Genomic DNA, 288,358 nt, shown 5'->3' with positions numbered 1-288,358 from the left:
CAGACCTCTCAGATGGCTGATGCAAATGAAAGGTGAAAATCCAAAACTGTTGAGGTGGTCCATCTCCCTACAGGGAATGGACTTTATAGTGGAACACAGACCTGGGACTGCCCATGCCAATGCAGATGGCCTTTCCAGGTTCTTCCACTTAGAAAATGAAGACTCTCTTGGGAAAGGTTAGTCTCATCCTCTTTCGTTTGGGGAGGGTTGTGTAAGGAAATGCCTCCTTGGCATGGTTACCCCCTGACTTTTTGCCTTTGCTGATGCTAAGTTTTGATTTGAAAGTGTGCTGAGGCCTGCTAACCAGGCCCCAGCACCAGTGTTCTTTCCCTAACCTGTACTTTTGTTTTCACAATTGGCACACCCTGGCATCCAGGTAAGTCCCTTGTTACTGGTACCCCTGGTACCAAGGGCCCTGATGCCAGGGAAGGTCTCTAAGGGATGCAGCATGTCTTATGCCACCCTGGGGACCCCTCACTCAGCACAGACACACTGCTTGCCAGCTTGTGTGTGCTGGTGGGGACAAAACGAGTAAGTCGACATGGCACTCCCCTCAGGGTGCCATGCCAACCTCACACTGCCTATGCAGTATAGATAAGTCACCCCTCTAGCAGGCCTTACAGCCCTAAGGCAGGGTGCACTATACCATAGGTGAGGGCACAAGTGCATGAGCACTGTGCCCCTACAGTGTCTAAGCAAAACCTTAGACATTGTAAGTACAGGGTAGCCATAAGAGTATATGGTCTGGGGGTCTGTCATACACGAACTCCACAGCACCATAATGGCTACACTGAAAACTGGGAAGTTTGGTATCAAACTTCTCAGCACAATAAATGCACACTGATGCCAGTGTACATTTTATTGCAACATACACCCCAGAGGGCACCTTAGAGGTGCCCCCTGAAACCTTAACCAACTACCCGTGTAGGCTGACTGGTTTTAGCAGCCTGCCACACTCGAGACATGTTGCTGGCCACATGGGGAGAGTGCCTTTTGTCACTCTGTGGCTAGTAACAAAGCCTGTACTGGGTGGAGGTTCTTCACACCTCCCCCTGCAGGAACTGTAACACCTGGCGGTGAGCCTCAAAGGCTCACCCCTTTGTTACCGCACCACAGGGCACTCCAGCTAGTGGAGTTGCCCGCCCCCTCCGGCCACAGCCCCACTTTTGGCGGCAAGGCCGGAGGAAATAATGAGAATAATGAGAATAACAAGGAGGAGTCACTGGCCAGTCAGGACAGCCCCTAAGGTGTCCTGAGCTGAGGTGACTCTGACTTTTAGAAATCCTCCATCTTGCAGATGGAGGATTCCCGCAATAGGGATAGGAATGTGACCCCCTCCCCTTGGGAGGAGGCACAAAGAGGGTGTACCCACCCTCAGACGCTAGTAGCCATTGGCTACTAACCCCCCAGACCTAAACACGCCCTTAAATTTAGTATTTAAGGGCTCCCCAGAACCTAGGAACTCAGATTCCTGCAACCTAAGAAGAAGAGGACTGCTAAGCTGAAAAACCCTGCAGAGAAGACGGAGACACCAACTGCTTTGGCCCCAGCTCTACCGGCCTGTCTCCCCACTTCTAAAGACACTGCTCCAGAGACGCTTTCCCCAGGGATCAGCGACCTCTGAATCCTCAGAGGACTGCCCTGCTCTAGAAGGACCAAGAAACTCCCGAGGACAGCGGCTCTGTTCACCCAAGACTGCAACTTTGTTTTCCAAAGGAGCAACTTTAAAACAACTGCGTTTCCCGCCGGAAGCGTGAGACTTGCTACTCTGCACCCGACGCCCCCGGCTCGACTTGTGGAGAAACAACACTTCAGGGAGGACTCCCCGGTGACTACGAGACTGTGAGTAGCCAGAGTTGCCCCCCCTGAGCCCCCACAGCGACGCCTGCACAGGGAATCCCGAGGCTCCCCCTGACCGCGACTGCCTGCTTCCCAGATCCCAACGCCTGGTAAAGACTCTGCACCTGCAGCCCCCAGGACCTGAAAGATCGGAACTCCAGTGCAGGAGTGACCCCCAGGAGGTCCTCTCCCTTGCCCAGGTGGTGGCTACCCCGAGGAGCCCCCCCCCCCTTGCCTGCCTGCATCGCTGAAGAGACCCCTTGGTCTTCCATTGATTGCCATTGGAAACCCGACGTGTGTTTGCACACTGCACCCGGTCGCCCCCGTGCTGCTGAAGGTGTACTTTCTGTGCTAACTTGTGTCCCCCCCAGTGCCCTACAAAACCCCCCTGGTCTGCCCTCCGAAGACGCGGGTACTTACCTGCTGGCAGACTGGAACCGGGGCACCCCCTTCTCCATTGAAGCCTATGCGTTTTGGGCACCACTTTGAACTCTGCACCTGACCGGCCCTGAGCTGCTGGTGTGGTAACTTTGGGGTTGCTCTGAACCCCCAACGGTGGGCTACCTTGGACCCAAACTTGAACCCCGTAGGTGGTTTACTTACCTGCAAAAACTAACTAACTCTTACTCCCCCAGGAACTGTGAAAATTGCACTGTCTAGTTTTAAAATAGCTATATGTGATTTATGTGAAGACTGTATATGCTATTTTGATTAATCAAAGTTTCTAAAGTACCTACCTGCAATACCTTTCATTTAAAGTATTACATGTAAAATTTGAACCTGTGGTTCTTAAAATAAGAAAAGATATTTTTCTATACAAAAACCTATTGGCCTGGAATTGTCTCTGAGTGTGTGTTCCTCATTTATTGCCTGTGTGTGTACAACAAATGCTTAACACTACTCCTTTGATAAGCCTACTGCTCGACCACACTACCACAAAATAGAGCATTAGTATTATCTCTTTTTGCCACTATCTTACCTCTAAGGGGAACCCTTGGACTCTGTGCATACTATTCCTTACTTTGAAATAGTGCATACAGAGCCAATTTCCTACATTGGTGGATCAGCAGTGGGGTACAAGACTTTGCATTTGCTGGACTACTCAGCCAATACCTGATCACACGACTAAATTCAAAAAATTGTCATTAGAAACAGATTTTTGCAATTTTTGCTATTTTTCTAAATTTTTAAAAGTCCTGCTAGGGCCTTGTGTTAGTCCCTGTTAGCATTTCTTTTAGAGTTTAAAAGTTTTGTGAAAGTTTGAATTAAGTTCTAGAAATAGTCTTAGATTCTTAAAAAGTATTCCAACTTTTAGAAACATAGGTGGTCATTATGACCCTGGCGGTATTACAACCGCAGGGCCAAAACGACGGGAGCACCGCCAACAGGCTGGCGGTGGCTCCTGGCGTATTATGACCGCGGCGGTAGCTCCGCGGTCGCACCGCCGGGGCCGGCGGTTTACCACCACAATGGCCCCGGCGGATGTAATCCGCCAGGGCAGCGCTGCTTGCAGCGCTGCCCAGGGGATTACGACTCCCCGACCGCCAGCCTTTTTCTGGCGGTCTGAACCGCCAGGAAAAGGCTGGCGGTACGGGGAGTCCTGGGCCCCCTGACCGGGCCCCATGCTGCTTTTCAATGTCTGCTGTGCAGACAGTGAAAAGCGCGACGGGTGCAACTGCACCCGTCGCACGGCCGCAACACCGCCGGCTCCATTTGGAGCCGGCTCCCATGTTGCGGCCCACATCCCCGCTGGGCCGGCAGGCGGAAACTTGGATTCCGCCCGCCGACCCAGCGTGGATGTCCAAATGGGCACCGCGGGAGTGCGGCCGCACGGCGGTTACAGCTTGGCGGGCGGCAGTAGCCGCCCGCCAATGTTGTAATGAGGCCCATAATGTCTGGTGCAGACGAGAATGTGAGGGAACTAGACCTCACACCTTACCTCCATCTTAAGATGAGGGAGCTAAGGTCTCTCTGCAAAATAAAGAAAATCCCAGTTGGCTTAAGACCCTCCAAACAACAGCTCCAGGAGCTGCTGGCAGAGTTTGAAAAAGCCAACCCCTCTGAGGATGACCTCACAGAGGGGGAAGATAGTGACTTGGAGGAGAATTCCCCCCTTCCAGTCCTAATTAGGGAGATCAGGGTCCCTCAATCCCTGACTCCAACCATAATAGTCAGAGATGCAGCTTCCCTCACAGGAGGGCACAGCACCTCTGTTATCACTGAGGAGAGCCTCAGTGAAGATGACCTCCTGTTAGCCAGGATGGCCAAAAGATTGACTTTGGAGAGACAGCTCCTAGCCATAGAAAGGGAAAGACAAGAGATGGGTTTTGGTCCCATCCATTGTGGCAGCAACATAAATAGGGTCAGAGATTCTCCTGGCATGTTGAAAATCCCAAAAGGGATTGTAACTAAATATGAAGATGGTGATGACATCACCAAATGGTTCACAGCTTTTGAGAGGGCTTGTGCAAACAGAAAGTAAACAGATCTCACTCGGGTGCTCTCCTTTGGGAAATGTTCACTGGAAAGTGTAGGGATAGACTCCTCACACTCTCTGGAAAAGATGCAGAATCTTATGACCTCATGAAGGGAACCCTGATTGAGGGCTTTGGATTCTCCACTGAGAAGTATAGAATTAGATTCAGGGGGGCTCAAAAAACCTCGAGCCAGACCTGGGTTGATTTTGTGGACTACTCAGTAAAAACACTGGATGGTTGGATTCAAGGCAGTGGTGTAAATGATTATGATGGGCTGTACAATTTATTTGTGAAAGAACACCTATTAAGTAATTGTTCAAATGATAAACTGCATCAGCATCTGGTAGACCTAGGACCAATTTCTCCCCAAGAATTGGGAAAGAAGGCGGACCATTGGGTCAAGACTAGGGTGACCAAGACTTCCACAGGGGGTGACCAAAAGAAAGGGGTCACACAGCCTCCCCAGGGGAAGAGTGTTGAGACATCCAAAAAAAAAAAATAGTAAAGAGTCTTCTACAGGCCTCCAAAAACCTGCACAGGAAGGTGACCCCAGAGCCTCTTCACAAAACAGTTTTGGGTACAAGGGTAAAAACATTGATCCCAAAAAGGCCTGGTGTCGTGGCTGTAATCAGCCTGGACACCAAACTGGAGACAAGGCCTGTCCCAAGAAAAGTACCACTTCTAACTCCACTCCAGCTAACACTGGAATGGCTAGTCTCCAAGTGGGATCAACAGTGTGTGCCCAGAGCAAATCAGGTGTCACACTGAAGCTACATTAGTCTCTGAGGGTGGGGTGGATTTAGCCACACTGGCTGCCTGGCCTCCTAACATGCAAAAATACAGGCAGCAGCTCTTAATTAATGGGACAAGTGTGGAAGGCCTGAGGGATACAGGTGCCAGTGTCACCATGGTGACAGAGAAACTGGTTTCCCCTGGTCAATACCTGGCTGGACAAACTTATCCAGTCACCAACGCTGACAATCAGACTAAAGTACATCCCATGGCTATGGTAACTTTAGAGTAGGGAGGGGTCAATGGCCTGAAACAGGTGGTGGTCTCCTCAAATATCCCTGTAGACTGTTTGCTTGGAAATGACCTGGAGTCCTCAGCATGGGCTGAGGTAGAATTGAAAACCCATGCAGCCATGCTGGGTATCCCTGAACTGGTGTGTGTCAAGACAAGGGCACAGTGCAAGGCTCAGGGTGAAAAAGTAGAGTTGGAGCCTGGAAAAAGGGCCCAGCCTACCAAGAGAAAAGGAAAGACAACTGGGAAACCAGCTGCAACACAACAACAAAAAGAGAACCTCTCTTCTCAGGAAGAAGTTCTGCCCTCTGAGGGAACTGAGCCTATGGAGTTAGAACCTTATCAGGTTGAGCTCTTAGGCCCAGGGGGACCCTCAAGGGAGCAGTTGTGTAAGGGGCAAGAAACCTGTCCCTCTCTTGAAGGCCTTAGGCAGCAAGCTGCTGTAGAGTCCAATGGCAAGAAAACTGGAACCCATAGGGTCTATTGGGAAGATGGACTCCTTTACACTGAGGCAAGAGATCCCAAACCTGGTGCCACTAGGAGAGTGGTAGTGCCTCAGGAGTTTAGGGAGTTCATACTGACCTTAGCCCATGATATTCCTCTTGCTGGGCATTTGGGACATACCAAGACGTGGGAGAGACTAGTCAACCACTTCTATTGGCCCAACATGTCCCAGAAAGTCAAGGAGTTTTGTGTCTCCTGTACCACCTGTCAAGCCAGTGGTAAGACAGGTGGACACCCAAAGGCCCCCCTCATTCCACTTCCAGTGGTGGGGGTCCCCTTTGAAAGAGTGGGTGTGGACATAGTGGGTCCACTTGAACCTCCCACAGCCTCAGGGACCATGTACATACTAGTAGTAGTGGATCATGCTACTAGGTACCCTGAAGCTATTCCCCTTAGGTCGACTACTGCCCCTGCAGTAGCCAAGGCCCTCATTGGTATTTTTACCAGCGTGGGTTTTCCTAAGGAGGTGGTGTCTGACAGAGGTACCAACTTCATGTCAGCATACCTGAAACACAAGTGGAATGAGTGTGGAGTGACTTATAAATTCACTACACCCTACCATCCACAAACTAATGGCCTTGTTGAGAGATTCAACAAGACATTAAAAGGCATGATCATGGGGCTCCCTGAAAAACTCAAAAGGAGATGGGATGTCCTCTTGCCATGTCTGCTTTTCGCTTACAGAGAGGTGTCTCAGAAGGGAGTAGGGTTCTCACCCTTTGAACTTCTGTTTGGCCACCCTGTAAGGGGACCACTAGCTCTTGTGAAAGAAGGCTGGGAGAGACCTCTTCATGAGCCTAAACAAGACATAGTGGACTATGTACTTGGCCTACGTTCAAGGATGGCAGAGTACATGGAAAAGGCAACTAAAAACCTTGAGGCCAGCCAACAGCTCCAGAAGTTTTGGTATGACCAAAAGGCTGCCCTGGTTGAATTTCAACCAGGGCAGAAAGTCTGGGTTTTGGAGCCTGTGGCTCCCACGGCACTTCAGGACAGATGGAGTGGCCCTTACCCAGTGCTAGAAAAGAAGAGTCAGGTCACCTACCTAGTGGACCTAGGCACTAGCAGGAGCCCCAAGAGGGTGATCCATGTGAACCGGCTTAAGCTCTTCCATGACAGGGCTGATGTGAATCTGTTGATGGTAACAGATGAGGACCAGGAAGCTGAGAGTGGACCTCTCCCTGATCTCCTCTCCACAAACCCTAAAGATGGCTCAGTTGATGGAGTGATCTATTCAGACACCCTCTCTAGCCAACAGCAATCTGACTGCAGGAAAGTCCTGCAACAGTTTGCTGAGCTCTTTTCCCTAACCCCTGGTCAGACACACCTGTGTACCCATGATGTGGACACAGGAGACAGCATGCCTGTCAAAAACAGAATTTTCAGACAGTCTGACCAAGTTAAGGAAAGCATCAAAGTGGAAGTCCACAAGATGCTGGAATTGGGAGTCATTGAGCACTCTGACAGCCCCTGGGCTAGCCCAGTGGTCTTAGTCCCCAAACCTCACACCAAAGATGGAAAGAGAGAGATGAGGTTTTGTGTGGACTACAGAGGACTTAATTCTGTCACCAAGACAGATGCCCATCCCATTCCAAGGGCTGATGAACTGATTGATAAATTAGGTGCTGTCAAATTCTTAAGTACCTTTGACTTAACTGCAGGGTACTGGCAAATCAAAATGGCACCAGGAGCAAAAGAAAAGACAGCATTCTCCACACCTGATGGGCATTATCAGTTTACTGTTATGCCATTTGGTTTAAAGAATGCCCCTGCCACCTTCCAAAGGTTGGTGAATCAAGTCCTTGCTGGTTTGGAGTCCTTTAGTGCAGCTTATCTTGACGATATTGCTGTCTTTAGCTCCATCTGGCAGGATCACCTGGTCCACCTGAAGAAGGTGGTTTTGAAGGCTCTGCAATCAGCAGGCCTCTCTATCAAGGCATCCAAATGCCAGATAGGGCAGGGAACTGTGGTCTACTTGGGACACCTGGTAGGTGGAGGCCAAGTTCAGCCACTCCAGCCTAAGATCCAGACTAACCCAGATTCAAGTCAGGGCATTCCTTGGCTTGACTGGGTATTACAGGAGGTTTGTGAAGGGATATGGATCCATAGTGACAGCCCTCACAGAACTTACTTCCAAGAAAATGCCCAAGAAAGTAAACTGGACTGTAGAATGCCAACAGGCCTTTGACACCCTGAAACAAGCAATGTGCACAGCACCAGTTCTAAAAGCTCCAGATTACTCCAAGCAGTTCATTGTGCAGACAGATGCCTCTGAACATGGGATAGGGGCAGTTTTGTCCCAAACAAATGATGATGGCCTTGACCAGCCTGTTGCTTTCATTAGCAGGAGGTTACTCCCCAGGGAGCAGCGTTGGAGTGCCATTGAGAGGGAGTCCTTTGCTGTGGTTTGGTCCCTGAAGAAGCTGAGACCATACCTCTTTGGTACTCACTTTGTAGTTCAAACTGACCACAGACCTATCAGATGGCTGATGCAAATGAAAGGTGAAAATCCAAAACTGTTGAGGTGGTCCATCTCCCTACAGGGAATGGACTTTATAGTGGAACACAGACCTGGGACTGCCCATGCCAATGCAGATGGCCTTTCCAGGTTCTTCCACTTAGAAAATGAAGACTCTCTTGGGAAAGGTTAGTCTCATCCTCTTTCGTTTGGGGGGGGGTTGTGTAAGGAAATGCCTCCTTGGCATGGTTACCCCCTGACTTTTTGCCTTTGCTGATGCTAAGTTTTGATTTGAAAGTGTGCTGAGGCCTGCTAACCAGGCCCCAGCACCAGTGTACTTTCCCTAACCTGTACTTTTGTTTTCACAATTGGCACACCCTGGCATCCAGGTAAGTCCCTTGTAACTGGTACCCCTGGTACCAAGGGCCCTGATGCCAGGGAAGGTCTCTAAGGGATGCAGCATGTCTTATGCCACTCTGGGGACCCCTCACTCAGCACAGACACACTGCTTGCCAGCTTGTGTGTGCTGGTGGGGAAAAAACGAGTAAGTCGACATGGCACTCCCCTCAGGGTGCCATGCCAACCTCACACTGCCTATGCAGTATAGATAAGTCACCCCTCTAGCAGGCCTTACAGCCCTAAGGCAGGGTGCACTATACCATAGGTGAGGGCACAAGTGCATGAGCACTGTGCCCCTACAGTGTCTAAGCAAAACCTTAGACATTTTAAGTACAGGGTAGCCATAAGAGTATATGGTCTGGGAGTCTGTCATACACGAACTCCACAGCACCATAATGGCTACACTGAAAACTGGGAAGTTTGGTATCAAACTTCTCAGCACAATAAATGCACACTGATGCCAGTGTACATTTTATTGCAACATACACCCCAGAGGGCACCTTAGAGGTGCCCCCTGAAACCTTAACCAACTACCCGTGTAGGCTGACTGGTTTTAGCAGCCTGCCACACTCGAGACATGTTGCTGGTCACATGGGGAGAGTGCCTTTTGTCACTCTGTGGCTAGTAACAAAGCCTGTACTGGGTGGAGGTGCTTCACACCTCCCCCTGCAGGAACTGTAACACCTGGCGGTGAGCCTCAAAGGCTCACCCCCTTTGTTACCGCACCACAGGGCACTCCAGCTAGTGGAGTTGCCCGCCCCCTCCGGCCACGGCCCCACTTTTGGCGGCAAGGCCGGAGCAGATAATGAGAATAACAAGGAGGAGTCACTGGCCAGTCAGGACAGCCCCTAAGGTGTCCTGAGCTGAGTTGACTCTGACTTTTAGAAATCCTCCATCTTGCAGATGGAGGATTCCCCCAATAGGGATAGGAATGTGACCCCCTCCCCTTGGGAGGAGGCACAAAGAGGGTGTACCCACCCTCAGGGCTAGTATCCATTGGCTACTAACCCCCCAGACCTAAACACGCCCTTAAATTTAGTATTTAAGGGCTCCCCAGAACCTAGGAACTCAGATTCCTGCAACCTAAGAAGAAGAGGACTGCTAAGCTGAAAAACCCTGCAGAGAAGACGGAGACACCAACTGCTTTGGCCCCAGCTCTACCGGCCTGTCTCCCCACTTCTAAAGACACTGCTCCAGCGACGCTTTCCCCAGGGACCAGCGACCTCTGAATCCTCAGAGGACTGCCCTGCTCTAGAAGGACCAAGAAACTCCTGAGGACAGCGGCTCTGTTCACCCAAGACTGCAACTTTGTTTCCAAAGGAGCAACTTTAAAACAACTGCGTTTCCCGCCGGAAGCGTGAGACTTGCTACTCTGCACCCGATGCCCCCGGCTCGACTTGTGGAGAAACAACACTTCAGGGAGGACTCCCTGTAGGAGGCTGGACTGGCTTGTAGTGAGTACCTAGGGGTACTTGCACCTTGCACCAGGCCCAGTTATCCCTTATTAGTGTATGGGGTGTCTAGCAGCATAGGCTGATAGATAATGGTAGCTTAGCAGAGCAGCTTAGGCTGAACTAGGAGACGAGTGAAGCTCCTACAGTACCACTAGTGTCATATGCACAATATCATAAGAAAACACAATACACAGATATACTAAAAATAAAGGTACTTTATTTTTATGACAATATGCCAAAAGTATCTCAGTGAGTACCCTCAGTATGAGGATAGCAAATATACACAAGATAAATGTACACAATACCAAAATATGCAGTAATAGTCTTAGAAAACAGTGCAAACAATGTATAGTTACAATAGGATGCAATGGGGACACATAGGGATAGGGGCAACACAAACCATATACTCCAAAAGTGGAATGCGAACCACGAATGGACCCCAAACCTATGTGACCTTGTAGAGGGTCGCTGGAACTATTAGAAAATAGTAAGGGTTATAAAAATAGCCCATCCCAAGACCCTGAAAAGTGGGTGCAAAGTGCACTAAAGTTCCCCAAAGGACATAGAAGTCGTGATAGGGGAATTCTGCAGGAAAGACACAAATCAGCAATGCAACAACGATGGATTTCCAGTCGAGGGTACCTGTGGAACAAGGGGACCAAGTCCAAAAGTCACAAGCAAGTCGTAGATGGGCAGATGCCCAGGAAATGCCAGCTGTGGGTGCAAAGAAGCTGCTACTGGACAGTAGAAGCTGGAGATCTTGCAAGAACGACAAGGGCTAGGAACTTCCCCTTTGGAGGACGGATCCCCCACGCCGTGGAGAGTCGTGCAGTAGTGTTTTCCTGAAGAAAGACCGCCAAAAAGCCTTGCTAGCTTCAAATCATGCCGTTAGGGTTTTTGAGTGCTGCTGTGGCCCAGGAGAGACCAGGATGTCGCCTATTGCGTCTGGGGACAGAGGGGGCGTCGAGCAAGACAAGGAGCCCTCTCAGAAGCAGGAAGCACCCGCAGAAGTGCCAGAAACAGGCACTACAAGGATGCGTGAAACGGTGCTCACCCGAAGTCGCACAAAGGAGTCCCACGTCACCGGAGAACAACTTAGGAGGTCGTGCAATGCAGGTTAGAGTGCCGTGGACCCAGGCTGGACTGTGCACAAAGGATTTCTGCCGGAAGTGCACGGAGGTCGGAGTAGCTGCAAAAGTCGCGGTTCCCAGCAATGCAGTCTGGCGTGGGGAGGCAAGGACTTACCTCCACCAAACTTGGACTGAAGAGCCACTGGACTGTGGGAGTCACTTGGACAGAGTTGCTGGGTTCAAGGGACCTCGCTCGTCGTGCTGAGAGGAGACCCAGGGTACCGGTGATGCAGTTCTTTGGTGCCTGCGGTTGCAGGGGGACGATTCCGTCGACCCACAGGAGATTTCTTCGGAGCTTCTAGTGCAGAGAGGAGGCAGACTACCCCCACAGCATGCACCACCAGGAAAACAGTCAAGAAGGCGGCAGGCAGGATCAGCGTTACAGAGTTGCAGTAGTCGTCTTCGCTACTTTGTTGCAGTTTTGCAGGCTTCCTGCGCGGTCAGGAGTCGATTCCTTGGCAGAAGGTGAAGAGAGAGATGCAGAGGAACTCGGATGAGCTCTTGCATTCGTTATCTAAGGAATCCCAAGAGACAGAGACCCTAAATAGCCAGAAAAGAGGGTTTGGCTACCTAGGAGAGAGGATAGGCTAGCAACACCTGAAGGAGCCTATCAGAAGGAGTCTCTGACGTCACCTGATGGCACTGGCCACTCAGAGCAGTCCAGTGTGCCAGCAGCACCTCTGTTTCCAAGATGGCAGAGGTCTGGAGCACACTGGAGGAGCTCAGGGCACCTCCCAGGGGAGGTACAGGTCAGGGGAGTGGTCACTCCCCTTCCCTTTGTCCAGTTTCGTGCCAGAGCAGGGCTAAGGGGTCCCTGAACCAGTGTAGACTGGCTTATGCAGAAATGGGCACCATGTGTGCCCATGAAAGCATTTCCAGAGGCTGGGGGAGGCTACTCCTCCCCTGCCTTCACACCATTTTCCAAAGGGAGAGGGTGTAACACCCTCTCTCAGAGGAAGTCCTTTGTTCTGCCATCCTGGGCCAGGCCTGGCTGGACCCCAGGAGGGCAGAAGCCTGTCTGAGGGGTTGGCAGCAGCAGCAGCTGCAGTGAAACCCCGGGAAAGGCAGTTTGGCAGTACCAGGGTCTGTGCTACAGACCACTGAGATTATGGGATTGTGCCAACTATGCCAGGATGGTATAGAGGGGGCAATTCCATGATCATAGACATGTTACATGGCCATATTCGAAGTTACCATTGTGAAGCTACATATAGGTAGTGACCTATATGTAGTGCACGCGTGTAATGGTGTCCCCGCACTCACAAAGTCCGGGGAATTGGCCCTGAACAATGTGGGGGCACCTTGGCTAGTGCCAGGGTGCCCTCACACTAAGTAACTTAGCACCCAACCTTTACCAGGTAAAGGTTAGACATATAGGTGACTTATAAGTTACTTAAGTGCAGTGTAACATGGCTGTGAAATAACGTGGACGTTATTTCACTCAGGCTGCAGTGGCAGGCCTGTGTAAGAATTGTCAGAGCTCCCTATGGGTGGCAAAAGAAATGCTGCAGCCCATAGGGATCTCCTGGAACCCCAATACCCTGGGTACCTCAGTACCATATACTAGGGAATTATAAGGGTGTTCCAGTAAGCCAATGTAAATTGGTAAAATTGGTCACTAGCCTGTTAGTGACAATTTGAAAGAAATGAGAGAGCATAACCACTGAGTTTCTGGTTAGCAGAGCCTCAGTGAGACAGTTAGGCACCACACAGGGAACACATACATATAAGCTCACAAAGTTATGAGCACTGGGGTCCTGACTAGCAGGGTCCCAGTGACACATAACAACCATACTGAAAACATAGGGTCTTCACTATGAGCACTGGGCCCTGGCTAGCAGGATCCCAGTGAGACAGTGAAAACACCCTGACATACACTCACAAACAGGCCAAAAGTGGGGGTAACAAGGCTAGAAAGAGGCTACTTTCTCACACAATCCCCACCCAAACGAAGGACAATAAGGCTAACCTTGGCCAGTTGAGACTTTATTGTCTAAGTGGTGATAAGTAGAGAGTAGCTCTGCAATAGACTGGTTACTCCCTTTATCATCCACTATATGGTTACTTCCCTTTGGGGATGTAAACCACCCTGTTTGAAGTTTTTTAGCTAAGCAACAATGTGAAGATGTATTTTCAGAGTTTCTATCAGTAAGTTTTAGTTTAGAGCAGTGGGAATTGTCCACTGAACCTATTTGTAATGATGGAAATGCCAGACAGGGATGCTGTCTCAATAAAGCCATAGCTGGGCAAAAAATGTGTCCATATGGCTGGAAGAGAAAACAGGGATGCTGTTTCTCTTGAGTTGGAGCAGGGCAGGGATGCTGTCCTATGAGCTCCACACTAGGGCAGGGATGCTGTCCTAAGTGTTGTGAGGCAGTGCAGGTTTTCTGCACTAAAGTTTCTCTGGGAGGGTTGGAGGGATGCTCCATGTTAACTAAAATGGTGCTCTTTTCCTCACCAATGTTAGTTATCCCAGAGAGAGGTACTTCTACCTCAGGGAGTACAGTTTTGCCAACTGATGATTCCCTTGGAACAGGTGCCACCCCAGGAGAGGTTTCTCCCACCACAGGAATGGTATCCTGAATGGTAGGGTGGTTAGGGGATACTGTGATACCCCTTTTACCTGTTGTTGGAGAGGGATCCTGAGTTTTCAGGCCTTCTCTCCTTTGCTTTTTCATTTCAGTAGAAATGAGAGGGAACAATTCCTCTGGGATGCCCAGCATGGCTGCATGGGCATAAAACTCTACATCAGCCCAACCTGAGGCCTCTAGGTCATTACCTAAGAGACAGTCTACAGGTAAGCTAGGTGATACCACCACCTGCTTAGGGCCAGTAACTCCACCCCAACTAAACTGAATTATAGCTAAGGGAAGAAACTTAGTGGAGTTATGGACATCAATAATCTTATACTGTTGTCCAATGATGTGTTGATCAGGGTGCACTAGGTTTTCAGTCACCAAAGTGATACTGGCACCTGTGTCCCTGTAGGCCAAGGCCTCAACACCATTTATTGAAACTGTCTGCCTGTACTTATCCATTGTAAGGGGACAAGCAGCCAGTGTGGCAAGGCCAATGCCACTAGGTGTGACAGAAACTGTCTTGGGAGTGACTACCTCAGTTTCTACTATGGACCCATAAGTGAACCCAACTACACCCTTAACTTGACTGTTGCCAGCAGTCCCACCACTAGTACCACTACTGCTAGGGGCACTAGAGCTTGATGTATTAGTGGTGGTAGGCTCAGGGGGTTTACCTGGACAGGACTTATCCCCTGGCCTATGGCCTCTGTTTTTACACACAAAGCACCAAGGCTTTTTAAATTGTGTAGGTTGAGAAGAAGAGGAAGAATTTGTTTTATCCCCACCCCCTGAAGAGTGTTTAAGATTTGAAGTGGGATCTTTGGTTTTACCCTTATCCCCATGCTTATCTTGTGATTTTTCACCATCTTTCTTCTTATTGTTCTCTTTGTCACCACCTGTATGAACTTTTCTGTTCACCCTTGTTCTGACCCATTTGTCTGCCTTCTTTCCCAATTCTTGGGGAGAGGTCAGATCAGAGTCCACCAAGTACTGGTGCAACAAATCAGACACACAATTATTAAGAATATGCTCTCTCAGGATCAAGTTATACAGGCTGTCATAATCAGTAACTTTATTGCCATGTAACCACCCCTCCAAGGCCTTCACTGAATGGTCAATGAAATCAACCCAGTCTTGTGAAGACTCCTTTTTGGTCTCTCTGAACTTTATCCTGTACTGTTCAGTGGTTAAGCCATAACCATCCAGGAGTGCATTCTTAAGAACTGTAAAATTATTGGCATCACTTTCTTTCACAGTAAGGAGCCTATCCCTACCTTTTCCACTAAATGATAGCCATAGGATAGCAGCCCACTGCCTTTGAGGGACATCCTGTACAACACAGGCCCTCTCAAGTGCAGCAAACCACTTGTTAATGTCATCCCCCTCCTTATAAGGGGGAACTATCTTGTGCAGATTCCTAGAATCATGCTCTTTTGCAGGATGACTATTGGGAATACTGCTGCTGCCACCATGGGTTTCAAAACCCAACTTCTGTCTTTCCTTCTCTACTTCTAAGGACTGTCTATCCAAATCCAGCTGTTGCTTCTTGAGCTTCAGTCTGGTTTGTTCCACTCTCAATCTATTGAGCTCCCTTTCTAACAATCTGTCATCAAGGTGGGTGGGAGGGACATTCCTTGAAACAGAAGTGTGGTGAGAATGGACAGAAGGAGACCTATCCCTTACAGAAGGCACCCTAACAGCTTGGTTAACAGAAACATCACTTCTACTGTGGTGAGAAACAATACTCTTGCTATGATGTGAGATAACACTTTCTGTATGGTGTACCTCTTCATCATTACCATCTATGCTAGACTGTCTAGTAATGGGCAGGCTAGGAAGTTTCTTTCCTGAATCTTTTCCTAGGGGAGTCCCTGGATCAGATTGGGAACCATTGGCTACTTTGTCAACAGATGGGGCCCTTCTGGCCTTATCTTGTTCTCTAAGCATGTTAAGCAACAACTCCAAGGAAGGATTCTTCCCTACACTCAAACCTCTTTCTACACAGAGACTCCTTGCTCCTTTCCAGCTAAGGTGGTCATATGCAAGTTTGGACAGATCAACATTTTGGCCTGTGCCAGACATTTTTAGAAAGAGTTTAAGTGATAGAAAAAGAGAAAAAAGTTTTCAGAACTTTTAGAAAGACAGAAAAAAACTTTTTAAACTTTTAAGAACTTTTTAGAAAGTTTAGAGGTACTTTTCAGCACTTTAGAAAAAGAGTGAGAAAAGAAATGCAAAACTTTTTGGTTAGGTGTACATACACTGAACTTTTTTTGTATATTTTTCTCTTATGAAAAGAAAATGATAAGAGTGGTAAGTAGTCTCAAAGCACTTATCCCACCGCTGCACAACCAATGTAGGAGGCTGGACTGGCTTGTAGTGAGTACCTAGGGGTACTTGCACCTTGCACCAGGCCCAGTTATCCCTTATTAGTGTATGGGGTGTCTAGCAGCATAGGCTGATAGATAATGGTAGCTTAGCAGAGCAGCTTAGGCTGAACTAGGAGACGAGTGAAGCTCCTACAGTACCACTAGTGTCATATGCACAATATCATAAGAAAACACAATACACAGATATACTAAAAATAAAGGTACTTTATTTTTATGACAATATGCCAAAAGTATCTCAGTGAGTACCCTCAGTATGAGGATAGCAAATATACACAAGATATATGTACACAATACCAAAATATGCTGTAATAGTCTTAGAAAACAGTGCAAACAATGTATAGTTACAATAGGATGCAATGGGGACACATAGGGATATGGGCAACACAAACCATATACTCCAAAAGTGGAATGCGAACCACGAATGGACCCCAAACCTATGTGACCTTGTAGAGGGTCGCTGGAACTATTAGAAAATAGCAAGGGTTAGAAAAATAGCCCACCCCAAGACCCTGAAAAGTGAGTGCAAAGTGCACTAAAGTTCCCCAAAGGACATAGAAGTCGTGATAGGGAATTCTGCAGGAAAGACACAAATCAGCAATGCAACAACGATGGATTTCCAGTCGAGGGTACCTGTGGAACAAGGGGACCAAGTCCAAAAGTCACAAGCAAGTCGGAGATGGGCAGATGCCCAGGAAATGCCAGCTGTGGGTGCAAAGAAGCTGCTACTGGACAGTAGAAGCTGGAGATTCTGCAGGAACAACAAGGGCTAGGAACTTCCCCTTTGGAGGACGGATCCCCCACGCCGTGGAGAGTCGTGTAGAAGTGTTTTCCTGAAGAAAGACCGCCAACAAGCCTTGCTAGCTGCAAATCGTGCAGTTAGGGTTTTTGGGTGCTACTGTGCCTCAGGAGGGACCAGGATGTCGCCAATTGCGTCTGGGGACAGAGGGGGCGTCGATCAAGAAACGGAGCCCTCTCAGCAGCAGGAAGCACCCGCAGAAGTGCCAGAACCAGGTACTACAAGGATGCGTGAAACGGTGTTCACCCGAAGTCGCACAAAGGAGTCCCACGTCGCCGGAGAACAACTTAGGAGGTCGTGCAATGCAGGTTAGAGTGCCGTGGACCCAGGCTGGACTGTGCACAAAGGATTTCTGCCGGAAGTGCACGGAGGCCGGAGTAGCTGCAAAAGTCGCGGTTCCCAGCAATGCAGTCTGGCGTGGGGAGGCAAGGACTTACCTCCACCAAACTTGGACTGAAGAGCCACTGGACTGTGGGAGTCACTTGGACAGAGTTGCTGGGTTCAAGGGACCTCGATCGTCGTGCTGAGAGGAGACCCAGGGTACCAGTGATGCAGTTCTTTGGTGCCTGCGGTTGCAGGGGGACGATTCCGTCGACCCACGGGAGATATCTTTGGAGCTTCTAGTGCAGAGAGGAGGCAGACTACCCCCACAGCATGCACCACCAGGAAAACAGTTGAGAAGGCGGCAGGATCAGCGTTACAGAGTTGCAGTAGTCGTCTTCGCTACTTTGTTGCAGTTTTGCAGGCTTTCAGCGCGGTCAGCAGTCGATTCCTTGGCAGAAGGTGAAGAGAGAGATGCAGAGGAACTCGGATGAGCTCTTGCATTCGTTATCTAAGGAATCCCAAGAGACAGAGACCCTAAATAGCCAGAAAAGAGGGTTTGGCTACCTAGGAGAGAGGATAGGCTAGCAACACCTGAAGGAGCCTATCAGAAGGAGTCTCTGACGTCACCTGATGGCACTGGCCACTCAGAGCAGTCCAGTGTGCCAGCAGCACCTCTGTTTCCAAGATGGCAGAGGTCTGGAGCACACTGGAGGAGCTCTGGGCACCTCCCAGGGGAGGTACAGGTCAGGGGAGTTGTCACTCCCCTTCCCTTTGTCCAGTTTCGCACCAGAGCAGGGCTAAGGGGTCCCTGAACCGGTGTAGACTGGCTTATGCAGAAATGGGCACCATGTGTGCCCATGAAAGCATTTCCAGAGGCTGGGGGAGGCTACTCCTCCCCTGCCTTCACACCATTTTCCAAAGGGAGAGGGTGTAACACCCTCTCTCAGAGGAAGTCCTTTGTTCTGCCATCCTGGGCCAGGCCTGGCTGGACCCCAGGAGGGCAGAAGCCTGTCTGAGGTGTTGGCAGCAGCAGCAGCTGCAGTGAAACCCCGGGAAAGGCAGTTTGGCAGTACCAGGGTCTGTGCTACAGACCACTGGGATCATGGGATTGTGCCAACTATGCCAGGATGGTATAGAGGGGGCAATTCCATGATCATAGACATGTTACATGGCCATATTCGGTGTTACCATTGTGAAGCTACATATAGGTAGTGACCTATATGTAGTGCACACCTGTAATGGTGTCCCCGCACTCACAAAGTCCGGGGAATTGGCCCTGAACAATTTGGGGGCACCTTGGCTAGTGCCAGGGTGTCCTCACACTAAGTAACTTAGCACCCAACCTTTACCAGGTAAAGGTTAGACATATAAGTGACTTATAAGTTACTTAAGTGCAGTGTAAAATGGCTGTGAAATAACGTGGACGTTATTTCACTCAGGCTGCAGTGGCAGGCCTGTGTAAGAATTGTCAGAGCTCCCTATGGGTGGCAAAAGAAATGCTGCAGCCCATAGGGATCTCCTGGAACCCAATACCCTGGGTACCTCAGTACCATATACTAGGGAATTATAAGGGTGTTCCAGTAAGCCAATGTAAATTGGTAAAATTGGTCACTAGCCTGTTGGTGACAATTTGAAAGAAATGAGAGAGCATAACCACTGAGGTTCTGGTTAGCAGAGCCTCAGTGAGACAGTTACGCACCACACAGGGAACACATACATATAGGCCACAAACCTATGAGCACAGGGGTCCTGACTAGCAGGGTCCCAGTGACACATAACAACCATACTGAAAACATAGGGTCTTCACTATGAGCACTGGGCCCTGGCTAGCAGGATCCCAGTGAGACAGTCAAAACACCCTGACATACACTCACAAACAGGCCAAAAGTGGGGGTAACAAGGCTAGAAAGAGGCTACTTTCTCACACTCCCTGGCGACTACGAGACTGTGAGTAGCCAGAGTTGCCCCCCCTGAGTCCCCACAGCGATGCCTGCACAGGGAATCCCGAGGCTCCCCCTGACCGCGACTTCCTGCTTCCCAGATCCCGACGCCTAGTAAAGACTCTGCACCCGCTGCCCCCAGGACCTGAAAGATCGGAACTCCAGTGCAGGAGTGACCCACAGGAGGTCCTCTCCCTGGCCCAGGTGGTGGCTACCCCGAGGAGCCCCCCCCCCCCTTGCCTGCCTGCATCGCTGAAGAGACCCCTTGGTCTCCCATTGATTTCCATTGAAAACCCGACGTGTTTTTGCACACTGCACCCGGCCGCCCCCGTGCTGCTGAGGGTGTACTTTCTGTGCTAACTTGTGTCCCCCCCGGTGCCCTACAAAACCCCCCTGGTCTGCCCTCCGAAGACGCGGGTACTTACCTGCTGGCAGACTGGAACCGGGGCACCCCCTTCTCCATTGAAGCCTATGCGTTTTGGGCACCACTTTGAACTCTGCACCTGACCGGCCCTGAGCTGCTGGTGTGGTAACTTTGGGGTTGCTCTGAACCCCCAACGGTGGGCTACCTTGGACCCAAACTTGAACCCCGTAGGTGGTTTACTTACCTGCAAAAACTAACTAACTCTTACTCCCCCTAGGAACTGTGAAAATTGCACTGTGTCTAGTTTTAAAATAGCTATATGTGATTTATGTGAAGACTGTATATGCTATTTTGCTTAATCAAAGTTCCTAAAGTACCTACCTGCAATACCTTTCATTTAAAGTATTACATGTAAAATTTGAACCTGTGGTTCTTAAAATAAACTAAGAAAATATATTTTTCTATACAAAAACCTATTGGCCTGGAATTGTCTCTGAGTGTGTGTTCCTCATTTATTGCCTGTGTGTGTACAACAAATGCTTAACACTACTCCTTTGATAAGCCTACTGCTCGACCACACTACCACAAAATAGAGCATTAGTATTATCTCTTTTTGCCACTATCTTACCTCTAAGGGGAACCCTTGGACTCTGTGCATACTATTCCTTACTTTGAAATAGTGCATACAGAGCCAACTTCCTACACTAGTCCTGGTACACGTAAGAGGGAGATTCCGACCAGGAACCCACAACTAGATGCTGACTGCCCTGTTGCAGATGCTGATCCCGATCACAGGCCTTTGCTCAGGTATGAGGGTGGATGTCCTCCCGGGGGAACCTGAAAGGCAGGCTTAGAGCTTAACATGCTGTGCTCAAAATATAACTTAGAGAGAGAGAACATAATCTAGTTGCACTATGATAGCATTATTCTTATGTTTCACTCTCCTCGTTACTATTTCAATCCTACTGTGTTGTATGGTTCTGGTTATTGCGGCTCACGCCTTGTTATCTAAAATGCAGTTGTTTTAGTAAACCAATCTTTAAAACTCAAACTGCCTTTGTCATCTATATATGAGACCACACTGTGTATGAGAGAACTGGTTGGGACCTGAGTGACCACGACTTCCCTGGGAAGCACTAAGATGTCATGCGCTCGGCTGCCCAATTGTCTCTTCCCTTTGGGAGAGATAAGGCACTGCTAGTTAGCCGGAGCTCAACCCGGATTTGAGGTGACAAGAGTCCTTCGCCGTGGGTCAGACTTAGTCCCAACACTGTGAACGATCTTGCCGCCCAAAAATCCAGTAGTCTCATTAGGATAATGAGATCCTACGCGACATGGCGCCGCCAACGATTGGTCTGGCTCTAATTTTCGCGTCCACCAGTCTCTCTCAGTCTCATATACTATAATGATCCCTCAGTTCCTTTGACGGAGACGTCCGTGGCACTGAGGACTTCCACCACCGCGGTATAGGTAACCCTAATTATAGCGGATGGTTGTTCAAGCTTGAACCTTAAAAGGAAATACCCCGTCTTGGTGTGCCTTCTCTGAACTCTCGCGGTTTTACTAATGGCGAATCCCCAGGTAATACAAATAGCTCTTAATATGAGACAACCGCTCACAGCACATTTGCTTGCACATGGTCTTACGATCCAGGGTGGTCCAGTCACGTTTGTAGTGGCCGCCCACGCAGCCTATAGAACAGAACTTTTTTACTCCTGGGTCACATTTCCAGCAGTTGATGGGAATACAAATACATTTCACACATATACGGTTGCGAACGCGCCTGGCCAGTACAGGGCGTACGCATACCTAGAGATACCTTTATCTTATCAAGAACACAATAATTGGCTTGATGGCGCCCTATCCCATACAATATTACCAGTAAGGTTAGGTCCACTGAGTAATGATGGTCCGACCTGGCCTTTATTGGCTGAAGTTCGTCGTTTATATACAGACTTAACGGCTACATATAGACGCTTAGTACAATTTGTGATGCAGACACTAAATACAAACCCAGCGTGCTGCTCCAGCACAACCACATGCAGTAACACCAGGTATAAACCCGGTAACTCTACACTCTATCATGGGTAAAGTTCCAGCAAAACAGGAGGAGACTCCATTTTGGCTGGCACAGAAAATTAATACGCTGGAGGTGGTATTTCCCCATACGGGACTTCAGGACAAACATAGAATATTAACTATGTGTTTACCATTTGGCATGGTTCCCACAGTGGAACATTGTAATACATGGGTCACGGTATTTGCCGCGCTCTATACAACGGCACACAGTACACCAACCTTGGCCAACCTACCGGAAGTGCTCAAACAAATTCAGGATGAATAGGGGGCTGCCCCGGCCTTATATTTAGGAATGCAACTGATGGGCATCTTCGCCACGGTTTCTTCAATAATCCTAAGTAATATTAAAGGGGAGGCAGTTGCACTTGCAGTGTGTATGCGTCTTCGTGACGTCCCACAACAAGATCAGGAGCGGGAACTGCCAAAAATAATAGCGGAAACATATTCCAGTATCGGTTGAGATAGCCTAGGGGCTAGACCACAAAAACCTCAATTTCAGGGAAAAATTAGTAAAGAAAATGCTAAACAGCAACCTGAGGGTAATAAGAAGCGCTGGGAGAAAAAACAACAGACACCTAAAAAAGAAAAGGGAGAATCTCCGCGTATGGAGATCCCGCAGAATAGGTATAATCACAGAAATAGGGATAATCTGAAAACGCCTGATAGATATCAATTCACTGATACACGCCAATCTCGTTCCTTTCAGGACTCATCGGAAAAGAGAAATGAGAGAGGTGGGCGGTCAGAGCGGAGAACAGAGTATGTGAAACCAAGACAGGAATCACAATGCTCTTCGGAGGTTTCTGTCAAGAAGGAAGAGAAACCGATACAACAAAAACAACAGTTTAAAAAGAAAAAGGTGGCGGCAGTCTCAGTTAGACGTGCCACACAGGAAGAGAGTTCTCTTGAAGAACAAGACATGGGCACTAGCACTGCTAGACAGCACGGCAGAGGTCACAATAGTTCGCCGGAATCTTCTAGAGCATCTGGAGGTGAAAGCAACTAATGACTTCATACAAGTTGAAACAGCAGATATGCGTGTCTCTGAACCCGATAGGGTGTATACAGTGACTTTAGAATTGGAAGGAGACATTGAACTCACTATACACGCAATCTTTTGGGATCTTGTAGTCGAAATATATGACATTTTGCTGGCCGAACAGGATTGGCCGCCTGATTTTGTCCGCACCTGCCCAGTTGGGGAGGAGGTTATTAAACCTTCATTCTCACCCCTTGTTCCAGGGGAACTCGTAGAGTCCTATTGCATCAAATGAGCTCTAGCACAAGCACCTGCCTTATATAGAAATCATGTAGGGTGGGATAGGGATTCTCCCTATCATATAATTCCGATTAAAGGTGAACCTCAGCCACAACCGCAGTATCCCATAAAACATGAAGCAAGGGCACCGGTGGGAGAAATACTTACACAACTGGAATACCAGGGGGTAATTGAACCCTCTGTCTCACTGATGAATAATCCCTTATTCCCGGTAGCTAAACCGGACCATTCATTTAGAATAGTCTTAGACTACAGACATTTGAACGGACATACACCTACATACGCTATACAAAATTCACATAGCGCCGCATTGATGAATAACATTGTGCAGAAAAAATATAAAACGACTTTAGACATCTCGAATGGATTCTTCTGCCAAAATATAGCACCCGAAAGCAGGGATTTAACAAGCTTTAGCGCGTTAGGCTCCCAGAAAAAAATTCTGTTGTTTGCCTCAGGGGTATTAGAATAGCCCGGGACTGTTTGCGGCTCGTGTTACTACAATTTTACACGAGTTGGACCCTGAAGAATTGTCATATGTAGATGATATATATCTCACGAATGACGAGTTTCTACAACATTTGAGATGGGTAGCCCGCATTGTTGTAGGGTTTGCCAAAATTGGCTACAAATTTAACTTAAAAGAATCTAAAATTGCCTTCCTCAGCGTCATATTCCTGGGATTTGACCTGTCGAATGAAGGTAAGAGCCTAGCGCCACAATTTTTAGAAAAGTGTGCACAATTGCAACCACCTAATACGATTAAGAAACTCCAATCATTGTTGGGCTTTCTAAATTTTGGCAGAACATACATTCCTGATTATGCTACACGCATAAAATCTTTATATGAATTAATCCGTCCTGATTTTTCAGGCAAATTCTGGACAATTGAACATACACATACTCTTCGAGAGTTACAAGCAGATCTCCTAGCCTCAAAACATTTACATACACAGGACAATAAGACGCATTTGGTCATCAGGGTGATAGCTGGGGCCATTGGGTTTACGTATGTCACATTTAATGAAGGTGAGGCAGTCCCGATTGGATACAAGTCCCACTTGTATTCGGCTGCTGAAGAACGATTCGCACCCACAGAGAAAATTCTCACTGCTGTACAGATGGCTGTTATCAAAGAACGACCTCTTGCCCAGGGTAAACGCATTATTGTCGTTTCCCCTATTCCGGCCCTGGAGGCTGTTACAAAAGCTAGCGTTCCCAACGCAAAAGCACTGCACCTGCGATCAATACAATGGGCTATGTCTTTAACAGCCACTGATGTAGATTACATTTTTGACCCAAAATTACAAACTCAAGAATTTCTGCAATATGAAGTTGAATACCATGTTCCCTCTGACACGTTACCTATTGATCAATATCAAGTTGTCATGTACACCAATGGCTCTGCGCAACCGTCGGTAGGAACAAAACACCAATATTCTGCTGCATGTGCGGTAGTGAGCGGCCATATGGAGGGGGAGAAATTCTGCCCCCAACATACTTATACACAAACCTTAGGGGATTGTACGGCACAATTGGCTGAGCTGAAAGCTCTATTGATGGCATTAGAACATACAGATCCGACACAGTTGACACTAATTGTTTGTGATTCGTATTATTGTGTCCAGTCTTTTAATGAATACCTACATTACTGGCGCTTGAATGGGTTCAGAGATTCAAAAGGCAACACCATAAAACATAGACTACTGTGGGGGAAGGTAGCAGACCTAAAGGAGATGCTGCCTAAAGTCCATGTTGTACATACTTTTGGACACGAGCGCGTTGGAATACATGTTGCTGGGAATACTTTGGCTGATGAAGCGGCAAAGTCAGCAGTGGCAGTTGCCACTGTGGCTGCAGTGACTCGTTCGAGTTCCAAACCAGACACAGAGATTCTGGCTGCCGTAAAATCTACAGTTGATGGCACGCCCTATCCTAAAGGATATCCTAATAAATATCATTACTTCATGGGAAGTATGCTCAACGCTGAGGTTAAAATACCTACTGTAGGCATACACAAGATCCCCAATAAAGTTGTAAGACCACAATTGATTAATGCAGCGCATGAGGGAGTGGCATCTGCACATGCTGGCGTGGCTGCCGCAATTTCGCTATTACAGGCCCGTTACTGGTGGCCTGGTCTTTATAAAGAAACTAAGCAGTATGTCCTTTGTTGTGACATCTGTCAGCAGATTAAAGTTTCAACAGCTAAGCGCCCGCCGCAGACACCCCTCTTAATATCCAACAGACCATTACAATGTGTGTACTTGGATCATTGCGGTCCACTCACACCTGATAGTGCATACAAATATATACTAGTAGCTGTTGATTCTTGCTCCAGATTTGTGTGGGTGTGGCCACAGCGTTCGGCTGACGCTCGAACTGTTATTGAAGATTTGCGTGTCTTTGTCGGTACATATTCAGTTGCGCATTCCATTCAGACCAGGGCTCTGCTTTTGCCTCAAGGGCATTCAGGGACACCATGGCTTCGTTGGGGCTCCAGCTCCAGTACTCGTCTCCATTTCATCCAGAGGGAAATTCTGTTGTGGAGCGATTAAACCACAATTTAAAGCAATCTTTCACAGCCAGAGTCTTAGGTACGAGTCGTAGTTGGCTAACCCACCTGTATGGAGTTCACAGAGCACTAAATAACCTGCCTAGAAGGTCCCTGGGGGGTCGTACTTCATATGAGTGCCTGTTTGGAACACAAATGTTTGTTACAGATCTTGATGGTCCTGGTGTGGAGGCGGCGGAAACGCCTTTTGACATAAATGATCGTGTCGCTGTTTTGCAGGAATTACAACAGTTCCGTGAAGATAACACTTCTAAAAGTGCTGCCTCCACAGGAATTAAGGATGTGCCAGTGACACCTACTGGTTGGATTCCCAGAGTTGGGGATCTTGTGCGTGAAAAGGTCACAGTGAAAAAAGAATTTGGCCCTTCTTATCGAGCACCTGTCCCTGTGTTGGGGATACACGGAACGAGAACTGTTATTTTTCCACCGTTGCCAGGTGCCAAAGAAAATTTCTTTGTTTCTATTTACAATGTCAAGTTACAACATGTGGCCGATTCTGCACAGCAGACCAAGAGGAGCGTCCAGTAGTTCCCGAATCCCTCTCACTACTGGGGAAGATGTTCCGCTTCAAGTTATCTATACCAACACTGTTGCCTCTCCGAGCTTGGGGAGGGTGGATGATGATCTCGCATTAGTTCCACTGACAACAAATAACTTACAAACATTTGATCGAGTCATCATGACTACTGACGTAACGGATGGTGCTATCTACAGTGTACCACCACGAGAAACACCAACTCCTCCATTGAATACGGCGACACCTTTTGCACGAACTGCCTCTGGGTACTTTGCCAACAACAACGATGGTCTATCGGACTCGTTTGCCTCTTCAACTACTGACCTGTCAGGCCCACGTAAGCTGATGTGTTGGCTTAAAGATACGTATTTTGTTTTTCCTTGGAACTATCTGTGGCTCTCATTGACTATGTCAGCATTTTTTCTCTGGATAGAGTTTGTCATTACCTTTTTTCTGTTAATACATGGTCATTTTCTTCCCGAGAGATCAGCAGTTGAACAGGTGGAGGAGGTATTGAAGCCACATTTTTCATCACATAAGGTTTAAAGAGACTTGTCCTTTGTGAACATTTCTGCAGTACCAATTCCCGATGGGATTGTGTGGGATAAAGTAATGTTTGATATATACGGTCCCACTGAGATAATTCAAATACCATATGTCCTAAAGTTATCTATGAATGATATAGTAATACCAGGCATTGTATCTGATGATTGGGATGTAAAGACAGTTGATTCCATGATGACTGAATTACAATATTATACTGTCTATGAAAATGAAGATGTTTACCAGTTTAAAGACAATTATGGTGACATGTTTTGCTATAATTATTATGGGCATCATTTTATACACAAAGCAAGTAGTCCAAAAACGATATTTGACTATACGCAATGGGAGCATTGCCCAACTCCCCCGCAAGGGAGTTCCAAAACGTATTCTGACAAATTTACGTATTTTTCTGGGCATCATCAAATGAATGCTAAGTCATATTATTTTAAGTTAACTCCGTCTAAAGATAAGCAAATGTTGTTGACTAATACGAAATTCATATACTCAGATTCTTTTGTTTCCCGACTGTTGATTGAAGGTTATGAATATTGGTGAAATAAGGTTGATTTGAAAAGTGTTTGGGGAACAAAACATTGGCAGACAAAGGGTAGAGAAACATTGTTTAGAGCATGTCTCATTCCTGTTCAAATGATTTTTTTAAATGAAACAGTACAACAGACTAGCTGTTTGGGCTTAGCAACGATTAGAGAATTGGACATGCCTAGTATACCTGTCCCTGCAAAAATTTATAATTGGCACAAATAGATAAATGCCACTTTTAGTGAGCTTACAGACTGGGTCCAGAATGGTACATATAACACTTCATTGCAATAGTGAAGACTGTTGTGTCATGCGGGCCGGAATAGTTTACGTTGTTTCGGTCACTAAGGTCCTTACTTGCTGCGGGAGTGTGTTGTTTCCTCCTACTAAATTAAGGGAGGTAGCAGATATCTGGCCTCACATTGCTACTTCCAAGGTGAATTTCGACAAGTTAAGTAAACTAAAGGCTTTATTGTTTCAGAAGCATGTGGCCCTTACATCTGCACGCGAGACCTACGCACTTCAGGTGGCAAGGTCATCGGCGGAAATACAGTCCCTGTTAAATACCAACTTTCCAAGCCACTTTGGTGAACTCGTGGGACGTATATTTAATGCGTCCAGCACGGCTGGATTAGCACATTTTTACAAAGCCGTTGGTGTTGGTTTCGTTCACACCTTCTCTTCCATATTCGGTTTAATACCTTCGGCTATTTATTAAATTTTCGGAAGCATTTTTGGAGGATTTCCGATAACTTTGGCTTTATTAGCCAGCATTTTGCTGTTGCTGTTGTTTTTCCGCAATGGCTGTCCCGCCGCAACAAGGACGAATGTGGGCGCTCCCATCAGCGCAGCTGTGTCGTGAACGCATGATGCAGCACTTTGGAGCAACACTCCTGCAACATTTGGGGTGTGACTGGTCTCTGTCATTCAGACCAGTTTTGGATTGTGTGCAGCCCGTGTTTCGGTGCCGTTGGTGCGATTTGGAATATGCACTGGACGTCTGTCTCTCACAGCAACGCCCCCCAGTGGTTGATGCTGAGCTGTTGATGTTCCCGATAAGGGCTCATTACCAGACATGCGCACTGCGGCTGCGTTTGCTTCGTGAGGCTGATTACGAGATACCCTTCCTGGAAGGAGGTGATATTAACTCATTCACAGGCTCTGTACGGGATGCCGCCTTGGTTGACACTGGGGCTTTGGAACACACCTGCTCCTTAATAGTCTTTGGTGTGGATTTTCCGGTTTTGTCATCTGCCGAAGTGGAGAACCTCCTGCTTTCCATGACCACTGTTTAAATTGGATCTGGTCTCAATTAACACTGTTACATGAATTTGGCTCTTAGCAGCATGCTTATTTTTAAATTGAGGATTAATGTGCTTTGGTGTCTTCTTGACTTGTTGAAATTCGATAGGGTTTTAATGATCTTTTAGCTTAGGGCATTTTTAGCTTCGGCTTAAACCACTTTCTACCGACAAGGGGAGGGTGTAGTGTAGCCATTTTTAATGTAGCTTTCTGCGTGTTTGCTTAAAGTATTAGGCCTCTGTGCGCTTTGCCCTAGATGCATTTTATTTAGCCTCGCACTGTTATTTTACAATAACCAGTTTCACGGTCTTGTTTTATTTTCTTCTATCACACTGTTTAGCTTACTTCAGCACTGAAGTTCTCAAACAATACATTCTTGCTCGCTCTGTGCTTCAGTCAAGGATACAGTCTGGTACATTGCCGATAGACGTGGTAGAAGTTTAGTCTTTAGGGTTCGTAGAAAGTACACATTCTTACGTAGGGAAGTTTCTTAGAACACCGGCGTGTTAGTTATAAAAACACTTCCTAGTCCTGGTACACGTAAGAGGGAGATTCCGACCAGGAACCCACAACTAGATGCTGACTGCCCTGTTGCAGATGCTGATCCCGATCACAGGCCTTTGCTCAGGTATGAGGGTGGATGTCCTCCCGGGGGAACCTGAAAGGCAGGCTTAGAGCTTAACATGCTGTGCTGAAAATATAACTTAGAGAGAGAGAACGTAATCTAGTTGCACTATGATAGCATTATTCTTATGTTTCACTCTCCTCGTTACTATTTCAATCCTACTGTGTTGTATGGTTCTGGTTATTGCGGCTCACGCCTTGTTATCTAAAATGCAGTTGTTTTATTAAACCAATCTTTAAAACTCAAACTGCCTTTGTCATTTATATATGAGACCACACTGTGTATGAGAGAACTGGTTGGGACCTGAGTGACCACGACTTCCCTGGGAAGCACTAAGATGTCATGCGCTCGGCTGCCCAATTGTCTCTTCCCTTTGGAAGAGATAAGGCACTGCTAGTTAGCCGGAGCTCAACCCGGATTTGAGGTGACAAGGGTCCTTCGCCGTGGGTCAGACTTAGTCCCCCACACTGTGAAGGATCTTGCCGCCCAAAAATCCAGTAGTCTCATTAGGATAATGAGAGCCTACGCGACACAGTCACAGACAACCACAGAGCCTCCTCCATCTGGTAACACCACCACAGCACCCGTCCAGCGTACCCACACATCTGTCCCCAGGACACATCAATCAGCAGTGTGTCCACCTCTACAGGGACCCCAGGGCACACCTCATACCCAAGACAATCAGGGACCTGGGGTCAGTGGCAGTGGGCACGCGGTTCAGGGGACAAAGGCACAGGACAACAGGGAAACTGGGAGGACTGCTGTGCGCCAGGGGGAGGACAGACCCAGGGAACCGACTCTCGAGGAGGCACTTGCAGAGATCCTGGGAGCATACCAACATTCCCAGGACACGATGGGCCAGATCCTAGACAACGTGCAGGAGAACAGGCGGCTGCAGGAGGGACAGTATCAGGGGATCAGGGAGGACTTGCAGGCCATCAACACCACCCTGATCTCCATTGCAGGAGTGCTGGCAGTAGTGGCCAACATCATGAGGGAGGCAACAGCACACAAGCGGGCCCCTGGCACTAGCCAGTCGTCTGAACTGCCTTCCACCTCCGCTGCCGCTAGTGGACAGGAGGCCCCGCCACAGGACTCATAGGCCACCAGCACCCCTCCTCCTGCAGAAGGAGAACCACCCCGCAAACGTTCCCTGTGATCCAGGCAGAAGCCACTGACTATTGCCAAGACCCCCGCCAAGAAATGAGACTCTCATGTTTGTCTGTCTTCTGTCCCACTCTGTCACCCTGTCCACCTTTACCTGCCATTGCTCCCCTTCCTATGTCCCGATGGAAAATGCACCTGTGCTACAGACTAGAACTGTACCCTGGAATTTCCTCCATCATCACCCCATCCCATTGCACTTGCCCCTCAATATCTTAGCACTACAATAAACACCCTTAGAAAAAATAGAAGTATGGAGTATGTCAGATTTGTTAAGTATGTATACATATAACCATGTACAAACATTGCAATTCAACTGTACAGTAAATGAGCACATATGAAAGACCTGCAGTTGACTGCAGCGATCACACCAGGAGCCATTGTGAGGCACCAACATCTGTAAAATGAATTGCCAAAGGGTACAGTAAGTGAGCATAGAAGTGGGAAATAACAGCATGTCAGAACCAAAGAATTTCAAAATAATGACAATGAAATGTGAAGTAACACTGTCTTACCTGTGTGTCATTGGAAATATTGTCTGATTGCTTCTGTTCTGTTGTTCTCATCCTCATCCGCTGCCTCCTCATCCACACTGTCCGCAGGTTCCACTGCTGCCACATGGACATCTCCAGCCTCTTCCTCCTGCACAAAAGGCACATGGCGTCTCAGGGCAAGGTTGTGCAACATGCAGCATGCCACTATTATCTGTCAGACCTTCTTGGGTGAGTAGCACCGGGATCCACCTGTTAGATGGAGGCACAGAAACCTGGCCTTCAGGAGGCCAATGGTTCTTTCAATGATCCTTCTGGTTCGCCCATGTGCCTCATTGTAACGTTCTTCTGCCTTTGTCGTTGCATTCCTCACAGCGGTCAGTAGCCATGATAGGTTGGGGTAACCAGAGTTACCTGCAAATATTGAGGGACAACATTTAGCCACACACTATCCCATATGGCCCACACCATACCCATACACCAACATCTACTGGTTAAGAACCAGGGCTCAGCTATTAGCCACACCCTGTGCCTCTGTAGTTTTCCCATCACATTTGGGATGCTACTATTCCTCAGGACAAAAGCATTGTGCATCGACCCAGGATACTTAGCATTGACAGGGGAGATGTACTGGTCCGCCAAGCACACCATCTGTACAACTGTTCATTTTGACGTAGGGGGACAAATGCAATATGTGTTCCATCAATCGCCCCAATTATGTTGGGGATATGTCCCATTGCATAGAAGTCAGCCTTCACTGTGGCCAAATCTTCCACCTGGGGAAATACAATGTAGCTGCATATGTGTTTAATCAGGGCAGACAACACTCTGGTCAGCACTATTAAGAACATTGGCTGTGACATTCCTGCTGCCAAGTCCACTGTCACTTGGAAAGAACTAGTTGCCAGGAAATGGAGCACAGATAGAACTTGCACAAGAGGGGGGATCCCAGTGGGGTGACGGATAGCAGATATCTGGTCAGGCTCCAATTGGGCACACAGCTCTGTGACTGTGGCCCTGTCACGTCTATAGGTGAGGATGATGTGCCTGTCCTCCATTGTTGCCAAGTCCACCAGGGGTCTGTACACAGGGGTATGTCTCCATCTCCTATTCATCCGCAATGGCAGAAATCTAAGGGTCAAAAGGGTCAAAAGAGTGAGGAGCTGATCACAAACTGAACAATGGGGCAACAACAGTACGATGCATGCTGTCAAATTGTAATGGGTCAGTGAGAATTGTCCTGTATGTCCAAATTTAAACAGGGATGCAGTAATTATCCAGGGCCTGCCCCCCTCCCCTGAAATGGCGTCCGCCTGTCCTGTGTGGAAGGACAGGTGGAAGTGAGGTAATTCTGCTGACATTGTGCGCCGTTGCGGGAGGCGGTCGGGAACTGCTGTGCAAATCCTCATTGGATAACATTGGACCCTATGGATTACAGTGGCCAATGGTGACGTAGCCGGCGGTGACGGTATGCACCGCCGCAGACGTGACCATCATTTTCTATCTGATTCATCACCTGCTACCTGACTTTCAACAGGAGAGGACCTACACTGCATGTGCTGCTGTGACCTGTGTCTGGAACCTACCATGGCCCGTGTGACTGGGGAAAGGGCCCCTGCCTTCACTTCGGCAGAGTTGGAGAGAATGGTGGATGGGGTTCTACCCCAGTACGGACTGCTGTATGGGCCTCCAGACCAACAGGTGATGCATGTGATGCATGTGGCATGAATGCATGGAGTGGTGTGTGAAGGCCTTTTGTAAGGGGGGTGGGTGGATGTCCCCTGGGTGGCGTACAGGTTGTGTGCTGGGCCATCTGTGTGTAAATGTTGATGTGAAGGGGTATGGTGGGCCATAAGTGTAACAGGCAGGACTGTCTGACTAATACTATTTTCCTGTGTGTATTCCCTCTGCAGATCAGCGCCCAGCAAAAGAGGGGTATATGGCGCACCATTGCCAACGGCGTGTGGACCCTAGGGGTCTATGGCAGGTGGAGCACCCACTGTCGGAAAGGTTTGGAGGACCTGAGACAGTGGGCACGGAAGACAGTGGAGACCTAGCTGGGGATGGCCTCCCAACGAGGAAGGGGTGCCCGTCGAACCCTGACCCCCCCTGATGGCCCGCATACTGGCTGTGGCCTATCCTGAGCTGGATGGGCGCTTGAGGGCATCACAGCAGCCACAAGGGGGTGAGTACAGTGCCCATCATTACAACTTACGCATGGTAGGGTGGTATCCGCCTATGGGATGTGTGTCAGTGGGTGCCCTTGCCCAGGCCTGACATAGCAGCATAGGTCCCATGGTGGCAGGGGTCCAGAAGGGATAATCCTGCTTCCTAGCTCGTAGGCATTCAGTACTGGTCAATGCTGCATGGGTCCCAGGTGTGCTGGATTTGCTGGTGTGTGCCCCTCCCCATGCCTTGGTGGCTAGCAATATCCCTGGTAGTGCAATGCATAGTGCGTAGGCCTGTACCCTATGTGTGAGTGTGCTGTGTACATCAACAATGGTGTTGGTGCAGCCATTGACCAAGTGAATCCTTTGTCTCTTCCCCTCCCTTTTTGTTTTGTCACCCTGTCCTTATGTGCATTAGCATCATCTGGCGGAGAAGCAGAGGCACCAGTGATGGAGGGAGCTGCATCCCACAGGACCCAGGAGGTGGAGTCCACCAACGGTGAGGGTACCAGTGGGACAGAGGGCGAGGGGAGCACCGCGGCAGAGACTGGAAGGGACAGTTCAGACACAGATACCTCCTCTGATGGAAGCTCCCTGGTGGTGGCGGACACCTCTGTGACCACCCCAGCTAGAGGTACAGCCACCACCCCCTGTACCGGCACCGCCCTCCTAGCAGCCCCTCATCGAGTTGCCCATGCCCGCTGCCCCAGGAGGGTGGGAGTTGCCCATGCCCGCTGACCCAGGAGGGTGGGCATCTCCTTTGCACCAGGCACCTCAGGTCCTCCCCCCGGTAAGCCCTGCTGCCCTGAGTAAGGCAGCTATTGACCTCCTGAGATCCATCTCTGTAGGGCAGTCAACCATTGTGAATGCCATCCGAGTGCTGGCAGCCCAGATGCAACAGACTAATGCATGTCTGGAGGGCATTCACACTGGCTTGGTGGCCCAACAGAGATCGATTGAGGCTCTGGCCTCCTCTCTGATGGCAGCCATTGTCCCTGTTTCTACCCTCCCCCCTCCAAGTTCCTCTTCCCAATCCCATTCCCCTCAACCCCAACCTATCCCAAGCAAACAGGCAGACGAGCATGCACACAAGACAACACCCATGAGTGGCACAGGCAAACACAAGCACCACACATCATCACGCTGGCACTCACACAAACACCATCCAGATGCAGACATACCAACATCCACAATTTCCACTGTCTCCCCCTCCTCCTCCTCCTCCACCTCCCTCCCGGTTCTGTCTACACTCAAACCTGTATGCACTACATCCTCGTCCACTCCCAGCATCACCACCACACCTAGCAGAACACACACCTCACTGGCAGACACCTCCACAACAGCCATGCACACGTCCCCTGGGCCCTCTCCCACTGTCTGTCCCCCCTAAAGTATACAAACGCAAGCACTCAGACACCCAACAGCCATCCACCTCACAACAGCATCCAGCCCATGCACCTGCACCCAAAATCAGCAGACAGACACCTCCTACAACCACTCCCTCTTCCTCCACTCCCAAACCTTCTTCCTCTTCCTGCCCCAATGTCCCTAAAAAGCTTTTCCTATCCACCATTGACCTCTTTCCTACCCTTACCCCCCGGTCCTGCACGTCTGGCCAGGGTGGCAAAAACCCAGCCAAGCACCTCAGCCACCCAGTCCACGGGCCCAGTAGTCACCACACCCACTTGTGGTGGGAAAGGATCCAGGGCACATGTCCTGAGGGTGAAGGACTCTGCACCAGGCAGCCTCAAGGGTAAGGAGCATGCCCCAGCTGCTGCAAGGAAGATCAAAGAGCCTGCCCCAGCTGCAGCCAGGAAGACCAAGGAGCCTGCCCCAGCTGCTGCCAGGAAGAGCAAGGAGCCTGCCCCAGCTGCTGCCAGGAAGACCAAGGAGCCTGCCCCAGCTGCTGCCAGGAAGACCAAGGACCCAGCACCAGCAGGCAGGAAGGGCAAGGGGCCTGGGGCAGGAACTCTGACGGAGCCCCCACCACCAACAATGGTTGTGCAGCCATCCGAGGCTACAGGGGATGGGCAGGAGCCTCCCCCCACCAGCAGCAGCAGCACCACCTCCATTGGGCAGCTGTCCGAGGCTGCATGGGATGGGCTGGAGCCTCCCCCCACCAGCAGCACCACCACCTCCATTGGACAGCCATCCTAGGCTGCAGGGGATGGGCAGGAGCCTCCCCCCACCAGCAGAAGCACCACCACCACCAGTGGGCAGCCATCCAATGCTGCAGGCGATAGGCAGAAGCCTCCCCCCACCAGCAGCAGCAGCAGCTGCACCACCTACATTGGGCAGCCGTTCGAGGCTGCAGGGGATGGGCTGGAGCCTTCCCCCACCAGCAGCACCACGACCACCAGTGGGCAGCCACCTCCCCCCACCAGCAGCAGCAGCACCACCACCAACAGTGGGCAGCCATCCAAGGCTGCAGGGGATGGGCTGGAGCTTCCCTACACCAGCGGCTGCAGCAGCACCACTACCACCACTGAGCAGCCATCACCGCCGGCGGATGGTAAGTAGTCATGCCTCCATGGGCTGCTGTGCGGCCTGCCCCCTGCAAATCCAATGGGTATGACACCCTCCAGAGAGACTGTGACCTTGCACTCCCCAGGATCAAGAGCACAGGGCACGATGCCCCCTCCAGAACCAGTGGGTAATACACCCACCAACCCCAGCCTCACCAGGATCAAGTGCACAGGGCATGATGCCCTCTCCAGAACCAGTGGGGAAGACACCCACCAACCCCAGCCTTCCCAGGATCAAGAGCACAGGGCACGATGCCCCCTCCAGAACCAATGGGTAATATACCCACCAACCCCAGTCTTCTCAGGATCGAGAGCACAGGGCTCGATGCCCCTTCCAGAACCAGTGGGGAAGACACCCACCAACCCCAGCCTCCCCAGGATCGAGAGCACAAGGCACAATGCCCCCTCTAGAACCAGTGGGTAATACACCCACCAACCCCAGCCTCCCCAGGATCGAGAGCACAGGGCATGATGCCCCCTCCAGAACCAGTGGGGAATGCACCCACCAACCCCAGCCTCCCCAGGATCAAGAGCACAGGGCACGGTGCCCCCTCCAGAACCAGTGGGGAAGACACCCACCAACCCCAGCCTCCCCAGGATCAATAGCACAGGGCACGATTCCCCCTCCACAACCAGTGAGGAAGTCACCCACTCGAGAGACTGTGGCCTTGCACTCCCCAGGACCAAGCACAGGGCATGTTGCCCCCACCAGAGCAAGTGAGCAAGTCACCCACTTGAGAGACTCTGGCCTTGCACTCCCCAGGACCAGGCACACAGCATGTTGCCCCCTACAGAGCAAGTGGGCACGTCACCCACTTGAGAGACTGTGGCCTTGCACTCCACAGGACCAAGCACAGGGCATGTTGCCCCCTCCAGAACCAGTGGTCTTGTTTCATCTCCCAGCTGAGGGGCCCCCGTCCTCCTGAGATGCCTGACTATTTACCAACTGTTGCCCCTGCAGTGTTCTCTCCGTGTTGATGCAGGTGACAAGTGGGGCCTTGGACTTTGGCCTGTGGCCATGTGGCCCACGCAAACTGTGGACTGGGCAGTGTCCCTTGAACTGTACAATTGTAAATATCTGTAACACTGGCTAAATTATTTTTATACTGTTTTGATATTATTACACTCACTTTAGTAAATTCATTTTGTCCTTCCATTATTCAGCTGATTTAGGGGGAATAACTTGTTTTCTTGTGCATCTGGTTGTGTGTATGGTGTGTGTATGTCGTGTGTGTGTGTCGTGCATGTGTGTGTCACTCTCTTTTTCCTCCCTCCCTCCCTTATGTGCCAGGTGGCTGTACTCACCGTCGTCGTCTTTGCCGTTGTTGGTGTTCGTGGTGGAGCAGCACGTAGAAGATCATGGGGCAGACATGCAGCTCGGGCTCCATCGCGGCGTGGTTCTTCCATGTGTCTCCAATGGTGAGTCCTTTCACTTCTGTGCAGTGTTTCCGCCAGGCTTTTGATGTTGTTAATACTGGCCCTGAAAAGGTGGCGGATTGGCATGTCCTAATAGGGTGGGCGGAACATTGACTCCCGCCTGGCTGTAGGCGGCTACTGCCGTGGTGCCTGTTGTTTCCACCCTGGCAGTCAGTGTGGTAAAGTGGCTGTCTATCTGAGATCTTTCTGCCATGGTCATAATTTGGTGGTAATTACCGCCAGCCTGTTGGTGATATTACCGCCACTTTTACACCAACCGCCAGGGTTGTAATGAGGGCCTAAATGATGACCTTCCAGTGCACCAGGATACGGCAATCTTTACTGGAGCCCTTCAGAGATTCCTTCACCAACACCCTCTAACAGTGCCTCTCATCGCTCCATAGCCCCTCTCTCTCACATATATTTTGTTATTTTTATAGCACCTCTCTTACCAGCGTAAGAGCATTTTACGCCACACATATAGAGACAATGAATCATATGTGTATAAATCAGTGTTTAGAAACTATTACATTAGACAAAGGGAACTACAAGGTTTAGGATTCATGTCATCAATACTGGTAGGCATTTTTAGGAGTGTTTGATCTGGGAAAGCATAAACTCAGGATTCAGAACGTAACACAGTGGTTAAGGTTGTCTTTACTAATAACAATTTATTCCTACGCAAACAAACCATCTTAGCAAAATTAGGATAATCAAAGACTGGGAAAACATAACGTTCTGACGTGTACCTTGCAGTTTACATGAAGCTCTTTGGCAGTTCATAGCTCACTGTGCTAAAATATAATTGCAACTTATGAAATGTACAGTAACAAAAGAATCTCTGTGACAAAGGCAGTATCCCACTGTGCATTGCACATAAAATACTGTTCTATGATCTGCTTATTACACATTCTTTGCTGCAGGCATATTAACCCTCTGTACTACCTTCAATGAGTCAAAACTGCTGCTAGACAAAACTCCATCTCTCTCCAGCAGATACATTAATCACCAGAATTATCTTGTCACTTTTATTGTTGCCTGAAAACTGTTGGATATACAAAGAACTCTGCAGTGCTTTCAAAACTGCTGCACGTCTACAAAAACGGCACCTCAGTATTGAAGGCGGCCCCCACCATTCCAGGGAAATGCCAAATGCCAGGTATGGCCAGTCCGATCTTGATCTAAGTTACTAGACCACCACTTGGGCGTACAGATATGTGTGTGTACTTTGTGTGTCACTCTTAGTAAATTGACATTCATTAACTTGTTTTGTGTTGGCTCAGTTAGGTTTGTCCTTCAAAACATTCTATTCACTAGTCTTTAATGCGTACGTTACATTTTGATGATATAATACTTTTTGAGGTCTTCAATCGTTCATGAGGAGTTTCTTCTTTGGAGTGCCTTTGCGGTTCAACAGAATAAAGGGTAGGTCTTGTGGGACCTTCTCAGCACGACTGACAACCAGCTTCAGCTGCCATTTTTGCTGACATTTACTGTCTGTGGCTTAAGTCTACCAAAAGGAAGCAGTGTTTATGTTCCAAGTGATCTGCACCACTCAGCCCTGTCAAAAGAGGGTAGCCGACCAAAGAACACCCATGGTGAGTCCTGGGATATAATGGTGGTGCCATGACAGTTTCAGGGCCCCGGGGCAACAATGCCTGCAAAATAAGTGTACTCTGCACAAGTGTTTACTGGTAGTAGAGGATTGTGGGGGATGGAGTAGCCTGGAAGTATCATTAAAATGTGCTTTAGTAGTGGTAAAAGAGCAACATGGATGCTCCAAACTCAGGGCTTTCCTTGGGGTAACATGTGACTCTGCTAGCACATTCTGCTTAACACCATAGATGCATGTGTGTGTGTAGACCACCCGGAGACCTGAGCTGGCAGAGTTTGCTGCCTGTTGGATATGCTTCTTTGATTGGCTAACATCTCAGTCTCATACCCAGAAATAGGGTTTCATAAGATGGAACGAACTTTGAGAAGCCTAACTGTGCATGAAGAGCTGACTAATGCAAGCTGGAGCAGCAGGTTTGATCAGATACACAGACGGGTGGAGACCTGCAGAGAACTGTTAGCAGGGTGATTGCTGTATCTCATAGTGATTATAAATAATGAACAATAATTCCTATCTCAGTAGGTGGTAAGCTGGAAATTGGAAGTGCAGCATATCTAATGATATGGTGAAAAGTGGGCAAAGACAAAGCAAATTGTCTTTAGGACACACTAAGGCGCCCCTATGACTGATGGTTGTAGATCTGCCAAAAATGCAATAAGATGATGGGGAGATTAAACATATCCTCCTAGATGTGGAAAGCAACTTTAAGTCCAAGGACAAGCTAAACACTCATGCCAGACAGGTAGAAGGGCCGAAAGAGCCTCTAGGCAGATATACACAACTGGACATGGCGGATGACAGCGTTTCCGATGTTGAAGGAGGCCATCACTTCAGGTGATCGAATACGTGGAATAAAAAAATATCTGATGAGTGCCAAGAGCGAAGATCTTCAAGCGCATCTCCAGTGAAATATTAGAAGAGAATCTATGGAGCAGCCCTAGCTGTTAGTGGACATTGCTGGTCAGTCTACTGGGGTGATCCAGTTGTTTGGCTCCATTTTTGTTGGAGGCTGAATACCGCTTGATGGTTGCGAGGCTGCCTCTAGGAGCACCACTTTCCCGATCATTAAATTATCATGACTGGCATGCTGCCCTTCGTATAGCAAGAGAAAATGACCCCCTGCAGTACATAGGTTCCCCCTTAGCATTATATCAGTGCTACACTCCAGTAGTACAAGATGCTAGAAGTAGCAACAAGGAGGTTGAACAACTGCTAAGAGATCATGAGATTAAGTTCTCCATGCAGTAACCTGTTAAGTTCAATCAGGTTTAGGGGCAAACCCATCCTATTTATGGACACCAATGATGCTGCTAAATTTGTGTAGAAACGCTACGGGAGGCTCCGAGTATTGATGGGACTGAAGAAAATGGCATCACTCCTCAAGCACCGCATGGAGCCAGAAACATGTGATGCGAGTAAGGGGCACTCCTACGGTGGCCACTGGTTTAGTTCCAGGTTCCACTGGTTGAATAAGTGACACAGGTGGCATGCTGAAAGTATTGGCGTACTGCCATTTTCCTACTGTTTTGTGTTTTTCTTTTTTTGGCTAGTTTTTCCAATAGACTGAGCCCAAACTGCTATGTGTATGAGAAGGCTAACATAGGTCGACCACCATCTATACAAGATTGCATGTAGTAACCATACCCTAAGGTAAGGTAGATTTCTGAACAACCTTTTTTTAGGAAAGAAGTGGTCAATGCTGGCACAGGTCCAACTATGTGTATCTCCAGTGCAATATAGAGGCCTGAACTTTATGTATGATTGATGCAGAGCCACATGGCTATGAAATCTACAAGTTTGTGACTGACCCTAGTCTTGTGGAATGTACAAAGTTTAAACAGTCCAAAAATAATCCACTGGGTACCGATATACACAGAATAGATATTGCTTTGCTGCTGGAAACACATTTAGATTCATGACATCAGAAGAACTTTGCTACCAAATGGGGAACAAACCAGTTCATTCCAAAGTGTTGATTTTGTGATCTGAAAAACAGTTAACTTGAAGGTGTTGAAAGCTCATGCAGAGCCTGCGGGTAGATAGAGCGTTATCTCTGTGACTTTGCTTGGCGAGCCAACTACACTGATTAATGTATCTGGACCTAATACAGATTCACCTCAGTTTGCTAATGCACTCTTTAAAAAATGTTGGTTTCTGCTGGAAACAAATTGATAAAGGGTGGTGACTTCAGTCAAGTGCCATATTCTGTACTAGACTGGTGTAGCATGAGCAGTATGCCACAGGGTACATCTGAGAGAAATATAATGGAGCAATATACTGGCCAGGACCCTGGCTGATATGGGAGAGTTTGAAGGCAGGTGTCTTGGTAGTTACATACATAACTGTATATTATCAGACCCTGCCCCATTAAAGCAAAAATGAGAAACTTTTCTCAGAGGTACACAGCAGATGTTGGCAAGTTCCCTACTGAGGCACTCCTGGATTCCACTTGTAGAAAATAAATCCAAGGGGGGCATGGCCAAGATGGTGGCGCGATGAGACACATTTTACAGTCACCTAATCCTGCGCACCGCCGTGCTGATTGATGACAGAAAAGGCATCCAGCTGCCAGACAGAGATCGGGGATCTTGTGAGTCCTCCCCGCCAGCCTAGAGCTGAAGCGCTCGCCGATCAGGGCTGGACTGTATGGACAAAGGGAGACCCGGCCTGAGGCCGCAGCCACCGGAGGCAGTGGGACACTGCTGGAGGAACCGTGAGAGGCAGGGGGGCTGAAATGAGTGCAGCCCCAGTGAGGAGAGCAAGGGGCCGTAGACGCTGCTGAATGGTGTGCCATGACCGTGACGGAAGGAGCATTGAGGAGGTTGCCTGCACGGGCTGATGTATGCGGCCAGTTGCAGATGCAACAAGGAAAGTGCTCTTAAGGACCCATTCCACTGCGGGGAACCCACCAGTGTCCCTGGAGCCCGACATCCAGAGGGTCCCCGACAAGCCGGGAGAATAAACTAGATATCAGCTGGGAAGTCGGCTGGGAGACTGCTGACCAGCAGACTCTACAGCCATTGGAGATAATACCCTCGGAAAAGGGGTGATGAGCCACGTAGAGGGAGGAACGCCCTCCCTGAGGCCTCGACTCGCAGTTCTGCTGCCCTCCAGGTCAGACCCAACGATATTACACCAAGAGCAGAAATGCCACCCAGTGTTAAGAGCATGAGTCTTTGGGCGCTCCCTTGGCACAAAAGGTGGGGCTGCTAGAGGTCTCTTTTGTTCTGCCCTAGAAGTGCAAACCTCCTAAAAGACTTGGCCCTTTGTTGAGAGACAAATCACCCCATTGGGCCTAGCAACCAAATCAAGCAGGACAACACAAGTGGGCTGTGATTAGAGGACAGGGCGTGACGGGGGACACTGTTTATGCCACCTACGAAGAAGAAACCCTTCTGCAGTAACCTTTTAATCTACTTGGACAGATCCTAGGTAAAACCCACATGTTCTGCCCAATAGTGTAGAATCTCAAGGACGACAACATCTGATACAGGTGGACCTACCGCTTTCACCTCTCCTTCGAACTAAGAGACAAGTGGCACACTGCAACAAACGAGCAATGAACAGCAGCCCTGCTGAATGTGCATGGAGATTCTGTCCCTGAGAGCTCACATACAATAGAACTGAGCTCGAGGCCTCCCTGAGTAGGAGACCAAAGTCTGAGCCATCCTTGGGGCTGGAATGGAAATCTTCTACAGGGGAGAGCTCAGTAGCAATCTCGGGAATGAACTACAGAACTTGCCGGCAAAGAAAGGGGCTGGGAGCCACCCCAAAGAGGGCAGCACTATGTGCTGCTGTGATTTCCCCCAGGGAGTCAAGATCAGACCCAGTCCCGCAGAAGGCCCTCACACCTCATGCAACATGCCAAAACTAAACGTCATTGGCTGCATATCCCCCTTGCAACACCTCTGTAAAGGTAGCAATAGCCTGAGATCACTGGTGCTGGTGCACCATGGGCTGCATGTCCTTAGAGCGCCCTGAGGAATGGGTCAACGACCTATGAGCAGGTAGCAGAGCGGAGAGCTGACCTTCTCCCACAGTGAGGGGGGGAACCCCCACAGCCTCTCTCCTGCTCTCATTGTATGCAGACATGGAAGTTAAGTGACTGAAACATTGGCTGGCCTTATGGGAGCGGGGGAGAGACCTGTAAATTTCTCGCTGGTGGATTGGCTGCTCTCAGGTAGACTTGGTATGACCAGGGGTTGTCGGACCTGCCAGAGAGGAGGACCTCCCTGCCCCCCAATCTGCTGTGACTGAGGGAAGTTATGCCCTCACACACCAACCTTTGGGGGAAAATGGTAGTCCTCCCCCGACTCTGTTAACTCTTTGGTTTGTTCTCAATTTTCTGTTTTGTAGCGTTACAGTTCTATTGGTTAGGAGGGAGGAAACAATGTAGTGTCTGTCATGTGAAAATCAACATGCCAAGGAAAAGCAACTCGTCTTTGGAAATATTTTATTTCCACCATGAACATGGTTCAGATAGTTTTCACTCAACACACGGGGACTGAACTCCTCTATTAAACGGGGGACCGTCTGGCAAGCACTCCGGACTCTAAAACAGACATTATATGCTTCAAGAAGACTTGTTTCCTTTGGAAAGACCAGGGAAAACTTAAACATTCTACATATCTGATTGCTTATCATTCTTCTATGAACTCTAAACAACGGGGAGTAGCGATCTGCATGAAACAAATCCTCCCACTAACAGTCTCCCTGTTCAAACCGGACAAGAAAGGCAGGTCTTCAGTTCTGTTCTGGTGGGTGAGCTGGATGGAGGACCCTTTTCGATAGCCGTGGTATACACACCTAATGCAGCCCAGTGCCCACTTTTGGTGGGCTTCATAGACGACTGAGTGGTAGCGGCCCAGGGGGACATCCTGACTGGTGATTTTAATTTGGTATGGAACCAACAAAGAGATAGGGAGAGTGAGGATGGGACACACTGGAACTTTTTTCAAACAGCTGAGGGATTGTCTGGAAGACCTTGACCTGAGGTACACCTGAGAGGGGGGGAATGCACACCACAACCATCACCTTCACATTTTATTTGCATTTCCATCAAACTCACTCACTAATCAATTACATACAAATAAACAACCGTCTTATGGGGACGGTCCGCGAAGTGGAGAGTGGACCTATCTCAGTCTCTGACAATGCCCCTGTTTCCATTGAGCTGGACTTAGGCACACAGATGCGCCTTAAGGACTGGCAACTTCACCCCTCTCTGTTGAGTTACCAGAGATGAAATAGACCACCACATAGACAAATAGTTCAAACTTAATGACTCAGTGAAAGTCCCTATCACGGGGGTCTGGGACGCATTCTAGGCAGTCATTGGGGGTTGTTTCATACCTGTGGCAGATGAGCGTGTGAGACTTTGCAGACTAGAGATCCAGAAGTTGGAGAAAGAAATCTAAGACTTGGAAACAGATTTGTTATAGCAACTTTCTTGATGCAACACCCAAGCCCTTACCATGGCCAGAGGTCAATTGCACCTGTACTGTACTAATAAGGGAAAGCTCTCCCTGCTTGATATGAAAAAAGAAGCATACATAATGGGGGCCAAATTAGGCACCCAACTTGTGAGGGCCCTGAGGGATAAGAGAGAAAATGAGTACATCATAGAAATCCTAGACACCTCTGGGGGCTCAATACTGAACAGTATGAGAAAAGCGGACATATTTTGTCACTTTTATGAGACTCGCTGTCAAAGGGTGCCACCCTCGCACTGCAGAAGCCTTCTTGGAGAAGGTTCAGCTCCTGCAGCTAACACACCTGCAGAGAGATGCTTTGGAGGGCCCAATAATACCAGAAGAAATTAAGTCAGCTATTAAGTCCCTGAAAATCAGGCTAGATGGCCTCAAGGCACTATTTTATAAAACGTATTCTACCAAAACTAACCACCCTCTTTAATACCTTTACAGACACATGCTTGGTGGCATTGACAATGGGAGAGGCAGGTTGTGACGGTCATAGTGGGACTAGTAAGGACACCAAGCTCTGCACTTACTATCGACCAATAGCCCTCCTAAACACTGCAGAACGTTATAGGAACATACTTGCCACATTTCTCCATGAGATACTTCCCTTCCTGGTGCACCCAGACCAAAGCAAATTCATGCAGGTCCACCAGACTAATGATAATATAAGGGCAGCCATACATCTGGTGAGAAGGCATCCCTCAAGGCTTAGGTACACAAAGGCACCCTAGAGGCTGGTGAGAATGCCTTTGGCAGGGTCCTCTCGCTCCAGAGGATGGGGTTAGACCCCAAATTCCTGGGGATGATCTTCTCAATTACAGGTACCCAGTAGCAAGAGTTACATAAACAGCCATCTCTCAACCCCTTTCCAGCTTTTCAGAGGCACCAGGCAGGGGTGCCCTTTATTGGCACTCCTGTTTGCCCTCATTTTAGAGCCACTGGCTTATCTATTCAGGCAGGCCATTAATGTGACTTGGATTAAGTTCAGAACTCAATAGTTTAAAATCTCCCTGTATGACTAAGTTTTACTGCTGACCCTAGTATCCACAAGCACTTCACTTCCAGCAATTGTAGACTTACTCAGCTGATGAATCAGCCTCAGACTATAAAATCACCTTTGGATACTCAATCTGACATTAGAAACAGACAAGGCGACTAGATTGGTGGGGCTCTTCCCTTTCAGCTGGGCCAAATCTTCCATTAAATACTTGGAGTTTGGCTCATGTGGACTGTGGGAGAACACTTTGACATCAACTGTTCTCCTCTTGTAACAGTGATTGGGAGGGGCCTTCACTACTGGGGCAGCTTACTGCTGGGCAGAATTAATGCGATAAAAATGAACGTCTTACCACACATTCTTTCTCTGTTTCAAGCCCTTCCACTATGGCTTCACCCTTCTTATCTATGGCACATTCAGCAATAACTTATGTTCTTTGTTCGGAGTGGAGGAGTCTTGCGGGTCTCTGTAGGAAAGTGTCTCTTTTGACATGGTCACTTCTCCCCTTTTTGCCTGGTTTTTGGTGTGATTTTGACTGTTAGTGCACTTGGTCCCTGCTAACCAGGTCCCCAGTGCCAGATCTCTTTCTCCAAAACAGCACAGTTTTTTGCACAATTGTCAAACTCTTTACCTGCCACTGCAAGTCCCTAGCACCAACTGTGCCACGCTCAGTGACCCCTCACCAAACTCACACAAGTGCTGCCATTGCAGACTGCATGTGTTGGTGCAGGCTAAATTGAAAACACGACTTGTCACACTCATGTGTGCCAGGTCCCCTAACACTGCATATGTCAGGTATAACTCACCCACAAAGCAGGGTGTATCCAGGCACATGTGAGGGCTTATATGCTTGAGCAAATTTGCCCCTGCTATGTCTCTGTCGATTCTGAAGCCTTTTTAAATGCATGTGCTGACACTGGTCATCACAAGTTCCCCAGCTACAATTTTTTAACACAAACTTCATTGGCATTTTGGTGAGAATTACATTACCGTTATATTAGACAGATCTGCTGGTGCACATAATAGTGAGAGGAACATGCAGTCCTGATTACCAGACAGTTAAGTGGATCAGACCAACATTAGCACAATCCAACATTGCCATAATATATAAAGCCACCCAGCCCCCACCCACCCTCACAACTAACTTCTGCCGACCGTTTAGGTAATTAAACCAATGAGTGTAGCAAGTCCAATTTAATCAGCGGAAAAATAAACAAACAAAGTGGGGCCTGTGTGCATATTCGTGTTGAGGACTGTATGAGGCTGTCTACATGGTAACAACTTGCTTGTATGTGGTGGCGAAGAGGGGAGGGTGAGGGCGGGAGCTTCCTGAATCTATAAGTAGAAAGAACTGAGGACCTAAGCCTTCCACTTGCCCAGAGCGTTTCGCTAAAAGCACAGCTAGTTTCAGTATACTGACCCCTTAGTCTCACTCTGTGTTCTAAATGTCTCCATCAATGTATCCCATTCCTATGATATAGGTTTCTGTCATAGCCCTCTGTATTCTGTGCGTCAGAGTGTCAAACTCTTGGCTTCCCCAGCGCTGTACTTCCTTTCTCCAGGAGATAATGGATGGAGCATGAGGTGATTTTCAAAGCCTCATTAACTATCACTTAGCTAAGAGCGCAACAAGGTCAACAAAGCGTGTAGTCACTTTGGAGCCTCGTGGTCTAGGGTACACTCCTAATAGAAAATAATCAGGTGTTAGCTCCATAACAACACTTTTAATATCTGTTAATGATGCTCCTATTGCAGACTAGTACTGAGAGAGTGAAAGGCACACCCAGATTGGGAGTATGACACCCAGGACAGTAAGCCGATGCCATGGGGTATATCGTGGTAGGTCTGTATGGTGTGAGATATGCACGATGGAAGAGGAAAAATTATATCAGTTTGGATCTAGAATTGCGGGAAACTTTTTTAGCGTATCAAAGTAGGAAGGTCCATTCCTTAGGTGTGATGTCCCTTTCAATATCAGCTGCCTACTGTGTTTTGAGAAAATCTAAAGATGTGTTGAGATGTGCACGGAGTGACCGACACAGCCATCTGACAAGATGCCTACCGTGTCCCATCATATGAAGAACCTGAAGGAATTCATGTGTTACCGTTTCGGAGGCTTCTGGAGCCCAGTAGCAGCGCACACATGCTGGTATTTTAGCACAAGTCAGAAAAAGAGTCTCAGGCAGTCCATGAGCCTGCGCAAAGTCCGAATGTAGCATTAACATGCCATCTTCAAACAGGTCTCCCAATGGACAGACTCCTTGTTGTTCCCAGACGTAGAACATGGCAGGAGTAATAGTCCCTGAGGGGGTGGGAAGACCGCAGAGTGGCACAACTGGTGCGTATGGAACAGATGAGGCTGGGTATCGCATTGCTAGCTTCCAGCAAGTTCTCCAACTACATGAAGGCTTCTTTGAATCCTAGGATGTTTGGTATCAATCCCAGTGATGGATTTATTAACGAATGCACACAGTGGGCACCTTAGAGGTGCCCCCTGAAAACTTACCAACTGCTAGTGTATTGACTGACTGATCCTGACCTGTTCAGCCACCACTGATGTATTTCTGGCCTATCAAGGTGAGAGCCAGTGCTATTGAGGGCCTGAGACAAAAGCCTGCACTGGGCAGAGGTGAGACCTCCTCTCCCACGCAGGATAGACATTCCAAGGCGGGGACATTCAAAGGCCTTGCAGCTTTTGTAATGCAACCCCGTTCTCTCCAAATGGCAGAGATGATGAAACCCCCTGTTTGGCAGCAGAACAGGCTGGAAAATTAGTTAAATTAGGAGGAGTGTCCACTTATTGGCAGTCCCACCCTAAAGGTGGACGAGCTTACGATGACACTTCCTTTCAAATTCCTCCATCTTCCTTGGAAGGAATTAGGCCACTAAGGTCCGTGTTATGCCCACTAGGCCACTAGGGTTAGAGTTATGCTCACTTCCTAGCAGAAGTGGTCGTAAGAAGGGTGTAGTCACCCTAAAGGTACCTGGCCCTCCCTGTAATGCCCATAAATTTAGGGTATCTAGAACTCAGATTTCAGCAACCTAAGAATACTAGGGTAAAGAAGAGTTGCACCTGCATAAGAGGAAAAGAAGAGACAGCTGACCTGGAACCAGCCATTTCGGCCTGCCTGCTGACTTTGAAGGATCCTGCACAAGAAGCCAACTTATCCAGCCTTCAATAAAGACTCAAGTCTCCCGTGGGCAGTGGACTTGCCCTACAAGAAGAAACTCCAAAGAAATGACTGCAGCTGCTGGCCCCCCAGAAACCTGACACCAGAAGTGACCACTGCACATGCATCCACAACCTGAGGTAAAGCCAACCAATGGTGCCAACACGGGTCCCCAGCTGCCCAGAGACCGAGTCCAGTGTGGTCTCACCCATCTTTGACTCTCCCGAGATGCCTGCATCCTGTTCACGCAGGGCCCCCCCCACAGGCTTGTGAAGGGAGAAAATCCGACATCTCCAGCAACCACTGCACCCGTGACTCCTGATCCCATGTGAGGTGTGTCATTGGTACCAACGATGGCCCCCGGTGCCTAAAAGTTCAAGTCCATCCTGAGTCCACCCCTGCCGGATTCCCTCATGACACCTGCAGCCTCAAATCACAGGACCCCCTGACTGCGAGTGCTCCCAGACCTGAAAACCCGACACCTAAAGACACCCCTGCATCCGTCACACGTGGGCACAGGAGAAGAGGACCAAAGGTGCACCCACATCCCGGATCACCCTAAGTCTACTACTTACCTGCTTGTTGTCCATGACTGGCTTCCTAGACAGAGCCTGCTGCCTGTCTTCACGAGGACCATACTCCCATAGGAAACTATTGGGCACCAACACCTTACTTCACCTCTGCACCTGGCCGTCCCAGTGCCGCCAGGTGTGACCTGTTGTTGTGGTTCTGACCAGTGCCCAGTACTTACATTAACTCTTTGAGATTGGATTTGTAAGTCGTTTTTAACCCTGTATTTGCTGAACATTGTTTTTCCTCTATAGGATAACTTTGAGAGAACTCTGAAAACTACACTGTTTTGAGTTTTGAAAATGCAAAGTATTTAAGCTCTAAAGTCTACTTAGCTGGGTAAAAAGATCTTGGGGTGAAAACACATATGACATTTTTTTATTTTTCCAAATTGGTCTTTTATTCATTCTTTGAGTGCGTCTCTCATGTATTGCCTCTGTGAGTACAACAAATGTTTAGCACTACCCTCTGATAAGCCTAAGTGCTCTCCCACACAACCACAAAATAGAGCATTAGTCCTATCTACTTTTACCTCTGAAATACCAATTGGGCCCCAATGGACGTTCTGCACAGTGTACTTCATTTTAGTGCACTATATAGAGAGTCAGCTAGCTACAGTCTCCCAGAGACCACTGATTCATCCACAAGAAAAAAGAGGCTTGGTAGTTCCCAGTATCCCTCATTACTATGCAGCAGCTCAACTGCGAGAAGTGGTGGAATGGTCCTCAGTGGGGTCATAGAAAAACAGTCACAGAATGGGCCATGCCATATTGGGGAGGCCACTCTGGGATCTGGTAATTCTCAACAGGTGCCATAGACCCCCTAACGCTTATCTGAGCACCCCAGTGTCCACAACACTTAAAACGTGGGACAACTACGTGGAGACACCTGGTCTGGTCTCCTATCCATCCTTCCATCCCCCATGCACTACAATTTGTCCTACATTTACTCCGGCCAAGGAGGGACAGTCCTTCCGCGCATGGAAGGATGGACGATGTAAGATGTTTTCGGACCTGTGTGAGGCTGCAACCCCCAAGACATTTCTGCAATACAAAGCCTCATTTGGCTTACAGGAGCCAGAGAGACTCCACTATGTAGGAGCCGGAGAGACTCTACTATGCCCAAATTTGTTTCTGGGTAACATACCCTATAATCCGAGCAGGAGCCACCAAGATGTCTTTTGAAAGTCTGTTCTCTACAATGATAGGTATCTGGGGCACAATATTGAGGCTCTATCTCTTATTAATACATAACACTTCACAGAATTGGCATCACAAAAAGGAATGGGAGTGCGTTCTAGATACACTAGTAGAGGCCAAACGGTGGGACAGATTAAGCAGGGATGTAGATTCCTCTGCCTCCTCAATCACGGGATGGGAAATACACTATAAGAATTGGTAAGATGTCATTATACACCCCACAAACTGCACTGCATGTACCACAATGTTTCTTCTAAATGATGGAGAGGGATACGGGGTACTACGGAAGGCATAGCATATATGGTGGGATTGCCTTGTGATCTGACCCTTCTGGGAAGAGGTCTCTAAGTTATTACATAACACATTAAACTGCCCAGTAGCGGCTACTCCAGAGGGGATGCTTATGGGCCTCGAGCCCCTCGACTTACGAATGATAACTAATGATGAGTGGCATATCTGCCTCCAATGCCAATGAACCGCGCAAAACTGACAGTCCACAGTCAGTGGCCGCCACTGGCAGGAAGGGCTGGCAGGGCAGCGAGCAGAGCGGAGGGTGCGGGCATTAAAAAAAAAAATTACACTTACCTTCTACCTCACCTCCGCCACTTCTGCTCCCTCTGTGCTTGCCTTGCTCCACCCTCACCCAGTCCAGATGCTTCTCTCATGCTGTTCCACAGCATGAGAGAAACACTGGGATTGGCATGAGTGGGTTAAGGGAGGGAGTGGAAGCCTGCACTTGGACTCCACATGGCTGTGAAATACATCTAGGGTGAAGAGTTCTAAGTGCACGTCAATTCTGCCAGCCTCAGACGGCCGGAAACTGACATGCGCACTTAGAGTGCACCACTACTCCTCCTACCTGCTGATGCAGAAGAAACTGGCCTTGCCCCGCCCTTAGACTCAGCAGAAAAATATAATGATAATAATTTATTATCATTTTATTTTTCTGCTGCCTTTTAGCAGTAGGGAGTGAGAATACTCTGACATCAATGTAGGATCCGTCCCAAATCAATGACTTTCTGGGTGGCTTTGAAAGTCTGTTTTAGGGGAGTCCGCCCCTTCCAAGGAGATGGAATTCCTCAAGTCTATATATACACCCAGTTATACATCCTAAAATTTCAAATAGCTGATCTTGAGAAGCGTTATGCTTAGTGCAGAGATAGGATGCTACTGTTAGGCTTTAACTCGAAATTAGGATCCTTGGGGTGTGCAGATAAGGATGTGGCCTTCCTGACCATCAGTACAGTAAGCAAAAACGATTGCATAAAACCTTAGTATGGCTTCTCCAAGACCACAGAATATAGAACATTGTAACAAAGAAATGACTGCACGTGCTGGACTCCCAGAAACCTGACTCCAGAAGTGATCACTGCACCTGCATCCACAACCTGAGGTAAAGCCAACCAATGGTGCTAACATGGGTCCCCAGCTGCCCAGAGACCGAGTCCAGTGTGGTCTCACCCATCTTTGACTCTCCTGAGATGCCTACAGCCTCTTCACGCAGGCCCACTCCCACAGGCTTGTGAGGGGAGAAAATCCGACATCTCCAGCAAGCACTGCACCCGTGACTCCTGATCCCATGTGAGGTGGGTCATTGGTGCCAACGACGGCCCCCGGCTCCTAAAAGTTCGAGTCCATCCTGAGTGCACCCCTGCCGGACTACCTCATGACGCCTGCAGCCTCAACTCATAGGACCCCTGACTGCGAGTGTTCCCTGACCTGAGAACCCGACACGTAATGACACCCCTGCATCTGTCACCCCTAGGCACAGGAGAAGAGGACCAAAGGTGTACCCACGTCCCTGATCACCCTAAGTCTACTACTTAACTGCTTGTTGTCCCTGACTGGCTTCCTAGACAGATCCTGCAGCCTATCTTCACGAAGACCAAACTACCATAGGAAACTATTGGGCACCAACACCTTACTTCACATCTGCACACAGCTGCCCCATTGCCACCAGGTGTGACCTGTTGGTGTGGTTCTGACCAGTGCCCAGTACTTACATTAACTCCCTGAGATTGGATTTGTAAGTCGTTGTTAACCCTGTGTTTGCTGAACATTGCTTTTCTTCCATAGGATAAGCCCTAAAGTCTACTTACCTGATTAAAAAGTTCCTGGGTTTGAAACATATATGAAAGGTTGTTATTTTTCCGAATTGGTCTTGGATTCATTCTTTGAGTATGTGTCTTATTTATTGCCTCTGTGAGTACAACAAATGCTTAGCACTACCCTCTGATAAGCCTAAGTGCTCACCCATGCTACCAAAAAATAGAGCATTAGTCCTATCTATTTTTGCCTCTACGATAACAATTGGGGCACCAATGGACTTTCTGCACAGTGTACTTCATTTTAGTGAACTATATAGCGAGCCAGCTACCTATAGTCTCCCAGAGACCACTGACTCAACTACAGGAAAAAGGAGGCTTGGTAGTTCCCAGTATCCCTCATTACTATGCAGCAGCTCAACTGCGAGTAGTGGTATGGTCCTCAGTGGGGTCATAGAAAAACAGTCACAGAATGGCCCATGCCAAATTGGGGAGGTCACTCTGGGATCTGGTAATTCTCGACAGGTGCCATAGACCCCCCAACGCTTATCTGAGCACCGCAGTGTCCACAACACTTAAAAGGCGGGACAACTACGTGGAGACACCTGGTCTGGTCTCCTATCCATCCCTCCACCCCCCATGCACTACAATCCCTCCTATATTTACTCCGGCCCAGGAGGGAGAGTCCTTCCGCAGATGGAGGGAGGGAGGATGTAAGATGTTCTCGGACCTGTGCAAGGCTGCAACCCCCAAGACATTTCTGCAATACAAAGCCTCATTTGGCTTACAGGAGCCAGAGAGACTCCACTATGCAGGAGCTGGAGAGACTCTACTATGCCCAAATTTGTTTCTGGGTAACATACCCTATAATCCGAGTTGGAGCCATCAAGATGTCTTTCGAAAGTCTGTTACCTAAAATGATAGGTACCTGGGGCACAATATTGAGGCTTTATACACTCTTACTAACACATGACACTTCACAGAATTGGCATCACAACAAGGAATGGGAACACATTCTAGATACACTAGTAGAGGCCAAACGGTGGGACAGATTAAGCATGGATGTAGATTCCTCTGCCTCCTCAATCACAGGATGGGAAATACACTATAAGAATTGGTAAGATGTCATTATACACCCCACAAACTGCACTGCATGTACCACAATGCTTCTTCTAAATGATGGAGAGGGATACGGGGTACTACGGAAGGCATAGCATATATGGTGGGATTGCCTTGTGGTCTGACCCTTCTGGGAAGAGGTCTCTAAGTTATTACATAACACATTAAACTGCCCACTAGCGGCTACTCCAGAGGGGATGCTTATGGGCCTCGAGCCCCTCGACTTACGAATGATAACTAATGATGAGTGGCATATCTGCCTCCAATGCCAATGAACCGCGCAAAACTGACAGTCCACAGTCAGTGGCCGCCACTGGCAGGAAGGGCTGGCAGGGCAGCGAGCAGAGCGGAGGGTGCGGGCATTAAAAAAAAAATTACACTTACCTTCTACCTCACCTCCGCCACTTCTGCTCCCTCTGTGCTTGCCTTGCTCCACCCTCACCCAGTCCAGATGCTTCTCTCATGCTGTTCCACAGCATGAGAGAAACACTGGGATTGGCATGAGTGGGTTAAGGGAGGGAGTGGAAGCCTGCACTTGGACTCCACATGGCTGTTAAATACATCTAGGGTGAAGAGTTCTAAGTGCACGTCAATTCTGCCAGCCTCAGACGGCCGGAAACTGACATGCGCACTTAGAGTGCACCACTACTCCTCCTACCTGCTGATGCAGAAGAAACTGGCCTTGCCCCACCCTTAGACTCAGCAGAAAAATATAATGATAATAATTTAGTATCATTTTATTTTTCTGCTGCCTTTTAGCAGTAGGGAGTGAGAATACTCTGACATCAATGTAGGATCCGTCCCAAATCAATGACTTTCTGGGTGGCTTTGAAAGTCTGTTTTAGGGGAGTCCGCCCCTTCCAAGGAGATTGAATTCCTCAAGTCTATATATACACCCAGTTATACATCCTAAAATTTCAAATAGCTGATCTTGAGAAGCGTTATGCTTAGTGCAGAGATAGGATGCTACTGTTAGGCTTTAACTCGAAATTAGGATCCTTGGGGTGTGCAGATAAGGATGTGGCCTTCCTGACCATCAGTACAGTAAGCAAAAACAATTGCATAAAACCTTAGTATGGCTTCTCCAAGACCACAGAATATAGAACATTGTAACAAAGAAATGACTGCACGTGCTGGACTCCCAGAAACCTGACTCCAGAAGTGATCACTGCACCTGCATCCACAACCTGAGGTAAAGCCAACCAATGGTGCTAACATGGGTCCCCAGCTGCCCAGAGACCGAGTCCAGTGTGGTCTCACCCATCTTTGACTCTCCTGAGATGCCTACAGCCTCTTCACGCAGGCCCCCTCCCACAGGCTTGTGAGGGGAGAAAATCCGACATCTCCAGCAAGCACTGCACCCGTGACTCCTGATCCCATGTGAGGTGGGTCATTGGTGCCAACGACGGCCCCCGGCTCCTAAAAGTTCGAGTCCATCCTGAGTGCACCCCTGCCGGACTCCCTCATGACGCCTGCAGCCTCAACTCATAGGACCCCTGACTGCGAGTGTTCCCTGACCTGAGAACCCGACACGTAATAACACCCCTGCATCTGTCACCCCTGGGCACAGGAGAAGAGGACCAAAGGTGTACCCACGTCCCTGATCACCCTAAGTCTACTACTTAACTGCTTGTTGTCCCTGACTGGCTTCCTAGACAGATCCTGCAGCCTATCTTCACGAAGACCAAACTACCATAGGAAACTATTGGGCACCAACACCTTACTTCACATCTGCACCCAGCTGCCCCATTGCCACCAGGTGTGAACTGTTGGTGTGGTTCTGACCAGTGCCCAGTACTTACATTAACTCCCTGAGATTGGATTTGTAAGTCGTTGTTAACCCTGTGTTTGCTGAACATTGCTTTTCTTCCATAGGATAAGCCCTAAAGTCTACTTACCTGATTAAAAAGTTCCTGGGTTTGAAACATATATGAAAGGTTGTTATTTTTCCGAATTGGTCTTGGATTCATTCTTTGAGTATGTGTCTCATTTATTGCCTCTGTGAGTACAACAAATGCTTAGCACTACCCTCTGATAAGCCTAAGTGCTCACCCATGCTACCAAAAAATAGAGCATTAGTCCTATCTATTTTTGCCTCTTCAATAACAATTGGGGCACCAATGGACTTTCTGCACAGTGTACTTCATTTTAGTGAACTATATAGCGAGCCAGCTACCTATAGTCTCCCAGAGACCACTGACTCAACTACAGGAAAAAGGAGGCTTGGTAGTTCCCAGTATCCCTCATTACTATGCAGCAGCTCAACTGCGAGTAGTGGTATGGTCCTCAGTGGGGTCATAGAAAAACAGTCACAGAATGGCCCATGCCAAATTGGGGAGGTCACTCTGGGATCTGGTAATTCTCGACAGGTGCCATAGACCCCCCAATGCTTATCTGAGCACCGCAGTGTCCACAACACTTAAAAGGCGGGACAACTACGTGGAGACACCTGGTCTGGTCTCCTATCCATCCCTCCACCCCCCATGCACTACAATCCCTCCTATATTTACTCCGGCCCAGGAGGGAGAGTCCTTCCGCAGATGGAGGGAGGGAGGATGTAAGATGTTCTCGGACCTGTGCAAGGCTGCAACCCCCAAGACATTTCTGCAATACAAAGCCTCATTTGGCTTACAGGAGCCAGAGAGACTCCACTATGCAGGAGCTGGAGAGACTCTACTATGCCCAAATTTGTTTCTGGGTAACATACCCTATAATCCGAGTTGGAGCCATCAAGATGTCTTTCGAAAGTCTGTTACCTAAAATGATAGGTACCTGGGGCACAATATTGAGGCTTTATACACTCTTACTAACACATGACACTTCACAGAATTGGCATCACAACAAGGAATGGGAACACATTCTAGATACACTAGTAGAGGCCAAACGGTGGGACAGATTAAGCATGGATGTAGATTCCTCTGCCTCCTCGATCACGGGATGGGAAATACACTATAAGAATTGGTAAGATGTCATTATACACCCCACAAACTGCACTGCATGTACCACAATGCTTCTTCTAGATGATGGAGAGGGTACGTGGCACTACGGAAGGCAGAGCATACATGGTGGGATTGCCTTGTGATCTGACCCTTCTGGGAAGAGCTCTCTAAGTTATTACATAACACATTGAACTGCCCACTAGTGGCTACTCCAGAGGGGATGCTTATGGGCCTCAAACCCCTCGACTTATGAATGATAACTAATGTGAGTGGCATATCTGCCTCCAATGCCAATGAGCAGCGCAAAACTGACAGTCCACAGTCAGTGGCGGCTGCTGCCAGGAAGGGCTGGCAGGGCAGCGCTCAGAGCAGAGGGTGCCGGCAATAAAAAAAAAAATATACACTTACCTTCTACCTCACCTCCACCGCTCCTGCTCCCTCGGTACTTGCCTTGCTCCACCACTCACCCAGTCTAGATGCTTCTCTCATGCTGTTACACAGCATGAGAGAAGCACTGGGATTGGCCTGAGTGGGCTGAAATGCCACTAAGGGAGGGAGTGGAAGCCTGCGCTTGAAGTCCACCCTGCTGTGAAATACAGCTCAGGTGAAAAGTTCTAAGTGCACATATCAGTTTTTCCGGCCTCAGACGGCCGGCCAAATTGACATGCACACTTAGAGTGCACCAGAACTCCTCCTACCTGCTGACGCAGAAGATACTGGCCTTGTCCCCCCCTAAGACTCAGCAGAAGAATATAATGATAATAATTTATTATCATTTTATTTTTCTGCTGCCTTTTAGCAGTGGGGAGTGAGAATACTCTGACATCAATGTAGGATCCGTCCCAAATCAATGACTTTCTGGGTGGCTTTGAAAGTCTGTGTTAGAGGAGTCTGCCCCTCCAAGCAGATGGGATTCCTCAGGTCTATATATACCCAGTTATACATCCTAAAAGTTCAAATAGCTGATCTTGAGAAACGTTATGCTTAGTGCAGAGATAGGATGCTACTGTTAGGCTTTAAATCGACATTAGGATCCTTGGAGTGTGCAGATAAGGCCGTGGCCTTCCTGACCATCAGTGCAGTAAGCAAAAACGATTTTGTAAAACCTTAGTATGGCTTCTCCAAGACCACAGAATATAGAACATTGTAACAAAAGCAAAAGACTCCTTAGTGGCTGAGAAAGATAGACAAGAGATATTGTAGATTGTTATCTGCAGGCCATTGCATCCAAATGACTGCAAGATGTCTTGGAGAGATTTTTACATAGACAGACTCACACTTTCTTGGTTAGATTCTGGCCACTGACAGGTTTCTGTTGAACCCCTTTAGTGTGGCTGAAATGAAAGTGACTACAGATGAATTAGCTGACGTGGGAACCTCAGAAAGGGACAGGTTGACTACAGCATTTTGAAAGCTGAAAGACATTCTTGCTCTGCACCTATGAGGTGTGTATGAGGAGGTTATGGATGATTTAATACTCCCACTCACCACCAACAGAAGCTGTGACTACAGCACTTCTCAAACCGCATAATGATAGTACCTTGTGCCAGTCTTTCTCAGGTAAATGTAGACATTAAAATTCTGGCCACAGTCCTATCCCTTAGACTTGGCCAATTTATATCTGGAGTAATTCAGCCTGGATTTATACCAGGCAGAACTAGTACATGTAACCTACGTTTACAGTTTGCAGTCCTTCACCAGCTGTAACCAGAACTTCAGGGACATCCTAGATGAGAAGACTCACTGGAGTGGCCATTCCTAATGACTTTCCCAAAGGCTTAGGATGGGAGACTACTTTATAAGTCTCATTAGACTTCTAAAGTTAATCCCTTGGATAGGTTAAGGTTCATAGCTTTGTGACTGATCCATTGGGGTCGGCAGGTGTATGAGGCAAGGCAGCTCCTTCTCTCTGCTACTGTTTGTGATAACCGTGGAGTTCTTAGCATGATGGCTTCAGGTGTATCATGCTTGTACAGGGCTACAGTCTCCTGTGAGCAGGTTGCTATGATTACGAAAATAACTACATCTGGTAGTCTCTAGAATAAACAGAGATCAAGGATTTTCCAACATGGACAGTGACAAAGTAGTATTATCATTTGTGGTGGCAAATTCCAAATACTGGGACAAAAATAAACAGTTGTTGTTTATTGAAAACTAGGACTTGTAATAGACAAACTAACTAGGAAGGTGGATAGATGAATTGAACTTCCGTTGTCCGCTGCAGGCAGAATTGCCTTAATAAAATATTCTACCAAAACATATGTATTTGTTTGTAAGTTCACTGGTACCAATTCCCAAGACTTTTCTGTAGCCGTTGTTCCCTCCTTTTCCATTTGGTAAAGGCTGGTAAACAACCTTGCCTACTTTGTGATAAATTAACCTTTCCTTTCGAAAGAGACAGCATTGCAGTCCCAGCTATGGATCTATATTACTTTGTCACTCTGACCCAGTATGGACCACTCTGCTGCAACTCTGCATTTATTGCACCACACATGGTGGTGGAGAAGGAGCAGCTGTTTGTGGACTTCCTGCAAACCATAAGGAATATTGAGCCTAAAGTACAGACTGATAATCGATATGTTGTTGACTAAATGTCTGGTTTGGAATGAACTGGGCAGACTGTTGGTCACAGCTATTGCAGTACCCCCTACCCATGTAAGCGACAGAACAAACTGTCATAGACTCACTGAAAAGGGCTGGCATACATCAGGTGGAACAGCAGTACTGAAACTGAAAGTTTCTGTCATTAGATTATTATAAACAAAAGGCTGAAATATCCTATGACACAAGGGATTATTGGTGGAAGCCTCACTCATGCTGCAATGACAATCCTTGTCAGGGTGAACCACAAAAGTCACTAAATTAACCTGTGCTTAACCCTCTGGTAGCTTGGCATGAAAGCAGACAGGCTTAACTTAGAGGCAATATGTACAGTATAAAGTACCAGAACAGTCCTGCTGGTGCATAACCTTCTCAAGTCCAGCACAAACAATTCTGTTCACGAGGAGTAGGCTTTAGGCATGAAAAGTAAGTCAAGCGTCACAATTGGTCGTTGTAGCGTGAAGAGTTGTTGCCGGAGCTTCACTTGGGCAGTCATCATGGGCAGTCGTTCCATGAAGTGCAGGTCTCTTTTTGCCAGTCGACACAGATGGTCATTGTTTGCACAAAGAAGAGCTCTTATCAGAGCTTCATGATGGCGATCATCACAGGCGGTAGAGTTTCATCAAAAACTGGCCCTTTTGCAGTTGCAAGCAGCCCTAACTTCAGGATTTTCACAGTTTCTTTTAAAAGGAGCTCTCACTGACACCAGCCAAGGTCCAAGACCTAGGGAGCACCTCTTGGGGATCAGGACTCACTCCAGCAGAGGCCATCATCAGGGCTCAGGCAATCCAGTTACATCTGGTGATTTGGTGAGTTGCAGAGAGGCCTCTGGAAGCTTGTTGTGTCCCTGTCGCTCACACAGGAGGACATTCACGTGACTGACCCTTGGAGTCACACTGGGGTTAAAGCAAGCAAGTCCAAACTTTCTTCTTCAGACAGCAAGATAGTCCTTCAAGCAGCAGGGCAGTACTTCTGGCATCAGGGCAGTAGTTCTTTCTTTTCTTCCACAGGAGTGTTCTGATGAGTGGCTCTGGAGGTCCTCTATTTATACTTGGTACCAGACTTTGTGTAGGAAAATTCTCTGACCTATCCCCAAAGCTGGTTCTTGTCAGTTCTTCCTATTCCCCTGGTGCAGGCTCTGAACTGTCTAGGGTGTCAAAAGGCAGGGCAGACGTGGTGTCAGGTTTCTTTGTGTGTTCTGCAGGCAAAGCTCTTTGAGGTGTAAGTGAAGTTGGGTACCGTCCTTCCCAGCCATCTGTCAGAATGGCCTATCCTGTCCCACATGAGCCCCCTTTATTTCAATGTGTGAAAACAATACACAAACCCCAACAGCAGGGACATTCACAGCCACAAGACCCAGGACACTGACAGAGAGACACAGTTGGTTGGGACAAAAAATGTCAACTTTCTGAAAGTGGCATTTTTCAGAATTGTAATTTAAAATCCAACTTCACAATTAAAGAGTATTTTAATTACAATTCTTTTGAAGGTAAACCACATACCTCTATGCTCCCAATCTGAAGTTAGCGTGTATTAAATGTAGTAAGATAACCCAGTGTTAGTCAACAGGACAGTTAGGCCTAACAATGAAAAATGACTGTAGGTGTTTTCACTGCCAGGACATGTAACACTTAAGTACTCATGTCATAAATGTTTAATACAATGCACCTTGCTCTATAAACCTTTAGGCCCTACCCTAGATGTGACTTACGTGTATTAGAAAGGATGGTTTAAGCCTGGCAAAGGTTTTTTTTTACCAGTTCGAAATGGCAGTTTAAGACTGCACACACAGGCTACAGTGGGAGGCCTGAGACATGTTTTACATTGCTACTTTAGTGAATGGCACAATGAGTGCTGCTGCCCACTTGTAGCATTTAATTTGCAGGCCCTGGGTACAGGTAGTCCCATTTACTAGGGACTTACAAGTAAATTAAATGTGCCAATTGGGTGTAGTCCAAATTTGCCTTGTTTGAAGGAAAGAGCACAATCACTTTAGCACTGGTTTGCAGGGGTAAAGTGCACAGAGATCTAAAGCCAGCAAAAACAGGTTCATCAAAGAAAGGCAGTGGAAGGCAAAAAATCAGATATGACCCTGCAGAAAGGGCTAGGTCCAACAAACTCCATTACTTTTTTCTCTTAAGCAATGTTGTGCAGCTGACAGACAGTAAAAGTGTTGAAACCTTCTTTATAGGGCTGTCATTAACTTAAGGACAGATGTAGTCATTAAGATGAAGAGAGTTTGTGAAATTAATACAGGGAGACAATCAGTGCTTAATTTGTATATATAAACGTGCCGGAGAGCCTTCCTCTTAATCATGCGGCTGCTGCATTTAAATGTGCGAGCGCAGAAAACTGCGGCAGCGTAATCCCGGAGCCATCTCGGGCCTCTTTAATCCATTTACAGCTACTCCCTGCCCCTTCATCTCACTCGTGCAGCTTTCTGCTTTCTCACTTTGTGACGCTTTTTTTTTTCTCTATCTCCTTCTTTCCCATATGTGTCTTTTGCTCGAAGCAAAAGCTTGAGGCAGAAGAATAAGCCCCGGCCCGCAAAAATAAGTGCCGGTGCTCAGCACCGGAAACAAGCACAAATTAAGCACTGGAGACAATACCGTGGATGGTTGGTATTTATACTGCTGCGCTCCTGCAGATTTTTTTTCTGAATTACAGACACTGTTCAATATATTTTAAATCCCTAATCTGTATATACTACGCACCAGTGCTCAAGACCCCCAGAGTAAGAACGATGCAAAGACAAAAATGCTAACTTTATACATAGTGCATGAACTTGTCTGAATCTGTTAAAGGATTGGAACCCTGTGCTTGCATGTCTGTGGATAGTGATAGAGTATGAATTGCCTGCCTTGCCTTTGATATATCTACTGCTTCAGCGCTGTTGTTTGCTACGGGTACCATTGCCTTGACATAGATGAGGGACCACTTCTGCAGAAATTGGACTGTTTGAAAGACTTCCCTATGTGCAATAAACAAGTGGCAGCCTTATCGTTCCTGCAGCCCAAAAGGCAGCTGAGGTCTGATGCGAGCTTACATTCAGAGAATCATGATCCGTAACAAACAAAAACTGTTAATTGAGTCGTACGGTTAATTAAATCAATTACAAAACAGACCAATTGATATAGTAAAAGAGACGACGATAAAAGCATATTGTTATAAGTGATATCAGCAATTTTCTTATATGTAGAAGGCTTGTAGAAGAATTAAGACTGGAGCATCGACAGGTTTTCATATGTACTTTAGCAGTATAAATGATTGTACTGAGATGACTGTGCGAAAGCGTTATTAATGCCAAATGTTACTGATCAATACAATCTAAGCTGAGGTATAAAGGCAGCTTCCTTGTTTGTAGAATTTGATCACTGTCCAAGCACCACTTCTTTTCGTGAAAGATATTTAATCTTTTTTTGAAGGTGATTTTTTTGACTTTATATACCATTGATTTAACAACTGTAAACACCAAAAATAACTTCCAGGGCTCACGGATTCCCAAAGAAACGAACGCAGAATTTAGACAGCTTTTCCAAGGATTCCCTTCTGATTTGAATCTTTGCCAAGATCTTCCCCTGTGTAATGTTTCAAAGCGCATCTCTACGCATACTTCAAATTAAATCATATTGTGTACAAAAGGAGATTTCAGTGCATAGTGTTCGTTTCAGTAGACCATTGCACCACTATGATATGTGGCTGTGAGACTGAGGGAAGGAGCCTGAACACAGAACTGGATGTGTTACACTTCGCGAGATTTGAACATATTTGAAAATTTTTCAACATTCCCTGGAAAAGACTCCGTGCCAGAAGCTAATGAAGAGATTATTTTAAATGTTGTAACAGCAAGCACTGGTTCCAGTACGGGATTATTAGTAGACTAGGGTAGAGAGCTCGGGGCAAAGCGTAGTGTGTTCATTTTTGGTTTTAATGAGGCGCATGCTGATAAAATCAGACGCTTTCATCAAAACAAGCGCCTAAGTATTTGGTCAATGTGGCTCTCTCAACTGAGTTATTGCCTAAATACCAGGATCCATTTTTGCAGAGTTTCTGCAAAGGATTACAATCTATTGTCTGTGCACTGCAAGGAATTTACGTTCTAGTTGTTAATTTTGGGCGGGTGAGAATTTGCACAAAGTTGATGTTAATGTAGGCTGTGTATGAACTGAAAAGTAAAGGAGCACGTATATGCCCCATTCTTAAAGTCACTGCTCACATACACCTTTCAGGAGACATTCTTGTTTGAGCCCAGCTTAACCTCAATCCAGATATTTGTGTAGAACGTTTGAACAAGGCAAGGTAGCCGTGAGGGTATGGCCCATTGGTTTGATAAGAAGCAGGGTAGCTGCAGGGACCATGTTTGGGTCAATCAATCAGTCAATCAATCAGTGTTTGTAGAGCACGGCTACTCACCCGTGAGAGTCTCAAGGCGCTGGGGGGGATGGGAGGGGCCTCATCCGAAGAGCCACATCTTGAGAGTCTTCCTGAAGATGGTGAGCGACGGGCTTTGTCTGAGGTGCAGGGGGAGGTTGTTCCAGCTCTTCGCTGCAGTGTAGGTAAAAGATAGTCCTCTGGTGGTGGTTTTGCGGATGCGAGGGACGGTTGCCAGGGCCATCTGGTCAGAGCGGAGGGATCTGTTGGGGGTGTGGAAGGAGACGCTGTGGTTCAGGTAGGCTGGTCCTGCGTTGTGTATGGTCTTGTACGTGTGGGTGAGAAGCTTGAAGGTCATTTTCTTCTTGACCGGTAGCCAGTGGAGGGTCCTCAGGTGTTGGGAGATGTGTTCTCAGTGAGGGAGGTCCAGAATGAGTCTGATGGCGGCGTTGTGGATGAGTTGACGTTTTTTGATATTCCTAGTTGAGGTGCAGGTGTAGAGAATGCGTGGATGACTGTCCTGCGACAGTCTGCTGGGGTCCAGCTGAAGATCTTCCGGAGTTTGCTTAGTTGCGTAGTTACCTGGCGGGTCATGGATTGGGAGGAGTCGAGGATGATTCCTAAGTTGTGGGCGTGCTCGGTCGGTGCAGGGGGAGTGCTGAGGGATGTGGGCCACTAGGGGTCATCCCAAACTGAGGTGGCGTTTCTGAAGATGATGAGCTCCGTCTTGTTGGAGTTGAGCTTGAGGCAGCTTTCTCTCATCCAGGTGGTGATAGCTTCCATTCCTGCGTGAAAGTTCCTTTTGGCCATGTCCAGGTCTTCAGTGAGGGAAATGATGAGTTATGTGTCATCGGTATATGACACAATGTTCATACCGTGGCTTCTGACGATGGCAGCAAGAGGGGCCATGTATACGTTGAACAATGTGGGGCTCAGTGAGGATCCTTGGGGGACTTCGCAGTTAACTCCTGTGGGTCTAGTGGTGTGGGGCGGCAGTCTGACCCTCTGCGTCCTCCCGGAGAGGAAGGAGTGTATCCAGTCCAGGGCTCTTCCGCGGATTCCTATGTCGTGGAGTCTGGTGCGCAGAGTGCTGTGGGAGACCGTGTTGAAAGCTGCTGAGAGGTCGAAGAGTATGAGTGCTGCAGTGTGGCCACGGTCTAGGAGTAATCAGATGTCATCGGTGGCTGCCAGGAGTGCTGTCTCTGTGCTGTGATTGCTGCGGAAGCTGGACTGGGAGCTGTCCAGGGAGTTGTTGCCTTCAATAAAATTCCGTAGTTGTGCGTTGTTTGCCTTCTCTATTACTTTGGCAGGGTAGGGTAGCAGCGAGATGGGCTTGAAATTCTTTAGTTCTGATGGGTCGGCCAAAGGTTTGTTCAAGAGAGTGCATATTTCGGAGTGTTTCCAGTCCTCAGCCCGTGCTGAAGGAGCAGTTGATTGTGTTACGAAGCTCGGGGCTATGGATGCGCTAGCTCTGATGTATATGTGGTGCAGGCAGGGGTTGGAGGGGTCTCCGGAGTGGGTGCTGTTCATGATGTTGACTTTTTCCTCTCTGGTGAGCGTGAACCAGTTGTGGATGGTCTGGGCAGGTTCTGGGGGGGGTGGGTTGTCGCAGGTTCTGGTACCAGGTAACAGGATGCTGTCGTAGATGTCCTGGATCTTGTGGAGGAAAAAGGAGGCGAGTTTGTCGCAGAGATCCTGTGATGGGGGGATGCTGGTAGCTTCAGAGGGGGGGATCTGTGAACTTGTTGATGACTGAGAAGAGTTCCTTCGAGTTGTGTGCAGAGGAGTTGATGCGCTCCCGGAGTGCGTCCTTCCTTGCGTTCTTGATTTTTTATCAGTGGGCGGCAGTTGTGGCTCTGAATGAGGCGAGGTCTTCACTGGATTGGCTATTCCTAGATTTTTTTTCTAAACGTCTACGGGTTAGCTTTGATTCTCGGAGTTTGGTGGTGAACCTGCTGGCCTTCTTAGGTATGCGTTTGGACTATGTCAGCCGGAGAGGGACTAGAGTGTCAGCACATTCAGTGATCCATGCGTTGAGATTGCGCGCTGCTGTGTTGGCGTCGTCAGAGGGGGGGAGGGAGGGATTTGGCGAGCGATGAGGTGAGTTGCTCGTTGGTGATTTCGTTCCATTTCCTGTGGGGGGTCCTGGAAGTGCGGTGCGGCTGCTGCGTGCGGTGAATGTGAAGTGTATGCAGCGGTGGTCAGTCCAGTCTGGGGTGGAGATGGTCTTGATGGTGATCCGGTCGCTTGAGGTGAAGATGTGGTCCAGTGTGTGTCCTGCGATGTGTGTGGGTGTGGAGACCAGCTGTCTGAGACCAAGGGTGGCGAGGTTGTCGAGTAGAGTGGTGAAGTTTGGGTCGGTGCGGTCCTCGAGGTGGAAGTTCAGGTCCCTGAGGAGGAGGTAGTCGACTGATGCCAGGGTCTGGGGGGTAGCGATGTCTACGACGTTGTCTATGAAAGCTGGACGGGCCGGGTAGCCTGTACACCAGGGTGCCGCGGATGGAGGAGTTGTGGTTGGAGTGACCAGGAAGTGAAGGTGTTCCATGGTGGTGCAGAGATCTTCTTGGATGGCCTTGACACGCAGTGGGGACTTGTGTAGGATGGCGAGTCCTCCACCTGGGCGGGAGGGCCAGTCCCTCCTTAGGATGCTGTAACCATCGGGAATGGCAATGGCGATGTCTGGACCCGAGGTGGGGTTGTTCCAGGTCTTGGTGAGGAAGGCGATGTCTGATCGGGTGGTGTCAATCAGGTCCCAGAGTTTGGTGGCGTATTTGTGGAGGGAGCGGATGTTCAGGAGCAGGCAGTTGATGGAGTTGTGGAGGTTGTTGGTATCTTTGTGTGTGGAAAGTACCTTTGGTTTGTTGAGGTTGGCGCTGAAGTTGCAGTTCCTTCAGGTGAAAGGTCCGTAGGTGTCCTTGGGCGAGATGGTGCAGCAGTTGTTGAGACATCCGGCGTTGAGGCGGAGGAGGGTCTCAGAGTCGTGACAGAGGCAGTCCAGGGGGTGGTTCAACGGGGATCCAGGGTTCCTGGTCCTGGACGCGGTTCAGTCGTGGACGGGCGCAGACGGGCTTGACTTTGGCGCGCCAGCGGCTGCCATTAACAAGACGAGGGGGGCAAGGGAAGCAGTCAGCTGGGAGGCGGGAGGTCAGGAAAGGTGCTTTGGGGGGGATGGGGGCAGAGGAAGAGGGGAGAAAGGAAAAAGCACTAGGGAAAAACAAGGGATGATAGAATAAAAAGGCAGAAAATGCAAGAGTGAAAGAGCGAAAGAGAGAAAAAAAGAAAAGGAAAATACTTGTAATGGCCACTAGACCACCAGGGATAAGGCGCAGGGATGAGCCTGCGGGTGGAGCATGGCCTCGAACTGAGAGTCAGAAGACTCTCATTTCGTCCCAGGCAAGAGGCAGCAGAAGCAGCCATAGGAGCTGGGGAGGGCAGCAGACGCTGACCAGGAGGTCAGTGCAGTTGCCCCCTCACAGCGCTGCGGCCGCCATTAACAAGGGGAGGGGGCAGGGGTGAGCAGTCAGCTGGAAGGCAGGAGGGCGGGAAAGGTGCTTTGCGGGGGGAGGGGGGCAGAGGAAGAGGGTAGAAAGGAAAAAGCACTAGGGAAAAACGAGGGATGATTGACGAAAAAGGTAGAAAATGCAAGAGTGAAAGAGTGACAGAGAGAAGAAAAGAAGAGGAAAATACTTATGTGTGATGGCCGCTAGACCACCAGGGATGAGGCGCAGGGACAAGCCTGCCGATGGAGAAGGGTCTCGAACTGAGAGTCAGGTGGCTCTCAGTTCATCCCAGGCAAGAGGCAGCAGCAGTAGGAGGAGCTGGGGAGGGCAGCAGACGCTGACCTGGAGGTCAGGGCAGTTGATGTGACATCCCCCAAATAAATACATTCATGGCTTGGTAGTTGGGTCTAGGGGCCCTGCGTCAGGTCTGCAAATTATCTTTCTCTTCCTGAGCTAAGAATGAAAAACCAAACAGTGACCTTTGATGTAAACATGAAGGAGACCAAGATAACACTCTGGTAGCTGAATTTCAAAAAGTGATCGTAGGCAAATACTTTATTTCTTAGAGCCACCTTTATGTTTATTATCATATATGAGCACACTTTTGAGCCTGGGTACATTATGATAGTGAATTTGCCATTGCATTAGTTAAGTCACTTGTGAAATGCCTGAGTATTAAGCCTTTTATGTGGATGTTTCCCCACTGCAATGGTTTTTGTCATGATCCAATAAATGTATACAATTGTGCATCTGGATTTTTCTCAAATTTCATGATATTTTTATTATTCTTGATTGTCTACACTCAAGAGACCTCAGTTCTTCTAGTTCATTAATGCCATTGACTTTTAGGGGGATAAGCCATGCATGTTAAAAAAAAAAACTATCACTTTTCATAAATTTCTGCCTATACAGTGATATAATCTGATGTACTGAGGTAAAACACCTCTGTGTATTAAAGAAATAAATGTTTTTCAGTTTTGAAGAGATTGTATCAAGTTTTTACATTATGTTTGCTGCACAGTATACATGCCAACTGTTTTTATGGCCCGGATTGTGCTCAGTCTCTCACAGCCAAACCAGACCCATGGATCTGCTCTAGCTTGACTCAACTTATTAATTTGCCTGCTTGCCTTCCTGTATTTGTGACTCAGTCTTAGTATATGGGTCAGTCAGTCATTTGATAAACTGATTTGTTAATGGCGAGGACTACAAACATGGAGCCCAGTGTACATCCACTGATTTGACATCTTTAACATGAAAGCTTCTCGTAGCACAGACAAAATAAGTGATCCCAGGGCAAGGACTCCAGGCCATTGTTTTATATGTGAGGTTTCACAAGGAGAACTACCAGGCCAAGGTGGTACAGGCAAGGGGTAGCTTCAGTGGGGTTATTTGGGATGTGACAAGGCTCAAATGCTTTCTTAGTTTGATAATTGGGTCTGCAGGCCCAGAGCCGGGTCTGCTTTTTCTGTGTCCTTTTTTCATCATTCTTGGTTCACTAAGAGGTTTAAACTTTTTTATTTATTGGATTGGGATCTTTAAAACCTGTAGTGACCACTTTTCCCAAAAAAATCTACACTCATAGAATACTCCTTGAATAGGTGATAGGTGAAAATGTACTGGTGTGTGGAATTTTACAAACATTGTTAGTATCAGGCCTGGAAAGCTGAGCCAGTCTCAGGTTTCCAGGCAATCAAACACCAATATGTGATGGAAAGATTGCTTGCAAATAGTATAACCAGTGGTAATCACTCAGGTAGTATTCCAGCCCATTGTTTTTCACCCACTGTGCCACTCTAGACAGAGGCCCACCAAATGCAAATCAACATTGACCCTGTTCCTCACGGAAACAGTCCATCCCGAAGTTTGGTCATCTCACCTCTCCACCCTGCAGCCCACTGCTTTTTAGTTAAGAAATATGAGATTCACACTCCCCGGCTATCCTCTCCCTCCTCTGAATGACTAAGCTACAACCCTGTAAAAAAGATACGAAACACAGCATATGAGGACACATTACACTGAAGGTCTATGACTTGACTAGGTGGCTCACTGAGCAAAAGGGCAAGATGACATGGACAGAACAGATTACTGAATGTGTGTCTGAAATGAAATCTGTGAATAGCTCCTCACAGTTTAATGATTCAATAAGTTTGAAATGCTTAACATTTCATCTAACAATGTGGATGAGTTGGGAGATGGGTAGGGTGTTGCCACCATTAATAGTTGAACATTATCTGCTCTGCTATTAAAATTGAATAACAATAATAAAAATGAAACCCAACGAGTTAAACTCTTAATTTTAAAGATGTGTTCTTTGGGGTAGGGTGCCACACGTGTGAGCTCCAGATGTATGTGGCATGATGATAGCAAAAGAGAACTCTGGGGCCTATAGCTGGCTAAATTGTTTGATACAGTAAACCTATCCTAAAACTACGAAAAAGCAGAAAATACCTCGTGTTTACTCCCAAACACTTTATGAGCAGGAATACTTCATGCGTCGAGTTATAACTCATGTGGGAGGAAGTAAAGGGGCAGCTTTGAAATAGTTGATGGTCACTTTGTAAAGGACAGAGGTCATATTGATGGGCGTGTCTTGTCAATGGAGGCGTTTGGGGTTGGATCTATTTTTAAATGAATAACTCGACACCTCCTCCTGATGTGGGGCTCTGTTTGAGGTTGGCTAGTAAACTTGAGGAGCAGAGTTCCATGCAGAAAAAATCGGTGTCCACTATACTGGTTGGTACCCAAGTAGAGAAGAGATTAGAAACTGTTCAGAGCATCGATACTGACTTAAAGAATAAGCCTGCGGCAGAGGAAGCAGTATTTTAATTTTCATCTCGAAATCTTTGAATTCAAAACTCACCTTTTCAAGGGCCTGCAAAGACTGAAGACATTTTTCTGCACACCTTTTTGAAGTACCTTTGTCACACTCTGTATTCAGATGTCCTTCTCAAAACCGTGATAGGACATTTTCATGTGCTACTTATTGAAGCCAATTTTCCTCTTTTGGATGTTTTTATTTGGTAAATCATTTTGTCTGGATATGTGAAACATTTGACTCTGCCAGGTGTTCCACTGGGGGTGTCGGGGTAATGAAAGAGATTGCCTTGGATTTATGATAATTATTAGCGAAATAAGCTGTTCTGGAGAGGCTGAGACTTCCAGCCCAGAAGGCAAAATTTGCAGTCACTCTTAGCAAGGTCAGGTGAACAACGTATGTCCTTTAAGTAGTGAACCAGCTTCAATGATGTAATAAAGTCAGATCTGCTGACTAACTCATTGTATGGATCTCTACTGTTTATAAACCCCTACTTTCGGTTGTACTTCTTGTTTTGTGGCCACTGACCTTATGCGGGTGTTCAGTTCTCATCGCTCCTTTCATTGTGCAGTGGCCTCTTGCCCACTGTGGTTGTGTGAGTGGAATGAGGGGCGGCGAATGTGGCACAATTAGAGTGTAAGAAGCAGGAACTGGATATGTAAGAGTGCGGCTACGCGGGTATTACAACACATACTAGTTTCAGAGAAATAGATTATCTCGGAATCGTTACCCAATAATGTGTCATTTATCTTACGGAAATGAAGTTGACTTGTGATTTACAGCAGGGTGTTGAGACACCGATCAACCACAGGTGATGAAAGAAATTCATAACCGTTGACTGTGAACACCCTAAAACTACTGCTTCATTGTGTAATGACATCTTGTGCAGCTTGTACTCTGTGCACTGCTCGCCGACTCGTCTCTAGGTGCAATGGTGCTGGAGGACATGGCTGTTTTCACTTATTGTCCTCAGCTTATTAGAGGTGTATTATCCCTTACTGCAAACATGTCACACCGCTGCGGGGAGAGTGCCTGTCTCTCTCTCTCTCTAGGGTCTTTGAGACTGTGTGTAGACCTGCATCTTTATGAGGCTGTGAACTTGAGCTGCCAGAAGACTCCACCGCTGGTTCAAACCATTACCTGGGACATGTTAAGCCGTGTAACATGTGATCTGTAAAGTAGCCTTTCTAATCCTGACATTTCTGCTCTTTTTCTGTTTTTACATTGATGAATATTGAATTCATTACTTACCGGTACTCATTACTCCGAGTACTTACTTCAATGAGGTGTTTCACCTCTACCCAGGCCCACGTGTCCTAGCCAGATCCAATTGAAAAGTTCATCTTCACCCCTTCCCTCCCTTTCCCCCTTCTATCCTCCAAGTACCCTTTACAAATATAAAGGCTAGGAGCCCAGAAAACGACTTGAACATCCCATAGTCCAAGTCAATTGAGCAGGAGTGAGGGTGCTTAACCGGGAAGTAAGGGAGGGCGGGACGTAAGTATTGGGAGGAGAAACAGGGTATTCGAAGTAATGAGAATTACCAGTAAATAATTAATTCATTACCCCTTAACACTATTTCTTGCCTCAAAACTTACTTCAATGAGGATATACCAAAGCAAAAACAGAACAACCTGACTCCAACAAGAAACAGCCAAAAACCACTGGATAATGCAAACCAGTATGGCATGATAACAGGAGACTAGACTATTCATGGAACCACTGCAGCAAACTGGAATGGCATGATAATAGGAGACCAGAATATTCATGGATCCACTGCAGCCAACACCCGGGAGCCGAAGGACACAGGATCAAGGACATCCAACCTATAATGGGACACACAAGCAGAGGGAGTGGCCCACGTGGCTGCCTAACAAATGTCCAGAATGGAAACGCCCTGAGCTTCCACCCAGTAAACTGCCATGCCTTTCCTAGAACACCCCTGGATACCACCCGGCAGAGGGATCCATTGAGAAGCATAATCCAGAGAAATTAAAGAGTGAATCCAATGTCTCAAAGTAGGAGGAGAGGCTTTCAGGCCATGATGGAAGACACCAAAATTTACAAAAAGGTTCTTGCAGTGGCAAAAATCCTGATTGCGAGAGAGATAAACAGACCCGGCCCGAACGACATCCAAAGTGTTGAGGGATTCTTCCTCAGGAGTAGCAGGTTTTGGGAAAAAAGAAGGCTAAGTGATATCTTGGCACAGGTGAAATGAGGAGACCAACTTGGGAATAAAACCAGGGCCCAGATGCAAAACCAACCTATCAGAAAACAATTGCAAATAGGGGTGCTGGATAGATAAAGAAGCCAGTTCACCAAAGAATGCACCGAGGTGATGGCGAGCAAGAAGGACACTTTCAAGGAAAGATACTTCAAATCCATAACATTCAGAGGTTCAAAAGGAGCAGATTGAAGGCCCCGAAGAACTAAAGGCAGATCCCAAGCAGGAATTACACAATGAACCTGAGGGTTCAACAAAGAAAACCCCTTTAAAAGATGGGAAACTAGAGACAGAATTTCCGGCATATTGAACGGGGAACGAAGGGCCCTACTAGCAGCTCACTGCACCTTTAAAGTAGCTACCACCACACCCTTCTGAAACCCTTCCTGCAGAAATTGAAAGACTCCTGAAGCAGGACAAGAGACTGGATCGAAAGAGTGAGCATCACACCACTGGACAAAAGAAGACCAATGATAAACATAGACCCTTTACAAGACTGCTGAACGGAAGCCACCACAGGAGTGGAGAGGCCGTGTAATTTCAAATCCCTACTCTCAAGAGTCAAACAGTTAGACACATTTGTTGACAAGTGGCAGGTGGAATAATTGGAATCAGGAAAGGACAAGGATGGCATTGCAGAACTCACTCTGGCACCGTTGACATTAACTGCAACAGAGGAAATCAATGCATCAGAGGCCAAAATGGGGCCACCAAAATAAGGGACACCTAGCTCGAGAGTATGGGCAGAAGTGGGAATCAAGGGAAGGCATACAGGAGAACAGGAGGCCAGGGAAGGGCCAGATAATCCACCCCCCATACCCGGGTTCTGGGGACCTGAAAAAAGAGGTTGGAAGGTGAGAATTCTCCACCTAAGCGAATATGTCCACCACAGGAGTGCAGAACCTGTGACACAGCTGAGCGAAAATACCTGGATCCAGACAGAATTCGAGGGAAGAAGTAAAAATGCTGCTGTCAGCTAGAACATTGTCATTCCCACGAATATACGGGGCGGAGAGGGAGAGAAGGTGAGATTCTGCCCAACACCCACCTGGAAAGCCAGCGAGACAAGGGAGCGTGATCCCATGCCGGACTCTTTGTTGTATGATTTGGTCATCGTGTTGTGCATCTGGATGAACACTGCGTGACCCCTGAAAAATTCATCAGAGCCAGAACAATTCGAAGAAAGCCTGCACTTCTAAGTAGACCAAATCCCCTGTACTGTTAGAGAGTCCAAAGTGCCCAACCAACCCAGACCGCTGTCATCAGTAGTAATCACCCTTGGAGCAGGGAGAGCCAGAGGAACAACCCATGTCAAGTTGCAGGGACCGAGCCACCACTGCAGCAAGTGCCAAATGGAGGGGCACACTGGAGCCAGAGAGTCCAATGACTGCAGTTGTGGGGTCCAATGAGACAGCAGAAGCCAGACAAGAAGACCCAGGTGTAGACAAGTCCACGGGATGACAAAGCCTGAAAGAAAAGAAACAGGAATCAGGACTACTAACCACAGGCAAGAACAAAAATCAAAAACAAAGCAGAATTTAAAGACAACATTCCATGTGACCTTAAACTTGCAGCCATTCCGGAGCTGCTGCAGCACTCTTCTGACCCAGAGACCAAAGCAGATTGCGTGACACCAGTGTATAGTCCCAAGGACAACTGACTCTGCCCACAGCCATCTGGAAACGAGTCCCAATGAACTGAAGATCCTCTGTTGGGGTCAGATGAGATTTCTCCCAATTCAACAGGAGGCCAAAGCGCTCCAGGGTGTGGCAAACCAGAACAATCTGGGACCGGAGCACGTAAAAATGAGAATGGTGGAGGAGCCAATCATCCAGATAGGGATGAATCATCACCCTCAGCCTGTGAAGAAGCACCACAGGGGGGTGCATGATCTTGGTGAACACCCTGGGAGAGGTGGGCAGCCTGAAGGGAAGGTCCCTGAACTGCAAATGGACGCTATTTATACAGAAGGGGAGGAACTGTTGATGGAAACAAGCAATGGGAGCGTGAAGATATGCGCCCTTATGTACAACGAGACATTCCCCTGGATGAACAAGCAGAATAATGCACTGCACTATGTCCATTTTTAATCGAGGCTTCTTGAGGAACTGATTCAGTAGTCGAGATTAAAAATTGGTCAAACCTTTTCCCCTGGCTTGGGAACCAAAAAGACTGCGGAGTAAAACCCCTTCCCTTCTTGCCCCTCCGGGACAAGGACCACAGCACACGTTTCAACAAGATCCGCAATTTCTTGCAACAGGAGAGACAGATCAGAAGTGCCCAAAACGGACTCAATAGTGCCTGAAGGTGGAGGACAGTTGTTGAAGTCCAGAAAATAACCTTTGGAGGTGAGATAAAACCCAAGCGTCTGAAATATGACTTTCCCAGGTAGGAAGAAAAGCGGCCAGACTACCTCCTACCGGAAGGGTGGGATAGTCCGGAACACTTCCCAGGTTTGTTGGGGGCAGTGGGGTTTGTGGGGGTGGGGGTCGAGGCTTTAAGAAAGGATGAACAGGAAAAGAGAAAGACCTGTTAGGCTTGGAGCTGAAACGTCCAGAAAAACCGCAGGGAATGCCTCTGTGAAGGAGCCTTCCTTGATAGCTCAAGCCTGGATCGAGACCGAAGTAACTGAGTATGTTTCAGGTTCTTAAAGGCTTTATGGAGAATAGGTTCTAAATCATCCCCAAAAAGGCGACTGCCAGGAAAGAGCATATGTAATAACCCTGACTTCTGGGCCACATCCACCTTCCAATCATGCGGATACACATGACGGTGGGCCAAAACAGAAGAAGCCATGGCAGAAACATCACAAGAAACATCCGCCTGAAATTTTGCATGACTATCCACCTGTGAGAATAAGTAAGCACAGTCAATGCCCTCCTGTAAGGCCAGAGTAAGTGAATGGAAGTCCTTGGCAGAAGATTCAGAGGGGTACACAGCATAAATAGCCGCCCGGAGTGCCAGGTTCAGTCTGGTAAAGGACTTCTTCAAGGAGGCACAAGTCTGAAATGGGAACTTCCTCTGACAAAATGGACAGATGACCAGCCAAATGAGAAAGAAGGGGATCAATCTTCAAGGAGGAGAGAAATTCAATATCACTCTTTGCCAGAGGTTAAAGGCGGGTCAAAAACCGAGGGAGGTCCCCCTTCACTGGGTCCTTCCATTCTAGCAAAGGACGATCCAACACCTTCTTGTTAACAGCCAAAGAAGCAGGAGGACGGGAATTAAATTGTTGGAAAAGGCCAGAAATAGTTCCAGGAACATCATCCTCAATCGGAATACTCAGGTTGTCACCCAAATAGCAAAACAGAGCCAAAAGATCCTCTTTTTAAAGAAATTTGGAGTGAGGCATCACCTCCGCCACAGGCGAGTCAGTTTCCTCATCATATTCTGGAGAAGGCCATGAAAAGGAAGAAGAAGGAGAGGATACCAGAAAGGAAGAGACTGAAGAGGTGGGCGAGGAGGGAGAATAATGCATATTCCCAGAGTCCTTAGACCTCGAAAAAGCATCAGAGATTGAGGACAAAGGCTGTTGAAATTAATCCTCTGAAAGATCCAGGGTATGGGAGGAACAGGCAAAAGCAACCACTGTGGCACATCAAAGTAAAAAACACTTTGTGAACCAGAGGTGAAAAAGAAAGAAGGAAAGATCAGTGAGACCGGGGAAGCAATTGTACACAACCCAGCCTCGCCGACCTTCTATCACACAATGGCACGTAAGCAACACAACCCAGCACGCAGAAAGAGACGCGTGCTAGTTGGCAAGGAACCATGAACACTGAACATCGCGGTGTCGGAATGCCAGAAGCGAGGCAGTGTGAAGTAAAACAGGGTATTTTTATTTTTGGCAAGACAGACAGCATCCCGACATGGCCCTCGTAACCTAAGTCCGAAGGAGGAACCCCCCGCCTAAAGGCTGCAGGGAAGCACATGGTGGATTCACCAAAATCGACTGTGCCACTGGAATGCAGGGAGGGAGAGCCACCAGCCTCTGCAAAACACCACGCATAAGCCCAGCAAGAGCATGGATTGAAGCACATTCCAGAACATGGCAGGCAGCGGCAGCAGGATTGAGGGCATACAGCTAAGCACAGCAGACCCCAAGCACCTCCAGGCCTTCTCCCCAAAAACCCCAGCAAAGCGCCCAGCACAATGCAAAGCAGGGCCAAACACACTCAGGGGAATGAAGCAACAACCCCAAGAGGTCCAACCTCCCATGGCTTACCTGACCCGCACATCACAGGACCTGAGCGGACAGAAAAAAAGGCAGGTTGTTTTCTGGGCTCCTTTTACCTTATATTGGTAAAGGGTACTTGGAGGATAGAAAGGGGTAAGGGAGGGGAGGGGTTAAGAGGAACTTTTTGATTGGATCTGGCTAGTACATGTGCACCTGGGTAGAGGTGAAACAACTTGTTGAAGTAAGTTTAGGGAAGAGAAATAGGGTTGAGGAGGTAATAACTATTTCTACATGAATACACCAAACATACAAATGTGACTAGGTAGAATTATAACAAGGGTAAAGCATTTTAAAATAATCATTAACAAACATGAACAGAATTAGGACAAGAGTTTTTGTGCATCAGTAATCCGGCAAATATTGCCTGATTTAAAAATAAAAATGGACCTAAGTACCAGTTTTGAAAGTTTGATTACTCCTGACAGAAAAAGGACAGATTCACATCCTGAACTGAGAGTCACAAAAGAGAAGGGAGTATGCCTAGGACCAGTGTTTGCCTTTCAGGATAATGCTTTGTTAAAAAATTAATCTCCTTAATCCAACATTCATTTACAACTGACTACAGTCAAGTTTTGCTTTTATTTTGACTTCCAATTGGCCCAACATGACAAAACAACATTTGCCCCCGCCGAAGCGTTTTATACAAAGCAAGTTTCCAAGGGGCTGACTGGCCCGAAATCAGTCTTACCTGCACTTGCAGGATTGGAGCGACTGGAGTTCCAGAGCACGCCCCCTCCATGGGCTCTGGAGTGGCAGTGGCTGGTTCAGGTGAGTTCACTGCACACAGGCCAAGCTGGTTGTGTGTGTCAGACCTCAAGTTCATTACACGTGGTTGTGCTGCAACAGTTATTGGAGGCTCTCGTGGCTCCTCCAAGCTGGCTAAATACCTTGGTATGTCCTCCAGTACTTGAGGGGTGGGTTGGAGGGTATTGTGAAGGTCCTGATGCTGATCCTTTGTCACAGAGTTAGTCCTCAAGGGGTCCCCACAGGGGCTTTTTTCCTCTGGTGATGATCCTGACCAGGACATACTTCTTGCTTGGTCCCAGTGACCCCCCTCTCACATATGGGGTCACCGTCTCTCCACTGCACAGGGCTTTGATCCAATCGGCACAGCAGATTCCTTCACAGTAGCTTCTCCTGGCATATGTGGTCACTGGTTCCTCAGTACACATGGATGATGACCTGTCATATACAGTGACAATCACAGCTCTCTTCACAGCTGCCCTCCTCTAGCATATGAGGGTCACATACTTTTTCCTGCAAACAGGAAGACCCAATTGGAGCAGCAGCCATCTCCTCACACCTCACTAAGAGAGTCCACTCAACAGGATTCCCTATTGGAGTTTGCTTCCTCCAACACTCTACTTTTCCTCACAGAGCTCAGTGGACTTGGCAAGCAGGCAGGTGCTGGTGCTCCAGGCTCAAGGGCAGGTGGTATTGGGTTCCTTGTGATGTCTCCACACCCAGCTGTTAGACAAGCAGGCCTTGTCCCCTGGTCTAGATCACAGGCAGAAGTCTTTCAGAGCTTCTTCTACTCACCTAGCTCGACTGGCTGTTTGACAGTTCACAATTTTTTAGGTCTCAAGCTTCCCTTCTTGTAATCCTTTTCCAGGCACCAAATGTGATTTAAAGTCTGAGTCTTTGAAGTTTATGTTGGAGGTCTGCTTCCTTTTGAAGTACCCAATTCTCTGCCCTCTCTTAAACCAGAATGCAGCATGTCACAGAAGTAACAACTCTAGAGCTGATAGCCCCAGAACACAGACCATGGGAGTGACCAGAGTTCACACCTCAATGTCAGCCAAAGTGATATGTGTATCAAAAGCATAGCTATGGTCTCAGACCTGCTCTTTTCAATTCGTCTATCTGTCCCATCTCCTTCCTGAAATTTGCCCAGGCCCCTTCCATGTGACTGCTCTCTGAATCAAACAGCACCCTTTGAAGTGTGCCTGGGAAAGCCTGGTTCTCCCTTCTCCAGTGTGTCCCACCCAACTTACAGGAACTCTTCAATACACAAATCTGCCAGGTACAATTCCTTTACCTCCTCATGTTTTGCTATGCAGTTCTGGGTGTCCAAAAATGGAACCCCAAGTCAGCCATGTACTGTACCATTTATAGGCACACATATACTCAGCACATGCATATAATATACACGAACTGCACAGTACTGCATCAGCCCTGTATTATACTATTAATAGGCACACATACATCCAGCACATGTACACCACACAGACTGCGCAGCAGTACACACAAACTGAGGTAGGCCAGGAGTGAGTTAAGCACACAGCAGCAGAATTTTAAATGAGTGAGCGTGTAGGCCTCACTCCAGTGACACAGGTCAAAAGGACCTGTTCACTCCTATTGATAAGTAAACGCTAGGCTGGCACCACCATGCTTGTGCTGCTTAACACATGAGGGTAGAACTTTGGGTGCCCTTCTTGGTCCAGCAAGACACCAATCCATACACATGTTTGCCTATGACAATAACCTTGCCAACTGTTTCCGAGCTGTATTATCTGGATATAAAGCACTAATTCAAGGAAATATTGAGTTACATGAATTCACTTTACGCCTTGCAGGCACATAAAACAGGCACTCTGCTCTGCCCTTCACCAGAAAAGCCCATTGTGATACAACCCCTTGTTGTGAAAAGCAAAATCCATGTGTTCTCGTGAACTGAAAGGCTAATGTTCAGACACAAAATTAATACATTTACAAAAATAAATATAAAATACATATTTTCAGGTTTGCCCCTTGCAGCATAGCCTCGTTACCATCCTCTGATACGCTACATTGATACCGTCCACTGCTGACTATTATTGAACTTTTTTTGTTTTAGCCTAATCCCTCAGGTGAGTGTATGTGTTTTCTAGCTTTCCTCTTCGTGTGTTTCTCTCCACCCCCATACTTCACGTTGCTCTCTCTTATCTGTGTAATTCTCTCGGCTCCTGTGCTTGTGCATTTATTTCACTCATGTGCTTCTCTTCCCAAAACCCACACAGCGTGTTCTCTCTCTCCCTTTTGCTTGTTTGCCCCAACTGCGCTTCTCATTGCTCTCTCTCATCCATGTTATTCTCTGCTGGTTGTTTTCTCCTGTCTTCCATGTGGCTGCCCCCAACTCTTGGTGCAGCTTCCACACCAACCATCCATGTTACTTTGATCAATGTTGCTCTTTCCGCTCTCCCCACTCACCTGCTCGCCTGCACTCCCTCCATGTTGCTTTTCCCAGGCACCCACCATCTCCCCTTGTTGCGTTCCTTGTTTGTACACTGTTCTTTTTTAAAGATAAAAAAAAAACATTTTTGCTACTTTTTTTAATTGATCCATCTCAGATCGGTAAACAAAAATGAAACTAGGTGACTGCTCTTATGCAGGCGCACATGTGCACTCACCTACAAAATTATGCAACTGCGGTGACTTTTTGTTTTGTTCTTTTTCTCTTTAGTTGTGCTGCGGAGCATCACAAAAAGACAATGGCAAAGTCAATAGATCCAAAAGGCGAGACCTATTGGTTTTGCCAATGTCTGTTTTATTTTTCTACTATGTAACTTCAAGAGCTATTATAAGCTATCCCTTGTCAATGAGGAGCTACCAAGAAGTGGCTGAATGGCAAAGAGACAAAAAGTAAAAATGTAGAATTAAAGTGATAAGTCATATGAAAATCAGTCTCCTGATTTTCCTTTACAATCTAAGATATTTTGGACCTTCTTATAGAAACTGTGCTTAAGAAGGAAATCGTCAATTTGCGATCAGTTCCTCAACAGGTTTAGAGATTGGTGTACCCTGAACAAACCCTGGTTGATCGTCATTGCTTTTCACACAAAGTGCAGGAATATTTCAGGAGTCTACCTTTCAAACCTGTTACATTTTTGCAAATGTATGTGAGCTTAGTGCTGTAAATACCTATTGGGTCTAGCACTGTTAAGCTGTTCTTATGAGGAGAACGTTATTAGGCTCTCTAGAAGAAGTAAGGCTTCTGTCACTCGGTCTAACTCATGGCTGATATTGACCTCCACACATTTTCAAAGATCACCATCTAACAGTACTTAAAGGTGACCCTCAAAATACGTTGGAGAACATTGGGCTCCCTTGCTGCGCTCAGTGCCACGATGCTGAGCACATTATGCCAGCCAGGCCTGGGTGGGGAGGACCACTCTTTAGGCAGAAATAAACTTACAAGGGAGAGAGACACACGCTGAATGCTAAGGTGAGGAGCCATTTGGGTATGCCCTGCTTGTCTCTGCCTCCCAGACTGTTATGATCATCACTAGAGAGGCTACCCCTGCCTGCTGCAGCACAGTAATGTGTAGTTTGTGCATAGAATTTGTTCATATGTGTGCCATGCTTGAGCATCATCAGCATCCGTTTTGCCCCCATAATCCCTTGACAATGTGTTGCGTAATGCAGGAGGGTGGTGCTGCAGCCCAGATTGTAATCTCTCAGTGACATTGTTGGAGCACACTGCCTACTGGTACTTCACAAAGTGATAATGAAGCTTGATTGTGCCAGTGTGACCCGCACTTGGAACCTGGTGCTGACAGTTGCCAGATATGCGTTCTGCATCACTACTGTGGCAAGTCTATTTCACTAGTGACAGTGACAGGCTTACTTGTTATGTCTGTCAGCTGTCCAGGTGAACAGCAGACAGGAGACACCCATTGACCTGTAGTCAAGCTGCTCACAGATATTGTCCACAACCTTTCAGCAGTGGGTTAATTGTTCCCAAGACTTGCCCTCTATTTGTTCAACTGAATCCATACATCCGAGACTGTAGGTGCAAAGACTGTCACTCACCAGAACATCCAGACTGGAGTGAGTACCACTGTATAGTGAGTGACATAACCCAGTAACTACTGCATACAGCCAACACAGGTGAAGCTGAGTAAATGCTGTGAAGTAAAACGGCTCTGGTTTACTACTACATTTGGCCTTTTTGTGATTCCCAAGTCTGGCTATGATCTGTTCCATCCCTCAACCCTTGCCGTTACCGAAGCTACAATTGATGTAACCTATTAGTAAGCATTGCAAACTAGCCAATTAACATGGTGTCATTGTTTGTGTCTTGCAAAACTGCATTTTTGAACTAGCAGATACTTTAAAGACACCTGAGATAGGCGGCGCTTCATATGTGGCAGTGGACAGAACAGGTGTTCATTTAGAGGACTGAAGCTTATTTTTCATGCTCAGAATTTAATCCAGAGTAAGAGATGGAAAGTTAGTAAAGTGAGAAAAAAGCAGGCAGAGAAAGATAAGGAAAAGGGGAGAAAGTAAGAAAGCAGGGATGCAAAACAACATGCAAGTGCGTGAGACAAAGGGAGGGGAAGTGTGGCATAGTGGAAGAAAAATGTATGAGGTGGAATCAAGACCGGGCATTCCTGGAAGACAGGTGATTCTAAGTCATCTTAACTCCTTTAACAAAATATGGTTCCAATCTTGTGTATGGAACCCCTGCTTTAAAGTAACCTGTTTCTGTGTTTAGTGTTGTCCTTTGATATCATGAGTGGTATTAGTCTGATTCTATGAACTGCTGTTATGGTTTAAAGGAAAAAGAGAACCCCTCCCAACCTAACCACTCCCAGCCACTTTGTTATGAACAAAAACTAAGACTCATGTTTTATGATTTCTTCCTGACTTACAGTAAAGTAAAGAAAAATTCCTCAATTGAGGACACTTTGCACTTGGTGTTTCTGTTGAGTGCACGGTTTCCCTGATGAGCATGTACTTGATGTATTTTGTTAGCAGCATTTGTATAGTGCACAGACACTCATTATCATGGTCACGTAGTGCTGTCATTCATCCATCTTGCTCTGCACACTTTGGACCAATAACAGCAATATATTTGGAGAATAATGCTAGAAAATGCACCATTTATAAACATTTGGGGCAAGATTTATACTTTTTGACTCAAAACTGCGCAAACACAGTTTTGCATCAAAATATTTTGCGCTGGCTAGAGTTATTTCTTAACGCCACCCGGGCTTCAAATTTATACTTTGCTGCAGGGTGGCGCTAAGAACTGGTTAGAGTCATTTTTCCTGACGCTAACCATTTTGCCTTGTCGTAAGGCAAATCATGTTAAACGCAGTAAAAATGACTCTAATTCACTTTGCGACATGGAAAAACATCGCAAAACAGATATGTGCCATTTTTTCGCGCAATAGCATCAAAAAGAGACGCAAAAGCAGCAAGCAGTGCTAAGGAGACCCATAATGGATCCCAGAAGCCAGGAGAGACCCCAGGGAGACCTCAGTCTACCAGGAACCAGCCAGGAGAACACAGACAAGACCCAGGGGTGAGACAAGAAGAAGAGGATGTGTTGCTTCAGCGCAGAGGAGCATGAAATCCTGGTCAGAGAAGGGACGGAGCACCAGCATCAACTCTTCATCACCTCTAAATTGCCAATTGGGAGGAGAGAGGCAATTTGGCAACAGATTGTGGACAAGATTAACAGTGTGGCAGAGGTAAGGAGAACTGTCACGGAGTGCAAGAAATGCTGGCATGACTGCAAGCGCAGGACAAAGGAGAAACTGGCAAGGAACAGGAAAGCAGCACTGCAGACTAGAGGGGGGAGTCCAGCACCGTAAGAGGACCTGGACGAGATGGAGATGGTTGCAGCCGCCATCCCGGAGGAAATCGTCACTGGTATCACAGGACAGCGCAGACTACCTGGAAACAACACATATGCAGGGTAAATTGCATGGGGGACCAAAATGCCTAAATGTCAAGTGCAAAAAGGGGGAGGCACATACCTACTAAACAGTGCATGTCAGCCCTGAAAATCAGGCAGTGGAAAGGGCAAAGGGGCACGGCACGCGACTCCCTGCACTGCCCATGCCAGGTGCATGGGCTGTGCAGGGGCATCCAGGGGCACAGCACAACACAACACCAACAACCTTTGCATGGGGGTACACCACCATGTCAAGGCTGCTGGAAATGCTGAAGCATACCAGAGGGTAGGGTAACTGTAAAACTGGGCTGCTGTCACAGGACAGCTGGTATTGTCAGAATGTAAACTAGAGGACAGCGCTCAGTCTCAGGCCATTGGCTCGAGCGGTATTTACCATTGACAACACTTGCCACTACCTACCTGTGCTGTGTGTGCTGGTCAATTAGGAAATGGCAGTTAGGTGCCCATGGCACAAACACAAATAAAAATGTGGGATCATTATGACTACGTGATCAATCCCCATCAATCCCTATCCAAGTGCAACTGCTGTCAACTGGTCATGTCCATAGACTCAATAAACATCAGGCACTGTCACATACATTATGAAGTACACAGCAGTAATCTCATACCCATGCTGCCCATTCCAGGGTCTGCCTCTGTGCCTGTATCACAATAGTTGCAATGCTACCATGCAACATCTCAGGTATCATAGTGCCAAGACAACAGCATTGAGCGGGAGGACATATGTGTGTAGCTAGTCAAACACACCCGCACGGTCATAAGAGGAAATGTAACTCTGCTAGGCCCATCAGTGCAATGCAATGTAGCACACATACGCAAACATCAACATGAGAAACTACCATTGGTGACACCTGTATTGTTTCATGGAAATGCAATACATGGTATGGTGCTAGGTCTCAGTAAAAAATGATAGACTGTGACAGGGCCATATTGTTACATGTGGTGCATGTGGCATCAGCACACCAACAATCATTGCAAGGCCTCACCATGCTAATGGAAGCAGATGGAGGGTTGATTAGGACAAGAAGGTGGCAAGCCACAATTTGGAAAGAACCCACCCCTAGGAGATGTGACGCAGACAATTCCCCAAACTGCTCACACTACATGTGGCATGCAGGTGGGGCATGGGGCTGAGAGACTGCAAACATTAATGACAGGACCAATGCATGGGAACCAAGATTACAATGTACCACCAATAGGAAGTCAGTGACGTCATATTACAACTGGCACAACACAGACACACTAATTGTACAATATCTCATTGCAGAGGAAGATGGCTCTCCTGTGGATCTGTCTGTCCTGGACTACCCTGATGACCTTGATGACCAGCTGACAAACATCAGCCAGGAAACCCTCCAATATGTCCTGTGAAACCTCCAGACACCACCTCCAGTCGCAAGAAGGAGCATGCATGTAGCAGCCATCCCAGAGGACCCACCCACCACCCCAATAGTATGGCCTGCCAGCTCAAACACAACTGAGGACTCTGATGACACAGGGACCACCTTTGAGAGGACAGTAGTGAGAGTACATCGGGAGCTGGCCAAGGAGGTGCGGGTGGGGATGCAGTCTATGGCAGCCAGCCTTGAAGGGATGCTCTTGTGCATGATGACTTACGGAGAACAGTTAGCAGCCATAGAAAGCACACAATCTCTACTGCAAGGAGTTCAACAGTGTGTGAGGGACCTCACCACTGCAGTGAGGGAGTTGTCACAACACCTGCCCTCCCAATCTTGCAGCTGCATCCATGATAACAAGCTGGACTCCCTCAGGGTAGACAAGGCTGCCTACCACAGGGATGTTGCTGCCATACTCAATCAGCAGCTCCTCCTTGCTGCAGTGATGCCATATGTAGTTCCACAGATGGGAGCTGTCGGGAATTTGGAGTCCACTTCTCCAACCACTGAAGTGTGTGTTGCCCCCTCAAACCCACCACCACCACCATCAAGAGCAGAGGAGACAACACACACATCATAGGATGAAGATGTGGTACAGATAATATTCACCCATAGGAGTACCCGGTAGCACCAGCCCATGCCACATGGGCACTGAATTTCCTTTGTTCTGTGTTTGACAGCATGCCAGTGTTGCTACAGTTGGTGACATGCACTCTTCACCGACACACTGTTAATCTTACCACTATGGACTGCAATTGATTCCCACTACTCAATTGGCAATTCATGTTCCTCTGCAATGAATGGCACTTCATCTCAGCATGTCTAATGACATGTCCCTCAACCTTGCACTTGTGTTGCGTCACAATAGAATGCTTTACACTGATGGGCTCACAAACCTGGACTACGTAAATATTGCACTACTGCACTTTAAAATAAACAGTACCCACACAACCACTTTGTCTCTGTGTAATGTGACACATCTACTTTGCTGGAGGTTTGTGATACATGTAACATGTCTATGGTCACAGAGTGTCAATACCAGAGCGCAGAAATAATGTGGGCAGGTATTTACGCACAAGGGCCATGACTTCTAATTTTTCTGCACTGCATTTGCCTAATTTTGTAAGTAAAAACAGCACAAATTTACAAAATATCATTGTAATTTGTAAGTTTGTGCTGCTTTTGTGTAAAAAAATGAAGCAAATGCAGTGCAATAATAGTATATTTCTGGCCCAAGGTATCTACAGGATGAAACTCAATGCTGGCCACATCCCCTACAAGAAAGTCATTGTGTATGTGACATTTGATTTAAAACATACATGCCTCACACACAACATACAGCAGGAATGGCTGTGTAAGAGTGTTTGGCCAATAACATCAGCTAGTAGTACAATTAAAACACATAGGCGTGACATTTGTATACTTGACCTCATCTGAAGTTGACACTACTCAGTTTAGCAGTGTCCACATGAACATCAGGCTGCAGGCAGACGTCCCACAGTGCCCAACATTCCAACACAGGACCCAAATGATGACAGCTTTAAAACCACACCTACCTGTCCAATACATGGGAACCATAGTCACGTTGAGTGGTGGGTACAATGGATGGCAGATGCATAGAGATTTAGATTTGTTGTAGCTGCCAATGTGACAGCTCAGTTGGACATGGGAATTAACATGTCAAGAGTGGGATGTGGATGCAGGACGGAACACACATGCCAACAGACAATTGGCACTGTACACTCATACAAAGACCCAGAGCCCCAAGCATATGACACATGCAGTAAGGGAGTACCTAAATCTTTAACAACAAAACAGACCTTAAAACTACGTACCACACCTATCCTAACTATACATTACCAACAACTGGCCCTGACTACCCTATGGTAAGCTTACTTACCCCATTTAACAACACACTCTAAACATTTGCCGACCACCCCACTTATATGACGAGACACATGTAGGACAACATATACTAACTAATATTAAACAAATATATATTTTTTTGTATTTTTTAACATTTTTATATATTTTTTTATTAAAATACACAAAAGCCCCAACATTAACCCCCACTCACCCACCCATAAACTAACATGTAATAATATGAAACCCCCCACCTACTTATCCTACCAAAACTACAACCCTTCTTTAATCTATCACTAAACCCCCTAAACAACTGGATAAGGAATGAGGAGGAAGGGGACGGAATTAGGGATGAGGGGTGGCGGGAGTTCAAAGGTTTGTCCTATTCAGAGTCTTCTTTATAGATTTTAGCCTTCGGCTATTTTTGTCCACGTCCCGCTGGAGAGTGTCAAGCTTTTTCATTACTTTATGCATGTCCCTCTGGAGCTGGGAAATGGCGGCCATGTCCAAAGCAACAGATGTGGTGGTCTGTGTTCCAGACATTGTTGCTCCTGCAGGTGTGGTGGTCGGTGCTGCTGAAGTAGAAGGTGCAGCAGGTGTGGTGGGTGTTGGTCCCGAGGTTATGGGTGCAGCAGGTGGGGCTGATGTTATGGTGGCCGTTGTGCTACTGGGTGCAGTTGTGGTGGTGGCTCCACCAGTTGTGGCTAATACCGGTCCCCTTTGGCTGTAAGCCTGCCATTTTCCTCTGGCTCTCTCTCTCCGATAGCGTTTTGCCATCCTCCGGAACCCAGATTCGACATCCAAGAAGTGTCTGTACCTCACTGCCCGCTTCTGGAAATCCCTGATCTCCAATGCATTCATGTTGGCAGCTGTAAAAATGAGACAGGCAACCATCAGTGTCATCATTGTGTTATGCATGTACAGATGATAATCTAACACTCTCCCTCAAATTGCACATGCAGTCCAAATCACAGTACAGATGATATAATGTCCCTGACAAATGAAATGGCAATGCTGCCTACCCATCAAGTATTTAACAGCACAGCAAAGCACAACAAGAGGTGTACCAAATAAAGTGATCTGTGCATTGATGTAGTGCAATGTGTCACAATGCAAATGCAGCAAGTACTTCACATGGGCCAGGCCGCTTAATCTTTATCATCTGAGTCAACTTCAAGGCATCCAAGAACAGTGATTTGTAGATGTAATTGGCATGATGGTATGACGTTGCTAATCATAAGGGGTCAGTGTTGTTTGGGACACATGCATGCTTGAATGAGATGACTGTCATCTACGCCATGGCCATCACACCTACCTACATATACGTTCTTCCCCTACCACCGTGCCTCAGGGGGGATGGGTATGCAATACATCATCACAACTGTCGAGGACAACCACGAAGCCATGTCCACTTGTGCATGGATTTAGTGAGAGGAACACATGTGAGGAGGGCTGCCACCTAGGAATGAGGTATCCATAGGTCAATCACATCTACATTCATGTTTCCATTTGTGGACAACCATCAACACCTGATCTGCCAACACAATTCCCAAATCACCGACATTGATGACAGCACACGTCTGGCCTTGACCTGCATGGACGACTATTACATACCACATAACTGTCACGTAAATGGAATACAACTTATGGGGCTAGATGCTGGGGGACAGTTACCCATACAGTCCTACATGTACATTACAATACAGGGATGCGCAATTTTGTATGGAAAACTGATGCATCACTGGCTTGTGAAAATGAGGGTATGACTCAGTGACAATATTCTGCCACTGGAGCACTTCCAAGTCAAATGTGGGCCTACATGTGGCTACTAACTACCTTGTTCACATGCTGCTGCCTATTGCGCAGCACAAGACTCCGAAGATATGACTCTCTGCCTGTGAATGTATAACCCTTGCATGGAACACTATGTCAACATCCAGTCAAGTAATACATCAGATCACGAGCCAGCTCATCATATCTTGCAATGAGTGCAACACACAAGAGTCACTCACACAACAGCTGCAATCACTACACAGGACAGACATTTTCACACTTACTGGATACGTCTGGGTCTTCAAATCAAGCCACTTCCCCGATGATATAGGGGGCCGGTCCACCTGTAAGACATTGAAAGGAAATATACTGTATGCTTAATGTCAGATTACTGTACAAATGTGTGGACAACATATCACAGTGTATAACAATTTATATGAGTGAGCTGCTGATCCTGCGTGTAGACACTCCAACAGACATACCACTGCAAACTCGCATTGATACTGACACTCCAATGAGTGATAGACACACATATGCACACATGTACTGGGCCTAACAATCATGTGGTGCTAAACCTGACTACAAACATTTGTGGCTTATCCATTTCAGATTGTACTCCATGTCATGATTTGTAATTGGGTGACAATTTCAATGGCACTTGCCTGGTGCACTGTTATACAAGTGACACGGGTATTGTGGCTTGTGCATCAGGAGACATTGAGTAACTGTGTGATGGACATGTGGCATAATTTTCAGTCAGCATTCAGTGGTTCATGACAGATGTGGCACAGTTGTATGTAGGTAACAAATGCCCCATTGGCAGTGTCCCCTAAGCGGTATATGCCCCCTTTGCCAACATGATGGCAGGGATCATGTGTGTGTTAATGATGACAATGTAGCGCTAAACATGATAGCCCACTTTGCTTTCCCAATACAGTGAAATGTGGTATGCTGACAGTGTCTCAGCTGATCATCATTGACAGAATGCAAGGGGACAGGTGTTGTCATTGCACCTGAAATGTGTTACTCAGAGCCACATGTACCAAGATCAGGTTTTGTGTGTCACACATTGAGAGACTTAGCAACTAGCAATTTGCAAGTAGGATGATCTGAGGTACAACACTGTCAATGACACTATTTGCAGTTCACAAATGGGGTAGCAAATGACCTACCTCGTGAATTTTGATGAGGTAGGCCTCATTTTGCAAACCCCTTGGGAATGGCGGCACTTACAGGGATGCTGGCCTGCTGGGCTCAGCAGACCACCATGTCTGTGACTGCTTTCAAATAGGGATGTATATTTTCATTTAAATGCAGCCTTATTTTAGCAGCATTTCAAAAACCAATATTATGACTCAAATAATTTTTTGGAAGCAGACAGTGGTGCATGGGACAACTTCCTGCTCAGAAACAATTTTTGGGCATGCATTCACAAAGGAGAAGGGATCCCATGGGGACTCCTCCCCTTTTGCAAATGGGTTAGCACCAACTTGAAACGGATGGTAACTGCAATTGTTTAATGCCAGCATTTGTGGTCAAGAAAGAATCAATCAGTGGACTGCAACTCGATAATAGGAAAGGAACGCCCCTTCCTAAATGCCACTAGCAAACCCTGTTTTGTGATTGGGCAATGTGAAAGCAGAATGGCAAAATTGGGGGTGTGCATTTGAATGAACATTTTTCCTGACGTAAACATTATAAATCTGAAAACTAGGCCGTTTGTGAGAATTAAAAATAGCTTGTTACATGTGGCCCTAAGTAATAGTCAGACATGACTCAAGAAAGCTCAGGACTGCATTGTTAAAATGTATAGACATTTGGAATACATCTCAGTACTGGGACACTACCAGTTTGTTCCACTTGCATTCAACATGGCCACAAACAGTGCATGCAGCACGTCAAGACACCTGCTACTGTCACTCAGGAGCATTTTACTGTGCACATTTGTCAATGTGATACTCACCAACAGGGCCACCGATCACCACACCCAGGTGGTCCAGCAGGTCCTGTTCTCAGGCCACCAGGTCAGCCCAGTGATGCTTCAGCTGGTGCTCATTCCTTGTTGTGTTGAAGACACGTTTGAGGTGGTAGAGCACCTTGCCCCAACGCAGCCTCCTCGCCTCTGTGTGATACCTCTGTATCACACACCCACCCAACTCCAGCATCATCAGCAGAAAGTGGCACACCAGCCACACAAAGGCCCCAAGCTCCTCCTCACCCATGCAGGTCAGCCTTGCCCTTCCCGACATGGTCGTGCACAACAATTTAAACAGAAAAAGGGAAGAAGGAAGGAAAATAAATCTGAAAAAAGGAAACTTACAACCCAAAATACAAACCCCAACTAATACAGCCCCCAAACAGGCACCCAACAGTACAAATACAATCCAAAAAAACACTAAACTACACAAAAGCACTTAAACAGGTACAATATACAAATAGAATACACAAAAAGACACAAGAGAGACACCACAAGATACAAGAAACCCAATCCAGACACAAGCAACACCAAGACACAGTCACACAGTCAAGAAAAAGCAGACTGTAAAGTGAAAGTGAAAGTACACCCACAGTACCTTGTCTGTAAACAGGATTTCCTATTACATCACTTCCTGTCCCCTTTCCGGACGTTTTCTGTCTTGCGTGTATTTTTTTTTACGCATACGATGGTTGCATGAATATATTCGACGCATAACCTACATGTGCAGTAAAATACCACGCATTACCGGGAAACTTCTATTTTAATGGATATCCACATGTGTGGGGTGCGCTGGTGGAATTAATGCTAAGGTCCCATGTATGTTTAGTTAGCATTTGCGTTGTTTTTCAATCATTTAACATGCATGCACCCTGTATCAAGATGGAGATAGGACGGTATGGTCTGCAGTGTGTGGCATAGTGGTTGGCCACATGTGGTAGAGCATGCAACTGCTGCCCAGATTTATACTATCTTTGCGCCGCATTTCCTTCATTTTCTGAAGCAAACGCAGCGCAAACTTACAAAATACAAATTTATTTTGTAAGTTTGCGCCGCTTTTGCGTCAATAAATGATGGCAATGCTGCGCTATGAAAGTATAAATCATGGCCTGTGTGTTTTGTGTGTGAATGAACTGTAACAACATGTGTGCTTCTGAAGGAATGGCATGCAATATATTTGACATAATGCTCATGTATGAATGTGTTACAAATGGGTATGTACATCAGATGGCAATCAGTGATGTACAACAGTCATGATATGTGTTTGCAATATGTGTTGACTCACTTGATGTGTGTAGTTGTATGACTTTGGGGACATTACATTTCCCACGACAAACAAAACACAGGGATGATTTAGGATGGCTGTTGCCCCTCATATGTCATTAATTGCTGGCTAAGACTTCATGGTGACTTGTGTGTGAACTACCCATATATCGGCCATTTGTACATGTTTGGTACGTATAGTGTTTGCGACACTGTGCCTTAATTCCACTTATAAAATTGTTATCTACACGTCAGTTTGACTCATGAAAATTACCTATGTTACTCATATTGCTGGGGTGGACCTGCTGCCCTGGCTGCATGTGTTCACATATTTTCAGATGTGCATTCCACAGAAGTGTCCTGTTCAAGTGTGTGGGCATGTGTGCCCTGTGTCAGGACTGGACTCCATGGTGTTACGGTTTCGTGTGGGTCTAGTCAGGAGTCTGTTGGGGCAACCCTTGAGTTCACAGAGTATCTTGCAAGGAAGAAGTGTACCAAAGCAGAAGAGCAGCTAAAGGCATACAAGTGGATAGGGCAGCTATGGTAATGCAGATAATACAGAAGAGTGAATACAGAGCAACCTTAGTGTGGACAAATATGGAACGGGTCAGTAATGGACAAACACGCAGGGCTTAACACTATGATTGTACACAGGGTAGGGCTCAGAACTTCCCACAGCAACAGGGAACGCCTGTGCCTCTGTGCAGATTAATCTCACAGCTAGTCACCACGCAAGCCCCATAGAAAGGTGGCAGCAGAAGTGAATCTGTGTCTGGACCCTTAGGGCACAAACAAGGATTGTATTTACATACACGAGACTAGCCCTTGTTTGTCAGGCTGGAGACACAGTAACAATTCCTGGAATACAGCCATAGCACATTGTTACTGTTAGGCACTAATGACTACATGCAACACTAGACAAAGGATGGCGGCTGGATTAGCCTCCTGGAAACCAGATGCCAGAACAAATACAAAGTTAAACACTTTTAGACAGGTGAGGACTTATAGTACACTTACCAGACACGATACCCCAAGAGGAAACAGAAAGCGAGGGAACCAACTAGGAGGCAAAGCCAGGCACAGGGAACAGGCTCTGGTTGATGCAAAGGCTGGAACAGGTCCGGGTAACAAAAGCAGGCTCTGGCAGAAACAACCATGAACAAGGCTGAGAAACAGGGAGCAGAGTCTGACTGGAACAAGCAGGAACAGCACTGGCTAAACAGAAAGCAGGTTCAGGCGTAATCAAGACTGTAACACAATCTAACAAGGGGTCTGGAACACAAATGAATCGTACCCCAATGCACAACGAGGAGCTTTAGGGAATGGTAGCTTCTAAGCAGTTCCAGGCAGCTGCAAGGCCAAGGCAGAGTCACATGGCTGGGCTGCACAAGAGAGGTCAGAGGTGTGTGCAGCTTCAGTCTCGCACAAGTCCTGAAGGAGAGAATCCAGTATAAAAGGACAACCAGACTTTTCCCATAGGAAGCAATGGACAGAAGATTACAGGTCTTACCGACTACCAGGCAGTGCATTATGGGATCTGAAGTCCATGCAGGCTAATGTAGTTCTTCTATAGCATGCCATATGGTAAAAGTAAGCAAACAGGAGTCAGAATGGGAGTCTGGGTGAGTGTTAATGATGATGATTCCCAGGGTACAGATAGCCCATTTACAGCACCCCCTAGAGATGGGAGGGCAGAGACTTAACACATGGCAGTGGCAGGAATTATTTCCAGGGATGGACTGCGCAGGGAATGTGTTGTGAATATTGCTTGTCATACCTGGGACACTCATGCTATCCATTTTCAGAAATGATGCATCTTTTGTCACAAAAGCTCCTTGCAGAGATGGCAAATGTCACACTTACTAATGTCTGGGGTCTGTTCATACATTCCTGTTACCACTGCATTCGCGGCCCGTCCTTTAGGGCGGAGGGGCCACGCCCCTCCATCTTTTGCCCCTCATGAAGAGAATCCGTCAGGCTGAGCAAAGGTTAGCCTGACAGACACTCTTCATGTTCAGATCAGGCAGCCAGGAGCGAGACATGCACGATTTGCGCAGACTCCTGGCTGCCTGAACTGAACTTTGCTGGGCTGAAGAGGTCACAGCTCCTATGGGCGTGACCTCCTCGGCTCAGTATAGGTGCCTCGAGGTCCTTCTTCTCGATGACGAGGGGAAGCGTCACCCATTGACTTTGACCTGGGCGCTTCAAGTTTAAGCCCTGAAGTGCCCAGGGCGAGTGTCAATCATTGACACCCCGTCACAGAGTGTGGTGGGGTCAGCAGTCTCACTGACCCCATCCCACTCTGTGATGAAGTCGGAAGGCAGCAGTCCCAACCCTCCTGGGACCACTGAGCTGAAGGTAGGTGTGTGTGTGTTTTTAAATGAATATTTGGTGCGTGCGTGTATGTTTGAATGTTGATGAGTGTTGTGAATGGATGTGCGTGCATGCATGGTTGAATGAATGAGTGTGAATGTGCTTCCCGCCCGCCCCCTCCCTCCTTAAAATTACCAGCCTCCACTGTACCACTGATATTTCACATCCACTGCCTCATGTATGAGGCGCTTATTTACCTTATGATTGGAGATGTCATAGTTGTGTGTCGTGCTACAGTAGACCATGTTGGCAACGTGGATGTGTGTCATGCTGTGGTCCTATGATTTTGTCCTTCATATGTGAAATTTAAAATATGATTTTTTTAAATATGTGTGTGATGTTTGCTGTACTATCATACGCATCACATGTGACGTTGCATCAGAAGTAGTCAGATTTGTCTTTGTGACATGCTCCTTGAGGTAATACTCACATTCCTAAAGAACATGTGATGGAGAAATAAGTAACCAGAGCAGGATTGTGTGATGAAGTGAGGTGTTTAATTACATATCCTTCCAAGGTGTTTGGAGTGACTATTGGTGAAAAAAGTTTTGAACAATCTGCAGTCTGCGGCGCATTCCTGTAGCTGTGTTTGGATGTTCCCCCTCATTTTCCCTGGCACCATCCTCTTCCTCCTCCTTCTCAGGCAATTCTTGCTCGGGTTCATATAGGTATATAATCTTGCAGACCATTTCTCGGGCATATAGGAGGCTGCCTCCTGTGATGTCCAGGCACCTGAATCTGGACTTCAGGATGCCAAAGGTCCTTTCTACAATGGAGTGTGTCCTCCGATGTGCCTCATTATAGACATGCTCTGCTGCTGTGCTTGGGTTGGGGAATGGGGTCATGATCCATGGCTGGATCCTGTAATCCTGATTGGCTGAAATGTAAAATAGGAGTAAGTATTTTGTTAGTGCAAGCAGGAATGTTATGTAGCATGGCAGTTGATATCTTGTGTCGTCTGTGACTCATATGTGTTTGTGGTATTGTGTGAGATCCTGGGCTTCAGTGAGGTTTTTTCTGCAGTGGGTTGTTTGACTTGACAACTTGTGTTTGGCTCATTGACCTGGTATCTCTGATTTTGTTTCCAAACTGCTGGTCAGTATATATGTACTATGCGTTGTGTAGTGAGCAACATGTTTTAGTTTGCTTTCACTGGAGGGGACATGATAGATCCACACACAAAATAGATTCCGATGTGGTGGTAACATGGTTGCACTACATGGCCTGGACATCCCATCCAATTAAGCATATTTCATTGCAGATGAAATGCAACAGTAAGGGCCTTTGATTAGGCTTGGTGACAATGCACAACACATCTCCATAAGTTGGCAGCACTGAGGTGTCCAGTATTGACAATGCACAATTGTCCCATGTGTGACTTGGTTCTATGCAAACCTTTGTAGTTCCCATTGCCAGTGTGTAGGAAGGTAGCCTCTTTCTAGCCTTGTTACCCCCACTTTTGGCCTGTTTGTGAGTATATGTCAGGGTGTTTTTACTGTCTCACTGGGATCCTGCTAGCCAGGGCCCGGTGCTCATAGTGAAAACCCTATGTTGTCAGTGTGGTTTATATGTGTCACTGGGATCCTGCTAGCCAGGACCCCAGTGCTCATATGTTTGTGGCCTATATGTGTTCCCTGTGTGGTGCCTAACTGTATCACTGAGGCTCTGCTAACCAGAACCTCAGTGTTTATGCTCTCTCTGCTTTCTAAAATTGTCACTGCAGGCTAGTGACTAATTTTACCAATTCTTATTGGCACACTGGTACACCCATATAATTCCCTTTTAAATGGTACTTAGGTACCCAGGGTATTGGGGTTCCAGGAGATCCCTATGGGCTGCAGCATTTCTTTTGCCACCCATAGGGAGCTCAGACAATTCTTACACAGGCCTGCCACTGCAGCCTGAGTGAAATGATGTCCACGTTATTTCACAGCCATTTTTCACTGCACATAAGTAACTTATAAGTCATCTATATGTCTAACCCTCACTTGGTACAGGTTGGGTGCCACGTTACTTAGTGTGTGGGCACCCTGGCACTAGCCAAGGTGCCCCCACATCGTTCAGGGCAATTTCCCCGAACTTTGTGAGTGCAGGACACCATTACACGCGTGCACTGCACATAGGTCACTACCTATGTGTGGCGTCACCATGGTAACTCCGAACATGGCCATGTAACATGTCTAAGATCATGGAATTGTGTATTGGGGGCAATTCCATGATCCCCCGGGTCTCTAGCACAGAACCCGGGTACTGCCAAACTGCCTTTCCGGGGTTTCCACTGCACTCCTGGGGTCTGGGCAGCCCCGGCCCAGGAAGGCAGAACAAAGGATTTCCTCTGAGAGAGGGTGTTACACCCTCTCCCTTTGGAAATAGGTGTGAAGGGCTGGGGAGGAGTAGCCTCCCCCAGCCTCTGAAAATGCTTTGATGAGCACAGATGGTGCCCATCTCTGCATAAGCCAGTCTACACCGGCTCAGGGATCCCCCAGCCCTGCTCTGGCGCGAAACTGGACAAAGGAAAGGGGAGTGACCACTCCCCTGACCAGTACTTCCCAGGGGAGGTGCCCAGAGCTCCTCCAGTGTGTCCCAGACCTCTGCCATCTTGAATTCAGAGGTGTTGTGGGCACAATGGACTGCTCTGAGTGGCCAGTGCCAGCAGGTGACGTCCGAGACCCCTTCTGATAGGTTCTTACCTCTCTTGATAGCCAAACCTCCTTTCTTGGTAGCCAAACCTCCTTTTCTGGCTATTTAGGGTCTCTCCTCTGAGGTATTCTTCAGATAACGAATGTAAGAGCTCACCAGAGTTCCTCTGCACTTCCCTCTTCGACTTGTGCCAAGGATCGACCGCTGACTGCTCCAGGACACCTGCAAAACCGCAACAAAGTAGCAAGACGACTACCAGCAACATTGTAGCGCCTCATCCTGCCGGCTTTCTCAACTGTTTCCTGGTGGTGCATGCTCTAAGGGCTGTCTGCCTTCACCCTGCACTGGAAGCCAAGAAGAAATCTCCTGTTGGTCGACAGAATCTTCCCCCTGCTAACGCAGGCACCAAAAGACTGCATCACTGGTCCTCTGGGTCCCCTCTCATCCTGACGAGCGTGGTCCCTGGAACACAGGAGCTGGATCCAAGTGACCCCCACAGTCCAGTGATCCTTCAGTCCAAGTTTGGTGGAGGTAAGTCCTTGCCTCCCCACACCAGACAGCAAACCTGTGTACTGTGTGATTTGCAGCTGCTCCGGCTTCTGTGCACTTCTCCAAGGATTCCTTTGTGCACAGCCTAGCCTGGGTCCCCAGCACTCCGTCCTGCAGTGCTCAACCCTCTGAGTTGGACTCCGACGTCGTGGGACCCTCCTTTTGTGACTCTGAGTTCACAGAACTTCCAAGTGCCTGCTCTGGTACTTCTCCGGGTGCTGCCTGCTTCTGCGGGGACTCTCTGAGTTGCTGAGCGCCCCCTCTGTCTCCTCCTCCAAGGGGCAACATCCTGGTCCTTCCTGGTCCCCAGCAGCACCCAAAAACCTTTATTGCAACCCTTGCAGCTAGCAAGGCTTGTTTGTGGTATTTCTGCGTGGAAACACTTCTGCAACATCCAGCATGCCGTGGGACATCTTCCATCCAAAGGAGAAGTTCCTAGCCCTTTTCATTGTTGCAGAATCTTTGGCTTCTTCCACCTGGAGGCAGCCCTTTTGCACCTTTATCCGGGGTTTCCTGGGCTCCTGCCCCCCCTGGACACTATTGCGACTCTTGGACTTGGTCCCCTTGCCTTGCAGGTCCTCAGGTCCAGGAATCTTGTGGTTCTTGCAGAATTCCCCTATCATGACTATTGTGTCTTTCTGGGGTAGTAGGGTAACTTTACTCCTACTTTCTAGGTTCTTGGGGTGGGGTATTTTGAACACCCTTACTGTTTTCTTACAGTCCCTGCGACCCTCTACAAGCTCCCATAGGTCTGGGGTCCATTCGTGATTCGCATTCCACTTTTGGAGTATATGGTTTGTGTTGCCCCTAGACCTATGTTCACCTATTTCATCCTATTGTGATTCTACTTTGTTTGCACTACTTTTCTTACTGTTACTTACCTGTTTTGGGTTTGTGTACATATATCTTGTGTATATTACTTACCTCCTAAGTGAGGGTATTCTCTGAGATACTTTTGGCATATTGTCACTAAAATAAAGTACCTTTATTTTTTGTAACTCTGAGTATTGTGTTTTCTTATGATATTGTGCTATATGATATAAGTGGTATAGTAGGAGCTTTGCATGTCTCCTAGTTCAGCCTAAGCTGCTTTGCCATAGCTACCTTCTATCAGCCTAAGCTGCTAGAAACACCTCTATTCTACTAATAAGGGATAGCTGGACCTGGCACAGGTTGTAAGTACCACAAGGTACCCACTATAAGCCAGGCCAGCCTCCTACACAGTGGCTCATGTGCAACCGTGCACCTACACTACCAAACGTGCTCCAGGTAACCTGGCTAACTGCCTTGTGGAGGTGGATGTATCTGTGCAGGAAGGGCCATCTCCCTTTACATCTGGTATTTTGATGGACAATTGGCTCTTTCAGTGTGTGCAGCGTTTTGCATTAGTGGCACATCATTATGTGTTCATGGCACAGTCCACTTCCTTATTGCTATCTGGCAATGGCACCCCAGGAGTGATGTATGATGTTGGGACTGCTTCAGTATTTCCGTCTCATCTACATGTGAGTTTGCATCATCATGCTATGTGTCTCATGGTGTTTGACCTGCAGAAACACACATTGCACACCCCTTCCACAGTACATATTGCCTGGAAGGGTGTCGGATTGACTATGTGGCCTAATGTAATAGTAAATGGTTCATCTTCCAAGTTGTACTTCCAGTGCAGGCCATGTCATTGTCACTGGGTGCTTTGACATTGGTCCCTTGTAGCTCTAGAGTGGCAGCTAATGCTATTGGCAGCCGTCATTTGTCCATAGGTGTGGATCCTATTGTGTCAGGGTGTACAATATAACTGTCACACCTCAGTGTCTTCCTGCCCAAGTGTCAATGTAGTGGGGTATGTATTGTGTGTCCTACAGGGTTGCTGTCCCGTCTGTATATTTCTAGGTTTATGGACTTACCGACACGAAGGCCATTGCCATATTGTCCGTCCTGGAAGTGCTGATTGATGGTGCTGTGGCGAAAGATGAAGGAATCATGTACACTCCCAGGATACTTGGCCAAGATGTTGGTAAACAATCCCTGGTGGTCAACTATGGCCTGCACATTTATGGAGTGGGTGTGCTTTCTGTTCCGGTATAGATGCTCTGTTGCTGCGGGTGGTACATCTGGACATGGGTCCAGTCAATTGCACTAAGCACATGCGGGAAGCCATGTATTTGATAAAACCCCTGTTTGATCTCCTGCTGCTTCTGCTGGATGTTGGGGAAGCTGATGTGGCAGGGTGAGAGGGAGATGATGGCATCTAGGACCTTGGTAAGGAAGGTGGAGAATGAGGACTGTGATACCCCAGTGACCAGGGCACCCGTTGTTTGGAAGGAGCCACTTGCCATCATGTACAGTACAGCTAGCAGCTTGGTCACCGGCGGTATATTGTGTGGCATCTGCAGGGTGGCTGTTATATGTGGCTCAATTTGGCGCACCAGCTGCTGGATGGCTTGCCAGTTAAGTCTATACCTCTGGATGATGTCCTGTTCCCTGAGGCCCTGGAGGGTTGTCCTGGCCCTGAAAACCCTCTCATGCCTTCTGCGTTGCCTTTGGAGGCCACGTTGGGGTGGTGGTGGCTGCTGCTGTTGGTCCTGTGCTCTGCGTTGTCTAGCATGTTGCATCAGTAGCACCTCCATGTTGTGCTTATTGAGCAATGATGTTGCTTGTGTGTGTTTTCCTTAAGCAGTGGTGTGTTTGCCTCATTTTAACGCCTGCCTTGACCCAGGTGTTAAAATGCAAATCAGTCTTAGTGTCATTTTTCGGGTCCGCCTCCCACCCGTGTGTCATTTTTGCCCTGTTGGATAAATATGGCGCTAAGGTGTTTGAGTCATTTTTTTGACGGGATCGCCTACCTTGCATCTCATTGACGCAAGGCAGTTTCACGCATCCTTAAAATGACGCAAACTTCATATTTTTTATGCTAGACGGGCCTAGCATCAAAATATAACTATGGAGTTAACTTTGCGTAGGATTTGCATTTAAAAGAAAATGATGCACATCCAGAGCAAACAGAGTATAAATATGGGCCTTGTTTTGTAGAAGGTATTCCAAATAAATCCCTCACAAGACATGTATTTAACCATTATATCACAGGTTCAAGTCGTGATGGGTGCCCCCAGCCACTTATACTTCCCATTTTGATAAAACGAGCACCACTGAGATAGGTAACAGTACACATCCAACATCTGCCACCACTGTAGCAGTGATCAAGCACTTTAACAGACATTTTGTTATTCTATTAAGCATTCTCATCTGCCTGATCATGATTTTCCTGACTGCCTTGTTGAGTTATCAGAGCCTCCATCTATAACACTGTGGCTAGCCATTGATTTGTGTCCTTCCTGCTTTTTTCCTCCATCACTTCAAAAGTGTGAACTTGTGCAGAACTGCTTCTGCAATAAAGGGTCTGCACCTTCAGGGTGACAAGGGAACTACTGACTATTACACATGCAAACATTTTTGCACAGTTTTTGTTGTTTAGATCATTGATGCACCAGCACTCTCCAAAGGACAAAGGGGAAGAAAACATATCATTCAACTTTCCACTATGCTGCAAAGCCAATAACAGGACTTGTTGTCACAATTGTAGTGTGACTGACAGTAGAGGGCCTGTACCAATCAGGCAACATGTGGTTCAAGCTACATGATGATACGCTGTATTACTGGCACTGAGATGTCAGTTGACACAGGGTATGCCAGGCAACAGGATGTGAATGTGGCTAGTATGTTTATGCAGACAAGTACACATGTTTGCGTTTGCATGAATGAGGGAGATCATGTGATGTGTCCACACTTCCTTGGCCTGTTGATCCCCACTTCTGTTATAATGTTGACCTTAACATAATGATGGTAATTCATGTCATATTATGGGCACCCACGACATGATGGTGCCTTACCTTAGTATATTTCTGGCCCTGGTCTATTGGTGATATTCTTGCCATACTACAGGCACAATAATGGAAATGATATATTATAGGCATCCATTGCATGACACAGTGATTACACTATCTGGTATGATACTGGACATGATATATTATGTGCATCCATTGCATGACACCGCGATAAATGGGCATATAACGTAGAATATAGCAATGTGTCATAGTAGTATGTATGTGCACTTGATGAAAGTCATACATTGCCGTTGGAGAACCAAACATGCATTTAGTGAAAACCTGGTGCTCAAGAAAGAACATTCACTTTTTCCATGTACTGATTAACTTTTGTTTTAATAAATTGAGTTTATTTTGCCAAAATGGAAAGCTTGCAATTGATTGCAAAATGTGTTAATTTTTATATATTTCATACATTGAAAGCTGATGTTTCAACACAAATTATTACATTCCTAAATATGTATACACATCAGCTGGAATGAAGACACAGATTGCTTATGCTTGTGTTTTTGTCTTTGTTTTTGAGAAGAAAGAGAGAGAGAATCAGAGAGAGAGAGAGTATATGTGTAGTTTAAAATGCCACTTATTAGCACTGTGGAGTATGGGGATAGCACTGACTCACGAGCGGTGAAGCCTTGAGTGGGTCATGATGCCCCTCCCTTCCCTCAACAGTGGTAATAAATAGCATACCATAATCTGCATATATCGATCTGTAACGTATTGATAAGTGCTATCTTTGTTCGGAATAATAACTGTGGTTGCTGATGGACATTGGCATAGATTTGTGGAGATGTAGGGGAACTGGTAGTAATTGGTCAGTGTGGAGTTTTTGCAGATCTATCCACTGGTGCGGCTTCCATATGTACAGCAGGTGCAGTGGTACCAGAGTCCAGAGTTCCTGCGTGTCAACTGACCCCTAATTATTGCTGTATCTAATAACTGAAACAGCAACCAAAAGGGGCATTTCCAACCTTGCACTAGGACCCATGACACACTGGCTATGGTGCTGAATCTATTGGTGGTTGGGGTCCCCGAGGCCCATAAATGGCTGAAGGAGGCAGGCCGCATTCCCCCTCCCCTCTATTTAATATTTGACCCTAGGAGATGGGGTTCTTGGGGCCCACCAGAGGTTTGAGGAGAGGGGCTGCATGCCCCCTCCCATTTTGATGTGCATTTGGCCCTGGGGGATAGGGTATTCGGGGCCACAAGTGGCTCAGGGAGGGCAGCCCCATTCACATCCCCTCCCCAGATATTTTAAAATAGACACCACCTGGACCGTGGCCCACCTTGGGGGTCAAAATACGTAAATAAAATACACCAGCCAGTGGTTTTTTTTCTTTTATATGCCATGATCCTGCGGGATATTAGCTTTCCAAAACAAGTTTTTTTTACTTCAACACTGTGGGGAGAGAGGCCTTCTGGGGGCCACCCTCCCTTCCCATAAGGGCTAGGGGAGCAGTTTACCCCTACCCTATCCCCTTTTATCTTTTTTCCAAAAAAAGCTCAGGACAGAGGACTAAGGGCCTGATTACGATTCCGGCGGGCGGCGGAGGCCGCCCGCCAGAATTCCGCCCTCCATAATACCGCTCCGCGGTCAGAAGACCGCGGAGGGTATTATGAGTTTTTCCCTGGGCTGGCGGGCGGTCTCCAAAAGACCACCCGCCAGCCCAGGGAAAAACTCCCTTCCCACGAGGATGCCGGCTCGTAATAGAGCCGGCGGAGTGGGAAGGTGCGACGGGTGCTGTTGCACCCGTCGCGTATTTCACTGTCTGCAAGGCAGACAGTGAAATACATTTTGGGGCCCTCTTACGGGGGCCCCTGCAGTGCCCATGCCAATGGCATGGGCACTGCAGGGGCCCCCAGGGGCCCCGCGACTCCCCCTCCCGCCATCCGGTTCCCGGCGGGAGAACCGCCAGGAACTGGATGGCGGGAGGGGGAGTCGGAATCCCCAAGCCGGCGCAGCAAGCTGCGCCGGCTTGGAGGATTCCTTGGGGGCAGCGGGAAACCGGCAGGAGACCGCCGGTTTCCCTTCTCTGACCGCGGCTAAGCCGCCGCGGTCAGAATGCCCCGCGGGGCACTGTCGGCGGTGCCACCGCGTCCCGCGGCCCTGGCGGAATTAATCCGCCAGGGTCGTAATGACCACCTAAGTGCCGGATGTAGCAAAAGTAGATTTTGCGACTTGGAAATTGCGACTCGGAGCGACTCGCAATTTCCGAGTCGCAAAACCATATGCAGAATGGTGTCTCAGACAACTTCTGCGAGTCGCTATGTGGTCGCAAAGACCCACCTCATTAATATTAATGAGGTGTGTCGCATTTTGCGACCCCATAGCAAGTCCCTGCACTCACAGGGATGGTGGCCTGCTGAAGACAGCAGACCTCCATGTCTGTGACTGCTTTTTAAATAAAGCAGTTTTTTATTTTTATTTTGCAGCCCGTTTTCCTTAAAGGAAAAAGAGTTGCAAAATAAAAAAAGTTATGAAACCATTTGGTTTCGGTTTTTCAGAGAGGCAGTGGTCCATTGGACCACTGCCTGCTCTGAAAACCCCTTTTTGGCAACATTCACAAAGGGGAAGGGGTCCCATGGGGACCCCTTCCCTTTTGCGAATCGGTTACCACCAGTGTGACACTGGTGGTAACTACGAATTGCTTTGCGACCGCGTTCGCGGTCACAAAGCAATTTAGCATAGCGATGCAAGTCGCAAATAGGAAGGGAACACCCCTTCCTATTTGCGAGTCCCATTCACAATTTGCGAGTCGGTACCGATTTTCGCAGTTTGCACCATGCAAAATGCTTTCTACACCTGGCCCTAAATCCCTGAGTCCTGTCATGGGTGTCACTTTACTCTTCTTCATGTTGCGGCCAGCCAATCAGAGAACTTCCCTTCCTCCCATGGATGTGAGTTGGCCCAAGAGGAAAAAAGCAGCTCAGGTCAATCAGAGGGCTCTGTTTTTTATAAGTTGGGTTCAAGGGTCTCTCCTGAGAGTCCCTCAAACCCAACTGTTTAGATACTCAAATATTTTTAATCCTTAATTTCTCAAAACCTACTGCACAGATTAACACTGAATCACAAAAAGCATACTTTCTAGACCAAGATCTAGCTCCCAGCCAAATTTGGTGCAATTCCGTCCAGCATTTTTTGCAGTTGTGCTGCTCCAAATAGTCTATGAAAAATGCATGGGGATTTTGCATTTTCGGGCACCCCTTTTTTGTGAAGATTCGTCAAACAATGCCAAAGTTGTAATGTAATGTGGATTTGTAGAGCGCTGCTTGTCACCCATGAGGGTATCCAGGCACTGACTAGGTGAGTATACGAGTGTGGTGAGGCTGGGCCTCAATACAAGCAGTCTCAATGGTACTGCAAGAAGGCTAAATGAATAGCCAGGTCTTCAGCTTCTTGTAGAATTCAAGTGAGGAGGAGGCCCTGATGCACTGTGGGAGGTCTTGCCCTAAGGTAACTATAACTCGTGCCCCTGCCACGCACAGTTTTTTCATCAAACATTGTATTACAAATATTACATTGATATTATCAATGAAGTTATCAAAGATGTCATAAGTGCCGTAATTTGTGGGGTAATTAGCGGTGCATGGCAAGGGCGCAAGTTATAGTTACCTTAGGGCATGGGTTATAGTTACTTGAAATAACTCTAACTATGAGAGGTGAATTTCTGTGGTTTTTGTACATTCAAAAGCTGAGCCTTGCTATAACCTCTATGTAACCTTTGGTTCTTTTAAGTGATTTTCTATGTTTTTTTTTATTCTATTTCCTAAGTATAACGTTCTCTGTAACCTTTGTTTTTTTCAGTGAATTTCTTTGTTTTTTTTTAGCGTAAAGTAATTTTCAATACTATGTTAATCCAACCGCTGCCATGCATAGCCTTCAGCCGTGCACAGTGGCCCTCTAGTAAAATGCCTATAACCTAACAACTGTGCGCGGTGGTGTTGGCAGCAGACCTGGCCTGCAGCCAGTCCCTGCGGCCAAACCCCCAACCACCCAACCCTAAGAGAGAGAGAAAGTGAGAGATTGAGTGAGAGAGAGCGATTTAGGCTTTGATGAATGATATACATAGAATGAGATATTTCTGGACAAATTGAAAAGAAAAATGTTTTTGGCAATTAAAAAGAGTGAGATCTCCTTTCAGAATGTAACTGAAATATTTATAGTTGAAAAGAAACTAAAGCAGGAAATGACCACAGACTCACCTAGACTAGAACCCTACGCCAGAGGTGACTCCTTAATGTGCAGTGTCCAGACTGACTTAGCCATGACATTCAACCCTCAGATTTTGAGGGAAAAAATACTTCAATATTCCATCACTAGGAACAGTCAAAATAATAGAAATTAACAGACACGCTGTCATGTGATACCTGCGGCCTATTGAGAGAGCAAAAGCTTTACAATTAGGCCAGAAGTGACCCTTCTATGCTGTCCATCAAAACAAACATCTTGCTAGTTTGACACTTTGAAGTTATTGCATGGAGTGACCATTGCAACAACAATCTCTCTCTCTCTTTCTTCTATCCCACTATGGGATGGAAGAGAGAGAGAGTGAAAGGACCGTGGGAGGGATCCCAAGGCCCCAGCGGTCCTAGCCAGCTCCCCGCATCCAGCAGGAGCCTGCTTGGCTTCCACAAGCAGGGAGCTGCTTTAAATGGCAGCTTCCTGCTTGTGACAGCAATGTTTTCATCTGTTTCCCTGCACAAATATTGGCATGCAGTGAAACAGATGAAAACTTCACTTTCTGCCAGTGATAGCTGTTTGACAGCTCTCACCTGCAGAAAGTGAAGTATTTGCTCTGACTTGGCGGGAGCTGTCAAAGCTCTCACCCAATCAGAGCAAACAGCTATGTCCAGCAGGTGGGCAGCCTGGGACAGAGCAGGAGCCAACCCTGGAGGGAGCAGTCCCCAGGGCCCCCGTCCAAAATAAAATAGCCCCGGGAGGTGGTGGCCCCCTGGGCTGCGGGGGGCCATGCGACCCCCTGCATTGTATTTTTATTTCAGCCCTAGGGAGGTGGCAGTCTGTGGGGCTGTGGGAGGCAAGGGCATTGTATTTCATTAAAGCCCTGGGGAGGTGGCTGCCCTCGGGGCCGCAGGGGTGTTCCGTAGCCCTCGCACATTGTATTTCATTAAAGCCCTGGGGAGGTGGCTGTCCCCAGGGCTGCGGCGGGGCAGGTGGGCCCCTGCATTGTATCTCATCAAAGCCCTGGGGATGCAGCGGTCCCAGGAGCTGCGGGGTGCCACGCATCCGCCCGCATTGTATTTCATCAAAGCCCTTGGGAGGTGACAGTCCCTGGGGCTGCGAAGGGGGACGTGTGCCCCCACGCATTCATTATAAATAAAGCCCTGGGGAGGTGGCGGTCCTTAGGGCATCAAAATGACTAGGATGGGGTCCCTGTGGGGCCCCCTCCTTTATTTCAAAATGCCCCGGGGACCGGCTCCACCCGGACACTTCGCAAAAACAAGCATGGGAGCCCGTGCTTGGTTTTTTAAAAATGTTGCCATAATTTTGTCACGCCGTTGCGAATTTGCTGCAAACATTTTTTTTTAAGTACTTTTTTGCCCTGGCAGGGTACCTCTGGGACCCCAGCACCAGAGCTAAAGGGTCAGGGTGTACATAACCTGGCCTCTTTTCTTTTTTTTCTAAATTTTTCTGGGACTCGGCTAAAGCTGAGTCCCAAGATGGCTGCCAACATGTCCTGGTTTGAAGTGTTGGCAATCAATCAAAGCTCTGCAGCTCCGTGCATGAGCTCTTATTATTCACAAAGTTGTTAAGAATGATCCACGGCTCTAGATATACAAATGTATTTTTCCTTTAATATCTCAAAAACTACTGAACAGATTTACACCAAGTAACTGCAAGAGTAATCTGCATACCGAAAACTACCTTTCTGCCAAACTTGGTGCAATTCCGTCTAGTAGTTTGTGCTGTAGTATTCAAAACTTCTATGGGAATTGACATCAAAAACACAATTTTTTTTACCCCCTCCCCCCTTTTTCTCAGCCCCCACTTGACGGATTACCCCAAAACTTCCCATGCACAACAAGAATCAATGGCACACTTGTTTTGGAAAAATTTTTGAAGATTCGACAAACGGTGCCAAAGATATAGGCAAGTCAAAAAACACTTTTTCTATGGAAACATAGTCCTAACTATAACTACCTAGTGACAACCACAACTAAGTAATATATATATATATATATATATATATATATATCAAATATTGACTAATATAGGGGTGTGACTTCACTTCCTAGCTGTCACTGCATGTGACATTGTTGCAAACAGCACATGCTACTTATCACTTCTACTATGTTTTAGGACTTGTGCGCTGCAACCCTTTAATCACTCAGCCACACAACAAATGTGTAAACACGCATTCAGATTCATAGAGCACGCATGAGGGCAGTAAGCAGGGGCACGATGCCCATTGGGCTAAATGGGCTTCAGCCCCTCCCGTTGTGTGTTTCAGCTCTTGCTGCTACAGCTTCCAGGAAACACATGCAGATCCTTATCTGATCTGTGCTGACCTGCGCTGGAGATGATTCCTCAATGACAGCCCCAAATTAAGTTCAAAGTGCACAAAGAAACAGTGGGAACTCTGATCCCGCTTGACTGGCGCCAAAGAAACAAAATATTCTGCAACTGTTTTGTCGGCCTTTCCTCTTCAGGTAAAAGCATACAAAACGTAAAGGATACCTTACTTTAAGAATAAATGTCAAAAGAGTCTGTGAGGAAAGGCATCCCTTTAGTTTATGAAAGCTGGGTTTGGTAATGTGGTCACTGCAGGTGTCTGTGTGTGTAACCAGACAGTCACACAACTGAATCCTGGTTTGGATCTACATTTACAGTCCAAGCCTGTGACTGAAAGTACTGGGAATATTACACACAGTATTAGAAAGGCTGCCACAAAATGTGCAGAGATTAAAAGACAGAATGACTAACTGTTTATTCAATGCAGTGCAGCAACCAAAGTTAGGCTGCGTCAGTGCGTAAATTGTGCTTGTTGTTTCCGGTGCGGAGCACCAGCACTTAGTTTTGAGGGCCAGCACTTATTTTTCTGCCTCAAGCATTTACTGCGAGCAAAAGACACATATGAGAAAGACCAAGGAAGAGAAAAATGAAAAAGCGTCACAATGGGAGAAAGCAGAACAGTGAGCAGAAGGGGCTGGGAGTGGCTGTAAATGGATTGAAGAGGCCCAAGATGGCTTCAGGATTACGCTGCATCAGTTTTCCGTGTTCGCACATTTAATTGCAGCAGCCGCATGTTAAAGCGGAGGGCTTTGGGCACCGGCACATGTTTATTTACAAATTAAGCACTGGGCTGCATTGCATGAAAAGGAAAAAGTAGATCAACACAATGTCTAATAAATTATTGCGAACTGAGCCATATCTACAAACATTGGCGCTGATTTCTTCTATCCTTGTGCTTTCACGCTATACGCTAACATGAGCCAACACACATACGTGCCCTTTTCCAAGAGTGCGTGTATCCTGGGAAGCATAGTTTTTTTTCACAGGAAAGGTACCCTTCCAGTAAACAATTCTATTCTTAGATGTAGTATAACACTCTTCCTATGTTATATGTGTGCTGTGCATGCTTGCAAAGTGTGAAATACTTGAAATAAAACCACATTTCTTCCAGTCAAAGCCAGTCTCAAAGATGTGAATTTTTTTCTGTGCAAAGCCCTGTCCACAAATGTTAATATATAGGGCTTTGTGTTAAAACCAATGGGTGGGTGCAGGGGGATGCCCATGTACCACTCATGGTATGCCGTCTTGATGCAAAGCAGGACTGCACTATATGTGTTACTTTAGGCCTATTTTCCAGCGCAAATAAAGTTTTGCACTGAAAAGTAAATACCAAAGCAATTGTTTGCATCAGTTTCCATCACTTTTGTGACACCAACCCAGAGCAAATTGTTAGTAAATCTACCTAGTAAAAATGTACTAAATACATGTTTAAGATAAAAAACAAATGTGTCAAAAATATATATTTTTACTAATACGCAATCAGACTGTACCTTGTGTAACCTTTTTAATAAGTTTCCTTTAGAAGGACTCACTCTAGAATGCAGATGATAACACCCTTACATTACATCTGAAAAACAATAAACCTTTGTCACCATAAAGCCTCAAATGACTCCATCAATTAAAGCAATATACTGTCTCCCAAGTACCCTTTAGATTTGCTGATTACCCAACTAGACACACTTACATTTCATTCAGGTAGCTGGCACCCCGGCAATTAGGTTTGTTTCTTCTTTAACTGCTTGGTTCTCACTTTGCTTCGAACAAAGGAGACTCCCCGGTTCTTTCCTCTCAACCAGAGGCACCTGAAGGTGGCATTTGTTCTGCAATGGTTGTTTTTTTCTAAAAAAAATTTAAAAGTTATATAAGATTGATAATGCTGTTCCCAATAGATCCTGCCCACTTCAACCACTGTGTTCATTTAAAATCAATTTACTGGTAGAGGAGGCGTTGTTTCTCATTGCTTCTCATGTCTCATAGTGGTGTAGTCTCTCTGCCTACTCAGCCCACTTAAAATATGCCCATAAAAGGCATGGGCCCTAGTAAGAAACTGTGCAAAGCTGACTTCCCATGTGGAAACCCATTCCACACAAATATAAAAGTTCCAGTGTCCTGCGCCCAGATTAACAGGTTGCAGGAACAAAAAATCTGACTTAGTGACGGGAAAATACAGTAGCTAAAATTATTGTCTGAAAAGGATGAATTGTAGCCAGGACTCTTTCTATGTCCCCTTCCCAAACCTCAAACAAGGCACAAGATGCTCCCCTGCCATCTCATGTCTCATATCTCATGTAATGCAAACTGATTGGCACTCCTTTATTCAATTTCAGGAGAATGTAACTCAAGACTTGCCAGTCACACGTCACACATCAGGTTAACCCACCAATCACAATGTTCTGAGACCTGTACATGTATGCCAGCCTCAAACAAGCATGTGTTGCAATATCCCAATGAGTAGACAGAAAGCATATTTTTTTATCAATAGTCCAATACCAGAGTCTTTCTGAAGATGAAATTGAAAATAGTCCCTTGTCATTGCACAGAAGGATTTTTTTTTGAGAATTGACAAAAAGGGTTGTCTTGAAATCCCTTTGCCAAAACTGTATACAGTGTTTTGGATTAAAATGTATAAAAGCTGCTTTTAGGTTGTCCCCTTTTTATAGATCTCTGTCGGTAGTCTGTAAACAGTGCAAATCCACTAAAACAAGTTTGTTATAATCGGATCACATTTGAGCAATATATTTAAAATGCACAATTTCTCTATTTCTCATTATTGGTTCACAGGATAGCTCCACACCATTGTTTCTAGTGTTAGCCCCGCCTCCATTGGTTGACCTACAGGGAGTGCAGAATTATTAGGCAAGTTGTATTTTTGAGGATTAATTTTATTATTGAACAACAACCATGTTCTCAATGAACCCAAAAAACTCATTAATATCAAAGCTGAATATTTTTGGAAGTAGTTTTTAGTTTGTTTTTAGTTTTAGCTATGTTAGGGGGATATGTGTGTGTGCAGGTGACTATTACTGTGCATAATTATTAGGCAACTGAACAAAAAAAAAATATATACCCATTTCAATTATTTATTATTACCAGTGAAACCAATATAACATCTCAACATTCACAAATATACATTTCTGACATTCAAAAACAAAACAAAAACAAAAACAAATCAGTGACCAATATAGCCACCTTTCTTTGCAAGGACACTCAAAAGCCTGCCATCCATGGATTCTGTCAGTGTTTTGATCTGTTCACCATCAACATTGCGTGCAGCAGCAACCACAGCCTCCCAGACACTGTTCAGAGAGGTGTACTGTTTTCCCTCCTTGTAAATCTCACATTTGATGATGGACCACAGGTTCTCAATGGGGTTCAGATCAGGTGAACAAGGAGGCCATGTCATTAGATTTCCTTCTTTTATACCCTTTCTTGCCAGCCACGCTGTGGAGTACTTGGACGCGTGTGATGGAGCATTGTCCTGCATGAAAATCATGTTTTTCTTGAAGGATGCAGACTTCTTCCTGTACCACTGCTTGAAGAAGGTGTCTTCCAGGAACTGGCAGTAGGACTGGGAGTTGAGCTTGACTCCATCCTCAACCCGAAAAGGCCCCACAAGCTCATCTTTGATGATACCAGCCCAAACCAGTACTCCACCTCCACCTTGCTGGCGTCTGAGTCGGACTGGAGCTCTCTGCCCTTTACCAATCCAGCCACGGGCCCATCCATCTGGCCCATCAAGACTCACTCTCATTTCATCAGTCCATAAAACCTTAGAAAAATCAGTCTTGAGATATTTATTGGCCCAGCTTGTGTGTCTTGTTCAGTGGTGGTCGTCTTTCAGCCTTTCTTACCTTGGCCATGTCTCTGAGTATTGCACACCTTGTGCTTTTGGGCACTCCAGTGATGTTGCAGCTCTGAAATATGGCCAAACTGGTGGCAAGTGGCATCGTGGCAGCTGCACGCTTGACTTTTCTCAGTTCATGGGCAGTTATTTTGCGCCTTGGTTTTTCCACACGCTTCTTGCGACCCTGTTGACTATTTTGAATGAAACGCTTGATTGTTCGATGATCACGCTTCAGAAGCTTTGCAATTTTAAGAGTGCTGCATCCCTCTGCAAGATATCTCACTATTTTTGACTTTTCTGAGCCTGTCAAGTCCTTCTTTTGACCCATTTTGCCAAAGGAAAGGAAGTTGCCTAATAATTATGCACACCTGATATAGGGTGTTGATGTCATTAGACCACACCCCTTCTCATTACAGAGATGCACATCACCTAATATGCTTAATTGGTAGTAGGCTTTCGAGCCTATACAGCTTGGAGTAAGACAACATGCATAAAGAGGATGATGTGGTCAAAATACTCATTTGCCTAATAATTCTGCACTCCCTGTATTAGCCCCTCCTGAAGTTCAGGTCTTGGCAGTAAACAAGAACACCAATTTTGGGGGACTGAACAGATTTTACCCAGGGTTGGTAGCACGCTTGTCCTGCAGTATTACAACGTGTTGCTTGGACCTTTAATTAGCTGACACCAAGGATACGTCTGCATAGCCAGGAATGCGCAGGGGCGGGGAGGCGCATAGCGGTGGAAGCGCACAGAGGTGCACTTTTGGTGAATCCCAGGAGCAGCAGAACCTTTTACTCCGTCAGTGGATGTTACCAAAAGTGGGGGAGGAGGACTAGAAAAAAGTTGACTATTGACGTGATGGCACAACTTACTTTGTTGGGAAGAACATCCTAGCGTGTCAAGCTGGAGCCCCTGTTGACGGCCCTTGGTGTGTGTGTGTTGTGGAGAGGCAGGTGGTCTAGCATAAGGGTGTGAAAGAACAGTGGGTGGTGGTGACAGTAAGTGACCGCAGGAGAGTTTGTGCAAGGTTCCCCATCCTTGTGATGTGATGTGTGTGTGCGCGCGCGCGCGCGCGGGCGTATGGGCAGTGCGCATCTGAAAGGTTTAGCTAAATTGAAGATGCCTGTCTGAAACGGTTCAAGTGTTAAACACCTTAGAGCTCGCAATGGCCGCAAGAGGGAGCCAGTACGGAGACTGCAGCATTGAAGAGATTAGCTCTTCCTTCATATTTTTTTTCCAGTATTGACCTGTCTACCTAGTACATGAACTTCTCTGACGCCGAGGGAGTGAAACTCTGCCCTTCTCGGTTGGAGTGATTTTGCGTCGCTCTGGCAGAGTGCCTGGATTTCTCTGCAGTACTAGGAGACCAAAGTGCGGGCTTTTCTACTCATTTACTCGCACGTCTTTCTGCTGGACAGTGAGTCCGATTTGAACCTGCTTCCCTGTGAGGGGTGGGTAGTGGAAATCTGCAGTTATCTGTAGTATTTACTGCGGGGCAGTGCGTGTCTTCGCTGCGTTTTGAAAGAATCTGCAAATCTTGTGAGTGCCGTGAAACTCTGTATCTTCACTTACTGTGCTGTGAGGCGGCGGCTCCGAGTCAGGTAGCGTAACTATTTTTTTGGCAGAGATACGAGGCAGTGAGTACTTGCACGCCTATCGGGTTGTGAGTTGGTGCATCCCTGTGCGTGCTGCGACAGAGCGTCCACGTGTGCGTCACTCTAGTGAGATTGACAGAGTGATTGTATTGTGAGAGGGAGAATATGTGCTCTCGGACGTGCAGTTAGAGAGCGCTTGATTGAATTGAGTGATTTCACTGCCATGGACATAGCTTGGTCAGTAAGATTGTGGGGGGAGGGGGTTCGGGCGAATTGCCAGATTTTCCAACAATCACTTAGGCACATAATGTTAAAATATACCACACGACAAGGGGGGCGCATGAGGGGGCAAAGAGTGTAGTGGAATGGGAGAGGAGCGCGGATTGGTATGAGTACTAAGTGAGAGAAAACACAATATTTGGTAAAATAACTAACATTTTGAAGACTTTCAAAACAGAGAGGAGAGCGCGTACCTGCGTTTTTGTCTCTGTGTGTAAACTGTCTTTATGAAATTCGACAGGTATCTCACCATACCCGCCTGAAAGCTCCAGAACCCAAATATTTATCAGAAAATATTTTTTTAGGGGTTGTAAAACCCCAACCTTCTCCCCCTCCACCCAAAGTCACGCCCCTATTTACAGCCTTCGCTATCCCAGCTCAACTTCTCTAAATTTCTATAATGGTGCCTTCTCTCTCGCTTATTTCTCAGCCGCGGATAGTCACTCTCCTCCACTTCCACACATGCCCTCTCCCTCGCGCGGTCCCATCTGTCAGCATTACGATGAATGTGGGCCATTGAGGAGCTTCTGTGATGCCAGCCAGCTCACACGCCCCCTCTGTCCCGGGATTTGATTGGGGCACTGGGGACGCCACTTTCACATCTCAGAAGGCGATGATTGCCATGGGGTCACTGAGCGATTCTTTGGCTGTCAGACAAACAGCAAAATAGGCAGAAAGAGAGTAAGCTGGAATGAAAAAGAGCCCAGAACAGTGATCCACGCAAAGTTTGATGACAGAAAGTAGTACATGGCCCATAATGCGTCAGGATGATGATCTGGAAAGTAGAACTGGAATAACATGCGAAGCAAGGTGAACAAGGTGCTGGAGAGCGTTCAGATATAAACGGGTCTAAAGGAAGGACCCCCTCAGTGCCCTTGTGAGTGGAATCTGATAGCAGAATCCTGACTTTAATTCAGACAGCCAGATTTGCCAATCCTCGAAGCCAAATACATTAGGTTACCATGCCCATCACATGAGCACACACCCTGCACATGTTCATGCTATCGTTATCACTATGGGGGTCACTAAGCCTTACACCTAACTGCAACAGAATAAAAAACAAAGGCATACAGCTTATTATCACTTTATAAGTACTTATGAGAGGCATGGTTTTTATAAAAGACATGCATACACTGTAAGGGGGTCTGATGTGTTGGCCTGTCCCAGTATGCACACAAATAATTTAAATACCACTGTTTGGCTTTATTCCTTTTATTGTGCTACTCATCCCAATGCAGGGTGTCCCAGCTCCTTACTTCATAGGTAAACATTATACATTGACAATACATGCTATGTGTGTAAATCAGTGTACAGTATGTGTTACATAATGCAGTGAGGGTTACATGGTGTAGAAATCACGTCCTCATTAGCTCCCTGTGCTATATTAGAAGGATTACAAGATGTGATCTGCAAGTTACAAAAGTATCTTTGTGTTAAAACAGTATCCCACTTAACTAGCTACATAAAATAAAAGTCTATCATCTGCATATTACATGATGTGCTTTACAGGCAACACACTAACCCTCAGTCTTACCTTGATTCAAAACTGGGACTAGGCAAAGCACAGATCTTTCCTGCAAATACATTACCCTCCCAAATTATTTTACCATTAATACTATTCACTGAGATTTACTGGACACACATGATCGTTGCAGCAAATGCCTTAACCCCATAAGATATTTTAAAATGCAGACTTTACAACCAATCATGCAGAACTGGTTTACTTCCAGATTTCTCCTTGGTGCTAATTTATTTGTGGCAGAGTTAAAAAAAAAATATTTATAAATTGAGGCCCAGAATTGTGTCGGGGTTGCATACATTTTTTTGCATAACCCCAACACAAAATCTCACTTGTTAAATCTCACAATGCACTGAAATGTAGTGTACTAGATCTGCTAAACATATGTCTGAGGTGTTCAGATCTTATGCTGCTTCCTGTGAGGTCATGGGTTGTGATGCCAAACGCGATGTCACGCACTGTGATGTCATGTGCTATGAAGTCTCTTGCATATTGCTTAACTTGGTTAGTCCCTCCATTTCTTTTTTGTAGGACTTGTGCCCTGAGTGAGGTCACCCTACTGCTGCACCAGAGCAGTGTTTGCCAGACCCGTGGGGTGACTGCAAGCCTGATATTCAGTGCCATGCTCTCTCCTCTGCCACACAAGTTAATAATTTCTTCATGTGTTTGCTCCTGTATTAGATGCTGCCAGCACTGACGCCTGGAGATAAAGGTACAGGGTCTGAGCACTGGGCTGCTCTATAGAGGTGGTAGAGGGAAGCGGGTGGTCGGATCTTAGGCCGATATTGAGGGGTCACACACAGTGCAGCAGGGCCAGCACTGAGGGAAGTGCAGTGTCGTGTGCAATCTGTAGGGCACAGGTCTGAATATCTGCACGGTCCAGCTTTCTGAGGTCAGTTATGCGTGTATCGGTAAACATTAGTTATTTAAGCACCTGTGGATATCAGACACTTTGGCCACCAGGGTCTCTTGTAGTGTAGTTAAGCATAGCTGCCAAGGTTTCAGATTGCTATGTGTTACATTTTCATAATTTCAGTGTAATTATGAGTGACATTTCAGCAACTATGAGTGACACTTTCTAGTGAGCAAAATCAAGTAATGAAAACGAGGGAAACATAAATATTAGAAATTACATCCATTTGAACACCAAGGAACTGTTGGGGCTGGCAGGCACACCCCGCTGTGCATCATCTCACCTACCGTCCGCCTGGCGGGAGTAACATGACATTTATTCCTGCCCGCTGAAAGCAATGCCATGTTTGGTACCATGGGTTCAGCAGGGGATGCTTTTGTACCCTAATTAGGCAGGCGTGTGGTTTTGTGTTTGTCTTCAAATCTCTGCTGTTTGGTTGGCTGGGTTATGAGTGAGAGACTAAGTGATGGGAGTCTTTAAAAAATAAATGTAATGGGAGAAATACTTCTCATTGGAGGGGGCCCATGGTATGCTGTACAAGAGTGAAGCCAAGCTTTCCCCGATCTCACACAGTCGTGTCACCTGCACTCTATCTTTATGACTCTTTTTTGTCTCTATGTCTCTGCATTTTACAGTTTGATGATTTCATCATCTCTTTTCACTGGGAATATTCGAATTAAGTAGTGACTGTGTCACTATAGCTCTTAAATGCCCTCCGTACTAAGGGTTTACTGAAGCAGCCATTCAGGCAACACAGAGCCAGGCCAAAAGCATCGTAACCAAAGACCAGCAATTCCCAGATTAGGGACCTGATATTTGAAGAGCAGGGTTGTACACCAGCGCCACCTTGTGGCCTTTGATAAACAGTACTCAGAGTTTAGCTAGCAAAGTGAAGGACGAACTACACAGTTTGATCGCTCTTCACAACAAGGTTCTTTTGCGTGACAATCTCAGGAATTGCGATAATGCGGGAAAATGACTGAAAATGCGTTATTTGAATGCGAGATACGTGGCACTTGTCAAAGATGGTTAAGATATTAGTAAATAAGCTACTGAAGCTAGTATACACAGCCCTGCACTGCTGACTGAGTTAAAAACCATTTTGTAAGTGCTCAATGAAGATAATCTTGTTGAATCTTTAATTGATTCTTACCTTTGTATTTTTTGTCAGTTACATAGCACAAACCTAACAAGGAAGCAACAGATTTGGGAGACAATCTACAATATTGCGTACATCAAGTGGATATTACACACATACATTCCACATTTTATTTTTTTTTAGGTAAGAAATTAAGTGATTTTGCCCAGAATTGCAGAATGTTGAACCAAACGTTGAGACCAGAATTCGTAACCTGTGTTTCAAGGTTCCAAAAATGGGAACTCTAACCACTAAGCCACATCTCCTCCTACTAAATCACGTACTGTTTGAGCCTATTAGGCATAACATCATTGGATCCTAATTCCTTCTTGTCAGCGGTTTTCACAGCAAGGCAGCCCTAATTTAGTAGAAATTTGGTCTGCAGGATGTGTTCCTATAGGAAATTATCTCTTCCGCATCTATTATTTTCCTGCCTGTGGTCTCTTATAGTTTATGTTCTAAGGTTCCGGTAGTACTAACCAAAACAGCTAAATGTATGGAAATGATCTGAAAGAAATTGCCACATCTAGCTGCTCCCTAATTATTTTACAATGTCTTTTTGTATTGTTGTTTGAGGGTTGAAAAAATGTCCAATTGTTGATGCTTTCTCTTTAATGTATTAAATATTGTGTTATGTTTTACATATTATATACATTTTGATGATTTTTAATAATTGATCAATACATTTTATGTATGCCGACGTTATGCAAAAAAAAAAAAGCCAACTGGGAAGTCAGTTGACAACTTCCACATAAGACTGAGGGAACTAATGCTCACCTGCTCAGTAGCTGAAACTCAGGAAGTAGAGAGGGCCTGAGTAATTTAGTATTTCCCTGTCGGCTGGTTACGCCATATCATCCTAAGAGAGCCAGAATTGTCACCAAAAGCCACAATACAGATGGGAAAACCTGGAACAGCCACCCTCGGAACTGTATTTTCAGGTATCTTCACTATGCAAGATGCATCTGGCATGTTGACAGTTTTGTGCCAAGAAAAGCAAAGCAAGCAGCATTACTGCTGGTGTTTGCTCCTTCATGAAAGGGTTTAGTAAATGGGTTGAACCGGTTCTACACAAATAATATAAAAAGGTCAGCAGTTTAACGAAAAGACAGTTCCATTTTATTTCAAGCTTGAAGCAATCTGTGCTTGCAAGGATTCGTAAACTGTCTCACTTGTGTCTTCATATCTTCTTTTAGAGAGTCTGGAGGTCCATCAATGTTCCACTTTTAGGATCCTAACTTGAGCCATTCCACTCATTAGTCCTTTCGAAACAGAAAAAGGTAAGTATAAGTAAAATAAAATAAATGAACAATGTTTCCTGTTCTTTTTTTTTCAGGACACAGCTCAATTTTCTCACTCTTTTCCTTTGGGTTTTTCTGTATATACATCGGTATTGCCTCACCTATACATGCCTTTTTCTCCTTGTTTCCTTTTCTTGCTTTCCTTCTGGCACTTTGCTTTTCTCTTCCTTACTCTTTGCTTTTATTATCTGCTCTGCTGGTTCTTTCTCCATTTGTACCACCACTTTCTAAAATCTATTTAATAAGGTTGCTCTGCTAGATTTTCTTCTCTCAGTGAACTAAGGGAAAAATTTAGAACCAAGCCTTAAATAAAAAAACCTGCCTCAAGTTCACATGCCTCCTTGTTTTCACACCACAGGCCTTCCCTGAAATTGCAGCAGGACTGTGAGTGTCAAGGAGGGGGGCTGGGATCTACCAGTCTTTATTCTCCAGCGCATCCTTCTCTCCTACTTTCCTTTAGGTACCCTATGTTTTGTCTATCACTATTCCCCTGATGGCTGCAGTTCTTTTGAGTTTTGGCTTCATGTTGTGAAGCAGTCCTGAGAAATGAGTTATACAGTTCCCATAGTCCTTTAATGCTTTCTTCTTTCCTTTCACTCTCCAAGTCCTCTCTTTCTTCTGACTATCTCTTTTCCATCTGCTCCCCTGCTCCCCTCTTCCCTAGTCTGTCTTCCTTATCTTCTATTTTCTTTGGTAGCCCTTCCCTGCCTAATCTACTTCAATTTTCCAGGTGACTCCAGCTATCCTTCTTCCAGCAGAACATTGTCGACGCATTGTGTTACCTTCGGGTAAGTCCCTTTACGCCCTTGTCACACATCTCTCTTAAATTCTTCCACTTAGGAAGAATAGTAGTAGGGAATCTCGATAATAAATCTCCATTAACTTGTTCTTTCCCTTTTTGTGTTTGAAAATTGTAGGGTTGTGGGAACACAAGCCACCCGAGGACTCTCAAGTTGTCTTCTTTTTGAGCAAGTTACATGATAGGGGCATGAACTCTGTATTAAAGAAACTCTATACCTTCCCAACAGTTTTTTTGTGGTCCACTTTATGGCTAAATATTCTTATCATTGCACTCCTCCATTCTCTGGGAAGTAATTTCCGTCTAATAAACAAAATCGGTCTTTATTCTTCTCTATGATTTCAAAGAGCCAAGACCGACTCAAAACCTAAATTTGAGGCACCTGTTTGTAGAAGAAACATTGTTTGTAAAATCTGAAGACAGCCGTACAGGGTTGGATGTGATAAGGTATTTTAAGTGTTCAAAAGCTAACTTGAGAACTGGTTCAGGAGAAATGATCTGTTTATTGGTGGTTCCTTTTTTAGATCAGTTAATTGGGCAGCTATCTGAGAAAACTGGGAATAAATCTTCAATAGTAGCCAATGAGGCTTTAAAAAGCCTAAGGCTTTTTAGTGTCAGGAAAAGTGTTCTTTTAAGGTTGTTACTTTTTTCCACTTGGAAGCTTATGCATCCACCCCTTAATAAATATCCCAAGTACTTAACCCAATTAGTGTCTGTCTTACTTTTCTTTGTGTTGATATGCATCCCCTGCATCTTTCAAAGTTGTAAAAACAGCTTTTAGGTCTTGGAGATGTTTTTCTCAGGACTTACTATGTATAACAAAATCTTCCAAATATGCTGAAGCATATTGTTGATGTTTTAACAGCAGTCTATTAATTAATCTTTTAAATGTGGGTGCTGCTCCATGAAATTTGAATGGCAATACAGTGTACTCATACATAACATTTGCCTACAAATTATTGTTATTTTTTCTTTCTTCTGTGGATTGAAGGGGATTTCCCAATACCCCTTTGTGAGCTCAAGGGTGGTTATATATCTGACGTCTCTTAACTGTTCGATCATCTAGTCACTGTGAGGTAACTCATAGGAATCCTATTTAGAAATCGGATTAATTTTATGAAAATCAATCCAAAATCTGATTGATCCATCAGGTTTTGGGAGAACGACTATGGGTCAAATCCAGTTCCTACTGGCAAGTTCTGTTACCCTCATATTTAGCATTTTATCTACTTCTTGAATGGATAGATACCTTGCCTCTGGGATGCGGTAGGATTTGTTTTACAATTTGTCCTGGATCGGTGTGTATGTAATGTTTTATTAATGAATTCTCCACAGGTGTTCTGAGAATGTCAAAGAAGAAAGTTAGGTTACCTTAAAGGTTTTCTTTTTCTCATTTTGATAGGTTTGACCCTATCTCTGCTTCTCAAGGGGATTTGCCAATTTCCGCTACTTACATAGCAGTTATTGGACGCATTGGGCCCTTCCATGTTTTAAATCGTTATTATGAAAGATTTAAGTTTCTCTTTTTCAGAAAGTGTAGTCCATACGTAACTTTATCGACCAATAGTGTGATAACGATTTTATCATCCTTCGCAGGAATCAAACGCTTCACCTAGGTCGCCAAAACTTTTGACCCCATAAGGAGTGCGGTTAAACATACACAATTATTTCAGCACCACCCCATCAAATTAGACACCATGACCAATGTGGCCAGAGATGGAAAACTCTAATCAATTAAAGATTCAAAGCTTAATTATATAACCGCAAAGCTAATGTCATGAAGACTGTGTGCAAAATCAGATTATAAAGATAAATCAACACCATTGGAGCCCAAAATGGCAAAACAAGTTTAATCAAATTAGCATCAGCACAATTAAGCATTCAGGAAAAATAATACATACCATTAAGCATAGGATCTGGGAAACAGAAACATATCTCAGATCATACTGTGTTAGCATTTGTCACGTTCAATTAAGCAGAGTACGCAATTCGGTGTTGCACAGTTAACCAAATTAAGACATGCACGCGTGGAAATGGACTAACACATGCTGAAAAATACAAAAGGCAAAAATAACTTGGAAATTAATCTATCTAGGGCTACAGAATACTAACTAGAAAAATATAATAGGTGAGTGTCAACATGCTAACTTCTATTCTAGAAAAAAAAACGTCAGGGGAAATGGCAATCAGCAGGGAGATATATCTCTCCTAGGGTCAGCATTCAAGAATTCATCATCAGCAAAGCAAGTGGATCATCAGCAAAGTCCGGTCAGAAGCACTACCAGGGAAGTGCAGTAGAAGAACTGCACAGGGTCAAGACTTCTCAAGAAAAGACTGACTAAAACGTCTGAAGTCCATTTCTACTTAGAAACACATAAAGCATCTTGATTTGTCAGTTCAATGGCCCCACATCACTCAAAAGGGCCAATGTCCAATCATAATTTATGACACGTCTTCAGGTTGCAACAGTCTGGTATTTTCTCAGGTTTAATCTGAAGTCATCTGCTCTTTACATGTGAATTCAAACAGTCTGTTACAATTTACTGTCACTCGCAACAATCCAAATTCTTCCCAGGGTATACAATAGACTTATCTCAGTCCCATGTGTATCTGCATATTACTCAAAACAATTTTACTTCACGTTAAAACCACAGGCATAAATGTTTCGTAACAAGGTCACTAAACTAAAACGACTGTACAATTGAATTGTTATTCATGAGAACCAAACCTAATGGAAAAATTCACATTAGAAAGAACAATGATTCATCACTTTACATTACTACAAATACAAGCTCTGCAGGCCTAGTTATGCTAACACAAGAAATATAAATGCATTAATATACTTATAAATAAACACACATTATATGCAAATTTATAAATTCAATCTTAATAATATGCCATCAGAAAGAATAAAGCATTTCATTATAATTTGCAAAACTTGTTAATGCATCACGTTAGATTTAACATAGAAGTGCATTTATCTTTATGCACATGTCTATTTAAACTCATAAATCACACATTAAACATAAAGAATGCAAATTTGTTTTAATACTAGCAGTTAATCTAGTGTCTAAAATATACTTTGGCATCATTTATTTTTCATTAGCACATTGTTAAATCCAGTGGGCACAATGGATTTAACAATATGCTAATGAAAAATAAATAAACACTTTAAAAAATACTTGTCAGTGCAGCCGTCTACGTTATGCTATTAAATATGAGACATAATTTGTCACTTTCTGCTGACGTCTGGGAATTATTAAAATGTAGGCTCCAACAAGTGCGTACTCAGACAAATATACTACATGACGCAGTCCAAAGTCAAAACACAGATAATTTATTTTCTGACCTTTGTTCATTCTTTATTTGTTCCAACCATAACAATTATTCAAATAGCAAATGCATTTTGTTCCAACTCAGGTTTTCTTCAGGTCTATGGACAACATAGATACATAACACGTATGGACCCAGTTCACAAAGGTAACTTACACTTTTGAGTAATTTACACTTTGGAGTAAGTTTACTACTATACACAAACTCAGAATATAACTTTACTGGAAAAGTGTAAGTTATATGTCTTCACCCCCATAATATAGCAATTGGCTTACTCTTGTGTAGATGGATCATGTCCGTCCCTTAATCCCTTCCTGACCTCCCCCTTAAACTCCTTTTACGTCTCCCTAATCCCATCATCTTTTGCCCTAAATCTGCTCTTATTGAAAGCTACTCCCCTGAGACCCACCCACATTTACTACTAAAACATATACTTAAGTATGCAGAGCCTCCGCAGTCGGGGCGATGAACTCCACACACATAAGTATAGGTAATTGCAGAGATAGAAACTCTGCACTTAGTTTGTGAGTAGCACTTCGCAGTAAATTTTTTGTATAATGTAACAAAACGTACTGCAATGTGCAGCTAATGGCTCTGGGACTATGGGTGCCAAAACCGAATTTAGATATTGGATATTAAAACATTTCTTTTACTAAACTAATTGTGACTAAAAATATTATCATCAAAATTCTGCTTTATGCTATCTGAGAGTTAATTTTTTGCTTTTTCCCTCTAATTGAACCGGGCACCAAGAGTATTGTGGATGGATTTGTATGTCACTACACACATGTGTGAAAGACAAACCAGATAATCACAAATAATAATATCCTAGTAATTCCTTACTTCAAATTGTATTGTGCAATCTACATTAGTCATACATTGCATATGGTAAAGTACTTTTATTTCATTGTGAGGAAACGGAGAGCAATCTATTGTGACCCTGAATATATATTGATATGCAGTCTTAGAATTTGATCCTAATATAAATGGACAGTGTAATTTTCGAAATAAAAATCTTACCTAAGTCTTACCTAGCAGACTAGTGGTATTTATGGTAACACAAAGGAAAAATCCCCACTTTGCTCTGAGCTCTGGAATAGGCACTTGCCATCTGAATGGCAAATGATAATGAGAAATCACCGTGTTGTCTAATCCATTGCTGAATATGGAAGGAGAGAACATTTAAAAAACACTTTAAGTACAGTTTATCTATAATTTCTGGTTTAGAAGAACTCTCTGGGTTTAACCATTTGTCTCCGAAATCCTTGCTTTTGTAGTAGTGTGTGCAGTATTGTCAGGTAACTCTCTCCTTTCCAGACCTTACTCTATAGGTCTCTGATTCTTTCTCCGTTCTTTCCAAAATAATGTGTTTTGTTTCATTGTATTGACTGCTGTCTGTAGGATTTGCAGCCTGGTAAACAGATTAAATTTCATCCACTGACAGTAGACCCAAATAACAGCCCGACCAGTCGGTGAGCCAATTAGCACCTTGAGCTTGAGTTTTTCAAAATGAGGAAACAATAAATCCGGGTCTTCCCCTGTTGTGTAAAACAATAGATGGGATCAGAGTAGCTGTTCTAGGTTAAGGAAGGGCCTCAGCTAATGTTTCCAAAGTAGGATTCTGGGTAACATTGACTTGGCTAATTTGTTCAGCATGGGTTTGCATGATCTGTTGTAAAGTGTCCTGATCTTGCTGGGCAGGTCCTATGTATCACTCCAGAGCCCATTATTATTTTTCTGCCCTTCTGCTAACTGTTGAACAAGAGCCTCTGTTATCGGATAGCATATTCAATCTCACTTTTAATACCAATTATGTTACGTGGGTTGAACTGAGTCAACACAAATAGTTGGAAGGCCCTCTATTTAATAAAAAAGTTCAGATTTATTTAAAGCTCAAAGCAAGGATTTTTAAAGAGTCTCACATTTCTTCATCCCATATTAGGACAAGAGGTCAGTTGCTACATTACATCAATGTTCCACTTCTAGGATTGTCCCTCTAGCCACAAAACTGATAAGTCCCCACAGAACACAAAAAGTTTAATATAAGTAAAATAAAAATAATAACAATGTTTTCCGCTCTTGTTTTCAGACACAGTTTTGTTTTCTTAGCCCTTTGGTTTTCTCTTGCTCTATAGACATTTGTATGGACTCCTTCATACTTTTCTTTTTCTTCTTGTTTCCTTATCTTTCGCTCATTCTATCTCTTGGTTTCTCTTTTTTCCTTTCTGTCTTCTCTTGTGTGCTGTGCTTGTTCCTGCAACACTTTTACTGCCACTTTCCAAATTCTGTTTGATCCAGTTGCTTTGCTAAATTTCCTTGTCAGTGCACAAGGAACAACATAGGCCCTGACTCAAAAAGGTAATTTATACTTTTAAGTGATTTACATTTTTGTGTAAGTTTACCACTTTTTGGCTACCCACAAAAAACAAGTGTAAATTACTCCAAATGTGTAACTTACATTTCTCCACCAAATTGAACGTCCTGTGGGCATAACATTTTCAGCAAAGTCCCCTTTTGAGTAAGTTTACTACTTTTTGGCTATTCACAGATTCTGAGTGTAAGTTACCCTTTTGTAGTTGCATGCAAGCAGGCTTCTAGGAGGTAAACAGCTTTTCCAGTCAGAGATCTAGACTTCAGCTGTTATCCCTTCACTTGTGGGGGTCTGGCTTTCAAGCAGAGCCCAGCCCTAGTTGCACAGCAGCCCAGTCTGAAGATGTAGAACTAGTTTAGGATAGTTCTGCTTTCAAATACCCATTCCAGGCCATTCTCCAAACACAGCTTTTGTGTCTCTGATGTTCCTCACAGCAGGGTCATCATCATCCTGGAGCAACCACAGACCTCCACACGAAGAGGTTTGAGGTTTCTTCACCTGTCTGTCATCAGTCCAACTGAAGTAGTAATCCAAAAAAAGACACAAGGAACAAGCATCATCTATTAGTTTCCTCCCCTTTCACACTACAGGTTTTAACCCCACCCCTCACATCTACATCTACCAAATGGCAGTGCTCGGGAAGACTAATCAGCAGCTCCTTGCTAACAAAAAACACTAATTGATCATCTAAATGAGCCCTGTCTCCTCTCTTGTCACTTCAGTGTCTACATCTTCTCGCTCTGGTTACAAGAAGGAGGGCACTTCCACTATCTGGGAGCACAGTCCTCCCCTTCATTTGTGCCAGGCCAGTGGTATCCAGAATGGATCCCACTGACCTCCATTACTCAGCCTCACTCACATACATGTAGCATGCAGGTTACACACACCATGGGTAACATGGATACTGATGTTAGAATAAAGGACTGAATAAATGCCTGGATGCAGAACTTTAAATCAGTGGACCAGTAGGCCTCCACTCCTGTGACTCAGATTTACGTTAGATTAATGTGACTCCAGTGGCAAAATCAAAAAATTATGATGCTAGATACACAGTCTACCATGTAGGGAACATCTCCGTCCCAACAGTTCCAGATAGCAAAATATTTTTTCACAATACCATGTGTGTCAGTAGACAGGGCTGAATATTTTTTTAACGTCATGCTATATAGTTATTCTGTCTCTGAGACAAATCCTATCTAGATTTTTAAATGGGTGAGTCTTTTTCTGTTAAAAAGAACTAGTGTTCATGAGAAAAAGGTTACATAGCCAAGAGGCTCAATTAGAGAAATTAGCTCAGAGCTCCTCCAACAAATAGAAAAGGTCTTGATAGTGACAAAGTGAGCAGCACACACTTTATGGCCCTCATTACAACCCTGGCGGTCAGTGATAAATCGGCATAATACCGCCAACAGGCTGGCGGTAATAAATATGAAATTATGACCACAGTGGAAACCGATCAGACAGACTGCCACTTTAACACACAGACCGCCAGGGTGAAACCAACAGGCACCACAGCTGTAACCACCCAGGCGGAAGACAATGTACCGCCCACAGTAATATGACACACCTATCCGCAACCTTTTCCGGGGCCGTACCAACAACATCTAAAGCCTGGCGGAAACACTGCACAGAAGGGAAACGACTCACCTCTAGAGACTCAGGGAACAACCATGCCGCCATGGAGCCCGAGTTTCATGTCTTCCCCATGCTCTTCTACCTTCTGCTCCATTACGAACACCAACGCCGGCGAAGAGGACCATTGTGAGTACTGTCGTCTAGCACACAGGGGAGGGGGGAATGAAAAAGAGAGTGACATACACACGCAACACACAACACCCCCACCCCCAACACCACACACACAACCAGATGCAGTAACATAACATATACTCCCGTACTACTCAGGAATAATGCAAGGACAACTACTATAGTGTAAAAAGGCTGTAATAAGATAAATATAGGTGACATTCATGCATCCAAATCAAAAGGTTTATACATATGTACAATGCAAGGGACACTGCTCAGTCCTTATTGTCCGTGGGCCACAGCGCCACGCCACAATGTCCAAGGCCCAACCTCACTCCTGCAACAACACGGAGAGAACACTGCAGGTGCATTAGGTCGAAAATAGACAGGCACCTCTGGGGGACGGGGAATGGGGGGGGCACCTCAGCCGGAAGATGGTACATGCCACTGGTCCTGGAGGGGTCAACATGCCCTGTGTTTGGTCCTGGGTAGCGCAAGGCTGCAGTCTCTGAAGTGGGTGATTTGCCCACTGCCTGGTTCTGGGGAGTGCAAGGTCACAGTCTCTCAAGTGGGTGATTTACCCGCTGTTTGGTCCTGGGGAGTGCGAGGCCACAGTCTCTCAAGGGGGTGATTTGCCCGCTGCTTGGTACTGGGGAGTCAAGGCCACAGTCTCTCAAGTGGGTGATTTACCCACTGCCTGGTCCTGGGGAGTGCAAGGCCACAGTCTCTCAAGTGAGTGATTTGCCCACTGCTTGGTCCTGTGGAGTGCAAGGCCACAGTCTCTCAAGTGGGTGACTACTTCCACTGGTTCTGGAGGGGGCATTGTGCCCAGTAAGCTTCATCCTATGGAGGATGGGGTGAGTGGATGGCTTTTTCCACTGGTTCTGGAGGGGGCATTGTGCCCAGTGAGCTTCATCCTGGGAAGAATTCGGTGAGTGGATGGCTTCTCCACTGGTTCTGGAGGGGGCATTGTGCCCAGTTATCGTCATCCTTGGGAGGATGGGGTGAGTGGATGGCTCCCTCCACTGGTTCTGGAGGGGGCATTGTGCCCAGTGAGCTTCATCCTGGGAAGGATGGGGTGAGTGGATGGCTTCTCCACTGGTTCTGGAGGGGGCAACATGCCCTGTGATCCAGATCTTGGGGAGTGCAAGGTCACATTCTCTCACCTGGGTGTCAGGCCCACAGGATTTGCTGGGGGTGCCTCCTTGCCCTTCCTTTTTGCAGCTGGGGGTGACTCCTTGCCCTTCTGTGCAGCAGCTGGGGGTGCCTCCTTGCCCTTCCTTGCAGCACTTGGTGCAGGCACCCTATCAGAGTGGCTGCCTGGTGCCTGGGATCCTCTCCCACCTGGTGTAGCTGTGGACACTACTGTACCCCTGGACTGGGTGGCTGAGGTGCTTTGTTGGGTTCTGACCACACTGGCCTGACGTGATTGACGGGGGGTAGGGAAGAGCTCAATGTTGGCGAGGAAAAGCTCCTTAGGGGCATTAGGGCGGGAAGAGGGAGATAGTTTGGGAGTGGAGGAAGAGGGAGTGGTTGTAAGAGGTGTCTGTCTGCTGTGTTTGGGTGCAGGTGCATGGGCTGGATGTGGTTGTGAGGTGGATCGCTGTTGGGTGTCTGATTGCTTGCATTTGTGTACCTTGGAAGGAGGGGGCACAGACACAATGGGAGAGGACACAGGGGAAATGTGCATGAAAGTGGGGGTGGTGACTGCCAATGAGGGGCGTGTGCTGTTAGGTGTGCTGGTAATGGGGGTAGTGGATGTGGATGAAGTGCATGCCGGTGTGAGTGTAGACGCAACTGGGAGGGAGGTGGAGGAAGAGGAGGAGGGTTGCACAGAGGAGGCCATTGCCTGTTGGGCCGCCATGCCAGTGTGAATGCCCTCCAGGAATGCTTTTGTCTGTTGCATTTGGGCTGCCAGCCCCTGGATGGCATTCACAATGGTTGACTGCCCAACAGAGATGGATCTCAGAAGGTCAATAGCCTCCTCACTCAGGGCAGTGGTGCTATCTAGGGCAGGGCCTGAGGTGCCGGGGCGAAGGAGATGCCCACCCTCCTGAGGGGCTGCTGGTAGGGCGGTGCTGGTATGGGGGGTGGCGGCTGTACCTGTAGCTGGGGTGGGCACAGAGGTGTCCGCCACCACCAGGGAGCTTCCATCGGAGGAGAAATCTGTGTCCGAACTGTCCACTCCTTTCTCCGCCGTGGTGCTCCCCTCACCCTCGTCCCACTGGTGCCCTCACCGTCGGTGGATTCTGCCTCCTGGGCCCTGTGGGTTGCAGCTACCTCCGTCGCCGGTGCCTCAGCTCCACCGCCAGATGATGCTAATGCACATAAGGACAGGGTGACAAAACGAAAAGAGGTGAGAAGAGACAAAGGATACACTTGGTCAATGGCGGCAACAACACCACCGTTGGCGTACACGACACACACACACAGGGAACAGCTCTACACACTAGGCAATGCACTACCAGTCACAATGCAAGTCACCAGGCCATGGATAGGGACATCTAGCGCCAATTGCAGCATACCTGAGACCCACAGACCCCTGCCCAGTAGTGGATGCCTACTAGCTTGGTTGGAGTTTTTTTTACATCAGAACACTGTCCAACATGAGACCTACTCTGCAATGTCAGGCCTGGCCTAGGGGCACCCACAGGCCCACATCCCCCACCTGGATACCACCCCACCAGGTGCAAGTTTGTATATTGGGGCACTGTACTCACCCCCTTGTGGCTGCCGTGATACCCCCAAGCACCCATCCAGCTCCGGATAGGCCACCGCCAGTATGTGGGCCATCAGGGGGGGTTAGGGTTCGACGGGCACCCCTTCCTTGTTGGGAGACCATCCCCACCTGGGCCTCTGCCGTCTTCATGCCCGGCGTCTCAGCTCCTCCCACCGTTTGCGAAAGTGGGTGCTCCGCCTGCCGTAGACCCCCAGGGTCCACACGTCCTTGCCGATGGCACGCCATATACCCTTTTTTTGATGGGTGCTGACCTGCAGGGAAATGGACACAGGGAAAGATATTAGTCTGACCGTCCTGCCTGTTACACTCATGGCCCATCATGCCCCTTCCCATCCCCATTAGCACAGACATGGCCCACCATACATGCAGCACGCTGCCCAGGGCCCATCCACCACAAACCCCCTACATGAGGCCTTCACACACACAGCACTCCATGAGTTCACTCCCCATGCATCGTGCTCACGGTGTACTCACCTGTTGGTCTGGAGGCCCATACAGCATTCAGTACTTGGGTAGGACCCCATCCACCAGTCGCTCCAACTCCGCCGAGGTGAAGGCAGGGGCCCTTTCTCCGGTGACACAAGCCATGGTCAGCTCCAGACACAGGTCATAGCAACACTTGCAGTGTAGGTCTTCTCCTGTTGAAGGTCAGGTAGTAAGTGAGTGAACAGCTAGAAAATGGCAGTGACGTCCACGGCGGTGCATACTGTCACCGCCGGCGTACATCACCATTGGCTACTGTACCCCATAGGGCCCAATGTTAACCAATGAGGAGTTGCATGGTGGTTTTCGACCGCCTCCCGCAACGGTGCACGTCACCAGAATTACTTCATTTCCACCTGTCCCTCCAAACAGGACAGGCGGACGCCATTTCAGGGAGGCTGCAGGCCATAGCTCCTAACTGCGTCACAGTACACATATGCACCATTTGGACCTCTCCAACAAAATACTGTTACAATCACAACATGCATTGAAGTGTAGTGGTTGGAAGTAAGAGCTACTGACCAGCTGCTCACCATTTCGCCCCATAGATTGCAACCGCTGCGGATGAATAGGAGATGGAGACATCACCCTGTGTACAGATCCCTGATTGACTTGGCAACAATGGAGGACAGGCACATTATCCTCACCTATAGACTGGACAGGGCCACAATCACAGAGCTGTGTGCCCAATTGGAGCCTGACTTAATCTCTGCTATCCGTCACCCCACCGGGATCCCCCCTCTTGTGCAATTGCTATCAGTACTACATTTCTTGGCAACCTGGCTCTTTCCAAGTGACAGTGGGCTTGGCAGCAGGAATGTCTCAGCCTATGTTCTCAATAGTGCTGACCAGAGTGTTGTCTGCCCTGATAAAGCACATGCGCAGCTACATCGTTTTCCTCCAGGTGGAGCATTTGGCCACAGTGAAAGCTGATTTCTATGCAATCCCAACATTATTGGGGAAATTGATGGTACACATATTGCATTTGTTCCCCCCCCATGAAATGAACAGGTGTTCAGAAATCGAAAGAGCTTTCACTCCATGAATGTGCAGATGGTGTACCTGGCGGACCAGTACATCTCCCACGTCAATGCAAAATATCCTGGGTCTGTGCATGATACCTTTATTCTGAGGAATAGCAGCATCCCATATGTGATGGCTCAACTGAGCCCTGGTTCCCACTCAGTATATGTTGGTGTATGGGTATGGTGTGGCTCCTAAGGGTTGGTGTGTGGCTAACAGTTGTCCCTCGATATTTGCAGGTGACTCTGGTTACTCCAACCTCTCCTGACTACTGACCCCTGTGAGGAATCCCAGGATAAGGGCAGAGGAACGTTACAATGAGGCACATGGGCGAACAAGAAGAATTATAGAGAGGACCTACGGCCTCCTGAAGGCCAGGTTTCGTTGCCTCAATCTAACAAGTGGATCCCTGTACTACTCACCCAAGAAGGTCTGCCAGATCATCGTGGCATGCTGTATGTTGCACAACCTTGCCTTACGTCACATGGGGTCTTTTCTGCAGGAGGATGAGGCTGGAGATGGCTGTGTGGAGATGGCCGAGTGGCAGTGAAGATGAGGAGGCAGAGGATGAGGACAACAGAAGTGCAATAATTTGTCAATACTTCCAATGACACACATGTAAGACAGTGTAACTTCACATTTAATTGACAGTTTTGTGTTTCACATTGTCACTTGCAGGCTGATTTTCCCACTTCTATGGCCACTCACTGTAGCCTTTGGCATCTCTATTTGCAGATATGTGTGCTCCACTATCACTCCTGGTGTTTTGACTGCAGCCAACTACAGGTCATTCCTATGTATACATTTCTGTACAGTTGATTTTCAATTTTAAATCATTTGACATACTCCATACTTGTATTTTTTCAAAGGGTGTTTATTTAAGTGCTAAGAGGTAGAGGGGGATGTGCAATGGGCTGGGGTGGTGGTGTAAGAAAGTCCAGGTTAGAGTCCAGTCTATTTGTATCACAGGTGCATTGTCCAAGGGGGCATAGGAAGGGGAGCAATGGCAGTTCAAGGTGGACAGGGTGACAGAGTGGGACACAGGGGTGACAATCAGGAGAGTCATATTTCCTGGCAGGGGTCTTGGCAATAGTCTCTGGCTTCTGCCTGGATTGCAGGGAATGTTTGCAGGGTGGTTCTCCTTCTGCAGGGGGAGGGGTGCTGGTGACCTGTTGGTCCTGTGGCATGGCCTCCTGTCCAACAGGGGCAGCGGAGGTGGAGGGCTGTTCATCGATTTGTCTAATCGCAGAGGCCCGGTGGGGTGCCACTGCCTCCCTCATCGTGTTGGCCATGTCTGCCAGCACCCCTACAATGGAGACCAGGGTGGTGTTGATGCCCTTCAAGTCCACCCTGATCCCCAGGTACTGTCCTTCCTGCAGCTGCATGTTCTCCTGCAACTTGTCCAGGATCTGGCCCAGCGTATCCTGGGAATGTTGGTATGCTCTCAGGATTGCGGTGAGTGCCTCCTGGAGGGTTGGTTCCCTGGGCCTGTCCTCCCCCTGTTGCACAGCAGTCCTCCCAGATTCCTTGTTGTCCTGTGCCTCTGTCCTCTGAACTGTGTGCCCACTGCCACTGACCCCAGGTCCCTGATCATCCTTTGTTTGTGGGGTGGCCTGAGGTCCCTGCAGTGGTGGACACACTGCTGATTGACGTGTCCTGGGGACAGAGGTATGGGCCCGCTTGGTGGGTGCTGTGGTGGTGTTTCCTGAGGGGGGAGGCTGTGTGGTGGTCTGAGAGTGTGCCTGGGAAACCGACTGCCCGGAGATCCCTGATGGGCCAGGTTGGTCATCCAGATCCAGGTGAGCAGAGCTGCTGTCATCACTGTGGGCCTCTTCTGTGGGGGGACTGGATGTTGCTGGCACCTCTTCTCTGGTGGCATTGGCTGCGGGACCTGTGGGGATATAAATGCAGTGTTATTGTTTCTACGTGTGACATCATGTGCAAGGGTGTGTTGCCCTCTATGGTTGTTGTTGCCCTGGCAGATTTGCCTTTGAGTGAGTAGCTATTTCGTGGGCTAGGTGATTGTGTCCAGTGCGCATGCAGTGGTGATAGGTGTCAATGCAGGTCTGTGAGGGGTGACCATGCATTGGTGTTACATGCAGGGCTCGGTATTGGGATGAGTGGGCTGCGATGGTCGGGTATGTGGGAGGTGGTGAAGTGATGAGAGGGAGGGTTCTGGTGGGGGTTTGTGATGGCATGCAGGTAGGGGGGGTGTGATAGTAATAGAGATTTGACTTACCAGAGTTCAGTCCTCCTCCTACTCCCGTCAGGCCCTGAGGATGCATGATTGCCAAGACTTGCTCCTCCCATGTTGTTAGTCTTGGGGAGGAGGTGGGGATCCACCGCCAGTCCTCTCTGTACAGCTAGTTGGTGTCTTGCTGAAGAGGTGGAACGTACCTTCCCCCATAGGTCATTCCACCTCTTCCTGATGTCGTCCCTTGTTCTGGGGTGCTGTCCCACGGCATTGACCCTGTCCACGATTCTCTGCCATAGCTCCATCTTCCTAGCAATGGATGTCTGCTGCACCTGTGCGCCAAATAGCTGTGGCCCTACCTGGATGATTTCCTTGTATAGGTGATGATGTTATGTAGCTCTGGTTGTGTGGGTGCTCTTGCTGTCTCTCTCTGGTGGCAATTCTTTCTAGTTGTAAAGGGTTGTGGGTAGTGTGGGTGTGTGTTTTTTATAGTGGTGTGGTGTGTGAATGTGTGTCAGGTGTGCATAGTTTGAATTGTCCAATGTGGTATTGTTTTGTTTGAGTGTGTGTATTTTAAGCACAGCGGTATGTACTGCCAATGGTTTACCGCCATTGAATGTCCGCTGCGGTGATTCGTGGGTCATAATGCTACGGGCGTAGTTCTGTTGGCGTAATGGTGTGGGTTTGGATACTGCCAGTTTATCACTGACCTTTGGGCTGGCGGACTTGTGTGTGTGGCTGTATAGTGACGGATTGTTATGTGTGTATCATAATATGCTTGGTGGTTATCCACCGCGGCGGCGTTATGTTGGCGGCAGTCTGCATGGCAGTAAGCGGGATTTACCGCCAATGTCATAATGAAGGGCATATGTCTCTTTTAGCTTGACCCAGCAACATTTCTTTTTTCTACCACTAGCATGCTTACATTTTTAACTTTTTGTTCTGATTTCTCGTAAACATGCTAAATTCTATGGACAGTGTTTCTGTTGTGGAATTAACTGAGCATATAGCAATCAGTTCATATAATACCATTTCTTTCCATAATTCTTGCAAAGCACTTTCTATTTCAGGTAATCTTTAGTGTTGTAAAATCAGTTAGAGACCCAAAAGTGTGCAATAGGTTTGTGATAAGTGCCAAGGTATTGTTCAGCAGGTGAAGGATTGGAGACAGGGTTCAAAAATTGATCATGTACAAATTGAATTGTTGTTAAATTCATGTTCTAACTTATAATCATCACAACAGATGTGAATGAATAAAAGAAGTTTGGGGTAGAAAATTGGGTTGAAAAAATTGGATGTTAGACCTCAGGATATGGAGGGGAACCCATTAAATTGTGTATTAAGACATGCTTGGGATTTAAAGGCTTATTGACGGTATTTAATTGATTATGGACAAAGCTTGTGTCTGTGATTGTAAAAAACTGTTAAAATCCTTGGGGTGAGAGAATGCTGGGAGAGCTGGGGATTCTGTTAGTCAAGAGGGATGTGGCCAAATAGTGGAGGTCCGACTAATCGCCTCCAATATGAGTGGGTAAGGTGTATGGGCAGATTGACAGGCATCGAAAAAAAACTATACATCCAACTTCCAATTGCCCCAAAAACATAAGAATGTTTGTGGCCTCTACTTGGAGCACTTACGTATTTGATCTCGCTAGGTGATAACCCTTCTTTTGACAAAACATAGTATGCAATGAATAGGTGAGGTTACTTGCTATCTCTCTGCACAACAAGCTAACATTGTTATCTGTTGATTGTTGTTATGGATTGCTACCTCTTTGAACAACAGACAAAGTTACCTGCTAATGTATTTGAGCAATTGTCATGAATGTTACCTTTCTAAAATATGTCATATGTAAAATGTATTATAAGAATGTTGAGGGGTCTTCATTCTGGAATTGGGCTGTGTTAAAACTGGATTCAAAGAATCAAAATACAGCAGTCTGTGAATCAGGTTTTAAGGTTAGACTACTCAGTTTTACGGAGTTTGTCAAAAAGTAACTTGATAAACTATCCACATTAGTAGAAATTGAACTGTTGGAGCCCACTAAGTGGTTGGCTCCTGTTAGGATAGCTAGAAAACCGAAGCCTCACACAAGTCTTTGCATAGATTTAAGAGAGCATAAAACATTCTGTAGTTGAAATGTATCTACAACCATACCTTTCAGTGAAATGGCTAAAGTGCCATCTGACACTGAAGAGTTTTCAATACCAGATCATTCTTTGGTGTGCCACCAAATAGGATGTTATGAGGATTTGGTAGATATTAAATCATTCATTATTTCTTCAGTTGTCTTCAGATTTTTTCATATCCATTTCAGATTTGTGCCTGCAACCTCTGCTGTTTAGAGAGTCATTTTGAGAATACTTGGAAATCTGTAAATTGTTTACAAAATGACTGCAGTTTACGGAAGCACATGGCAGGAGCATAATGACAGAGTAAGGATGTTTTTAGTGAGGTTTTATAAGCATGATCTTGGGTTCAGTTCTGAAATGTATATATTGGAAAGATTAAGAGTAATTATTTAGGATGTCAAAATGAAACTAAGGAAGATATAGTGGATAACATTGTAAAGGTACTAGTGCCTACAAATAAGTAAGAATTACTTATGTTTTTAGGAATGTCAGAGTAGTACACTAAAGGAATTAAAACATTTGTGAGTGAACCTGATGCCATGATAAATTTACTAAGGAAGGCTGTTGAGTTTGACTGAACTGAAGACTATGACATGAAATTTGAAGAGGTAAAGAAAGGCTAGTGAGCAGCTTGAGTATGATGAGTTATGAATCAGGGTTGAACAGATACAGAATTATGGATGATAGTTATGAGGGTTATGTGGTGGTGCTAATGTAGGAAACGTACGGTGAGCAAAGGACTAATAATTTTGCCTCAGGATTGTTGGGAAGTGTAGAGAAGTGCTATACTGAAATACGTAAGAAAAAACTAGTGTTTGTTTGGACAGTTGGAAATTTTAGGAGTTTCATTTGAAGAACAAAAATTTATGTTAGGACAGATCACAAGCCACTGGAAAAAATCAAAACTAGGCTTGAATAGTTTTCCTCAAGAATATGCAAGTGGGTGATTAATTTGCTGGATTATAATTTGATGTTAAATGCCTCTCAGCAGTGAAGAAAAGCCTCTAGATAGCCTTTCAAGGTTGATGCCAGACAACAAATGCATGACAGATGGTCAGGAGGAGTAAAATGAGAAAGTGTTTATGAAAAAGGCAATGTGCATGCTGTTGAAGAGGAGATATTTTCAAATGAAGACTAGGAAGAGGACTGAGAAAAGTTAAAATTCGACTGCTGACTTTACATCTTATAAAAGGTGAGTGAAAGAAGAAATCGAAGAAAGGTGAGAGTTAGTCATACTGAGGTATGAAGGAAGAGTTAGCAGTTGTAGATGGCTTACTAATTAGGGGAAACAAATCAATCCTACTGGGAAGAATTTTACTAAATGCTTTGGAACTCCCTTGTGTTGAACCTTTGGGGATTATGAAAACGAATGAAAGACTGAGCAGTATTTAGATGGCTGAAATGTATCTGGATGTTGAGATTATTAAGAGGTTGGTTCTACAAAATTTATCACTATTATTACTTTCAGTACGTAGTGCCTCCCATGATCTGTGGTAAATTGCTCCTTGGGATTTGGGTAGATGTTTCTTCTGATATCATGGGAGTTCTGGATGGTGATATTGCAAATGTTATATTCTTGTAATAATGAACAAGTAGTCTAGATGGCCCGATGGTTAGTTATGTTTATTAGCAGTACTAGAAAGGGTCATCAAATTCCTTGATGTTTTTTGGGATGAATGCTACCCTACTATAATACTGTTTGGTGTGCAATTAACTTCACTAGAAATGGAGTGGTTGCTCCACAGACAGAATGATTGTGCACAAATATGTGCCTTATTATGGTCACAAGTGAATTATGTGCCTTATTATGGTCACAAGTGAATTATATGGTAGAAATACTAAGACTAATAAAGAAAATATTCAGTTGGCCAGTTATCATAAATTAAGATGAACAGATGAACTAATAGATAAAATGAAGGGTTATTGTTTAACACTGCAGGCTGCCAAGGGGTTGGCTCCATTGTTTTGGTCAAAAGGAAGAGACCCAATACTATTGTGTACTGGGTGGAAGAGATGTGATAAAGGACTAATGAATATGTGGATGAGAGTTGTGTGGTTGGGGATTGTGTGTTTGAGAAAATAAGAAACAAATATGGCGTTTTATGGGAAAAGGTTGTGGCCAAGAATCTAGTGGCTAATGTGGTGAGAGTAATAATTATTGTTGGAAGGTGAATGGTCCATTTTTTCAAATCTATGCATTTGATCAAGCAATTAATTTAACAATTAGCCATATTCATGATCCACATTCTTCAGTGAATGGGCTGTGGGACACATTTCCCGCATGAGTCAGATTGCTGCATACAAACCTCATGGCCAGTGTTAGATCAGGGGGCAAAATCTCATATAGCTGGACCTTGGAGAGGGGCACTCAACAGGCTGTCCTCTCTCACTGCTTTTTTCTGCCCTGGCCATTGAGCCCCTGGTGATATGAATTAGAATGACATTACAGGACTGGGGTATAAGTACAGGCAATATGCTGCATGTGGTGTCCCTGTACGCTGATGACACACTGGTGTAGCTCACTCAGCCACAGGTCTTGGTGCCCATTTTGCTGTACATGCTTGGGTTGTTTGGGCAGGTGTTGGGATTGAGGATTAATGCAGAAACTATACTCTTCCCTCTTGGCGGGACCAAAATAGGAAACAGACAGGTTTCACTATCATGGATTGCAGGAGGAAAAGCAGTACCAATACAGTATGGGCTGGGTAGTGGGAGGGCACAGAATATTGGTACAGTTTTGGAACGCACTTCCAAAACCACACTGGTGAATGTGGCTGCACCTGCCCTCGATGTGGGGCGGGGAAGCCACATTCATACATACATGATAGGATCAGTGGCAGTGACTAAGATGGTGTTTCTCCTTAGATGCCTTTATATGTTACAAAACTCAATGTGTGAGCCCACACATGCTTTGTTCAGCTTACTGATCTCTCTGGTGTTGGCTGGTCAGATAAAAACGGTTCAGCTGGATATTCTCAACCAAGACAGTGAAGGTGAAAGCCTTGATCTCCCCAACCCAGAACTGTACCACCTTGCTGTGCAGCTTCAACACGCGGTGCAGTAGGAGGAGGACAACAACTGGGAGACAAAGCTGTTAATTACCTTATGGGACAAGACCCTACTAGTTATTCTGATGGGAAGGGGGAGCGCACCAATGGCTTCGCTTCACATTGTATAGCAAATGGCAAGCGCATGGAGGATGGTGGTGTCAAGGGTGATGCAGTGGCCCCTTCCTTTGTCTCGATCTCTTGTTACACATTGGTGCAGCTATTTCGAAATAATAACAAAGATATGACCAGAATGTTCTGAAGGTAATATGGTTGCTGTACATTAGGGAATTTATACCCAAATGATCATGTCATTATTTTCACGATGGCAAAGGAACAATTTGGTGTTGATCTGAGACAATTGTTGCAATATGCAAAGTTCGCACAAACAGCAAGATCTCTGGCGTGAATTCCCAGATGCTTCTGCCACCATTATGTCGGTGGAAGCGTTACTAGAAATGGATGTGGTGCATTGATTGCTCACACACAAGCACAGGGCCCTGCTAAAAGAGGATAAAGTTCAGATTCCCATGGGCGCAACTACCCTGGGATTCCGATTTGGGGGAACCTTTAACAGATGCTGATTGAAGGATGACGTAGGGACTGGTCAAGGAAGTCTCTAGCAATGAAAGCTGTCAGCTGGGGTTCTTTCATTTTCTTCACCGTGCCTGTATGATGCTCTTCAGGTTGCATAAAATATATCCTCATAGATCTCTGATTTTGTCCTCGCTGCAAGGCAGAGAAGCCACATTCATGCATATGGCATGGTGCTGCGATGAGGTCACTGCTCACTGGCACCAGGTAGTGCACTGATTGTCGAGAATAACAAACATTCATATAAGTGCAAACACTGTACATTAGGATTATATGACAACTCAGAAGCATAAAAATGCAACATAGATTTGTTATGCTGGGCTTAGTTTTAGCAACACAATGGGTGACAATAAACTGGATCAGGCCGAGTGGGCCAGCTATAGAGTCCTTGGATCAGGGGTCTGGTGAAGTGGTCGTTGGTAGAGGAGCTCAGAATGCATCCCCTCAGGACGGGTGAGAGGGAGGTGAAAGACATAAACCCATGGCCCACTATGTGGCCCACTATGATGCAGATGATGACTGAGAGAGGAGCAAGAAGACGCCTCTAGTGGGGTGACAGATCAGAAGGAATAGCAGGTACAGGAACCCTGATACCCTAAGCGTGGGTTGGGGGCCTGTGAGGCTGTTGTGCGAGTGCAATGTACAGTGGTGCATCAGCGTCTTGGACAATCTCAAATATATTCATGTTTTTGTTGATGTGCGATAGGGCGATGATTGATAGCTATGAGAAAGCAATAACTTAAAGGTCCACCGAAATCTAGTGCAATTTATGTATTTTGAATAGAACACCGTTCGTACGGTGAGATGCTCATCCAAACCCTTGGCAATAAAAGAGTCAGTAATGTTTTTTTACTCTTCTTTTTATTGGTCATTTTCATATATATCAAAAGCAGAAATCAGGCAATGGCCTCCCTCGCATCTGCTGCGTCATTCCGATGCACATTCAGGATTTAAACTAATACATAGATTTCACAGCTGGAGGGAGGTATGACAGTAAAAACATTTAAGCAACTTCTGGAACTGCTCCAAGCGCCGATATAAGTGATTCATATGTTCAATGTCGTCCACTATCATATTCTATGGGGGGCAGTATGTCCTAGTTGGGGGCTGGGGGTGAGCAGTGCTTGGGACGAGTCCGTGTGATTCTTCAGACTGGTGAGACTTCTGTGCGTCTTGACCATGTGCTGTCCCCTTCGCATACAATCTAGACGTAGACCTTTTACACTCTCTGGGTCTTCACTGTTAAATAGCTATCCACACTGCCTGCCATTGATCTGCCAGTGACTTCCTGCATATCTGTTTCTATTCTTCCTGGCGTATAGTTGCTCACTCAGTTTTCTACGTCTGCCTGCATTTGCCATGCAGGGGCTTCGAGAGACTTCCAGTGATGGGCTATGTCTCTACGAAATATGCTCAACGCTAAGTCATTGAATCTGTTGCCTATCTTCTTGGCAGGGTGTTTATGGTACAGCCCCAGCAGCCAGAGTTCCACACTAAACAAACCCTCTCTCTTTAGTTTACTTTCCTGCTCCGAGGTGAGCAGCCTCCAGAATTGCATGATCACCAGACATTCGCAAACCATGTGGGCAAAGTCCTCATCCACCATAAGGCATCTGGAGACTGAATGTCAGTGATGTGCAGCATCTTGTTCAGATGGTGTGAGGTTAGATATGTGGTTTGAGGGTAGTTAAATTAAGTATATTTGAAACAAGTGTTCCTGTCAACGGTGTGTGTGTGTGTACCCTATCTCATTCCCTATCTACGAATTGCCAGCCGGGTATGGTTTCCCATGTAGCAGGGGTTTTCGCCAAGCTATCCATAGACATAGCCAGTACCGTCTTGCATAACCATGAGATCAGGTGTCTGCCACCCTCAAAAAGCAGAATCGTCTGGAGTAGGTTTTGCGTTGGGGGCTCCGGGTCCAGTGGCCCCAATAGCTGACGTATTGCTTGCACTAAGGCCCCATATGTCAGGAATTGTGTACTGGAAGTTGGGCATTAGCAAACAGGTTCTCCATGGTCCAGAAAGTACCCTCTGCGTATCAGTCCCTCAACACCACCAAGTCCACCGCAGTCCACTCCTCCAGTTGCCTCGCCTTGAAGTATCCCTCCCTGTTGGTGGGAAGCCCCACCAGCAATATTGCAGGAGCCTACAAGGTTCAGCCACCGACTCATTTTTTCACGATTCTCTAGTACTGAGGGGCAATGGACAGCAGCTTCGGTTTCCTTATAGGAATTAGCTTTACTCCTAGAAGCATGGCCAGGAGAGCACCCTCTCTTCGGGCCTCCGCAAACCCCCCTAGTTCTGCAGAGTCCACACCATATGCCCATCTGGCCAACCACTGGAGCTGCGCCGCATAGTAAAGAATTGACTGTTTGGTACTCCTAGATCTCCATCTTGGAGTGGTCTTTGCAGCATGCTCAGGGACACCCTGTTGCACCAACCGTCCCATATCAACTTGCAGGGCAGCTTATTCAGTGAGCAGATCCAGCGATGTGGGGTCCAGACTGGCAGGTTGGCAAAATAATGGAGGACCGGAGGCAATACAACATTCTTTGTCAGTGGGATCCTGGCCATAATGGGCAATTGCAGCAGGCGCAACTACTCTACACTTTCCCTCAATGCCCACAGGACAAGGTCTAAGTTCCCCTCTGTAGTATCAGCATCGTTATGATAGAATCTGACCTCTCAGGTGTGGGAAGACTCTGGGTTGCCATCTGATCCTCAATTGCTGTATTATTGCTGGAGCCTCCTATAGGGAGGGCCTACTGGGAATGTACAGGTTTCCACCCAGTCCGTTTGGAGTCGAGACACCTCACTCAACTCTGATAAAACCACTACTGCTCACCATATCCCCGTGCTGGCATTCCTCAGGTACAGCAGCTTATCATCCACATACAGTGATAAATGTTCCCCGTCTCACAGTCATATGCCCTCACCATGTCCTTTGGTCCTGGTGTTTTAGATAGAGAATTAGTTTGATTTCTTGTGGTGAGAGTTCTAGGATGTAAGGGCCAGATGTATCAAGACATTTTGCCTTTGCAAACAGTGCGAATCGCAGGATTCCACTGTTTGAGAATGCAAAATAGCCTTTCGAAATATATGAAAGGCATCACAGTGCAATTTCAGGGAATCGCAATTATTAGCGATTCCCTAAAAGTGTGAATCCGAATAGGCAATCGCAACATGGGAATAAGGAATTATTATTTGTGATTTCCTATGCACATGTATCAAGCATTTCCTAAATGTGAACTGGGCATTTAGGAAATGCAATTACCACCAACTCCAAGTTGGTGGTAACCATGTGCAATTTTTGAAAATGCATAAAAAATGCATTTTTAAAAGTACCATAAGCTCACACATGCCCCTAGGGCAGTGGTTCCCAACCTGTGGTCCGGGGACCCCTGGGGGTCCGCAAAGCCTTCTCAGGGGGTCCGCGAGAGCCTAGAAAATTAAAAAATAAGAACAAATATTGACAAATTAGGTCCCCAGCTTCCAGTAATGACTCAGACGGGGGTCCCCAGAGTCCCATAATGATTCAGTGGGGGTCCCTGGGGTCCATTAATGTTAAAGTGGGGGTCCACAGAAACCAAAAGGTTGGGAACCACTGCCCTAGGGCATGTGTGCACTTCACATGTGCACAATTCAATTTTGGGGTGCCTCAAAGGGGGCCTTAGGCCCTTGGCACCCTTGTTTTGCATTTCCTAATTTGTGATTTCCAAATAAGGAATCACAAATTAAGAAATGCAAAAACATTTGCACCTATGGACCTGAAGGCCCATAGGAACGAATGGAGTTGCATTTCTTACTAGCGATTCCCTAATGGCGATTTCAACTCTGTGGCAATCGCTACTAGGGAATCGCTATTTTCTTACATACCATTTTGCATTTCTTAAAAAGCGATTTTAAAATTCGCTATTTAAGAAAGACAAAACAGTACTATGATACATCTGTGTTAAATCTATTTGATATTTATACATTTGACTTTTACAGAGGTAAAATTATCTTCAACTGTATTTGCTGTGTTGCATGCATTTTCATGATTTGATATTCTTATATTGTCATGCATTTATGTATACTAAGGAGATGTGTGACATCCATGGCTATAATAGATGATTGAATGTGCACCTCTCTGCATTCCACAGTGCATCTTCTGCCACGGACATCCATAGCTCCTAAGATACATTAACTTAAGGACCAGAATGAATTGTTTTACATGTTTCTTAACAGAGGACCCCTTCTTTTAATACATGTTCATCCAGCCATACTAATGCCTTTTAAAGTTATATTGGAAGAAACATTGCATTATCAAGATATTTCTGTGAGTTCTTTGTGATTAGGTGGCATTATCAACTATATCTATGGTATGACATGTGCAGGCGTAAAAATAGAAGTACGATGGGATGAGATATAACTCTCTGTAAATACATGAATAACTGCTACCCCACATCTCAGAGAGCCTTCAATTTAGGGAAAGCCTCCTTTAATCTGTTGACATGATGATGCAGGGAAAGAAGTCTGGATGACTGCATGTGGAATGATACGAACTAGCAAACACTGCCTATATTTTGCAGAAGGAAGTCATAATAAGCCTTATTCTTTTCTATCTCTACTTTACTCTGGGGCAAGTACTGTTTTCTGATCAACAATTAAGGGCCCGATGTACAACGCCATTATGCGCTTACAAAAAGCGAATTTCGTCTTTTGCAACTGCATAAAGGCCTTTCCCAATGTACTATCTCTATTTTACAAGCTAGGATTCTTATACCGATTCACAAAATACGGATTGCGACTCGGACTTAGGATGGGGCGTCCTTTGTCAATGGATGCAAAAATATTTTTTCAGAGCAGGCAGTGGTCCCAAGGACCACTGTCCTATTCTGAAAAAGGAAACTGAAATGTTTAAGGAAAACAGGCTGCATTTAAAAAAAAACTGCTTCATTTAAAAAGCAGTCACAGACCCAGCAGGCCACCATCCCTGTGAGAGCAGAAGTATGCAAATTGCGACCTACCTCATAAATATAAATGAGGCAGGTCATTTGCGACCCCACTGGGAATAGCAAACAGTCTGAGTTACACTGTTGTGCATTTGCTTTTGCGACTCGTAAATGAGTCACAAATTGCGAGTCGCAAAACTTGAGGCCGTACATCTGTGCCAGAGTTCTGCTGCAAGACGTAGGTGAAGGGAGCATGTCAGTGCCAGGTAATCAGCTGGTAAATGAGAAAGAAAATCAGAGTTACACAATGATGATCCTCAGAGGTAGCTTGTTCAGTAAGATTGGTGGAGGGGGGGAGGGGGTGCGGTTTGAGCTTCAGATTGTCCAACAAGCAGGCTGCCTTACAATGTCAAAATACATTATAAAACAAGCAGAGCACATAAGAGGGGCTAAAGAGGCAGTGGAAAGGGAGACAAATGCAGATTGGCAGGGGTACTAAGAGAAGAAAATATATATTTTTTTGTAATATGCCCAGCATTTGTGAAGACTTTCAAAGCAGAGAGGTAGAAAATGTGTGTTTTTGTCTGTGTTTATGTAAAAATATCTTTGTGAAATTCGCCAGACACCTCACCATACCCTATTAAAAGCATCTGTACCTAAATATTTCTCAGCAAATACATTTTTTAGGGGGCTGTAGCACCCCAGACATCCCGCTGAAGCTATGCCCCTGAGATGGAAAAAGATTGTAATGTAAGAAACCAACTGAACATTGCTTAATTTGTAAAACAAGTGATAGTGCCCGCAACCTGCACTATTAAATGTCAATGCGCTGAATACCAAAGCTGCACAGTCCTAAATCCACCTAAGGCCTTTATATTCTACTACCAGACACTCGCTGTCCCTTTATCTCACTCTTTCAGGTTCATTCTTTATTCCTCAGGGGCATGTTTCCGTTTTTGTCTTCCTCCTTCTTTCCTCTTTGTGTCCTTTTTCCTCTTTTGCTCAAGGGAAGTGTCTGATGAGCAACAATAAGCCTTTGAAAAATTAGAAGGGCGGGGAGGGATTGTTAATCGGGTCCAGTGCACATCCTCCCAAAGTTAAGTATAAATAAGTAAGGTACACTGTTCCACTGGGAAACCGCAGGCCAAAAAGGCGCTATTAAAAGTAGAAGACAGGACCCTCACACACCCAATGGGTGTCATGCTTCATCATAGGGCTGCCCTCGTCGGGCTGGCACTGCAATGTCCGACAGGCCCCTCAAGGGGGCTCTTTGCCAGAGATCTTTCGTGAAAATGTACTGTTGTTGTACGCAGGGGTAGATTCAGACCTACGAGGAGAAGTGAAAAGCTGGAGACAGGGGATTAAATTTGGCTCTAAACCCTAACATCAATTTATTAATTCCTCAAAGAGGGTCTAGGTCAAGATTAAAAATGCAGGGAGTGGTCAGGGGGATAATATTCCTGCACTCTACCAGAAAAAATAGGGAAAAAGTAAATTGATCCTACAACCCTAAATGATGGTCGACATGTTTCACACCTATGTTGTGCATAACAGATCAACTGGCGTTTCTTCAGGACCAAAAACAAAAAAAGAATTCCTAAGCTTCACTAAAGAACTCAAATTAAGGAAGAGGTATGTGAAAAGAATATAACTTTCATAAAGAGCCAATAGAAAAACACAATAATTTATGACCTGTGAAGGCACAGGGATAAAGAAATATATCCACAATTATTAATGTTAATGCTTCAACATATAAATAGTGCACTGACACTCGTGGTTGCATGCACACATTCTGTGGGTCAGAACAAAATGTGTCCTGACTCGGCATAAACCTGCGAACTCCATATGTGAATCACCATGAGTCACTCAAGAAACTAAAACAGGATTTCTTACTCTCCTATATTAGGGAAAGGGCCCCTTGGGAAAATACGAACCGTGGGACTACTGTGGCCCTGCAAATAGACAAAACACTAGTACATGTAATAATGTATGACCTCACACAGAAATTACGTGATGACATTATCCACTACAGATCATTAATTTAGCTTGTAATAACCACAGAGACACCCTACTGGCCACCCAATCCAAACCACTTGATACACGGTTGACCTGTGTTTCAACATACGCCCCTTTGCCCAACACCATCAGAAGGATTGTCAGTAAACAATGGTCTAAACTCAGAAGTGGGGGTGAAGAAATACCCAAATCCTTGTTCGCCTTTAAGCGTAGTAAGAACATAAAGGATTTGATTGTCCATACCCGCCCCAAAGTGGTTTTCCTCAACATCCTTTTGGTGGTATGATTGATGAGCCGATTGGTTTGAGAATGATCCAACTCAGTTTATTTGAAGAAGGTGGCACAACTGTTTGAGAAGGTGCAACATACATTTACGTCTTTGATACAATGTTATCTCCAATAGTAGGCATACCAGGCAAAGAAAGGCATTAATATATCAGCAATGTGGGCAGTAGTGACTCCAAATATGGAAAATGCTTTCAAGTATTGGGTAATGCAATCCATTAGTCCCAGGATATTGTTGTGCCCTCTTTTCAAAATTGTCCAAGGTCATATGATGTCCATTCCTATTCTTTGAAAAGGGGTCACTAGCCCTGGAAGAGGCTAAAGTGAAACTATTCAAATTGCAGGTGGATTTTTCAGTTGGCATAGCGTCAAGCGTCACTGGATCCTTTGAGGACCATAGAGACGCGAAACATGTTGACCTCACTGCTGAGGTGTGTCAGGTAATTGCTGTCCTCCTCTTGTTTCTACAAACCAATATAGAGTGGTGGAGCATTACCTCTTTCCCACTCCCTTGTTGTGTTTTTAATCTTGGCCATTTCCCTACATAGATTAATAAATTTGATTATTCAGAGGGTTGTGAACCAATTTTAATTTTTCCATTATTCTCCCTTCTTTATTCTCCTTACTCACTTTTGGGGTTTGTGGCATCATTGAGAAAAGATCTCCGGAAAAGAGCCCCCCAAAAGGGGGAGCCCGTCAGACATTGCAGCGCCGGTCTGACGAGGAGCATGTCCGATGATGAAGCATGACACCCAATAGGGTGTGTGAGGACTCTTGCTCCTAATTATTAGGACCCCAGTTCCTTTCTTTCTTGCACTTTTTGGAACAGTGTATTTCAGTATATTTTAGTATCCGTAGGAGGGCATACACTGGACCATTAATCCTCCATATCCCCCTTTTTTCAATACAGCAATACCACACAACAGTTTCGCTGAGCATCACAAGAAGCCTTACATGAGGTGTATGTAAATATGTTTTGTATTCAACACACACACGAATTAACACAGCATTAATAACATGTAACTCTGGGCAGGAATCACCATCTAAAACAAAACTAGCAGTAGGAGGCCCAACTGTGTTAAAACGATATTTGCAGTATGCACATGTGAGAAGAATTATACATTCCCTCCCAGCACCCACATGAGGTGCCAAACATTGTCACCCTGAGACTCACCCTAGCGTTTACCCAAGTTCAATAATACACAGTCCTAGTGTGCACTCTGGTTCACAACAATAGCAGCAATATGTACACACAGAGCAATGCAGCACTTTAGATTAGCTCTGTGGCTTGTGCTGCACAGGTAAAATCTAATGTCAACTGTGTAAGTCTTCTGGCAAGAATTAATGTGTCTAGTAACACCATTGTACAGTGTAACAATCACCCACAATCGCTCCCACACACTCACTCTACACTGCCAAGCGGTGCCACAGATATGAGGTGGTTTGCAAATTATGCGCTTGCATACACTCTCTCCCAGCACCCCAATGCAATACACTGCTATCCAGCCGGTTAGCGGTCACTGCACACGCAGACCCCCTGTCTTAGGCCCCAAACCCTTGCTCCACCGTCCAACTGGTCCTACTATCCCATTTCCCAGTAGATTTAGATGCAAAAAAACCTCCCCCGGGTGTAAGGCCCCACACAGCTGCAGTCACTTTTGTCCCGGCAATCTGGGACAATATGGGAGGAAAGGAAGAGAGAGCAACAGAGCAGATAATAGTCAACAAAGTGAGGTTTGGCCACTACTCAGGATGTTCACTGAGAGGTCTTTGCACCATGCTTTCAGGCGCAGCCCCATGTCTGCAAAGCAGATGGGAGGAGGGTTCATTGGGGGACACACGCTGATCACAATGGTGCCCAGCCGAGCCAGACACTCTAATACAGAATAGTTACCAAATCCTGCACCTCCCTGGGAGGAGGCGCAACATCTGGGGCGCAATGAGTTGAGAAGCCCCAGTCGGTCCATGTTGCACATGAAGAGATACCAATCCATACCTCCCTGCATGCAGGTGCTACATCGGGTGTGCCATGGCTTGAGTCACACCAGACGACTCCGATCACAAACACAAAGTGCTCAATGCCATACTTCCCTGAAATGAGGCACGACGTCTGGACATGATGAGTTGAGTTGCACCTGACAGGTTCCGATTGTAAACACAGAGTGCTTAATGACATACCTGCCTGGAATGAGGCACAACGTCTCGTGTGTGATGACTTGAGCCTCACCAGACAATTTAGTTAAACGCACAAAAAGATTCCACTTCCGAGGCACAATGTTTGGTGCACAATGACTTGGGTTGTGCCAGACACTTACAATCGCCAACACAATTTGTTCAATGTTGTGCCTCCCCAGAATTAGGCACAACATCTGTTGTGCAATGACTTGGACAATCTGATTGCCAACACAAAGTGCTCACTGTTGTACCTCCCTGGTATGAGGCACAACATCCGGTGTGTGATGGCTTGAGTCACACAAGATGATCCTTGAGCTCGCAGACAAAGGATCCCAATTCTTGCCTCCCTGGAATGAGGCACAACGTCTAGTGCATGATGACTTATGTTGCACCGGTCAATCCAGCTACACATACAAAAGATACAAGCTCAGTGGGGCTGCTCAAGGTAGTATACGGCACTGCTCCTGGGATGCCCAAACCTTTGAGGGTTGTCACTTATGACACGAACACAGCACACAATGCGCATGCAGTCAGGAGTCGCATATGAAAAATGCGAAGCACTCAACAGAGGCGGGCCACACAGGGTCCCTACGCTGGTGAATCTGCTCACAACAAACCAGCCACATATGCGTGTCGTGGCATCCACAATGAAGGCCCACACTCCTTTAAATGTGGGCAATACTTTGAAGGCACAAGGCAAAAACCGGTCTCCAGAAAGTATACTTGCTTCAGAACTGGCACCACTGCTGCCCGATGAAGTCCAGCTGACGATGCAAGCACTTACGAGGGCACCGCTCTCCAGATGACACCAATAGAAGGTCTAGGTCCCAAATGGGAGGTCTGTGATGAACCTGAGACCTCCACAAGAGGACAGAGGGAACGCCAACGTACCATTGGAGAGCCCCACTGCAGCAACCTGTTTGCCCAGGCCAACCACAATGTCAGAAGGGTGCGCGGCCCCTTTCTGGGGGCAGTAATTACTTTTTGTTCAAAACAGAGTCCTCTGACAGTGTGCACCACGTGGTCCAGTGTCTCCGTCCCAGGTTCCCGCAAGCGTAGCTCTACTTTGCTAGAGGCACCATAGTTATACTGAAGTGTGCCTTTGAAGATGGGGGTGGTTCAAAGGGTTCTCCTTTGAACCACAGATGTCTCCCTTAAATTTGAGTTCTGTCTGCCATGGGGCCATGGAATTCAGACTGTTGTTTTCAGTGGGGCCATGATCTGGCTCTGAGAGGCCAAGTGTCAAAACCTTTCCCTCCAATCTATCCAGCCAGACCCTCAACTGTCAGAGGCCTGTTGGTCCGGGTGCCCAGGTTTTATGGCTGTCGCTGGGGAATGCTTATATGTGCTTTCCCCAGCCTTCAGTGAAATGGAGTTTGAATTAAAAGGCACCAAAAAAGAGTTTTTAGAAAATAGAAATGCCTACTTCTTAGAAGTGGCATTTCTAGAGCATTACTAACAAACACGCCTGTATCATGGGAAGGGGTTTGCCCTTGTGAATCCAATGATAGTAAACACCGGGAGGCTGCTCCAATGCAATCCACTGTTGCAGTTCAGGATAACCAATGGGCAGAGCAGCTCTCATGTGTAGTGAAAACACACATGAGTATTCTTTCACTACATGAGCACATGTGTCCTGGTGCGCGCACAAGTTTGCAGGAGCAGGTGGACAAAGGTTAAAGGGCACCACATGGGTGCTAGTGCACCCATTCAGGCCTGCTGTGACAGACCAAGTACATAGGGCCTCACCAGTGTGCATATGTGCACATACTGGTCAGCGCCACTTTCCTGGCATAGGTAGGAATGCACACATGCTTTCACACTGTATTCATAGTGGGAAAGCACCTAGGGCCCCAAAGCCACTCAAAGAGAATCATCAAAACCATGTAGAAAATGCAAAAGGTTTGGGGAAACACTACCTCAGCGTGTCATGTCTATCACACCCTCTCTTCCATTAACAAAAAAAAGTAGCTTAGCCAGTAAGTATCAGAAAATGCCTCTTTTTGCAAGATCACCCCCAGTTTTGTTAACTAATACTGCTGGTTTTTAGACCCTGTACACTGGGACTGTACTAACCAGGCCCCAGGCCCTGTGCCCTGACACCTAAAAACGTGCCAAAATCCTAATCAGCACATTTAATTTACCTATAACTCCCAAGTAAATGGTACCCAGTATACACAGAGCCTTTAAGTTAAGTGTCTCTACAGGACTGCAGCATCTATGGTGCCACTACTAAGGTGATACTGCAGAGCATGTTTTCAGACCTGCCTCAGCAATCTGAGTGTGCAGTTTTAAACATGTATACTTGACATTCAAAATAATGCTTTTGTCAGGTTTAAACATTCCTTTTTAATAGTTATAGGTAATTTAGATGGGAGGCCCTGAATGCCCATTGGGCAGAGGGCAGGATGATGATACTGTTTGTTAAAATCAATAATATTTGGTTATTAAAACAAAGTAGGACATGTGAACTGAAAAATCTTCAAAGTCATTTGTTCACCGTGGCAGGGATGGCTCTCCCACAGAAAAACACTGGGTTACATTATAAAACCTTATAATGCATACCTTCAGTTTGGGAATAGGTAGAACCTTGATTCAAGGACTCAAATTAATAGTAACTTAAAATCCAATTGAATGGTCAAGTCAGACTTTAAGTTACTATTTTGAAAATGTCACTTTAAAAAAGTTGCCATGTTCCTGTCTAAAACCTCTGCAGCTTTTACAGAGTTAATCCCCAACTGTCATGTGCCAGCTTTCTAGGAGTTGTGACTGGCTTGAAGGAAAGGGAACAAAAAGGCCTTGGCTGGAAAGAGGTGTGACTTTCTTCTTACAGGATGACATAGGGGTGTGCCCACCAAATACATAAGCTTCAAACAGGCATTCCCTGTCACAGGCAGATGTTACTCTGACTTATTACTGCCCCTGCCATTTTTCAAGTAGTTTGAGTGGCATCAGTCCCAGTGGGGTAAAAATCTGTTCCACAACTCGTTTGCAAGGGGAGTGTCTGATTTCCTAAGACACAACTCAGGGGTGTGCTGAGAACTCCGCACATCGGGAAGAAAGATTCTGTCATATTAGCTTTAGGGAGAGAGGGGCATTGTGGGAAAGCGCTGCGAAAGTGGGTAGGGACAACCCTGGGAACTTTTACCCCATTGGTTAGGGAGTGGTCAGGACATTCCCCCACCCACAGACTGGCACTGAGAATAAAAGTGGCACACTGAATACCCTCTTCAGAACACCTGTGAAAAACAGAATAATTATAGCACCTGCTGTAGAACCTGTGGAGAGAAACCACAAAGGCAAGACCTCCCCCCACTTATACCCAGGACAAAGGAGTAGAATCCAAGGACTAATTTGCAAGCCTCCTGTTCAGATCCAGGAACACAAAAGCTGCAGGAAGCTCTAATCTCTCCTGAGCTTGGCCGACCAGTTCCAACTGGTCTTCACCTGGGCCATGCTAGCCACTGAGAGATTGAGTCCCAGTTCCCCAAAAGATCCTGGACTCTTGGCTGGTGTTGGGGTATGCTCTTCAAAGTTGCAAGAGTAGGCACTTAAAAAAACGTTTTCCAAACTTTCTGCAAAAAGATTCAGAAGCTACTGAATCTACAGGTCAGACTCAACTTGCTGTTTTGCCCCACTGAAAAGATCCTGCCTTCTAAAACGTTTCCAAATCTGAACATAGAGAACATCACTGGGATCAACACTGACACCTTTATGGCCCCAGACTTCGCCCTTTTGGAGTTTCCCTGTGGTCAATATCAAAAGTGCCCATCTTACTCCCGGAGCTGAGGCACCCACTGGGGTCCTGCTCTGAACCTGTCCATTGACAGGGATGTTTCTTTAGAAAAGCAAGTAAGACAGAAGTTAAACTTTTCACCAGGACGAACCTGGTCCCTGTATCTGAGCAGCGCTCCATTGTGTTTGGCCATAGCCTTTTTGACTTTGACCTGGTCTACCATGACGAGATACCTGTGATTGGTACTTTGTGCATTTTGGCACTAGAAAACTCTACAACGTTGAAAAATCAGATCTCTGATGCCTTATATTAGATTTTTGTCACTTTGGTGTCTGTTACAGTGGAATTTTTATTGTGTTGTGTTTTCTAATTTGTAACTGCTCGGGTACCAATAAATGCTTTACACATACGTCCTAAGTTAAGCCAGTCTGCTGTGTGCTACAGCCACCAAGGGTTGAGTGCAGATTTAAATTATTGAGACCTAGCTGGACCTAGGGAGAAAATTATGCCATTATAAGTTGTAGGGGACTACCATCTACAACTAATAATTCACTTTCTCACATTAGTGTTCAGCGGTGGGATCCGGGGGCCTGATGTACAAAGCACTTTTCCAGTCACATATGTCCCATTGGTGAAATGTGAGTGAAAATATTTTTTAAGATTGGGTACTGGGTCCTCGGACCACTGCCTACTCTTAAAAAATGAAACAAAAACTTTTCAGTTTTCATTTTGAAATACATCCCATTTTCCTTTAAGAAAAATGGGCTGCATTAAAAAATTGCTTTATTTAAAAAGTGTTCACAGATACGGTGGTCTGCTGACCCCAGCAGGCCACCATCCTTGTGGTTTTGGCCAGTCCCAATGGGTCGTAAATTGCGACCTACTTCATGAAATAGATGAGGCAGGTCAATTTGTGACCCACTGGGACTGGCCAGTCAAATACACTGTTGTACATCACTGTTAGGGATTTCCTAATCGCAAATCACTAAACTTTGCTATTAGGCAATCGCAAACCCACGATTTCGTACATCTGCCCACAGGAATTGTGTTTAGCAATACCGCTCTACTAATAAGCTAGAAAACTAGGAATCCCTAAATGCAAAAAATGTTTTTATCTTTAATTGGATGGTTTTGATTTTTCTAAGTTTTTTGCCTGATTCCAATTTTCGGACCTTTTCAAAGTCCGAAAATTGGAATAAGACAAATCTAAAGGGAACATGAAGTTTACTGTGGCTATCCCGTCCACCCTCAAATTGGCAGAACGGAAGGTCCTTTGCACAGAAAGGTAATCGAAATTGCATCATCGTGCAAAGTAGGCCCTCAGGGCTTGGGAAGAAGCTCAGCTAGCCAGGATTACCTCAGAGGACGAGGCAAGTCCAGAACAACAGGTGATAGAAGAAAATGGGGACAACTGGTCCCCAAACAAATTTCTAATTTGTGATCACCAGGGTTAGCAGTATGGATGGTTTTCTCAGCATAAGCTCATCTGAGCTCATCTCTGCCAGCTGGATGCCAGTGAAAGGCAGTCAGACACAGAGCTAGAAGCCAAGCTAGCAGAAATAGCCCTGTGGGAAAAGAAATTATAATTGAAAGAAAAGAAACATGTTTAGAAGAGAAGAAGGCCATCCTGGGGTTGGTTCCCATGGATAATTGTGGCAGCAGTGAAGAGGCATCTGCCGGGGAGTCACACAACCCTAATCTGCCTATGGGAATGGTGCCTAGCTTGGTGGGGTGAAATAGACAACTGGTTTGCCTCTTTTGCGAGGGCTTGCAGAATGTGCAAGGTTAGCTCACAACACTGGGGTTCCCTATAGTGAGAGTTAGTGCCTATAGTAGGTCAGGATAGGCTCCTGTCTTTTAGAGGAGGTGTTAGGTGAACCCTTTCGACACATGAAAATTGCCTTAGTGTAAAGGTTTGGGCATAGTTACAAAGAAGCTGAGGGAAGTAGTAGGTGCCCTTGGCACTGCTCACCAGCTCAGTCCTCGGATGGAACTGGGAGGGGTTTGGTAATCCCTCAAAGGTGCATCAGAAAATTGTGTGACATCACATGTATATTAACGAGGTGACCCGGAGGTAAGCGCTGGGCCATGTCATTTGGAACTCTGCCAGCGCCCAATCCTAACTGGGAATCAATTGTCTTTACACCACCCTCCAGGACCAGGTGGAGTGAGTCTCCTACTAGGGAGTGGGGCAAAAAAGCCTTTTTAAGAGCGTCCTTTCATGAGGTATATGTACGTTAAAATTCTAGTCAAGGGGTTGAACAGCTCCCTTTCTCTGGTGTCAAAATGCTAATTGAGCACAGGGCAGAATGATTAGCTCTGCCGGCAGCTGCTTTTAAAATGAAAACAAAATAATGTTCTCCAAAAATAATGCTCTAAAAGAGGACAGTCTTGTATTTAGACAAGTGGCCAAAGGAGAAATCCAATGTAACCAATGTTTTAAGTTTACATGGCCATAAATAAGAAAATGCAAGCCTTCTACCACTAAAATCTCACTTCTTATAGAGATACTCATACCCCTTTAGGCCCCTATTATGTGTGAACGTAAACACAGCTACCTTGATCTGACTTGCTGGCACGTTCCATTTATTAGGGTTGTTTAATATTTTGTGACATTCCGTTCCCCAAATTGACTACCATCAACTTGGACTGACCATAATCCTGTTAGTGAACTTTCTGGTGAAACACAATTATGGTTGAGGAGATTATAGCAGTACTGGTAGCTATTACCATAATCTTTACAGCTAATGAATTCTGCAAAAGCTATGGAAGAGAAGAAGCAGAAATGGCCTGTGGTAACGGTATTATCACATTCATTTCCACATATTTTACCATGACCTACTAATTATTAGGTAGTATGATGGTAATTACAGGGAGGCTTAAGGTCATAAACAGAAATAATATTAACAGGCTTACGAAGTCACTTGTCACAGTGCTTAACAATATCTTAGTGTTAGAAATGTGGTCTTTGATTGGCAGTAAGGTTACCTCCTGTCCAAGCAAGGACCCTCACTCTATTCAGGGTAAAGGAGAATCACACTCAGTTACCCCCCGCTCAACCCCTTGGTAGCTTGGCACGAACAGGCAGGCTTAACTTCAGAGATAATGTGTTAAGTATGTGTACAAACACACACAGTAATACAGTGAACCACTACAAAATGACACAATATAGGTTTAGAAAAATAGTTATTATTTTATCTAAATAAACAAGACCAAACACAACAAAAATCCACAATACACAGTTAAAAATATGAACTTAGCACTTAAAAGCACAAAATTAGTGCCTAGAGGCACAAATTCTGCAAGTTTGTATTAAGCGACGTTGTGACGGAGTTGTTTCATACAATGCGACACCAATGGTGCTGTTTTACAGAGTCGTTCGACCCCCAGGTACAATATCTTAGCAAACAAGTAGAAAACAGGCCAGTGCACGAAGTCTGGGAGCGAGGCATCGCTGGATGTGATGCAGCGTTGGTTCCGGTGCTAATGGGCAGAAGGGTAGAGGCGTCACAAAGTGACATTCGGTTCCGTACTGCAGAGCGGTGAGGTGAAGCGGCGTCGGTTGCGAAGTTGGTTCTTTGGTTCCAGTAGGTATGAAGTCCAATGAAGTCACAATGCTGCGGGGCAACCTCACGGGGTCGCAATGACGTCCCAGGGCCGCAGGCGCTGCGATGGCATCGGATGTCACGGACGTCAGACTTACAACACTCGGCAGTCAGTGAAGTCGGGCAGGATCAGCAGCTGCAGCGACACAAAGCCTACAGGGTTGTCTGGGTTGTAGCACTTCTGCATGGTCCACGGCTTTGAGGCCGGTGGCGTTGCAGTTCGGGGCTGTGGCATCCTTTACGAAGTTGCACAGCATCGTCCGGCATTATTAGGTTTTTCTCCAGAATTTCACTTCCATGGGCCCAGGAACTGGAATGGCACCCTCTGGCAAGCTAGAGTCCACAGCAGGCAGACTCAGAACTGGGTGGTGAAGCCTTTGCTGTCCCCGAGGCTTCAAAACAGGAGGCAAGCTTTCCTTCAAGCCCTTGGAGATACCTCTTAAGCAGGAAGGCAAAACAAAGTCCAGTCTCTGTCCCCTTGCACAGGCAGAAGCAGCAACTGAAGGATAGCCCAACACAGTACAGTCACAGGCCAGGGCAGCACTTCTCCTCAGCTCTTTAGCTGTACTCCAGGCAGAGGTTCCTCTTGAATCCTTGAAGTAATTGAAGTAATCTAATCTTCAGGGGTATACTTATACCCCTTTCTGCCTTTGAAGTAGGCATACTTCAAAAGAAAGTGTCAGGAATAAGGCCAAGCGTGGTCCAGGTCCCGCCCGAAACTCTGCTGCGCGGCTCTGCGGCGCTTTCTGCGCACCACTTGTCATCCCCTCTTGCTCCAAAGGTCGTCTGCCCTGTGGCAAAGCTCATAGAGCTGCAGATTCAGGACATTGGTGGACCAGATGCACTTATCAGTGCTATTCCATGAAGGGACTACAATTCCCATGTTTTTCGAGGCAGCAGCCATCTTGGTGGGTTGCAGGCCTATAAACCCCAGCCGCACCCAAGCACGTTGCTCAGTATTTTGAAGACTTCGATGCAGTCAGACCTCGTGGGGGATTCTCTGAAGAAGAGCAGAGTTCCTGCATGGCAGAGTGGCATCCAATCGAAGTATCCTTGTTTCCATGGTGAATTCAAAAACGAGTAGGTCATACTCGTAGCGGTAAGGCCTTGATGACTTAAATTTTGGAGAAAGTAATTACTTCCAGAAGTAAAGCGCCCCTTAGCACAACGAGCAAAGTGTTTTTAGTTTCCAGAGTACAGCGGCCTTGGTGCGACGATCAAAGGCGTTTCAGAGCACAGGTGTGAAGCGCTCTTTGCACGATAATTCAAGTGCTTCAGTTCACATATGTAAAACGCTCTAGGTACGGCAATTCAAGCGCTTCAGTCCACAGGTGTGAAGTGCTCTTGGCACGACAATTTAAACGTTTCAGTCCACAGGTGTAAAGCGCTCTTGGCATGGCAATTCAAGCGCTTCAGTCCACAGGTGTAAAGCGCTCTTGGCACGGCAATTCAAGCGCTTCAGTCCACAGGTGTAAAGCGCTCTTGGCACGGCAATTCAAGCGTTTCAGTCCACAGATGTAAAGCGATCTTGGCACAGCAATTCAAGCGCTTCAGTCCACAGATGTAAAGCGATCTTGGCCCGGCAATCAAAGCGCTTCAATCCACAGGAGTAAAAGGCTCTTGGCACAACAATCAAAGTGATTCAGGCCACATGAGTAAAGCGCCCCCTTAGCATAACGAGCGTAGCGCTTCAGGCAAGACAAGTAAAAGCGCTTCCTGGTATTATAAGTAAAGCACTTCAAGTTCAATAAGTAAAAATATTTTGGCCTTTATAGTTGTGAATGTGAAAGTATTTTTGGAGATAAGCAAATCATAGTTTTGATTGTTTTTTGGAAAGCATAATATGTGAAAAGCATATTTAATTCTTTGAGATTTTCTAGGTCATGATGAAAGGTTTATGTTATGAATGCATAGATGTTACAGGATTGATATTCTGAGTATGATCATAGTCCAAAGCTCTTGCCATCTCTTGGTTCTGAGGTCGTAGTTTATTCTTGTTCCATGATGATCATATTCCAAAGCTCTTGCCATCTTTTGGTTCTGAAGTCATAGTTTATTCTTGTTCCATGATTCACAGAAGGGGTTTTGCCCTCATTTCAAAAGGGGTCTCCATCAGATATCAGAGACGCATTTAGTCAAGGGTCTACAGGTGTAAAGCGCTCTTGGCACGGCAATTCAAGAGCTTCAGTCCACAGATGTAAAGCGCTCTCGGCATGGCAATTCAAACGCTTCAGTCCACAGGTGTAAAGCGCTCTTGGCACGGCAATTCTAGCGCTTCAGTCCACAGGTGTAAAGTGCTCCTGGCACGGCAATTCAAGCGCTTCAGTCCACAGATGTAAAACGCTCTTGGCACGGCAATTCAAGCGCTTCAGTCCACATATGTAAAGCGCTGTTGGCACTGCAATTCAAGCGCTTCAGTCCACAGATGTAAAGCGCTGTTGGCACGGCAATCAAAGCGCTTCAATCCACAGGAGTAAAAGGCTCTTGACACAACAATCAAAGTGATTCAGGCCACATGAGTAAAGCGCCCCCTTAGCATAACGAGTGTAGCGATTCAGGCAAGACAGGTAAAAGAGCTTCCTGGTATTATAAGTAAAGCGCTTCAAGTTCAATGAGTAAAAACATTTTGGCCTTTATAGTTGTGAATGTGAAAGTATTTTTGGAGATAAGCAAATCATAGTTTTCATTGTTTTTTGGAAAGCACAATATGTGAAAAGCATATTTAATTCTTTGAGATTTTCTAGGTCATGATGAAAGGTTTATGTTATGAATGGAGAGATGTTACAGGATTGATATTCTGAGTATGATCATAGTCCAAAGCTCTTGCCATCTCTTGGTTTTGAGGTCGTAGTTTATTCTTGTTCCATGATGATCATAGTCCAAAGCTCTTGCCATCTTTTGGTTCTGAAGTCGTAGTTTATTCTTGTTCCATGATTCAAAGAAGGGGTTTTGCCCTCATTTCAAAAGGGGTCTCCATCAGATATCAGAGACGCATTTAGTCAAGGGTCTACAGGTGTAAAGCGCTCTTGGCACGGCAATTCAAGAGCTTCAGTCCACAGATGTAAAGCGCTCTCGGCACGGCAATTCAAGCGCTTCAGTCCACAGGTGTAAAGCGCTCTTGGCACGGCAATTCTAGCTCTTCAGTCCACAGGTGTAAAGCGCTCTTGGCACGGCAATTCAAGCGCTTCAGTCCACATATGTAAAGCGCTGTTGGCACGGCAATTCAAGCGCTTCAGTCCACAGATGTAAAGCGCTCTTGGCACGGCAATCAAAGCGCTTCAATCCACAGGAGTAAAAGGCTCTTGACACAACAATCAAAGTGATTCAGGCCACATGAGTAAAGCGCCCCCTTAGCATAACGAGCGTAGCGCTTCAGGCAAGACAGGTAAAAGAGCTTCCTGGTATTATAAGTAAAGCGCTTCAAGTTCAATGAATAAAAACATTTTGGCCTTTATAGTTGTGAATGTGAAAGTATTTTTGGAGATAAGCAAATCATAGTTTTCATTGTTTTTTGGAAAGCACAATATGTGAAAAGCATATTTAATTCTTTGAGATTTTCTAGGTCATGATGAAAGGTTTATGTTATGAATGGATAGATGTTACAGGATTGATATTCTAGTATGATCATAGTCCAAAGCTCTTGCCATCTCTTGGTTCTGAGGTCGTAGTTTATTCTTGTTCCATGATGATCATAGTCCAAAGCTCTTGCCATCTTTTGCTTCTGAAGTCGTAGTTTATTCTTGTTCCATGATTCAAAGAAGGGGTTTTGCCCTCATTTCAAAAGGGGTCTCCATCAGATATCAGAGACGCATTTAGTCAAGGGTCTACAGGTGTAAAGCGCTCTTGGCACGGCAATTCAAGAGCTTCAGTCCACAGATTTAAAGCGCTCTCGGCACGGCAATTCTAGCGTTTCAGTCCCCAGGTGTAAAGCGCTCTTGGCACGGCAATTCTAGCGCTTCAGTCCACAGGTGTAAAGCGCTCTTAGAACGGCAATTCAATCGCTTCAGTCCACATATGTAAAGCGCTGTTGGCACGGCAATTCAAGCGCTTCAGTCCACAGATGTAAAGCGCTGTTGGCACGGCAATCAAAGCGCTTCAATCCACAGGAGTAAAAGGCTCTTGACACAACAATCAAAGTGATTCAGGCCACATGAGTAAAGCGCCCCCTTAGCATAACGAGCGTAGCTCTTCAGGCAAGACAGGTAAAAGAGCTTCCTGGTATTATAAGTAAAGCGCTTCAAGTTCAATGAGTAAAAACATTTTGGCCTTTATAGTTGTGAATGTGAAAGTATTTTTGGAGATAAGCAAATCATAGTTTTCATTGTTTTTTGGAAAGCACAATATGTGAAAAGCATATTTAATTCTTTGAGATTTTCTAGGTCATGATGAAAGGTTTATGTTATGAATGGATAGATGTTACAGGATTGATATTCTGAGTATGATCATAGTCCAAAGCTCTTGCCATCTCTTGGTTCTGAGGTCGTAGTTTATTCTTGTTCCATGATGATCATAGTCCAAAGCTCTTGCCATCTTTTGGTTCTGAAGTCGTAGTTTATTCTTGTTCCATGATTCAAAGAAGGGGTTTTGCCCTCATTTCAAATGGGGTCTCCATCAGATATCGGAGACGCATTTAGTCAAGAGTCTATTGATGAGTTATATTTCTATAAATGAGTAAATGCATATTTGTTTTAACCTTTTTTTTTCAGATCTCTCTCCCTGCTGTTCCCTACCCTAATTCCCTTTCCCCCCGACTGGCTTCATCATAACTCTGTGCTATAATAGCTTTCTGAGTTGGTGACGCCGGAAGGTGGGCCTCTTGTTCAGCAACTTGCAGATCCCGAGGAAAGGACAATGTGACAGAAAGTCTCTGTTGTTCACAAAATCCCGCCTTGCCCAGGCCAGGCCCCAGACACACACCAGGGGGTTGGAGACTGCATTGTGAGAGGGCAGGCACTGCCCACTGAGGTGTAAGTGACCACTCTAGCACAGATGGCTCATCAGGATATGCAGGCTGCACCCCAGCTCCCTTTGTGTCACCGTCTAGAGGGGATTCACAAACAGCCCAACTGTCAAACTGACCCAGACAGGGAATCCACAAGCAGGCAGAGTCACGGAATGGTTTAAGCAAGAAAATGCCTATTTTCTAAAAGTGGCATTTTCAAACTAACAATCTAAAAACCAACTTCACTAAAAGATGTATTTTTAAATTGTGAGTTTGGAGACCCCAAACTCCACAATTCTATCTGCTCTCAAAGGGAATCTATGCTTTAATCATATTTAAAGGCAGCCCCCATGTTATCCAATGAAAGAGATAGGAGTATTTCACTGTTAGGACATGTACCACACATTAGTGCATGTCCCACCTTTAACATACACTGCACCCTGCCCATGGGTCTACCTCTGGCTTACCCTAGGGGCGCCTTACATGTATGGAAAGGGAAGGTTTAGGCCTGGCATGTGGGTACACTTGTCAAGTCGAATTGGCAGTTTAAAACTGCACACACGGACACTGCTATGGCAGCCATGGTTACAGGGCTACTAATGTGGGTGGCACAACCAGTGCTGCAGACACACTAGCAGCATTTGATTTACAGGTCCTGGCCACCTCTAGTGCGCTTTACTAGGGACTTACTTGTAAATCAAATATGCCAATCATGGATAAGCCAATTACACATACATTTTACATAGGAACACTTGTACATTTGCAGTGGTAAAGTGCTCAGAGTATCAAACAGACAGTAAAAACAGAGTCCAACACACATTAGCAACCTGGGAAGCAGAGGAAAAAAGTTGAGGGAGACCACGCCAAGGATGCCAAGTCTAACACTTAGGTTTTGGAAAAAAGATACTAAAGTTACATAAACAGAAAGAGGTGTAATTCTATGAACTGGTCACAGGTCTCCATTTACCAATATATTTGCTTCTACCAAAATGCAGTATCGGGCTGCTTAACAAATTATTGCATATGGAAAAGAGGGTGTATATGGGTTGTGAAATGGTCCTGTAAAACAATTATTCTGTGAACAGTAGTAACAATATGTAATTTCATATTTTGAATGCAGCACAGGAGAACATGCCCAGCATACCAGAGCTAATTCAGAAAAAGCGAGATGGAGGAAAATTGCAGAAAGATGAGATCCACTATTTCACCAAAGCATTGAGGAATGGTGAGGTGCAAGATTGTCAAATTGGTGAGTTCGATATATGATGCAGCTCTTGTAACTGTCCATTTACATATTCTATCATGTATTTAAATGCATTGCATAGTGAGGGTCACCCCTGTGTAGTTACATTTGGGTTAGAGATTTCAGAGGAACAGCATTGTTTGTTTTAATAATAACTTTGGAGCCATTTGTCGAATCTGCATAAAACTTTATTTAAAAAAAGTTAATTAACTTAAGTTCGTTCATCAGAGGTTTTGCCTGGTCCATCAACTTGGGGTCAAGAGAAATGGAGGTGGAAGGGGTGGGAGGAGTGTTGTAATTTGGACTCTTGCTCTGGGCAAGACTGCTGGTTAAAGGATGACAGTACTTTTGTTTGTAGGCGGCTATGCCTATCCTACAACAAATCACAACTGTTGTCCCAGCCTTACTGGCTCACTAGCAGCACCTCACCAGAAACACAATAGTAAAAGGTGATTTGTGGCAGCCTTTACGCATGGACTCGAGAATAAGACATCTCAGGGAGTGTCGTGGTTAAACGGTGATTACCCGTTTCTCACAGATATATTATGTCTCATACAAACACAGGTAATGACAAAGATGCAGTAAAGTTTCAAACGTTTTTATTTAACATAACTGCAATTTGCGATAAGTTGCATGGGCTGCAATGATAAGGATAATGAATAATGCAAGGAACAGAATTGTGAAGACGAGAGTCATTATTACAAAGACCCCCACCGTCATGCAATGCATAAGAAAGATATACGAGATGTAATATGCCCTGATACCCTAATGTGATAGGCCTAACCTCCTACCTAAAGGAGAGCTGGGTTTGCTAAACCTAATCTGCCAATGCCATGTCCATGAGAGGAGCCCACAACCCTCGTTACCTTGGAATGAGGTCTCTATCTCAGACTCCGCAGGGACACGAAGACTGGGTCAGCGTCAAGACGACGTGCAGCATCGATATCAGCAATGGTGGCGATGCCCTCCGGCTGGAATCAATCTGATTATCTGTCTAAAGTGTGATGTATTTGTACAGATCTACAAGGACCCCTGACGTAGGTGTGTTCCCAAACAAAAGATAGCAGACATGCTTGGGACGGCAATTAATATAAACAATCCCTCGAAAGTATAGTGAGGGAAAATCCCTAAGTGTGAACATCTACTGTTTGTTTGTCTTTGTTACTTGATCTTGACACCTTAGCGTGGTGACACTGATAATGCAAAGCATAACAAGTGGCCTATCTATAAACAAGGCAGCCATCTTAGAAGAATTAAATAATTAAATGGGCTAAGACAGAGAAAGCTAAGTACGTTAAAAGTCACTAGGTGACGGGGGCACGAGTCTGCAAGCCAGAGGCTGTTATCCCATTAAAACGAACTAGGATTCACTACCGGAGGGGTAGTTCCCAAAAGTGCAATTTCCCATACTAATACCCAGAGGGAGCTTTGCTGTCTGAAAAAGAAAGAACGTCTGAGTGGAAATTTGGCAAAAAGTTACAGCTGTACTCAGAAAGCATGTTTTTCTTGATTTGGGGTAACTATATTCAGCCTATTTATATGAGAGCCTTTGGTGTCCAGAAATGCTTTGATTGGCCAATTTACAGGGGACTAGTCAATCCTGATTGGCTGGCAACAACATGAACAGAACTCGGGACATGGTCCTGCATCCCCAAAAACAATTTTTACAAAATGAGTACATCCTGGCATGCGGGGGTGGTCCCTATCGACAAAATTTTGTGGCAGCCATTACAAGGCTCTGGGTCAATGCCTCCATTGAAATGCTTTTTAGTGAAGGCCACGTTTTGTGTGTCATAAAAGGAGCACATACTACAGATTTTCAACACTATATAAATCGTTTGTAGGTGGTCTTAAACTCATTTTCGGAATCATAGTAAATTTGCTGCTGATTTTACCTTCTGAAAAATGCTGACCCTCTGTTGGGATTTTCTGAGCCATGCTTGAGAGAAAACCTAGAGGTTATGTAATGTGTTCCAGAAGTTAAAACAAAAGTAAATTTCCTATAACTTCACACTATCTTCCTCGGCCATGTGACAATAATCTGATATTTTGAGTAAAACAAGTACTTTCAACAGCAGCAACAGTCTCCTCATGGATTTCGCAGTGTTCTACTGCAGCCTCACTATAGTATTCTAGTGAACAACTAGGGCACTAACATTCTTTATTTATGACAGAAGTGTGGTACACCTGAACAGCTTCTGGAACGAGTTATAGTTTCTTCTGATAAGTATACCTATACGTATAACTATAGCAGCTGAATTTCTATGGTTTTGTATGGGTAAAACATCAACCTAATTATAACGTACCTGTAACCTTTGTTTTTTCAGTGAATTTCTATGTTTTGTTAACGCACACATTAATATTTGTGTCAGGTTGCGGCAAGCCAAAGAGGGCATTGCTTTTCCCCAGGATCCTTGAATCCACGGACCGTACGGAAAGAAAAGGCAGTTTTTTGCCCATATGGGGCAACTACGGGACCCCTCCATGTGTCCTATGGGGTCAGGATACCTGTATTTGTTGTAGTGTTTTTACACTGTTTTTTTCCAACCCCCTCAGGTAATGGAGAAACAAAATGGTGGCCGCAACTTTTCTGTCAGGTTGCGTCCAACCCATCAGGGCCCACAGAGGATCCAAGGAGGGTCGGTGTCACTACATATACAAATATGTTTTTCATTTATTAACTAGAAAATTACTGAATGGATTTACACCAAATAACAAAAAGGCCTCTTTCTGGACCAAGATCTACCTTTCTGCCAGATTTGGTGTCATTCTGTCCAGTGGTTTCGGCGTTATCAGCTGAAGTGATCACCGTTGTATTTTGGAAACTTTCGTGAAGATTCATCAAATGGCGCCAAGTTATTAGCAAAACAAAAAAATGCTTCTTTTACAGAAACTCTGTCCTAGCTATAACTACCTAGTGGCTATATATATATATATATTCCTCCATCAAAAATGCAAATGCTAAAATGTTGTTGTTAGATGTTGGAATGACACATGAGCTATGACACAATGACACATGAGCTAATGGTTAAAAAAAAAAAAGACAAATGCACCCGTTATAGCTTAGTGAACAAACTATAAGTTGTGCCTCCATCAGTCACTGCTTATGACTTCTAGTATTACATCACTCAAGACACGTTAAATGACATCACTCAAGACATCTCAGTCATAGGTTCAGGCCAGACCCTGCATCCAATCCGCATCAGGGCTTGGACTCAGAATCTACAATCAGGCAGGGCCCTGCAGCCAACCCACCGCATCAAACCCCGAATGCACACTATCTGCAGCTTTATGTTAGACTAGTTTAAAACAGGGCTTAGCCTGTAGCAAGGGTCTTCACCCTACCCTATACAGAAAGCCAACTCCCGGTATACACAGACTTTTGATATACACAGTGGAGGTTGTCTTCAAAGCTTGGTATCACAGTAGACCCTCGATTTAACATACAAAAGGGGTTGGGCAGTGAGCTTGCCTAGACCGAATCCTTTGCCCAACCTGCTTTATATGGCCAAGTGTAGCTACGCATTGCCTTGGTCATGCGCAGCTAGTTTTGGCTGCAGGACCTTGCTTGTGGCTATGCCCTGCATACTTCCCTCCATCATCAACAGTCTTCTGCTCAGCCTTCATCCCTTCATAGTAAACATTGACCTACCCCCATTGCACCCGTCCTTTGGGTGAATACAAGTAAAAAGGCAATGACATCAATCAAAGTCCTTCACTTATAATGAATATAACATATGTCGGATTTCTTTTGCATGTTTCAAAAGCTTACAAACAAGCTGTAAAGAATCCATCTATTGATTTAGTTTGTAGAACTTCTCATTCACAAAGCCTATAGCACACTGTATGAGTCATTGGTTGATCTTATAAGTAATTTCTACAATGTTGTTGTTTAAATACAATCGGTGATGTCATCACTGATGTAATTTGAATTTAAAGTGCGGTACTATGTGAAGTCATAAGCAGTGCATGTTGGAGGTGCAAGTTATATAGTTAATTCACTAAACATTTACTGGTGTATTTCACTGTTTTGGGGATTTTTTAAATATCTGCTTGTTTCTCATATATATATATATATATATATATATATATATATAGATATATATATATATCTATATATATATATATATATATATATATATATATATAGAGAGAGAGAGAGAGATATGTATATATATATATATATATACATATATATATATATATATATCACAACCTTCGAATGCTCGAAATGAACTCATATGGCTCAAGAGGGGTGGTGCAAAGACCGGCACGAGCAAGCCGGTAATTATAAATCCAACAAAAACAAAAAAGTATATATTGCACGCTCAGGATTCAGGGAAAGCGAGAAACAAGTTTAATCAAAACACAACTTGTTTTGGCTGACACAGCAGCCTTGGTCACGTGATATTCACCACCCAGTCACCATTATTAAATACTAACCAGTCATAGACATAGAAATAGGACAAACAGCAGATACCAGATAAAAGAAAGAAAGAAAACCTTAGAATCATAGCCTCAAAGAGAATTACATCTGAGTTGCAATGACTAGTCAAATCTATACCAATGCACAATCGTCATATAAATAAATAAATAAATAAATAAATAAATATATGTAAATATATAAACATATTAATATATAAATATATAAATACAGAGTTATACAACTGTGTAACCGTAAAAAAAGGAAATATGATGGGGTAAAATAAACAAGCAGAGACGGAAGGTAAAGATAAACCAAGTAATGGAAGTCCACCAGACTGATATGTCATAATAAAATATTGTTACTTATAAATCCGACAGTGAACTAAAGCCATACGATGTAAAAATTAATTAACAGCCTTAACCATACTGACTGCAATAGTAATACCCCTATACCACTTTTTATACAGTTGATTATAGTGGGACAGATCAGCAATATCAAACAAATTCATTTGGCATTTTCTTATCTCATAATCTGCACTGACAACACCCAATAGCGTGTAATGTAGAAAGAGCGGTGGCAGGTGGAAAGCAGCATTAATTCCATCCGACCCATTAAATCTGAAAAGACATATAAATACACTTAATAAATGACCATATATACCCAAATCTAAAAAACATAATTTTAAAACTGTACCAATTATAGAAAAATGAAATAAAAATGCATCTCCTATTGACACACTCTATTAGCACTCAAAACAGTTATTAGGTTCTTTTAAATACTTTTAGATCTTTAGAGTTCACTACGTACAGTCTTATCTAAAGCAATATGCCCAATTGTGATTAATTTTCAATTATCGTATAAGTGAGTATTCAATTCTTCCCCAATATTCAATCCTTTGGGTATCTTAGTCTCCAAATCTAAAATGTATTTTGACTCTTTTTTCCTCAGTGTTAGTTCCCTATTGCCCCCTCTATGGAATGGAGGGACATGTTCAATGCCAAAGTAAGCCAACTTGGTCCAATCGGAGTTGTGTTTTTCTTTAAAATGTCTTGCTACAGGATAATGATCATCAGCTGAAGTTATGGCTCGCATGTGTTCCATAATCCGTTTCTTAACATTATGTTTGGTACTACCAACGTACCATCTTTGGCAAGGGCACTCCAATATATAGATAACACACGGAGTACTACATGTTATAAATTGGTTAATTAACCTGTTTTTACCGGGTTTACATAGTGCATACTGTTTCCGCATAACACTATTCCGGCATGCTTTACAATGCCCACAGGGAAAGAAACCTTGTAAGCCATGTTGTTTAAGTTGTGACATAGTGGTAATATCATTAGATCTTAACATGTCCTGTAAGCTACGTCCTCTTCTGTACGTGATCTGAGGTCTATTTAGTATTGAATCACCAATAACAGAATCACTTTTTAGTATCTTCCAATTTTTTGCAATGATATTCCTAACTTGTTTCGGATCATCACTATAAGTCATAATAAGTCTGATGTCATCATTACTGTCCATCTTTTGTTTGGGAGTATTGTCAAATAATGTTGCAGACTCTATTGCAACCAGGAGTGTCTATCAAATTCTTGATGATTTAAATATTACGTATGATCTGTCTGTTCCCACTGGTTTCAAGCCGAGATCTACATTCTTTCCTATCATGAACCACGATAATATTGATACATTCCATGATTTGGTGGTAAAAGATTTGACACAATTTTGCCATAAAACATGGTTTAAGTCCAAATGTAACCATAATTTAACACAATCTCCCCAAAAAATTATTACATCTTTGGCTAGTGATGCAGACACAATTGTCTGCCCGGCTGACAAGGGCGGCAATATAGTACTTATGGAGAAACAGAAGTACATTGATGAAGTTATGTGTCAACTTAATAACACACAATTTTATAAGGTTACCACCAAAGAAACATACACCAATATTATTGTGGGGAATTGGTAGTACCAAACATAATATTAAGAAATGGATTATGGAACACATGCGAGCCATAACTTCAGCTGATGATCATTATCCTGTAGCAAGACATTTTAAAGAAAAACACAACTCCGATTGGACCAAGTTGGCTTACTTTGGCATTGAACATGTCCCTCCATTCCATAGAGGGGGCAATAGGGAACTAACACTGAGGAAAAAAGAGTCAAAATACATTTTAGATTTGGAGACTAAGATACTCAAAGGATTGAATATTGGGGAAGAATTGAATACTCACTTATACAATAATTGAAAATTAATCACAATTGGTTATATTGCTTTAGATAAGACTGCACGTGGTGAACTCTAAAGATCTAAAAGTATTTAAAAGAACCTAATAACTGTTTTGAGTGCTAATAGAGTGTGTCAATAGAAGATGCATTTTTATTTCATTTTTCTATAATTGGTACAGTTTTAAAATGATGCTTTTTTAGATTTGGGTATATATGGTCATTTATTAAGTGTATTTATATGTCTTTTCAGATTTAATGGGTTGGATGGAATTAATGCTGCTTTCCACCTGCCACCGCTCTTTCTACATTACACGCTATTGGGTGTTGTCATTGCAGATTATGAGATAAGAAAATGCCAAATGAATTTGTTTGATATTGCTGATCTGTCCCACTATAATCAACTGTATAAAAAGTGGTATTGGGGTATTACTATTGCAGTCAGTATGGTTAAGGTTGTTAATTAATTTTTACATCGTATGGCTTTAGTTCACCGTCGGATTTATAAGTAACAATATTTTATTATGACATATCAGTCTGGTGGACCTCCATTACTTGGTTTATCTTTACCTTCCATCTCTGCTTGTTTATTTTACCCCATCATATTTCCTTTTTTACGGTTACACGGTTGTATAACTATGTATTTATATATTTATATATTAATATGTTTATATATTTACATATATTTATTTATTTATATGACGATTGTGCATTGGTATAGATTTGACTAGTCATTGCAACTCAGATGTAATTCTCTTTGAGGCTATGATTCTAAGGTTTTCTTTCTTTCTTTTATCTGGTATCTGCTGTTTGTTCTATTTCTATGTCTATGACTGGTTAGTATTTAATAATGGTGACTGTGTGGTGAATATCACGTGACCAAGGCTGCTGTGTCAGCCGAAACGCGTTGTGTTTTGATTAAACTTGTTTCTCACTTTCCCTGAATCCTGAGCGTGCAATATATACTTTTTTGTTTTTGTTGGATAGCTATATATATATATATATATATATATATATATATATATATGGAGAGAGAGAGATGTGTATATATATATATATATATATATATAAAGATAGATAGATAGACAGACAGATAGATAGATAGATAGATAGATAGATAGATAGATAGATAGATAGATAGATAGAATATACACACATACCAGTGGCGGTTGCCAGTGGGTAGTTATTGTTAGGATTGTGATTGTGTTTCCTTAGGAAATGCATTATTTGCTTTGCTTATATTTTTGGCTCCGTTTGACAAATCTCAAAACTTTCCAAAGCATTACACTTCAGCTGCTTCCTGGAAAGTTTTGGAAGTGATCCATCAAACAGGATGTGAAAAAAAGGGAGGGGGGTCCCAAAACATGTTTTCCCCATTCATTTTTCTGTAGGAACTTTAGACATAGCTACATCCCAAACCACTCAAGAGCTTTTCACCAAATTTGGCAGAAAACTAGATATTGGTTCAGAAAATCCTTTTTGTTATTTGGCGTAAATCCGTTCAGTAGTTTGTGAGGAACTGATGCTAAAAAACTTTGTATATCTCATGCCATGTGGTCTCCCTCCTTGAGCTTCTTAATGCCCTGAGGATCCTGTCCCTGTGTCCAGCTCAAGAAGCCCACCTCTGGGACACAGTAGTTTTCCTGCCCATATGTCTCCTTCCGCCCGGTGGGAGCATTTTTAAAGCTCCTGCCAAGTGAGAACAGACATGGCTTATTTCCCTGCGTGCCTGCAGGCAGGGAAGGCATGTCTTCTCTCTCTCAGCAGGAGCCTTAAAAATGCTCCCTCTGGGTGGGAGCAGAATTCTGTTTCCTTGCCCGCACTCCTGCCATCAGGGAAACACAAAGTGCTCCCGCCTGGCAGGAACATGCAGACATAGCTGCTCCCGTTGAGCATGAGAAATGCCAGTTCTTGGAGTATGTGGGCAGCCAGCTGGGGCCACAGGGGTCCTGGGCATTCCTCACATATTCCTGGTGGGTGCTGTGGGTGGGTGATTACAGGGGCATGCACCTATAATTATGACAGGCCTCAGCAGGTCAAGTACGCTGGGCCACAATGGGCTTACAGAGGATTACAATGTATCTCCCTCCTTTTTATTATGATGGGGTCCCTAGGGCCTACTAAGGCTCAGTGGGGTGTGGATGATGCCCCCTCACCTTTTCTAAGGGGGTGGGGTCCCCGGCTCCTAATAATTCCAGGGGACCCAAAGGGACTTGGGAAGAGGTGCTTTGTAATGGGTTGGATGCTTACACCATCACTATGTGTAGTGTTGTGATCAATGATGTCATTTCAGATGTTGCAGTGATGTTATCAATGATGTTGTCGAATATGTCATGACTGATTTAATATGTGAAGTATTTAGCAGTGCATGATGTAGGTGTGAGTTTTAGTTACTTAAGGGCACATGTTATAGTTTAACTAAAACTCGTGAATTTCAGTGATTGTGACCTAGCTATAACGTCCCTTTAACCATTTTTATTTTCAGTAAATTTTTAAGGTTTTTTGTTATTAATGTTAAGTAGGATATTACTATAATCCCTAACTATAATGCCACTTTGACCTTTGTTTTTCAGTGTATTTTTTAACTGAAAGTAAAATGTCCATCTCCGTGCGGGATGTGGGCTTGCGCTCCCAATATCTGCCACACAACGGTTTTTGCCCATGCGTGATGGAAAGGGTTGGGCTAAGTTCATGGTCTGCAGCCAGGCCTTGTGTCCAACCCCCCCACCTCCACCAGTGGTGCCCACCCCTGCTGCATAGGCCAACATGGTGCATGGCTGACTATGCCATGTAACAATATAAAGGTGTCATTTTAAGTAAGCTTTATCAGAGTGTCAGAATACCAAAATGTAAAAAGTGGCAGGCCTGCCGGCTTTATCAAGCTGTCAGCACATCAATCTCAGGACCACTGAAATTCTGTTATTCTGTGGCTGCTGCATTTTTTTCATAAATATAGATTTGCTGCATTTGTCACACAATCCATCATCTACTGCATAATCTGCAGATTTTACCCCAAAAATGTCTCTGGGTCAGATGGATCAAAAGCTAGTAAAAACGTCACAACATGTGTTTACATGCAGTGAAAGGCAAATGGCAAAGGTTAAACGGGTCTTCTTTCAGTTGCTTATTTCTGTTTTTGGTTGTTAAACCGGTACTAATGAAGTGGCATCCTTGCCTAAACAGTATTATTATGTGTGTATATTACAAAATAATGAAGTAATACTACAAAAACATAATGCTGCATTATGCTACACAATTTGCCTTTTCTTGCCAGATATTTTAGTCAACCATGCCGCATAATTTGGTGGTAACCTGCTGCATAACTGCAGTGGCCCTGATCAACATACCTATTGGCTTTGTCAAAAAGTCGCCATTAATAACAATGATTGTCACAATTTTTTTTTTTTTAAGTATTACTTAAAAAAAATTAAAAATGGATTTGAATCTTTTATAGTTTTGAACCCTTTTCAGGCCACACAGTGCAGCCATGCAGCCAACCACAAGGCGCCCATGCACTCCAGAAGAGCTCCAACTATGGGTGCTTTGGGAAAATATGATAAGCTTTCCTGGGGTCAAGGATGCAATGACCCAGGAGACTTACTGTGTATTTGTTTTTTTAATGCTGCTTGAGGACAGCTATGCTACTGACTAGGTAAGGATGGGGATCCAATAATTCTATATAGCTATTTGCCCTTCTTTTCTACCACTATCTCTCTAGGGAGAAAGTGGACAGTATAGGGCAGACCCCTCATTTTTTGTATACTATCTCACCTCTCTCAGTACATCTCTTTTTTTTGTTTATGTATAAAGACATGGACTTCTGCATGTTAGGTAGGGGTAAACGTGGTGCTTCAGTTAAGCTCTTACACTTTTTCTCTATATATTTCAAGCTTCAGGCCATTACAGAAGACTAATTAACATCCTCCTGTAAAAGTAACATAAAGTACGTGTCCACCTAGATCCAGCAATTATGGATGAGCACCTAATCGTGCTGAATGTGGTCACAAAGTATATTAATCTCTTTATATTAGCAGTATGGATTACTTTCTGGTCTTTATAAACAATGCAGATGAGATGCTGCCCTTCTCCAAATGGTAATATTCTCTCAGGTCCACTAGACCAAATCCACATTAAAGGTCTGAGGAGGCCAGTAACAGGAGTAATGGCAAATATGTGCCCATGTCCTACCTGCCTTACCCTGTTCCACTGCCTTTTGAGGGCAACTGAAAGTGACACAACTATTCTTGATTTGATCAGTCCATCAATGGAAGGATCGAGTGCTTGGGGTAGACATCACCCATAATAGCACTGGAACCATTTTCAGCTGTGTCTACTTCACACAAGATTCATGTGCAAACTGTGACATTCTCAGATGAAGCTCACAGCATGTCATGCACACCCATCATCTCTGTTCTTGCAGTGTACCTTAGAGGAACATAACCAGTGGCCTTATTTTGAGACATCAATTGCATTATGCCACACAGGCAGGGAAACATTGGTGACCAAGAATTTATCCCCTGAGCTGGGCTGGCACAGACCATGGTGGCAGAAGTTACCTTGTTGGATAAACATCCGCTGCCAAGAGAATAATGTTTAAATATGTTGGCTACACATCTAGGTTTGGTCAGACTTACTCCGAGCCTTAGGAGTACGGTTCAAAGTATGGTATAGTTTGAATTTTCTTGCTACAACCTCCCGAAATAGTTTTTATCTGAAACCTATTTTTGACTCTTACACTATGTTTATTTATATGAAAAATTCAATGTCTGCATCACACATTTCTTCCCTAGATTGTCACATCTTCCCTCCAATCCCCTCCAATCCAAGGATGTTTAAATAATTGGGCCTCTCCTGAAAATAGTCGAATGTCAAATAATGCAGAAATTAGATCACTTGTCTCTGAAATAAATCTTTTTCCATCTGGAGATTAGCAGCTAAATATACTATTGGCTAGTTCTCACTGTGATGCAGTGTTTTCCCAGCATAAACAAAGTGACCTGGATTATTCTTTACACTGTATGATCTGGTCAGTTTGTTTTGTTCTGTCTGACTGGTTCATATAGTATAGTGAAAAAAAGGCTGATTGCAAGCATTGACAGATTTATTTACAATTTTGAAGAGCTTATGTGATGGATTGATCCTTGCAGGTTTTAAGGTGAGACCTTAAAGGAGTTGGATGATAAAAGTTCTTTGCACTGCCTCAAACCCTACACATGAGAACGTTGGTTTCTCTCACAATTCTTAGTATGTGGCCAATTCCTCCCTACTCCCACATCTTGCAGCATCCGCTTATCCCGTGTCCACCTTGTTTTGTATCTCTTTCACACTCGCAGCAGCTTAGCTTTAATTTACCTCTCTCCATTGAGGCATGCCCCGTTCCCACTCAGTTTACCAACATAAGGAAGAGTGCCCCTATAATGTTCATACCAGGGCTTTACACACTGAGCATAAATTATTTGGCAATGGAGTCAAGAGCATAACATAAGACCAGGAGATATCAGAGACGAGTTCTAGAATTCATATTTGAAAGAATGATATTCATTCCAACCCAACAGCATTTCTCTCATTCCTCTCCCAAGCCTTCAGGCATGTTTTTCGTTTCCACCCAATACAACAATAAGTCCTGACCTCCTGCTATCCCTCGATCACTTCTTGGCTTGTGTCCTTTTCAAATCCAACCCTTACATCGTGTCTCATGTGCTTCATATGTGTGCACTCTATTCACCTGTACTCCAAAACTGGGACTTCAATGGTGGTATTTCTTGACATTCGTCCTACTTAAATTTACCTTAACATAATTTCTATAATTTCCCTATCTTTTATCTCTGAACATACCAAAAAATGCTGTGGCAGAATATATAGAAATGCCTGGAACATTGAAGATTCAACTTAATACAGATGGTAGAAGAATGGTAGAAGAAAAACTGTTTTTATTTTTTGCTTAGACCCCTCCATCCTAGGCTTGGCTATTTCCTACAACCACAAATAGTTTATCAAATGTCTTGCCAATCACAATGTGTATCTTTGATCTTCTTGTCTACCTGGATACATTTTTTAAACTGGTATAATGGGACAACCCAAGGCATGGGCCTAGACACTGGTTGCGATAATCCATTCCCAATCATCAGCTCCCTGAATGGAGATCATGAAGACAAGTAGACTGGCAGACCACAAGGATTATAGTAGGGACGCATCTTGACTACCACTGGATGCACCACCAGTCTGACTCATCACCATTGTTATGTACTGGGGAGTGTGAAAAATCACCAGAGACAAAGTAAAAATCACCAGACAGCGACAAAGTAAACGTCTTCAAGTTGTACTGCCTGTCACTCTGCCAGGGACAACCTTAATCTGTAAGGGGAGCGTTGCGTAGCAGTTTGAGCTATTCTTACAACAAGCATTTCATCTTCCTGTCATTCCCTAAACACAGGCTTAATTTGAGCCAGCGGTTTCCAGTTCTTGGCAGTGGCACGTAATTGTTAATAGCAGCACTTATTATAGTCTGCCACATGGTGACACTACCTGTTTAACTTGCAGACGAGCACAATATCAGTTGTTTATTAATTGAATATACATAAAAATGACTTGTACCTGCACCCCAAGACATTCTAATAGCTTTGGGGGCGTCAAATAGTCTGAAATGTCACACTTGTAAGGTATGATGTTTAATGGTTAACATTATCAGTGCTGGTAGGGGGAATGGGCGGGGCAAGATGCATTGATCTCCTGACGAGGGCTGTGAAGCTCTCTCCTGTTTTCTCTATTTTTGTGTCTCGGTCCAGTTTTCTCTTTTTCTCACAGACTATTCTGTACATTTTAGGTTCAGCATAGCAGTGCACAAGCCCTGCTTTTCTGACGTCTTGGTATCTATGTGGGTTTTTATCCACACCCACCTCACTCCCATCACTTTCACTTGTTCAGGCTTTTAACCACACCCACCTCACTCCCATCACTTTCACTTGTTCGTGGGCTTGCCTTTCAAAAATCCTTTGTTATCATTGGTAAATGCTTTACGTTTGTTGTTCCTTAGGGAGGTTTTGTTACCGCCTTGCAGACTGACCCTGTTACATGGATAATTGTACGATTGCCATTATGTTTGACTGTGAGCGAACTTCTTTTTCTGTTTGTGTTTCTTCTTCGCACTCATGGCGGCCATGATGTTTTGAATTGGTTTGCTTTTGTCAACTAATGTTTTACTTTTCATTTTCAATTTATTTGCAAGAAAAATCCTGGTCAGAATTTACAACACCAATAGCTCTAACTGGAGCAAAAGCAAGGCCGATTGCATTGCAAATGCTTGTTCGTTTTTGTCTCGGTTTTCTTTGTTTTGCATGGCAATTCTTCAGTTTTCTCGATCTCTCTACTCCATAAACTGCTAGGCTACATGACTGCTTCTCTTTCCTGTGTTTCTGACTTACATCTGAGCACATTTGCACTTTTCTTGGAACCTCTTAGGAGTCGTTCATTTTCTTGCTTCTATATTTGTTCTCTGTTTCGTACAATTTCCTTAAGCATGCACCTGTTTCTTGCTTATCTTTGTTTTCTTTTTGTTTGGGTTATCTCCATTTTCTCTTGATAGTGTTTCTTTCTGCTATGTTCTGGTCGCTAGCAGTTGGGGTGGTGATGATGGCCACATGGTGGCTGGATACACGTGTGTAGTTAACCACTCGCTCTAGCGAGAAGATTTCTTTTGGGCCACTGTCGTTCTGTCAGATGAACTGACTTAATAGCTATTTATTGATCCCTGACTTCGATCAGAAATTCTGATGTTAACACCCCTGCACAGAACAGAAGCTCATAACCTGAAACAAGATAGTATGAGAAGGATGTGAGCTTCTCAATTCCAAAGAAGATATACACAATAAACAGTAGAGAGAGTGTAGAAATTATGAATAAACAAGCATTTGCAATGCAATGGGTCTCGCGTTTGCTCGAGGTAGAGCTATTAGCCTTGTAAATTCCTAACTGGACTTTTCTTGTTACACAAACTGAAAATAGAAAGTAGTTGACATAAGCAAGCCTGTTCAAAGTGCCGTCGTGGGCACGAAAAGAGAGACAAAAGGAAAAAGAAGTTCGCTCGCAGTCAAAGTTATCGGCAAACGTGCCATTATCCATGTAACAGGGTCGATGGCCAAGGCGGTAACAAAACTGCCCTAAGGAGGAACAAAGTAAAGCAGTTAACAATGGAAACGAAGGAATTTTGAAAGGCAAGCCCATAAACGAGTGATAGTGATGGGCATGCAGTGAGCGTGGTAAAAAGCATAGATACATACCAACACGTCAGAAAAGCAGCTCATGTACGCTGCTATGCTCAACCTAAAAATGGGAAGAAAAGAAGTCAGAGGGGAAAATGAAGATAATGTGGAAGAGGAGGAAGAATAGAAGCAGAGAAAAGATGGTTAGAATTAAGGGACGATTATAAGAATTAAAGAATGGTGGAGAAAAGGAAGGTACTACAGAATGGAAAAGGGTAGGAATATGAGAGAGAGAAGAAAGGCAAAAGCAAAGAAATTTAGATAGGGAAGTTTCAGGTTTATTGTTTTGCTCACATTCTCAATATCATTCAGAGTACAGATAAAAGTCAATGGTTTTTTTATTTTTCTGGTTACTCTCTTGCATAGAGGAGACAAGGCACTGTGCCAGTGTGAGACCATCTACGTTGCCTACTCTACAGTATTACATTGTGGAGACCTGTTCAGTGGTGTAACATAATTTAAGCCCCCCCCTTGCAAAATACATGGAGGGCCCCCCCCCCACACTCCGGACCCCAGTCAGTAACCACTCAGCTAGGGCCCTGCTGCCCATGCACAGTGCTGAAGGGGGTCCCCTGTAGCACAGTAGGGGATGTGTAGGCTTTTGTTACACCACTGGACCTATTGTGAAAAGTAGTATTTGAACAACCATGCCAAAAGGTTAGAGCAATTAATCGTCAAGTACACAACATGAGATTATTGTATCTATCCCACTGGAGTCTTGGCTATGATTTTTTTATTCTTTCAGTTTGAAATAAAGCAGACATCATCCAATCCTTGTGCACTTGCACCTGTTTTTTATAAATAGTGTTTCATAAACAATTGTGCTTGTTCAATCAGTGACTAGTTTACTATAACTCTCTACTATAACTCTCTATATTGTAAGGTAACATTAGCAAATAGGACACTGTAATAAAGTAGATTATTTATTGGGGTATCTGGTCAACCACCTCAAGGAGTAATAATATTAACTTCTGAAGGTGAACTCCAAAATACACTAAATTAACCTGAGCTCGACCCACTAGGAGCTGCAGCACACAGCAGAGAGGTTTGCCTTAGGACAATGTGTAAAGTATGTATGCAGTATCAAAAGAGTAAAAAAGTCAAAACACCAAATAAGAACCTCAAACAGAATTAGAGTCAATTTAATAAAAAAAAATGACACCAAAATGACAAAAGTCAAATAAGGAGAACCAGAGATATCAGTTCATAAGGATTTAATTGAAAATAGCACTAAAATCACCAGGCACCAATGATAGTCTATGGATGCAAAAGACGAGGCCTAGTCTTGATTTTAGGCCAAATGCAATGGTGCGCAGGTCAGATACACTCAGCAGGCTTGTCATGATCAAAGGTTTTGCCTTTGGACTTTACAAGTTTAGCGGTCTGAGAATGCAAAACCTGCAGTGGCGGTTGGACTGCCGCATTCCTGGCAGTCCGGCTGCCAGATTATGACCCTGACGGTCAAACCGCCAGGAGATGGCCACCACTGCTGGGATCATGGATCCTGATGGAGCCGTCGAAGTCGTGGTCAGCCCTGGTGATGCCCATGGCAGCACCTCCGTGCTGATCACGACTTCACTTTCCGCCAGCCTTTCCATGGCAGTTGCACCACCATGGAAAGGCTGGTGGAAAGCCAGAGCTAGGGACACAGCTCCCCTGCACTGCCCACAAAAATGTCATGCAGGGGAGCTGAGGCCCATGCTACTGCACTATTTCCGCCGGGCTGACTGGCATAAACGATATAGTAATATGATGTTTTCCGCCAGTCAGCCCGGTGGAAACATCGTAATACAACGGGGGTTGGGCCGCCGGCTTTACGACAGCCTCATTCCCGTGGGTTTGGCGATCCAACAGTCGGACCGCCAAGCTCGTAATCAGCCCCTCAGTCCTTTTTTATGGAGATCAAAATAAGCCAGTATGGCAAGCCTAAAGCTGTATTCAAGGAAGTTGCATCGAAATGTGACACCTTTGTCACAAGGTCCTGCCAGTGCTATGGTGTCTAATACTTTTCTAGTTCTCGACTTTTTAGGGTTTCTGGAGCAGGACCTCTGTATTATTTCTAAACCACCCAGGAACTGAGGGACAGCACTTATTGGCCAGGACTCACTCTAGCAGAGGCCACCACCAGTTGGTACTGGTCAGCTGGTCAAGTATGGAAAAAAGCTTGTTTTTTGCCCCTGTAGCCACACAGGTTGTCAGCCAACCAACACTTTAAGTCCACTTATTTGTCCTGGGTACAAGAGGGAACAGGTCCAGTTCTTCAGAGCTACACTCAAGATACAGAAAGCAGGGTCAAATTCTCTCCTGACCTTCTGCAAGTCTAGAACATTTTCTTAGGAGGAGTCATTGGGGTGCCACATGTTTGGTTTCCACTAGTCATTGGGTAGAAGTGACTCCTGTCTTCTCCTTAAGCAATCAGGGAAAGAATCCCTGCAGTGATCCTACCCACTTGTTTAGCAGTTCCTGTTTGCCCTTCTGCAAACAACCAAACAGTGCACTTTACTTCTAAAATCCAATATGGTGGAACCCTCACTTCCTTGTGCAGAGGTGTGGCAGAACTTGCCCGTCAAACGTCTGTCTCCCTGGCAGATGGATCACATACACAGTTTCACCAGGGGTGAGGAAATAGGGATCATGAGCAAGTGGAGAACCTAGTAGTCACCCAATGGCCAACAGACCTGTAGGAGGGTAAGGAGGAGTCTTTAGAGTGCAATGCAACTGCTATGTTCGCAAGCATCGAGAAAAATAAGACTCTTGATTATTGAGACCCCTCATGTGAGTCCCCAAAGAGTGCTCCAGGGATAGTTAACCTTCATCTTTACAACATGGCTATCTAAATAACAACCATCACATTTCAAACAATGCAACAAAAGCTGATTAAAGGACAGTGTTCTGTTTTTTTTTATCAGGCATGTCTTAAACGTACAAGGCAAACAACAGGTTTCTCACTGTTTCACTTCAAGAGGAGCAAGATTAAGTAGAAGCACAGCAGTGAAAATCATACAGAAATCAAGATTCAGCTCTCGTGATAACTGAAGCTATTGAACCAATGTGGTAGAGCTATTTTCCAAATAGTTAATTCCACTTAATACCTGATAAAGATTTATCTTTATCTTTTGGCTGCTATGTCTGATGGTTCCATAGAGCCAGTCATTGATCCCCACAACAATATTGTCTGATGCAGATCTCTCTCTGGTACAATAGTTATTCCTGTTTTTAAGAAGGAACAGTTCCTCTGGGTGCTAGATTTCTTCCTGATTTCCTAAAATTGTTCTGAATACTATGGTCTACAGTAGCAATTCTTTGCCTGACCAGTGAAAACTTATTACCAAACATTAGCAATGAGAATGTAGTTGTCTTTTGCTTCTCTCTTCTCTGTGATAATAATATTTACCTCTCTGTCTAATCTCCCAGGAGCCTTCCTGATGGCGATCAGGCTGCGTGGGATGGACCCGGATGAAACCCTCTCCCTGACCCGGGAGATGATGTCATCTGGGAAGGTCATGGAGTGGCCTGAAGCTTGGCATGGTCTGGTTGTGGACAAGCACTCTACGGGCGGTGTAGGTGATAAGGTTAGCCTGGCTCTCACTCCTGCTTTGGCGGTCTGCGGTTGTAAGGTATGATAATGATTTATAATATATATTTAAAGGATATGTAGCCCCACCTAAACTTTTTGCTGAATCTCTTGGAATCAACATGTAATACAATTGTTCATGAATTAAATTGATACGTCTGTTGTAAGATCACAGATGTGTTCAGATTACAGTGAGCAAGAGTTTCCTTTTACTGCTGTCCCTTCAGATCCAGTCATAGACAGACTCTCCTGCTCAGTAGCTTGAGAATTAGCAAAAGTCATAGCTTTTGAAGCAAAGTCAAGGAAATCCATGAGAAAATACAATAACCAGCATAATCAGCTAATACATGCTATAGTTCATTTAGGCATAAAGATAAAATGTTATTTTGAGGAATTGGGATAAAACAGTGTAATAAGAAGGCATGTTGCACATTTAGGAGTTTACTTGAGATCGTGAGGAATGCATTTATTTAAAAGACCTATACACTTTCACTGACCTTTATGATACTGTATTAAGAAGATGGTAGGGTGTGCTCCCCAGGGCCTTTGGAGGCTCAGGGAGGGGGCGACACCTGGAAAGACTCAAAGTATGCACTATACAAAAGTAATAAGATGCATGAAAAGAATACAGGACACAACATGATGAAACAGCCAACACTCAAGGGAAATGCAAGATTAAGTAAAAAATGCAAGATTAAGTAAACAATAATGCCTAAAACATCAAATGATAAACAAACAATGAATATTGAAAACGTTAAGGTAATCTGTGTTAAGGACACACATTACCTTAACGTTTTCAATATTCATTGTTCGTTAATCATTTGATGTTTTTGGCATTATTGTTAAAGGCATGAAGATGCCATACAGTAGATAACTAGCTTTACTATAAGCACACAGTTCTCTCTTTGCGCTTGATTCTGATATTTGGAATTTTGCAAGACAACAAGAATCCTGCTCGTCTTTTGGATCAATTTCTCAGGGAAACAAATACAGCAGTTCCACTTCTAAAGTGGCCAGCGACCTGCAGCCAGGGCCTGGGGTGTCGCAGTAGGGGAAATTAGCATGACCAGAGGTCTCAGCACAACATATATACCACAAGATTAGCATCACAATATTTACCATTACTGAGGAGAAGGCACCAAATAACACATGCTTGCATCCACTCCTACCATGTGATGAATGGGAAAGGGTGGGCCCTGGCTTAAATATATCGACTTATTTATTTAGCGATACGATTATATTGCTAAATAAATCAATCTATTTAATATTTTTTAGGTAAATGTGTAGGAATTTCAGAGGGGCGCAGCCCTAGTGCCCTAATGGAGAAACCGCTCCTGCAAAGAGTACCATTAAAAGAGAAGTAAGGACTATGGGCCAGATGTAGGTAGGTTTCCTTTTGCGAGTTGCGAGTCCCAGCGACTCGCAATTTGCAACTCGCAAAAGGAAATGCAGAAAGGTGTCTCAGACACCTTCTGCGACTCACTATGGGGTCGCAAAGACCCACCTCATGAATATTCATGAGGTGGATCGCAGTTTGCGACCCCATAGCGAGTCTAGGCACTCACGGGGATGGTGGCCTGCTGGGGACAGCAGACCACCATGTCCGTGACTGCTTTCTTAATAAAGCAGTTTTTTTTTTCTTTTTGCAGCCAGTTTTCCTTAAAGGAAAACGAGCTGCAAACAGAAAATAAACTGAAACCATTTGTTTCGGTTTTTTCAGAGTAGGCAGTGGTCCATAGGACCACTGCCTACTCTGAAAAAATATTTTTGTTTGCATTCACAAAGGGGAAGGGGTCCCATGGGGACCCCTTCCCGTTTGCGAATGAGTTACCATCCACTTCAAGTGGATGGTAACTGCGAGTTGATTTGCGACCGCTTTCGCGGTCACAAATCAACTCTACATCGTGATGTGGTCGCAAATAGGAAGGGAACACCCCTTCCTATTTGTGATTCTGCATCGCGTAAGGGCTTTTGCGCCTCGCAAACGGCGTTTTTCGCCGTTTGCAAGGCGCAAAAGCCTTCCTACATCTGGCCCTTTGTGTACTACAGTTATTTTCAAGTGCTGCAATAAGCCTCTGTTTCCTATTCAAGTTTGCTTATTAGTTCTGTGTGCAGTATGTTATTTGTACTGGGTAAATGCTTTTCCCTTACTCGAGTCTCAATAATGCTTGTCTAATATAAACTAACATCCCAGGGGAAGCACACTTAGCGACATCCATCCATGCACTAAGGTGGGAACAATCTTGGAATCCTTCTTCAGGGAATTGCAGCCAACCCTTTTCACCCAAACCAAACTTAAATTGCCTACTCCTTAGTTGGCCAATTACCTTCACATAAGATGGCGAGTGTGAATTTGCACCTGTCAGTCTTATCAGGAAAGTGCGAATAGTCTTCCTCGTGTCCTATATATCACTACCAAAATTGAAAACTATATTGCAGAAATTCAAATGCCACTACAAATCTGGATTTTTTGTTTGGTTTGGACCAGTAAAGCTAAAGCTCTGCACTGTGGGCCTAGAGGTCTTGCAGGGCTGTCCAGGGCTCTCTGGGTACTGTTGAGTCAGTCTGGATCCCTATTGGTGCCAGCAGATTTGTGAAATGTGTACTGGCTGGAGCCAGTGAACAGTGATTTGGGATGGTTACAGTCTCATGCTCACAGGGCAAAATCCCATGTGGCCAGTGTCTTGTGGGGGGTGTAGAACAGTCATCTTGGGCCTGGTCTCAGGGGGCAATCCAAGATGGTGGCTTCTACGTTCAGTAAGACACGTAATTTCCAGTCGCGGCTCACGGGAGGGAAAAGCGGCAGAGCGGCGCGTGGTGGGGGAAGACATAAAAAAGAAATAATAATAAAACAAAAAAACATACCTTTTTCGCCATGCCGTGCCGCGCCGCACTGCTCTGATCCAATCCACTCTGGTCCTGCATTGCAGGCAGAGGCTCCCAGTCTGCCTTGTGTTCAATCCTAACGCTGCTTTTAATCTGCTGGCAGTATGAAAGCAGCATTAGGATTGGACGGAGCACCCCGCCAGGGTACTCCGAGGCAGAGTGAGAGCCTCTACCTGCACTCTCCAACCCGGCACTACCCTGCAGTGTTGGAGAGAGCCTAGTGTACATGTATGTTTGGCCGGCCTGAGACGGCCGTCAAGCCAGGGCACTCCGAGGCAGAGTGGGAGCCTCTGCCTGTTCTCTCCAACCTAGCACTGCCCTGCCGTGTTGGAGAGAGCCTAGTGTGCATGTTTGTTTGGCCGGCCGAGACGGCCGTCCAAACACACATGCGCACTGAGGGTAAGTGCCCTGCATTCCCCCCTGTGTCTCTGTCATCGTCTGTGGCCCCACCCCTTTTACAATAAAAATATAATAAACATAGGGGCATATTTTAACACCGGATAACGCCATAACTTAAAGCCATTCGTGCACCATATTTATGAAATGATTAGCGTCACAAAAAAAGATGCTTACCGGTGGGGGATGGCGTTAGGGGAAATGGCGCGAGTGGGTCAGAAATGACGTTAGGCTGGTTAGTGGCAACATTTCTGCTGCTAATCAGCCTAGCATCCTTTTTTGACGCATGAGCATCCAAAAAATGACTCCTGTCTAAATGTAGACAGGAATCATTACCACCACCCCAATGCCCACCACAGGGGACCAGTGTACGCTGGGCATGCCCTACATACCCAGTGTCAATTAGCGGGCCCCTTGTAAGGGGCCCCCACTGGCACAGCATACACAAACACTTACCTGAACTTTCCTGGGATGGGCTCCCTCCTCCTGTGGTGTCCCTGTAGTGTGGGTGGTGGTGTTGCTGGGGCTTGGGTGGGTATCTTTGTGCCCATTCCATGGTGTTTAGCCATGGAAATGGGCCTACCTGCAATTAAACGCTTGGTCTGACCAGGCATAAAAGAATGGCACTTAACAGGCTTAGTGCCATTATTTAGGCCCGCCTCCCACCTGCGCGTTGTTTCTGTGCCAGGAGTTAAATGTAGCACTGGGGGGCTAGCGTCATGTTTAGGACGGGAACGCCTACCTTGCTTTTCATTGATGCAAGTTGGATTCATGCATCCTAAAAATTGCGCTAACTCCAATAATTTGACGCTAGACGGGTCTAGCATCAAAATATAAGTATGGAGTAATGTTTGTGCCGCTTTAGCGCCAAAATAAATGGCGCTAAGGCGACCCTAAGCTTCCATAGATATGGTCCATAGTTCATTATGTTTTTACTCTAAAGGTTTCGCTGATGCTCCTGCTGGCGGGGGCAATGCTCCTCCACCATAGCAGAGGAGCCGCCCCTAGTAATTTCACTTTGCCTCAAGCTTATTACATTGCAACACTTACAGTTGTTCAGGTAGCCATTGGGCTCGTACCCCCCTTCTATTGGGATCCTGTTCTACTGTCTTCTGATTCCTGGCTCTAAGCACTGAGTTTCCTCTCCATCTAGTTCGGGGTGTTTCTGCTTTTGCCTTTTGGTACTTGCTTCAAGTAGATATTCTTCTCTCACCAATGGTGGATATCCAGGCCAGGACGGCTTGCTGCGGGAAGGGGACCCTCCTTCCTTTGATCCTTCAAAAAAGAGAAAACGGAGACTGCACCCAGGATTTCACAGCTACTTCGAGAAGACTGTATAGGTCAGGGACTTCAGTTCTCCCGTTTCATCATTTCAGACATCCAGTAGGCTGAGGCCTATCCAAGCGTCATACCTTACAATGGTAGCTTACTAGGACACTAGCGTCTACTAAAACTCGTTCAATAACGTTTTTTATGTTTTCTGTATAAAGCCAGCATAGCATATAAGGGCCACATCGGAGTGTTTTGAGACTCTGAAATGCGTGAGTGAGAGAGATGGAAAGGTGACATTTTTTTGACAGGGATGAACCAGTTTTAAATGATTCTGATAGATACCATGGGAGTTGTTGGTGTGCACAATCCCTATTCCTTCCCCCTTCCACAAAATATCCCCTCACCTCAATTCACAAAATTTCTGGCAGATACCAGATTTGCAGGAAGGAAGGGTGCGGTATGTAAAGGACAGATGCGATTTTAGCTCTCATACGTACACTATCTCGCTTTTCTCTGGGCACTAGGCATCAAGGGACAGGCCCCGTTGTTCCTTATCTCAAGTAGGCCTCGGTGAAATTGTTCTTATGCTAGCGTGATCTTGCATAATTTCTGTTATTTTGCATTATGCTTGCTAAGTGAAATTTCCAAAATTACGCCATTAAGCCACACTGCCTAATTTCCAGTCTTTTCGAGTAAAAACGTGAGCACTGGAGCTTAGGAGCAGCGTGAGCGAACAGAATGTGAGCAGCTCCAGTTTCCTGCCCTTGTGTTTTTTTTGCTCTTTTAGTGCAAAATGCGTTGTGTGTCTAATATGCATCTAAGGACGCATTTAAAATACTTAATGCAAACTTTGCATTTTGCAGAAGAATTTCAAGCAATTTTCTGAAATTGCATGCAATTATGCAAAGTAAATTACTCGAGTTGGCCACACTCTGCATCTAAAGGTAATCAGGTCCAGGGTGCTAGAGCTCTAGGCTTAGATGCCCTAGGTGGGAAGTCTAGAGTGGTCCTAGTGTTCGTGGACAGAAGAATAAGGCTTTTGCGTACTATATACATCGAGGACGAGATGAACAACGCAGGACGCAGAGCGTTCTCCAAAGACTGCGTGAGGCAGCTTTGCCCCAAAAGTCCTGTAAAGAGCTAGAATTATCAATCTGTACCTATACAGTTGGAGAGCAGTGATGAGGGAGGTACTGGAACCTTAAGCCTTGTAACTGGAAGCCAACATATACACCCTCAAGCCCCATCTTTCCTATTGACACCACACTCCTGCTGTTAAAACACCACTTCACTGCTGAAACTCTCCTGAACCTCCACGTGCTCAATGAGGCACAGGGAGACATAGGAGCAAACCTACCCAGAGACAATGTAACAGAAGAATGCAGAGTATCATTTCATTTCTTTTTTTGCGCAACTTTTGTTTGTTTCCTTTTCAAAGTTAGAGTACTAAAACATACACAAAGACCATTCTTGAAGCTGGTGAACCGCAATCATCAGTGGTCCACATTGTATAGTAAAGAAGCATATGCAGTTTAAATATTACAAAGTAGCCAGAGGAGTCAGATTTAACAAATTAACACTATATGATCCATCGACAAAGAACCATTAAGGTAACAATGGAACGGAGAACATCAAGACCTTCACTGAGCGGCCTATCATATAGAGACATCATCATAGTTCCATCCAAGCCCCCATGCAGTAGCTTCAGGTACAGACACCTAGAATCTCCTTATTTGTTGGAGATCCAGAAGTCGCTGCTGAGAATACACCAAATTTGGCAATTCTAATAGATCTAACAAACAGGACTCTCCCTGGAGGTTAACACACACACAGCCTACATAGTGCTGAGAGTTATTTAACTCTGGATGGTTGGTCCTGTCGGATGAGTACACAATGTGTCCCTTATGCCCCTGATACATAAGTTAATAGATAGAGGGCAGTTACGGTTTGATACTCTTTACTTGGCTACACATTGTATTATCTGTCTGAGTGAGTCAATTGAGAGGTAGTCCTACCACCTCAGTCATGAAGATGATACTGCTACCGTCATCCAGCACAAGGCTTCCTACATAGTTACAATTGGTGTGTCTGTGTGACTCTGAATCCAAAACTGATCATGGGGGTTGCTGGGAGGGGGAGGTCTCCCTTGTGACACCTGAGCAGACCAACACACCCGGCCCAGAAGTGGCGGGTCAAGCCTATATTCTGAAAAGGCATGCAGAATTTGTGATGTTGTTCACAAGCCAGAGATGGAGTACTGCTGTCAGTGGGCTTGTCTCGTGCAGTGGGTGGTATGTCCCTGTATGATGACCACAAACATTGAGCATGCTAGTGGGGTGGGCATTATTCCAACGAATGTCATCTTGTAGCTTGTTTCACCTCTATGTGGGAAAATAACTTTTTGCTCTGTTATTACGTCAGCTAGAAGAATCAGTAAGTGTCCGGCCAATACCAGAGTCCGGCCAATACCAAACCCTATACTAGCTTATATAGGTGCAAAGTGTTGCTTCCCAATGCTTCCTTCTTTCTACTAATAATGTTGTCAGGTGTTTGCCTTGATTGTGAAATAATCTGCCCCCTTTTTAGTGCAGTCCATATTACTTTTTTTTGAAAGTTTGATATTTATAGGCCTCTAAAATATAATCGAGAACGATCCTCTCCATACTGTAAGAAAAGCAGACGGTCAGGATCCAAAAAAATAAATGAAATCTCCCCATGTATAGAGTACTGCGCAGGGTTTAATAAGACTAATTGAAAAGTGATGCTATAATTGCTACCAAAATTGCAGGTTCCTCAAACATGGCAAACAGCGCTTGCACCATCTGAGATAATGTGACCACTCAACTATCGAGTAGCTGCTGCAAAGACTTGGTAACCCAATATTCCATGTAAGAACTGCGTGTGTGTGGATGAAATAGACTGTATTCTGCGTGGAAATCATTTGAAAATATTATGTACATAGGTGGTTCAGAAAAACAATGTTTAAAAAAGCAGAAATAAGCACAGAATAATGGCAACGCTGATCTGTGTAGATAACCCTGTTATTTTTTAGGATTTGTTTGGTCATTGATTTCACTTTCAAATCGTACAATGGATGGCAGAACCAGATCTAGTGAGCAGGTGGCACGGTGAGCAGTACTGACTTTTTAGCCAAGAGAATTTTTTAATTTGTCATTTGTTTGACTCTGAACATCATGAATGTGGGCACAACAATCTCTGCATGCAAACTGCTGTTGGCTAAAAGTCAGGACTGACCGCCACGCGTGACTTCAGGCCTGTTGGCAGCTATGGGAATTATGGTTCTGTCCCAGTCTGCAACCAACAAAAGAAGTGTACGACATGCCCATTGCAGAAGTATGGACCAAACCCTCGCGTAGATTCCTTCCTTGCACCAAATGTAGGAGTGTTCTCGGCTCCAGCAGCATCTTCACTGTTCATGTTTCCTCAGCCAGTTGATCAGTGTTCACCTTTAATGCATCCTCCTTCCTCAGGTGCCGATGATTAGTGGTCGAGGACTGGGCCATACAGGGGGCACTCTGGATAAACTGGAGTCTGTGCCAGGATTCAACGTCTCTCAGCGTCCAGAGCAGGTAAGGGATGGGTAGGCGGGGCTCATCCCTTTACAGAGCGGCGCTTCTGTGTTTTCATGTAGTTCCTGCGACTCCAATAGTCGTGATATTGCAATGTTCTTTGCTTCCTCTCTGACTGACACTTCCCTTGCGCGGTGGGAAGACGAGTGAGGGGGCTGAGCGGTGCGAGGGCGGAGTGGAGCAGACTCAAGAGAATCATGCCTGACCTCTATATTGTGCTCTCTTTCACACACTTGGCTCAGGGTGTTTGTTGTTGGTGCCAGTTTAAAAATAAGTTGAAATGTCTTACTGTGCTCTTACCAGTGACTGCTGACCTTCCACGGCTGCACAGGGTAGGTTTCCAATCCGTTACTACTCAGGTTCCTTATCTGGAGTAATTTCATAGCGGAAGTTACATCAGTGACCAATACACTGCAGGTAAGTTCTAAGTCTCAGCTCGCCACTCTACCATGAAGTGTGTTTCTCTGAAATGATGTAATTTGATATGTCATAAGTGCTATAAATGCTATAATTTCACATGCTGTACGTTATGTAATAAGCAAGAGCATAACGAATGCATGGAGAAGGGACACGTTATAGTTAATGTCGTGTGGCGAGTGAGGTGACAAGACTGTGAATGGAGGTGCGTGACTTGTAGTAATCTGAAGGTGGTGCGTAAATTAGAAATTTAAGTTATAAATATACCTTTAGAATTTCTACAGCTTGTGTAGTTTAAGTTGACTAGGTATTGAAAGAATAAATAAAGTTTTCCTAACTATAAATTATCTTTAATCTTTGTTTTTTCATTAGATTTAAATGGTTTACGTGGTGTTCAGTGTCATTTAATCAAGTGTTGTTGAGTGCTTTATCATGGAGTATAGTATTTTTTTTTTTAAATCTCTTTATTATGTGAGATAGAATAAAATGTACAATCGACAGCCGACCAGGCTACTGCGTCTACATCATATTAACAGGATCAACGTACAATATGAAAAAGGGGGTCGCAAGCGGGGGGGGGAGAGCCCACTGCTCATTATATTTATTAACATTGTAATGTGGATCCTCCACAAGCACAGTCAAGTCACAGTAGAAGAAAAAACTCCTAAGTCTCACCCTAGTGCGTATTACAATAGCAGAGCACTTTTAGTTCATGGATGTTTCGGATGCCCATCATGTCTGTAAAATGTTTATTAATCACCCATTCAACCATGAGAGGCATTAGTTATGTGTAGTGTGGTATATGCAGGCACTTAGCATCAGGCCTCTTTCTGAAGTACCATGCAGGGACTGTGTTCTCCTACGTTTGTGCGGAGATGTATGTCTTTGAGGGTCTGTGGTGCATAGTGTACTGTTTCCCGGCCTGGGAACTGCTCCTTCACCCCTATCTTGGTACCATCTTGTCGTCATTTCCCAAGTGGAAGACCGACGTGCATGGGGCCACCTCTATGAATTCAGGAGGGAGGGCGTGAGCATCATTCTTGGCCTCAATTATAGTTATAAAGTTGTCCCAGAACCCCAGTCCCTTTAATATCACCCCCGGTCTTGGAGTGAGTGAAGAGCTTGTGCTTACGCCCTCGCCCATTTTAGCAAGTCACCTAGCCAGCGGCGTGTCTGGTGCATTCAGTGCCTTTCATTGCATTGCTATAAGGCGTTTAAACAGCACAAATGCCATATCTATACACCTGTCTATTTGTTTTTCTTTCCTGGACCTTGCACGTACACCAAGCAGGCAGGATTTGGGTGTGGGGGATATTGAGTGACCAAATAATTCCTTTGTTAAGGAGGTTATTTCATGCCAGGACCGTAGAACTGGTGGGCAGGACCATGTCATGTGGTAAAAGGTAGCATCCAGTTCACCACAATGCAGGCATTCGTAGTTAACATGAGGCAACATGCGCTGGAGCCGGTGTAGGGATAGATAGGTTTGGTGCAAGTAATTAAACTGAGTGAAGCGAAATCGAGGGTTACGCAATACTTCTGTTATCATGCGGAGCGCTGCAGTCCATGCAAACTGCAATAGCGGTTCAGGGAGAACCTCGTCCCATCTCGCCTGCGCTCTCATTTGAACAACATCAGATTTCCCAAGGAGGATGTTGTAGAACTGGGATGTGGTGTGGTGTGATCCCAAGCCAGCTAGTACATCATGCAATAGGGGTGAGGTTATGGGCTCAGTGTCTCCGCTTCGCCAGACTTCTCGTATAAGTTGTTTCAATGCTCATTAGGATATGAATCGCCGTGGGCCTATGCCATATGCGTCATCTAGTTCGGTATACGTCATAGTGTGACCCTCCCTGAATAGGTCTCCTATTGTTTGTATTCCCGATTCTAACCATGGTTCAAGGGTGTGGTAAGTGTTTAATTTCCGTACCTCCTGGACGCCAGCTATGGGATCCTGGGTGAATAGGAGGGGAGCACACCCACACCGTGTATGTAACAGCGCCAGCACTTACGGGCTGCGACCAACAGATTCTTAGCTCGCAGTGGAGGGCTAGTGTAATCCTGCAGCCACATCAGTATGTTCGTATGTCCCAGGCTGTTGTATACTAGTGTTGTCTCCATATGAGATAGGTTCTGCAACCATTGCAATGGCCACTGAAGTTGTGCTGCCGCGTAGTTCAGCTCATAATTCGGCATACCCAGATGCCCCTGCGGGAGCGGGCAAAATGTTTCAGTGAGTGCTACTCGCCGGTCCCCCATATTAACCCTACCATCAAGTTATTCAGAGTTTCGAAAAACGAGCGAGGGATAACTACCAGGAGTGCTGTAAAATAGTATAATAGTCTTGGGAGTTTTATCATTTTTGCAATCTCTACCTGTCCCAAGGGGGAAAGCAGCAGTGAGCCCCAGAACGTTAGGGTTGCCCCAAATTGATCGGACCACGCGTCTCAAGTTGCCCTCTATTAGATCCACTGTATTGTGGTATATTTGAATGACTAGATACTTAAATGGTGAATAGCACAATGGCAGTCTTTGTGTTGTAAGAGTCGATCTTAATTTCTCCAGGACCGGAGTCAATGGGAACAAACAAGATTTCGAACAATTCACATGCAGGCCGGATAGATCCTCAAAAAGATGTAGTAGCTGCAAAAGATCCAGGAGCGATGACGTACATTTGTGTAGATATATCAGCGCATCGTCGGCATTGAGGGATATGATCTGTTGCCTATTAACATCAGGTATGCCCCACTGTTGTGCACATTGTCTGAGCTGAGCCGCCAAGGGCTTCATCGCTAGTGCAAACAACAGTGGTGATAATGGGCATCCTTGTCTAGTACCCCGACCTTTAGGGAAGCTTTCAGAAATGGTCTTACCTGTTTTGACATGAGCTGAGGGGTTAGAATACAGAATACCAATCCAATTTAGGAATCCATGAGCAAATCCCATGTTCCGCAGAGCTTCTCTTAAGAAAGGCCATCTGAGGGTATCGAAAGCCTTCTCAATGTCTAGTGATACCACAACTTTGTCATGTTTCAACTTTGGAGTGTCTGACATTAACCGCAAAAGACGTCTATAATGTTTAGGAAGGTGTTCCGTCCGGGAATGAACCCTGATTCTTCTCCCTATCCACGCCAAGGTTGCTGAGAAACTGGTCAACGCCCACCTATCCCACTTCCTCAAAGCAAACAACACTCTTGACCCCTCACAATCCGGGTTCCGCAAGAACCACAGCAAGGAAACTGCCCTCATCGCATGCACTGACGACATCAGGACCAAAGTCGACAAAGGCGAGACTGTCGCACTCATCCTCCTAGACCTCTCCGCAGCCTTTGACACCGTCTGCCACCACACACTCCGCACACGCCTCCACAACATAGGAATTTGCCACAAAGCCTTAGACTGGCTCACCTCCTTCCTCACCGACCGGACCCAGAGAGTCCGCCTCCCACCTTTCCACTCCACCACTTCCAAGTTCATCTGCGGAGTCCCCCAAGGGTCCTCCCTCAGCCCCACACTCTTCAACATCTACATGATCCCCCTAGCCAACATCCTCCGAGCACACGGAATCACTATCCTCTCCTACGCAGATGGCACCCAACTCATCCTCTCCCTCACCCGCAACCCCACCACCGCCAAAACCAACCTACACACTGCTCTCCTCGACACCGCCAATTGGATGACTACTAACCACCTCAAGCTTAACTCCAACAAAACCGAGATCATCATCTTCGGCCCCAACAAAACCACATGGGACGACTCCTGGTGGCCCACCGCCTTAGGCCCCGCACCCACCCCCGCAAACCACGCATGCAACCTCGGCATCATCCTAGACCTCTCCCTCTCCATGACACAGCAAATCAATGCCCTAACCTCCTCATGCTTCCACATACTCCACACTCCAAAAATCCTTCAAATGGATTCCCCCAGAGACTAGAAAGACAGTCACCCATGCACTCATCAGCAGCAGACTAGACTACGGTAACACCCTCTACGCCGGCACCACACTCAAACTCAAACGCAAACTCCGGAGAATCCAGAACACAGCCGCACTCCTCGTCCTTGGCCTCTCCCGCCACAAACATATCTCACCACACCTCAAATCCCTTCACTGGCTCCCCATAGACAAGAGAATCACATTCAAGATCCTCATCCACGCTCACAAATCCCTCCACAACACCGGCCCAACCTACCTCAACGAAAGAGTGAACTTCCACACTCCCACACGCAATCTCCGAACAGCCGACCTCGCCCTAGCCACAGTCCCCCGCATCCAACGCACCACCACAGGAGGCAGATCCTTCTCCTACCTCGCTCCCAAAACCTGGAACTCCCTCCCCACCAACCTTCTCAAAACCAAAGACCTCCTGCTCTTCAGAAAGAGTCTCAAGACATGGCTGTTCGAACAGTGACCCTCCCTGCTCCACCCCCCCCTTTTCTCGTTCCCCCCCCCCCCAGCGCCTTGAGACCCTCAAGGGTGAGTAGTGTGCTCTATAAAATCTTTTGATTGATTGATTGATTAATTGGCCCTCGTGTACCTAGTGCGTCATCAGTGGGAGCAGTCGGTTTGCAAGGACCTTGCCCAACAACTTACAGTCCAGGTTTTACAGTGATAAAGGCCTGTATGACCACACATCTAGGAGGTCCCGGCCTGGTTTGGGCAAAACCACAAGTCTGAGAGTCTGGGAGTTGGGAGTTGCCCTCTTGTTTGTGCCTTGTGTAACATCTCCAGATATGGTGTAATTAATTGCGCAGCGAAGGTAGTGTAACATTCCACTGGTATCCCATTGTTACCTGGGATCTTGTTGCAAGCTAATTGTCGCAATGCCGTTTGGATCTCCTCAATCTCTATGGGTTTATCCAACTCCGTCTGTTGTAGTGGGGAAAGATGAGTGAGGGGAAGTGAGTGAAAAAAGTCTGCTACTTGTGTGACTGGAGGGTCGGGTCTAGCCGCGTATAATCTGCTGTAGTAGTGCCTAAAGGCATCATTTATGACTGCCTGTGTGTTAACCACAATCCCAGAGTTGAGCCTATGGCACCTATAGGAGTGTGAGGATGCTAGCCATGGACCAGCCATGCTAATAACCTGCTGGAACGATCTCCTTCTGAGTGTGTCCTAGTGATATAATGTCGATAATCATAATTTCGTAAGCACATGTCCACCTGTCTGTGTCGTGCTTGTGGTTCACGAAGAGTATCAGGGTCAAGTGTGCCCTGTGCTACTGCTCATTCCATGGTGCGTAGGTCTGTTTCCAATGATGTTAATTCCCAGACCAGTGTACGCCTTATTCCCCCTGCAGCTGTCAGGTAGTGGCCTCTCAGCACAACCTTGTGAACATCCCACTCCACTGCGCACGACGTGGCCGTCCCTCCGTTTAATTAAAAATATTTGGAGATGCAATCAGTCACCTTTTAGCAAAATGGAGGGTCAGTCAGCGTGTCTGGCTGTAGATGCCACGTAGGTATGTGAACATGCATTCTTCCCCATTTTATGGTGATCATCAATGGGCAGTGGTCAGACAATGTCCTGGCCAAGTAGGATGCTTCGGAGGCATCGTGGGTCAGTCCGGCAGTGCGCAGCAGCAAATCTATGCGGGTATGTAACCTATGGGGAGTAGAAGGAGTATTCTCGATCTTGGGGGAGTAAGAGGCGCCATATATCACACAGTCCTCTTTCGGACATCCACATTTCCAGTTCACGTGACACTTTCCTGCTGGGATCACCTATTAATGGTGGATGGGATAGGTCCATATCTACATCTGCCACGCAGTTTAGGTCACCTCCTCGTATAATATTGGCCGTTGGGTCCTGAAAGAGTGTAGGTGTAAGTGACATTAGAAAATCTCCCTGCTTTGAATTGGGAGCATATAACCCTGCACTGGATAGTGGTGTACTATTTAGTGAACCTTCCAGTCACACATATCGACTGTTGTCATCCACCGTGCAACGCCCCACCTCATACGGAACTTCTGGAGCCAACCATATTAACACCCCTTTGGCGAATGCTGACGTCGTTGTACATATACTAGTCCCTGCCATTTGGTTTTGAGGGTGAGCAGTTCTGTGTCTGCGAGATGCATTTCCTGTAGTATCGCTATATGGATTCTGTGACGTGTGAGGTATGTTAATATCCTGCTGCGTTTAATGGAATTGGCCATACGGCTCACGTTCCGCGTTAATACGTTATAGCTGTCAATCTTCATGTAGTCCTGAGTGTGTGGATCGGTGTATGGTCTATCAGTGTATTATACTTGATTGCAGTCATTGTGAGAGTCGATGTTGCAAGTGGATTCCTACCCCCCATCCTCCCCCTTACCCTCCATAGCCCAACAGAGTCACCATCAAAGAACATATAATTACACAAAAACAGTAAACAGAGTTCAAACTTACAGGGGTACGAACCACCTTATAACATGTAGGCACAACGGGTGGTGTTAATAATGATGTGCTAAACAGTGTCCATTCGGGAACCCATGTGACTTGAGGGGGCGTGGGTATAAGGGCTGAGATCATGCGAGTTCCATCCCACTTCAAATGTCTTCTCACCTGGTCTCACCATTTCACACAGCCATCCACTGCGCTTGCGTCCAGGGCATCAGGCCTCGGAAGAGGCACCGACCAGGCCAACAAATGGAGTCTGCGGGATGAGGTGCAGGGCCTCACCAATCATCTTCTAGGGTGCAAGATCTGAACTCCATACCTCTTGCACCACCAGAAAAGTTCAATTTAGCTCATGGTCCAGAGGTGATGTACCAATGTCAACAGCTATTGTGCGATATTAGAGGTCATCTGCTGAGCGCGGAGTCAATACAGGGCCTAGCGTGAAAAGAATCGTGGACTCGCCTGAGCCAGCTAATGATGAGTCAGAGTCGAATGCTTTGTTTTCTCAAAGTACCGCGTACTGGTTAGATGTGGGATGGGTAGCTTCTATCAAGGCCTGTGCTTGGCCCTCGGCCGCCTGCGCTTGGCCCTCGGCCACCTGCACCCTGGAGGGGCGGGTCTTGATACCTTTAACCAGGCCCTTGGCATGTAACCATGTCCATGCGATGGGAAAATGTGAGTTGTCCCTCTCTATCACTCGAAGTCGTACTGGGAACAACAAGGAGTAGGTGATATTGCATTCACGAAGGAGCTGTTTAACCTTTGTTAATGAAGTGCGCTTGCATTGCACCTCCATAGTGTAGTTGGTATAAGCTATGATAGTGTTGTTATCCAACTGCCAAGGTCCCCGAGACCTAAAACTCTGGAGGATCAAGTCACGGTCGCGGAAATTGAGGAGCCGTGCTACTAATGGCCGGGGTTGGGCCCCGGCTGCGGAGGCCTGCCCGGGATCCGCTGAGCACGTTCGACTGAGAAGAAGGGTGATACATTATTTGCCAGCACCGTGGCTTTCAACCATTGCTCTAGAATTACCTCGGCGTTGGGCATCTCTGCACACGCTGGGAACCCCAGAAAATGGACATTATTTCTCTGCGAGTGTCCTTCCGCATCTTCAGCTCTGCATTTCAGAGATGAGACCTCCATCTCCAACAGCTGCAACTGGTTCTGTAGGTCTTTAATTTCTGGCTGTACCGTTGTTAGTGTGGTTTTGTTTTCGGACACACTGTCGGCTAGTTTGCAGTGGTCCGCCCTAGGTAGATTTACCTCCCACCGAGTCAATCTTAACTTCTAAGGTGGTCCAGGTTTCCAGTACTGCCTGTAGAAGCTTATCGAATTGAGTGGAGTGGACCCGTAGGGTCTCGTTCATCTGTTGGAAGGTCACTGTATGATCTTTCACGGTGGAAGTTAGAAGTGGCATTTCTCCCTCTGTGGGTGGTGACAGCCGCGTCGCCTTTGGTTTAACCATGATTGCAGGGGATTCCACCCACCTCCGCACGTTTTCCAGTCTATTGGCTGCCTGCCTCACCGTGGCCTTCTGTCTGCTCAGTGTACCGCCTGATATAGGTGCGCACCAATGAGCCATGCAGCACTGTGGCAGCTGGGATCAGGGTGCAGGCCCTAGATATCACACTTGAGCCCATATTTATACTCTGTTTGCGCCGGATTAGCGTCATTTTTTTAATGCAAATTTGGCCCAAACTTAACTCTATATTTATACTTTGGTGCTAGACCCGTCCAGCGCCAACGTTATGGAGTTTGAGTCATTTTCTGTACGTGAAAACCTACCTTACGCTAATGACATGCAAGGTAGGTGTTCCTGTGCAAAAAATGACTCTAAGGCATGTGCGCCTTATTTATCCTCTGGTGTCAAAATGACGCACAAGAGGTGGCGGGCCTTAAAACAAGGCACCCAGCCGGATTTGTGCCGTTTTTTAACGCCTGGGTCAGGGCAGGCGTTAAGGGACCTGTGGGCTCATTTCCATGGTGGGAGACCATGGAAGCAATCCACAGGTGCCCTTCCCTGCACCCAGGGACACCCCCCTGCCACCCAAGCCCATCCCTGGAGGACACTTATGGATGGGGGGACCCATCCATGGTGAGTGCAGGTAAGTTGAGGTAAGTATATATATATTTTTTTAAAGTGGCATAGAGGGGCCTAACTTGGGCCCCCCTACATGCCACTGTGCCCAATGGCCATGCCCAGGGGACAGAAGTCCCCTGGGCATGGCCATTGTGCTGGGGGCAATGACTCCTGTCTTTGCTAAGACAGGAGTCATTTCCATGGGGGTTGTGTGTCAAAAAATGGCGCTAGTCAGGTTAGAGCCAATATTTTTGACTCTAATCTGATTTGCACCATTCTTTGGTGCACAAGCCCCAGTCTTCTCTTCGCCTCTGCTACCCAGTTACCGTCATTTATTTTGACGCCAACCAGGCCGCAGCGCCGGCTAACATCATTCCATAAATAAGGCGCCCGGCTGGCGCGTTGGAATGGCGTTATCCGGCGGTAAACTTTTTTACGCAAATCTGCTCTGGCGCTGATTTGCATCAAAAAGTATAAATATGGGCCTAAGTCCCATTCTGTATATCAGTGGGTGCACTCAGTGTGTGTCCAGGCTGAGGGGCATATTTATACTCTGTTTACGCCGGAATTGCGTTGTTTTTTTTTACGCAAATCCGACGCAAAGCTAACTCCATATTTATACTTTGGCGTTAGACCCGTCTAGCGCCAAAGATCTTGGAGTTTGCGTCATTTTTTTGCGTGGACACCTACCTTGCGTTAATGATATGCAAGGTAGGCGTTCCCGTCTAAAAAATGACTCCAAGGCATGTGTGCCTTATTTAAACTCCCGTGCAAAAATGACGCACGGGAGTGGGCGGGTAAAAAAAAATGACGTCCAGCCGCTTTTGCATCATTTTTTAACGCCTGGTCAGGGCAGGCGTTAAGGGACCTGTGGGCTCGGAAGGAGCCCAGAGGTGCCCTCCCATGCCTCCAGGGACACCCCCTGCCACCCTTGCCCACCCCAGGAGGACGCCCAAGGATGGAGGGACCCATCCCAGGGAACTTAAGGTAAGTTCAGGTAAGTGTTTTTAAAAAACTTTTTTGTGGCATAGGGGGGCCTGATTTGTGCCCCCCTACATGCCACTATGCCCAATGACCATGCCCAGGGGACATAAGTCCCCTGGGCATGGCCATTGGGCAAGGGGGCATGACTCCTGTCTGTGCTAAGACAGGGGTCATTTCAATGGGGGTTGGGAGTAAAAAAAAATGGCGCAAATCGGGTTGAGGCCAAAATTTTGTCTCAGACCTGACTTGCCCCATTTTTTGACGCCCAAGCTCCATTTTCCCCTACGCCGGCGCAGCCTGGTGTGGGTCATTTTTTTTTACGCACAGCAGTCAGCTGCGCCGGCTAACGTCATTCCATAAATAAGGCGCCTGCATGGCGCTTTGGAATGGCGTTAGTCGGCGTTAAAATTTTTGACGCACAACTGCGTTGGCGCAGTTGTGCGTCAAAAAGTATAAATATGGCCCTAAGTGTCTGTGCATCGATGAGAGCGGTCGACGAGGTCAGAGGCCCCTCCCAGGCACCTTCAGCAGTATTAGCTGTTTCCCCTGGTAGCCAGTCAGCTCGTGCCTACTGCTTATAGAACTATGCTCTTTATTAATGCTCCAGCTGAGCGCCTGTGGGGGGCATTGCGGAGGTTCTCGGGGAGTTCCCTCCTAGAGGGGGACCCGTGTTCTTGATACGCTCTCTCCTTAGTACAATGTTCTCATCCCACACGGGCCATCCTCCAGCACGCGTTCCAGCTTTGTACAATGTAGGGTCCCTCTTGCCGGTGCAGCGCTCGTCTCCTCCTTCAGCGCCTTCAGTGCCGACTCGTTCGCAATTATATCTAGCTACGCCGGCAATGGAGCAAGCAGGCCTGCAGGACCACTATAATCCGCTCCACGGCTGTTCTCCCAGCTCTCACGTCGGCCGTATCAAGGCTCCGCCTCCTCCTCGCCAGCGATCCGAGACACAAGGCCCTCCAATGCACAAGCTGCCTCATGCGGTGGGTGAAACTGGTCCGTGCGCTGTGTCTGCGGCAGCCCAGGTTTATCTGGACCTCATCACAAGCACCTGGAGAGTGTGGGCAGGATTAATGTGCAGGGTAACTTCAGGCCTGGAGCGGAGCTCGCTAGTTAATGTCAGCACCGGTAGCCATCCTGGCATGCGCTGTCATAGAGTATAGTAAAGAACAGTGTTGTAGAAGCTAGAGTCATAAGGTACAGTGGACTGGTATTGAGGGGAGTGTCCAAAAGTGGCATAGAGGGGGCCAAAGTATCGTAAGCGGAGTGGAGTTGCATAGGATAAAATGTTGTAATTTGTAATAAAGTGGAGTATGATGTTGTACAGTGGATTAGAGTCAAGTAGAGTGGCCTGGCATATCATACAGTGTAGTAAAGTGTCATAGTGGAGTGGAGTGCTGTGTTGTATAGTACTGGAAAGTGTCAGACAGTTGAGTACAGTCGAGTGGAACAGAGTAGAGTAGAATGTTGTAGAGTGGAGTATGGTAGAATCTAGTGGTATATAGTGTCACAGAGTTGCATAAAGTTGAGTGGCATACAGTTGACTATCGTAGTACAGTGGACTAGTGTGCTATAAAGTACAATCGAGTAAAGCGTGGTGGAGTGGCATAGAAATAGCTGCATAAGGTGTCTTAGAGAGGAGAAGAGTGACATAGAGTGGAGTAGAGTTGTACAGTGAAGTGTAGAAGAATACAAGATAGTACAGTGTTGTACAGTGGCATACAGTGTAGTAGGGTGTTGTACAGTGCAGCACGTAGAGTAGGATAAATATGTGTACAGTGGAGTCGAGTGGAGTGGCGTAGCGTAGAGAGGACATAAGTCTCAGATAGTGGAGTGGCCTGTCTTACAGTGGAGTGGTATGCCGTGTCGTAGAGAGGAGTGGCATAGAGTGGAGTATAGTGTTGCATAGTGGAGAGAAGTAGAGTGTGGTACAGTGGAGTGGCATATAGGGCATGATTACAACTTTGGAGGAGGGTGTTAATCCGTCCCAAATGTGACAGATATACCACCCGCCGTATTACAAGTCCATTATATCCTATGGAACTCGTAATACGGTGGGCAGGATATCCGTCACATTTGGGACGGATTAACACCCTCCTCCAAAGTTGTAATCAGGCCCATAGTGTGTAGAGTCAGGTAGAATGGAGTAGTGTGTTATAGAGCAGAGTTGAGAAAATTCTGATGAAGTCGCATAGTGGGAGTTGCAAAAAAATTCTTAGAGTAGGGTACAGTCTTGAAGAGGGGCATGGAATGGACTACAGTGTAGTATAGTGACATAGACTGGAGTACAGGGTTGTACAGGGAGTAGTATCGAGTGAAGTAGAGTTTGGTAGAGCGGAGGGGCGTAGAGTGTCATACAGTTGAGTAGAGGTTCGTAGACCGGAGTAGACGAGTGGCACAGACTGATGTGGTGCAGAGTGAAGTGTTTTGCAGTGTTGTGTTGTAGAGTGTTGTATTGTAGAGTATTGTAGCATATAGTGTCATGGCATAGAGTGCTGTGGTGTAAGTGGCATGGCATATACTGTAGTAGTATGGAGTGGTGTAGAGTGGGTTGGCATATACTGGAATAGCCTCAAGAGTAGTGGCGTACAGTGAAGTAGCATAGAGAGGAATAGCATAGAGTGGAGTAGTGTACAGTGGAATGGTATATAATGGAGTGTCCTAGACTGGAGTGGTGTACAGTGGCGTGGGGTAAATTGGAATAGCATGCAGTTGAGTGGAATACAGTAGACTAGCGTACAGTGGAGTGTAATACAGTGAAATAGCATACATTGGAGTGGCATACAGTGGAATAGCATAGATTGGAGTGGCATACAGTGCAGTGGCATAGAATTTAATATTGTAAAGTGGAGTGGTGTACAGTGGATTGCCATCTACTGGAGTGACGTACAGTATAGTGGGGTGAGTGAAAAAGCATAGAGCAAAGTAGCGTACAGTGAAGTTCCATGCAGTGGAATAGTGTAGAGTAGATTGGTGTAGGGTGGAGTAGTGTATAGTGAAGTGGCGTAGAGTTGAACGGCATACAGTGGAGTGGCACAGAGTGGACTGGTGTACAGTGGAGTAGCATACAGTGGACTGGCGTAGAGTGAAGTAGCGTACAGTGGAACAGTGAGGAGTGGCATACACTGGAGTGGCATACAGTGTAAAATTGCATCTGTGGAGTGGCATGGAGTGGCATGGAGTGGGGTGGCACAGAGTAGAGTGGAGCAGTGTAGAGCAAAGTGGTGTAGAGTGTAGTAGCATACAGTGGAGTGGTATACAGTGTAATTGTGTACGGTGGAGTGGGATTGAGTGGATTGGCATACAGTGGAGTGTCTTAGAGTGGAGTAGTGTACAGTGGAGTGGAAGAGTGTAGAAGGGAGTGGCATGTGATATGTAGTGTAGTAGGTGACATCTCACCCCCCAATCAGGTCAGAAATGGCTAATCCTGCCAAAACCTAGTCAAGTGACACAAGGTACAGGCACCAAATGGTTGGGGCAAGAAAATGGCAACTTCTTAAAGGTGCCATTTTCAGAATCTGACTTAAAATCCCATTGTACCATTAAAAAGGGCTTTAATTTACTATTCTTTAGCCACAAATTTGATGTTCCTACCTGCTCCCAATTGAAAGTTATTACTTATTAATTGGAATGAGGTGACCCAGTGTTATCCTATGGGAGAGGTAAGCGTTGTAGTAGTGAAGAATGAATTTAAGAGTTGTAAGACATTAAAGTTGAAAGTACATGTCCCATTTTAAATACACTGCGCCTGCCCTAGGGACTGTTTAGGACCTACCGTAGGGTTGATCTATATGCTTTTATAAAGATGTTTTAGGGCTGGCAAAAGGTTATTTTGCCAGATCAACATGGCAGTCTAAAACTATACACACAGGCTGCAATATCAGGCCTGAGACACCTTTAAAAGACTACCTAAGTGGGTAGCACAATGATTGCTGAAATCCCACTAGTAGCATTTAACTTCCAGCTCCTGAGTACATGGTAATACCACTTTACTAGAGATTTACAAGTAAGTTAAATGTGCCAAATGGGGATAAGCCAATTTTACCATGTTTAAGGGGAGAGCACCTTAGCACTGGTGTCGCGTTGGCTCTCACTGTACTAATGAGGCTGCTGGATTTTGGGCAGCAACATCACCTGAATTGTGGGGAACTGAGTTTGATCTCACACCATGTGACAACTGTCGGCCCAATCCATTTCCGGCCAGCTCTCAGCACCTCACCTACGCCCAAGAGCAGGGGAGATTTGTGGCAGCTGAGCTCATGACATTGTGACCTCTCAGGGAAATCGTGGTGGGTCAGATCCTATCCTTTTCTCCCAGTTACATTCATCTCACAGATGCAAAGACAAACAGAAACAGAAAATGGTTCATTAGGTTTTATTGAATCAGCTGCATTCTAGATAAAAAGTCATGGACTGCAATAATTAGGGTGATAAAACATACTAAAAAGAGAATGGTGACAAGAAAAGTGAAACACAAGGAAAGTCACTATGGGAGATGTATGATTCCTACCTACTCCACTAATGTTCTAGGTTAGAGCACAGCAGGATAAGCCCTAATCCACCCTTTAGGACCCCCCGGGACGACATCATCCCCCATACCTGAGTATGGCAGTAGTGAAGAAGCCTGTTGTCTATCGAGACACAGTCCCCATATAGATCAGGGAAATGGCAGTCTCAGCAAGCAGCTGCAGCGAAGTCAAACAACATGCGGTGGCAGTCATCTGGCTGGAACCTTCCTCTAACATACAGGGGGCAGAGAGATGTTTTATAATAAATCAGCTAGTGTTCTGAGAAAAGAGTCCCCATGTAAAAATACATATGTTTCTGTGAAATGTTAGAGACGCAATGTACCACTTTATGCCAGCAACACTATCTTGTTGCAGCCTTGAGCAAAGCACAGAGTGAGAGAATGTTGTGCTAAGAAATGTAAATGCATTCCTAGATGAAAGAACAGCAAGATAGAGGAAAATAAAACATCACCACAAATGTGATAATTTCTAAAAGAATAAAAATGGAATAAAATGAAATGTAACTAGGCTAAAGGGCACGGGCAGCAGGCTTATTTGCTAAAATAATGTGCCCCAAAACACAACTAAAATGGTGTCACTACACTGGTTAACAGTGGTAAAGTGTGCAGAGTCCTAAGGCCAACAAAGTCAGCAAAAACAGCAGGATTGAAGGCAAAAAGTAGGGGAAAACAACACCAAAGATTCCAGGCTTAACATTTACAAACTTCAAAACACTCAGAACACAGAAGCAAGACTAGGTATAGGTGTGAATAATCAGGACTTCCTACACTTATATTACTGCACTGGCTAGCAGTGAGTGCATCGCTAGCATTCAAGGCTAGAAATCTCGCCCACAAATGCCAAACTGGCCAGCTGTAAAAAGAAATCCACAAATATGTCCCTAATAGGCTATCATGCTTATGTGAAAACAACCTCTTAGTTGTATTGAATTTCTCCTAGGCTGAAAGAGGTGACCCCTGATTAACCACACATGCTCCTAAGTTATGGAATGCGGTCCCACTCACATGCCAAAGCCCTATCTAAAGCTTTGTGGATGGACCACAAACAAAATACCTCCTTCACATCAGATCCCTTCACCTTCTACACATTGGACATCTTCATGCTGGAAGAAGGCAAGATTTTGCAACACCCTAGCAGGAAAAATGCTGCTTTGCCTGGAGTGCTTTGAAAACAATGACAAAGACAATGTTTGGGCCTTTCATTGTAAATTAGGAGGATCTCTAGTTGGTGATATAAGGAAGGTGCCTAGCTTCGATGTAAATGCCGGTCTGTTTTTCATGGAAAGGCACTTCCCATCCACCTTTTTACCTGATATCAATGCTTCAGTACAGTGGTGTAACGAAGGCCCCCGCAGCCCTCAAGGTACTTTGCAGTGGGTGCCTCCTCATGTTTCATTACGCCACTGCTTCATTACTGGCAGCGTAACCCTCAACTGCCTATTTGGTGCCTGCATACCCATTACATACTGCCCACTACGGTTAATTTTGATGCACATAATATATTTTATTTACTTATGCACACAGCACAAGCTCATTTGTCTTGCGGTGCACGGAAACGCCACACCATCGCCACCTACAAGTAAAGCACTGGAGGCTCTCATTAAAATATACGCACTTTCCCTTTCAAGTTGTGGGTTGCTTGCCAAAGACATACAATTATAAATATGTGTTCACCCCTGACTCCCTACACCCCCTTAATAAATCTGATTGGTATCCTGAATGAATTTCACCAGTCCTCATGTCCATGAAATTGCTTTAACAACACAAGGTTAGAAGATCTCAGTGAAGATAGAAGGGGCCTCCACTCCTCAATGAGAGGCACAAGTTACACAAAGCCACTGACAAAATGTTGGCTTGTCCGTCACAGCCAGTGAACACATATTACCAGTTTTCTCTGTTTCTGTCTGTGCCCTGGTTGCTTCTCTTCCCTTTGTGACTATGAGCTCTCACTGCCCCCAGGGAGGCCACCATTCCCATGTCATTGCTGGGGGCTGACAAAGTAACCTACCTCTCAGTGCATTGAAGCTGACGTGGCTTTCGCCACAGCCTCGTCCTCTGATGTGCGGAACCATGGCACAGGAGAGCAGTGGCTTCCCAAAGTGGGATGAAAAAAGTAGGAGGTCTCTGAAATGGGCGTGGCCTATGCAATTAAGGGCATAGCTTACACACTTAAAATACAGTTGTGTGATTTCACTGGTTTGCCACCAATATTTTGGTGCCTCTTTGAGCTTTAAACTGACATACTCCTAACATCAACCTGACTAGCTTTGTCAGTGGTTGTTAGCTGTTTAGGATAAATGAGAATCAAAAGTGATTTTGTTATAAATAATATTGAAAATGTTTTAATTCTGAAATTATGAGACTGTGAATTAAACGTTACTGAAGAAGGATAGTGGTCTTTAGAGTTTTAATCCCTCCCATTATGTTCACTGTATGTTAGACATGTATTCCCTTTTTCTCTCCCAATTTCCTCCATCTGCATATCTTACATCTCCTCTCTTCCCTCTTCAGCACCCTCTATTGATTCCCTCCTGGATACAATTTCCCTCATCTCTTTCACTTCACGCCCCTAAACACACAATGCACCCACAGACCTGTAAGCATTGTATTTTCTTTTACCTTCATCTTGTCAATATTTTAACTGTGTACCTCCTTCAGAGACAGAATCCTGCACAGAATAACAATTGTAATTGGAAGATGTGACTACTGATCTGTGCACTGTGTACTGTGCTGAGAGGCCAAGGATTGGATGATCATGTATTCTGGCCACCTTCCTGAGTCACTGACAGGCAGTGTGAGAAACTTGCACTGTCTTCAGCCTCGGATCCAGAGATCTTAATGGTGGCCCATAATAATCATCTGAATGCAACCCAGTTCAAAGTATGCTCTATACAGGAGGAATATCCTGCATGACAAAATACAGAAACACAACATGCCAACAGCAAACACTCTTAGGGAATGCAGGATTAAGTCAAATGTGAAATATAAACAGGAACTAAATCTTTGACATGAATTACCATAATGTTTTGTACATTCATTGTTCAGAAATCGATCAGTGTTTTTGTCTGTAAAGTTAAGAACATGAACATAGGGCCTGATCGGGACCCTTTTTCAATGTCTGCAAATTAATGACTACTGGGCCTGAGATCCAGAGGGACCCAACTCACTTAAAGCCCTAGCGTCCCATGTGCCACCAGACATCCTGACCACATGCTTCACACTGAATGAGGTTCATGCTTAATCCATGGCCTAAAGCACACCTGTCACTTACAAGCCAATACGCTGATTGCCTCCTGCCCACCATTTATGGTAGGACCGAATCAAGAAGTTTTTAAGGTGTGCAATTTTTGCTACAGTGGTCTGCAGTCCCCACAAATTTCACTTGTGGGACTGGAGTGGAGAACCTCATTAGTCATTTGCAGCCAGGGAACTAACTAGGTATTTCTTGACAGGTCTGGGGACAGAGGTGTCTCTTGCAATGTTTGAGAGTAGTGGCACACCAAAAGATGGAAATGTTGATTTGAGGTTCTGAAATATATTGTGTAGCAGTGGTATACAGTGTAGGTACAGATCAATGCCAGATTCTCAGTATATCCCCTAAAGTTATGTTTACATATCCATAAATCTAAATTAAAATCTTTCACATATTCATTGGTTATGCTTAAATGCTATGATTAAACATTTGGCATGGATAAAGTCCTTCCAGATCTACAATGGATGTTGTCATCATATAGGAACATTGACAGAATCACATCTTGGGTATATCAACCTGTTAGGATGTGTGCTCCTATTCTACAGATAGAAGCACACAACATTTTAGATAGACTGAACATAAAAGCTGCAGTCAAAGCTCACACCTGGCTCTCCAAGAGTTTGATGAATGTAAATGTTCACTCAGATGAAGAAGATTCTGGAAGAGGTTGGCTGCTGCATCGTGGGGCAGACAGAAGAGCTGGTTCCTGCTGACAAAGTCCTCTATGCGATGAGGGACATCACAGCTACGGTGGACAGCCTGCCTCTCATCACAAGTATGAATCCTATTCACTTGTTATCTTGGGAGCTTCAGGCTCAATTTGTTGTCAGTGCCTACCAATCACAAACAGTACAAATACCTTGTCCATCTGCTTCTATAGTTACTCACACCAAAAATGTGAAACAAACAAGAATTCATTAAATGTGCTAAAAAAACACATTTTTCAATTTCTACTTTGGAGCCGCGTCCAACGGATGATCATAAGAATTGTGCATGTGTTTTATGTTTTATTTGTGGGTGTGTGTATATATATATATATATATATATATATATATATATATATATATATATATATATATGTATATTTTTTTTTTAAGCAGAAAAATTAAACAGTACTATGGTCTGTGGAAGGGGCAAGGTCTTTGAAGTGCTTAAGTCACTCCTGTTCTCCTCTTCACACTACTCTCTCCTGCAGTCTCTTTTGTAGACATTTAAGCTCTTTCTCTCCTCATATCTTTCTGAAACACAAAATCTGCATATTTCACACCTCATCTCTTTCCTCTTCAGCACCCTCTTTTCTTTCCCTCCTGCATGCACTTCCTTGCATCTCCCTCACTCCCCCAAACCCCCACCCCCCATACAGGCACAATACATCCCTCACCTGTATGCTCTGCATTTTCTTTAACATTCACCGTCACAATTTTTACAACTCTGTACCTCCTTCACACACTGTCACATACAATCGCAATTACAATTGGCACATCTGAATATTACTCTGTGCACTCTGCAGAGAGGCTAAGTGTTAGAGGCTGGGTATTGGTAAGGATAGGTACACACCTACCACTAGCAATACACCTGCAACACAGGGTTGTGTCCAGTCAAGGTCCCGCAAAGTAGCCCCTGGCTCAACCCCTTGTAGCCTGCCAACGAGCAGTCAGGCTTTACTTAGGAGACAGGTATGTAAAGCATTTTAATACACCAATACAGTAAATAAGTAAGAGATAACACACAATACAAATCCCACACCAATTTATAAAAAAATTAAATATTTTTATCTTTAAAATTACACCAAAACAACAAAAGTCCAACATATGGAACCAGGTATATGATTTTTTAAAGAGTAAGAGTAAAACTGGTGCTTAGAAGCAAATAGCACTCGTAGGGTAGGTTGCACTGCAGCCGTCCACTATGTAACACTTTTACATTTACTTCTAAAACTGTTTCTTGATGCAGGACAGCGATCCACAACCCAAGTGCAAGGTTTCACAATCTCTGAGTTGCTCCTTTGGACGTTGGGACTACAGTTCCCACAATGCACCTAGCCAAAACCTTGCAAGTTCACTGGATGCACTCCAGGCTGGGGACCTTTGTGGAAGTTGGTGCAGGGAAGCTCTTTTAACCTGTTGCTTCAGGGAGTCCACTCCTGAGTGTTTTTTAAGCAAGGCAAGGTCCTTTGTGCTATGGTTCAAGTGTGCAGGCCTCTGGGTTGCAAGCCAGGGTTTCAGCACAGAAGTCCTTCTTCTTCTTGTGGTTTCGGGCAGCAGATCTGAATTCCAATGCAGCTCAACCACTTGTATTCAATCATCTTGGGGGACAGTCGTTGGGCATCCTTGTCCAATGAGTTGCAGGGTACCACACATAAGTATGACAATTTCTTCCAAATTGTCGCATCTTCTTGTCCCATAAAGCACTGTACTTTAACATTCCAAGATGGACGATTTTCCTCCAGAGGAGTAAGGTCTTGCTAACCCAACCCCCTGGTGTTGCTCATTTCCATTGACTCCTCCTCTGAACATCTGAAAATTCCTTTCCTAAACCCACCATCTATCTGTGGGGTAGAGGGATGAGAGGGCAGGCCTGGCTGCATTCCTTTGTGACTGGTATCCTTTTGAAGCCTGAGCTTGATTCACTAAGCCCACGTCCTGGCCTGTCTTCACCATCTGTCTATCTCCCCATCAGAGAACCTCTGCTCAGTGCAGGCCACTTCATCTCATCAAAGAAGCCTGGCTAATCCTGTTAGGGCTGGCCAATCAGGAGAGGCCCTAGTAGGCTGGAATTTGGTTTACAGTAAAGAAAGTCTCATAACTTATTTTCTGCATAAGTTGTGATAAATTCAACAATTGCAAATTGCTGAATTTATTATTATCATTCATGTGAGTCCTTTCATGGCATTGTATCTTTTTCCCAGCAATATTTAGGCTTATGTAAAATATTTCCATTATAGCCTCTGGAGCCAACTTTCTACAATGGGGGAAAATGAAAGGTGCAGTTTCCCTCGCAAGGGCATATAAAACATCTTTTATAATGTCCATGTCTATAGTTACATGGCACTCTACCCCTGGGGCATCTAGGGGAGACCTTGGGGGTGACATATATCAAAATAAGGTAGATTGTTACTCTGGAAGTACCTTTAATTCCAAAGTCAAATTTGCATACATTTGACATTTTAAATGCTTGCGGTAGGGTTTCCTTTAAAAATGACAGCAGGCACACAGCAGTGCATACTCCAGTGCAGGAAATCTACTGGGCTTCTAAACTTCCCTGTCCTACTATATACTAGGGATTTACAGGTAGTTTGAATCCTCCTGCCCTATTACCTAGTAGGGACCCATAGGGTCTGTCATTGCCAATTGGAATTATAACATTGTGCCATTTGACCATATACCTTTAATTCATAGCACTGACCCTGGGCCTGTTAAGCAGAGCCCAGGGCACAGTCAAGGTCAGTTACCATCAGTATCAGTCAGAAACATTATGGTGGGGAACATGTTAAAAGGGTGACTTTCTCACACCAAGTATTGGATGAGCATTTATTCCAAACCTCTTTATTAATCACTGAGAGGCACTGTGAGAAATGTACACTGTGTTCAGCCTGAATTCCACAGCTCTTAATCATGGCCCACCTGCAACCTGAACTTACACAATTACACAAAAGTGGAAAAACTACTGAAACATACCATTCTGGAAAAAGCAAATACTCTTAGAGAATGCAAGAGTAAGTAAAACATGAAATGTAACAAGCATTTGCAATGCAATGGGTCTCGCTTTTGCTCAACTTACAGCTATTAGCGTTGTAAGTCCTAACCAGACTTTTATTGCCACATAAATTGAAAATAAAAAGTAATACAGTTTTACATAAGCGAGCCGGTTTAAAGCGCCACGCCATGAGCATGAAGGAGCACATAAAAGGAAAGAGAATTTTGCTCGCAGTCAAACCGTATTGGCAAATGTGCAATTATCTATGTAACAGGGTCAATGTCATGCAAAGCGCTCGACTACAGCCCAGCAAGATCGCACTGCATACGAAATAAAAAGCAAAAGTAGTCCATAAGCCATGGGGAAAACATGGAGCCTCATATGTTTTCAGTAGTTGACCAGTGCACTCAAGGAGGGTTGAACACCAGAAAAGGCATGACGTAGGCATGCCTTTCACAAATGGAATTAAGTGATTTTTAAAAGGCAAGCCCACAAACCAACGAAACTGATGGGCGTGCGATGGGTATGATTAAAAGCCCACAGAGAGATTACAGCAGGCTAGAGCGCTTGGTGCTCGAACCTAAAAAGGAACAAAATCGCTGTTCACAGCCTGAGAGGGCAGTGTCTGTTTTTGCTGCCTGCAGCTGTCCCCTCTGGTGGGGCACAAAGAGGAGGCAAGGACATTTACAGATGGGGCACCGGCCCAACCAGGCCATCCTAGCGATGCTATTAAGGGTAAGTAGAATACTTTATTGTTGGTAGTTCGTCCCGCTGGGGGGGGTGGTATAGGAAGGCAGACTCTAAATGAGAATTTCTGCTCTTTCAAATCCTCTAGCAGAGCGTTTAGCCCCCGCCGGGACAGTCTCCACAGCCTGCAAATGCAAAGTCAGCTCTGTTATCGCTGGCCTAATCCAAGTGGGACAGTATAATGGTCCAAACCTTACATTGCTGAACCAGCAATGCTGAATCTGCCCAGCCAGATTTATGACTCAGAGTCCTGAATGATGCCAAAAGTGGCATAATCTGGTCTGAACGACAGTGCTGAATGAAGTCTAGGACTCTCATTCTTGATATATCACAGTAGTTCCTGTTTAGAAAGGTGGATCAATTCTGTGCCTTTAAGTGTAAATTCATTCCAGTAGTTCCACATGTTCTTCTGCGTTCCTTTGAGTCCACGGACTAGATGGCTTCCCCTGAAGCTGGATATGTAGGTGCACTGCCCTCGTAAACTGGAATCGCCATTAGCAGATCATGTAGATAGAGCTGTCATGGCAACTCAAATTAGATTGAGCACTTTGGAAAGACTAAAAACAAATAATCTCAGATGTGTTCATGGTTGATATACAACCCAGACCGCGACTACAGCTGTCATTCATTGTGTAAATGGCTGCACAGTACAGATAGTCAATTAGAAACCTTTAAATAAATCATTAGAATTGTACGTCTAAAGACAACACTTCCTTTCAGTGAGCTAAGTCAACTATGTTCTTCAACTGTGAGTTAAGACTGCCTGCGATTTACATAGATGGACGTCAGAGAACAACAGCACAACGAAGAGTTGTAGAAGACACAGGTTAGTGGCTATTTTGATTTTCGTAAGATGCTTTATGAAAAAGAGCCTCCAAACCTGAGCAAACCATGGCTTGCGACTTACAAATGTCCCTGTTCCTCACCAGGTATCAAGCTCTTCTCTGATTACTCCAACAGGAATGCCATGGCTAGTCACAAACCATCAATTGCCCACACCGCTTACCTGCATTCAGCCATACAGCACACATGGGATAATACAGGTATCTAGTTAACAGAGATGACCAAATCCAATGGCCTCTGGAATGCCCCTGCCGAAGAATAAGGGATGCAGGACTGTTGCTTACAAACCAAGTATGCAACTATGCGAGTGCACCCCCTTCCAGGCTAAAGGATCTACCTGACTGGAGTGCTGGAAGGAAAGTTGTTTGTAGTTTTTGAGAAAAACACTCAGTTGAGGAAAACTGTTCGCATGAATGGCTTCATCAGGACATCGGATGTTTCTCAGTGAATGCACCTCAAATTCCATTCAGTCTATTTCAGTATCAAATAGAATACTTGTTTCTGTTTTTTAAGGGGAAGCGCCAGCAGCCCTCTGTTCTCCCTCCCTCGTCTACCCTGCTTGGCTCCCTCCCTCTCTCCTCTGTCATCTTTCTTTCCCCTTTCTTCTACAACTCTGCTTTTTCTTGATCTCATATCCATTCCTGCTTATACCATGGTACCGCTACCCCTAGCTACTCTCAGGGGCTACTATCCATACTGCTACCTGTATGTATACTCTAGAAGAGAGACATCTATACCCCACTTTTCTACCACAGTTTTGTACCTTTACCCCCACCTTTGTCCTCTATCCTTCTACACTGCCACTTCTACCTCTGCCTAGTACAGCTACCCTTACCTGTACCTCAGTAACTTTGTGCTAGTAAATCAACCCCACCCTCTACCATAATGTCCTTGCCCCTACGGAACCATTTTACACATGACATATTCCATAATACCTCTACATTTACCCACACTCCCTATAATTACTAGAGCACCTTTACCACTATACCACAGTCCTCCACCGACAGTGCATCTAAACCATAGTACATCTGCCTATATTTCTGTACTTCTATAATTATTTACACCATAGTACCTCTTTTACTACAGATGCCCTAGTATTGTTACTCCTTCCTATACCTTAAATCACTTAAATTTCAATTTTCTGTCAATCCTGACCCTTTATCTCCCTACTTGTTTTCTTTTGCTATTTTATTTTCCATCCTTTCCCCTTTTATTGGTGATCTATTTGATGATTTTCTTCATGATTTTAAAGGAAAGTGATTCTCCTAATGAAATTGGCTTCTCGAGACTGGTAAACCTGCATTCTGCTGTTGGAGAGTCTAAAAAGCTTATCAAGCTTGAGTCTATTGATGAATTTGATCACAGTGGGTTATGTGAAGGATTCAAGACGATTTTATGATTAATGTTTTTATCCCATTAATACAAGGTGAATAAGGGTGCACGTAGTTTAGCTAATGGTACACATTTATCCTGTACACAGAAATGTATCCCACAGCTAGAGGTCAGTGTGGGAGGACTGGGCACAGCATGTTTACTTGTACTTCTAAAAAATTATTCTCACCTCAAGCAGTTTTCCCACTCCACTACAAAATGCATCTGGCCTCGGAAAGATTACAGTGCACATACCAAATGCATCTGGCCTCAGAAAGCTTGTCCCACACTGGGCTTGAAAGTTGTGTTTTTGTGGAATATTCTGCCAAGAGATGAATGTGTGTGCAGGACTTTTGCCTGGCCAATCTGGATTCTGAGGCCTTAACCCACAGCCACCTCTTCCAGCACCCAGTAGTTTATTCTCTTTCTTAGGTTAAATTGCTCTCCTGTTGTGTCCAGGTTCTGTGATGTGTAAGAAGGCCGCAGAATCCCTATCTGCCCTGATCCTGGATGTGAAATATGGCAGCGCAGCCTTCTTTGACAGCCTCAACATTGCCCGAGAGTTGGCCCAGAGCTTGGTGAGTAAAGAACAGGAAACACATTTCTCTCCTTCAGAGATAAAAAATGTATTTGCAATTTTTACCAATCATTTGCAAAGCCAATAGGTCTGGCATTGGCTACCACCCTTTTGGCAATTTTTGTTTTGCCATGATTTTTGCATTGTTCAGGAAGCTGCTTAACGTTTGTCAATCTAGAAAAAAACATTGACTAAAGGCAAAAATCTTTTTGGTCTCAAAAAAGCGCACATTCCCATAGTACTTCCTAGCACTCAAGAGAACTGTTAGACCTGTCAGCCTTAGGGTGCTCTTACCCCAATCGTTTGCCTACTTACCTTCATTTTTATGCTGAAATTCGTTTGACCAGTGCTAAAGTGCTTGCACTCACTCCCCTAAACATGGTTACATTGGTTTACACCTGATTGGTATATTTTATTTACATATAAGTGCCTTGTACAGTGATGTACCATATACCTAGGGTCCATAAATTGGATTCTACTACTGGGCCTGCACCACATATTGTGCTACTCACTTAAGTAGCCCCCTAAAACATGTCCCAGGTCTGCCATTGCATCTCAAATGCACTTTTAAACTACCAATTCAACTTGGAATATAACCCCCTTGCCAAGCCTTAAGCTCCCATTTTATTGCATATAAATCTAAAGAAACGCCCCAGATATCCCATAGGGCAGGGTGCATTGTAATTAAAAGGTTGGACATGTACATTTAAGCTTTACATGTCCTGGTAGTGAAATAGTAGTACATTTGTGTTCCACTACTGGGAGAACTACCAGTCCCATAAGATCATATTGGGTTGCCTTATGACATGTAATAAGTGCTAACTTTTGATTGAGATCAGGTAAGCATTACATGTTTGGTATCTATGATATTGTAAAGAAAAATCCTCTTTAATAGTAAAGTACGATTTCAATTTTGAAAATGTCACTTTTATAAAGTTGCCATTTTCCTGCTCGTAGAGATTTGGTGCCTACAACCGTTCCTGGGTCACATGAGTGTGTGTAACTGATAGCTAGACTTTGTGAATTCCTCCCAGACAGTCACAATAGAGGGACTAGATGTGCCTGAATGAGCTATCTGCTGGCAGGATGGGGGTGGGTAGTCCGGAAATACCAAGCACTTCAACAGATAACCTCTGGAAATGTCTCCCAACTTCAGAGGAGGTACCAGATATAAAAAAGGGTCCTCAGACCCACTCTTCAGTTCACTCCTAGACCTGTGGAAGAACTCAGAGTATTTACTGCTGTTGTGATCATCTGTGCACTCTGCAAGACTATTTTGCTGCATGAAGCCTGCCTTGAACCCTCAGAGGCCAGAGCTGCTGTTTGAGCTCTGGACTACCAAAGTGACTCCAAGGGCTAGTTTGCAGGGATTACAAAAGGTTCCCACCATCTTGAACCCACACCTGAACCCAGCCCGAGTGAATCCTGAAACCCCAAGTGGTGTCTCAACAGTCCTGGACCCTTGGTTGTGGTGCTAATCAGTGCCCAGATAGCCAAAATCCCAAACTTTTAACTTTGAACATTTTGGCTAAGAACTGCTTTGACAACGGGGGAAGACTGGGACCAACCTGCTCACATTACCAGTCAGCTTGACTTTGTGGCTGCTCCTTCTATTTTCTTCTCCATAGCAGCTAATCCTTTTCAGTGGTCCTTCAGCTTCTAAAAAAGTGACAAAGGGCCTCATTTTGATTTTTGCAGACAGGTTACCCCGTCAAAACGGTGACGGATATCCCATCCGCTGAAATATAAATCAGGTCCTAAGTCCGAATGTAGAAATCTTCACTACGACACCACCCGCAGCCCTGCTTCGAGGAACCTTACTTTCTCAAAATATTTTTATTGAAAATTCTTATAAGTCTGAAGGTAAGCACTGACCGGGCCCAATCCATTTCTTGTATATGAACCACGCTCCTTCATGGTCGGCCTTATTTTTCGACTTTGACCTGGGCTTGTGTGACTAAATATCCATGGTTGGCGCTTTGATCTTTTAGGCACAAGTTTTCACTAAAAACTTTAAAAAATCATAACCCAGAATATACTGATTGGATTTCTGGCATTTTGGTGTCAAATAATTTCATACAATTTACACCATTTTTCATATTTGCGTTGTGTTTTCACAGTATTACTGTTTGTGTGCTACATGAATACTTTACTGAATACATATTGCCTCTAAGTTAAGCCTTACTGCTTTTTGTGCCAAGCTACCCAGGGTTAAGCGCAGGGTAATTTAGTTACTTTGTGGATCACTCTGCCAGGTATTGTGGCTATTGCCTGACCAGGGCTCACACCTCCATCAACCAACAACCCAATTTCTCACAGGAACTACTTTGTGGGTGGATGTGCTCCTTCTGAAAGGGAAGCATGCCATAACTCAGAGTGAAGTCAGCCAATGACTGAAGAGTGCTGACGCATTGACCCTTGATACATGCTTGACTGGGTTGGAGGAAAATGTGAATGACACTACCACAGACAACTGGATGAAATACGGCTGGAATCCCCCATAAGTAACTATGTCAGACATCATTTTAGTAAAATGAAAAATTCTAGACTAGCACAGACCTAAAAAAGTAAATAGTAAAAAGTAAATAGTCCTGCCACTGGCTGCCAGGAAGAAAAGAAGAAAAAGGGAAGAAAAAAGTAAGGATAATGGAAGAAGAAAAAGGAGGAAGTAAGGAAAGAAGGAAGAAAATGAAGAAGAGAAGAAGGAAAATAGAAAGGAAAGGAAAGAAGGAACGTAAGTAGGGAAGAAAGAAAGTGAGCAGGGAAGAGGGAAGAATGAAGGAAGGAAAGAACAGAATTAAACAAAGAAAGAAACAGAAAAGAAAGAAGTCCAGAAAGAAAGCAGTAGAGAAGGAACGCAAGAAAGAAAGAACAAAGAAATAAAGAGAAAATAAAGAGAGCACAGAAAAAGACATAAGGAACGAACGTGCAAAGAAAGGAGGAAAGAAACTTCACAGAATAAGGAAAGAAAGTGTAATGAAAGAAGGAAGGAAAGAAGAGAGATGCAAAGAAAGAAGGAAGGTGCAAAGAAAGAAAGAAAGAAAGAAAAAAGGAAAGAAAGGAAGAAGGTGCAAATAAAGAAGGGGAAACTAAGAAGGAAAAAAGGATAGAAAGAAGGGGAAATGGAAGAAAAGAGAAAGAAAGAAAGGAGGGGAAACAGAAAGAAGGAAAAAGGTAAGAAGGGTCGAAAGGCAGCAAGGAGAAAAGAAAGACAGCAAAGAAAGAAAGCTCTGAGAAAAGAAGGGGAGAAAGCAGGAAAATTTAAAGAAAGAAGACTAGAAACAAAGATGTAAAAAAAAGAGAAGACTGAATAAAATAAATCAATAACGGAGGAAAGAAAAATGAATGAAAGGAGGATAGAAAAGCACAAGGAAAGAAAGAAAAGGAAAGTGGGAAAGAAGGAAAGAAATCATGAAGAAAAGAAACAAGGCAAGGAAGGAAAAAAAGAAAAAAAGAAAGGAGTGAAAGAGCACAAGAAAGATAGAAGGTGCAACGAAAGAAGAGAAAAAGTTAAAGAAAGGCTAGAAAGATGGAAAGAAAGAAGAAAATAAAAAAGTGAAGCAGGAGGGACAGAAGGAAGGAAGGAAAGAATGAAGGAAGGAAAGAAGGACACAGTGAAGTGTGGAAAGAAGGAAAGAAGGAAGCAAGGAAAAAAGAATACAAGAAGAAAGAAAGAAGGAAAATAAGAAAATAAAATGCAAGAAATAAATACAGGAAGAAAGAAAAAAAGATAGAAGGCCAAAAAGAACAAAGGAAAGAAAGAAGGAAAAAGTTAAAATGAAAGAAAGGAAAAGAAAAGGACGGAAAGAAGGAAATGAAGGCAGTGGTAGAAGGAAGGAAACAAAGAAGAAATGAAAGAAGGACATTAAAAAGTGTCACAAGGGCTGCAAATTAAACAGGATAAAGGCTGGTATTCTTCCTGGGCAAGGTTTATCAAAAGAACCATTGGTGAAATTCAGCTTAAAAAAACATGCTCTGGAGAATTGTCTGCTTATGAATTCACATATATATATTGAAGCTTTTGGTAAAAAGAAATTAACCAAATACAGAACAGTTCACAAATGGATGCAGTGAAATACCAGCAGTCAGATAAACAAAGGGCACTCTAAATGGAATTTACAGCAGCGTTTACAGGAGACAGGAGCTTATAAAGCATGGAATGGAGCCTGTGCTCAGATCTGGTACAAAGCATCCTGCGTTCACCTTGGGGGTCCTAACACAAAGGCAATGATAAGGTATAAAGTGGAAAAAACACTGGCACTGAAGAGAACTACCTTGGGTGAGGATGTGCTCATTGTGAGAGAGCAAACTGAAATCATTCAAAGTGAAGTTAACCAGTGGCTGACATAAGCTGAACCAGTGCTCCATGCTGAATGCTGTGGTGAGTGGAAGCAAAATGTGAATGGCACAACAACAGACCAATAGATGAAGAGAGCTGGCTGGAAGACCCTTCAAGCAAGTATATTATACATGTAATTTTCGTAAAATCAAAAGGTCTTGTCTAAAACCAGACCTAAAAATGTAAAATCCGCGGATAATCATTGTGTAAACTTTGATTTGGATTATGTGTAAACTGATACTACTTAAAGGAGAATAACACTTTATTCAGACTGCCCACCCCCCTTTCAGCTAGTGGGGTAAAGCAAAATGATTTGCCCCCCCTGCAGAATGTGGTGAGGGGCCCCTGAATCTCCCATATCTCACAGATATACATCAGCCTTGTGCTGTGTATGGGTATCCATGAAGGTTTGGGGGCCTCCTTGTGCTGCACCCCTACTTTCAGCGGAGTAGAAGCGGAGGTTGTCCAAATGTTTGAAGCAACCTATTAGTTTACAAGCTGCACTTGGTGTTGCATATAGATTGTCTTTTGAGGGTCTTACTAAAGTGTGTGTGCACGACTAATTCCATCTTTTGTAGATCTGGATTTGCCATTAAGCCAAAAAAAATACACATAGCGTTGCCTTTTGTCAAACCCCTTGGCTTGTATTGTGCCGACCTTCTTCAGCCCTTGCTTAAAAAACATAATATTCACGTTTTGAATGCACTCAAAGAACAATTTCCCCTTGACCAGCCTCCATCCATGTCATTGGTGCATTCGGTGTATTACTCCACCGGTGATGTGCTGCCATTGCAACGCTTGGATTGTGAAGTGTTCATGCACTGCAATAAGGCCATTGATTTGATTGTTGTTGTGCCCCCCCGGCAGAGTATGAAGCAGCAGCGCTGCCAGCTGCACTCCTGGCCTGTACCCCACCTCACCCACTGTTCTGCTTTAGGAAAGGTTTCCTGACCTGCCATGTCTGTGAGGGTCAGGCTGACAGGAAGCCAACATTGCTAGTTGCTTTTAAACAAAGCCTCGTCAACTAACCGCGCCTCCCCCCTTCTCTTATAGTGGTGCAGGTCACTTAGGGCACAGAGATAACATGTTCGTCATCAATATCACTTTTCCCTTAGTGACCTATAATGGCAATTTTGACTCTCAAGCTGGAGTAAATCCACCTTATGTCTGCCACCTTCTTTATGCTACCCTTCTCTGTAGTTATGTGGAACTAGTGTTTGCTTTTCCTAACTCGTTTGAGCAACCTTTGTCCATGCCAACAGATTTGCCTTACAACTGAAAGTGCCTTGCCATTGATTGTTGAGTTTGCATAGGCGTTATTGTGAATGGGCGAGGTCAAAAACGAGATAGACGAAGGGGTGTTTCCACCTGGCGAAATAGTATATATGCTATTTCGGATGGTGAATGCAAGAATAAGTGACCACCTAATATAAGCCAACATTATTGGCTTTACCAGTGCTAGTTAAGCGAAACTGCCAGGGCGGGTATCTCAGGGATATGTAATGTGCTCAGTTCAAATGATTATTTTTAAAATATATCTATTTTATGCAGCTTCTCTACCAACCAATCACGATAGAGGAACACATACTAAAGGCTTTACTTTCATGCAGATAACGAAGTCAGCTTAATTTCTGCTTTACTATTCTTGGAAGGTGGCAGATTGGGTACTCGAGTACAAAGAAAGATAGGCCCCCCTGGCAATGACTAATCTATCCACTCAATACTGCCCACACACCTACAGCCTGCTAAGGTGAGCGATAGCAAGAGATGTGGTTGGGCACTCTACAGAAAAGTAATGCAGGGCACCTTGCTCCCTTCCCTGGGCCCGAATGCTCATGAATACCCAAGCTTTACTGGTGAAGTATCTAGTTAATACAGAGAAGTCTTTCTAGTGAGGGCATGGGGGCGTCAGTCTGTTAGGTTAGATGGTCGTCTGGGAAATCGCTCAGATCCCATGTTTTGCTAGAAGACTGTGCTGCAGTCAGGTGTTTAGTTAGGCAGGATCAAAGCCAGGTGTTATCTTCCCTCTCTTCCAGTGTAGCAGGTGCACCCTTAATGAAAGATAGCTCTAGGCGCTAGGCAGTCGAGATGACTTAGGACAGGCGTGTACAACCTAAGGCCCAGGAGGCCCAATCCGTGCTAGATTTTCAGGATATTCCCATACAACAGAACTGCAGAGGATGGGGGAACTAAGTTATGTAATCAGAGCTTATTCTGAAAATCCGGTATAGATCCGGCCCTCAAAGATCTACGTTGCACCTTCATATTCCGGGAACTGTTGAGAAAAAATATTAAAAGAAATATAGAAATGGACCTGCTCAAGGCAAGGGCCAGACATGGTTCAGGACAAAGTCAGTGCGCTCAAGGATTGCTTTCTCGGAAGAATAGTTTACATAGGTATAACCTCCTGGGACCTGAAAATGCACCTTTGTACAACCAGGGTGCATATATTTAACTGGTGCATCATTTGAAGCAGCTTTCCATACACATCCTGTTTTCGCTTATGGTTCACTCAAGAAAAAACGAACGTAGATAGCTGCAAAAGGTAAGTTATGCTTCCTCGTTTGTGAATGATTCCATTGTACTCTTATTTTGGAGGGTAGGATAAAACAAGAATAAGAATATTTTCTGTTACCTGCATCTGTCTAAAGCTTTTCTTCCTAAACTACCTCTTCCAGGACATCCTTCCTTATATTGCTGATTTATCCCACTACGTTAGTTCTCTGCTGATAAACTAAGGCCAGAATGACCGCATTGTTCTGAAAACATTTATGATGTCTGGAGTACGTGTGAATCGCAGACGATAACTACCGTATCCATCTGTCCAGCTTTAGACCCACTGGATGACGCACTGATTACATATCTGTGTTCGCCGGTGTTGCGCTTAATGTATGAGGAGTACTGAATTAGTGAGGGATCCATCCGGATCCTGCATGTGTTATTGAGCTGGATCCAGTCCTTCTCCAGTGAAAGGTGATATGTTCTGGGCCTATTTGTGGACACTGGTACAGTCAGCAGCAACAAACACTTAAGGCCTGATTTATGAAGAGTGAGCGCTGCCTCTGCGTCATTTTTTTACGCAAAAGCGGCGCAAACTTACAAAATATAATGATATTTTGTAAGTTTGCACTGCTTTTGCATCAAAATATGACGCAAAGGCAGCACTAACTTTTCATAAATCAGGCCGTTTGTGTTTTGCCTTCAGAGCAGCAACATAGAATAAGTGAGGTAGATCTCTTATTTTCACTTCCTCCTGGGCAAAACACAAATGATTCACTTAAAGGGTCTTCAGCAGTTATTATGTTAGTCTCTCATCCCCACTGGAGGCTAGCTGGAGCTTAACACCTTGATGGCAATGTCGTCAAAGGAAACAAAAGCACTCTCTCTTATAAGCACTTGTTAAGTGACCACCTCTAATTTGGAGGTAGACTTTAGTTGTTTCCAAGTTCTGTATGTAATAGATATGAAGGCATTGTGAGAATGCTTGCTGTAGCTATGTGAGTAATTACAATAGTAATATTTTATAATGTGCTAAGTAATAAAGTGTTTTTTTCTGCCAAAGGAACCCTTTTGAGCAACCTTAGAAGAATGAATCATTGAGCAAAAAAGTAAGGCTCTAACTAATTCCTTGTAGTTTGCAATATCACTTAGTGAACTGTAAACTTGCACCAAGGATTAGCATGTAAAGAATTGTAAATTCCGACCTTTAGGTACTCTAAGAATAGCTGCAACAAGATCAGTAACCCACTGAGCAGTCTTTGCAGCAGGTGCTTTTAAACATGCAAGACATTTGAAATAATACAGCCCTAAGATCGGCGCCCAGTACAGTGGCACCAGTTGCACCATCCTAAAGCCAGCCCTGATAATTAGAGTTTAGATGTGCTGAATAGCAAATTGCTCCATAAAAGACATTCTTTTATTCTAGAGAATCGCTCCCAGTCAAATTATCACCTCACTGAATAAGCTTCATAGTCTGGGAACCTGTCTGGAGGCCCTATAGTTCTGGGTGACTTAACCTGCTTGTTGATAGCGCTAACAATCCCACTGCTTGTGAATTCCTCAAAGCTATTGACCAGTTTGGTCTCACTTCGCTGGTGAATTAATCTTCGCATATTGCAGGCCGCGCCTTTGATTTGGTGTTGGCAATAGCGAATCTAGTAACAATGATAGTCTCCCTCCTTTAGAGTGGAGTGATCATTATTTGATATGATTTAGGGACTTCACATTAGAATTTAACCACAAGGCCCCCTCTACCTCATTCTTGGTGCAGGACGATACCAAATTATTGGTCACATAGGCTAAACTAACCAACAGTCCACAGAATGTCTTGATTTCCCTAATAACACTGACTAGTTCGCATTTACTCTTAATGCCACTCACTATACAAATGTCCAGTGCGAAAAGGCTGCTGTTCACCCCAGTAAGCTGCATAATGCCTGATTCTTTGACTTGCTGAAAGATAGGACACTTGCCACCAGGTAGACTGAAAGAACATGGAGAAGAATATACCCAAAGGCAACTAGAATTGGCTTCAAGTCTCAGATTTTGCATCTTTTTTTCTATATTTAACTATCTCTCAGACGGCATCCTGGCTGTTAAAAACTTGCAAAAACCACTGTTTGCGACCTCCAAGTCCTTCACATTTCATCATGCCTTTACAACAACATTCTTGCTCATCGGGATTTCTGTGACAGCTTGTCTAATTGCCTTACATCGAAGATTTAAAAAAATATGGCCGCTATAAGAAATTAGGTTACTGGTTGAGGGGGGAAAACCTTACTCAAGCATCAACCCCAAACCTTCTCAGGGTGAAGTCACAAGCAAACCCCAAATTAACCTCCGCTCAACCCTCTGGTAGCCTGGCACAGAGCAGTCAGGCTTAACTTAGAGGCAATGTGTAGAGTATTTGTGCAGCACTTCAAGCAGTAATAACGTGAAAACACAACACAAGACAAATCCCACACCAATTTAGGAAAATAGAGTAAACTTAAATAAATAAATCGACGATACAACAAAAATCCAATCACTAGAACTTGAAATATGCATTTTTAAAGTTGCAGTGAAAATAGCACCAAAAAGCACCAGGTGCCAACTCTGAATATCTGGTTGCACCAGATGGGGACAAAGTCACAAGTTCAGGCCAACGGCGATGGAGTGCAGGCTGGCTACAGGACCCACTTAGGTGGGCTGAACACAGTCCCTTAATCCTGATTGCGAAGAGCTTCGGAGTCCCATGTAGAATATGCGTAGCGCAGCAAAGGCGATGTGAGGTCAGGACGAGGAGGTGCGTCATACAGCAGAGGTTTTGGAGAGCTGCAAAGTGCGATACAGTGTCCTTGAATAGAGATGCTTCGGCCCATGGCAGTTCCTAATGACTGTGTTGGGCGAGGCACTGTCCTTAAATGGTGATGCGTTGGGCAGCAGTGTTCTGGATGGGCTTTGATGGGCGATGCAAAGTCCTTGCATCAGGGAAGTCCATGCATTAGAGGCGATGTGTCAGTTTTGAGGGTGATGCATTGAGCAGCAGAGGGCGATGCACCGTTTCTGCTGGAGATGCACTGTGCCACAGAGAGAATGCAGTTCTGCTGAATCCGCAGATGGGCTGACAGAGCACCTTCAGGGCCACTTCCAATGGTCCAGCACTAGAGTGGCAGCACTTGTGAGGCAGGACTGACATATGGCAGAGTCCAGGTGCTGGGTTCAAGGTTGTTGGAAGCCGGTTCTGTCCCTGAGGCTTCTGATCAGCAGGCCCGCAAACTATCCCTTTGAGTCCCTTTGGGGTCCTGGGGTTAAAGATGAGGATCCAGTCCTTCTCAGCCAGGCAAGAGGGTAGGAGGGCAGCAGGTTAGCACAGTGAGGCAACAGTCCTTCCAGCACAGCAGTCCTTCCTGGCAGAGTCCGCAGGTCCAGAGTTGTACTGAAGAGTTGGGTCTAATGGTCTAATTTATGCCTGGTGCCCACTTTGAAGTAGAGGAATATTCTAAATGTTTCCTTGACCCGAGATATCAAGCATCCCCATTCTCCCTTTCCTGGCCCCAGCTTAAGTGGGATCAGAAATTACCAGTCTCATACCCTTTGTGAGAGTGCTGAGGCAGAACCTTTGTGATGTGCAAATGTGGTAGGTGACACAACTTCTTCTCATCATCAACTCAGAGTGGCCAATCCTGCCAAATACTAGCTTCCCTTTGTTTCACTGTCTTGGAGTAATACACAAAGACCAACAGCCAGCTACACCTTGTCATGTGACCCAGGAACAGGCTGCAGGCACCAAATGGTTAGGGCAAGAAAATGCCATCTTTCAAAAAGTGGCATTTTCAGAATTGTGACTACAAATCTGTCTTTACCAAGAAAGAGGGCTTTTAATTACAATAGACACCAAACTTGAACTGTCTATGTGCTTCCAATTGAAAGTTATCACTGCTTAAATGTAATAAGGTACCCAATGTTATCCTATTGGAGAGGTAGGCTTCACAATAGTGAAAAACAAATGTAGGGTTTTTTCACTGGCAAGACATGTAAAACTTACAAGTACATGTCCAACTTTTTAAATACACTGGATCATGCACTCTAGCCTGTGTAAGGACCAACCTAGGGGTGACATATGTATTACAAATGGAGGCTTGGGCCTGGCAAGAAGTTTATTTTGTCAGGTCGAAATGGCAGCCTAAAATTGCACAGACAGGCTGCAATGGCAGGCCTGAGACATGTTTGAAGCACTACTTAACTGGGTGGCACAATCGGTGCTGTAGGCCCACTAGTAGCATTTAATTTACAGTCCTGGGCACATCCAGTACCATTGTACTAGGGACTTACAAGCAAATATGGCAGTTGAGTGCAAGCCAGTTCTACTACTTGGAAAGAACACAAGCACTGTAGCACTGGTTAGCAGTGGTAGAGTGCGTAGAGTCCTAAAAGCCAATAAAAATAGTTTCAGAAGATAATAGTGTAACAACAGACCCTCCAACAATTGTGCAATATTCCCAGTTTCAAATTTTTTGCCAAACTCTATCTGGGACTCTCCTGCCAGATCTCTCATTAAGTCTTCTTAATAGGTATTGTATGTTATGATTCTGGTTTTCATGATGACTTACGTGCTGTTCAGTTTATGAAAGTTCTGGTTACCTACATTGTTGATTCAATGACACATTTTTAAAAACCAGTTTGAGCACTGGAAGTATACCAGATTTCTGGAAGAGAGGTGGTTGTTTTTCCCTTTTTGAAAAAGAACAATCTGGACCTCTCAGACAATGGTAATTACCATCCAGTTCTAAATAACCTACAGAAGAAAATTGTAGCCAAATTGCTCTCTGGATTTTATAGAACAGCCATATGGCTCGTTTGTATGGCAATTAGGATTTCAGCCAGGGAAAAGCACTATGCATTGTTACTTACAACTCTTGATTAAACTGGAGGAATTGTGCATGTTGGAAACACAGCAGTGATCTCCCTACTGTGTTCAACACCAAAGAACATCATATGTTATTGCATCATTTTGCACAAACTGTTTTTTTTTGCCATTTTTCAAAGATCGCCAACAATCCCTGATAATATTCCACTCTCTTGGTTTCATTATATTATGATTACTTTTTATATTGAAACAAAACTTGAAACCTCACTGTTTAAAGCAAGCTTTGTGTAAATCTACTGAACTGACTCACAATTTTAACATCTGTTTCTAAGAATACATTTGTTAAAACCTTTTCTGCTGTTCTACTTCTTACAGTCTAGTTGATTCATCTTCACAGTTAATGCAAAGGCCCTAAAGCATTTGATGAAGTAGCTTCTATGAAGGACAATGTCACTAATACCAGCCCTAGGACTCACATTTAGTTTCAGGTTTTTCAGTTCCTCTTTTAATCAAGGGGGCAAAAATGCGAAAGAAAACATTAGAAATCGAGATTAGCTACCAATTATAAATTGTAGAAGGAAACTATATTGGTCACAAAATCAAGATTTTATCAGAACTGTATTGATACATCAAAGAACTCCGCACCGGAAGTATTAAAGTTCAGGAGTTCACAATTTCGAAGTCTTTGACCCTTGTGTTTTCTACTACAGGCACAAACACTTTTCATCGCCGTTGTTGATGTTTTTTCTCCACCATCTGTTTTTTGATGTAAGGAACAACTGTCGGTGAGCTGTCATTAATTGATTGACAAAGAAACAAAGGACCCTATACCCAGTTTTCCTTACTGTCTCCAAATGGTGTGGTTGAAATACTTCTGAGACAATGTCCTTCGGGTCCCCATCATGATGTAGTTCTGAAATAAACTTAAAATATATTATGTATCTTTGCAGAGGATAGTTCAGTTGTAGGAATGCTTTGCTCCAAAGCAGGCCATGTCCGCATGGTGTAAAACTAGCAGAAGTCACTCTTCTTGTTAAAAGGAAGGGTCTTGATATATCAATCACAAGTCCAATCTCCTTCTTGCCATTTTCTCAAAAGATATTTCATTATAACATTATAAATTCAGGGCTACTTGGAATCTAAGTCACTGCCTTTGGAGCAGCAATCAAGTTTCAGACCTCGCAGACATACAGAGACCACAATTTGAGATATTTGTGAGCAGTTGTTAAAAATAAGGGCTGGATTATTAGTGGCTGTTTTGACTCTCCTGAACCCCTTGGTTGCGTTTAACACTGTAGTCTATGGGTAACTTTTGTCCTGTTTGGAGTTTGCAGTGAGGGTCCATGGGAAGGACTTTTTTTTTAACCTGATTTGGGTCAACAGGTCTAGATTGTCCACTTCTCCTTTAGACACTTTTCTGTGAACTGTGGTATCCTTAGAGTTTTGCCTTCTAACCTCTTTTGACAGTATAGATGATCCTTTTAGGTGGGGCTGGTGTCTGCCTATGGCCTGTGGCAGCAACTATACACCAATGACATTCAGATCCTGTTGGGTTTCCTTGAAGTTGAGTTGGTAAACATAGTAGAAATGCCAAACGGTTGTATTTACACACCTTTAATTACCAAGGAGATGTTAATCAAATATGATAAATCACTGTCAAAATATACTCCCAAGTTATGCACCAAGAGGCGCAGGTTTTCTGGTGATTCCTAAGTGTTCAGACAAGTCAAACTAAAGAGACCGATTAGACGAATTCAAGAAGAAATGAATTTCTCTCTTGTCTGTTTTAAGGCAAAGGCAGTATAATGACATACATGGATTTGTATGTCTGGTCCTCTAATCCACATACTGCATGGAATTATGTCAGGCTATATATTTATTGAGTACGTAGTACTGGTTTGATATCCATCTCAATCCTTCACAGTCCAAGATGGTAAGAGTTCAAACAGTTTAAAACAGCGTGGCCTGAGCCATTTCTTTTCTATTCAACATTCACTATGAGCTTTTCAGCTTTTCTCTCAAACAAATCCCAAAGGACTTTACTATACCAAGTTGCTTCTCATGATCACAAATATCATGTGGTGTCCCTCTAGTCTCAGGCCCCTCTACACTCTAACTGATACATCAGATCTCATTTGTTCTCATCTATTTTCTTGGTCTTCACATTTATGCCTATGCAGATTACATGCAACTTTTATTTAGACTCGGTGGTAGTTATTCCATTGCACTGTCTCTCCAGCACTTCTTCTCAGATGTCAAAAATGAAAAGGGTCAACCCTGGTTGAAGCTTAGGTAGAAAAAGGCAGAGATTCTGATCACTTATGGGAACCCACATATTTTGCACTTCTCCTTTTGGCCATAGTAGCATGGACCTAGTCTAGTATCTTCTCCTTAAATTCTCTTGTTTTATTTGGTGCAATCCTGGATTACTCTAACGGAACATAGCTTAGCCTTAAGTCCTCTTCAGTTCAGCGTCTCTAGGTCACCTAAAATCAAACATCCAGAACTGGTATGGTGTTCCCTTGTTTCTGTCACACAGAACCACTTTTAAAGGAACTTTTGCAGATTCAGGCTTGAATCTATTTCAAGACCCTTTGTATTTCTCATAGCGCTCTTTATGGAATGTCTCGTAAATGTATTAAGGACCGCCTAGTCAGACACCAACCCACCAGACAGATGTGCTAGTCTAATTGGTTTCTTCTGAAGGATTCACACTTTTGTAAAGCAAAATGCAAGCAATGGCCATGCTTTCTCTATTTCAGCCCCGACTTTGTGGACCTCTTTTGCTTGAGTAACAGTCCACAAAATCAAACTTAATTCACAACATAGTTGAAGACTGTTCTTTTCAATCAACACCTTGAGTAAACCCACAGCTTTTTTTGCAATAAATTCAATAGTCTTTTAGCTCCAGGAGACCTTCCGCTAAAAGCATGCTTTATAAACATTCTCTGACATATAATACATTAGGACTCTACCAAAAGAGCTGTATTGGGTAACTGTTGTTGTTCAGATCAAATGTAGAGTTCTTGGGTGACATCCTATTTCCAGAATCACAAGTTAGACAGACACGTCCGTAACAAACTATGAATGGCCTTCCAGAGATCCCGACGTTCTTCAAAGGATCCAAAATTGTGACATTTTCTTCCTACTGCTCTGAGGGACATTCTAACATTTCATACCCTCAAATGCAGACTGAAAAAGTTTTTCTAAGCTTGGATGGACTTATGGCCAGATGTATGAAAGCATTTTGCATTCGCAAACAGTGCAAATGCCTGTTTGAGAATGCAAAATGCCAGTTCAGAATGTATGAAATTCATTCTGAACACAATTTTAAGGAATCGCTAAAATAGCGATTCCTTAAAATTGCAACCCTGTTTAGAGAGTCGCAAATCGCAACTCTCTAAATTAGAAATCGCAAATAAGGATTCCTTATTTGTGATTTCTTAGCACATGTATGAAGCAATTCCTAAATGCGATTTTGGCATTTAGGAATCGCTAATTACCACCAAGTTGAACTTGGTGGTATCCATGTGCAAATTTTAAAAAATGCATTAAAAATGCATTTTTAAAATTGACATGTAACGCACACATGCCCCTTTGGCATGTGTGCGCCGTACAGGTCCTTAAAAATCTTCTTGGGGTGCAGCAGAGGGGGTCTTAAGCCCCCAGCACCCTGGGGTTTGCATTTCCCAAATTTCCGAATTCCAGTTAGGAATTTGCAATTTGGGAAATGCAAAATATTCGCAAATATGGGCCTACAGGCCCATAGGTGCGAATGAGGCCGGTATCGCAATTTGCGATTCGTATATAGCATTTGCGATTTTTAAGAAATCGCCATTACCGCATCGAAAATATGATACATTGCATTTTGCGAATCAGAAATAGCGATTTCTTAAAAATCGCTATTTCCGAATCACTAATGCCTTTTTTGTTACATCTGGCCCGAAATGTGGCGCTCTTGTGAGATTGTGATATCCTAACTCTGAGTTAGATAGTACTTATTTTCTAAGGAGCGGGGTTTATTTATTGTTTTGATTTTTTGTTTGGCTCGATGTTTGACAGCTAGAAGCTGGGTCCTCCTTCGACGTTAATAAATACATAAGTTAGAGACAAAGATGTGAGACTTAGTTAACCAAATGTTTTCCTGCTACCACAGGCACAGGGTTTAATACTATAGAAAGCTATCACAGTGCTTCAAAATTTACCTCCATTGCCAGAGCAATAAGCTACTCATTAGACAGCCTGCAGCAGAACCTTCAGCTCGGCAGTCAGTTAAGTGAACTTTACCCTACAGGAAGGCCGTTCTACCTCTTCCATGTGTGACCGCTTGCACCTGCTGCCTTCCACCCAGACACTACTGTGCCGCGTCTTTCAGAATAGTATATCTGCCCTCACCTGTGTGCTTCAGGTGATTGGGCAAGACCTACTTTCTAAAATGAAAGAATCAAAAGCTGCAGTCGTGCAGCACGCCTGCAGTTTTTTCCGCTTACCTGCAGTTCATACTCAAGTGCCAGAAAAAATAATAATTTCCTTCAGCCTCCGCTGGTGCCAAATGAAACTATTACTCATTCACTCCCACTGGAACATAGCCCTAGCTCCCTCAGCATCCTCACTATGGCCGGGCACTGCTTTCTTTCGCAGTCTTCGGGTAAGCGAACAACTTGATGCTGACCATTGCCAAATGTGATGAAAGGCGCGTGCTTATTGAGCTTGGCTGGCTCTGACATCACACTGCTTTAAAAGAGGTGACTGAGAACATCAGGAGCATAGAAATCATTTATAAAAAGGGGGTCCTAAGCTCTACATTCAGGTAACATACGACATACTAGCTGCCTGAAGTCAAAGGAAGAAGTGATGGGAAGGCCACCCTCTCCCAAATCGGATCCCAAAATGAAGAAGTTATCCCCTCTCTACTATTTCATCTTCCAGCTCCGTGTGTGTAAGGGAATGTCAACATCCTTTCCTCCATCACTTCTGAACAATGTCTTGTAAGTTGGCGGCATGGTAAAACGGTGCGCAAAGTCCACCTCTTTTCAGTAATTGCAATGAACTGAGGAGAAGCAAGTACAACCACATTTGTCTGCATCATAGCAGACACCCATCTGGGGACATGTTGTCCTTTGACAAGCGCCTGGAGATGTGAGGGTACAACAACCCAAAGAACATCATCTATCTTTCCTTCAGTATTCCATCCACTTCCTGTGGGTGAAACAGGACTCGAGTTGGGGTTGGGAGACAAAATGAAGGGATCTATATTCTTCCCTGCAAGGACAAGGTCCAAATCAGTGCGTATCAGCAGTTTGTCCTAGGTGCTTATCAACAATGAACCACTCACCTACCTTCGCACCGTGTCTCTCATTGTGTAAACAAGCCAGGGCTGTAGTGAGAGCTTATTTGGTGGAACCGTCAAGGTTTTAAAATGTTTTTCGACGCATGTACATATATTAACTTAAAAGAACTAAACTACTAAGGTAGCAATGCATTTTAAAGAAACTGAAATGTATTGAAATTTTAGGGCATGAAAAGGACTTCTTTAACAGCTAATGATAACAGATCACATGCGACAATACAAATAACATCACAGGTGGTATTGGTGATGGGATAAGTTGCCTGTTTGATTTCTTACAATATGTTTTGCATCTTGGTGAAATGGCATCCATTGATCAGTAACATATTACAAATTATTTGTAGGTATTTCTGATGCAAATACTGACTTCATACATGTCACAGCAGACACTCCATGCTAGTGGGTGAAACGATGATTAGACATTCAGGTACAAAGTGATCCATACCTCTCATTGCTCCAAGCATAACTAGACCATAACTAGACCTGTACAACCTACAGGTTTAAAGGCTGCTAGCCACAAGAGTTTTACCAAGATGAGACGGATCCGATTTTGTCTGCCGTAACACATCCTGACAAACGGACAGTATATGGAATTCATCATCTGCAGTGGACCATATCTGCACTCTGAAAGGTCTTATGGTCTGATCCTCCTACAAATAGCACACAATGTAAGTACCTAATGGCATCAGTAGTCCAGTAACCAGGATGAAAAAGAAATAATGTGACCCACATAAGCATCATTTATCCTCTGTCCCAATACATCTGAGACTTGGCAAACAAAAGGCTAAGCATCCCTGAGGTCACCTGTCCCAGTCTCACTTCATTCATCATTACAGGTGGCTGTGGGAAACCAGCTGGGAATGAGAACAGCAGCCCTCATCACAGAGATGGACTGTCCCATTGGGCTGAAGATTGGCAACTCACTGGAGGTTATAGAATCTTTGGAGTGCCTGAAGGGGTGTGGGCCCCCCGACCTCCGAGAGCTGGTCACGTGTACAGGTCAGTGGGGCTGCTAGGGGCCCATGAAGGTGCGGTGTGATGGGCAGGGGGACTGCGCTCTAGATGTGTGGAAGCAGTGTAGTTTATCTGTTTAGACATTCTAGCTGGGCCGTTTGATGAATACACTGTGATGTTGAGGGAAAATATGTTGTTTTTATCTAGACAAGGCGAGTAGTCTGAAAATGTTGCTTATATAGTGCACATTGTAAGTTTTTGTTTGCTTCTAGGCACAGAAACACTTTGTTGGAATAAATGATGAAAGACAGTCAGTAAATTAAAAAAGATAATAATGCTTAACTGACCATGGGTTCAGAATTCGGCAAGTGCTGCACGTTGCATAGGTACCTAGGTTGCACTGTTGATGCTGCACAAATAATGGTAGTTAAATCAAGAATTGTGTCAAAACTGGGCAGTCTCGTTACAGTGACCAAGCCCACTAAGCATTAGTAACTAGCTTGCTTCAGTAAATCATATATAAGATATGCAAGGCAAATAAGACACACATATTGCACATAATATAATAAACAGGCGAGGACAAATTAATGCGCATTCCCTTCTAGGTCCAAGATCCACCTTTTGTAACTTGTAATTCTGAGCAGCCCTGCTACTCTCTGTAGTTGCTGACAAAGGTTGTGAATGCCGTATTTATCTGTGCATTTGTTCCAGAGGTGAGGTGCTGGCCCTGAGAATTGGATGCTCTAAAGAAAGAGACATTCTGGTTGGCAGGGAAGTGCGGTGTTATTGGAAATGTAGTGCAGTATTGATGCTAGACAACAAGTGTTCCCTCTATAGAATATGCCCTCTCAGGTAACGAATAAAGGCAGATATCATTTTGTTACTATGCAGGTCGTGTGGTCTTGGTAGAGGAAGTGCAATTTGCTGGGTAGAGAAATTGTCATGTGTTAAGAAGATGGCAAGAAAAATCCGTGGAGGAACCCTTCAATCTCTATCCATGTCCTACCATGGGTGGCATCTGAAGTGATAGTCTGAAAACATTCTGTAAAAACATAGGTGGTCATTACAACCTCGGCGGTCTTTTTACAAGACCGCCGAGGGACCGCTATGCGGAAGACCGCCAGTAGTGGCGGTTTGCCGCTCAGCGTATTATGACTGTTGGCTGCTCTCCGTCCTTTTTACGACGGAGAGCCGCCAACAGCCACACTGGTGGGCGGCGGGGAAGTGGAGGTTGCTCCACCTCCACCGCCACATCAACAGAACACCGCCCAGCGAATCACGTCCTGTGATTCGGCGTGGCGGTGTTCTGTTGGCGGTGTGGTGTCGGCGGAGCAGTCCCCATGGCTCCCGTCCCCTCCCGGAGGATCGACGGACAAGGTAAATCGATCGTCCGTTAGGGGTTGGGGGTGTTGTGTGGGTGCATGGGGGTGTGCGTCTGTGTATGTAGAGGGGGGTGTGAGTGAGTGTATGCTTGCGGGTGTTTTGCGTGTGTTGGGAATGAGTGCGTGTATGTCTGTATATGGGTGTGCATGTCTGACTGAGTGTGTGGATGTAGACATGTATGTTGGTGTGTGTGCGTGTATGTGTGTTGGTGGTGCCTGCGTGCGTGTCGTGTGTGTGTGAGTTATGTGATGTCGGGGTGGGGAGGGAGGCCCTGCCACCTTTGGGGGTGGCAGGGGTGGTCGGGGGTGTAGGGTAGGGAGTCGGGGTGGGGGAGACCCCTATCAGTGCCAGGGAAGGAATTCCATGGCACTGATAGGGCTTACCGCCATGGATTTCATGGCGGTTCCTACCGCTGGAAATCCACGGCAGTAAGCGGGGTCGAAATACCGGCAGCGGTATTGTGACGGCCGTCGGGCTGGAAACCCAGGTCTCCAGCCCAGCAGTCGTCTCCGCCCTGGCGGGCGGAACGGTGAAGCGGCCGATGACCATGGCGGTAACCGCCATGGTCATAATACTCAAAAAAAGACCGCCAGCCTGTTGGCGGTCTTACCGCCGCTTTAACACCGTCCGCCAGGGTTATAATGACCCCCATAGTCTTGCAAATACTGACTCAAAAAACTATTAGCAAAATAAATACCAAAGTAAACATCTTTTGCGACCACCACCTTAAATTATCATCAAGCACTTACAATATGCTAGCACCGGCATTGGAATAGAAAATATACAGAATCCTTCAAGAGGTGGGATCTGACAATGATCGTATTTAGGAATTTTAAACGGGAGATAATATTTGACATTTTGGCAACAGCCATTTTTGAGTCTGTGTTTTTCCAAGGAAACCAAACATGTGACACTATTCCTCTTGCAGGTGGGTTCCTACTGTGGATGTGCAGTAGAGCTGATACTGCTGAACATGGAGCCGAAATGATTGGCAGAGTCCTGAATGACGGCTCTGCACTGAGGAAATTCCAAGACATGCTGGAAGCCCAAGGTGTAGAGTCAGGCACTGCCCAGGCGCTCTGCACAGGAGGCAATGACTACTTCCAGATCCTGCGACGCGCAGAGCACCAAGTGGAGCTAAAGACAGAAAGGACAGGTAACCCACTAGGGATGATCAAAGAACGACAAATGACACAAAACATGTCACTTAAGGAGTAGCTCCAAGAAACAGGAGTGAGATGAAAGCGTGGTATTATGCAAGACTTGCTTGTGCACGAGGCCCATCCGTAATATGTTAATGTACACTTTAACACTGAGGGAGAATCTTAAAATGGCGGCAGTCACCTGCGGTTACAAGCTCAAATGTATGTACTTTTTCCCCGTCCCTCTCTCCTCGTTCTCCCCTAGCTTGCCTAGGGTGCAGCGTTTAGTATGTTTTACGTATGTTGCATGCATTTAGAGTGTGCACTTGAACGCATGGGGCGATCCCTCTTTTTTATATTCCCTTAGTGGCCTAGAGTACGGCTGCCTCCATTATAGTCAGAGTGACTGTCTCCTTTCGGCCCTATCCTGACAGTTATTTTTACCTGGATGCAAACTACAGATAGAAGAAAGTACACAGCCCAAACCCTGCTCCTCAGTACAAGTTGTGGCCAGTGCATAACTGTAATCAAAATATGCCACCCATGACCACTGCACTAGTTCTAACTCACACTTGGCGTGTGCACACCAGGATTCACGCACAAGTTGCAGAGGTGAGCTTTTATCAGAATTACAAAGGCACGGGTTTCATGGATACGATTTTAAACAAATGCTGCACAGCACATTTTTTCAAAATTATTACATGTGCATAGTTGATGTTCCACAAATGTATGACATCTGTTGTGTAGCATTTACTCGTTATCACTTCAAAGCCTACCTTCGATATTCACGACTTCAGGGACCCTTGAAATTATAATTCCCAAATTGCAGGATTTCCTGGACCTCCTTAACATAATTCAATGTAAAAGTAGAGTGTTTTTGGCGCAAGTAAAACAAGGCAATCCTTAACAGAACTAAATTACTTAAATGTACTCTTCAACATGAATCTAGCAAAAAAATTCCAAGTCCTCACCCTAATTGAACCTAACTCACAAATACAAGTGTTTTTTCCTAACCCTACACAAAACACATTACTAAACTACCCAAGCTTATTTCCAAACTTATTCCTAAACATGTTTTTGATTTTAATTTCAAACTATTAAATTAATCATGACATTAACCCTATCTTTGAACATTTCCTTAAAGTAGCTTTAATCCTAGTGGATCACCATGAATGTAACCCTCATCGAATCTTTAAACTTAACTGTAACCTTGTTAACACCAATTCTACATATGGGCTATGTGTATTGGTAAACATAACCATCTGTGTCACTTTGCTCCTATCTCTACACATTGCCCAAAACATAAATATAGCCCTTAAATCTAAACACTAACCTCATTCCTTCAACCATAGGAGAAAGAGAATGAAGTGACCTGTCCTACAAAGAGTGCTCCTCCCTCCTCTGAGAGCACTCCTCTTTCCATAAGAAGGAACACCCCTCATCCTGAGTACCCCACCACCACTAGAAAACAATAACCCTCCAAGGGGAGGACCCAATGATTCTGAGGCAGTTCCACACCTACCTTTTTTAGTGCCCTTTCATTCTCTAGCAATGCTTCATAACTCTTCTTCAGGAATGTTCACATCCCTCTCTCGAAATACTTCACCATTCTTTCTGGAGAATACCATCATAAGCTCTATATGGCCCATCCTTTTCATAACGCTGTACCTGTATCCAGTGCCGGTGCTCAAAGCTCTCCTTTTAAACATGCAGCTTCTGCAATTAAATTTGCGAACACAGAATACTGAAGCAAAGTAATCCTGAAGCCATCTCGGGTCTCATTAATCCATTTGCAGGCACGCCATGCCCCTTCAGCTCACTCTTGCAGCTTCCTGCCTTTCCCCTTTCTGACGCTTTTACTTTTTTCTCATCCTCCGTCTTTCCCATTTGTGTCTTTTGCTCGCAGTAAAAGCTTGAAGCAGAAAAATAAGTGCCGGCCCTCAAAAATAAGTGCAGGTGCTCTGCACCGGAAACAACAAGCACAAATTAAGCACTGCCTGTAACTAAATACCTTGTCCTTCTCTAAGACTGCTCTGCTATTCACTTGTTGTACCATTATTTTCCTGGAGTGGCCCATCCTTCTTCAGGAAATAGGACTATTGTTTTCTAGGAGCACTCCACCAGTCTCTCCACATCACACCAATCTCTAGCAGTGCTTAACAATTCTTCTCCAGTAGTACATACTCTTTATTCTTGATCTCAATCAGTGCTTAATTTGAGCCGGTGGTTTCCGGTGCAAAGCACCAGCACATAATTGCCACCTGATGACACTGTCTATCTAATTTAGAGTTGAGCACAACAACAGTTGTTTATTAATTAAATATACATTACAAATGACCAGTTCCTGCTGCCCAAGCCATTCGTATACCTTTGGGGGCAAGCAATAGTCTGAACTGTCACACTTGTAGGATTGTGATGGTCAGTATATGTGTTGGTATGACATTGGCAGTGCTAGCAGGGGAAACTGGTGGTGCATGCTGCAGGGACCTCCTGACGAGGGCCCTGGCACTTATTTGTTTGCAAATTGAACACTGATCTCAGGACTGCCCTGCTCTGACTTTCTCAGAGAAAGGCAGTATGCTTCTCAGAATGCTAGACATTAAGGGGCAGACATATCTCTATTTACAAGCCCCCCCTGTTCTTGCAGTGTTTCTGTGACCTAAGGGGATTTCTGACCGTTTTCTGAGCATTGTACACTTCACCAAGCACCCTGTGTTTTTCTATAGGTTCCCCACCATTCAACCTAAAGCCCTGACTTTTTTCAGTAACCTCAGTTCTACCATATCGGTTCCAAGCCTTTTCCACAGTGCCCTATCTTTCCCCTGAAGTGCCTGCCACTTTCCATGAGTGGCCCATGATTGTGCAAGAGTTTCCGGCTCCTCTACCACAGTACTATATGCACTGCCCTGCATTTCTGCCTTGCATGCCATGTACTTGCTTTTTGCCCATTACTTACTGTTTACCCATTACTCCATCTGTTCTGGTATATCTTTCCATGTCTTATGTTGTGTGTTCAGGTACCGTGGAGAAGATCCATGCTATGCCTATAGCACTGCTGCTGCTAGAAATGGGAGCAGGCCGCAGCCAGGCTGGACAGCCAATCAACCACAGCGTGGGAGCTGAACTTCTGGTGACTGTAGGTCAGCACGTGACAGAAGGTATGTTCCTCATTATTATGGGAAGGCTGGGTGATTCAATGTTGATTGTGAGAGAAACTTTTTATCAAGCATTTTGAGCAAACAGGGTTGTTTCAGCTTCACAATAAACCTCCTGATAATCTAGAAGTGTGACCCTTAAGCAAGTCTGCCTGTGCATCTATATTTACCAGGAGTCCCTCTGTCCAACACACTCTCTGGAAGAGTCACTTGATTATTGTCACTCTGTATTATAACTAATCTTAGGCACCCTAGAGGATAAATATCCACACAGTAATAAACAACTTCTTCCTACCGTTCAAACTAATGCATGACAGCATTGTTTCCAAAGGTAAGGGTAAAGGTTTCCAATATTGAAATGCAACTTCAGTTTTGAAATCTTACAACCTTACCCAATTGACAAAACTTAGGCTACATCTTGCTCACTGTTCCACAGGATCAAAGCTATAACTCACCGATGAGTCCTAAAAAGGGCAAAACCAGTCTGAGGTTGCTGGTGGTCTCTTCTGGAGGTAGCCATGCCTGGCAGTTCGGGATGACTGCTGTCAAGGGCAGCAGAGTCCGTATTGATTTGCATAAAGCAGGCCTAGAGTGGCACAGTGGACGAAAAACAATGGGTTGGGATGCTACATTGAGTAGTTGTCAGTGGCTTGAGTTTTGCAACCATTCCTCCCATCATCTTTCATGTGCATTATGCACCAAAAATGTATCCCTAAGTCAATTACTTCTACATCTGGGCTTAGACGCACTTACAGAGCCATGGCTACAGTCTTCCAGGACAAAGTTTTCTTTGATTCTCGCCTCTTCTTAGTGTGATATGACTTTTGACAGGTGACTCAAAAATGAAACCCCAACTCTAGAACTCACCTCATCCTCTGTCTTTACCTCCAGCCATATACATAGTAGGAAAGAAGGCACACTTAGGGCCTGATATTACTTAAATGCATCTCCTGAAATTTGAAAGAATTAATCACCTCAACCAACAAAGGAAGATACACATTAATAGCCTCAATGGTGATATCACCTTCATCCAGGAATCAGATCAGGATTCACCTAAGCTCCAAAGGAAATGGTCCCCTTGTTTGAATAAGAAGGGTGGAGTTGCTTTTCTGCACCTTAAATCTCAGCTAGGTAGATGTGTCTGTACAGTCATCAAACCTTTCACAAGGATAAACCCTCCTTTAACTTGCATGTGCCAGTTGAGGGAAATGGAGAGATCATCTCCAGTCATGTACGAGAACTTTGTTTGAGTTGAATGCAGTACCTACCTGGATTCGTTAATATACTGAAAATACAGTGGGAGATGTATCTATTCGAACTGCAGAATGTGTTTGCCACGTTGATTGTGAATTAGGGAGTACAAGCTGAGTGGCACTTGTCTCGCACTGGATGCCTTTATACATGTTCTTCTCGGGGAGGAGGTAATAAATCCAGTCTTGGATGCTTCCTTGGCTAACAGACTGATCATCACCTTTCTCACCTGCTTCCATCAATTCCTTTCAGCACTGACTCTTGCACAGCTCAAGACGTATTCATCTCAATGCTCTTCTTCACCTACTGCACCCAGCTACTGGGCCTCATCAAGTTATTCAACAGAACTTGCTGCCACTAGACAGATAACACATAGATATTTCTACAGCTGGAAGACACATTAGGTGCAATCATCAAGTTCTCAGGTTATAGGTCTAAGCCATTGACTAAGGGATGCCAAAAAACAACTGAAAATAAACTCTTTGAAGACAGTGAACCTAACCTATAAAGTTTGTATCAGGGTTTCCACCCTATAACTCATACTCCATATCCCAAGTCACAAAGGAAACATCTACTCTTTCAATACAAACTGTTTGACATGTCAATCCTCTCCTAGGCTTCTCAATGAAGTCATAGACTGCCATCATACTCGTCATGTTCCATCTAGATTGAGGAAACAGATTCTACTTAGGAACACCACAATTCCTAGTATGAAGAGAAGAAAGAATCTAAACTGTTTTTGCTTTAGTCTTACCTGCCAGGCCGCATTCCACCACATCTTCAAGAGCTCCAGTGGCTACATGTGGCCAACTGCTCACAGGTCAACTATGGCAAAGGCCTTATAATTGTGGCTCATAGGGAGTTGGCTCATATATTGTCAGCTCTGTTGCTGACTTTATGATATGATAACCCGATCATAAAAAACTTCTTGTGATGTCAAATCCAACAGCGTGCAAAGCTTTTTCCATTATCTGCATGAGTTTGCAAATTTCCAAATTGTATTCAATTGCATAGTTCACAAAGCTTTCAAGCTTCCCTTTACCTTCAACTATGCAACATGTTTACTCCACTTTGTATGATAATTTCCTTCACAGAACCAGGCCAAGACAAAAAAAGTAGATTGAGATTATTGCTAGCTGCATATTTCTGTGCTAGACATATATGCATGATGGCTTTAAACAGAAGGACTGAAGGTTTTCTGCGAAGTATATCTACCATAAAACATTTTTATCAACATTACATAATGATGTAGATAGTGTGGCTTGCCTGGGCGCATTCACAGTGTTTGGACTCCATTTCCCAGGGCACCTCTCACACGGAGACTCAACGCGCCAGGTGGTGCGGTGCATACAAAGCTGCAAAGGGCTCCCGCAGTGTGGGGGTGTGATGCTTGCCTGGAGGCATTCACAGTGTTTGGATTCCATTTCCCAGGGCACTTCTCAAATGGAGACTCAGTGCGCCAGGAGGTGCAGCACCTACAAAGCTGCAGAGGGCTCCCATGGCACGGGACGTGCACAGGATGTGCCCGGGCTTGTGCCCGAGCCATGACCAGGCCCGTCTTCACCCATCATCACCCAAAAGAGACTGGTCTGCCCCCCCACCTCTCTCGTTGATCACCACGCCTGCATAGAAACTGTGCTGGGTAAACTCTTTGACCTTTTTAATTTGCCTTGGACTTCGTAGCCTCCTGGGTTTTCTGTGGCCTATTGTGAGAACTGAGAACCTGTACGAGTCCTTTTCTTCTGAGAATTAGGGGCCCAGGGACCTAATAAATTTGCTATGGGAAAACGGCAGATGCAGAGTGCTAAAGATTCTGCCGCTAGGGTTTCAACTAGCACCACTCTAGACTCTTTTCTGGCCCAAGCGGGTTGAAGGAGATTGACCTGGCAGAGCGTAGGCTCTTGTTGGAGATAGCGCGCAGACCAGGATCTCTGCTGGCTCTTTGTTGGAGAATGGCCATCTCTGAAGGGTCACCCATAACTTTTTGCCCTCCTCCTCCTCTTTTTCTGACCTCATTTTTGTTGCCTTCATGACTCTGGGGACATTACCACTGCTGACCAGAGCTAAAGTGCAAGTGCTCTCTCCCTAAAACACTGTAACATGGTAACATTGGTTCATACCCAAATGGCATATTTAATTTACCTGTAAGTCCCGAGTAAAGTGCAATAGATGTGTCCAGGGCCAGTACGTTAAACGCGACTAGTGGGCCTGCAGTACTGATTGTGCCACCCACATAAGTAGCCCCTTAACCATGTATCAGGCCTTCCATTGCAAGGTCTGTGTGTGCAGTTTCACTGCCACCTCGAATTGGCATTTAAAACTACTTGCCAAGCATTAAACTCCCCTTTTTCTACATGTATGTCAACCCAAAGGTAGGCACTAGTTAACCTATGGGGGGGGTGCTATGTAGGTAAAAGACAGGACATGTACTTATGTGTTTTACATGTCCTGGTAGTTAAAAACTCACAAATCCGTTTCTCACTTCTGTGAGGCCTGCTTCTCTCATAGGCCAGCATTAGAACTGCCCTTATACACTCTTGAGTGGTAGATTCTGATCTGAAAGGAGTAGCACTGTCATGTGTACTATGGGCAGAATGGTAATAGAAAATACTGCTTACTGGTGACGTTGGATTTAATATTAGTATTTTAGAAATGCCACTTTTAGAAAGTGGGTATTTCTCCGCACTTACTGTTTTCTGTGCCTTACAATCTGTCTCAAATCCATGTCTGGTCTGTGCTGGTTGACTGCTCCCCTTGTGCATTCCACCCAGCCAGCCATAAACACAGGACACTCAGGCCCATATTTATACTTTTTTTGCGCCGCATTTGTGGCATTTTTTGACGCAAAAGCAGCGCAAACTTACAAATTACAATTGTATTTTCTAAGTTTGCGCCGCTTTTGCGTCAAAAACTGACGCAAATGCGGTGCTAAAAAAGTATAAATATGGGCCTCAGTCACATCTGCATTGATCTGCATACTGAATGGGTCTACATGGACAGGAAGGGTGTAGGGGCTCTCTCCTACACTTCAAAGTCCAGTGGCCTGCCCGCACATAAAGGACTGTTAACCCCCCACAGGGATCCTGGCAGTCCGGACTGGATTGAAAGGGGAACTTTTGCACTTCAAAACCACTCTTTGAAGTTTCCCCCACTTCAAAGACATTTTGGGGTATATATACATAGTATGTGCCATTCCAAGATCAAACAATTCTGGATTTACACCTGAACTCTGTCAGAGGTACTGACTAGCTGCCCAAAGGACTCATTTGGACTGCTCTGTGAAAAGGACTGCTACCCTTTCTTGTTGCCCTGCTGCCTGATGGCCCTGACTCTGCTGGAAGGATGTTGCCTTCCCCAGAAGTGCTCTCCAAGGACTTGGATTGAGCTCGCCTCCTGTTCTGAAGTCTCAGGGCCACCAAGACTTCACCAAAGAGAAGAAAATCCCTGTGTGTCGGAAATTCAACACAACACCTGCAGAAATCAACTCAGCACCTTCCTCGTAGCTGAAAAATCACTGCATCCCTTACCAGATTGACACAGCACCTACTCCTTTTTACCAGTGTGTCTAGGATTTTCAATGCATCGTCCCTGGGCATCAAAATATCCGTGCATCGCAGCGAGGAAGCGAAGCTACACTCCTGTAAGCATTCCCTTGCAGGATGGAAAGAAACAATGCATTGTCTGTGCCTAACCGGTAAATCCGACACAGCACCCATTTTTTTTATCCATCTCCTCTGAACCAAGGCTGCGCTCATGTAAATCGATGCATCACCTTGCAGTGTGAAAGTAACGCATCGTCTGTACCATGCTGGAAAATCCGATTCAGTGCCTTATTTTTCATCGCATCTCCTGCTCTGCAATCCCGTGAGTCATTATTTTTTACGCATTCCAGGTACTGTATGTTAAAAGGATACAACCACTGATTCGTAAGGATTGAGACTCATTTAAACCTTTAAAAAATGATATCTTGACTTGTATATATTCGATTTTTGTTGTTTTGTTCTTATTTTAGTCAGATAAATATTACCTATTTTCCTAAACTGGTGTGGAGTACTGTTTGTTGTGTTTTCACTGTGTTACTGTATGAGTTACTTTACACATTGGCTTGTAAATTAAGTCTGCCTGCTCTGTGCCAAGCTACCACAGCATGAGCACAGGATCATTTGGACTGTGTTGTGACTTACCTCGACTAGGACTGTGGTCCCTACTTGGACAAGGGTGTGTACCTCTTCCAATTAGAGACCCAATTTCCAACAATCCACAACCCGTTCTACCAGGGGAGAAAGCCTCCCAGGTCCAATTGAGCCTTGCTGATTTGTCCACTCCCCAGTCCACTTCTTTTGGCTCAGGATCAGCTGCCTGAGGGTACCTCGTGTGATGTCTTCAACAATAGTGCCTGCCCAGAAAAGCAAAGAAAAAGCACCAACAAAACGGGCTGGAAATGGCAAGCGCCAACTCCATCCTTTGAGTAATCTGGAACCTCCTGGGGTCATTTTAAGCATCCTGGCCCCTGAATTGTCTGATTGGGACCATGTTATTGACAAACTTAAAGACATCATTGCACAAAGTATGTCTCCCTTGTTGGAGAGGCTGACCAGTTTAAAGACCACTGTTTTGGCACTGTCAAAATCCATCTCTTCCAGCTCTTCTTGTAACATGAGAAATGGTACCCCTCCTCTTCTGGTATACCCAGTTCGCTGAACAGAGCCCCAACCATCAGTCATAGCATATCACATGATGAGCACTCTGTTTATCCGATTGCTGGCCCTCCACCAATTGAATCGTCTGCTTCTCAGCCTATTGTGCCAACTTTGGTGACCCCTCTGACAGTTAACTATGATGAACGTGGGCCTTCTGCTGTTCAGGGTGAATGGTAGGCTCAATGGAGTGCGAGGGGAGGGGTCCAGGCTGTATAATTGGTTATGCACTTTAAACTTGCCATCTTATTGCAGTCCCTATGTGCCAATTATGATGGGGGTGCTACGAACTTCTGATATTAATAGTGAATCAGCCATCCAGCTAAAGAACAGGATTTGCCTCTGGCGGTGTCAAAACACCTTGCTACGAAGACTGTAACAGGGGACTGGATAGTAATCAACTGTAAGTCATCCTCACTGGCCAGGCATTTGGTCTGTTGTGCCAAATTGCCCCAAGAAAGAGACCCGGCTATTAGAATTTAGGCGCTTATTTTTTTTTTCTATAGGCACCTGTATTCTATGCCTCCATTCCCTGACTATGCAGCCCTGAAGCAATCCAATGTGCCCACATCGAATAGATTCATTTGATTGTTAGCACTAGATCAAGATGGCTGACTACCGGTCACTGTTGTTCCATCCCCTAAGCCCTTAGTCAGCAGGTCATTTTCACCTGTACCCCCGGAACCGGTGGAGGTGGTCAGCCGGCACAACTCCCGGACCCAACTTTAAAGATTCCTTGTTGAAATGTGGCTGGTGTTAGGGCAAAGTGTCAGGACCCTGATTTTTTTAAATGTTGTTACAAAAATTCATGTGGTGATGTTTCAGGAGACTTGGAGTCAAGAATTGATTACTTGGGGTGACTTTGAATGCTTTTGCATTGCAGCGACCCCTGCCGCTGGAAATAGAGCATGAAGGGGGGTTGGCTATAATGGTTTGCATCTCTAAATCTCTTAGAGTCACCTTCATCCCCCTAAAACACACTGGGCTCCTGATTCTTCAGGTAGTTGTTAAATTTCTTCATAGTAAATTTTTAGTACTGACCCAGTCTTCTATTTGCTGCATGATAATACACCCCAATACCTTGGCAACTGAATCTAACAATCTTGGGTGCCAGATTGAGGTCTTATTACAAGCTTTATCAATCCTTGAGGCTAGATCTCTTAGCCTCCCCAACTGTTTCAACGTCCTCTTGGGTGGCGTCTAATGCAAAGTTAGATACCAATCAAATCACCAGCTACCCTTTTTTCGGGTGGATATGTGTTGTTTTTTCAGCTATCTTCTGATCACAGGGGGAGAAAGGTGTTGAAGGCTTTGGGACATGCAGGTCTATGTACCTTGGTATCCTCAGGGCCTGATTCACTGTTCCAACCTTCCACCTTTGTTGGTAGGGGAGAGGGACCACTGTTGATTATGTGTTTGCTTCTTGGTTCTTAGTAGGCATCATCAGCCCAGGGTTGGTCCTTGAGACGTGCTATAGCGATCATAATCCCATTGATGTAAGGGTGGCTATTCCTGCTGGTGACAGTTCTTATTCGGTACCAGGCCTTAGGGACTTCATCTCTCAGGCAAAGGGCTTGAGGGTAAAATGGTGTAGCTTTTCAATCTCGAGATTGACAGAAACTGTAATCAAGGTCAATCTAGACATCATCTTAGAACCGCTACTTTCCATTGATCCATTGCCCTTCTTAGTGCTGCAGGCTTTTAATGATTTAAACATCCCTATTAATGACAACATGAATGAAATGTTTAAAGGGCAGAGCTCCGCTCATACTGGCTGGTTTAATAGGACCTGTAGGGTGGCTAATAGGCAGCTCTGCAAGGCTCTAAATTCAAATCACTGTAATCAGGCTGCTATTGTAGCAGCTAGGAGGGCCAATAAGAATGCCACCCAAGAACAGAAGTTAGCCCATAAAGAAGTATTCTGGGAGCAATTAATATCTACCTGTAAATCAGGGTATTCTAGGGGATTTTGGTGCATTGTCAACAGAAAGCAGCTTTATATGGTTGCGCCTGATGACATTGGTTCCTCTATTTCTCTTGAGTAGTGGGTGAACCATTTCTGGAGGGTCTATGCGCTAAATGAGGCTGGGTCGGGGATAGCTGAGGAGGAGGATTATCCCTTTCCTTTGAACATCAGTTTTGATGTGTCGGAGGCGTGTGCTGCCATCTTAGCCCGTTCCTCAAATGAAACTCCTGGCCCTGATCGGATACCTATATACCACTACAAGGGTGAGGTCTCCTTCTGGGCCCCTGTTCTAACTAATGCTTAAAATGCGTCCGCCCAGGTCAAAATCCCCCCTCTTGGAAATCTTTAGTGATTGTCTACATCTTTAAAAAGGGTAATCGACAGGACCCCAGGTGTTACCGCCCCATTTCCTTGTTAGATTCAGTTACTAAGGTATTGGGGTGTATTATCTTGCAACGAATAGAAGACTGTGTCACTACTAACAACATACTTTGGTCCATATCTATAATTTTTTGCGCCGCATTTGCATCGTTTTTTGACGCAACATTGGCACAAACATACAAAATATAATAGTATTTTGTAAGTTTGCAATGCTTTTCTGTAGGAAGTTGGCTCTGTATGTACTATTTCAAAGTAAGAAATAGCATGCAGAGAGTCCAAGGGTTTCCCTTAGAGGTAAGATAGTGGCAAAAAGAGATAATTCTAATGCTCTATTTTGTGGTAGTGTGGTCGAGCAGTAGGCTTATCAAAGGAGTAGTGTTAAGCATTTGTTGTACATACACAAGCAATAAATGAGGAACACACACTCAAAGACAATTCCAGGCCAATAGGTTTTTGCATAGAAAAATATATTTTCTTAGTTTATTTTAAGAACCACAGGTTCAAGATTTACATGCAATACTTCAATTGAAAGGTATTGCAGGTAGGTACTTTAGGAACTTTGAATTAGCAAAATAGCATATACAGTTTTCACATAAATGACATATAGCTATTTTAAAACTAGACACTGCAATTTTCAACAGTTCCTGGGGGAGGTAAGTGTTTGTTAGTTTTTGCAGGTAAGTAAACCACCTACGGGGTTCAAGTTTGGGTCCAAGGTAGCCCACTGTTGGGGGTTCAGAGCAACCCCAAAGTTACCACACCAGCAGCTCAGGGCCGGTCAGGTGGAGAGGTCCAAGTGGTGCCCAAAACGCATAGGCTTCAATGGAGAAGGGGGTACCCGGTTCCAGTCTGCCAGTAGGTAAGTACCCGCGTCTTCGGAGGGCAGACCAGGGGTGTTTTGTAGGGCACCGGGGGGGACACAAGTCCACACAGAAAGTACACCCTCAGCAGCACGGGGGCGGCCGGGTGCAGTGTGTAAACAAGCGTCGGGTTCTCAATAGGAATCAATGGGAGACCAAGGGGTCTCTTCAGCGTTGCAGGCAGGCAAGGGGGGGCTCCTCGGGGTAGCCACCACCTGGACAAGGGAGAGGGCCACCTGGGGGTCGCTCCTGCACTGGAGGTCGGATCCTTCAGGCCCTGGGGGCTGTGGGTGCAGAGTCTTTACCAGGCGTCGGATCTTTGAAGCAGGCAGTCGCGGTCAGGGGGAGCCTCGGGATTCCCTCTGCAGGCGTCGCTGTGGGGGCTCAGAGGGGTCAACTCTGGCTACTCACGGTCTCGCAGTCGCCGGGGAGTCCTCCCTGAAGTGATTGTTCTCCACAAATCGAGCCGGGGGCGTCGGGTGCAAAGTGCCAAGTCTCACGCTTCCGGCGGGAAACGCGTGTTGTTTCAAAGTTGCTTCTTTGTTGCAAAGTTGCAGTCTTTGGTGAACAGAGCCGCTGTCCTCAGGAGTTTTTGGTCCTTCTAGATGCAGGGCAGTCCTCTGAGGCTTCAGAGGTCGCTGGTCCCTGGGGAGAGCGTCGCTGGAGCAGTGTCTTTAGAATTGGGGAGACAGGCCGGTAGAGCTGGGGCCAAAGCAGTTGGTGTCTCTGTCTTCTCTGCAGGGTTTTTCAGCTTAGCAGTCCTCTTCTTCTTAAGTTGCAGGGATCTGAGTTCCTAGGTTCTGGGGAGCCCCTAAATACTGAATTTAGGCGTGTGTTTAGGTCTGGGGGGTTAGTAGCCAATGGCTACTAGCCCTGAGGGTGGCTACACCCTCTTTGTGCCTCCTCCCTGAGGGGAGGGGGCCATATCCCTAATCCTATTGGGGGAATCCTTCATCTGCAAGATGGAGGATTTCTAAAAGTTAGAGTCACCTCAGCTCAGGACACCTTAGGGGCTGTCCTGACTGGCCAGTGACTCCTCCTTGTTTTTCTCATTATCTCCTCCGGCCTTGCCGCCAAAAGTGGGGCTGTGGCCAGAGGGGGGCAGGCAACTCCACTAGCTGGAGTGCCCTGTGGTGCTGTAACAATGGGGGTGAGCCTTTGAGGCTCACCGCCAGGTGTTACAGTTCCTGCAGGGGAGGTGTGAAGCACCTCCACCCAGTCCAGGCTTTGTTACTAGCCACAGAGTGACAAAGGCACTCTCCCCATGTGGCCAGCAACATGTCTGGTGTGTGGCAGGCTGCTAAAACTAGTCAGCCTACACGGATAGTCGGTTAAGGTTTCAGGGGGTACCTCTAAGGTGCCTTCTGGGGTGTATGTTACAATAAAATGTACACTGGCATCAGTGTGCATTTATTGTGCTGAGAAGTTTGATACCAAACTTCACAGTTTTCAGTGTAGCCATTATGGTGCTGTGGAGTTCGTGTATGACAGACTCCCAGACCATATACTCTTATGGCTACCCTGCACTTACAATGTCTAAGGTTTTGCTTAGACACTGTAGGGGCATAGTGCTCATGCACTTGTGCCCTCACCTATGGTATAGTGCACCCTGCCTTAGGGCTGTAAGGCAAGAGGCTAGAGGGGTGACTTATCTATACTTCATAGGCAGTGTGAGGTTGGCATGGCACCCTGAGGGGGGTGCCATGTCGACTTAATCGTTTTGTCCTCACTAGCACACACAAGCTGGCAAGCAGTGTGTCTGTGCTGAGTGAGGGGTCCCCAGGGTGGCATAAGACATGCTGCAGCCCTTAGCGACCTTCCCTGGCATCAGAGCCCTTGGTACCAGGGGTACCAGTTACAAGGGACTTACCTGGGTGCCAGGGTGTGCCAATTGTGGAAACAAAAGTACAGGTTAGGGAAAGAACACTGGTGCTGGGGCCTGGTTAGCAGGCCTCAGCACACTTTCAAATCAAAACTTAGCATCAGCAAAGGCAAAAAGTCAGGGGGTAACCATGCCAAGGAGGCATTTCCTTAAACAGCCCCCACCCCCCAAACGAAAGAGGATGCGCCTAACCTTTCCCAAGAGAGTCTTCATTTTCTAAGTGGAAGAACCTGGAAAGGCCATCTGCATTGGCATGGGCAGTCCCAGGTCTGTGTTCCACTATAAAGTCCATTCCCTGTAGGGAGATGGACCACCTCAACAGTTTTGGATTTTCACCTTTCATTTGCATCAGCCATCTGAGAGGTCTGTGGTCAGTTTGAACTACAAAGTGAGTACCAAAGAGGTATGGTCTCAGCTTTTTCAGGGACCAAACCACAGCAAAGGCCTCCCTCTCAATGGCACTCCAACGCTGCTCCCTGGGGAGTAACCTCCTGCTAATGAAAGCAACAGGCTGGTCAAGGCCATCATCATTTGTTTGGGACAAAACTGCCCCTATCCCATGTTCAGAGGCATCTGTCTGCACAATGAACTGCTTGGAGTAATCTGGAGCTTTAAGAACTGGTGCTGTGCATATTGCTTGTTTCAGGGTGTCAAAGGCCTGTTGGCATTCTACAGTCCAGTTTACTTTCTTGGGCATTTTCTTGGAGGTAAATTCTGTGAGGGCTGTCACTATGGATCCATATCCCTTCACAAACCACCTGTAGTACCCAGTCAAGGCAAGGAATGCCCTGACTTGAGTCTGGGTTTTTGGAGCTGCCCAGTCCAGAAAAGTCTGGATCTTAGGCTGGAGTGGCTAAACTTGGCCTCCACCTACAAGGTGTCCCAAGTAAACCACAGTTCCCTGCCCTATCTGGCATTTGGATGCCTTGATAGAGAGGCCTGCTGATTGCAGAGCCTTCTAAACCTTCTTCAGGTGGACCAGGTGATCCTGCCAGCTGGAGCTAAAGACAGCAATATCGTCAAGATAAGCTGCACTAAAGGACTCCAAGCCAGCAAGGACTTGATTCACCAAACTTTGGAAGGTGGCAGGGGCATTCTTTAAACCAAAAGGCATAACAGTAAACTGATAATGCCCATCAGGTGTGGAGAATGCTGTCTTTTCTTTTGCTCCTGGTGCCATTTTGATTTGCCAGTACCCTGCTGTTAAGTCAAAGGTTCTTAAGAATTTGGCAGCACCTAATTTGTCAATCAGTTCATCTGCTCTTGGAATGGGATGGGCATCTGTCTTGGTGACAGAATTAAGTTATCTGTATTCCACTCAAAACCTCATCTCTCTCTTTCCATATTTGGTGTGAGGTTTGGGGACTAAGACCACTGGGGTAGCCCAGGGGCTGTCAGAGTGCTCAATGACTCCAAATTCCAGCATCTTGTGGACTTCCACCTTGATGCTTTCCTGAACTTGGTCAGACTGTCTGAATATTTTGTTTTTGACAGGCATGCGGTCTCCTGTGTCCACATCATGGGTACACAGGTGTGTCTGACCAAGGGTTAGGGAAAAGAGCTCAGTAAACTGCTGCAGGACCTTCCTACAGTCAGATTGCTGTTGGCCAGAGAGGGTGTCTGAATAGATCACTCCATCTACTGAGCCATCTTTAGGGTCTGTGGAGAGGAGATCAGGGAGAGGTTGTAGGAGGCTGGCCTGGCTTGTAGTGGGTACCAAGGGGTACTTACACTCTGTACCAGGTCCAGTTATCCCTTATTAGTGTAGGAGAGATGTTTCTAGCAGCTTAGGCTGGTAGAAGGTAGCTATAGCTGAGCAGCTTAGGCTGAACTAGGAGACATGCAAAGCTCCTACTATACCACTGGTGTCATATGCACAATATCATAAGAAAACACAATACACAGATATACTAAAAATAAAGGTACTTTATTTTTATGACAATATGCCAAAAGTATCTCAGTGAGTACCCTCAGTATGAGGATAGCAAATATACACAAGATATATGTACACAATACCAAAAATATGCAGTAATAGCAAAAGGAAGTAATGCAAGCAATGTATAGTCACAATAGATTGCAATAGGAGCACATAGGTATAGGGGCAACACAAACCATATACTCCAAAAGTGGAATGTGAATAACGTATGGACCCCAAACCTATGTGAGCTCATAGAGGGTCGCTGGGACTGTAAGAAAACAGTGAGGGTTAGAAAAATAGCCCACCCCAAGACCCTGAAAAGTAGGTGTAAAGTGCACCTATATTCCCCAGAGAGCACAGAAGTCATGATAGGGGAATTCTGCAAGGAAGACCAACACCAGCAATGCAACCAAAGTGGATTTCCGGACGAGAGTACCTGTGGAACAAGGGGACCAAGTCCAAGAGTCGCGACAAAGTCGAGATTGGGCAGATGCCCAGGAAATGCCAGCTGAGGGTGCAAAGAAGCTGCCACCGGATGGTAGAAGCTGTGGATTCTGCAAGAACAAAGAGGACTAGGAACTTCCCCTTCGGAGGATGGATGTCCCACATCGTGAAGAAGCTTGCAGAGGTGTTCCCACGCCGAAAGACCGCAAACAAGCCTTGCTAGCTGCAAGGGTCGCGGTTAGGGTTTTTGGATGCTGCTGTGGCCCAGGAGGGACCAGGATGTTGCCAATTGCGTGAGGAGACAGAGGTGGCGCCCAGCAAGATAGGGAGCCCTCACAGAAGCAGGCAGCACCTGCAGAAGCGCCGGAACAGGCACTACGAAGAAGAGTGAACCGGAGCTCACCCGAAGTCACAAAAGGAGATCCCACGACACCGTGCACAGGAGCCGGAGCAGCTGCAAATCACGCGGTACCCAGCAATGCAGTCTAGCGTGGGGAGGCAAGGACTTACCTCCACCAAACTTGGACTGAAGAGTCACTGGACTGTGGGAGTCACTTGGACAGAGTTGCTGAGTTCCAGGGACCACGCTTGTCGTGCTGAGAGGGGACCCAGAAGACCGGTGATGCAGTTCTTTTGGTGCCTGCGGTTGCAGGGGGAGGATTCTGTCGACACACGGGAGATTTCTTCGGAGCTTCTAGTGCAGAGAGGAGGCAGACTACCCCCACAGCATGCACCACCAGGAAAACAGTTGAGAAGGCGGCAGGATCAGCGATACAAGGTTGCAGTAGTCGTCTTTGCTACTTTGTTGCGGTTTTGCAGGCGTCCTGAGCAGTCAGCGGTCGATTCCTTGGCAGAAGGTGAAGTGAGAGATGCAGAGGAACTCTGATGAGCTCTTGCACTCGTTATCTAAAGAATTTCCCAAAGCAGAGACCCTAAATAGCCAGAAAAGGAGGTTTGGCTACTTAGGAAGGAGGATAGGCTAGCAACACAGGTAAGAGCCTATCAGGAGGAGTCTCTGACGTCACCTGCTGGCACTGGCCACTCAGAGCAGTCCAGTGTGCCAGCAGCACCTCTGTTTCCAAGATGGCAGAGGTCTGGAGCACACTGGAGGAGCTCTGGGCACTTCCCAGGGGAGGTGCAGGTCAGGGGAGTGGTCACTCCCCTTTCCTTTGTCCAATTTCGCGCCAGAGCAGGGCTGGGGGATCCCTGAACCGGTGTAGACTGGCTTATGCAGAGATGGGCACCATCTGTGCCCATCAAAGCATTTCCAGAGGCTGGGGGAGGCTACTCCTCCCCAGCCCTGACACCTTTTTCCAAAGGGAGAGGGTGTAACACCCTCTCTCTGAGGAAGTCCTTTGTTCTGCCTTCCTGGGCCGGGCCAGGCCTGGCTGGACCCCAGGAGGGCAGAAACCTGTCTGATGGGTTGGCAGCAGCAGCAGCTGCAGTGAAACCCCGGGAAAGGTAGTTTGGCAGTACCCGGGTCTGTGTTAGAGACTCGGGGGATCATGTTGGGGTGACAATTCCATGATCTTAGACATGTTACATGGCCATGTTCGGAGTTACCATTGTGACACTGTACATAGGTAGTGACCTATGTACAGTGCACGCGTGTAATGGTGTCCCCGCACTCACAAAGTCCGGGGAATTTGCCCTGAACGATGTGGTGGCACCTTGGCTAGTGCCAGGGTGCCCACACACTAAGTAACTTAGCACCCAACCTTTACCAGGTAAAGGTTAGACATATAGGTGACTTATAAGTTACTTAAGTGCAGTGGTAAATGGCTGTGAAATAACGTGGATGTTATTTCACTCAGGCTGCAGTGGCAGGCCTGTGTAAGAATTGTCAGAGCTCCCTATGGGTGGCAAAAGAAATGCTGCAGCCCATAGGGATCTCCTGGAACCCCAATACCCTGGGTACCTCAGTACCATATACTAGGGAATTATAAGGGTGTTCCAGTATGCCAATGTGAATTGGTGAAATTGGTCACTAGCCTGTTAGTGACAATTTGGAAAGCAAAGAGAGAGCAAAACCACTGAGGTTCTGGTTAGCAGAGCCTCAGTGAGACAGTTAGTCATCACACAGGGAACACATACAGGGCACACTTATGAGCACTGGGGCCCTGGCTGGCAGGGTCCCAGTGACACATACACTAAAACAACATATATATAGTGAAATATGGGGGTAACATGCCAGGCAAGATGGTACTTTCCTACAGAGGTTCACTCTCAGCTTCCTGGTCCTCATCTGTTACCATCAACAGATTCACATCTGCCCTGTCGTGGAAGAGCTTAAGGCGGTTCACATGGATCACCCTCTTTGGGGTCCTGCTAGTGCCTAGGTCCACCAGGTAGGTGACCTGACTCTTCTTTTCTAGCACTGGGTAAGGGCCACTCCATCTGTCCTGAAGTGCCCTGGGAGCCACAGGCTCAAGAACCCAGACTTTCTGCCCTGGCTGAAATTCAACCATAGCAGCCTTTTGGTCATACCAAAACTTCTGGAGCTGTTGGCTGGCCTCAAGGTTTTTGCTTGCCTTTTCCATGTACTCTGCCATCCTTGAATGTAGGCCTAGTACATAGTCCACTATATCTTGATTAGGCTCATGAAGAGGTCTCTCCCAGCCTTCTTTCACAAAAGCTAGTGGTCCCCTTACAGGATGGCCAAACAGAAGTTCAAAGGGGGAAAGCCCTACTCCCTTCTGAGGCACCTCTCTGTAGGCGAAAAGCAGACATGGCAAGAGGACATCCCATCTCCTTTTGAGTTTTTTCAGGGAGCCCCATGATCATGCCTTTCAATGTCTTGTTAAATCTTTCAACAAGACCATTGGTTTGTGGATGGTATGGTGTGGTGAATTTGTAAGTCACCCCACACTCATTCCACATGTGCTTCTGGTATGCTGACATAAAGTTTGTACCTCTGTCAGACACCACCTCCTTAGGAAAACCCACTCTGGTAAAAATACCAATGAGTGCCTTGGCTACTGCACGGGCAGTAGTCGACCTAAGGGGAATTGCTTCAGAGTATCTAGTAGCATGATCCACTACTACTAGTATGTACAGGTTCCCTGAGGCTGTGGGAGGTTCAAGTGGACCGACTATGTCCACACCCACTCTTTCAAAGGGGACCCCCACCACTGGAAGTGGAATGAGGGGGGCCTTTGGGTGTCCACCTGTCTTACCACTGGCTTGACAAGTGGCACAGGAGACACAAAACTCCTTGACCTTCTGGGACATGTTGGGCCAGTAGAAGTGGTTGACTAGTCGCTCCCACGTCTTGGTTTGTCCCAAATACCCAGCAAGAGGAATATCATGGGCTACGGTCAGAATGAACTCCCTAAACTCCTGATGCACTACCACTCTCCTAGGGGCACCAGGTTTGGGATCTCTTGCCTCAGTGTAAAGGAGTCCATCTTCCCAATAGACCCTATGTGTTCCTGTTTTCTTTCCATTGGACTCTTCAGCAGCTTGCTGCCTAAGGCCTTCAAGAGAGGGACAGGTTTCTTGCCCCTTACACAACTGCTCCCTTGAGGGTCCCCCTGGGCCTAGGAGCTCAACCTGATAAGGTCCTAACTCCAGAGGCTCAGTTCCGTCAGAGGGCAGAACTTCTTCCTGAGAAGAGAGGTTCTCTTTTTCTTGTTGTGTTGCAACTGGTTCCCCAGTTGTCTTTCCTTTACTCTTGGAGGGTTGGGCCCTTTTCCAGGCTCTAACACCACTTTTTCACCCTGAGTCTTGCACTGTGCCCTTGTCTTGACACACACCAGTTCAGGGATACCCAGCATGGCTGCATGGGTTTTCAGTTCTACCTCAGCCCATGCTGAGGACTCCATGTCATTTCCAAGCAAACAGTCTACAGGGATATTTGAGGAGACCACCACCTGTTTCAGGCCATTGACCCCTCCCCACTCTAAAGTTACCATAGCCATGGGATGTACTTTAGTCTGATTGTCAGCGTTGGTGACTAGATAAGTTTGTCCAGCCAAGTATTGACCAGGGGAAACCAGTTTCTCTGTCACCATGGTGACACTGGCACCTGTATCCCTCAGGCCTTCTACACTTGTCCCATTAATTAAGAGCTGCTGCCTGTATTTTTGCATATTAGGGGGCCAGGCAGCCAGTGTGGCTAAATCCACCCCACCCTTAGAGACTAATGTAGCTTCAGTGTGACACCTGATTTGTTCTGGGCACACTGTTGATCCCACTTGGAGACTGGCCATTCCAGTGTTAGCTGGAGTAGAGTTTGAAGTGGAACCTTTCTTGGGACAGGCCTTGTCTCCAGTTTGGTGTCTAGGATGATTACAGCTACGACACCAGGCCTTTTTGGATCAAAGTTTTTATACTTGTACCCAAAATTGGATTGTGAAGAGGCTCTGGGCCCACCCTCCGGAGCAGGTTTTTGGGGGCCTGTAGAAGACTCTTAACTATTTTTCCCTTTGGATGTCTCAACACTCTTCCCCTGGCGAGGCTTTGTGACCCCTTTCTTTTGGTCACCCCCTGTGGAAGTCTTGGTCACCCTAGTCTTGACCCAATGGTCCGCCTTCTTTCCCTATTCTTGGGGAGAAATTGGTCCTCGGTCTACCAGATGCTTATGCAGTTTATCATTTGGACAATTACTTAATAGGTGTTCTTTCACAAATAAATTGTACAGCCCATCATAATCCTTTACACCACTGCCTTGAATCCAACCATCCAGTGTTTTCACTGAGTAGTCAACAAAATCAACCCAGGTCTGGCTCGAGGATTTTTGAGCCCCCCTGAACCTAATTCTATACTCCTCAGTGGAGAATCCAAAGCCCTCAATCAGGGTAGCCTTCATGAGGTCATAGGATTCTGCATCTTTTCCAGAGAGTGTGAGGAGTCTATTCCTACACTTTCCAGTGAACATTTCCCAAAGGAGAGTACCCCAGTGAGATCTGTTTACTTTTTTGGTTGCACAAGCCCTCTCAAAAGCTGTGAACCATTTGGTGATGTCATCACCATCTTCATATTTAGTTACTATCCCTTTAGGGATTTTCAACATGTCAGGAGAATCTCTGACCCTATTTATGTGGCTGCCACTATGGATGGGACCAAAACCCATCTCTTGTCTTTCCCTTTCTATGGCTAGGAGCTGTCTCTCTAAAGCCAATCTTTTGGCCATCCTGGCTAGCAGGGGGTCATCTTCACTGAGGCTATCCTCAGTGACTCCAGAGGTGCTGGGCCCTCCTGTGAGGGAAGCAGCATCTCTGACTATCACAGTTGGAGTCAGGGTTTGAGGAGCCCTGACTTCCCTAACTAGGAGTGGGGGTGGGACTTCCTCCACATCACTAGTTTCTTCCTCTAGGAGGTCATCCTCAGAGGGGTAGTCTTTAGCAAACTCTGCCAAAAGCTCCTGCAGCTGTAATTTGGTAGGGTTTAAACCAGCTTTAATATTTTTTAATTTGCAGAGAGACCTTAACTCCCTCATCCTAAGATGGAGGTAAGGGGTGAGGTCGAGTTCCATCACATTCTCTTCTGCATTAGACATTATGAGCCAGATGTACCATCACGGCCCATTGCGATTTGGTAATAGCGATTTTTAAGAAATCGCTATTACCGACTCGCAAAGGGCCATGTATCACATTTGCGAATCGGTAATAGCGATTTCTTAAAAATCGCAAATGCTATTACCGAATCGCAAATTGCGAGACCGGCCCCTTTCGCAGCTATGGGCCTGTTGGCCCATAGCTGCGAATATTTTGCATTTCCAAAATTGCGATTTCTGAACCAGAAACATTTTGCATTTTGCACCCCAAAAACAGTTTTTTCAACATGTAAGGTACACACATGCCAAAAGGGCATGTGTGCTTTACATGTTGAAGTTAAAAATGCAGCTTAACTGCATTTTTAATTTTTGCACCAGGTTACCACCTGGTTGCAAAGCATGGTATTTTGCAAGTGCAAAATGCCATTTTAGGAAAAATCGCAATTTGCGATTTTTTCCAGAATAGCCTTGCGACCTGGAAATTGCGAATCGCAAATTGCGACTCGCAATTTCCAGGTCGCAATGCAAGAAATCGCTATTTTAGCGATTTCTTAGTTGTGGTTTGCGAATGCATTTCATGCATCGCAGACCACGGTTTTGTACTCGCAAACGGCCGATTTTACCATTTGCGAGTGCAAAATAATTTCATACATCTGGCCCTATGTTTCTAAAAGTTGCAATACTTTTTAAGAATCTAAAACTATCTCTAGAACTTAATTCAAACTTTTACAAAACTTTTAAACTCTAAAAGAAATGCTAACAGGGACTAACACAAGGCCCTAGCAGGACTTTTAAAAATTTAGAAAAATAGCACAAATTTCAAAAATCAGTTTCTAGTGACAATCTTTGGAATTTAGTGATCAGGTATTGGCTGAGTAGTCAAGCAAATGCAAGGTCTTGTACCCCACCGCTGATCCACCAATGTAGGAAGTTGGCTCTGTATGCACTATTTCAAAGTAAGAAATAGCATGCACAGAGTCCAAGGGTTCCCCTTAGAGGTAAGATAGTAGCAAAAATAGATAATTCTAATGCTCTATTTTGTGGTAGTGTGGTCGAGCAGTAGGCTTATCAAAGGAGTAGTGTTAAGCATTTGTTGTACATACACAAGCAATAAATGAGGAACACACACTCAAAGACAATTCCAGGCCAATAGGTTTTTGTATAGAAAAATATATTTTCTTAGTTTATTTTAAGAACCACATGTTCAAGATTTACATGTAATACTTCAATCGAAAGGTATTGCAGGTAGGTACTTTAGGAACTTTGAATTAGCAAAATAGCATATACAGTTTTCACATAAATGACATATAGCTATTTTAAAACTAGACAGTGCAATTTTCAACAGTCCCTGGGGGAGGTAAGTGTTTGTTAGTTTTTGCAGGTAAGTAAACCACCTACGGGGTTCAAGTTTGGGTCCAAGGTAGCCCACCGTTGGGGGTTCAGAGCAACCCCAAAGTTACCACACCAGCCACTCAGGGCCGGTCAGGTGCAGAGGTCCTAGTGGTGCCCAAAACGCATAGGCTTCAATGGAGAAGGGGGTGCCCCGGTTCCAGTCTGCCAGCAGGTAAGTACCCGCGTCTTCGGAGGGCAGACCAGGGGGGTTTTGTAGGGCACCGGGGGACACACAAGTCCACACAGAAAGTACAGCCTCAGCAGCACGGGGCGGCCGGGTGCAGTGTGCAAACAAGCGTTGGGTTCTCAATAGGAATCAATGGGAGACCAAGGGGGTCTCTTCAGCGATGCAGGCAGGCAAGGGGGGGCTCCTCGGGGTAGCCACCACCTGGACAAGGGAGAGGGCCACCTGGGGGTCTCTCCTGCACTGGAGGTCGGATCCTTCAGGCCCTGGGGGCCGCGGGTGCAGAGTCTTTACCAGGCGTCGGATCTTTGAAGCAGGCAGTCGCGGTCAGGGGGAGCCTCGGGATTCCCTCTGCAGGTGTCGCTGTGGAGGCTCCGGGGGTCAACTCTGGCTACTCACGGTCTCACAGTCGCCGGGGAGTCCTCCCTGAAGTGATTGTTCTCCACAAGTCGAGCCGGGGGCACGGGTGCAGAGTGCCAAGTCTCACGCTTCCGGCGGGAAACGCGTGTTGTTTCAAAGTTGCTTCTTTGTTGCAAAGTTGCAGTCTTTGGTGAACAGAGCCGCTGTCCTCTGGAGTTCTTGGTCCTTCTAGATGCAGGGCAGTCCTCTGAGGCTTCAGAAGTCGCTGGTCCCTGGGGAGAGCGTCACTGGAGCAGTGTCTTTAGAAGTGGGGAGACAGGCCGGTAGAGCTGGGGCCAAAGCAGTTGGTGTCTCCGTCTTCTCTGCAGGGTTTTTCAGCTTAGCAGTCCTCTTCTTCTTAGGTTGCAGGAATCTGAGTTCCTAGGTTCTGGGGAGCCCCTAAATACTGAATTTAGGCGTGTGTTTAGGTCTGGGGGGTTAGTAGCCAATGGCTACTAGCCCTGAGGGTGGCTACACCCTCTTTGTGCCTCCTCCCTGAGGGGAGGGGGGCACATCCCTAATCCTATTGGGGGAATCCTTCATCTGCAAGATGGAGGATTTCTAAAAGTTAGAGTCACCTCAGCTCAGGACACCTTAGGGGCTGTCCTGACTGGCCAGTGACTCCTCCTTGTTTTTCTCATTATCTCCTCCGGCCTTGCCGCCAAAAGTGGGGCCGTGGCCGGAGGGGGCGGGCAACTCCACTAGCTGGAGTGCCCTGTGGTGCTGTAACAAAGGGGTTGAGCCTTTGAGGCTCACCGTCAGGTGTTACAGTTCCTGCAGGGGGAGGTGTGAAGCACCTCCACCCAGTACAGGCTTTGTTACTAGCCACAGAGTGACAAAGGCACTCTCCCCATGTGGTCAGCAACATGTCTGGTGTGTGGCAGGCTGCTAAAACTAGTCAGCCTACACGGATAGTCGGTTAAGGTTTCAGGGGGCACCTCTAAGATGCCCTCTGGGGTGTATGTTACAATAAAATGTACACTGGCATCAGTGTGCATTTATTGTGCTGAGACGTTTGATACCAAACTTCACAGTTTTCAGTGTAGCCATTATGGTGCTGTGGAGTTCGTGCATGACAGACTCACAGACCATCTACTCTTATGGCTACCCTGCACTTACAATGTCTAAGGTTTTGCTTAGACACTGTGGGGGCATAGTGCTCATGCACTTGTGCCCTCACCTATGGTATAGTGCACCCTGCCTTAGGGCTGTAAGGCCTGCTAGAGAGGTGACTTTTCTATACTTCATAGGCAGTGTGAGGTTGGCATGGCACCCTGAGGGGGGTGCCATGTCGACTTAGTTGTTTTGTCCTCACTAGCACACACAAGCTGGCAAGCAGTGTGTCTGTGCTGAGTGAGGGGTCCCCAGGGTGGCATAAGACATGCTGCAGCCCTTAGCGACCTTCCCTGGCATCAGGGCCCTTGGTACCAGGGGTACCAGTTACGAGGGACTTACCTGGGTGCCAGGGTGTGCCAATTGTGGAAACAAAAGTACAGGTTAGGGAAAGAACACTGGTGCTGGGGCCTGGTTAGCAGGCCTCAGCACACTTTCAAATCAAAACTTAGCGTCAGCAAAGGCAAAAAGTCAGGGGGTAACCATGCCAAGGAGGCATTTCCTTACATTTTGCATCAAAAAAGTATGCAAATGCAGCACTAAAAAAGTATAAATATGGGCCTTTGTCCGGCCCAGTATGGCTTTAGGGAAGGACAGGGTACTATAGAGCAGTGCCTGAACCTAAATCTACTGATTGTTAAATACATGGTGTCTAAACAGGGATCTATCTTTCTAGCTTTCATTGACCTCAGTTCTTCTTTCGATCGGGTAGTCAGGTCCAAACTTTGGTAAAATCTAATGACCCTTGGACTGCCCTCCCCTCTGGTTGATTTTTTGAGAGCTCTTTATACAGATGTCAATGCCTTTGTTAGATACAGGGTGGGAGGGGAATGTACTGACTCCTTTAACCTCCCGCATGGGGTCAGACAAGGCTGCGTGTTGGCACCCATCCTTTTTCTTTTATTCATCAATGGTCTCAATCGTTATTTCGCTGCAAATGGAAAAGAGCTGCTCAAAGTCAAGTCTGCCTATGTACCCTATTTGTTGTGTGCGGACAATACAATATTGTTTTCCCGCACTGCAAATGCCCTTAAAGTGCTCGTTGATTCATTTGTAAATTTTATGAACGAGCTTGGTCTGGATACGAATACGTCTAAAACTCACTATATGGTATGTGGGAAGCAGAATTCCAAAACCAGATCTATAGTTATTAAGGGGAAGGCTGTAAGCAGGGTGTCATCTTTTTCTTATTTGAGAGTTAATTTTGACCAATATGGCAACTGGCGACCTCGTCTCTCAAACCGATGCCCTCGCTTTTGCCAGGCTTGCTGTGCTCTATTCAACTTTGCACTCGCTGTAGGTAGCAAACCGGTTGTGCCCATCCTGCAGGTATGTAAAGTGAAGTGCATCCCCGTGCAACTGAAGCCGCTATCAGGGGTGTTAGTGACTGCAGAGCCATTCAAAAAGAGGATACCCACTTTTGCAGGAGGCTGCTGGGTGCGGGACCCTCTAGCTTGACGCTCTTTGTGCATGGAGAACTGGGTCTGTGAGGACCATGTGAAATGAGCCCCATCGCTCCTGTGGATTTCAGTGTGGAGTGGTGAGTTTACAGGGAGTGCAGAATTATTAGGCAAATGAGTATTTGGACCACATCATCCTCTTTATGCATGTTGTCTTACTCCAAGCTGTATAGGCTCGAAAGCCTACTACCAATTAAGCATATTAGGTGATGTGCATCTCTGTAATGAGAAGGGGTGTGGTCTAATGACATCAACACCCTATATCAGGTGTGCATAATTATTAGGCAACTTCCTTTCCTTTGGCAAAATGGGTCAAAAGAAGGACTTGACAGGCTCAGAAAAGTCAAAAATAGTGAGATATCTTGCAGAGAGATGCAGCACTCTTAAAATTGCAAAGCTTCTGAAGCGTGATCATCGAACAATCAAGCGTTTCATTCAAAATAGTCAACAGGGTCGCAAGAAGCGTGTGGAAAAACCAAGGCGCAAAATAACTGCCCATGAACTGAGAAAAGTCAAGCGTGCAGCTGCCACGATGCCACTTGCCACCAGTTTGGCCATATTTCAGAGCTGCAACATCACTGGAGTGCCCAAAAGCACAAGGTGTGCAATACTCAGAGACATGGCCAAGGTAAGAAAGGCTGAAAGACGACCACCACTGAACAAGACACACAAGCTGAAAAGTCAAGACTGGGCCAAGAAATATCTCAAGACTGATTTTTCGAAGGTTGTATGGACTGATGAAATGAGAGTGAGTCTTGATGGGCCAGATGGATGGGCCCGTGGCTGGAATGGTAAAGGGCAGAGAGCTCCAGTCCGACTCAGACGCCAGCAAGGTGGAGGTGGAGTACTGGTTTGGGCTGGTATCATCAAAGATGAGCTTGTGGGGCCTTTTCGGGTTGAGGATGGAGTCAAGCTCAACTCCCAGTCCTACTGCCAGTTCCTGGAAGACACCTTCTTCAAGCAGTGGTACAGGAAGAAGTCTGCATCCTTCAAGAAAAACATGATTTTCATGCAGGACAATGCTCCATCACACGCGTCCAAGTACTCCACAGCGTGGCTGGCAAGAAAGGGTATAAAAGAAGGAAATCTAATGACATGGCCTCCTTGTTCACCTGATCTGAACCCCATTGAGAACCTGTGGTCCATCATCAAATGTGAGATTTACAAGGAGGGAAAACAGTACACCTCTCTGAACAGTGTCTGGGAGGCTGTGGTTGCTGCTGCACGCAATGTTGATGGTGAACAGATCAAAACACTGACAGAATCCATGGATGGCAGGCTTTTGAGTGTCCTTGCAAAGAAAGGTGGCTATATTGGTCACTGATTTGTTTTTGTTTTGTTTTTGAATGTCAGAAATGTATATTTGTGAATGTTGAGATGTTATATTGGTTTCACTGGTAATAATAAATAATTGAAATGGGTATATATTTGTTTTTTGTTAAGTTGCCTAATAATTATGCACAGTAAGAGTCACCTGCACACACAGATATCCCCCTAACATAGCTAAAAATAAAAACAAACTAAAAACTACTTCCAAAAATATTCAGCTTTGATATTAATGAGTTTTTTGGGTTCATTTAGAACATGGTTGTTGTTCAATAATAAAATTAATCCTCAAAAATACAACTTGCCTAATAATTCTGCACTCCCTGTACAGCTAAGAACAGGGATATTAAGGAGGATTGCCTTTGGTGTGCGTATGGTTACAAGAGCCCATGGTTAAAGTATATTAAATCTGTCACCCAGTCTCTAGGTTGCCCTCATCTGTTTAGTAACCCGCAATGTATTAGTGAGAAGAACAGTAAGACAATTAAGGAGTCATTTATGACTCGTGCGAGGGAAGAAAAGGAAAATAAGGCTCTTGTCAAGCTTGTTACTCGTTCCGTTTTGCTCCTGAAAACGGTGGCTGGTCCTGAGCCCTAACTTCATTTTGTTAGGTGCCCTTGGGACAGATCCCCTTTAACCATGTTCCGGTTGGGTTCAATTCGTGCCCAATTGTGCTTTTCTCCAGGCCAGTATGACCCCAGTGCGATCTTGATGTTGCCCCCGTAACGGCTGTTCACCCCAGTCACTGAAGCAATGTTCCGCTCTGCAGCTATTATGATTTTTTTCGAGGCAAAGGCCAGGGGCTTTCGTCGGTTTCGGACAGCATTCCTGTTTCTACACTTGTTAAACTGCAAGGTGGTGGTGCTGGCCGTTCTCTCTTTCCTGAAGGGAAATTCTCACATCCCCAGCTAAATTTCAAATTCCAAAGTTAGGTGAGAGCAGGGTCTTGGTTAGATTTAATGTAAGCTTTTTAGAGAAGTTTGATTCCAATGAGTAGATTCTTGGCTTTTTTCTCGGACTTTATTGCTTAAGGAATACTTGGGAACTTCTTTAACAGTTTCTTCAGATATCATTGCCGTCACTGAATTCAAAGTGCTCTGAATTCTTTGCTGTGCAACCTGACGTTTAGGTTAGTAAGCAAAGATGTACTCATATGGCACTAAGGGCCTGATTTATGTAACGTTAGTGCCACCTTTGCGTCATTTTTTGACGCAAAAGTGGTGCAAACTTACAAAATATAATTATATTTTGTAAGTTTGTGGCGCTTTTGCGTAAAAAAATGATGCAAAGGCTGCGTTAACTTTTCATAAATTAGGCCCTAAATTTATTTGTAGTTTGCTATATGATAGTTGCATTTTATTCACTCGTCATACCACTGACGAGGTACGGGCAGATGGGCAGTACACTACTCCGTAGTTGTAGTTAGTTGGGAGGGTGTGGGTTTTTAGTGGGGCTTAATGAGGGAAGTGTCCAGAACGTGCATACAAAACCTGCAGTCTTGATCCGTATCTGTTCCAAAAAGAGTGCTTCTTAGATTGGACCACTTTTCATCGGATTCAGCCTCCTTGGATTGGTTCCAGGAGGCTGAATCCAACGGAAAATGGTCCAGTGGCACCCCACCCAGCAGAAGCATTTCCCAACATTTGGGGAATTCTATGCAGTACAGCCTCACACCTCGCGGAGTCTACTTATAATAGGCTACACCAGCATAGAATGTTGAATCCATAAACCCAGAGAAACAGAATAAGTTGCAGCTTGATGACCAGACCCTGTTAATGGAAATCAGTATGATGGTTCACAGTAGTGGCCTAATTTCAAGTGCCACTAAAAATTGGGCATAAACATTGTTTGCATCTGATTTTATATATTGTTTTTTGTGCATGCAAAAATACCAGGAACTCATGCACTTTCCTCAAGATAATACCTGAAGAAAGTGCACATTCAAAGCAGCGCATTGTGTAGAATATCGTGTGGGAAAACAGGCTGCAAAGAACATTGACATTCGTTACAGCACCAAAAATAGTGGTATAGGGTGATGGTCAGACAGAGTAAAGCTTTCGAGTGAGTAATTGTTTTTCTCTTGTACAGTAGGAATAGATTAGTAAATATATAGACCTGAAGAAAATGCACATTCAAAGCAGCGCATTATGTAGAACATCGTGTGGGAAAACAGGCTGCAAAGAACGTTACACTCGTTACAGCACCAAAAATTAGTAGGGTGCAACAAGTGACCCAATCGTGTTCCCTAGTAGTATTTTCCCAGATGTTTTTCCCCCTAACTTTTTCATAAATCTCAGAATGAGGCTGTTAGAAGTAGTAAATCAAAACAGAGTTTTATTAGAAAATAAGGGGCAGATGTAGGAAACAAAAATTTTGCGACTCGCAATTTGCGAGTATGTGCGACTCGCAAATTGCGAGTCACAATTTGAAATGCAGGTACAATGGCAGTGTTGAAATAGCGACTCGCACCCAGAGTCGCAACTCAGAGAGCGAGTCCGCTGATTGCGAGGTCGCTATTTGCGACCGTGCAAAAAAAGAACTCGCAATTTGCGAGTGGGTGTCGCAAATTGCGAGTTGCATGTAAATTGCTTACAGGTGCTGCAGAACACTCCAGAAACCACTCCAGAACACTCTGGAAACACTTCCTGGCACATGATGATGACATCACAGCCAGGAAGTTAACAAATACACCTGGGAGGAGGGAGGACCACACCCTTTTTAACTGCTGAACTGCACACAGGAGAAACAGCAGCTGCAATGGAAGGAACTCCTAGGAAGAGAAAACTTAAATTCTCAGAGAAGGAGCTGGAGGTGCTGACAGAAGAATGCTGTCAGCACTATGACAAATTATTTGGGAAGGCAGCCCTCAATGTGCCAGAATCCACCAAACAACAACTCTGGCAGGACATCCAGGAAAAAATCAACTCCCTGGGGGTGAGCCACAGGAGTGTTGATGAAATAAAAAAAAGATGGTATGACCTCCGCTCCCGGACCAAGGAGAGGGTGGCTGAAAGGCTCCGGGAGATGTGAGGCACAGGAGGGGGACCATCTTCAGTACCACCACCCACACCCCTGGAAGAAAGGGTGGAGGAAACCCTGGAGCAGGAGGCAGTATCAGAATTTGGAGACCTGGACACCTCAGAGCCCACCACATCAACCGGTGAGTACCATGTGACATGCCTGTACCCCTATCAATGCCATACCCCCACCCACCATGTAGACAGGGGCATGCTCAACCAAGATAGCTCAATTTCAGGGTAGCAAACACCAGAATGATGCATTATGGGAAATGTAGTCAAGTAGGCAGTACATAGGCAATTGTTTATTAGGAAGTGTGCAACAGATAGTAGACACTGACAGTCTGTTCCCCATGTCCCACAGGTGTCCCACAAGACACCACCACCACCCACAGCAGCCAGCCCCATGAGGACAGCTCAGGAGCCGCCAGCACTCCCACCTGCACAGCCAACATCATCCCTGAAATGTCCACACCTGCTGCAACTGTGTTCCAGGAGGCTGCGCCAGCAACAGGCAGGAGTGAGACAGTTGAACACACAGGGCAGCCACCGCTTCGCAGGCGACGCAGGCACAGGAGATCAGGCTGCAGGCTGCGTCTAGCCATCAACCTCCCAGCAACAGTGAGGCACAGCTGCTGCGTGGTCAGCGCCTACAAAATAACATATTAGGGAGGATTAGTGGTGTGCTGCACCGCTTTGTCCGCAATAACGAGGCCAGCATGCAGCATCTTAACTCCAGAATCAACATGATTGCATCAAACACTGGGGACCTTGCCCTGTCCATGAGGGATCTGGCGGCAGGACTACTGGCCCAGGCCGAGGGTGGGCGGCGCAGGGACCGTCAGCTCCTGCAAAGACTAGATAGGATGGCCACATCCATCGGCAGACTGGCTATGAACACCACAGGCCTGTCGCGGAGGACAGTTGGCCTCCAGGTCGAAATGGGCCATTTTGCTGGAGATGTGGCTAGGGGCCTGGGACGTATCACACACGTCATAGACTTAATGGAGGCACGGCATCTGTCCAGGGGCACAGGGGAAACACCCCAGGACAGCAAGGGGGGCTCTACAGTGAGCAGTGTCTCTGCCACTGACACTAGGGTGCTCCGGAGTACCAGGCAGAGCACAGCAGAAGCACCAGGGACCAGCCAGGCTGGCAGGAGCCGCAGAAGGACATAGACATTACCCTGGCCCTGTTGATGTGGCACATGACATCAATGTGCCCCATGCATGGTTTGCATTTACATGCCCATGAACAGTCATTATTTGTAAATAGTTCTATTTCTGCACAAAATAAATAGTTTTTTTTGTTCCACTTAACAAATGGAGTTTTTGGTGAATAGGTGAGTATGGTTGGAGTTGACACGTACCTTCCAAAGTATTGTGTTGCGATGTGTTCCCGTCTCAGTCTGCCTTGATTAGCTATACTCCGATCCCCATGATGGCGATGTGGTTGCTCTTGCTCTTCATCATCTGGATCTGGGTTTGCAGGGGTGAGAGGTAGCCCACGTCGGGTGGTTATGTTGTGGAGGATGGCGCATGCGACCACAATTTTGAATGCTGTAATGGGGGTATACTGGAGGGCACCTCCACTGCGGTGGAGGCATCTGAATCTTGCTTTCAGGAGTCCAAAGGTGCGCTCGATAAGGTTCCTGGTCCTCTTATGTGCATTGTTGTATCGCCTCTCACATTCATTGCTGGGTGTTAAAAACGGAGTCATAATCCATGGCCTTAGAGCATATGCACTGTCACCTGTTGGGCACAAAAAGTACATTGTTAGAAAGTCCTGGTTGGTGTGCACAGTGACCTGTGTGTATGTCTGCAAGGTGTATGCAGCTCTACCTAGGAGGTATCCGTCTCCAAACTCCCCACGTTCCAGGCGTTGATGTATCCCACTATGCCTAAAAATGTAGGAGTCATGGGTACTGCCTGGAAACTTAGCTACAATGTCAGTGATGACATAATGGGCGTCACAAACAACCTGAATATTCAGTGAGTGGGTACACTTTCTGTTGCGGAAAAGATGTTCCAGGTTTGCAGGGGGGCATATTTGAATATGTGTCCCATCTACACATCCTATGACATGGGGAAAGTTGGCAATGCGGTAAAAGTCCAGCTTGGTGCTGTTTATTTCTGCCTCATTCCTTGGTAGGTATATGAAGTGAGACGTGTGTGACTAAGGCATCTAGGAAGGCCCTGAGGAACCTTGACACTGCACTTTAAGATACCCCACCTGCCACAGCAATGACCCCCTGATAGCACCCTGAGGCCAAGAGGTGAAGTGAGCATAGCACTTGCACATGCGTAGGGATGGCGCAGCCACGCAGAGTCTGGTGTTCTAGCTGTGGTTTAAGTAAATCAATTAATTCTAGTATGGCAGCGCTGCTAAGGCGATATTTATCATAGATCTCTTCCTCAGTTTGCTGAAAAAGAGTCTGCCTTGTTCTATAAATCTTCTCCTGTCTGTGGCCCCTCCTCCTCCTCTGCTGCGCGGCGTGGACTCTCCTCCTCACTGCTATCAGGTATATCTCCGCCATCTTGAGTAACCCAGATGCCTTCTGGGTCCCCTTTTATACTTTGGTTATGGTTACCACCTGCTCTGAGTAAGTGGTAAATTGCAAGTGCAAACTGGGCTTTTTGCGACTAGTCGCAATTTGCGTGTTGCAATTGCATATGGTTTGCGACTCGCAAATTGCGACTTGCTATTTGCGGGTCGCAAAATGGGGTCGCAAATTTTGCAAGTCGCAAACGGCTCACATTGCTTTTTGAAAGTCGGAAATGGGGTTTTTGCATCCCATTTCCGATTTTGCACAGTCGCAAATAGCGATTCGGGCCATTTGCGACTCGCAAAACTTTGCTATATCTGACCATCACCTCCTTATAGCTTATCAGCACACTCTTCATGATAATAGTAGAAGATTGCAATTGCAATTGTAACTATATTTATATAGCTCTTACTACCCCTGGCGAGGAGTCGAAGTGTTTTTTTGGGGAGTAGCACGCTACTCCGGAACTCAAAAGGATTAGTGATGAATTAGTAAGGGGAAATATGAGTACAGTATTAGTATTAGTATAGGAAGGTATGAGTTAATTTGAGTAGAGGACATGTGAGTTTGCTAGCTGACTTGAATAGAATAATGAAGGGATAGAGAAGGGAAGAATCCAGAAGTGTTAATCGGGAGGTCATAGTAGTAAGGTAATGTTTGGGATGAGAAAAGGAGAGGTGGAGGATGTGGAAAGATATTAGGGAGACCATAGTAGTTTAAAGGGGTTTGGGATAAGTCAAAGGAGAGATAAAAGAAGGAGAATTTAGTAGGGTTGTTTGGGAGTTCACAGTCATAAACTGAGGTTTGGGGTGAGCCAGGAGGGGTAGAGGAGGGAAAAGTCTGGGAATTATTATTTTGGAGATCATAGTAGTAGAATGGGTTTGGGATGAGTCAGACAGTCGAGATAGAGGATAGATAGTGGTATAGGGTGATAGTCAGACAGAGTAAAGCTTTCGAGTGAGTAATTGTTTTTCTCTTGTACAGTAGGAATAGAGTAGTAAATATGTAGATACATGATTACATAATCAAGGGAACAAACATGTAAGGAATATAATATATTGAAATTTAAAGTTATATTGTATAAACACAGGCTTTCAAAAGTTACACTATTTAAAGTTAATTTATTTGTGTACTTTTATAACAGTTTATTTTTATCTTTCCTCAATATTTCAATAGTGAAATGCTGTTAGATACATATGTAAGATAATATTTACCTATTGTGAGAGGTAAAAAAACAGAGACTCATACACATCTAATCAAGCAACTTATATAGAAACTATGGAATGACCTATGAACATGTCAACTGTAGAATAATATATATATATATATATATATATATATATATATATATATATATATATATATATATATATATACATAGAAACATACACATATCCATAATATATATACACATACATACACCTACATATTCAAATACACATATATATGTACAATTAATTGAAGTAAAATATACATTTGTTAACTGGCCTAAAGAGTATGTATATATTTTAAGATAAAATAGTTAGTATACTTATTTGTACAAAGAAATGCAGACATCTAGATATATACACATAATCAAATTATAACATGTTTATGTACAATCACAATCCCTTGATAGTTTTCCCTATGTGGTTGCTCATGATAGGCTGTTGTGCCTCCTGTATGATTGGCATTCCATCCAGGTTGCAAGGTGACATCAACAAACAAGCACCATCACCTACTGTCACAAATGAAAGTTAACAATATGGTTGATATTCTTATTGAGTTCTCCCTTGCTATGTTGATTTGTATAGTGCACTAATCACCCGCAAGAATATTCAGGCACTTGAGCAAGGGTGTAGGCAGGTGGCTCTCACCACATTATTTGAGGACCAGATCTTCAACGTTTTGGGGATATAAAGTAGTGAGGAGGAGACTGTGATGTGTTGTGTTCCATGTTTTGGGTCCTATGTAACAGAATAAATGACCTCCTGTTCTGCATCTGTGAAGGTGGGGGGGGTGTATGCGAGTGAGTGTGAGCGTAGATATCTTGATGGATTGTGAAAGTTTATGCAGCTGTAATGTAAGCAGGTCCTGTGTTGTGTAAGGCTTTGTAGGCATGGATGAGTAGTTGAGTTGACTTCATTTGTGGGTGGGAAGCTGGTAGAGCTCCTCGAGGTGAGGTGAGGTGAGGTGTGGGTGCCTTGAGAGGATGAGTATGAGTCTTTCTGCAGGGTTCTGGACAGTCTGAAATTTGTTGAGGAAAAATTTGAAGATTCCACCATACAGTGCATTTCCGTAGTCAAGTCGGCTTTTGAAGACTGCTAGCTTTACAGTTCGTCTGTTGTTCTGTGGGAACCACTTGAGGATTTCTCATAGCATTTATAGGATGTGGAAGCAAGCGGAGCTTACTGCATTGACCTTTGCTGTCATGTGGATCTTGTCTTCCAGGATGATCCCCAGATTTCTAGTGTGGTTGCTGGGTGTTGGAGTGGGTTTGAGTTCTATCAGCCACCAGATGGCGTCTCATGGGGAGTTCTTATTTCCAAAGATCAGTACTTCAGTCTTCTCGGCGTTCAGTTTCACACAGGTTGCTCTCAATCATTTTGCCACAAGGGTCATGCAGTTGGTGAAGTTGGTTCTGGTGGTGGGTGTGTTGTCCATCAGGGAGAGGATGAGTTGGGTGTTGTCTGCACAGGAGAAGATGGTGATGCCTTGGGATCTGATGATGTTGGTGAGTGGAGCCATGTATACAGTGAACAGGGTAGGGGTGAGGGGAAGAGCTCTGGGGGACACTGCATATTAGTGTCTTGGCTTTGGATGCAAAAGGTGACAGTCTGACTCTTTGGGCTCTTCCTGTGAGGAAGAAGCAGATCCAGTTAAGTCTTTGCATACTGTACTCATGGATTCTTCTGATGAGTGTATTATGGGAGACTATCTCGAGAAGTTGAGTAGCATGCAGACGGCTGTTTCTCCTCTGTACTGACATCATCAGTGGCTATGATGATTTCTGCTTCTGGGGGAATTGCTTGTGTTCATGATTGCCATCTCTAATGAGGGTTAACAATGTGGCTGATGTGCTGCTTAAGTTTTCCCTTTACTCTCCTTGTGGTGCTGCTTGTACTTGCTGCTTGTATATAAGTATTCTCCTTGCAATCCGTAGTGGAAGTTGGTGTTGTGGTTGATGTTCTCCTTGATTTCTCCCAGTTGTTTTTTGGTGTTGTGAAGGCATGCTTGACAGATGTAAAACTGGCCATCTCGAGTTTGTTTTTGGTGTCACTGCAAAATGTCTCTCTCTCTTTCTTTTTCACCTTTCTCCACAAAGACACACCCTGGATCAGAATCCATCATGACACACCACACCTTGAAGAAAGACAGATGATCTCCCTCCAGGCTGCCGTAGTCCTTGGAGACAACATGCCTTTCACTCCAGGCTCCAGAATCACAGAGATCATCTATCCCGAAGGATTGCACAGGAGACAGAATACAGAAAGGGAGGTTCACATGAACTTATTAGGATTTTGAGGACACTGCAGCATCCTCTGCGCCAGGTTAAGCTACAGATGTGTCATTATCACTGATTGTAAGAGCACCTCACTCATGGTCACTTATGAATAATTACAGAGGGGAAACAGTGTCCTAGGCTATGCAGAGAGTCTTCTGCAGCAGATGTGAACCATGCAGCTTGCATCAGTCGCTTACCCATTGTCTTGCAGATATTGTCTTCTAACAGAAGCACCAGGTAGGACAACTACCGCCCCACACCAGGTCTTAGTTCAGATGTGGCCGTGCCTGACTTTCAGAGATTTTTAACCTGCTTACTGGTTTCCTAATTCCCTACATTCCTAACTAGCTGAAAATCCTTTCAGAGAGTGGCTGGAAATCCTTTCAGAGAATTTAAAACTGCTTACTGCTTTCCTAATTTCCTACATTCTTAAAGTAGCTGAAAATCCTTTAAATGTCTGAGGAAAACAGGAAGTGGACTGTTCAGGAGTGGTACTGGACAAGCAATAGCTAAGACTGCTCTGAAGAGTTTTAAAAAGGGTGTGAGTCAGAACTTTGGTTTACAAATGGGCCACAAAGTGAACTGAAAGGAGGGGAGGGCAAGAAAAAGGGGAGTCGGATCCCAAAACATCAATTTCTCATTTTAATTAAGATAAGTAAAGTGAGATACGTAGGTATTCACATCATGTTCCTTTCACACTTATGTGTGACAGGAACATAATGTACTTTTTGAGGGAATCATTTACATAATTGCAACCCCAAGCATGCCCCTTTATCTATTGTTTGGAAACATACCTGCCTCAGGGGTCCTACAAGATCTGTATAAATACATCTCACACAGACACGTTATCAGGGGGATTCCTACAAGATGCTGTTGACGCCATCTATGCTGCCCGTCGCCTTGATGCAGATTCAGTCTTCGTGTCTCCACGGAGTCTGGCCTAGACCTCATTCCAAGGTAACACGGGTTGGGGGCGTTTCTCATGGACATGGTACTGGCAAATTAGGTTCATCACACCTAGCTCTTGTTAGGTTAGAGATTAGGTTCTCCATGCTAGGGTTTTAGGGATATTTTACATTTCATGTTTATTGAAAGATGGTGGGGGTCTTTGTAATCACGACTCTCATCTTTACAATTCTGCTTCTTGCAATATTCATTATCCTAATCATTGCAGCTCATGACTTTTACAGTAGATTGTAGTCTTTTTAATAAACTTGTTAAAAACTCTCCTGCACCTCCTTTATTGCCTGTGTGTGACTGAGACTTATTACTAACATGAGAAAAGGGTAATCTCTGTTCCACTACGACTCCCCTGAGATGTCTTATTCTAGAGTCCATGTCTAAAGGCTGCCAGAAATCACGTTTTACTGTTTGGGTTTTTGGTGAGGTACTGCTTGTGAGCCGGGAGGGTTGGCCCGACAGTTGTGACTTGTTGTAGGATTGGTCTAGTCACCTACAAACAAAAATGCTGTCATCCCTAAACTAGCAGTCTCGCCTAGGAGCGCGAGTCCAACTAAAACAGTGTGAATTTACATAGAAGCACATTTATTGTTTTGCTTTTAACCATGCTGACATTAGATGGATATCCATGAAATTTCTCACAAAACAATCAAGTACTGCACTTTTATTCGATCCTTGAGATGTTTATGTAAATTGGTCAAGCTGGAAGAGAGGCATAGTTTCAGGGATGAAGGTCCCGTAACATGTTTTCTTAATTTTACCTCTTGTTATATGACACCACATTTCGCGTGCACCCAGAGCTTCATTTCTTCCAAGTGCTTTTACATATTAGTTTTAAATGGAAAATATGTTTCTCTCTTACATATAACTAAAGTTCTCAAAGTTCACATTTGATGAACAGACATGAAATCTGAACTGACTTTTGCCAGATGTGCTTCTGTGGACTTCCTTGTGGATAAATGTTCCTAAGGTCTTTAGCGTGGGCACACCCTGAGGGAAGGCTAGGGTGATGCCACAGAATTGGAAAATTCACTGTTTCCTCCTTATGTCTACAAACAAACACATAGACAATGTAGATATTATTTTTAAGACTACGTAACAGTGACATGCCATCAATGTATCCCTACGCAATAACTTTAATACCTATCCCGAATCCCAGACTGGCAACAGTGAGTACTGAATATTGGGCCATACCCAGCAGTAGAAAACATATTTTTGATTCTCTTAACTTTTTCCCTGTACCACCATCATGGTAAAATCCTTAAAAAGTCAAAAAGTATCGATGTGAACCTGATCACTGAAAGTTGGTGCTGATTAGTGAAGGGGACAAAGTTGTAGGGTGGTCCCAAGTTATATTTTCCAATAAAATTCACAGAGGAAATTTCCACTAAGTAAGAATGCAAAAAGTGTTGCCAGAGCATCGATGCTAGATTTTCCTGATCATCCTATGGGCATCACTCCCCCCACTGGCTATTCTTTAGATCTTTTGTTTCCTAGCACTCCGTCACTGATCTTCACTCTTACCACCAATCCTCTTCCACAGATGAACAACTTTGCTGTATTCTTTCCAATACTCCTGACGTTTACTTCCTCTGATCTCCCTCCTTTGTCTTTGGCCCCGGTTTTCAGTCATGCACAGCAACTAAACTATCGACTGACAACCCTACTTTAATTGGCATCCCACAATCTAGTGACTGGTTATTCACAGCCATTGATGGAGTATTTACCTACAAAACTGCAAATTTGAAGAGCATTTGGTGCCATTAAGTCATCCTGTAAAATGAAAGAACAGCTGTGGTGGCAAGTGTGTGAAGCAGATCCAAAAGTGTCCTGCCTGGATATATTAGCTATATAAAAACATGCTCTCGTCTCAGATTGGAGTCTTTATTATTGAGAACAAGACTGCTCAGCACCAGATACATCAAAGCAACCTTCGATATTGCTCAGCAATAGAGTGAGCAGAGCATCATCACACAAGATATCTGCAAAGAGCGTTCTACGTTTTTCATTCGAAGACTGAAAATAGTTAAACATTTTCTTCTGTCAACCGTTTCCATTACAGAGTCTCAGTCTGCCATGTGTTTTCTTCTGGATAATGTTTCTCCTCTCCACTAACAGGAAGTCTCAAAATTATTAGCATCTACTAAGTCTGGTTACTCACGTCACCCTTGCCCCCAGCTAAACTTAAGAAAATATCTAATATGGCAGAGGATGAGTGCTTCAATCCAATCTCTCAGGTCACAGCTTATATCTCTGCTTGTTTTAAACAAGCCATGGGCATATCCCTGCCCTCCACAGAACCATGTGACTTTCATAATGATTGCTCTGTCTCACTCTTCCCAGACACACACACACAGACCATATTGTTAGAAATAAAACACCCAACTCTCTTTTTGATGAAGATACAGGTCCCATCAGCCCAGCCCAATCTTGCTTCCCACTGGTCCACAGCACAGAGACGGTCACAGGATGGTCTGAGCTTGGTCTTAATGGTGGGGGTGTCACTGCACTGGTCCTCTTGGGTCTCTTGGTGGCTTTTTCTCGAAGGCTGCACAGATGCTTAAGTACATGGGATTTGTCTCTAGAGCACTGAGGTGAGAGATGCTATTAGACCGAAAAGACTCCAGCTGCCTCTGTGCCCCCCTTTTGCTCAGAAGATGAAATTCACCCCTCTGGTATTCCACGGGGCTTATTTTTTAGGTCCACACTCTTCAGAGCCTGCATAACCCTGTTATCTACATTATTTTACTTTGGTTTCACTTTCTTTGCCTATGCAGATGGTGTCCAGTTGCAGTGTTGTCTGACCGAACAGGTATACACTTACTGAACTCGTCTTCTCTTCTGGAAGTCTCTGAATTTATGCCCTTCAAATCCTTACACCTTAACTCACAAAAACGCGATTTTTCACACTGCTTTAGCCTATGATCCTCAAATTAACAACATTGCCTTCCCTCGTTTCCTGCTCATGAAGATCCTTTGCAAAATTGTTTATACATGCATATTTTTTTTACCGCTAGAGAATTGCCCTCTTTCAGTCCAGGCAGTGATAGCCCTCTGGATGAGTCCACAGCAACACCCTCTTTCTAGGGCGGCCCAAATGTCCATTCAATCGCTGGCAGATTGTCTGAAAATTGCTGCACATTGTCTAATTGAGCCTAAGAAACGCAAGTCCGTTGGCTTCCTACAGAGAAGCAAATAAACTTTAAGGCTGTTTGTAAGTTCCATTGGAATTGATAGACCAAGGGACTGGCTTACCTTGGCAGTAAACTCAGACACGTTCCTCTCACATTTGCACTAAAATCCGTCTCTCTGGGCTTTCCTACACCTCTGAGGATACACTGCTTTCAGCTGGGAGGCTAACCTTTTTTCCACTATGGTACTACTCTTTTGACTTCTCTCCCTCAATATAATATGGATTACTCATCCTTCCATCTGTATCATATATAAACCACTTCTTGGCTGTGTCACCTCGAAATTCAAGACCTATATGGTAACTGTGTGCTTAAACCCAGATCCCAGTGGTTTAAATCGGAGGACCATTCTCACTAGTGTTGAGTGCAGACATACTGACCACAGGCTGTGGCTGAAAGCCATGTCCAATGTAAAATGCTTGATTTGAAGGCCACATGATGTCCCCAGAGTATTTAAGAGGCCAGCTAAGAAATACAGGGGTCATTACGTCATTGGCAGGCGGCGGCCGCCAATGCGGCCGCACTCCCGCAGCCCCCATTATGACATTCCCGCTGGGCCGGCGGGAATGAGGCCGCAACATAGGAGCCGGCTCCTAATGGAGCCGGCGGTGTTGCGGCCGTGCGACGCGTGCAGTTGCACCCGTCGCGCTTTTCACTGTCTGCTATGCAGACAGTGAAAAGCTGGCCGGGGCCCTGTTAGGGGGCCCCTGCACTGCCCATGCCAGGGGCCCCAGGACACCCCTTACCGCCAGCCTCTTCCCGGCGGTGCAAACCGCCAGAAACAGGCTGGCGGTAGGGGTGTCATAATCCCCAGGGCAGCGCTGCTTGCAGCGCTGCCCTGGTGGATTATCACCGCCGGGGCTAAAATGCCGGGAAACCAGCCTGTTGGTGGTGCTTCCGTCATTTTAGCTCTGGCGGTCTCTGACCGCCAGGGTCAAAATGACCCCCACAGTGTTTTGACAAATGCCAAATCCTGCGCTCAGCATCTGTTACGCAAGTCATGTCTAAATGGTACAGAACCTTGTACTGATAGGTTTGGTCCAAAAACTGCGGTCAAGGGACAAGAAAATGATGTTGAGAATAGTGGATTGGGTGGTGAGATAGGGGAGTGCATATCCAACCGCAGCAAGTGGATAATAGTGGCATTTAGGTTTGGAACATAACCAAGTGTCTTTGATGTTACTGATCTTTGAATCTAATCAAAATATATTTTTGTGCAAGGTGGCAAGCTTTGCTACTGCAGGCGTTACATTTCTTATTTACACATGTACAAGATGATAATGCTTATTTTCTATGTAGCACTTTCAAATCAGGCTAGCTACCAGTATTAAGTGCTCCCAACTTTTACATATCTGTGAACTGACTTGCAGCCCTCCACTCTAGCTGGCTACTATAGGATAACCCTCTGGTCTAAACTACCCTACTAGTAAGAGGGCAGGCAGCCACTCTACCGAAGTTCCAACTGTTGAGCATTCACTTGGAGGTCTACTGCTGAGAGGGCCACCAGGTGACATATTAGCGGTATATAAAACACCAGAGATGGAGCTTTGCAAAAGCTCTCACGTTCTGGTAGGTGGCATTGGCCCCATCTCTGTAGCAAATACTGTGAGGACATGAAGTCACTGGATCCCTGTCCCTCTACCCATGTGCCCTACCATCAACCACCTTTTTTCTGTGCCTTTCTATGCGGATCCATCTACTCTGTGACTCTTCAGTTTTTCCACAAAACATGTTTGCACAGTGCTTAGGGATGTCACCCCATAGAATTATTTAAGTTCTGCCACTCCTATCCTAAACTGAGGTTCATTTCCAATCCCCGCAAGGTCTGCATGTGCTGACTGGGGCCCGACACACAACTCTAACGCTTGTGAGAAATACACTTGCTCTGCATACCAATTATATCAAGGAGCAGAGGCCAAGCTTGTTATGCACACATGTGTGACAAGCACTAGCACCAATGTAGTTTGTGATCAAGATCAACTCAAAGGTGTGCTATTCTCCATCCTCAAAATCATTGAAAGAGAAGAGGAGGAGGGATGACTCCTCACCTCAACATCACTCCCCTTCATATGGGTGGTTATCTTAACGTTTTCCACTTTCAGCAGAGTTGTCTTCAAAGCCAGAAGATGTAATTTAATCCAAAGAACCTCTGCCACTGCCTCCCCGGTGCTGGCTCCGCACCTGTCCTGGCTCCTATGTGAGACCCTCCACTGGCTCTTCTGCTAGCATCAGCTTTGGAGCTGTTCCTGTTCTAATGATTATTCTGAGTTACCCAAATTTTCCATTGCAGGGCCCTGACCTGGCATAGTTCTTGCATGCCGTGATTAAGATCTTTGTGAAAATAGCAGTCTCCTTTGCTGTACCTGCAGCACCTAGGGTGCCATTCAGGACCCTGTTTGGGATACCGCTTGCAGGTTCGACCTCAGAGCCATTTGACCCCAGAGTCCTCCCTCAAGGCACACCATCAACACTGCTTGGAGCTGCACCAATGCCAAACCCCATGCCAGTGATTCTTCTGATGCCAGCACTGGAGGCATCCTAGTGCTAGCTCCTCCCTGGATAGAGCCCCCTAAAACCAAGACAATTCTTATGCGATCCATGAAAGATGCACAGTTATTTGCTCAGGAGGCCAGGTACAGTGAGGAATTCTAGCTTAGACTTATACTATGTCAAAATTACTGGTAGATGATTGATTACATATTTTGGTCCTATTTTATGGGCCATATTCATATGCCAGAAGTAATACCCCAGGAGCATGATAATAACAGCAATGAAATAGCTGCTACATCCTGCATCTTCGGATACGGCGGTCTACATGGTGCTACAAAATGCCAGTGGTCTTCCCGGAACAGAGCTGGAGTGTCCCTCAGGGCTGGCACCTACTGAGGTAGTCTTCTTTCATGCAGTCTTGCGGAAAGCAACAGGGGTTTTGAAGCTGCCTCTACCCACAGATGAGACTAGATCCAACATTTTGACAGAGGTACTATAGCCCAAATCAATAGCATAGGGACCACCACTTTCATTCAACAAAGCTTTACTCAGCCCCATCAAGACAATTTGGAATAAATCACCCACTAGTGCAGCCTAGCTCCAGGGGACACACCCTTCGCTGGCAAGCTTGGTAGCGCAGGCTTCCTTCTGTACCAAGCAGAATTGTAGTCTCTTCAAATTGTTCCCTCACACAGAGGCCAAGAAGTTGGAGTCAATGGGAGAAAAGGTGGTTTCTGCAAGAAGTTTAGCCCTGTACTCCATGAACACAATACAATTGCTGATAAGATACACGCATGCAATATGGGAAATGGCAGACATGATGGTACCAATTTTACCGGATCACCCGAAAGGACATTTTGCCAAAGTGATCAGAGATGACCAGGGTTCCTCCAAGCAAATCACCAAAGCAGGTCTTGATGCAGTAGACTAGGTGGACAAGGCATGGGCTGCTTTGAAGCCCTAAGAAGGTGTGCATAGCTGAGGTTCTCTGGCCTTTCCAAATTTCCAGAGATACACTGGCAAGTTTCATTGATATGCTATTTGATGCCTTTCACATGTTTGGTGACAAAGCCAGCCCATCCCTGGCAAGGTTCAAGGCAGGCAGGGCAACTGGCTGATCCTTCGAACTAGCTTACCTAGAATGAGACTTCCACAGACTATACCATAAGTTTCGTGGCTACTCAAGAGAGGTTATCCCTTTTGCCAGTGCCATCACTCCAAGCCCATTCAACAGCCAAACCAATTTCTCTGGAAGTGCAGAGACAACGGGAAAGGCAAATAGCCCAACAGCCCTCCTCCTCCTCCTCCTTGTACCATCTGGACAGCTGCTTTGGTCCTTCACCAAGGGAACACACTGGGTAAAGGGAGGATATCATCCTTTTTACAGGCTTGGAGGGACATACAACGGACCTGTGGGTCTTGCAGATTTTAGAAAGAGGGTATGCCCTTCCCTTCCAGCATACCCCTCCTCAAAACCCTCAGTCACTTCATTCAAAGGATCAACTTTGGATTCTGCAATATAGGGTGGTGGACTTGTTGCTAAAAGGAGCAGTGGATTGTTGTTCCCAAGCAGTCAATTGTGCACCAATGCTACTCCTAGTGTTTCCTGTTCTCAAGAAGGAGGATGATCTGTCTGTATCCAATCCTAGACATCAGGCTCGTAAACCTTCACCTCTACAAGGTAAAATTCAAAAAGTTCTACCTGGTCCAGGTACTTTTGGCACTGGAAGTGGAACACAGGATGGTGTCCCACAAATTGTGGGACATGAATTTTCACCTACTGGTCCTGCAGTCGCACAGGAGGTACGTGCAGTTCGCAGTAAGTTCCACCCATTACCAATTTGTGGTCCTCTCATTTGACACCCAGAATCTTCACAAATGTGATGGAGGTGGTTGTAGTACATCTGCAAAGATTTGAGATCTCGGTGTTCCTGTACCACGATGATTGGTCAAGTGGGAACTCTCTGCAGCTTGTGTCAGACCACCTGACGGTCACAGCATCCCTGCTATTTAATTTGGACTTTTCCATCAATCTGCCCAAGTTGCATCTAGAGCCCTCTCAGTGTCCTCTGTTTACAGGGAAGTACTGGGCCCACATGTGTATGGACGTTCCCTCCACCCCAGAGGATCTATGACATTTGAGATAGGATTCTGTTTTTTTAGAAGCTAGTGCATGTTCTAGTCCTGATGGTTGTTTGTCTGCTAGTTCTGCTAGCTTCTTCCTGCATTGTCCTAATTAAATATGCACACTACAACATCAGGGCTTTCCAGTAATGCCTCCCAATGCAGTGGCTCCAATGTGGGAGAGATTGGTCAGATGTTGACAGGATTCCCCCAACACTGCAGCAGACTTGCTGTGGTGGTCAGTAAGCTGATGCAAGGGATGCCCTTTGTCCCACCACTAGCAGCAGCCCGGGTACTTATTGACATCTTCACCTGATGGTGTGGTGTGCTTCTGCAGGGACTGAAAATCAGAGGCCTCTGTTTTCCAGAAGAGAAGGTTCAGCATATCAATTTGCCGAAGATGCAGGCAATATGCCTTGCCTTGACAGTTTTGCTACCTTCCATTTGCAACCAATCTGTCCAGCTCTTGACAGACAACATGATGTGGTATGCAAACAAGCAGGAAGGTGTGGGATCTTATCCCTCCTGGGAAGTTTGAGGGTCTGGCTGTTCACCAACCATTTGGATGGCTCTCTGAAATGCCAAAGGCAACAACCTGAGTCTGTGACATCTTGCCAACCATGAGAGGGATAGCCACCCAGGTGTCGCCCAAAACTGTTTTGTCCCTTGAGGTACTTTTCAGGTACATCCCTTCGCCAGTCATGAAAATGTTCACTGCACACATTTCTGTGCCCTCCAATTTCCACTGCAGGAAGCAATGGGGATGTCTTTTGGTTGATGAAGAATCTTTTGAGTTCACTAGTCTGCCCCCCATGTCTTTAACTCCTCCAGGGTTGAGGAAGTTGTGCCTAGACCAGGACCAAGTTAATCTGATCACCTTAGCATGGCCAAGGAATGTGTCACATGTAGACTTCCTGCAGCTCTGTGTGTGTCCTCTGATCCAGTTACCTCTTGGAGGGGACATCCTTTCTCATCCGGAGGGGCAGGTTCTCCACCCTGACCTCCAGACCTTACACCTTCACACCTGGAGAGTGAGAAGGGAGATTTGAGATTCTCTCACCTGCCACCATAGTTGGCTGACATTCACCTGTCAGGTGTGCAAATGTAAATATAGACTCCCTTGAAGCCACAGCTAACAGATGCATTTTGTTTCTCTATCCTAGCTGATTTATGAAGTGAGCTCTGTTAAAGGGTATATTGCAGCCCCTTCAGCATTAGTTTGTCTTCCTGACCAGAAATCTTTGTTGAATGCCCGGATTGTTTAAAGGTTTTTGAAGGAGCTTCGATACATGTTGCTTCCTTGACCATTTGTTATGCCCCAATTGGACCTCAATGTGGTTCTAATATTCTTTATGGGGTCACTGTTTAAACCTCTTCACAGTTGCCTCTCAAAACTTTGTTCTTGGCAGCAATCGCTTCAGCGCTGTCTGCTTGCTGCAAGAGGTGCATGTTTGTGCACCCTTGATCTGCTTAGACCTGGACAAATTGGACCCAAGGACAAAAGTAGCCTTCTTTCTGTAGGTGGCACGCCTTTCCATATGAGACAGACCATTTTTCCGCCTACCTTTTACCTCTGCCTCATCCAACCAAAGGGGGAGAGAAATTATATTCTCTGGACTTTCATGAGGCAGTCAGTTTTACATCAACCTGTCTAAAGAGTTCTTGTCCGACAACCAGTTCTTTTTGGGATATGTAGGCAGCAAGAATGACAAGGTGGTTTTATTATGGTGGAGTGTCCTCTGTGTTAAAATATGTTATGTTGGAGCGGGGCCAACCAACATGGCCGTCCGGTTGTGAATCCCGGAGGCTCTGCATAAATGCATAAAACCTCCCACAGACACACAAAAGCGGTGTCTTGAGGGGGGCCTCTCTCCAGCCATGCACTGGGGACGTAGTTTGAAGTCCCGGGGGTGAGCGGTGGTGGGGGAGCCCGGTGGACGATTTCGCTGACGCGGGCGACGCTGAACGGCGGAGGGCTGGAGTGCCAGAGCGCGGGCCGGAAGACCTGAGGCCTGTGCATCTGCAACCACCCTGAAGAGGAAGAAGGCCACCCTGGGTCGGGGACCGAGCGACCCCCATTGTGGACCGGTGGGGAGGCAGTGAGGCCCTCCATGAACACCCGACAGCCGCGCGGTACATATGAGGCACGGCGCGGTCCCAGCAGGGAGAGAGAACCGGGGACCACCAGAGGGAGAGTCGGCAATCGACCCCGCATAGAGGAATGGGGGTGCGGCGGCGGCCCCTGGATGCCCGGTGAAGGGGCTCGTCTGTCGCTTCTGCCTGGCCCCAACATGGCGCCCACGGTCAGAACATGTGGAGCTTTCCTGTGGAGGAGCATGGCGAAGAGTAACATGACATACACTCCTCTCTCCGTGATAGGGAATTGGATGGCGATTTCGGCGCTGGGAGGCACACCCCGGTAACGAGCAACTGGGGCCAGCAAAGGAAGTGGTGAACAAAGTGGCAGTAGGAGCACAAGTGAGAGAGGTCCTTGGGGTTCGCCTATGGCTCGACGGAGGCTACAAACCAACAGGGTCTCCAGTTACTTTGCACCTGTCAGAACGAGAGTGCCCTCATCGCCGAGGACAGGGGACATGGCATTAACTAAGGAGGACCTTCTGTCGTCCCTTCACACCTTTAAGGCGGAATTGCGAGAAGAATTCACGACTGACTTTAAGAACGTCCTTGATGCATTCCAATCAGACATTAACAGTCGCAGGGCCTCTCTTCAGGCGGACGTGGACTCAGTGGGGACCCGTACGTTAGATCTATAAACACAGGTCCATGAGATGAAACAACAAGTAAATCCAATGGAGAAAGAGGTCACACAGCTCAAGTCGCAACTCCAGCTCTCCATACTCAAATGCGAAGACTTGGAAAACCGCTCCCGCAGAGACAATATCAGAGTGAGGGGGGTGGAGGAAGGCAGTGAGGGAGCAGATCTGGAGGCTTTTGTGGTTGGTCTCTTCTCCACCCTCTTGGGCGATGAACATCCAGCAGTACAGGTGGAAAGGGTGCATAGGGTGGGGAGCCGCTCCGTCAATGAGAGTAAGAAGCATAGAGACATCCTAGTGAAACTGAGCTCATTCAAGGTCAAGGAGCGCATCCTCCAAAGGGCGAGGTGACAGGACTTCGTATCTTTTCAAGGGGCACAGTGCACCCTATTCCAGGCCATCGCTCCGGCCACACTGCTCCGCCGGCAACAGTTCCGTCCAGTACCAGATGTGCTGAGATCGATAAATGTTAGGTACAGATGGACATTCCCCTTCGGCATAGCTTTTGAACTCAACAACAAGTCATACCACTTCATGGATTTTGGGGTAGCGGCGGCCGCACTGGGGCTGCAGGAGAAGAGTGCAGACGTCGGACATGCCACACCAGGAGAGTCGTTACCCCGGGAGGACCCTTCGACATCCACTGCTATGGATCAATGGAGGCAGCCGAGGAGGGGGAGGAAGACCTCCAAGACGTAAACCTCTGCTCATGGCACATGTCAGAAGCATGATCAGCTAGGGGCAGAGTAGTGGATCTTGGATGGAGGCTGCATGAGAGCTCTCAATGGCCCTGGGGGGGGGGAACCCCCTTTGGGAGGGAGCCCAGAGACTTAGGATTGGTCACAGAGGTGCTCGCGGACTTTCGGTGTGTTCCCTACCACCCCACCAGCAAGTGATAAAGGAGGTCCCCACATTTGACACTGTCAGAGCCTTCAAAAGTGGTCTTGTGGGGGGTGGACGCAGATGAATACCCCTTCCCGACCATGATGACCACAAGGAGGTTTGAGTACCAGCGACCTGTAGTTTATGAGTTTTTACCTGTTCTGTTATTTTCTATGTTTGGTTACTGTTTGTTGTCCCTACTTAGCGTGGACGAACAGTCTGTGGGGGCCGGGAGACGTTGGGGACCTGGGACGGAGGTGGAGAGGAGAGGAACCCGAGTGACAACACAGGACAGATGTCCCCACAGGCAAGGTGCTCTTGGTCACATTGACAGGATGCTCAATTTTCTAACATGGAAAGTTAAGGGGCTCAATTCACCCAATAAACAATCACAGCTGTGAAAGTTCTTTGACGACCACCAACCAATATGATATCATGGCACTGCAGGAAACACATCCCAGGAAGGGAGAGGGACAAAGATTACACCACAAACAATACCTGCGGATACATACTGCTTCAACTACAACAAAGCACTGCGGGGTCACCCTGATGTTCCATAGGTCCATACACTTCCAGATCTCGGGGTCGAAAAAAAGGAAAAGGAGGGTAGATTTCTAATGGTCAAGGGCTGCCTGGGGGGGAGGACTTGTACAGTGGCCACACTATATGCGCCCAATAGTGGCAAAACGCAGTTTCTATTGAGCTTCCTTGACATGTTGGGGTGGGGTTTGCAGAGGAAGAGATAGTGTTGCTGGAAAACTTCAACTTGATTTGGGATGTCGCTCAAGACACAACACACCCCTAGAGACCGCTTACAAGTGTCTTTGCAAAATCAGTTAAGAAGGCCCTTAACAGACTGGGGCTCTTTGAATCTTGGCGCACGTTTTACCCCACGGTGAAGGATTATACCTTCTTCTCCCATCTCATAGATTTTACTCCAGGATAGACTATATATTTTTAAGTCAGCCCCTTCGGCAGACTCTCCGATTGGCAACTATCCACTCGATTATTATATCTGATCATTCCCCGGTAGAGGTGGGTTTGGAATGGACCCTCCTGTGTTCGAGGGGCAGGCGGTGGTACTTTCCAAACATCTTAACCCGTGACCCAACGACCTGAGACGAGTTGCGGAGAGCTATCAGATAACTTTTCCAGAATAATAAAGCAGGGGAGACTTCATCCCCACTACCTGGGACGTGTTTAAAGCTGTCCTCAGGGGCACATGCATTTCATTAGCATCTTCACTTTACTGGTTGAAAGCCGAAGAAAGACAGGGTCTGGAAAGTGCACTGAAGGTAGCTGAACAGGCCCATAAGCTTTCCCCTACCTGGCAGACCCAGAAGAAAGTAACTTCCATTAAAGTCAAATTGCAATCTATATATACGAACAGAGCAGAAGTCACATTGTTAAGACTCCAGAAATCGCATTATGAAAGAGGGAACAAAATAGGCACACTCCTTGCAAGGCAATTACGTGCTAAGCAAACTAAGGACTACATAGCGCAAGTGCGTGAAGAGGAGAAAGCGCAAGCTTTTAGGAACTTCTATTCCCAACTATACAAATCAGATAACCTGAGCGCCCACGCCCAGGAGATCTACCTGCAACACACTCATCTCCCGCAGGTTTCCCAGGATTCTAACGACTTCCTGGCGGCCCCATTCACCGCAGACGAAGTACGGAAGGCCATCGACTCCCTTCCACTACACAAAGCGCCGGGTCCCGATGGATACACTGCACATTTCTACAAAGCCTTTGGGGCAGATCTAACACATTACCTAGCTGACCTGTTCAATTTCATAAGAACCGACCACACACTATCCCCCACTATGGGAGAAGCCCTGATTACACTTATTCCTAAGGAGGGGAAGGACCCTCAGCTTTGTGCCGCTTATAGGCCCATCGCCCTGCTTAATCTTGATGCAAAATTATATTCCACAATTTTAGCCCGGAGACTTGAGGGGGTGTTACCAGATCTGATTTACCCTGACCAATCGGGCTTTATATAAGGTCGGCAAACACATGATAATTTGAGAAGGGTCGTTCACCTGATGGAAAAGGTAACAAAGAAGCAGGTTCCGGCAATGCTTTTAGCACTGGACGCCGAAAAAGCTTTCGACCGGGTGGAATGGTCCTTCTTGGTGGCGACCATGCGGCGATTTGGGTTCGGGGAACAGTTCATAGCAATGGTAATGAGCAATTACTCGTGTCCCCGATCACGAATATGAGTAAACGGGGTGTCTTCTGACTTTTTTGACCTGTCCAGAGGAACAAGACAGGGCTGTCCCCTATCCCCGTTGCTCTTTGCACTTAGCGTTGAACCTCTGGCAGCCCGGATAAGGGCAGATCCGAATTTTCAAGGCATCCAATTTGGTCCCGACCAACACAAGATATCACTGTTTGCCGACGACATATTGCTTTTGATTACTAAACCACGTACGACCCTTCTGACCATCCAGGAGGAGTTGGGTCTCTTCGAACAGGTAGCAGGCTTCAAAGTGAATAGGGGGAAATCATATATCCTTAACTTAACAATTCCTACCGCTGAGATGGGAGTGCTAGCCTCCACATCTCCATTTGTATGGGCCAAGAAAGAAATTCCGTACCTGGGAGTCAGGCTCACCCCTAGGGTTGCCGACCTGTTTAAGGCCAACTTCCCGCCCCTGCTTAGGACGTTACATGCGAACTTTAAGAGATGGTCGACACTCTAGCTTTCATGGTTAGGTCGTATAAACACCATTAAGATGACGGTACTTCCACGGTTTTTATATCTGTTCCAAAGCCTGCCCATCGACATTCCTAATGATTTTTACACAGAGCTCCGTACGATGTTCAGGCCGTTCATTTGGCAAGGCACTAGAGCTCGGCTTTCCAATAAATTGCTTACATGTTCCAGAGACAAGGGCGGTTTGGCCCTCCCAGATCCTCTAGTATATTACAGAGCGGCACAGCTCCGCATCATCACTGAGTGGTCACTCCGAGAGTCAGACAAGTTGTGGCTACTTATGGACAGGGCAGTGACAGGACGGACACTATGGGATGTGCTTTGGAAGCCCAAAGGAGACCGACCAAAGAACGCATATCTCAGCACCCCCACCGCTACCACCCTTAAGGTATGGGACACAGTGACAAGAGTCTACAAGCTCACAACTTTTCCCTCACCACATACCCCCATTCACTATAACACGGCCTTTCCTCCAGGAGCTACCCCAGGTCCTTTTGGCAAGTGGAGGGAGGGTGGATGCTTGACGATTGCTGATCTATACCATTGGGAACATATACGTTCACTCGAACATTGCTGTAGAGACTTTCATCTACCCCACTCTGAGCGCTTTCATTACAATCAATTAATCCATTGGGTTACTCAGCCTCATGTGCGAGCGGCGGCCACCAGGGATCTTCTTCCCATTGAGAGGTTTGTCCAGCAGGGATGGGTAGCGAGGGGTAGTATTTCCACACTATACAGGTTGTTGACGTTTGCGCAGCGTGCTTATGTCCCCCGGCACCTTCCTTTCTGGGAGCAGGTTCTGGATTCCCAGGTGGGCGAGGGTCCCTGGCACCAACTGTTTCAGGACGTAGTCAAATATAATCGCTCCATGTGGGCGAGAGAGGCACACTATAAAATACTCTACAATTGATACCTCTACCCAGAGGAACTAAAAAAAAATCTAACCCCAGGTGTCCAACAGGTGTTGGCGGGCTGTGGAATGTTGGGAGATTTTAGGCATATCTGGTGGGACTGCCCCGTTATTCTCCCATACTGGAACAAAATCCTGTCACATTTAAAAGAGATTTTGGGCTACCCCGTCCCGACCTCACCAGCCCATATCTTACTGGGCCTGCGCCCCGGAACTGCAGTATCAAACACAGGACAATCGTTCTATTATGTGGCTGGCATTAGGAGCGACAAAGATGGCATTAGCGTCATACTGGAAAAAAACAGATCCACCCCCAATAGCATTGTGGTATACTAGACTATGGCGCGGCCTCGCCATGGAGCGATTATCTGATAAGTTGGACGACTCCAGGAGAAGCTTTGACTATGTTTGGGATCCACTAGTGAGGTTCCTCTCCAGGGGCATACCGCTAACAGCCTGTACCCCGCATCTTAGGGTTCTGCATCTTTTCCATGTGTAAGAACCAGCCCATTGGGAGGGACATTGGGGGGGATTGGGTGTGTAGCTACATGGGTGAGTGTGAAAATATTCCCAGATTTCGTAAACCGCTCTGAGAGGGACAGGACACATAGGGGGTCATTCTGACTCCCGCCGGCCGCGGTAACCACAGGGCCGGCGGGAGCCGCCAGAATACCGCTGCGCGGTCAGAAGACCGCCGCGGTTATTCTGGGTTTCCCGCTGGGCTGGCGGGCGACCGCCAGAAGGCCGCCCGCCAGCCCAGCGGGAAACACCCTTCCACGAGGATGCCGGCTCCGAATGGAGCCGGCGGAGTGGAAGGGGTGCGACGTGTGCAGTTGCACCCGTCGCGATTTTCAGTGTCTGCATGGCAGACACTGAAAATCTTATTGGGGCCCTGTTAGGGGGCCCCTGTAGTGCCCATGCCATTGTCATGGGCACTGCAGGGGCCCCCAGGGGCCCCATGACACCCCATACCGCCATCCTGTTCCTGGCGGCCGAAACCGCCAGGAACAGGATGGCGGTATGGGGGTCGGAATCCCCATGGCGGTGCAGCAAGCTGCGCCGCCATGGAGGATTCCCCAGGGCAGCGGAAAACCGGCGGTACACCGCTGGTTTTCCGTCACTGACCGCGGCTGTACCGCCGCGGTCAGAATGCCCATGGGAGCACCGCCAGCCTGTTGGCGGTGCTCCCGCGGTCCCCAACACTGGCGGTCTCGGACCGCCAGGGTTGGAATGACCGCCATAGTTTGGTTGTTAGTATTGTTTTTTTCTTTTTTAGCTCAAGATATCACAATTCAGTGCACTACTGCAACTTTTCCAGGTGGGGATATTTGAGATTTAAGTTGCGTGCAGCTCTCCCTATTGTTGAGAATTGCTATGACCAGAGGTGAAATGGGGGGGGGGGAGCTGACACATCTGGTGTATTACTCAATGCTATTTGTGATCTGAGTTGCCAATAAAAACAGTTTAACAAAAAGATATGTTATGTCCTTGCAAAGAAGGAGCCACCAAAGGGAATACGTGTTGATTCCACAGGAACGAAGACTTCCACCTTGGTGCTTGCCCGAGGATTTCATGTGGAACATATTTGTCGTGCAGCGACATGGGACTTCTCCCCTTACACTTTTTCAAAGCACTAGTGCTTATATTTGGAAGTGAGAACGGATGGCCACTCCACTTGTTTCTTGCTGCAGGATTTCCTAGATTGACTAAGCCTTCAGACCTTCTGCCTGCGAGAGGGTACTGCACTGATATTTATTCAAAATATGAGGAATCAGCAGGTCACAGTATCCATCAGAAGGAAATGTTATGTACCTTTGGTATACTATCTATTATTTATCTAAACTTTTTCTAATGGATACTATCAGTGCTTAATTTGTGAATAAAAAAGTGCCAGTGCCCAAAGCGCCCCTGTGAAACGAGCGGCTGCTGCAATTAAATGTGCAAACATGGAATACAGAGGTGGGATACTCCTGAAGTCATTTTGGGCCTCTTTAATCCATTTACAGCCACTCCCTGTCCCTTCAGCTCACTCTTGCAGCTTTCTGCTTTCTCCCTTTGGAGCGCTTTTTCATATTTCTCTTCCTCCGTCTTTTCCAAATGTGTCTTTTTCTCTCGGTAAATGCTTGAGGCAGATAAATAAGTGTTGGCCCTCAAAAATAAGTGCTAGTGCCCGCACCGGAAACCACCGGCTAAAATTAGGCACTGGATCCTCCTATACACCTACCTCAGATTCCTCACTGATTTTCCCCCTTCAGGAGGGTCATAGATTCCTGAAAATTAATAAGGGCCCAACTTAATACATTTGGACTCCACTTTGATGAGCCATCTGATGCTGTTCTTATCTCTGCCTCTAAGAGTTCTGAAAAAATGCGGAAGGAGCTGACGTCGGCTCTGTGGTGACTATATGGCTCCAGTGATGTCACATCTGTGCTGCGTCTGGCACTGAGATGGAGTCAGCGCCACCTACCAGCAAGGAAGAATGATTACAAAGGTTCCGGATCTAGTCTGAGCTCTGTGGATATCCAAATGGTGAAGTATCTGCAGGCAGAAAGATTGTTACCAAAGGTGGGTATGTATGTTGTATTTGTATAGTGCCAA

The 288,358-nt window shown here is 45.6% G+C and overlaps 1 protein-coding gene across 3 annotated transcripts; it reads left to right on the top strand.

Moving 5' to 3' along the window:
- The first annotated feature begins 111,789 nt into the window (after positions 1-111,789).
- On the top strand, positions 111,790-270,931 carry TYMP (thymidine phosphorylase). Of its 3 annotated transcripts, none has more exons than XM_069229455.1 (12): positions 111,790-112,165; positions 117,205-117,288; positions 118,040-118,097; positions 160,586-160,714; positions 179,039-179,241; positions 187,244-187,342; positions 205,632-205,761; positions 212,103-212,221; positions 230,091-230,253; positions 232,520-232,747; positions 235,751-235,891; positions 269,525-270,931. In XM_069229455.1, exons 4-12 carry the CDS (start codon positions 160,597-160,599, stop codon positions 269,722-269,724), a joined length of 1,401 nt encoding a protein of 466 aa, XP_069085556.1. In that variant the 5' UTR covers positions 111,790-112,165; positions 117,205-117,288; positions 118,040-118,097; positions 160,586-160,596; the 3' UTR covers positions 269,725-270,931. The 3 variants fall into 3 exon arrangements, with proteins under 3 accessions (XP_069085556.1, XP_069085557.1, XP_069085558.1); XM_069229456.1 differs by having other exon boundaries at positions 111,851-111,981; XM_069229457.1 differs by having other exon boundaries at positions 111,912-112,015.
- The last annotated feature ends 17,427 nt before the right edge of the window (positions 270,932-288,358 follow it).

This window comes from Pleurodeles waltl, chromosome 4_1, assembly GCF_031143425.1.
Source record: "Pleurodeles waltl isolate 20211129_DDA chromosome 4_1, aPleWal1.hap1.20221129, whole genome shotgun sequence".
In the NCBI taxonomy this organism is placed as follows: Eukaryota; Metazoa; Chordata; class Amphibia; order Caudata; family Salamandridae; genus Pleurodeles; species Pleurodeles waltl.
The sequence above is the reverse complement of the archived record's forward strand: the minus strand, read 5'-3'. Positions and strand labels throughout refer to the sequence as shown.

Bases quoted from the DNA above. Each gene is read 5' to 3' on its own strand.
- TYMP (XM_069229455.1), top strand. From the start codon at position 160,597: ATGCCCAGCATACCAGAGCTAATTCAGAAAAAGCGAGATGGAGGAAAA. The intron at 160,715-179,038 runs GTGAGTTCGATA...CTAATCTCCCAG, and splicing joins GGTGCAAGATTGTCAAATTG to GAGCCTTCCTGATGGCGATC. The intron at 179,242-187,243 runs GTATGATAATGA...CTCCTTCCTCAG, and splicing joins TGGCGGTCTGCGGTTGTAAG to GTGCCGATGATTAGTGGTCG.